Here is a 288,358-nt window from a genome sequence, read left to right as displayed (position 1 = left end):
GTTATGGCTGGATTGCACACAGTGGGGGACAGACTAAACAAAGAACCGGCAGCCTTTTTATTTAAATAGGCAGGCACTCATTGCATGCAGTGCTGACCAAGCAAGCAAAAATGTTACGTCCTAGGTAGTTATGATTGCCGTGGTGAAACACATAACCAAAAGCAGATTGGGTCATTTGCCTCACACTTCCACACTGTAATCTATCCTTGAAGAGTCAAGACAGGAACTCCAGCAGGGCTAGAACCTGGAGGCAGGAGCTGATGCAGAGGCCACGTATGGGTGCTACTTACCGATTTGCTCATCATCTCTTGTTTAGCCTGCTTACTTGTAGAACCAAGGACCACCAGCCCAAGAATGGCACCACCTACAGTAGGGTGACCCTGGCCCCACCCCACATCAATCACTAATTTTAAAAAATGTTTTATTATAGCCAGATCTCATGGAGGCATTGCCTCAATTGAAGTTCCCTCCTTTCCAATGATTCTAGCTTGTGTCAAGTTGACATAAAACTAGCCACCACATGCCAGAAACATACACCATGGAGAAGTCACCCTCTTCAGCAAATAGTGCTGGGGAAACTGAATGCCCTGTAGACCCCTACCCCCTCACCTGGCTCAAAAATAAAGTCAAAATGGATTGGTGACCAGCTCTGTTTCTTAAAGGGCCAACATCACACCAAGAACTACCTTCTTACTGTCTTAAATAATCCTCACGCACTCCCAAGGTCAATGAGACTTCTGACACTTTATAAAGAGGGAAGCCAAGGTTCTAAGGGATTAAACCCATTGCGGAATACACACAGTTAAGTCCCGGAGCACAGCTGAGAAAGCCTCCTGCCACCTGGATAGTCAGGCTCAGAGGCTGGGACCATCCTAGTCAGGTATTCAGAATGTTGAAAAGACGATCGCACTTTACAGAACACGGGAGGGAGGGAAACTGCTTTTTCTATCTTTGGGTCGTTCTTGTGTCTCCCCAGCCATCTGCAGGGGTAGAACTTGATTTCATTAAACATGATATTTTTGTCAGATCTCTTATGCTTTCTTTGTTTTGTTTTCTCTTGCTTTCAATTAAAGGATTTTTTTTCCTCCCTCCCAGAAATTCTTTGGGGATTTGAAACCCACTTCAAGGAAGGATTTTTTAAAAAGGAAATCTTATCGTATTAGTCACTATGAAGGGTGTGAAGACAATGGGCAGTGAGCTGAGGTCAGCTTCACCCCCAGGAGCAGAGTGGTCTCCAGCACACTCTCAGTTCTAAGCTCTGGCAGGGACGCTGCCAAGCTGCTTTTTCTTCAAATGCAATAATAGTAATTAAAAAAATAAAAAATAAACTCTTCAAATTGAATTCCAATGGTTACAACCAAATAAAGAAATGGGCTGAGACTTCAAGTAAAAACCAGGATGCTCAGTCAGAGGAAAACACTTAGCTATGAAGAAGTTAAAATGCAAGCTGGAAGTAATACCAAAATCAGAGGAGAGCAACTGTGGCGTGAACCAGCAGACAGAACCAGCGGGGAAGCCATGGTGACTGACGGTGACTGATGGGCTGGGGACCAAGGGCAGCCAGGGCAGGGTGTATGCGAGTGTCTCCCCATTTTGAAATCAAAGAAATGGTCATGTGTGTGGTGCCCGCCATTTGTAGAGGCTGTCCTCCTTGGAAGTCTTGATGACATGGTCTCCTGTCACAGCCTTGAGTCACAAAGTTCCTTTCCCTACAGTAAGACATCAGTGGCACAGCAGTCCAACTTTGCACACTTGGAACTGGTTTTTCTTCTCACACCTGCCCACACAGCAACAGCTCTGCTTTACCACCAATCCTGTCCGCTTTGCCCTGTGTGCATTAGACAGGAGCCATGGCAGAATAGGCCCAGAAACAGATTCGGCCCCTGTGATGGTTTATGTATGCTCGTCCCAAGGAGTGGCACTCTTAGAAGGTGTGGCCTTGTTGGAGGAAGTGTGGGGTTGGGCTTAGAGATCTTCCTCCTAGATACCCGAGGATACCCAGTCTGTTCCTGGCATCCTTTGGATAAAGATGTAGAACCCTGAGCTCCTCCTGCACCATGCCTGCCTGAATGCTGCCATGCTTCTGCCTTGATGGCAATGGACTGAACCTCTGAACCTGTAAGCCGGCCCCAAGTAAACGTTGTCTTTTATAAAACTTGCATTGGTCATGGTGTCTGTTCACAGCAGTAAAACCCTGACTAATACAGTGCCGAAGCCCATACCCACAGGCGGGTCTCGCTGAGCTCTGCGGCCGGCACAGCCGCCCTCTCCTGTGCTTTCATGATTCTTGCAAAAATGCTTGCCTGACTTGCTATCTGCAATTGTCTTTAGTGAGCGCCTTCTTAACCTTTCCTGTTCCTTCATTCATAAACAAGTCCTAGCTTGCTCAGGGTAAAAAAACTTCAAGGGGTTTTACTCTGCTGGGGTATTTACAGCTGAGAACCTCCAGGAATGTTAGCACAGACTGCAGAAAGCCAGCTGCCCTTTGCCAAGCCCAAGCTCTAGCCCAGGAACATAGCACATTCATATTCCTGGGGAGAAGACGCCCAGTCTTCACCCTGAGGCAGTATCCACCCTCGCTACACCCTGCACAAAGCTCATTTTCATTTATTTTTCCTAAGGCACAATAAGAATGGTAAAGGCATTATTATTTGTGAGTTCAGCTTCCTGCTCTGCCAGGACTCTTTGTTCTCCACGCCCCAGACCGAACCCCCCGGGCAGCTTTCCCTTTTCAGCCCAAGGCCCCATCTCTGCCCTTCTGTGCACACTGCTCTGAGCCTCATCGGCAGACACCTTGGGCACACCCTCAAAGGAGCTCTTCTCTCCGTGTTTTACATGTGGCCATCTTGTCAAGCTAAGGAGATTACAAATTCCTCCAAGCCTGGGACCTTGTCTCCTGTTATTCTAGAAACTTCTGAAGTGCTTAACACTTTACAAGGCATCAAGCAAATGTGTGTTGGAATGTCTGCAGGTGTCATTACTTACAAAATGCAAAAAGCATCAGCTACTCTCTAAGTCCCATGCCGGCTTTTCCGTCAGAGGACACCACCAGTCCCTTACCATGCAATTCAACCAAAAGGCTCTCCGGTCAAGCAGAATCCAAGTTAGAAGTCTGTAGTCCTATCCCCATGGCCCGCAGAGGCCAGCTCAGCTCAGCCCACACCTCTTTGTCCTGGGTGCTCCAAAGGCAAGCACACGAACCTGTCTTCCCTTCTACGGCAACAGAACCACATTCCAATTTTCTAGAAAGATCCTTTTCTAGCGCCCAGTGGTTGTAATGAGGAGCTCATCTCTCTGGCCACAGTAACTGTTCCATTGCCCACCAGGATGATCAGTGCATCCTTCTGGTCACACTGATGGGCTCAGGGATAAACTGGTTAAGGAGAGTCTCCTCTCATAAAGCTGTAAACATGAAAGTCAGAAACTGCCTGTTTCCCTCTGGAGAAAGAGCTCACCTGAGGTTAGAGCAAATGAACAGAAGGTGAAATTGATGCGAGCTGCCACCCCGGCCCTCACGGTGCGCATCCCTTCCGCTGTCCTGCCGGAAACTGGGCCCCAGGATTCCTGAGTACTCTCTTTTATTTAAATCAAGCTTTAATCACCCTTCCCCCAAATGTCTTCCAAATACACACACAGAAAAACACACCTCTCAGGAGAAGGATGTATGTAAGTTCGTGCCAGGGATGAGAACAGATACTATGGTGACAAGAACTGAGGCACAGATTGGGGTGGGACCTCTGGTGGCCATGGATGAGCACAGGAAAGGCAGAGCAAGGAATGCACAGCTGTTATGTCTGTGACATGGTTTGCACTCATGACAAGAGCTCTAAAAGAAACATGGCTTCCATCCACGCTGGCCACAGGTGTCGACGGCTGGACCTTGGAGACAGCAGCAGGTCTGGGGGCCAGGTGGAGTGCATCCTTAGTAGAATTTGCGTACCGTCTCAAAATGTCAGGCAAGAAAATGCAGTGCATTACCAGCGCAGCCAGAAAGCCCAGACCTAGGAGCTTTGTTGAACTGTCCCTGCTCCTCACCCGGGAACCTGGGTGGCCTTCTTCCCTCCAGGGGTAGAGGACAGTGACAGTGACATGGTCTCAGCATGCGTAGAGTGTGGAGCTTGCACACATGTGATCTCAAAGTCCTCAGCACTCTGCCAGGCCCACAGGCACAGACTGAGCCGGAAAATCCAAACTGTTGACCCAAATGCCCGGGCGCCTGCTTTGCAGAGCTCAGCTATGAACCCCGTCTGTGGCAGCAATGTGTGTGCTTTGGATACCGCAACGTCTGCTCTGGACACTGAACTAGAAGATTTAAGAATCAAAAACCTTTGGGACATTTCACAATTATTTTTTATCAGTCTAAAATGCAAATGCAGTGATGTGACCTGAGTCTTACATTACTAACCCTACCTAGAGATCAAATTTGTGAATGTATTTCAAAAACAGCCAGGTGCTCACTTATATGAGGAATTTAAAATTGTCAAAGGCATAAAGGCAGACAGCAGAATGATGGTAACCAGGGGCCAGGAGGAATGAGAAGGGGGGAGAGGGGGTATTGATCCAAAGGCTCACAGTTCAGACACCCGTGTGTGAAAAAGACGTCTGAGAGGTTCATTGCACATCACATAGGGTTAGCAGCACTGTGTTACACACTTAGAAATATAGCCTTCGGGCAGTGGTGGCGCACGCCTGTAATCCCAGCACTCTGGCAGGCAGAAGCAGGCGGATTTCTGAGTTCGAGGCCAGCCTGGTCTACAGAGTGAGTTCCAGGACAGCCAGGGCTATACAGAGAAACACTGTCTCGGAAAAACCAAATCCAAAAAAACAAAAAAACAAAACAAAACAAAAAAGTGCTCTCAGCACTTGGGAGGCAGAGACAAGCAGATCTCTGTGAGGCCAGCCTGGTCTACAGAGTGAGTTTCAGGACAGGCAGTGCTGCATAGTGAGGTCCTGTCTCCCTTGATGCCTCTGACAGGAGCTGGGGGAAGCAGATCCTCCATTTGTTCCTATCACCAGGACAGGGATGACTTGCAGAGGTGTGAAAGTGTATGGCATTGTACATGGTGACGCCTTCATACATGTATGGTTATATTCACACACAACGAGATGACATAAAAATTACATTAACAAACCTCATGTTGTGTCTTTACCACCATAAGCTCTCCCTGCCAGTAGCCAGGGAGTCTTCTTTAGAACTCCCAAGCCCTACCGCTTTCATGCCGGACCCATCTGGCTTTCCACTGTGCAAACCTGCTTAGATTAGATCCTGAAGAACATCAGCTGCTGCAAGTCTTCTCTTCGTAACTGAAGAGAATCTCTTGTCAGTATGAGCACACCATGCAACTGCTCCCTCTTACTGGATACCTCCTCCCTATGCACTGCGCTAGCCTCGGTCCGCGAGTTCACTCTCACAGGCATCTGCAATGGTCCAGGCCGCTGGAAATAACCGCAGGAGCTCCCACACTGCGGTCAGAGGCTCAAGGGGGACACTGTAGTCTTGTCAAGTTACCTATTTTACATATGAGAACACCAGGCTCCATCTTCCCCCAGCTCTCCTGCCCCTCCTACCTCTCCTGCCCCTCCCGCTTCTCTCTCCTGCCCCCTCCCACCTCTCTCCTGCCCCTCCCACCTCTCTCTCCTGCCCACTCCCACCTCTCTCTCCTGTCCCCTCCCACCTCTCTCATGCCCCTCCCACCTCTCTCCTGTCCCCTCCCATCTCTCCTGCCCCTCCCACCTCTCTCTCCTGCCCTCTCCCACCTCTCCTGCCCCTCCCACTTCTCTCTCCTGCCCACTCCCACCTCTCTCTCCTGTCCCCTCCCACCTCTCTCCTGTCCCCTCCCATATCTCCTGCCCCTCCCACCTCTCTCTCCTGCCCCCTCCCACCTCTCTTTCCTGCCCCCTCCCACTTCTCTCTCCTACCCCCTCCCACCTCTCTCTCCTGTCCCCTCCCATCTCTCCTGCCCCTCCCATCTCTCCTGCCCCTCCCACCTCTCTCTCCTGCCCACTCCCACCTCTCCTGCCCCCCCACTTCTCTCTCCTGCCCCCTCCCACCTCTCTTTCCTGTCCCCTCCCACTTCTCTCTCCTGCCCCCTCCCACCTCTCTTTCCTGCCCCCTCCCACTTCTCTCTCCTACCCCCTCCCACCTCTCTCTCCTGTCCCCTCCCATCTCTCCTGCCCCTCCCATCTCTCCTGCCCCTCCCACCTCTCTCTCCTGCCCACTCCCACCTCTCCTGCCCCTCCCATTTCTCTCTCCTGCCCCTCCCACCTCTCTCCTGCCCCTCCCACCTCTCTCTCCTGCCCCCTCCCACTTCTCTCTCCTGCCCCCTCCCACCTCTCTCTCCTGTCCCCTCCCATCTCTCCTGACCCTCCCACCTCTCTCTCCTGCCCACTCCTACCTCTCCTGCCCCTCCCACCTCTCTCTCCTGCCCCTCCCATTTCTCTCTCCTGCCCCTCCCACCTCTCTCCTGCCCCTCCCACCTCTCTCTCCTACCCCCTCCCACCTCCTATTTCATATCCCCTCTAATACATAGCTGTCCTGAGGCTGAACAAAACGTTCACTCCTTGGTCCCAGAGAATGAGCACACTGCATGACTGGGACAGCAATGTTAGTCCTCCTCTGTGGGCAGAGAGGGAAACTCAGAACTCTGGAGAAGGCCTGTGCCGTTCCACTACCTTACAGACACTTAGCTTACGCCCCTTGCCTCCCCCTAGAGCACTGGCTCCCCGATTCTCTCTCACCGTAGAAGTGAGCTTCTCAGATAACATGGAGAAGCCATAGAAGGGAAGGGTTCAAGGAGGCCTCTGCACTGCCGAAAGAGCAAGCTGGAGCACAGCAAGGACAAGTCAGCCATGCTGCCCTCGGTTTCCCAGGAGGCCTTTCTCAGCTCTGCCTCTGGCTGTCTGGAAACATCATGCCCATGCAATGCGAGGGACAGCAGCATAACGGCCTTCCTAAGAGCATCTCTGCTTTTCAGTTCCAGGAAGTCTCTGTCCTTGGCCCCGTATCTGCCCCTCACTCTCTCTGAGCTCTGGCTAAGATGGCTTGACTCAACTCCATTTAGTGAGCACCATAGAATTTTTAAGATGAGGGTAAACCTCGGGCTGACTTCTTCCACTGCTGTTTGAGTTTGATCAAGCTCTGGAGTCAAGAAGTTTAATGGTCCATGATGCCGCCTGACATCTTCGAAGCAAATAAATAAGATCTTAAGGGGTCTCCCCACACCTCTCCTGGCTTGCTTTTTCACTCAAGGGATGTGCCATCAGTTGACTCCTCCATGAACACGATATCCACCTTCAATCCCAAAGTCTCAGTGTTTCAGCAATGACGATCAATACAGCCCCTCCCCCCCTTAAAGCCTGCATCTCCAAAACTTTCACTCTATATCACTAATTTGTGATTTTTTTTAAAAAAAAAAATTGTTTTTTTGCTGACACTGACTAAATAACTCAGTGAATTAAAGTTTATAACCAAGCTTGACAGCCTGACTTCAAGCCCTAGGGCACATAGGGAGAAAGAGAGAATCAACTCCCCAGAGGTGTGTTTTGGCCTCCATACATGCACCAGGGTGTATGTGCACACACATGAAAAATAAATGCACATGTAATAAATAGATATAAACAAAAAGCCTTTTAATGAAAAGGCTCGTTTCTCCCCTGTAGTTTCGCTGCTGTCTGTGTCTGTTGGACTTTGCCATCACTGCTTAGGAAGACCTGGGACCGTCACTTGGCCTCCAGCTCTGAGATCTAGCCTAACTCTTAGCTATTAGTTATCCCTAATACTCAGCGCTGCCTTGTATCTCTCTGAAGTTCCTATATTCATATCATTCCTGAAATCACCCATTACTGTGGTAAATTCCTGAATGAAAGGGTCAGTGAAACTGTGTCCTTTACATCTGGGACATTCAATCAACCTTCATCACCATTTCCATGGCAAAACTCCACTTAAGACTCAACATAAAGATTAGGCAGTTTTCGAGACTCTTGTTTCAGACTTGAGCCCATGCCAAGCACGTCTGGGAGCTTTACAAACGGATGGCTACTCTAGCCTCACAGTGACTTCCATTTCCAAATCCTGCTCCCAAGAACATTTTCTCCCTGTCAGCTCAACGCCGGCTGCAAATCATCCTGTGGTCCCCGCAGAGAACAGACATGACACACAAATAAATTTTAGTGTCCTATGCTCCAGGTTACAACTGAAAAGACACTGGTAGTCAGAAAAAAAATTGATGTATCACACAAATATTTAGTTTGTATGTATATGCATAATACTACATATATGATACAGTCAAGAATCTTAGATATAATAAGGTAATTTTAAAAATAAAGCACAAACGTCTAAAGATCTTATACATGAAACAAGTGTTTCATGAAAGACGAAGATGTGGCATGCATGCCTGTAATCCCAGCACTTGGGACACAGAGTCTGAGTTCATGGGAAGAGCAAAACATAAAACAAGAACAACAAAACCACCATTCAAAATTCTACTGTATCCATTTGTATAGTCTACAGCCATGTCTGCTAACTCGTCTTGAGGCTTGTGCCTGCCAATCAGGTACCAAAATAGGCAGATCTGCCTCACCTCATTCTGTAGACGCAGAAACCAAAGCTTTTTGGTGGCCCGCCTAGTCCTGTTAACTAGACAAGAAGTACAGAGCCGGGCTTAGCCATCCAGCTGAAGTGGGCCATGGTGACAAGCCGTAGTAATCGTTCACAGTTGTACAGATGATGTGGCTAACAGGTCAGGAACTGAGTCTTCTACCACCAGAGAGCCATCAGGCTGTCTCACTAGGTCAGACTTGGCCCTTCGCCTTTTGTGGTGTATAAGACCAATTGCGTAGACAGAAATTGGTCCAGTCACCATAATATGAAAACCACAACGATTGTTCTGTCTTTAGAAGGACTTCAAGACGTTAGAATTGGGAAACACATTAATTTTTTCTATTTTTTTCTGGATTTTTCAGCTATTACTATATGTTGAGTTGTGCGTTTGGAGAGGACTAAAGAAAACAATAACCTTATTAACCCTTATTAAAAAGTTTGTTATCAGAAGGGAGTATAGCTAGAGTTTTTATGTCAAAGGTTAAAGTTCACAGATGTCAGCCTTGTTGGAGGAAGCTGAACACTCCTGACCCTTCACAATTCCTGAGAACTCTGTCTTTAGCACCCAAACCCCCTAGGAAAAGGCATTGGTGGGATTGGCTACCACAGCCAGACAGCACCCGCCCTCCGCATATCAATGGTGCCCTTCCCCCATCACCCTCCCAGTCAGGCAGATCCTCCAGCCTCAGCTTTGTCCCCTAGTCTCTCAGGCCAGGGCTGGCTCAGGAAGAGTAACCCCTCCCACTCCTCATCCTCACCCCACCCCCACCCTAGCACCATGCCCACCCCCAGTCCTTTTGGGCAGACATGACTGACAAGAGTACCTCTGGCGATGATGTCACAAAGAGAGGGGGCAGTGTGCCCTGTTAGACCATCTTTCACTCCAGTGGACTCGCCTTCACAGACAAATTGATTTGCAAAGGTCCAGGCTGCCAGCCCGGCCTGCTTTGCATACAGAACGCTCCCTGGTGACACAATAAAAAGGGGCCGGGCTCACAGAGGAGCACAGCAGGGTCTGGCCGGTTCAAAGTCCAAACTCCACACCCCCCTCACCTCAGTCTGGTTTGAAAGGTCACTGTGTGTCTGGGAAAATAGTCGCAGGATACAATCCTTTATTAAAGGTCACTATTTTTCAACGGCACTTAACACATACACACACACAAATTGAGACTGGAGAAGGGGAAAAAACTGGGGGCCCGAGTTGCATTGTATATTGTGCTTGCAAGATTTATGTCTTGTGGTCACCAGCAGTAAACACACATTGCTTCAGTATTAAGGTTCGCATTAATCCATGAGCCCTTCCCGACTTCAAATCTGCCTCTTGGCCAGGCCAATGGGGCAAATGGAGACTTTTGCTGCTCTCTTCTGTCCCTGCCTATTTCTCCTCCTCTAGTTACATGTTGCTTGGTGGCAGGGGTGGGGGGTGGCGCGGGGTGGGCACAGGCAGCTTTACCCCTGATTGCTTTCTGTCAAGACACCAGCATTTGGACCCCATAGCCTCTGTGTGTGCAGAGGCTGAGACCTGAAGAAGCAGAGTGGAGACCCTTCTTCACACTGCCTGTGTGAAGCATTCAGGGGACCTTGGCCACATACATAAAGCCATCAAGGAGGTGTCCGTCCCGCACACCCATTACGTGATGTATTTTACTTGAAGAAATACTTCCAGCATGAGCAAAAACAGTGATTGTATTTTCCCCCAGCAACAGACAGTTCACATTGGGTTAACACTAGCGAGCCCCATGTCCATTCAAAAGAGATTATCAAAGAAGTCTCCGGAGCTGTTAGATTGATTTAGGCAAGAACTACTAAAGAAAATATTTAGGAGACACTTCATGGTTCTCAAATAGCAGGAAATATATAATATCGAGGATTCTACTTTGCTCCTGAGCACATTTTTGTAAGACTTTTCCCAGTGATAGATTTCTGAGCTATCAAAAGCACATTAATTTTTTTCTGATTAAAACAACTGTGAAAATATACATGCGTAACTGTGAAAAAGCCAGGCTTATTGTAATACTTTAAGCAAAACAAGGATAAAGGTTTTAAATACAGACTTGCCCAGAGAGAAATATCTAACCTGAAGAGAGCTAATTCTGTGTGTGTTTCTAATATTTTGGCACAAATACTTTAATCCTCTTGTCCATCCTGTTGGCACCTCATCTACAGTTGACTTGTTAAAAGTGAGTTCCTTTGTGATGTCGTCAGCACCCCTCCATAGTTATTGACGGGCTCTCATTAAAATGACAAGATCACAAAACAACTGGGCGGAGGAGAGCCAGAGAGGGAGCTAGCTCCTTGCTACAAAGGTAGCAGAGAGGCACTGGCACCTAAAGGAGAAATGACAGGGAAACGGGTAGAACTGAAACCTTATGGAACCAGGTAGGGGTTGGGGGGCAGTGGGAGAGGGAGGAGGAGGGGGAGGAAGAGGAGAAGGAGGCGGAGGGGAGGAGGAGGGGGAGGAGGGGAGAAGGGTGAGGAAGGGGAGGAGGGAGAGGAGTGGGAGGAGGGAGAGGAGGAGAGAGAGGAGTGGGAGGAGGAAGGGGGAGGTAGCAGAGTGGGAGGAGGAAGGGGAGGAGGGAGAGGAGAGGGAAGATGGGGAGGAAGAGGTCAGGCCTCCTGGAGATGGCACTGGAGTTTGGACACAGTTTTCATACTTATGTCTGTTGCATATCACAAAATCCAAGCTCAAGTTTACAGTGACCCAACAAATGGATAAAGTTTCCTCCTAGACACTCGTCTTACCTCCGTGCTGCTTAAAAGCAAATCTTTGTTTTTGAAGGGAGATGATAGGCTTACTGGTTTGGGGCTTGGCGGGTCAAGATTTTATTGTGGACTGGAGCCACATTGTGCATACAAAGTCAGTGTGTGACTCGAGAATATGCTGAAGTGGAGATGCTCGTGAGACATTTGTGGAGAATTGGACAATGCTGTTCTCCCAGTAGTGAAGAAATGAAAGATGGAGACAGAGAGTGAAAGCAGGAAAGAAGGGGAGGAACAGCAAGGAAGGGAGAGCAGAGAGAAAACATGGCTTCCATCCTGCATCCTTCCATCCAAAGGACACTGGCAAAGGGCTCTGCCTTCCTCGCCTTTCTGTAGGCCCCCATCTCAGCGAGGGGAGGCTGCGGTTACCCATGTTCCCATATGTAGACTGATCCAACCTTTCCTCCTCCTCCTCCGAGGAAGCCACTCTCCTGGCCACATATGCCACCAACTCTGAACTGCCAGGACAAGGAGTCTGCAGGCCCTCTGGGATTCCAGCTGGAGCCCTAGAGCCCCTTTCAAAGGCAAGCCAATAACGCCAAAATGCCTAGGGCTTAGTGGAGGAGGCTTTGTGTCCTCCCACACCTAAGGGTCAGTGACAGATAAGCTCCTGGAGGGTTGGGGACCGCCGAGTTCTGGCTGCTTCCTCCTCTTCCTCCTCCCCCTCCCCCTCCTCCTCCTCCTTCCTTCCTTCCTTTCTTCTTTCCTTCCTTTTCCTCTTCTTCCTCCTCCTCCTCCTTCCTTTCTTGCTTGTCCTCCTTCTTCCCCCTCTCTCTCTCCTCTCCCTCTCTCTCCTCCCCCTCTCTCTCTTTCTCTCTCTCTTCTCCAGTCAGGTGACTCATGCTGTGCCCCTCGAGGATCTGTAAAGACACCACTTCCCTGAAGAGGATCCACAGATAAAGGCTAGGGAGGAGCAGTGGCATCTCTGCTTTCCAGCTGTGCTCAGAGGCTAAGCAAATCACCTCCTGCCAGCAGAAGGCATGCTGGTCCCTGAGCAGTCCAGGATTCTGTCTGCTTCGAGTGAGCTCCCTACAGCCTGGGCACAGCCTCAGGGTCTGAGGGTGCCTTCATCCCTGAGGGCTTCCTCATGCCTGAGCCACCCAGGGTGAGCTTTCAAGGGAGCTGCCGCCCCTCACTCGCTGTAAGAGACAACTGGGCGTCTCCCTGGACTGTAGTCTCCCTGTCATTTTCTTTGCAGACGGACAGGACTAGCTGACACAGAGACCTCCCGTGGCAAGGGAGCTCATCCTTGTTCCACTCATCCTCTTACTGTTGCACTACTCAAGCCTACAGTGGTCATTGTGTTCTGTGTGAGTGAACATCATGCTTCTGCAGACTACACCAGGGGTCTTCAGCCGTTGCCTGCCTGGCACAGAGGAAGGTGCCAGTGCCTTCTGGCTGTCTGGGTGGGCCTGTGTGTCCAAGAGCTGTCCTGGGGGCTGGATTCTTGTCCGTTCTTTTGCCTGTCCGCATGCAGCAAGCATGAACGGAAAGAGCTGAGGTCACAGTGTAAATGCGGGGGTTCACTTGTTCACTGAAAACTCAGCTGAGTAGAACAAGACGCTTTTTGTTCACTGAGTCTTTCTTCTATAATGCTTCAAGGGGAAGACAAGGTGTGCGTGTGCGTGTGCGTGTGTGTGTGTGTGTGTGTGTGTGTGTGCCTGTGTGTGCTCATGTGTGTGTGTGCCTGTGTGTGCTCATGTGTGTGTGCCTGTGTGTGCTTGTGTGTGTGTGTGTGTGTGCATGTGTGTGTGCATGTGTGTGTGCATGTGTGTGTGCTTGTGTGTACTTGTGTGTGTGTGTGTGTGTGCCTGTGTGTGCTCATGTGTGTGTGTGTGTGTGTGCCTGTGTGTGTATGTGCATGTGCGCCCCTGCGTGCACTCGCGCGGGTGCACACAAGGGCATAGGTATATGTACATGCACCCAAGTGGAGTTGAAGACTAGTATCTAGACCTCTGTTTTTCCCTTTGCTATGTCTCAGCCAATCCCTCCCCTCCTCTTCGCCCGGGTCACACACCTGAGCTCTGTTATAATAGGAATTACAATGGATTTGACAGCCTTCGGAGTACAGTTCAGAAAGCAGCTGTCACAGAAATTAGCAAGTTTTGTCAACAGCTCAGCTCCAAGGCAGTGGGAGCCCAGGCCAGGACTGGAGGAGTTAACTGAAATGGGGGTGGGGGAGTATGCAAAGCACCAAATCCCTAAACTCCTGCAAAGATCTTTGATGGCTGTGATCAATAGATTCTCAGACCACGCTGACATAACCTTGTCATGCCTCAGCAAGGGTACAGTGGCTAAAAAAGGCGCGAGGAGGTAGATAGGTGGGAGGGAGGGCATGAGAGGAATGGGGGATGAAGATATCATGCCCTCCCCAGCCTCCCCCAGCACCCCTCCTTCCACACCAGCCCCTCTTCAACAGGCATCACACAGCAAGTGACTGGTAATGGTTCTTTGGCCTCGGATAGCTTTTAAAATCCTTCAGCTGAAGCCTCGCAGCTCCAATCGCCAGCAAAGCTTGAGCACCCTTGAGACCCTGGTGCAGATAATCATCATCCACTCAGTGACAAGAAGCTGAACGCTGCTTCGGTACCAAGGAGACCGAATGTGGCAGGGCACCAAGGTGCCATCTTCCACGCATCCAGGCGGCAGCCGCAGCAGCTGCAACAGCACCACACGGGGCTGAGATGTGTTTGCAAGGAGTTGTGTGTGTTGGGGGGGAGTCTCCCCTCTTTATCTTCTTCTCCCTCCTTCCTCTCGCCCTCCTCAGAGAATCCTCTTTCTGGAGAGGGATGCTGTTATCTCGGCTGCTCTTAGCATACTTCCGTTACCCAGCACCTGCCGGACTAAATTGAACCCTGCAGTCAATACTGTCGGAAAGGAAAATGACTTTAATTTGTGTAAAAGTGTAATCAAAAGGTGGGCGGGTGATTTTTCTTGCTTTCAGAGAAATGCAGGTTTGATTTATGATTTTATAAGAGAGCTGGCCAGTCAGGAGCTGCTGGCTCCCTCACAGCGCCTCTCAAGCTCTCTTCCGGCCACAGGAGCCACCACCACCTCAGCGGCGTGGCATTGTGTAACCCTCATGCTATGGATGGCACAGCTGGTTTGGAGTGGGCCTGCCGACTAGGCTGCCCATGGGTGTTTAACAGCCACTGAAAGGCAGAAGAAACTGTCTAGAAGTCCCAGAGTCTCCCCTGAAACACATACCTCTCATACTCCAGCAGTCTGGAGAAGGAGTACATGTCCAGATAGTTTATGCTCCCTTTCCACCCCGGGTCTTTGCCCCACAGGGCCCCTGGAAAACTGAAAATGTTCTAAACAAGGAATACTACATCTCCTGCATGTGGTAAAAATAGCCCTGCAGACAAGCCAAAGAATTTTGTTTCTGTTGTCTTCTTTCCAGCTCATACCTTAAGAAGGGGTAGTCCTCAGAGAGGGACAGCTCTAGACAGCCGCCCTTCACAGGCACGCTCTGTCGAAGGCCCTGTCACCAGGCCTGACATCCCCATGCAGAAGCAGATTGATGTCCTGTTGAAGCAGTGGACCATGCAAGGGCGGCCTGGAGAGGGAGGCTTGCAGAGGGGCCATCCTGTTCCCTCTTCCCAGCACAATGGAGACAGAGGTGGACATGGTGGATGCCTTGTTATCCCCCAGGGTCGAATGACTGTGAGTGGCTGACCAGCATGTCTCATGAGGTCACCTAGTGAGGCGGAGGGCCTGGGAGAACAGGGAGAGAAATCATCTTTGTCCTGAAAGTATGTATGGCAGCTTTCCCAAGAGCTAAAACAGGGCATTCTGGGATCCCAGAGAGCCTGGTGAAAGAAAGGGACATCTTTAAAAGTTACTTAGGGGACTTGCCTGTCCTGGGCATAAGAAGATGATGACCTATGTGTGAGACTTGGGTGACAAGGTGGGGGGGGGGTGGGAACTTGATGCTGTAGCTTCAGCCACTTCCTACCACAGGGATGAAGTGTGTTTTATAACTCACCAATCTTTGAACTTAGTTCATTCAGAGAGAGAGAGAGAAAGAGAGAGAGAGAGACAGAGACAAAGATAGAGACAGAGACAGAGAGAAAGAGAGAGAGAGAGAGACAGAGAGAAAGATAGAGACAGAGAGAGAGAGACAGAGAGAAAGAGAAAGAGAAAGAGACAGAGACAGAGAAAGAGAAACAGAGAGAGAAGCAGAGACAGAGAGAGAGAGAAAGAGAGAGATAGAGAGAGAGAGATCACTAAGATATGAGTGACAAAGAGCCTTGTTCATTAGGGAACTATTCCTGGGGCAAAAGAAAGGAGCTCAGGACACCAGGCTGAAAGAACAATAGGAAGTAAAAAACTTGGGAGGGAGGGGGAGGAGGAGGAACAGGAGGAAGAGGAGGAAGAGGAGGAGGAGGAACAGGAGGAAGAGGAGGAGGAGGAAGAGGAGGAGGAGGAACAGGAGGAGGAGGAAGAGGAGGAAGAGGAGGAGGAGGAAGAGGAGGAGGAAGAGGAGGAGGAGGAGAGAGGGGAGGTGGAGTGGTTGGGGCTTAAGCAAGGGGAAGGGCGCTGAGGCACTTAGTAGGCACCTTTAGAAATCTCGGAGGCTTGAAGCTAATGGTGCGAACCCTGTGCCCCTGCGGGTGGAAGGCCAACACTCTGAGCTCTGTTAAACACAGGGACGATACCTGTCCTTGCTCAGTTGCTAATGAGCCTGGGTCCCAGGGGTCAGGTTGCTCTGAAACACTGCCAGAGACAGAAGACAACCGTAGGCAGCTGGTCTTTATCCTGTTGTCCCAAACACTTGGTAGCATGGCAGGCGCCCCGCATGTCAGTCCCTACTCCATCATAGAGAAAGCCTGAACCCCAGGTGACAAACATACAGCGAAGCTTGCCTTCACCCCAACCCCATGCAGCATTAAAGGGAGCCACAGAGTTCACTCCAGTGTGGTGAGAGTTCCCGCAGTGTTTGGAAGAATTCTTGAGCCACAAGCAAACCTGCCCTGTTCCCACATGATTGCGAAGCTACGGCCAGGTACCAGAGAGAAGAGTCCCTCGTCCTCCATGCCACCATGATGTTTGCGGTCCTCACATGTAGGTCCAATCCCTCCTCTGAGCCAATTCCTTTACCCAAACCAACGTTCATGAGTCCCCTCTCCATATCACATCTAAAGACCTTGGCCTTCCCTTACCACACAGCCAGTAGCCGCCTTCCCGACAGACAGTGGCTGCAAGCACTTCCACTTTTATTCTCACCAAAGAGGAAAGAATAGTCTTGTTTGTTTGTTTTCTTGTTTGTTTTTAAGCTTTCATATTACTTCCTATGGCCCCAAAAGCAAGCTCTCCTGCAGATTGGCCCTCAACATAACTACATGAAGAGGCCAGGACTCGGTCTGCATCCACAACAACCTGATCCGTGGTCTTCTGCCCAGAGTCAGTAAAATAGCATCACCCAGATAGCTGAGACAAGCAATGTTCCTCAGCAGGCAAGCACAGCACCTGAAGAAACAAGGCAGGAAAGACACCTGTCGCCGTGCCAGGACGTGACTGCTGCACATGGGGTTGGGATGCGGCTACCCTGGATGTTGGGTGCACACTGGTGCAAAGAGTGAAGGCTAGTTATGAAGACTCACTGACAAAGACACCATTACACAGAGGGAAACAGACACAGAGAGAATGGGGCAGAGGGAACGTGACAGACAGCAAGTGACCATTAGACACAGGCAAAGGCAGCGCCCTCCTTGCACTGAGCCCAGAGAATGAAAACCTAGACAAGTACATCAAAGGAGGTTTTACCCTTGCATCAAGAAAGTGTATGTCCTTTTCTTTACCCAATTTGTAAATAGCTTGAAAGGAGCTATAAGTAAATAAGTAAATAAATAAATAAATAAATAAATAAGTAAATAAGAAATTAATAAATCATTATTATTATTGTTGTTGTTGTTGTTGTTATTGTCACTATAAAAACTATGCAGACCAAGAAAACAGCCACAGCAACAGGAGGAACAGTGAGCAGACTGCAAATCCACAAGGAGAGTCCACGCAGCGAACTGGATCAATGTGGCCACTTGCACTTCTCCTTGCCAGTGTTTCTGTCTCCTTTTCTCCCCTAAGCTTCTTCCCCTAAATCCCCTTTTCTGAGCCTTAGACACTAACTGCAGCACACAGATGCAGCTCAGGCGGCCTCAGCCTGGAGCCGGAAGAGATTAGGAAAGGAAGGTCAAGGTTTGACTGTAAGAAGGCACTTGGCTCACTCTGCGTGGCCAGAGGATGCTTTCCCTCATGCTGTCTGTGAATCCATCTGACCCTCCCTCCAGTTCTTCTTATTCTCACTCAAGGAGTGGCTGTTCCCCCTGATGGGCTCTGGCCTGACTGTTTGCCTCCTGCCGCTTCTATCTTGTACTAGGGTCTTCCCTAGTGATGATGTCAACCGATAGTGCGGCCCAACTCCCTGCCACCCCCACCCTCCTCAAGGGATCCAGCAGCTCTCTAAACTGCCATGTTATGCTCGGCCAATGGGAAGGCATTTGCTAGTTGCAAATGTTCAAATTAACACTTACTCCTGTCTCAGAGTCTATAGGGAAACCAAGCCTGGCTACTAATTACAGTTTGGAGCTTGAAAATAAACAGGCATGTGGCAAGTTAAGGCCTTGGTGCTGAAGGAAAAAAAAGTCTTCATTTGGCAGAAGCACTTTGATATTTAGGGCTTAAGAGCTGGGGGAGAGACGCCTGGGCAGAAAGGAGCCTCAGCTATGCAGGTCCAAGCAAGGTGCCCTCGGGCCTGGCCACTAGGCCCTGGGTTTCCAAGTCCCTGGGCTGCCTCTACCAGCTTTCTGGGGGTTTTGTTCATGAGAGCTAGGAAGGAGGTTGGCTCAGGATCCATAGAGACGGGTAGAGAGTGTGTGGAACAGCACAGCTGCCCAACACAGCTGCTCTCTCTTTACTAAACACTAAATGATTACGTTTGCCCTCTATACCTGGAATCCCCCACTACATCCTCCTAATGCCAATGGCATTTCTGACCATTCCAGTTGTAGCGATGCCTCACTGTTACTCTCTCAACGCTCTTTTCCACTATTCCAGTACCCATGTGCACACTCAGCACAGGCGGAGAACCGGTATCTGCACTGCTCCCCCTTCATGAACATCATCTTCGACCTGGAATGTAACATTCATCTTGGGGAATTCTCAAAGACATATGATCAAATACTGCTTCTGCACCTCTCTTGGGGCCGCTGTTTTGCATGCGTTGGAGTTCTCTGATATGTCCTCGGGTCTCTTAACTTTCTCTTCATGGTTTTTCATCTCTTTAGAATTTCCTGCTATAGTTTGGACTATTTCTCACCTCAGCCTTCCGGTTTCCTAATTCATTTATTCCCTGGGCCACTGTGAAATTTTAAAATACACCTATAAAGTCTCTGATGATCCTTCCTTCAAGAGATGGAATCAAATTCCTCTTCTCTTAAGGCTAATTTTGTTGAGTCCCATTTAGAGAATAGACTATGACAGAAGTGACGGCGCACAAGCTTAAAGAGCTGATTAGCAGCATACTGAAGCCACCATGCTCCTGTCTCTAGAGTCACCTACTGTAGAGGAAGCCAACAGCTGCAATAGAGGAGCACACCAGACTGTGCTCTAGGGAGGCTCACCTGAGGGGAAATTGAGGGTTTTGTTTGTTTATTTGGTTGGTTGGTTGGTTGGTTGGTTGGTTGGTTAGTTGGTTTGGTTTTGGTTTTGGTTGTTGCCAGCTATGCAAATTAGAAGCAGTGTCTTCAGATTGAAAGATCTGGTTGATGTCTTAACTATAACCTCCTGGAGATTCTGAAATGAAATAAACCAGTTAATCAATGCCTAAACTCTCTACATGATGGTAAAATAAAATGTTTGTTATTTTTATGTTGTTTGTTTATTGCATGATTTGACAATTAAACACCCTAGCCTGCTTGTTTTTTCATTCTGTTAACTATTTCTTTTTTTTTTTAAGATTTATTTATTGTTATTTGAAAGTACCCTGTAGCTGTCTTTAGACACACCAGAAGAGGGCGTCAGATCTCATTACAGATGGTTGTGAGCCACCATGTGGGTGCTGGCTGTTAACTATTTCTTTTTTTGTTTGTTTGTTTGTTTGTTTTTTGTTTTTGTTTTTGGATTTGGATTTGGTTTTTTCGAGACAGGGTTTCTCTGTGTAGCCCTGGCTGTCCTGGAACTCACTCTGTAGACCAGGCGGCCTCAAACTCAGAAATCTGCCTGCCTCTGCCTCTCAGAGTGCTGGGATTACAGACGTGTGCCACCACCGCTCAGCTTGTTAACTATTTCTTAGTGGTTGAAGTTTCCAATCTTTTCTAACCAGCTGTTTCTGTCTCATTGTCTTCTGTTCTTGTTTCAACCTTTTTCAGTCCTTTCTTCTCGTTGGAAAGATTTAGACTAAATTTAAGCCCCTCTTCCAGGCTGTTGAGTTACTTTTTTTCTTTCACGTTGGTCTATCTAATTTTTGAGCTTCCTGTTAGCCTTTCATGATGTTGGATTTTTTTAGACAAATCATAGTGTTCAGCATTAGCTCAGGATTCACTCTCAAAGCTGGAACTCTAACCCTGGCTATGAAAGGAGGATGTTTCTGCTACCCTTTCCCATCTTTACCAAGGATTGTGCTTTTCCTCAGCAGGCGGACTATATGAAGAGATTCTAGCCTGCCCCTGAGTCCAGTTCCTCTTCCTCTCCACACAGGCCTCCCAGTTAAGCCCTTCACATCTCAGCAAGGGTCACATGTTGAGCTGTTTTATGGAAAATTCTCCATCTCCCAAATGGAAATTTCCTCTTTTGCTGAAAGCATGGCATTGTGCTCATGAAATGGTTTCTCTACTATTCTATGGATAGAAAAGGATGCTTCAGGCTCTGGACAACCTACTTGCATTGGTCCAGAATCTCTCTCTCTCTCTCTCTCTCTCTCTCTCTCTCTCTCTCTCGTGTGTGTGTGTGTATGTGTGTGTATGTGTGTGTGTATAAAATCTTCAGTTATATCTTTAAGTTTTAAAAGTCAGGGTCATAGTCTTCCCACCGCCATTTGCACCAGGGAGCCTTGCAACTCCACAGCCTTCTGTGCATAGCCCTCCAGGAGAGAGTGATCTCCCAGCAGTGCTTTCACTTCTGGGCACAGAGGAGTAAGGGCACAGGCTTACAGGCCCACAGGAGGAACAAACTCCAGCCAGAGACAACAATACCAACTAGCACCAGAGATAACCAGATGGCAAAAGGCAAGCACAAGAACCCTACCAACAGAAACCAAGGCCACATGGCAGCATCGGAGCCCAGGTATCCCACTACAGCAAGACCCAGATACCCCAACACACCAGAAAAGCAAGAGTCGAATTTAAAATCTTATCTCATGATGCTGATAGAGGGCTTCAAGACAGACTTAAATAACTCCCTTAAAGAAATACAGGAGAACATTGGTCAACAAGTAAAACCCTTAAAGAGGAAACACAAAAATCCCTTAAAGAAATACAGGAGATCATGGGTCAACAGTCAGAAGCCCTCAAAGAAGAATCACAAAAATCCTTTAAAGAATGACAGGAAAACACAAACAAGTGAAGGAAATGAAAAAAAATCATCCAGGATCTAAAAGTGGAAGTAGAAACAATAAAGAAATCATAAAGTGAGTCTCTCTGGAGATAGAAAAACTTGCAAAGAATTCAAGAGTCATAGATGCAAGCATCAACAACAGAATACAAGAGATAGAAGAAAGAACCTCAGGTGCTGAATATACCATAAAAAACATTGACTCAACCGTCAAAGAAAATGCAAAATGCATAAAGCTGGTAACCCAAAACATCCAGGAACTCCAGAACACAATGAGAAGACCAAACCTAAGGATTATAAATGAGAGTGAAGATTTACAACTTAAAGGCCCAGTAAATATCTTCAATGAAATTGTAGAAGAAAACTTCCCTAACCTAGAGAAAGAGATGCCCATGAATATACAAGAAGCCTTCATAACTCCAAACGGACAGGACCAGAACAGAAACTTCTCCTGGCACATAATAATCAAAACACCAAATTTACTAAGCATAGAAAGAATATTATTAAAAGCAGTAAGGGAAAAAGGGCAAATAACTTATAAAGGCAGACCTATCAGAATTACACTAATTTCTCATTAGAGACAATGAAAGCTAGTAAATCCTGGGCAGACCTCATACAGACCCTAAGAGAACACAAATGCCAGCCCAGGCTTCTATACCCAGCAAAACTCTCAATCATCATAGATGGAGAAACCAAGATATTCCATGATAAAAACAAATTTACACAGTATCTGTCCACAAATCCAGCCCTACAAAGGATAATTGATGGAAAATGCCAACACAAGGAGGTAAACTACACCCTAGAAAAAGCAAGAAAGTAATCTTCCAACAAACCCAAAAGAAGATACCCACACAAATATAAAAATAACATCAAAAATAACAGGAAGAAACAATCACTATGCCTTAATATCTCTTAACATCAATGGACTCAACCCCCCCAATGAGAAGACATAGACTAGCAGAAATATTTCTCATGTAAATCTTCAATTTTATCAGAAAATATTTGTAATTCCTGTTATAATTAATTTAGTAATGTTTTCTTATGTCTACCATTTTATCTGCATTATTTTTCATGATAATCTTCAATTTTAATATCTTTCTATTTATTTCCTCTATTTTATCAGAAATGTTTTCAATGTAAATCTTTGATTTTATCACAAATGTTTCTGATTCTACCTTTAGTTAATTTAGAGTTTTTATATCTACCATTTTATATGTAAAATTTTCCATGAGATAGTCAATTTTAACATGTTTATCTCTATATATCTTGAATTCTAGCAGAAATATTTTCCATGTAAATCTTCAATTTTATCTGAAAATGTCTATAATTCCACCTTCAATCAATTTAGAATTATCTTTATGCCTATTATTTTATCTGTATAATTTCCATGATAATCTTTAATTTTAACATGTTTTTCTATATATTTCTTCAATTTTATCAGAAATATTTTCCATGTGAATCTTCAAGTTTATCAGAAAATGTTTATAATTCCACTTTCAATCAACTTAGGAATACTTTTATGCCTACCATTATTATATCTATATAAAATTTTCCATGAAAATCTTCAATTCTAACATGTTTTCCTATATCTTTTTACAATTTTATCAGAAATATTTTCCATGTAAATCTTCAATTCTATCATAAAATGTTTCTATTTCATATTTCAATTAATTTAGCAACGTTTTTATGTGTGCCATTTTACTCTTTAATTTTCCCTGAAAATTGTCAATTTTAATGTGTTTTTCTATGTATCTCTTCTATTTTATCTGAAATATTTTCCATGTAAATCTTTAATTTCATCATAAAGTGTTTTTACTTCCCTTTTCAATAAAGGAAAAAAATATCAAAAAAAAAGTCAGGGTCGTGTTCTCTTCGGTTCACTCCTATTGAAGAGCACAATGCCTTCAAGTTCTCTGCACTCAGTTGGCCAAGCCCTGCAAGGGAGCAAAGCTCTCCCTTTTCTGTAAGGACTCACAACCTTGGGGTCTGGGGTCCTTTCTAAGCTTTTCTGGATCACAGAAAATTTGAAAATCTAATTAGACCCTCACTGAAATAAAAACCAATGTGCAACATAGGAAACTCTTCATCCTATTTCAGGGAGCTAAAGAGTTAAAATTGATCCTAAAATATAAAGAGGTCTTTGTGTTGGGACTCAGTACAATACTTTTTGTTGTTTGTTTGTTTGTTTACTACTAGAATTCCACTGTCCTTTCCTGACTGCTGTGAAGCTGAGAACCCAAGAGCCTTTGTGATGGCGTGACAGAGGTCTTGGAAGCATCTTCAGGATCCACTATTTCCACATCCAGACTGCCTCTCCTCTAGCTGTACACAAAGTATTCGTGTTATAACTGCCGTCTATAACTAGCAGTTGTCTACAAACGGAACGGGGACCCCACCTGTTTTATAAATACTCCTTTGTGTCTGAAGTCTTGCTGGGGATCAGGGACGTCAACAGCAGCATTTGTCTAAAGTGTCGGCCCCTTTAGCTGGTGAAGCTTGTGCCGTGCTCTCATTGTCAGCCAACGTTAATTCAACCAGCATTCACCGTGACTGTATACACTATGCACAGCTCTCAAAATGACCAAGACCCCAGAGCGTTCACTGGCTAATGGCACAATAGACACAAGACACATCAGTCTAACAAAACATTAGGTACTAAGCTTACGGGGCACACAAGAGGGAGGCCCAGAGCAGGACCATACTGGACCATAGATTAGCAGGAAGAGTGTGAGGGGTGACTGGCACTGGGAAAACTCTTACAAAGTTAGAAACACTCAGAGAAGCTAAATTCTGAAAGACTTGTTTTTACAATGTTAAAGTTGTGTCTGAAGCCAGTAAGGAAGACTACTCAGAGGAATATAATCTAAGAAAAGCAAGTATTATGATTTATTTGCCTGGGATTTTGTTTTGTTTTGTGTTTTTTATTGTTCTTTGTATGTGTGTGTGTGTGTGTGTGTGTTTTACTACCAGTGGTTTTGCTTTGCTTTGTTTTGTTCTGTTTGGGTTTTTTGGATTTGTTTCTGTGTGTGAGTATTTTGCCTGTGCATGCCTGGTGCCCCTAGAGACCAAAAGAGGACACTGGATTCAGTAGAACTGGACAGTTGTAAGCCACTGTGAGGGTGCTGGAAACCAAACCTGACCCATTTCTTCACACACCCCTTTAAATATCTCTGTGTGTGCTCATGCACACATGTGAATACAGGTGCCCTCGGAGAACTCAGATCCCTGTAGGTCTGGAGTAACAGAGAACTGTGAGCCGCATGGGTCCTGGGAATCAAAGTTGGATCCTGTGGAAGAGCACCGTGTGCTATTAACCAATAAGCCACCTCTCAGGCCCTAGAACAAGGAAAAGAGGCACAATTAGTTCTAAAAATTAAGAGCATTTAAATGTGTCTTTACCTTAGAAGGAATCTAGAAGCTATTTTATATGTATTTTAAAACAAATCTAGAAACTGTTAATAAAAATTATCATGCTCCCAACCTCAACTTTAGAGAAACTTGCATGTGAACTTATGAGATGACATTCTCCAGTCTTGAGTTAGAGGAACAAACTATAATTCCTGATTGTCTTGGCAATATTTGCTTAAGAAATAAACTAATATTTGAAATTATATACTTTTTTAAAAGTAAAAAAAATCACAAAAGTAAAACACAACAAATTTATAAAGAAAAGAATATAATTCATAAATACATTTAATACAAAAATGTTCAAAATTTGGAGTGAAAAGGGTACATAATCTATAGGCACAACATACATTTATTTATTCAGACAAATAAAAAAAAATTGGAAAATCATTTCCTATGAAAGTCTAGGTTGCCAAAATTACACCCAGAATCTGAACAAATGAATTTCACAGAAGAAATTGAAAATGACTGCCAAGGGATTGATTGGACCGAGACATTTCAATGGGAAGATTCTTTCAAACAAAAGAACAACAACAAAGCTATACTCCCGCCATATTAAACTTTCCAAATTATATAACTTTAGTAAGGACTCCCATGTTTGTTATGTGAGTCTGTATGATTTCAAAACAAAAGGCTGGGCAGGTCAGGAGAACTTACCCATCAGTTGGCACTTTGTCCAGTCTCATATTAGAACAGATAAAAAGGCCCAAACTTACCAGTCAGACAAAGAGTGCTTACGACTTCTACTGCACATAATTTTTTTCTAGACAGTTGCCCAGTTCAGAAAGAAGATAAGAAACAAGAACCCAAGGGAGACAAAGGTAACCAAGTTAACATCACTCATATGACCTGTAATGACACTCAGGGATGTTAAGATAGCCAACCGCTGAAATTAATAACCCAACTTCACAGCGGAGAGCTCAAACATCCTCCTTCTGCACAGAAGCAGTGATGAATGTCCTAGTGAGTGTCACACATAAACGGTTCCATTCCTGAGAGCTACATACAGGACATTCATGCAGAAAATATCCTGGTCGGTAGGGGCCGTTGAAGAAAGAGTGCAGACGGGCCAGCTCGTGTCTGAATGCTGAGGGTTGGTGTGGGGAAGCCACAGATTCCACCTGAGTTAATGGACTTTCACGCATAAAACCATTTTGCTTTTGAACAATAGAAAAACTTGAAATTTAAAAGATTTAAAATTTTTGAATTAAAAAATTCTTTTGAAAAAGCATCAAGAATAAAGTGAATTCGAACTTCAATTGCTAAAACAAATTGTAAAACTAGTAAATAAGTCAATGAGTAGAATTAAAAAGTACCTAAACAGGCCTGGCAATAGGACTGGAATTTAGGCTAGAAAAGCGGCATTTCAAATTTACAGGATAAAGTAAAACAGTTAAGAGGTAGTTCCTGACCAACTATGTAACTGCCTGGAATAAAACGTAACTACGGTCCTTAGTGACATGTCACTCTAAACGGAGTTAGAAAACCAAGTGTTTAACAACAACAACAACAACAACAATAATAATAGTAAGAAGCACGGGGCTGGAGCGGAGGCTCAGAGGCTGAGTGCATGCGTGCTCTCCCAGTGGACGTGAGTCAGCTCCTAACACACACATGAGGTGGCCCTCACTGCCTGCTGCTCCAGCTCCTTGAGGAGTCCGTTCCTCTGGCCTCTGGACGAGTGTTGATCTTATCATGGCATAGAAAAGTTTATGAAGACGTTTCCTATGAATAAAATGGAAAGGGAGGGAGGGGGGAGGAGGAGGGAGAGGAGGGATGCTGGGAAAGCCACACACTCCTAACTATGTCAAGGATGCCTCTAGAAATAAATACATCCACATAGTAAAGACAAATAATAACTGGATAAAAACCATTCACAACCTCAACAGATAATTATATCCTCACAACAAGCTCTTACAAATCTGTAAGAAAAAATTAAGTATTGTTTCACAGAACAAATGTTACAAGCCAGAAATCCGCAAAGGGTGCGCGCAGTGATTAGGGGAACGTTCAACTTTAGTAACCAATGACATTCACGGTCAGACAAGGTTGCACACTCATGCGATCCCCAAAACTGAGATACTCAAACAATAAACTACAGACTAATACAACTCTCCTGAGTAACTACGTGGAAGAGGCTTCAAAACCCACAAAATAGCCATATTCTTTTAAGAGCTTATTTTGTTATTATGATTTAGTGGGTTGGTGGGTGTGGCACGGAGGACACGTGGATGTCAAGGATGGCTTTAGGGACATAGCTCTCTCCTTTCACCTTTATGCGGGTTCGGGTATTGAACTCAGATTGGCGGGCTTGAGCCACAAGTGCCTTTACTCACTGAACCACCTTGCCAGCCCACGTTCACCCTTTTGACTCTGGTTTCCACCTTTTAAACTTTAACCTGAGAAACTGACCAGCATAGCTTCTGCAGACGGGCTCCACGACGATGCTTTACTGGGTTACCTTGATTACACAACCTACAATATTTTCAACACTCGTTAAAAATTTTATTATACATTATCTCATGGTGCAGAAAAATGTTCCAGGTAGCTATTAAAGAATATGTTGCAAAATAATAACTATTACATGTTTGAAAATGTTAATCATAAAATTTGTTGCTTAATGTCTGTCTTATTCACTGGCACACTCCCTGGATTTCTGCACCTTAGAAACTTTGGAAACACTTTGACAAAATATCTTTACCCCAACTTCATTTGAATCAGAACCTCTGTGGTCCTTTCGGGGGTTTTAGTCTAATTTCTGCTAGTAACTACAATGTGCAGTCAGCACTGGAACCCCCCTATGGTTCTGATCTGGGCTGTTCTGCCCCCAGGTACATTCGGCAATTTCTAGCAAGTTTCAGTGGTTGTCACACTTGAAGTGGGAGAGTCACTGGCAATGTGGTAGGAGGAGACTGAGTTCTGTGGGCCCATCTGTGTCCCTCAGAAGGTCTGTATCATTATCAGCAACCTCACATCCTCATAGCATAACTATCAGGATAATTGCTTTTTGATGATGAAGTTGAAATGAAGGCTTTAGGATGGAACCTTAACAGTGAGTAGTGTCCTGATAGACACCGGGGGAGTTTTCTTTGCAGAGGCCATGAAGGGACAACAAGAAGGCCTTCTACAAGCTTTGAGAGAGCTCTCAGGAGAAACCAGCTGTGGGCACTATGATCATGGCCTTCTGGCTGCTGGGCCGAAAGGAGAAAACAAGTGCTGGAGAGGATGTGGAGAAAGAGGAATACTCCTCCACTGCTGGTGGGATTGCAAGCTGGTACAACCACTCTGGAAATCAGTCTGGCGGTTCCTCAGAAAACTGGGCATGATACTACTAGAGGGCCCTGCTATACCACTCCTGGGCACATGCCTAGAGGATTCCCCAGCATGCAATAAGGACACATGCCCCACTATGTTCATAGCAGCCTTATTCATAATATCCAAAAGCTGGAAAGAACCCAGATTTCCCTCAATGGAGGAATGGATACAGAAAATGTGGTATATTTACACTATGGAATACTACTCAGCTATTAAAAACAATGCATTCATGAAATTCTTAAGCAAGTGGGTGGAACTGGAGAATGTCATCCTGAGTGAAGCGACCCAATCACAAAAGAACACACATGGTATGCACTCACTGATAAGCAGATATTAGCCCAGAAGCTCGGAATACCCAAGAAACAATTCACATATCAAATGATGCCCAATAAGAAGGAAGGAGAGGTCCCTGGTTCTGGAAAGGCTCAGTGCAGCAGTGTAGGGGAATGACAAGATAGGGAAATGGGAAGGGGTGATTGGGAAACAGGGGGAGGGCTTATGGGACTTTCAGGGAGGGGGGATCCAGAAAAGGGGATATCATTTGAAATATAAATAAAGAATATATTGAATTAAAAAAAGATTCTTTTCTGCAGCCTGTGACCTTGTATCCTGAAATCATGGTCCCTTGTCTGCTATCACACAAAGGACCTTCTCCATGATAAAGCCAGCTAACCAGTCCAACAGCATTGAAAAGCCAGCTCCTGGTGTCCCTGAATCTGCTGCCTACCTGAAGATCCCATTCCCCTAAGTCGGCCACCTTGTCTGGCCTCAGTGACTTGATTATCTGGGTGGAGATAGAGGTAGTGAGGGGAGTGATACCTAGAGGGGCTCCCCCTTCTCGAAGGAGGTGGGGGAATGGGAAAGGATCTGTGTGAGGGGTGCAGGGCGAAGGGAGCTGCTAGGTTTCAGGCTGAAGTGACAAAATGAACAAGTAAGGCAAAAATCAGCAGTGTGGACAGGACTCAGCAGTGTGGACAGGACTCAGCAGTGTGGACAGGACTCAGCAGTGTGGACAGGACTCAGCAATGTGGACCGGACTCAGCAATGTAGACCAGACTCAGCAGAATGGACAGGACACAGCAGAATGGAGAGGACTCAGCAGTGTGGAAAGATAGGACTCAGTAGTGTGGACAGGACTCAGCAGTGTGGACATATAGGACTCAGCAGTGTGGCCAGACAGAACTCAATAGAGTGGACAGGACTCAGCAACGTAGACAAGTCAGGGGAGAAGTAAGGTAGAGGTTGGTCATTCCACAGTCGTGTGCAACAGCTTCTAGAAACACGAATTGGACGCTGTGCCTGGGCCGTGTCAGGGAGGTGAGGGTGCCTGGAGTGGCAGCTTCTATCATGAACAAAGTACCAGTGATGGAGCTCGCAGACTGACTGAGAAAGGAGAGACCAGGAAGAGGAAGAACGGCCGACTGGACCAGAGTCACAGTGGCTAGGCAAACTGAACAACATGGCGGGCATGCTGCTGGGCTGTCCCGTTGGCGCTTCAGCCACCAAGGCTTATAGACATTGAAGGTGTGATTGATGTCCACACTCAGCTCATTTTAAGAAAAAAGAAACTATCCTCTGTATTGGGTGGGCTTCAGTCAGTGCAAAGGCCATAGAGGTTCAAAGACTCCACTGGAAAAGATAAAAATCTGCCCCCATCCCTACACACACAGAGAGACAGAGACGCAGGGGCAGAGGCAGGGGCAGGGGCAGGGGCAGGGGCAGGGGCAGAGGCAGAGGCAGGGGCAGAGGCAGAGGCAGAGGCAGAGGCAGAGGCAGAGGCAGAGGCTGCCAACCTGCCCCCGGGAGCTAGGACCGTTGGCTTCTTGCCCTGCTTCTCTGGAAAGCCCTGGCAGATGCAGAGGTTGAGAAGGGATTTAGCAAGGGTGAAATGGTGGCCCATTCTGTCACCTTAAGTGACTATAGCGTAGTGAAGAAACACACAAGTCATCCCACACCAGTGGCAAGAAGAAAAATAGAGCAAAAAAGAGGACGGCGGAGGCAGGGGGCAGGCAGTGAAACTGGGCGCTGTTGTGGGAACAGAAGGGTGAGGACGAGGGACAGGAAGCTGTCAGACTGAGAGGTAGGCATCCTGGCTGTCCGCCACACTCCTGCCTTTACCTGCTGAGCTTGCCACACCTTGAGTGCTGGGCCAGCCTTTGGTAATTCTCACTTCTGGGAGCAAGTGGAGGAGCGGTCTTCAGTGGCGGTTATCCAGTATGTGCAGGAGACGCAGCCCCGCATGCTGGTCTGCCAGGCATGCTGGGAGCCCTTGGGAGCCTGCAGAACACAGGAGCCCAGCACTAGCCTGCCCCGGCCAGCTGCAGGAGGTAGCAGGAGCCGTGTGTTAGGGTGGAATGGTCAGATATTTGTATGAGACCACTGAACTGCCGCTCAAGTCTACTATTCACTAGTTGGGTGGGCTCCAGCAAATGCCTCAGCCTCAGCAATTCCACACTGCCATCTCTAAAGCAAGGAAAGGCAACGTGGGGCTTTTCAGCCCATGTTTTCATACACAGGTAAGGCTCGAGGTAAGTGCTCACAGAAAGAATACACACACACACACACACACACACACACACGATGAGCACATTCTAGCACTCGCAAGTGCCACCTCCATGGTGCTGGTCCAGAGAGACAGCAACTGTAAATGTGACCAGGGTATTTATGACACTAACCCCTGGAAAGGACACAGACGCTTCACTTTCTGCAAACAGGATGCTGACTGAAGAATCCTGAGCTACTTGCGGAAACTCTCCTGCCTCTGTGCCACTGACACCTTTCCCCACACTTGGTGTGCATGAGTTCGGCTTGGGACTGCTGCACACTCAATTTCGGGCCTTGTGGGTATTTGGGTTTCTGAGCACAGACTCTGCTAGTCCCGCTCCACAGTGCTGCTCCACAGATCCGGTCATGAAGTATCTTCCCTCTCACAGCTCACAGCGCCTGTTTGTTTCCTGAAGGACACGTTGTAGACTTTGCTTTCCTTGTTTCTCCCTGTGATTCTGCACATCTGCTCTGGCTGTCATTTTCTCTCCCGACTTGACATATGGCTGAGCCAATATCCCTGCTCTGCTTCCTTCCCTGTGCTCAAAGGGAAGGGTCAAGCTTGAGTTTCAAGTCTGAGGTCTGGGATTACATCAAATCAGTAACGTTTATCTGCCCTCGCCATCGGCCAAAGACTTCCCGATTTAGGTCTCATTCACATCAAGAGAAGACCAAATTGTCTGAGCTACAGTGTGCCCTGCTTGGGCCTTCATTTTTCTTACTTAATTCCTAAGGTAAAGCTCCCAAACCCACTTAGGCCTGTGTAATGGTCACAGCTGCATGGCTACCGGCCGTCAGGCAGTATCTCCACCTGAGGCAGCTCTGGGGAGACAGGAGCTCCTGCCACGCTGAACACGAATCCTCTGTGGATTCGCTGGGGGAGGAAGGCGCACACAAAAGGCGTTTTGTCTCAATTAAAGAAGTTGTTTGGAGCCCGGTTTTCAGAGTGCCCTGAAGTCCACATGCCTTGGGCAGACAGTGCGTGTTAATATTGTTCGGCAGAGCTTCCCCATGCTACCCTGCGCAGTCCAGATTCAGCCCCAGAGGTCAGCCTTCTCGAATCTTCCGCTTTAGCAAGGGCCCTGCCTACAGAGATGGTGCCTCTGGTCTTCTCATCTCTGAAGTTAATTTTCCTGCTTCCCCATCTGGGATGAATATGGACAAACCCTTGTGCCCAGCACAGTGCCTGCGACCGGGACATGTCTCAAATATCTGGGTAAGAAATAAACGGTGAACAGACAAAAGGAACTGGTGGAGGCTCCAAGGGAAAAACAGAGTTTAGGGTTTTGTTTGGGTCGTTTGGGTTTTGTATATAAATGAAAGAGAACAGAGAACTGTAATTTGGGTTATATATTATTATAAGGTAACCTAACCCAAAAAAATGCAAGTTATTTGTTTGGCCATTTGGGGACACAGTGGCCAAGCCAGCAGGTACACACAGGAGACCACACAATGCATGACTGCAGAAATCCTCTCCAGGCCCAGAGGTCTGGGAGAGCTCGGCTCCTGAAACTCTGCTTCTGACTTCTGCCGTGTTTTTACTCTTCCTGCTCCGCAAACACGACCCAAGCCAGGCTATTTGGCCTGACAGCTTTCTCCAGGGAGCAATTAGAGCTGTGAGGATCTTACCTAGGCTTCTCCTCAAGTCTCCTCATTAAATAGGTACTTCAAATGTTCCTGGGGCCTAAAACATTAAGATTTAAAGGAAACGACTGACTGCTTTTCTCCATGCCAAATCAGACCGTTGTTTAACATGGGGAGAACTACCACTGAGGTTAGCGAGGTAGAAAAAGGGGGTTATATGTTGCTGGAGAACAGAAACTAAACAGGGTAAATTAAAGCAAGACAGGCTCCAGGACCAGCTCAGCCCGAATTTTAAAAAGTCAGACTCTGCAGACAGGGCAATCTAAAAGTCAGACTCCATGAGTGACTGTCCCGTAGGGTGGCGCTAACAGCAGGACGCATTGCATGAGAAAGAAATCTTCCTGGAGGGGAACAGCTTGCCTGCTTTGAGGGGTGGCAAGCCAGGCAGGGTCAACAGCAGGTACTGCTCTGGAAGGGCAGGCCAGAGAGTTGGCAGGGCAGGGCTTAATCAGGCACTGCTGATGTTTCCCTTTCTAACCAGGTCCGCCCTGCAAGAAGCCATGCCCTTTGTGGGAAAGTGACTTGGGAAACACCAGAGTCCTCTGTGGCTGTGCTACAGGCTTCGTGGCTGTGTCATCTTGGGGTTCTGACTCATGTATCATGGCCTAAGCTAGGGGTTCCAGTGTATTGTTTATTTATTCATAATTTCTCGATGGAGCCAAGTCAGGTTTAAAAAGAAAAGAAAAAGTCAACAGCCATTTTGTCCTTAGGAGTTGCAGTTCGTTAATTAACTTGGGCCGGGAGAGCCTTCCCAAGAACAAGGGAGCCAAATCCACATCTGTCTGGTGCCCAGCTGGGGTTGGTAGAAACCAGTCCTTAGTTCCTGTCAGTCCAACCTTCTCAGAAAGAATTCCGTACTCCTCTAAGCTGTGGCTTTGGACAAGCCTTGGGGTAATTTGGTAAGCAAGTCCTCATTAAACCAAACTCAGATGACGTCTTTTTCCTCTTGCTGCCCCTCATCATTTCCCAAGAATGCCTTGTGCTCTTGTAGGGTAGCGTGGCATCTGAAGGGCCGTGCTGACGTAAGGTAGTGCTTGGTTCTCCCAGTCCTCACACCCAGCACACCCCTGACGGGCCCCGCTGGTATGATCACTGGTGACAGACATTTCCGGACCTGCCACCATACTGCCTAACAGTCTCGACTGAGGCCTAGTAACCTAACTTCAGCCTTTTGCTCAGGAACGGATCCTCCTAAGGCCTTCTGTAGGCAAGTCTACATTTTCTACATGGAGGGAAGGGGTGGAGGGAGGAGGAGGGCGGAGCAGGTGAGAGGGGAGGCCACTAACATCCACGCAGGCTCAGTGCCGGTGCCCTCCGTCCCCCTCCCTGCCCTCCTCCATCACAGCCACCTCTGCCCTGCTGTGTGTCTGAGGTTCATTTAAACACGTGCCCATCTCCCTGCTCACGGTTGCTCCTCAGCTGGCTTCCAGTCTGTGATGAATGCCTTTGTTACAGGCGCCGCCCTCCGCCCGCCCGCCCGCCCGGCATCCCTACTCCCCTTATCCTGCTTATCACGTCCCCGCATCACCATCTGACAAATAGATCGCTTACTTAATAGTCTGCTGCCTCTACTCCCAAGTATCACCGCTGCAACATAAGATATTTAAAAAGAAAAGCAGAGATTTTGCCACTGCTTGTGGGTGTTTTAGGGTTTTTTTTCTCCCCAGCACCTAGAAAAGTCACTAGGATGGAGTGTTTAATAAAATACGTTAAATGAATTAAATTCTTAAAGAATGATCCATCATTCTAACTTCCAGAAAATTAGATAATTTGCAAAAGCAAAAACAAACAAACAAACAAAAACAAAGCAAAAACCCATCAAGTTACTCTAACTCTCTCAAGTAGGCCACAGTGAGCCCATGTCCAAACCTGAATCCATGTAACAGCAAAGACCAGGCTTGCCCACGCGTCACTCTGGACAGTTAATCACAGGTCTGCCTCTTCAGTTCCTTGGTGGCCTTCCATTCCGTCTTGGAAGGTAACACTTAAATTGCCTAAGATGACATTAATTGTTACAACTGATCAGTCTTCATATCTAAGTAGGTTAAGCCAATAAGAACACGATGGAGGTGTTTGGAGTAAGAATATATCCCTCTAAGTGGTTGCTCAGGGACCCAACCTCCTTTTAACTTGAAGACCAGCTGTTCTAGGCACCTGGGTCTCAAAGCTGTCCTGAGAATCACTGCCCCCTCAGTCCTCCTAAAGAGAAAGGGGCAGGAAGGCCAGGGAGTGCAAGCAGTGGCATTTCTGCTCACTGTGCACTGCCCAGCACTCAGTCACATGACTGTACCCACAGCAAGAGTCTAGGAGATAGGGTAAGAAAAGGAAAGAGGGTGTGGTTGTTGAATAGCAGACTTCAGGGGTCACCTCTGATGGTCCAGTACCCTAGCTGCTGAGTGGAAAGACATCTGACAAAGTGACTAGCTATCTAGACCTCAAAGTCTTAGGTTCAAATCCCAGGTACCACTTGCTAGCTGTTTGACTCTCAACTTCCTCAACTAAAAACTGAGGTCACTGATAATATCTGCCTCATGAGGTGGTAGTGGAGGATATAGCAGCTTAGATGCACAACTATTATTAAGGAGACAGTGTTTGAAAATGGGGTTATTGGCTTTCCCCAGTATTAGTACATCCCAGCCAGGCAGTGATCTGGAGAGTCTCTGTGGGTCTCAAAACTTAAATGAGGCAAGATATGCTCCCATTTGACCTGACACCTCTCCATTGCATCCTGTCGATACACTCTGGCAAATCCCACAATACCAGTTCATGTAAGTCTAAGATGTCCTTCGGGCTAACCGAGGAGATCTTCCATCAACTAGTGATGCTCCACTTCTCCTGCGTGTGCCACAGTTCCAGGGAGTACATGCCACCCCACCTGTGAGGTGGCCTCCAGCATAGAGAAAGATTTGTGAGGCATGGGACACTTGGATGCTGGGAAGGGTATGGGAGCTCTTCTCTGCCCTCTGTTCCTTTCTAAAAATCCAGCTTGGAAAGAGGCTAGGAAGAGTGCTCTCAGCCTCTGTAAAGGACTGGAGAAAGTTCTGTTTTAATAGAACTGTTGCTGTTTGGGAAGTTGGAGAGGAGAAAATGAAGGCAAATAGACCGTACGGTGAGCATCAAATGTAAGGTTTGGCTTGAAGTAGTGGGGTTGACTGTGGAGTGGGGGATTGTGGAGTGGGTGGTTGACTGTGGAGTAGGAAAGTTAACTGTGGAGTGGAGGGATTGACCGTAGAATGGAGGGGGTCTTAATAGGAGCAGCACCAGTCTTAGAAGCTAGAGAACCCACTGCTGAGCCTGAGCCTTGTACAGGTGCCTGCAGAGTCGCCCCACCCTATACTGAAGCATCCGTCTGCCATCTGGTCCTCCTTCTGGGGATTGGGCCAAGGGAGAGCTAGTATTTGAAGTGAGTCATCTGTGACTTCAATTTCTCTTCTTGTATGTTAACTAAAAACTTCTTCAAGGTATTATCATGAAGATTGAGTGTTGGAAAGGCTGGCTCAAGGCAGATACTAAGTGTCTTAATTAGGGTTTTACTGCTGTGAATAGACACCATGACCAAGGCAAGTCTTATAAATGACATTTAATTGGCCCTGGCTTACATGTTCAGTCCATTATCCTCAAGGCAGGAACATGGCAGTGTCCAGGCAGCTATGGTGCAGGAGAAGCTGAGAGTTCTGCATGTTCATCTGAAGGCTGCTAGCAGAATTCTTGTTTCCAGGCAGCTAGGGTAAGAGTCTTAAGTCCATACCCACAGTGACACACCTACTCCAACAAGGCCACACCTTCTAATAGTGCCACTCCCTGGACCAAGCATGTACAAACCATCACACCAAGTGAATGTTGGTAGCTACCTAACTGCCCCATACCAACACTCTCCCTACTTTCACCAGCAGTCTCTCCTATTTCTGGAGGCCTGATGTCACTAACTTTAAACAATTCTTAAAGTATGTCCAAGATACTGAGATGTATGTATGCTATGCCTGAGAGCAAGGGATCAATAAGCCCGATGTCTCTGGAAAACTGAAAAGGTAGATCTAACAGCACTCCAAGTGGTGGGTTTTGAAGAGTCATGTAAGAGACTCCTATTAAGAGAAGGGTTTAAAAGTTCTAAAGCTTACCCAATCAAAAGTCATTATCCCAAGAAGGGAAGGGGGATTTTGAATCAGAATCACTCAAATCTGTCTGTTGTCCAACTGCATCAACATTGGAGAGCACTAGAGAGAAAACTTAAATAAAAATGGCAAAAACTGAGTGAAGTAGAAACTCCTGGTTTCTTTGGAAAGTCAGTTATGTCAAATGATGCTTTACTGGGCACACAGGTGAAAAGATTTTTGCTAAAGCAGACACATGAAAGAATGTTTTGCTGTAGCCAACACAGGTGGAAGGATATTTTGCTATAGCAAACATGTGAAAAGACACATGATGTTTAGAAGGAATATAAATATGACATCACAGGCAGTGAGAGCCTGAGTATATGGCTCTCTTTGCTCCATCCCGCTCACTAGTCTTCCATGAGGACACACATGTATTGGTTTGCCTTACATTGCGTTGCTGAGCTGCACTTGTGGTGACTTCAGAGAGGGAAACTCGCCAAAGAACTTCTCGAGAAGTGAGGAGCCTGTGGCTTCTTGCTGCATCTGCTGACTTGGACCTTTTGGCAAGTCTTGAGGTTTCTTCTGGATTCAACTGCCCTTGCTGATTCATGTATGGTGTTTGCCAAGTGGACTGGCCTATAGCTGCTAATGTGTTTGATGTTTGCTAGTGGACTGGACTAAGAACTACAAAGATTGAAATCGCCCCAAGTCCACCTCCCCCCATGATGATTATGGACTAAGCCTCTGAAACTGTAAGCAAGTATCCAGGTAAATTCTTTCTTTTATAAGAGTTGCCTTAGTCATAGTGTCTTTTCACAGCAATAGAACAGTGACCAAGATGGAAGTTGGTACCAGGAATGGGGTATTGCTGTGATAGATCTGACCATTTTACTTGTTGGCAGAATTTGGACTTTAGGCCTTTGGGTTAGGAAAGCAGCTGAATGTTTTAAGCAGAGCTTATTGGGCCATAACAGTAGGAGCATGGTAGACAGTGGTGCTGAGAGCAATGGAGATTATAAAGACCCTGTTTAAGAGGTTTCAGAGGGAACAAGTATAGTAAGTAGCCTTGACTTCATTCTTGTCATATTTTGGCAAAGACTATGGCTGTTTTCTGTCTTTGTTCCAAGAAAAGAAAAATCTAAGGCTAAATTGAGGAGTTTCAGATTAATGGTGTTGGCAGAGGAGATTTCAAGAATTCTCAGTATTGACAGTGTCATGCAGTTATTAGTTTCTAGTCTTACATAGATCTGTAATGAAAAGGAGCAAACTAAGCAAGGAAAAATGGAAATTGTACAGTGTGAGAAGAAAATGGCCACCAGTAATTCTAAAGGAGCTAAATGCAGTGCTCAAGCAGATAAAATAGTTTAAAGAAAAGCCTGATGCAAAGTGGATAAAGGGAGCGGTGACCTCAGGGCAAGACCCGCCCAGCTAAGCTCTCAGCTTGTGAAAAGGAATTAAAGAAAAACTGAAGCAGTAAGAGAAGCCATCAACAACAGAAAGCAGGCACAGATGAAAGTGAAAGCAGGCACCAAGTTCCAACCCCATCAAGCAGCAGAATTTGGCAGCTTCAGCCATGTAGTTCTGGATTTAGAGCAAGGATACAAAAAGGTAGGGGGTTGTGAACCCTCCCACCGTGGCCAAGGAAAGCTGATGAGGCCATTCAAGTGTCGAGAGCACCCCTGCTTGGAGGCCCAGAAGAGGCCTTAGCTGTGAAGTTTGTGAAGCCTGGATTGCTGTGGAAACTCCAAGATGCTGGAAATGCCAGAGTCATGGGATACCTACCAAGGAATGTTACAGACTGGGTATGAAACCAGCCTAAAAGAAAGAAGTGGGTTGCAGTCAATAGAGATGAAAGGAGTTGGAGGCCTGAAGAGCCTGTTAACATCAGACATGGAGATGCAGAGGTTGGAGTTTGCGTTGAGATTGCAGAAACTTTTGAAATTAGACTGGTTGCATTTTTGTATTATGGGATGTCTATAAGCCTATGGGATCCAGGAAGTGGAACGTTGCAGTTTGGATAATAATGGACCTATAGGTTCATAGATTTGAATTATCAAGGTGTGGCACTATTTGAGAAGGAATGTGCCTTGTTGGAAGAAGTGTGTCTCTGGGGGTGGGCCTCAAGGTTTCATAAGCCCAAACCAGATCCAGTGTCTCTCTCTTCCTCTGCCTGTGGACCTGTGTGTGTGTGCGTTCGTGTGTGTGTGTGTGTGTGTGTGTGTGTGTGTGTGCATATGTGTGTATGTGTATGTGCATACATGTGTGTGTATGTGTGTGTGTATATGTATGTATGTGTGTGTGTGTGTGTGTGTGGTGTTAAGAACTTCAATTCAACTTCTTGTACAAGAATTAATTGAACAGAGTTAGATCATATGCTAAATATAAAAACCAGAATCAGTCATTGAATTTTAAGATGGACAAAGATCTTTAAGGCAGGATACAAAAACCATTAACCAATAAAGAATAAATTGGTGTGCTACAGTGCATCTAGAGAAATTTCTGTTTCCTAAAGGTGACTACTGCAATTCATATGCTCTTCCAAAAGTTTGCTATACCACTGCTTAGAAGTCTGAACCCATTCTCCGGAGCCAAGATGGATTTGCAATTTATCTGGCCCAGTAATGAAGTGTGTAACTGTGTGACTACTGTAGCCAAGTCAGAGAAGTGACAGAGGTGTCACCTGACTCTCTCTGTCTCTCTTTTGGAACATATTCGCCCTGCGAGCCCAGCCACATGAAGAGGCCATGGTGAATCTGTGAATCTGTTCTGCTACAGTCTAAACTGGCAATGGCTATTGCTGGACATGTGAGTGACAAGGTAGCAAGCGCTTTGATGACTTCAGTCACTAGCCATTGACTCTAAACACTAAAGAGGGCAGATATAAGCCATAAGCTCTTCCTACAGAGGACTGTCAAAGTTACAGACTCACAAGCCAAATAAATATTCTAAGCCACAAGAAGATAAAAGAAAGTTTGCTTTAGAAGCACATTAACTAGAACATTATCAAAATAAAAAAAAAATTAGTTCCAGGCATCCAAAGGTATTATTATGGATTAAACTGGCAATTCACAGTGTGTGGAAAAAGTATTTACATTGCACATCACTGAGGGTGGACATGCACCCTCACAGGTATCGAGTGCCTACAGATCAAAAGGTGAAAACCTACAAGCCTATTTTAAAAGTAGGAGAAAGACTTAAAAAGACACCTCCAGAATAATGCATAGCAATGACTAGTTAGATATGAAAATCAACTCAACAGCATCACAAATATGCAAAGAAAAGCCATGACTTCACACCCAGCAACAGGAAAACCTGAAAATGGTGACAAGTAGAAATGTTGAACACATTGGGAACATGGGAAGCTCACAGGACACGTGTGCAAGGACCAAATGTCACCTGTGTGCTCGTACTTGGCTACCCAGAAATTCACTAGTGGGCACTGACATACACACACACACACACACACACACACACACACACACACACAAATGAAAGCAGGACCCACCAAAAGATTTCTTTGGACACATTGATAACAACTATAGTGATAATAGTGATGATAGCCAAAACCCAGAAACGTCACAAATATAAATACAGCTATAAACATAAATGCCTATATAAATATAACTACATGAATAGCCAGATTGAAGAGAGTGGGAAAAGAAATCATGACACACCCATATAGTAGGAAAGCAATTGTATAAAATTAATGTCCATCAAAAGTAAAGCAATTATTGATAGATGCAACAGCCTGGACAACTCTTGAGTGAAAGCAGCTGGACACCTAGGAAATGTGGTGTGACTCCATGCAGCTGAGATCAAAGAAGTCTAAAGTGATAAAAAAAAAAAACTAGTAAACGGTTGTGGGGTAGGAAAGTAGGCATCTAAAGGGATGCAAAACGGGTTTCTGGGTGTTCTGTAAATGTTTTGACCACACAAGCAAATGCATACAGTTGTCAAAACCAATGAACAAAACACTAATGGCCTGTATACTCTATTAAATATAAATTATATTTAAAAAGTAGAGAAGTCACACCCAGGTACTATAACAGCCCTTAAAGGAGACTTGCTTTCTTTTCCTGTTTCTGTAATAAAATATCCCAAGAAAAGCAATTTAAGACAGAAGGGGTTTCTCGTGGCTCACAGACCAGGGCACAGGTCATCATGGCAAGGACACACAGTGGCAGGGCCTGTATGAACTGGTCACATGGTAGCTTCAGCCAAGAAGCCCAGAGCACTATAAGTAATCCTGGCTGTCCTCAAACTCACTGCTGTGTCTGCTGTGTCTGCCTCCTGGGTGTTGAAATTAAAGGCCTGAGCCACCACACCACACCCAGTGTGTTTTCCATTTTTATTCAGTCCAAGAGCAGTCCAGGGAATGGTCCTCCCATGGTTAGGATGGGTTTCCCAAGCAATTAACACAATCAAGATAATCTGCCATGGGGTTTCCCCAAAGGCCAGTCTTTCCAGGTGATGCTGGATTCTGTCAAACTGATAATTAACAATGACCACCACAAGGATCCACCCTAGAAAATGTGTCCAACAAAGAGGGGTTATCCCCCAGTCTCACCTGCAGGCTTTCCCACTGCTCACCGGCCTTCGGAGCAGCACCCACCGAGCAGAAGCAGAACAGCATGGAGAAGGACAACAGGAACAGCACTGTGGAGCCACCTGGGGTTGACAAGAGGCACCAGCTACTGTCTACACAAGGGGCCACAGGCCCATACCTGCGGTGTAAACAGAAAATGAAGGGGAGTTGGGCCAGAGTCCGGGTGGGGGCTGGGACTGGCAGCAGGAGAAGGCTGCCGGGTCACAGGTCAGGTGATAGTAGAAACCCAAAAACTGACCTGCTTGCTGTGAAGAACACGTGGACGAAGGATCTGGGTTCTGTTCTTCCTGTTCCCAGCACAAATGTATAGTGGCACACATATGTGTGGTCAAAACACTCATTCACACATATAAAAAAGTATTTATAAGTAGAATGTGTATTTATTTATTTATTTATTTATTTATTTATTTATTTCGTCAGGGGTGGTGGCTGTGTGCCAAGGCACACGTGTGAAGTCAGAAAACAAAGTAGGTTCTTGCCATGTGGTTGGATGGAGACTCTCTTGTTTCTGATAGCTGCCCATGACCTTCTGGGTGAGCCCCACATCTCCAGATAGAATTGCTGGGATTGCAGGCAACGGCCATTGCGTTTGACTTTTCACATGGCTTGGAGGTGTGACCTGGGGTCACCGGCTCGGAGGTGTGACTTGGGGTCACCGGCTCGGAGGTGTGAACTGGGGTCACCAGCTTTGTGTGACTGGCACTTTCACCCACTGAGCTCTGCACCTGGCCCCCAAATAAGTCTTTTCATAATTAATTTTAAAAGGACTCGTTATATTTAGACAAATGTGTACTATCTGACCTAGAGTCACATTCTGATGCTACAGATCCAATTTAAGTGACTTGAGGGAGAATTGCCGGGTCTCTCCGGCCACCAATTTCTCATCTGAATATATTTAGTTAACGGTAGCATCCCTCGTAGGCTAGTTGAGAGCCAAAGCTCATTTCCATGAATAACACAGTACAGGATATGTAGCATCTGCTCAATAAAAAGTAGAATTATTTGACAGAAACTGTGAGGTACATCAAGACAAAAAGGCCAAAGGACTAAGTTCTGCTTCCAAGTCTATTCTCACATCAGTGTGTCCTGAAAGTTTGTGGGCTGCTGTCTCTGTAGCTGTCGAGTAAGGCTGGGCTTAGTAATTTAGTTCCCCACCTCCCCAACTGGGCACCTTCCCTTTACCCTAGCAGGAACTGCCGCAGGAAGGGAGCATTTGCTCGCCAGCTATGCAGTCCCCATGACAGTAAAACAACAAAGGCCATCACAGCTGCCACCTCCCACCAGAGGCTCAGAGAAGAGATGGACCGCTAGGGAAACACCTGGCTGACCAAGCAGAGTCTGAGCCGAGGAGGTGGAGGAGGCCTCCTAACCCCGGGCACCTGCTCCAGGCAGCCTTAGCCCACCACGCTAAACAGAGCAGAGAGAACCGTCTTCTCAATGCACAGGGTCCGCAGAGAGAGCCGTCTTCTCAATGCACAGGGTCCGCACAGCCCCCATATTCAAAGTCCTTCCTGGTGCCAGCATCAGCCTCACTATCTTCCCTCCACAGGAGTGCCTCCAGGTTCTGCTGAGCCCAGGGGTCCGATTCATTTCTACAGCTTCCGGGAAGCCACTCTGAGGGGCTCCTGAGGGCATCGTACATCGTCAAGTGCACATCCACAAGGCTTCAGTATCCTCTATTTTCTATTGAACTATAAACGAAGTACCCTAGACTAATATCTCACGCAGACTTCTACATTACCACGCCGCCCTGATCTCCAGCCACGCCAGGCAATTCCTCACACAGGTCTGGGTCTTCATGGATGTCCTCTTGGTCTGTTAGCCTTGCCTCCTGGACTCAGGATATAACCCATCCTATTGGATGGTTGAAAATGCCGCCTTAGCTCTGCCACTCACCTAATGCCCGGACCCTGTTTTGCTCATAGACTCATAGACTTTCCTTGGTGTTATAAGACACACTCGGAAGCTGTTGAAGTCAGAGACAGTCCTGGCTGCACATTGCAACTCCTACATCAGCACGGTCAGTGCATGACTTGTAATCCAGGAGTTGCCAAGTGAGGGGCATTGGAAGATCATGGCCATCACTGAGGAGGGAGTCAAACAAAATGACTTACAGGCCCTTCCTGTTCCAGCCCTCTAGGAGCATGGAAGGCTAGAGATGTTTCTCTGAGCTCCACATTTTTTAAATTCCTTCAGTATTTAGTGGTCTAGCTTTCTTTCTTTTATTTTATTTTTTTATTGAATATATTCTTCATTTACATTTCAAATGGTAAAACCTTTCCTAGTTTTCCCCCTCCCCCAAAACCCCCAAACCCTCCTCCCACCTCAAATATCTGCCCCTCCACCCAACACACTCCCACCTCCCCCTTTGATTTCTGTTTGTTGGGGCATCTATTGAGCCTTCACCTGACCAAGGACCACTCTTCCCACTGATGCCCAACAAAGCCTTCCTCTGCCACATTTTTGGCTGGAACCATGTGTGCCCCTTGCTTGATGGTTTAGTCCCTGGGAGTCCTAGGGCATTTGGTTGGCCAAAATCATTGTTCTTCCCATGGGGCTGTAAGCCCCTTCAGCTCTTCCAGACCATCCTCGAACTCCTCCATTGGGGACCCCACACACAGACCAATGGCTGGCTGCTAGCATCTGCCTCTGTATTTGTAAGGCTCTGGCAGAGCCCCTCTGGAGACAACCATGGCATGCTCCTCTTGGTATGCACTTCTTGTCCTCCATAGTAGTGTTGGGGTTTGGTGACTGTTTATAGAATGAATCCCCAGGTAGGGCAGTCTCTGGGTGGCCTTTACTTCAGTCTCTGCTCCACACATTGCCTCCCTTGTTGCTCCTGTGAGTATTTTGTTCCCTTTCTCAGAGGAACCAAAGCACCCTCACTTAAGTCCTCTTTCTTCTTGAGCTTCCTGTGCTGGGTGAATTGTAACTTGTTTATTTTAAGCTTTTGGGCTAACACCCACTTATCAGTGAGTGCATACCATGTGCATTCTTTTGTGACTGGGTTACCTCGCTCAGGATAACACTTTCTAGTTCCATCCATTTGCCTAAGAATTTCATGAATTCATTGTTTTTAATAGCTGAATAGTACTCCATTGTGTATATATAACACAGTTTCTGTATCCATTCCTCTGTTGAGGGACATCTGGGTTCTTTCCAGCTTCTGGCTATTATAAAGAAGGCAGCTATGAACATAATGGAGCATGTGTCCTTATGACATGTAGGAGCACCTTCTGGGAGTGGTATAAGTGGGTCTACAGGTAGTAATATGTCTAATTTTCTAAGAAACTGCCAGACTGATTTCCAGAGCATTTTTACCAGCTTGCAAAAACACCAACAATGGAGAAGTGTTCCTCTTTCTTCACATACTCGCCAGCATCTGCTGTCCCCTGAGTTTTTCATCTTAGCCATTCTGACTGGTGTAAAGTGGAATTTCAGTGTTGTTTTGATTTGCATTTCCCTGATAACTAAGGATACTGAACATTTCTTTAGGTGCTTAGACCCATTTGAGTTTCCTCAGTTGAGAATTCCCTGTTTAACCCTTTTTTAAGAGGGTTATTTGACTCTCTGGAGACTAACTTCTTGAGTTCTTTGTATACATTGGATATTAGTCCTCTATCAGATGTAGGATTGGTAAAGATCTTTTCCCAATTTTTTGGGTTGCCATTTTGTCCTATTGACTGTGTCCTTTGCCTTACAGAAGCTTTGCAGTTTTATGAGGTCCCATTTGTCGAGTCTTGTTCTTAGAGCATAGGCCATTGGTGTTCTATTCAGGAACTTTTCCCCTGTGCCCATATGTTCAAGATTCTTCCCCACTTTCTCCTCTATAAGCTTCAGTGTGTCTGGTTTTATGTGTAGGCCCTTCATCCACTTGGACTTGAGCTTTGTACAAGGAGATAAGAATGGGTCGATTTGCATTTCTCTGCATGTTGACCTCCAGTTGATCCAGCACCATTTGTTAAAAATGCTGTCTTTTTTCCACTGGATGTTTTTAGCTCCTTTGTCAAATATCAAGTGACTGTACATGTGTGGGTTCTTTTCTGGGTCTTCAGTTCTATTCCACTGATCTTCCTGCTTGTCTCCATACCAGTACCAAACAATTTTTTATCACTATTGCTCTGTAGTAGAGCTTGAAGTCAGGGATGGTGATTCCCCCAGGAGATCTTTTGTTGTAGAGAATAGGTTTTACTACCCTGGGTTTTTTGTTATTCCAGATGAATTTGAGAATTGCTCTTTCTAGCTCAATAAAGAATTGAGTTGGGATTTTGATGGGGATTGTATTGAATCTGTAAACTGCTTTCAGCAAGATGGTCATTTTTACAATATTAATCCCGTCAATCCATGAGCATGGGCGATCTTTCCATCTTTGATTTATTTCTTCAGGGGCTTGAAGTTCTTGTCATACAAATCTTTCACTTGTTTGGTTAGAGTCACACTAAGGTATGTAATATTATTTGGAACTATTGTGAAGGGTGTCATTTCCCTAATTTCTTTCTCAGCTTGTTTATCCTTTGAGTAGAGGAAGGCTACTGATCTGTTTAAGTTAATTTTATATCCGGCCACTTTGCTGAAGTTATTTATCAGCTTTAGGAGTTCTCTGGTAGATGTTTTGGGGTCGCTTAAACATATGATCATATCATCTGCAAACAGTGATATTTTGACTTCTTCCTTTCCAATTTGTATACCTTTGAACTCCTTTTGTTGACTGATTGTTCTGCCTAGGATGAATAGGTAGGGAGAGAGTGGGCAGCCTTGTCTGGTCCCTTATTTTAGTGGGATTGCTTCAAATTTCTCTCCATTTAATTTGATGTTTGCTACTGGTTTGCAGTATATTGCTTTCACTATGTTTAGGTATGGGCCTTGAATTCCCGATCTCTCCAAGATTTTTATCATGAAGGGATGCTGGATTTTGTCAAAAGCCTTTTCAGTATCTAATGAAATGACCATGTGTTTTTTTCCTTGAGTTTGTTTATGTAGTGGATTACATAGATGGATTTTTGTATATTGAACCATCCCTGCATCCCTGGGATGAAGCTTACCTGATTGTGTTGAATTATAGTTTTGATGCATTCTTGGATTCAGTTGGCTAGAATTTTGTTGAGTATTTTGGCATCCATGTTCATGAGGGAGATTGATCTGAAGTTCTCCTTCCTTGTTTGCTCTTTGTTTGGTTTAGGTATAAGTATTATTGTGGCTTCATAGAATGAGTTGGGTATTATTCCTTGAGTTTCTATTTCATGGAATAGTTTGAAAAGTATCGGTATTAGGTGGTCTAGCTTCCTTAAAAGAAATGTATACTCAATGGGTACAAAGATGTACCCTACCCACTCCCATAGCTGTTAACACTGTGTTTCCAAAGTTCCCTTATGCAAGTATGAATTTTGCCCTGTGTTTTATTTCCTAAAAGTAGTTTATGGTGTACAGTTTTGCCTGCTGATGGTCAGTTACTGTGAAATGGCTATGTGAGAACAAACTTCAGAGCTCCCTCACAGCCTCATAGGACTGCTTTAAAAATGCTTAAATCCGTGTCTCTTGCTTGGCTGCCCCTCTACAACTTTCTCTGGCCTGCCTGGAGCAGAACTGCTCCAACGTGTAAGGAGAGGCCCATGCTCTCACTTCCTCAGACACACTTTTACAGAAGAACCTGAGTGTCCAGGGCATCCTGGAAGTTGCCACTTGTGGTATGCCACGTGCCTGCCTCTCAGCATCCTCGTCTGCAGAGAGAGAAGTCAAGAGACTTGGGGTGAGCTGCAGCTGTGGCCCTAACTGTCCGTGCAACAAGTCTTCTGTCACCTCTGAGCCTAGCCCTCTCCTCTATAAAATAAGGACATGGCCCACGTGATGTCTAAGGACCTGCAGCCAGTGCTCTCAGGCTCCCGCTCTGACTGGCAGATGCCCGGCTTTGTGGGCACGAACACGAGACAGTCCATGGATGTCCCAGGCACTATCCCAAGACTGTTCGCTAGCCTGCTAAGCCCTTGTGGCAGCCATAGGATGAGTATATCATAGATCAAGGTAAGATGTGGTTTTCCTGGGTTTCCCCACAGGCTGGCTACTCAGTGGTAACTCTCCCCAAAACAAGTCATAGAGACTTGGATAGACTCCATGACCCTCAAGGGACAGACCCAAGGAGGCCCGGGGATGCATTGGGGAGGCCAGGCTCTGCCTCCATTCCTGCTTCAGGACCAGCCACTGTTCCTGTACGCTTAGAGCAGGTGGCACCAATGTGAGGAACTGTGTGGCCTCTGGCAGCCTCTGCTGGGGAAGTTCTGTCAATTCTTCGCTGCCCCTCCGACATGCCTCTGCCTGTGGTGATGGACCACTTTTCCATGTGTTCTACCTCCTGCCCACAGAGTCCAGAAAGGAAAAGCCACTCATGCAGGCCACACAACTACCTGAAGGGCTCTGTGCTTCAAGGACAGCCAGGCTCAAAAAAAGACAGCCTGGGCTTGATCCCTCGTTCGGGAGGCCTCGTACCCATACCCACAGTGAGACAGATGTCCTGAGCCACTCCTGTCCGAGGTCACAGCTGACACACGGCTCACTTGCCCTCTTGTTCCAGCAGAATCTGTGGTTGGTGGGTCTGTTCTCTGTATAGGTACTGAAGGCTGTCTAGCTGGCTGCAAACCTCTCTATACCTTTGCAAGCTGAATAGGCAGTAGGGAGAGAGATGCTACAGCTTTGTTCTCAGTAGACCAACATTCACCTTAGAATGGAGAATTAGACCTGGATTCAGACCCAAACCTACTGGTACCACCACCTCTTCCCTTTGGGTAGAGACCATCGGGATGTGAATTACTGACTTTCTCTGTGAGTGATACCCCAGTTCTCTTTCCTGCTCTAAATTCTCTTTCTACTGAGGTCCCTATTCTCCAAACAGGTTGACGAAGTTCCTTCAGGGGACACCAAAGAACAAGCTGCTCTCTGGAGCGTCCTTGTGCTCATTGCATCTAACCAAAGGCTGGGCTCTCCAGGAGGACAGTGCTCTGCTTCCCTCCCTGTCCCCAGAGCCCCTCACATGATGCACACACAAAAGGCCCGCAACGGTAGCCAGCTGACCTACAGTCTCAGTTTCTCCTGATGAGGGCTTATCACGCAGTCAGACAGGTATGGGTCCTGTCCCAGCGCCCAGACCATTCAGGAAGGCAAGGAATCTAAGGTAGAGCTATTGACAGGGCTCGAGGATCTGGGGACAGGCCTGACCTACATTTTGTTAGCCTCTTTACTGCCTCATAGTTCTGCACACCAAGGCCAGTAAACCCCACCTTACACACACACACACACACACACACACACACACACACATTGTGCCTTGACTCCCAGGCAAGCCCCGCCCCTACATACACACACCCTGAAGACTGTCTCCTCTCAGCTCCTCCTCCATGGACATATTGGGACATTTAGAGACCTTATTGACTTGAGTCAAACTCCTACCCCATCAACCACGTATCACTTGCCAGCACTAATTCCCCTAAGGATCCTGTTAGAGCCCCTCCCCCACACCAGACTGCTTGGAGAGAGGGCAGAACAAGTCAATCCAGAAATATGGAAGCAGCAGCAACAGCAGCAAAAACCCACCATTGTATCCTCAGGTCTTACAAAGACCCTACCATTTCCAGTCTGTTCCGGTCAATAAGTATCTGGGGAAAACCTTAATGCTTGATTTCTTTTGCTCCATGATTTGTGGCCACGGGGGTGGGGGTGCGGGGACTCAGGATCCGTAAGTCCAAAGGGCTGTTTCTGCTCATTAGGCAACGCCAGGCCCGGGCTTTCCTCAGCCCACCCTGCCAAGCCCCAGCCTCAGGCTGAGGAAACCTCCAAGGCCAGAGCTAAGGGTCTCCTGGTGACAGTCACTCAGCCGCGTTCCCCACGTGCGCTATTGCTGAGTAGTAGTTAAGCTTGTAAATCCGTTATTTACGACGCAGGATTGCACGCTTGCACGCTGTGGTGCGGACACGTTAACAGCACTGTGAGAAACTTAACTCGGAACGCCATTGCTTTGGGAGGCACAAATCCTACCACCGCTGCATTACCAGGCATTTCTTACCGTTAGTTCCTTCGAAGTGGGTGCTTATATTTAAACTCAGAACTTCCCCTGCCTGATCACACCACACAAATTATAAATGGTTCAGTCATTTGCATCTGAGTCCTGGGCTTCTACCGTAGACAGCCCCTACTTCCCTCATGTGGCACTGAGCTCAAGACTCCAGCCTTGCTCATGAAGCAAGAAGCTACGGACCCATGGACACTGCAGAGCAGAAAACCCCTTGGTGGGGCAAAGAGAGGAGAACAGAAACAGAGAACAGTGGTGCACCCCAGGGTGGACACTGGCGCCTCAGAACTCTGCAGCAGGGCGCCCAAGGGCTTCCGCTAGGCTCAAGTGAGCACAACCACACCTGCCAGCATCAGCCTGGCCAGAGAGGATGGCATCTCAGAGTAACTACTGTCAAAACACCCCGTGCTGTGGGCCTTGTCCTCCGAGAGCCTAGATGGCTAATTCACCGTTGTGTATCATAGGACCATGGAGTTCCTGACCCAGCCATGCAGGTCCCTGTCACAAGTCCAGGCAGAGTACAGCACATTTCAAGTGACACCTTTTATTTAAAACGTTGATTAATTACATTCTTTCGATTTCCATTTATTTATTTATTTTATTTATTTATTTATTTATTTATTTATTTATTTATTTATTTATTTGGTTCTTTCATCCTTGTTTTGTAGAACCAAGGATTGAAGCGCAGGCCTCACACATGCAGTACTCTGCCACTGAGCTGCGGCTCAGCCCACAGTTTACTTCTCACACAGTCGACCAGGCTTGGCCCTGAACTCTGTAGATCAGGCAGCCTTGAACTTGCCATTCTCCTGCCTCAACCCACCGAAATAATTTAATATATGTCAGGGTGTATTTCTTTTCTTTCTCTTTCTCTGCGCTTCTGCTGGCCATGACTTGGCTAACTATTTCTTGGTGTATATTTGTCACAGCCATTCACTGTCTGTACCTACCTCACTCCCCACAGCCCCACCCATTCACTGTCTCTACCCTACCTCACTCCCCATAGCCCCACCCATTCACTGTCTCTACCCCACCTCACTCCCCATAGCCCCACCCATTCACTGTCTCTACCCCACCTCACTCCCCATAGCCCCACCCATTCACTGTCTCTACCCCACCTGACTCCCCAAAGCCCCACCCATTCACTGTCTACCCCACCTCACTCCCCATAGCCCCACCCATTCACTGTCTCTACCCTACCTCACTCCCCATAGCCCCACCCATTCACTGTCTCTACCCTACCTCACTCCCCATAGCCCCACCCATTCACTGTCTCTACCCTACCTCACTCCCCATAGCCCCACCCATTCACTGTCTCTACCCCACCTCACTCCCCAAAGCCCCACCCATTCACTGTCTCTACCCCACCTCACTCCCCATAGCCCCACCCATTCACTGTCTCTACCCCACCTGACTCCCCAAAGCCCCACCCATTCACTGTCTACCCCACATCACTCCCCATAGCCCCACCCATTCACTGTCTACCCCACCTCACTCCCCATAGCCCCACCCATTCACTGTCTCTACCCTACCTCACTCCCCATAGCCCCACCCATTCACTGTCTACCCCACCTCACTCCCCATAGCCCCACCCATTCACTGTCTACCCCACCTCACTCCCCATAGCTCTACCCATTCACTGTCTACCCCACCTCACTCCCCATAGCCCCACCCATTCACTGTCTCTACCCCACCTCACTCCCCATAGCCCCACCCATTCACTGTCTACCCCACCTCACTCCCCATAGCCCCACCCATTCACTATCTACCCCACCTCACTCCCCAAAGCCCCACCCATTCACTGTCTCTACCCTACCTCACTCCCCAAAGCCCCACTCATTCACTGTCTCTACCCCACCTCACTCCCCATAGCCCCACCCATTCACTGTCTCTACCCCACCTCACTCCCCAAAGCCCCACCCATTCACTGTCTCTACCCCACCTCACTCTCCAAAGCCCCACCCATTCACTATCTACCCCACCTCACTCCCCAAAGCCCCACCCATTCACTGTCTCTATCCCACCTCACTCCCCAAAGCCCCACCCATTCACTGTCTCTACCCTACCTCACTCCCCAAAGCCCCACCCATTCACTGTCTCTACCCCACCTCACTCCCCATAGCCCCACCCATTCACTGTCTCTACCCCACCTCACTCCCCAAAGCCCCACCCATTCACTGTCTACCCCACATCACTCCCCATAGCCCCACCCATTCACTGTCTACCCCACCTCACTCCCCATAGCCCCACCCATTCACTGTCTCTACCCCACCTCACTCCCCATAGCCCCACCCATTCACTGTCTCTACCCTACCTCACTCCCCATAGCCCCACCCATTCACTGTCTACCCCACCTCACTCCCCATAGCCCCACCCATTCACTGTCTCTACCCCACCTCACTCCCCAAAGCCCCACCCATTCACTGTCTACCCCACCTCACTCCCCATAGCCCCACCCATTCACTGTCTACCCCACCTCACTCCCCAAAGCCCCACCCATTCACTGTCTCTACCCCACCTCACTCCCCAAAGCCCCACTCATTCACTGTCTCTACCCCACCTCACTCCTCAAAGCCCCACCCATTCACTGTCTCTACCCCACCTCACTCCCCATAGCCCCACCCATTCACTGTCTACCCCACCTCACTCCCCATAGCCCCACCCATTCACTGTCTCTACCCCACCTCACTCCCCATAGCTCCACCCATTCACTGTCTCTACCCCACCTCACTCCCCAAAGCCCCACCCATTCACTGTCTACCCCACCTCACTCCCCATAGCCCCACCCATTCACTGTCTCTACCCCACCTCACTCCCCATAGCCCCACCCATTCACTGTCTACCCCATCTCACTCTGCAATGTTTGTCTTTCTTGATTCCTTTCCCCAACACACCCCTCTCAAGTCCTCCCATCCTTCCAAGCCTATTCATTGCACCCTCCCCAGTGAGACTCCCCTCTCCCTTCACCTCTGCTGGGCTCCTAGACTTCGCAATTCCCTAGCAACTGTGAACCATCTTGCTTGGCCAACCCTGAAGACCTCCTGGAGGCCATCTCTCCTAAGACAGGCAAGCATTTACAATTCCACAAATCCTCACCCCCTTTTGGAGAAAAAGACTTCTGTTACAATCCAATTTTTAAATGCACTTGGCCTCTACTTTATAACCCCACTGGCAACCATCTAGTGTGCAAAACTAGCACTTCACTTGCACAGTGTCGCATCTGCGTAACTGAGCCAGCTCATACATGAGAAGGTTTAGAAGGAGTCCCTACACATGGTAAGCACAGCTTTGAGATCATGGGAAACTGTCACTGCTGCTACTACTGCAGTTAGATTGTGCATTGAAGGATTGTTTATGGAAATCTGGAGACAGAACAAATGGCTAGAACTAGAAAAATGATTTCAATGGTGAGTATCAGTATGATTCCATGAAGACTCAAAAATAATAAAGTGTGTTTATGTTTGCCAGTCTGGATAAGTGGCAGCATGAATCTTGTTTTCAGAAGCAAATGGTGGCCAGTCACTCACACCCACAATTTCAGCACTTGGGGGCCCAAAGCAAGTGTGCAATGACTTTCACTATTTAATGACTAGATCTATAATCGTGTATGTATATACTGTAACAAACCACTTATGGCATGGAGGTAGAGTTATATGTAGCTGATTTTAGACTCAGGGAGCTTCCATAGGACCCTTCCCCTCAGGTTTCAGTATGATCTCAAGCAAGTCACTTCTCAATATCTCATTGTACTCAAGTGTCAAATGAAGCCCACACTCACACCCACCTGCTGGGTGGGAATACAGAGTAGAGGAGTTTATAGGGCATATGTTAAACACAAGGGTATCTATACCAACAGGAGTCCAAAGTTGCTTGTTTTCAATATTAGTATCTGCCAGGGACGCAAGACTAAAAGAACATAAGCCAAGCTATAGATGGTTTCTTCTGGGGAAAGGAATCAGGAGGAAGGAGAATCTGTTTACTCATGCCAGCTTATCTAACAGCAAAAATGCCACCTACAGCTAAAATGCCACCAGCTTTGACTCCCAAGAACATCTATTACCTGAGATGCAGGGCCACAGGCCAACCTTCCCTGTTTACATACCCCGGTCCAAATTCCATCCCAAACTAGAAAATAAAACCAAAGATGTTATCTCGAGTCACTGCCCCCAATGTGCTCAGTGGTGCTGATGTAAATTTGTTGAACAATGGTTTTGGGGGGGGGTTGGTTTTGGTTTTTTATCTCAGCTGCCAAGGTAGGATGTAATTCTTCTCTGGTAACCATCTTCTTGTGAGGATGACACTGTTCCGGCCCCTCCCTTCCTGTGCTCCCTCCACCTCATCCTCATTTTCCAGGATACGTTTCCAGCCAGCCCCAGCCTGTACAGTCTCTCAACCCCAAGGGCATCCTTGATCTCTTACCTCTGGACCGCTCCTACTCTGGTGACACTATGGGACTCAGCTCAGTCTACAGCAGTGGCCAAGCTGCAGACAGGTGAGAATGCAGGTGCTCACCTACTGTCTGCTTTACTCCATCCAGGACGCCAGCAAGACCACATTCAGGCGGAGTTTTCTCCTTTACTTACTCCTGCCTGAAAACACCCTCAAGGCTGTATTCATTCAGAAGCATACCTTACTAATCTTGAAGATTCTAAAGAGAATCAAGTTAACAGTAACTATTGACCCAACAGCCCATCTACCAACTACAACTCAACACCAGGCTCCCATCCAACTCACTAGCACTCTCTTGTTCTATTTCCCAGCTTTTAGTCTTACCACCATGTGTGTGTGTGTGTGTGTGTGTGTGTGTGTGTGTGTATGTGTGTGTGTGTCTGTGTGTGTCTATGTGTGTCTGTGTGTGTCTGTCTGTCTGTGTGTCTGTGTGCCTCTGTGTGTCTATGTGTCTGTGTGTCTGTGTGTGTCTATCATTGTGTGTGTCAGTATGTGTGACAGTATATGTGTATGTGAGTGAGTTTGTGTGTGTGTGTCAGTGTGTTTATGTGTATTAGTGTGTATGTCAGTGTGTGTGTATCTGTGTGTGTCTGTGTGTCTATGTGTGTCTGTGTGTCTGTGTGTGTATCTGTGTGTCTGTGTGTGTCTATGTGCCTCTGTGTGTCTGTGTGTGTGTCTGTGTGCCTCTGTGTGTCTGTGTCTGTGTATCTGTGTCTGTGTGTGTCTGTGTGTCTATCAGTGTGTCTGTCAGTGTGTGAGCCAGTATATGTGCATGTGAGTGAGTTTGTGTGTGTCAGTGTATGTGTTTGTGTGTGTGTCAGTGTGTGTGTGTGTGTGTGTGTGTGTAGATGCATCACACTTGCATAGTCCCTATCCTCCAAGTCCACATTTCTCTAACCTTCGGAGCTGCGGTACCAGAAGCTCCCAGTCCTGCCCTAGTCACCCACCGCTCCTTCTACCCTGCTTCTCACATTTACCCTCCGACTGTTCCTTCAGGTTGGCTTAGCTCCATGCCAGCTCCCTGGTCCCGGCATAATGACCTCTTCCCCTGCCCCCTGCTGTGCCAAATGCCAAGCCAATCTCCAAAGGGGCAGCACTGTGTCCTCAGCTGCCCTGTGAGTTCCTGGAAAGCAGGCCATGCCCGATTTCTCCTCCTTCACGGTTGGCACAGGAAGAGGGGGTAAAGCACAAGCTGGGCTAGAGGAGGAGGCAGGCACCTCGCCGAGCTCCATGAGGCAGGGACAGCTCCCTGACAGCTCGGACCCTCATCACAGCCTTTTCCTATTTGTCTTTTAGTTCTCGTTTTTCCTCACTAGGACAAAAAAGAAAAAAAAAAGATTGTTAAAAATTAAATCCAAAACTTTCATCTCTGATGAGTTTCTCAAAAGCCAATAAATCCACATGGCTCATCTAAAATTAGAGAGAAGTGACCAGGATTTTTAGTTGATTGGCTCAAGTAGTAGATGCAAGATAGTCAAAATCTATTTAAATGACTTTCCTAGGGAATTGGAGCAGCAGGCAATGCCTCAGACGCCAGAAGTCCATTTAAATATTACACAAAAAGAAGGGAATTAGTTTGGTCAAGCTGCTAACATGATCAGGCAGGGACAGAAATGCCCTGGAGAAGTGTTTGGTGTTTCATCTTGAATCCATTTGCAAAATAAACACATTTATTTACCGAGGTTACTACTTTGGCCACTTCCTGGACAAATCAACTCTGGGATGGCCAACTGAAATTAAAAACTGACCAAGACTACAAAATTAATTTGACAGTCTTCAATTGACTTGTTTAGCAACACAAAACAAAATCCAACGGAGTTGGAAATTGCTGCGGTGTTCCAGCCTGTGTCTGCAGACTGCAGAGGCCAGCAGTGGTCCTCAGCTCCTTCCATCGAGAGTGCCTGTCAGAGCAGGGCATGCGGAGGCTGCTCAAGACTCCCTTATTCCCCAGAGGAAAAAATTAACTTCCCACCAACACCTACTGTTGTCCTACAGGTGGGCCAAAGACAAAGGATCCAAACATTCTCCCAGAAACACATAGGCACACACGCATTCTGTTTAGGCCCCATGCTACCCAAACACTACCTAAATTGCTTTTCCAGTAGAACCTCAGGAAAAGGTTCTGTTTAACTGCCACCCATATGCATGGCTAGGATAGGAATGGTTTTGCAATTTATACCCTCCATGGCCCCGCAGGGGTCCTTGGGAGTAACTCTAGCCCCTGCCTAGTTAAAGACTTCTTATGTGCTGTGGAGTGAGTGTGTGCTATCCTGAGTTTCCTGTGACCAGCAGAGGCAGGGAGACCACACAGGGTCTGCTGTGTCAGACACCCCACGAGACAAGGTACAGCATGCAGACGTCCCGTGCAGGAACAGGGTGACTGGCAAAGATGTCATTTAACGGATGGTGATGCTCCAGTGGTTTCATTATGGGGCTTACCTCCTCCTTGTCCCCACAGTGAGATCAGAGCTCGCTGGCAGGGCCGGCTCTCCCACAGGTGGCAGAACCCCCTTCCCCTTCTGCCTGCTCCATTGTCAACAGATCACAGCTGAAGCCCCAGTGGAATACCCCATCCAATTTCCCATAAAATGAGACATGAAAATAAACACACATTGTATGTTGGTTTACATTTCCTGTACAACCCCAACAGGGGCGACAGGAAAGACATTAAGGAAACTATTTCTAAAGTAATGGGCTACATTTTCACAAGAATACTCTCACTGACCCTAAAAGGGAAGCCATTCGGATGGCTAAAATCCCATATAATTCTTTGAAAACCTTCTCGAGCTTTCCCATTTTAATTTCTAAAGTCACTGTGGCTTGGAGGTGCCCTGTGCTCAGTGACAACAATTCATGCTGATGGGGAGGGCCTGCGAGCATTCGTCTATGGAATGGAGCTTTTGGTTATTCCTGAGGACAAGGAATGCTCTCAAGTCCAGCCCCGACAGAGGTCTGTTTCGTTCCTAGAAGACTGCTTTCTCTAGACATCCCTGCCCTCATTAAAAAAGCACATCACAGCTGTCAGCTTTATGGTCTCAGCCATGCAGTTTCCAGGCCCCAAACAGAATGTCATCATTTATTTTTCTTCTGGGGAAAAGAAAGGCAGCCAGCTCCTATGCCTGCTCAGTGCCAAATGCCCCAGAGACAGGGGCTCACCTCTCTAATTCAGAGCTCCTGGCAGGTATGGGTTCCTGAGATGCCTGGACTAGGGGAGAGTAAAGGCTACTTTATTTCTTTCCAACAGATTCACTAACTAGATAATAATTACTTGCCATTAGCGCATTAAAATTGCATGTGAGTGGGGCTGCTAAAGTGCTAGCCAACAGTTTGTTCTCAGGTAGATAAGCGTCCCTCCTGCAGTCTTGTTCACACTGTTAATTTGCTGAGCAAACCCTTTTCTTGTGGATGGTGTAAACATCACTTCTAGGCTCCAGGACAGGGAAGCACACAGGCAATCATATGTTTCCCAAGACAGCAGGTCATCCCCACCACCAGTTCACTACCGAGAGCCTGAGAAAGAGCAGGAGAAAGAAAGATGACATGAGAGGGAGAGAAGGGAGGGAGGGAGGGAGAGACCAAGGGAAGAAAGGAGAGAAGGAAGAGGTGGAAGGGAAGACAAGGGAAGATGAGGAGAAGGGAGCAGGGGACAGAAGGTGAGGAGAGTGACTGCTTTCAGATAATTGCCTCTTGTTCTCTTAGAAGAAAACTATTAGTTCCATACTCCAAATCCCGGCTGAGCCCGAGCGCCCTGGTGGTAAGGATTCTCCTCTGGTCCTTCCCCTCCCATAATTATCTCCCTGATCCACCCAGGTCATCCCAGTGAAGAGTTGGGGCTGAGAAAGTGTGGGTGTTGGGAGTGGTGCTCTGGGGGACTTTACCTGCTCACTCCTCCCTCTGGGCACTGCTTGTGGGCCCAGGGGGTCCTGGTAGGCACCTCACCTGAGCAACTCTCTAGCCTCCTGTGCAGGCTCTACCCTGGGGCCCGGCTTTCTGTCACCTCAAAGGGGAAAATGCTGCAGACCAAGAGCAGAGAACAATGGATGGGTCAAGGGGTGCGCTGTGCAGGACTTCAGGAGCCTGTCACCCAGCCTGGGCACAGAAGATGCCCACAGGAGTGTAGGACACTGGGTCAAAGCTCTATAAAACTCAACAGGAAGCCTTAGTCTCCTCTGAGCCTGATTTGTGAGCTGGCATTTGAAACCCAGTAGCTTTCTAAATCCTCACAAATAACTCATGGAGTAGTGAAACGCCTGAAGGCAGATAGTTAGGAATTTGGAACACAAAAGGCTGAGATAGCCCACACACAGGAACATGAAAGGTTGAGATAGCCCACACACTGGAACATGAAAGGCTGAGATAGCTCCACACAAACAACAGGTCTTCAAATGACTGGGGCTTGACCATATAGGCATCTAACCATACTCACAAACAAGACAAATTGAGATTTATTCAAGCTTTTCCTTGTCAGTGTACTGCAGGAAACACTGATGGCATTTTGGGAGAGGCTGACTCTGGGATCACATGAGCAGTGATTCCTGCTTTAGAGATATGAAGATACCCAGCCAGCCAAGTCTCCTAGCTCTGACAAGAAATTCTACAGGGTTCTTGGCTCTTGCCGGATCTCAAAGTTTCATACCCACCCACCATTCAGGAAAAGGAACAATCTCACATCTGGAGGCTGAAGAGAACTCCAAGAAACTTGAAGCTTACTGATTATATGTGAGTTTATGATGTAATCATAATTTTTCCTTCAGTTACTTTTTGCTTGAAAATCCTTAATGAGAAAGGGGGAAGAGAGAGAGGGAGAGGGGGAGGGGGAGGGAGGAGATGGGGGAGAGAGAGGGAGAGGGAGACAGAGGTGGGGGTTGTGGTACATGCCTTTAATCCCATTGCTCATGGGGGGCAGAGGCAGGCAGATCTCTGTGAGTTAGAGGCCAGTCTGGTCTACAAAGTGAGTTTCAGGATAGCCAGGGATACATGCCAAGAAACCAAATAAAAAATGATCCTAGAAAATTGCTACAGCCCCTACAGCCCCAGAGCCCCCTAAGCACACCCCTTGACCCAGCAATAAGAGAAGAAAGACCAGAAGGAAATGAAATTCTGACCCTTGTAAAGGAAAGTGATACTTACCAAAGTAGGGGAAACAAAATTTTACTTTTTTTTGAAAGATTTTAAAATTTTGTTTTTAATTTTGTGTATTAGTGAGAAGTGTTGTACGCACGGCCTAAAGTGGTCAGAAGAAGGCGCCTGAGCTGCATCTAGACTTAGAGGTGGTTGTGAGTCACCCCTTGGGCACCGGGAACTGAACTGCAGCCCTGCCGGAGACTGCAGGACACACTCTTAGCCACCTGAACATGCCTCGGGCCATTTCCTCCCTGACAAAACCATGTAGAGACACCAGTCCCGGGACATTGCCCTAACCACTTAGCCACTACTAGGAAACAACCTGGGTGTCGCAAGGGGGTCTCAGGGGCTTTCACAACGTATTGTGTCCATGACCTGTGGAAAGTTAGGAACCATCAAAGCTTGGCTTAAGAGCAAGCTCTCAGAACACCTTGAGAATTTCATAGACATAAACCCAATTCCTTCATCCCTTAATACACCTAAATCCTGACAAAGACACAAAGGTGTCAGAGAGAGACACACAAAATCCTCAAGGGACAGTCATCAACTTAGCATTTCCAATTCACATGAGATGTTAATTCCACTTATCAAAGTAAAAAAGGCACGCTCAGGAAATGAAGACACACAAAATGAATATTATGAGTTGGTCCCAGCTGGATTTCCATCAATTTATCATCTTGAGGATACCACAGAGCCACACCTTCTGAAACCCGACACCACGGTTAGAGGAAAGGAGCATTGGTCTCTGCCATTTGTCCAAGCTGCACACATCCCACCAACTCAAAGAAGATTTTCAGTAAGTCAAGGGGACAGCTTCTGAGGGAGGGCTTGACAACTCTGAAGCAGACTATCCTCGTGTCATTTGATACACGATGACATGAGGCCAGAAGGAAACAAAGCCAGAAGTGTGGGAAGCCAAGGGGGAGGAGATAGCAGGACGTGCAGAGCCCTGAAGAAAAGGAGCAGGCAACAGCAGGAGACCAGGCCAGCACCCAACACTCAGAGGAAGTGTCTGCTCAGGGTTTGGAGGCTCTGTTCCTTTCTTACTGTTTCTGAACACCTGTGGCTTGGACAGACCAACTTCTCACTTGACAAGGGGAGATAGGAGCCTTACTTTCAACTCACGCAACTTACACGACGAGGCCATGAGTTTTAAGTGAGCTAGCACGAAACGGAAAAAAATTCCCTAAGCCCAAACTTCAGTGGATCACCTTCATCACAACGGTGCTTCATTGTGCCTTCTTGAAACAGAGCAGTAATTAGTACCCGTCCACACCACTCGTGTCTCTTCTGCATGGCTTGATTTGTGGAGAGTGGCTACAAAGGCCAGATTGAACACAAGGAAAATGGATCAAAAGAGTTGTCTGGTAGAGTAAGGAACATCTGTATTTCCCTCTAGAGTCAGGCATCAGAACAACCACCATCAACAAACACACACAAACACACACACACACACACACGAACACACTCACACTCACAAACTCATTCATACACATACTCATACATACTCACACTCATACACATACATACACATACACACATACATACACACTCACACACACATACCTACACCTACTCATGTTTACACACACACACACTCACACACATACCACAATCACCTTTTCTCATTCCACTGGGACGCCAAGCCCCGAAGTGTCTCACCCCTATGTCTCCATTACCATTTCCATTATAAACTTAAAGCCCGTGGACGGTGGATCAATTCAAGACTCACTTGCAGAACCAAACGCAGAGCCAACACATAGGCTTAATTTTAAAAGTTTCCAGGTTATCAGAATTTCAGAATTCAAACAAAAACTACCTTTGACTTAGGGAGTCTTCTCCTCACCCAACCCCTCCCCCGAGCTTCCTGGTGGAGGGAACAACACGAGATCATCAGACCATGGAGAACAGGTGTCAAGAACTGGAAACTCTCCCACCCCTGAATAATTAAAAGCAGCGAAGACATTCTTCTGTTTCATGAGCCCTCCGTCCAAGCAGAGAGGAGCTCTCTGAAGAGGCTTGGGCACTGCTTAGACACTTTTAAACTGCCAGAAGGAAAGAAAGTTCCTTGAAACCTAGAGTTCAGTGAGAGATGCACGTCTATGGGATTGGTACAAACACCCCAAATCTGGAACCCTGCCCCTACCTTCCTGTCACTCACCCAAGTCCACTGCACTCATGTGCTTGGTGCAGAAAATCAAAATGGCCCAGCAACCCCTTGAAAAAGTGTCCTTAATCTTCATGTTGCTTTAAAGCCATCATAAATCACACCGCCTGCCAATCTCGCTGTGTTTTATAACCTGCAGGGAGAAGTTGAGCACTTCTGGCCCAATGATCTCCCAGTAACAAATGCCAGTTCTAAAACCACTGCACCTCAGTACTGCTTGACCCCTTAAACAAGGATCTTCAAATATATGAACTGCCATATTCTTGATTTCTTTTTTTATAATGGAGAGTGATATTCTCTTATGACCAGCCCCATGCAGCCAAAGGCAGCATCAGTCTAGAAGCTGAAAAACACCCAGTTGTGTTAGATGAGGCTAGCCTGTCCTCCACTTCACTAGCATTCTCATGGGCTCCGCTTTCCCCACATCATGTCCTGAGGTCATATCCCTGCTAGCCTGCCAGGCTCCCACTAAGTCCCAAGCCCCTGCTGCAGCACATTGGTACTCAAGCAAGTACCATGACCAAGCCATAAAGGGAGCCTCTCAACATGGCCTTCAGGATCAATAGTAAGGGCTGAACAGGGCCTGGCTTGCCTTCAGGAAATTCCGGGCTGTCTACGCAGCTGTGCTTCGAGTAGTACAACAAATTCACTTACTGAATGACAACAGCTTTATTGGCAAGCCAATTCAATTAAAGCCCCTGCATCCAACAAAGTCTCCGGCAGCCCTCTCTGCATAAAGAACATGGAATCGTGCCTACATTTCCCTGAGTGCCCTCAGCCCTAGCTGTCCCTCTCCATGAGCGGAAGAGGGATGAATGAATTAGACGTGGCTGATGGGAATTAATGGCTGGCTGTCAGAGAGTCATTCTGGAGGCTCAGCCGTTGAAGACTCCGTATTAAAGACTGAATCCCAGCACAAACTGACCAGGACATACGGCAAGAACCAACTTTCTAAATGGCAGGAGCGTCAGGGCACCTGGGGCAAGAAGGGAGGGGCACTCAGAGCAGGAGTAAACAGGCTTGGAAAGGAAATAGACGAAACAACAGGCAGCTCGCATTGATCAATGCTTTTTATACTATTGATATATGAATAATATGTTCATTTTTCATTTTTACAGAGTATGTCCTTTGGGCTACCATTACAGCAAACTCGCTCCAGTGTTCTGACAGGAGCTTCTTAGGGAGAGAAAGAGGACGCTGGCTGTACAGCTAGAAACGAAACACATTTTCTTATAAAATATATGTAGCAGATCATTTTTGCCTTCAGTAACAGAGATGCAAACCGGACTTGTTCTCAATCCCTGGCCCAGTCTTGCCAACCAATCATTTGGCAGCTGAGGTACAGCGAGGAGGACTTCAGATCCTGTTAGCAAGCTTGATGAACTGTTCGTTTCCAGGGATTCAGTCCTCTCACTTTGCCAGTAGCAGGGCCAAGTGTAGCACTTAGCAAGGCATAATGGGCAGTATTGGGACTTAACTGTCCCTCATAGGAACAAGGAACCATGTAGGCAGTTTGAACGGTTAGCAGAAGCCAAGCGGACCCCTCTCCAACAGTTCACATGAGGTGGGAAGCAAGGATCCTCCACACTTGCTTGTCTTAGGGGCCCCGATGACTGTCCTGGCACTGCAGTAGAATAAGCCTCTTGTTTGAAGGAATTCCAGGTAGAAAATTCTTCCTAAGACTGATGAAGAGTCCTCAGAATGTCAGCTGTGAGCATGACTTCAAAAGTCAAGGTTCACAGCAATTGCCAGCATACCAGTCTTCCTCAGTGAGAGTAATTTGCTCCCTCCCTCTTAGCATCCAATAGAACTTTTTGTGGGCCTGGACCATGCACTTAACCCATTCCTTCTGTGCTGCAGTCAGCTACCCCTTGTCTGTTTCCCCGTAGACAGGAGCACCCTGGGAGGCAGGAGCCAGCTCTTGGATAGTTGGAACTCACTAAGTCTAAGAGGGACTGCATGGCCCTTGCAAGATGGAAATCCCTCGGCAAAGCCTCGGTCTGAGAGTTAGATAGGACCTCAGTGTCACCCTGAAGCCATCAGGATTTCACTGCCATTTTCTCCACTGTAGCCATCAAATTGGTTGCCCGCTTTAATTAGAACAGAGGCCAGATGTCTGGCCAGCTAGAGCCGGAAGAGCTAGCATGTGGTGGAGTTCCCCAGCTTGGGGCCCAAGAGGTTCACTTTGTGTGGTTTGGTCACCTTCCCGTGAGTACTTCCTTCCCCCTCGCTGGCTCCTCTCAGCCCCCAACCCGAGGGCAGCTGTCCTTTTTATCAGCAAAAGCCCTTCCCTGACAGCCCGTTTGTCCAGCACAGGGTTTCCCCCCGTCCAGTGAGTCAGTGACCAGAGGCATTTGCATCTTTGATCACTGGAAGCGCAGGTGACAATTGTATCTATAAGGAGACTGCACGAGCTAAAAATCCCCTTTCAGAAGCCTGTCATCCACCAAGCAATGAAATCTAATATCTAAGGGCCATGACACCCGTTCATACTAGATTTCATTAATCAGTGTTTTCATGGAAAGGATAAATCCTTTATGCATGCCTTTTTCCTGATTTTTCCCCCATTTAAAAAAAAAATGCAATGCCTATTTTCCTTCCCTGATACTCATCCACAGAGACCCACTACTGGGCACCCCAGCCACTGACCTCTGCAGACTCATTCTTTCAAATTCAGAGTGAATGGGGAACAACTGAAAAAATAAAAGAGAGAAAGAGAGGCTTGTTCCAGTTCGTCTTAAAGATGTCTCGAATGAGCCCTTAGAGCCTGAGACAGACAGACAGAGACTATTTCATAACAGCAAGCCTGCACTTGGCATGTGAGTGACTGAAACATTAATGCCTCCTGAATGTCACACAGAGCATCACAGCTTCTCTTTGACCCTCACCGTGTACCATGATACTAACATGGAACAAGTCACGTATGCCATCGCTTCCGCAGCTACCGAAGCCACACCTCACGTGAGCAGCTTCCACCGATGTCCTTGCTAGAGGTGCTGACCAGAGACCAAGCATACTGCTCTCTGGCCACACTCTGACACACAGCCCTTTCACATCAAGGGAGCCCCACACCACAGAGCCTATTTAGATGCTAAGCAGAAAGGTTCAAATAACACGTGAAGGGCTAGGAGCAGTGCGGAGGGAGTTGTAGGGCGTCTGAACACCGCTGAGTGTGCTGACCCTTTAATTCTCTATGTTTCTCTCAATCCATGGAACTATAAAGGTCTTCCATTAAAAGTAATAATCATTTAGGGCAAACTCTTTCTTAAATGCCCTGTTTTCTCATTATCTTCAAATGTAGCACACACTGTAGAGCAAATAGCTTAGTTTCTAAATGATGTTTTTAAAAATATTAAATAATTTTCACAAAGACACTCCAACAATATGACGTATTATGGCATGAAACTGGAAGCAGCCGCAATGGGGGCAACGGGTAAGCAGCTAAGTGAACTGTGGTGAGTGGCAAGCGGCCTCCATGTTCATTCGGAGGACACCACACAGGTGGTGAGGCAGAGAGACAGACACAGGCAGAGTGGGGAAAGAAATCGAAATTGTGAGGCACTGTGCCCCCAGCTAGATAAAAGGACTTGAAGGGAATAAACAATTGCGTGAGGGATGATAAATGATACTCCCGTCTTTATACCTCACAATATCAATATTGGGGTGTATGTGTGTGTGCACACGTGCGTGCGTGTGTGTGTGTGTGTGTGTGTGTGTGTGTGTGTTCTAGATTTAAAACAAATGGAAAACCCACCATCTTTTAAAACAGCTATCTCTGGTTAAAATAGCTGTAATTATGAAAGAAAGAACAGAAATATGAAAATATTCTAACTATAGTCAACCCAGACGAAGATGCTCCAGGCAGAGTTAGCTCACAGGGCAAGCACCTCCCTTACTGCAATGGCTCACGGCACAAGAGGACACACATCTCCTCCTCTGCAGATTTGCATCAACTCGAGGCTTCAGGCCTCCTTCCAGACTGTTCCATTTTGCCTAAATAGTTTACTTCACTGCCACTGCACGGGGGAGGGGAAGTAGCAATGGTGCTGAGGCGAGGCCTGAAGGTCAGACATCCTCTGTCTCACAGGGTCAGTTAATAATAGGCTAGCTGTTGACAGCTGCAGTGAACAGACACTGGGGCGGCCATATGTGTGACGGAAGAAGCTGGAGAAAGCTTACAACACAGTGTAAGCTTGAATCTCCTTGGGTCCATTGCAGGAGATTCCAGAACACTGAAACAATCTCAAGTTTTGTCCTGAAGCCTTCTCTGTGTGATCTTTGAGGAATTAAAAAAATGAGGGGCTCGTGTAATGACACGGAGGGTAAAGGCTCTCGCGGCCAAGACTGAGTGCCTGAATGTCATCCTACAACCCACACTAAGGGAGAGAACTGACTTCTGTAAATTGTACCCAACCTCCACATGCTACCACAGCATGTGCACACTCATACACATAATAAATAAATAGATAAATAAATAAATAAATATTTAAATCAATATCTAAATCAATATGTAAGTCAATGAATGTAAAACTAGAATGGGAAGAAGAGATCAGGACATTGGGGGTTACACAATAGCTAAGCTTCATACTCTGCCTAGATGTCCATCAACCATAAATGGAGATGGAAAATGTGCTGTCTTTATAAGGGCAATTATCTAGCCATAAAGAATAAGATCCCATCATTTGAGGCAAAATGGATGGAACTAAAGGGTATCACACTGAGTTAAATAAACTAGACACTGAAAGGCAAGTAGACATTCACAAAAGTAGATGTGAAAATAAAATCGTAATTTCTAGAGGTTGGAAAGGGGAAGGAAGGTAAAAAAAAATAATTTAGATTTGATCAGTGTACTCTGTGTACATGTGTGGTAATAGCTCACTGAACATCATCAAACATGTACAAGTCACAGATGTCAGTAAAAATGCAGACGCTGTTGAAAGACAATTTTGTTTCCTTTTGTGTCTCCCATTGTCTAGGCAGGGCACTTTCATTTCTTGACCAGAACCTACCTCTAAGCCACTGTCTTTGGATCCTGCATAGTAAGATTTGCCTAACCCTGGCTTTTATGGTGATGCCTCTTAGAGGCTCACTCACGGGAAAGCATCACAGACACGCACAGAGACTGGGGACCACCAACAGATGCTCCCACAGGAGTGCCTCTCCCTCGGCAGCACTTTCTATGCTTGGTAGGAAAAAAATTCAGGTCACAACATTCTGTATCACAAAACCACCCTCCCTGTGGCCTTGGATGACCAGAAATTATAGTCCTAGCTTGTTGCAAATGCTAATAATTTTGAAGACAGTAACTTCCTCTTAGGAACTGGTTTTTCACTATAGAACATTTACTGACCTTATCAACCGTGACATATTAAAATATCCACATTCCAGCTCATAGGCAAACGTCACCCAGCACTGGCTCACGTGGCTTCTCCTAACGAAAATACATTAAGCTATTTTGATAAGCAGCCTGAGTACAAGACACTATCACTATCGTGTTCAGTTTGGAAGGTAAACTTTACACAGTGCAAAGTCTCTTAACACAGCACAATTATTTGAAGCACAGCACAGGTTTTCAGACAAGACTTTTTCTGGCCTCTCTCCAGCCTCAGGGTTCTCACACATCATTCTTTGGTGGGCAGTGTAAACGTCCAGCCATATTCTTCTCAGGTAAATGGAAGAGAGAATGTCCCCTGAAGGAAAGATCTAGAAGATCTGGATCATGCTTACATCACAGAGAGCTAGACAGAGGAAAATAAACAAAAGGAGTTGTCTCCCTGGAATAGTGATGTGTTTTGTCGCTAACAAAGGTAAAAATAATTCTCATATGGTCCCTCGTCATGACATCATTTTGTTTGACAAGAACTGCGATCCACCAGCGAGGGACCCCACTCAGTGGTTGAGCACCTGCCTAGCAGAGTCCAGGCCCTGGATTGGATTCCCAGTGTCACACGAAGCAAGAGATGACATTCTGAGGAACTGGTGCACAGGATGGCTTTTCATTTGTTGGAGTTTTTTTGTTTGGTTGGTTTTGTTCTCTTTTTTTGTTTTTGAGACAAGCTCTCTGTAGCTCTTGCTGTCCTGGAACTTACTATGTAAACCAGGCTGGTCTCCAACCACAGAGATCCACCTGTCTCTTCCTCCAAGTGCTGGGATTGAAAGCATGCACCACCACGTCACCTTTATGTGAGTCTGCACCACCTACACTGGAATCTCTCTTGGACTCTCATGGTTTTACAAGGCTCAGTCTAAAAAATCTCATTTTAAATGTTATTTATTTATATATTATATATTATTTAGTCATGCTGTCTACCTGCTCTCCCATTCCAAGTGCCCCCAACTTCATCTCATTTTTTGAATAACTTGCTGACTCTATCTACTGCTCCCCATATGTACATAGGTTTGGAGCTGTGCATTCACCTGTCAGCAGCCCCTCTCCTAGGGCTAGAAGATCAGTGTCCCTCCCTCATCCTCACGGGAATGCTGACTGACTTCACCTTGCACAGATCTTGTGCAGGTAACCACAGCTGCTGTTAATTCATGAGTACAATGGACCTGTCAAGTCCCCAAACAATTTTTAAGTTGTCTAATTGAGAGCTAGCCCTCTCTCTATAGAAAGAGATGTTGAAAGGAGGTATGGACTCAGCGTCAAGGATGTTGAAAGGAGGTATGGAGTTGTTTGGACTCTGAGGTCCCTAACCTAGTGGTGGCCAACTTCAAGTATGTTTTTAGATTATCAATGGAAAATGCACACACACACACACACACATACACACACACACGCACACTACCATGTCACAAGTGGTCCTATCAGAGCACTTTGAGAAGAAGGCACTGATATAATCTAATAGCCACAGAGACCCTATAAAGTTGCCCAAAACATATAACCCATTAGCAATAGAGATGAGTTGTGTTCATGTCTATAGACTCTTGATACATCCTGCTGCCCCATGAAACTGTAAGAAAACCAGCCTGGATGGGATAGGATGCCCCAAGCTATGTAGGGAAATTTGAAACCTGCAACAGGCATTGGTGAGGTCAGAGACGAAACCTAACCCTGCACAACCACACCTATAGTGTTGCCCACAGAAGGCATAACAGCAAAATTCCTTGAAACAGCTGCATCTAGCCCACTATGCAGACAAGACTGTCAGCTGGATAAAAAAAAAATAAGTAAAAAAAAAAAAAAGTCCAGCCCTTCCCCCTGCATTGGAACTTTGCCATCTCTCGGGCTTCTCAAAAATCAGTCTAATATCTACCCTGCCTATCTTTCTGATTTTAGTTCAAAGGCAATTCTCCACAAGTCTTGGGCCCTATCAAACATTTGTGCATTCCTTGTACAATGTGCACAGAAACAGTATAAGCAGATCCTCTTCTAAATGAGAACTGGACAACATAGAACTTCTCAAAACCAACCAAATCACAGATTTCTAGGATGCATACAGAGGTCTGACATGGCCTACAGAAACAGAAACAAGCCTTTTAGAAGGAGACATGTTCAATTTGGTGACTAACAACCAGCGAACACAGGTTTCTCTAGGACCCTTAGCCCTGGTCAAACCTAACAGATCTCATAATTTCAGGGTCTTTCTGTGGCTCTGCTCCCAGCTATCCAAACACAGGATACTGACATCACTTCCTCTAACTGCTGACCAGCGTTCACAAAACGCCTTCTATACTGGATTCCAAATCATCAATTTTCTGCCTGAGTCTGAGTGTTTAGTGTTTCACTCCTTTGGTTTTTTGTTCCAGATGGAATTTGTAGAAAAACAAGCCCCCTTTGGAGGCCATTGAGGGGTAGTGGAAGGTGGGAGTGGGACTTCTAAGAAGATTGGAGGACCCCAACTCCTTCTTCAAGAGGATCAGTTGCCCTTCTGTCTGACTGGAATCCCACCACACACTTTGTTTTGCTGCTTTCAAAATGGAAATATAAGGCATGAAAATGAACCTTCTGGTTTCCTGACTTACAGGTAAGGAGAACTCAGTTTTCCTAGTCCAGCCTCAGCCACTTGCGCAGGAAAGACAAAGGAGCACCTGCTTCTGATTCAAGGGCTCCTCTTGGCTGCTTGGGGTCAGAAGAGTCTCTCCCTGTAACAGAATCCGGGAGCAGCTTCTCCTATCCTGCAACACTGAGAAGACCTCAGAAGTGCCACTTCCAGGTCTACCCTATCAGTAGCCATGCAGGGCCTCTCCCAGGCATTCCTAGTGACATCTGGACTGGCTGCCCAGGGTCCCCAACCTGCTCTGTCAGCTTGCTTAACCCTCTGGCATCTAAATACTATGACATTTATGAAATTTGCTCTAGTCCAAGTGTTCTTTCAAAGGACAGTTCTCAAAAGAAACCACTGAGGGACATTTCAGTGACTCCAAGGAAATAGGTACATATGACACCAAGGTTCTCAGGGCTAGCTTCTGAGTCTCCTTCACTTGGAACGTGTTCTTGGGTCTCTGAGGCTGTTGGCCATCTCGGGATTCTAAAGGGAAAACCTGCTCTTCCTTCTGAATGACATCTAAACTCATGGCTGACAGCCTGGTAAAGTTTCAAGATGTTCTTTATGGGACTCACCTTAAGCAAGAGACACTGCATCCAAACACATACTGTTAAGAAACGGCACCACAAGCCAGGCGGTGGTGGTGCACGCCTGTAATCCCAGCACTCCGGGAGGCAGAGGCAGGCGGAAGGAAGGGAGGAAGGAAGGAAGGAAGGAAGGAAGGAAGAGAGAGAGAGAGAGAGAGAGAGAGAGAGAGAGAGAGAGAGAGAGAGAGAGAGAGAGAGAGGGAGAAAGGAAAGAAAGAGAAAGAAAAGACACCATTAGTAGCCTAAACAACAATTTGTCTGGGGGGGGGTGGCATTTAGGAACAAAAATTTCTAAAAACTTCCTGTTGATCGAGGCTACTTGCTCCTTACCAAATGCCCCCAGGCATGGCCAGGGGTTGTACTGGCAGAGCTCTTTTCCTCGAAGCAACTGCACCTCTAAATATCTAGTAGAAAATCCCTGAGTGTCCCCAAGACTTTGAAGCCCAAACACAGTACTCTGACTCACTAAAGAGGGGAGGACAAGAACCCAGACCTAGTAGGATGGTGTTCCCCTGGAGGGTAGCACAGTGGCATGGGGGGGTCCCGAGAAGATGCCAGTAGCCCCAGAAAGAATGCAAAGAAATTTTGGAAGAATTTTAAACACAGTAGGTAGTGGATTTCAGATATAAAGCGTATGCTAATTTCTTGAAGCATGATCATATGCATGTTATGTTTATGTAAGAAAGTATCCTCGCTCCTAGAAAATACAACTGGAATTCACATGAGGGTTTGTGGTGTGTGTGTGTGTGTGTGTGTGTGTGTGTGTGTGTGTGTGTGTGTGACTGCGTGTGTTATGTGTTACGTGTGTCCTGTGGTGTCTGCTTCCTGTATGCCACCACATGACCAGCCCCTACTTCACTCACTACCATGGATGAAGCCACCGAGCACACCTTTATCATGATGACGGACAGAACTTAAGAAAGGACATGTCAAAACAAACCCTTCTTTGTGTCACTTCTGCCACATGCTTTGTCACAAGACAAAAAAACATATTACCTAATTTTTCTTCTTAGAAATTCACTTTCATAGCCTCCCTTGCTCAAATGAGCATGACTTTCTCCCCAAACTATCGATCATATAAATATACACATAAAAACACACACAAGTGCACACATGCAAACACACACACACACACATGTGAACGTGCATACATGCTTGGAGCTTTATTTTCAGAGTATCATATTTTACATGTAGCACTTTCCAGAACATTCTGGAAACAGTACCCCGAAGCGGTACAGCTTCTTCTGTACTCATCTGCCTATCATGAGATAGCTACATTACAACATTTGACTTCCAGGAAGTTGTTTATTTAAAGCAATATTTTTCATTTCTAGTTATTTTAAGTTAACATCTGTTCTACTCTACACAGCCACATCCATTAAGCTCCTAGTTGAACCCCAAAGAGCAGTAGACAGGGGCAGGGCACAAGAGTTTACCTTTGGTCTCATTAGTCAAATGTCTACCCTTGTCCCTGCAGCCTCTGTTTGGGACTGTCACGTCAGTGTCCCACAGGACTGAGGAAGCAGCGCTCTTTCAGAGAGCTCAGTGAGAAGATGGGCTTGCAGGGAGGACAGGTCAGGGAGGACAACCTGGTAAGTTTGTAACTAAGGCTTCAGCCAGTCCCACAGGGATCGCAAGGGAGGTGTCCCCCTAAACTGCCCCACGCCAAGGCCATAGCGCCTGCTTTCCCGTGTCCACATCAACAAACTGGATATAGCTTGCCCTCAGGCAGAGGGAGCAAGATTGAATAAGGTCACTTCCCCCTACCAGGGCTGGTTGTGGGGAAAGCACAGCTGGCGTGGTTGGCCGCAGCACTGCTGGCTAGGTGTGAGCATCTGGATCTTGAAGTGGGGGAGCTGAGTTCTGTTTATACTTCAGGGTCCTCAGACATTTTGAAATATTGTCTCAGAAAATACAATTTTTCTAGAAAGTTTGAGAAGCAAAGGGAGAGGGGAGAGGGGACTTGTCAAAAGCCACCTCAATATTTACACAGCTTCCGGGTCTGAAATGCCAAGTCTCAGACTGAATGTTCCCAGCTTCTAAGAATGTGCTGTGCTATACCTGGGCAACCTCATCCAACCCCACTGCAGCTGCCAGTCAGAGATCACTGGGATGGCATTTCCCTTCGCTCTGGTGTAGAGGGTGGAGCCCCGCTGGACCAACCTCAGCTGAGTGTTTGCAGAGAGGGAAAACCAAAACAAACTCTATTTTCTTTGTGAGGTACTATAAAAACAGTTCTGAGAGGGAGGAGGGTTCAGAGCAAAGCTTTCTTGGAAACTTCACTACTGTTAGGTCCATACCTTCGGGGGCACTGCCAGCAGCTGTGCAGACACAGAACTCTGAGGTATGGCTCCCGGGTCAGTCAGGATGCTCAGCCCCAGCACAGGCTGAGCCTCCGGGCATAGACGCTAAGCGCTTGAAATCCAGTGCCTTCGAATCTAACAGCAGTAAAGTGGGGAGGTGGAATGCTGTGTCTGAAGCGTCACGCTGATTGACTTGTCCAGCAAATGAATCATAATAAGCAACAACCGGACTTTCCAAAGCAGACCAACATGCTTTCCTGGGAAATCCTCCAGTCTTCCCAAGTAGGATCGCCAAAGCAAGAAGACTGCAAGATTGCTCCTCCCGCTCTCAACATAGTACAAACCGTTATTGGTATCTGTGATGATAATGATCAATAAACAAAAAAACAGGGCGGGGGAGTCACTCTAAGAGAAATCGTAAGCAACCCGCCTGTGGTGAGCTCTGAAGAACAGGAGGACAGAGAGGCAGGTTCCCTCCAGCACTGAGAAGGTGGAGTAGAGACAAAGGCGGAGCCACTTGACGCACCTCAATGCGCAGTGTGGCCTTGTGCCCTAGAACACAGCAGAGACCCGGATGCTGTCGGTACAAGAATGAATCACGTGCTCACTCATACCTCCCAGGCTCGGAGACTGGCGACCCCGACCTTAGGAAGAGGCAGCTGGAAGAGAACCGTTGTTTCAGAAACGATTCTTAAACACCTTCATCACGGCTTTTCTTAATAAAAATCACTGCACTGTGATCTTCACTTGGGATTTGATAATATTTTACAAATTCCTATTTTATACACTAACCAACCGACTGTAATATATATATATAAATATATATAACTGAGTCGAAACTAGAAAACCAAAACTACTGGATCACCTATCCTCACTCCACAGTCCTTGTCATCCATGATTATCCTTTGTAAATTTTATACTATATATCTGTTTACATATGGATGTACACATTGTAGTCACATATGAAAAAGAGAGAGAGACTGGGTACCATTATTTAATGTTGCATATTTTAAGTACATTTACTTTCCTCCAAATTTCAGGATTCCACTTTTTAAGAAAAGAACTGAATAATGTACCATTTTATATATGTACCCAGTGTCTATTTTTCATGTCCTGCTGATGGACATCTATGCCGGCTCTACTCATGGAGTTCTCTGGGATACGCCCACCTGTGGATATGGCTATTCTGTTATCTTTGGTGAGAACCCTCCAAACTGCCTTCTGTAATGGCTCTGTTCGTCTGTACTACTACCAGCAATGACTAAGGCTCTACCCCAAACCACATCCTTCCCAACATTTGTTGTCTATTGCTCTCTCTATTACTAACTCGCCTAATCCTTGAGAATCTATTGTCCCTCCACTTACAGATGAGGGAAATGGAGCAGAGTAATCAGCTTCCTTAAGTGATCTCACCTGAGGGCAGTGGTGATAGAGGGTTGGCTGGTGCTGTCAGCCCAGGAGCCAGCGGGTTTTGTCCCCTGCTGTCCTGCTTTGTTCTCAAGACTTTAGACGTCTTGAGTTTCAAATTTTCCTTTCAGACAAATTATAAAATACCCATTTCTCAAATACACGAGACATGCATGGCTTGAGTCACAAAACCAATCGTTATTTATTGAACGTGAAACTGCACCAAAGCCAGTTTACAGCCCAGAGTCTTAGAGCTCGACCAACCAGAGAAAACAAAAACCCACACACTAAGAACACGTGTCTGTTCCTGATCCAAAGACAATTGGACCTGCGAGGGTAGGGGTGCTTGAAAAGCTAGTTCACGAGTAGCCCAAAGGCACTCACACTTCCTCTAATTCACCTCAAGAAAGGTGTTGAACCGGTCACATCTTGTAGAGTCTGACTCCATGCATTTCCAAAACATTTCAAATCCGTCATAGCACTCAGTTCATCTGGAAGCACTATGGTGATTTATACATGTTCATTTCACAACTAGGCAGTGGTGGTGCAAGCCTTTAGCCCCAGCACTCAGAAGGCAGAGGCAGGCAGATCTCTGTGAGTTTGAGGCCAGCCTAGTCTACACGGCGAATTGCAGGGAAGCCAGGGCTACATAGAAAAACCCTGTCTTGAGAACAAACAAGAATGGAGAAACCGAGGCTCACCATAGTTATGAGAAATCTAAAGTCCCATAGCTTGGCTGATCCCAGCTTTCTCCACTATGTTCTTTCAAATGCATTCTGGTTCAAGATCCAGCCATTGAAGACCAGGTTCAAAGAGAATTCCCAGTGCCTCAAGCGCAAGAGAATGTTGGTTTCCATTACTTAGCCAAACAGGATCTGTGCCATGCACATTCCAACCATAAATCAGATTTGGTGAATCATGAAAAACGATTGTTTTCCAAGCCTTTATGTGTTCTGCCTGATTCTCAGACCACTAGTTTAAACTCCGAGGAATCCCAAGAGGCCAGCGGTCAGCTTGTGCAATCCAAGCACTATGGGATCAGGAGCCTGTATGCCCTAGCATGGAGTGTGTTTGTCTGGTGACTTTTGTATTTGGAAGCGATCACTCTTCACCAGACCCCCCCGCTGATGCCTGGGGACTTGAAGAACGTGAGTCATTGTCAGAACCATGATTTGGACTTGAAGTTATAATTTGCTTTCCTGCTTTGAGCTTCGTGCTCTGGAGTGCTCAAAGGTAAGTGGCAGGAGTTTAAGGTCTCACTGGAGGTTGGAAGGCAAGACGTTGGTTGTTCTGTGTGATATTTTTAAAGTCTCACTGTTTATTATGTTGTTTAGCACTGTAGCTCATCAATACCACTTCGTTCTTGGAGCTCAAGAAGGCTCCATAGCGAATAAATAGTTTTCTTTGAGTGCAACATCTACAACCCTTATTAATAAAGTTCTAGCAGAAAAGAGGAGACACAGAGGAGAGCTGGCTCAGGAGCACCCTGGAAAACCATGGGGGTACTGAGAGAGAGAGAGAGAGAGAGAGAGAGAGTATGTGTGAATGGAAGAGCAGGAACAGATTCCACCTGCACTCCTGCCCCAGCCCTTTCCAGTGTGGGACACATTCCACGAGTGAACGTTCTGCTGACCAAGCGGGGACCAGTGAGGATGTATCGATGAGTGAATGACACCAAGAGGTCAGGGCCTGCCTCTGCTCTGCTCCGGCCGGCAAGTCACTGTCCTTTTTATCTCTTCACTTCGCCCTCTCCCTAGACTATTGCTTATCCCAGTATAAAGGCATCACATAGCAGTAATGGCTCTCTTAACTGTAGATGGCGTGGCCCAATCTGTCTACCTTCCTCTTTGCCACAGCAGCCCCACAGAAACTCTGGAGACAGGGCACCCCAGTTATTCCTCTTCTAGCATTGTCTGACGTCTCTGCTCTTGCTGGTTTATTTTAGTAGACTATTATATTTACATCAGTCTGGACCACTAAAAGGCCTATTTGAAAGAGGCAAAGTATCAATATATATATAGATAGATATAGATATAGATATAGATATAGATATAGATATAGATATAGATATAGACATAGACATAGACATAGACATAGACACAGACATAGATTAGATAGAGATAGAGATAGAGATAGACATGGAGATGGAGATGGAGATGGAGATAGAGATAGAGAAAAGAGATAGAGATTAGATAGATAGAGATAGAGAGATAGAGAGAGATAGATATGAGTAAGTAAATAGAGAAAGACCTCTAACAACAAAGCCACAGATAATGAGGACAGCAACAGCTGTGGATGTAATGCACAGAGTGTGTGTGCACTCTGCCCTGTGTGTGCTCTCTGCCCTGTGTGTGCACTCTGCCCTGTGTGTGCTCTCTGCCCTGTGTGTGCGCTCTGCCCTGTGTGTGCTCTCTGTCCTGTGTGTGTTCTCTGCCCTGTACTTTGCACACATGGCACCAGGCTCTTTCTCGGCTTACATTTAAGGCTGGTACATCATACAAAAGTCCTAGGCTCTGAGACAGTAGTAAGTAGCATGAGCCAACCAATCAGAAAGTAGTGGTGCCTGACTCCATCATGAGATATGTCTTTCTCCAAAATGCACTCTCTTAAATCCTGCCCTGGGTTTTACTCTACCACCCAGAAGGCTTACACCAAAGGAGCTGTTTTTTCTTGTTTACCTAAGAATATTTGCTAAATCGGCATGTTACCGCTGTTATGAGTTCAGTTAACTTCAAAGTCTGTGGGAAGAGTCCCCACAAGATCACCCTGGCTTCACACACTAAATGCATACGTGGGGACACGCAAGACGATCACATCACAAGTGGCTACAAATTTCGGGGCTCCCCACAAATGTTTTAGTAATTCACAAGATGCACACAGAACTCAAGAAAGCACTGTAGTTAGGGTAAGTTTTATTATAGCAAAAGAATGTGAATTTAAATCATCCAAGGGAAGAGACAGGAAGCATGGCGAAGGCTAGCTGCCAGGTTCTCGGCTTCATTCTGCCCGTGTCATCACGTGTCAGCTCCTCCTGGTCACAATGTATGGCTACTAATCATGGACGCTCATGCCAGTCTTCAGGGACCGGCGATTTTGTTGGGCTAAGTCTGGAAGTACCCAAATGCGTGTCTTTCAGGCTCCAACTCACAGTGGAGTTCAGGCCAATACTCTTGGTCCCCAGTTCCTCCAACGTATAACTGATGTGTATTCCAAAGCACCTGCCATAAGACATATTGTTTGACTGCCTTGTGGCCCTGGCTCCCAGAAGAGAAAAAAACAAACTTCTAACGGTGTAAAAACAAACTTAAAAGGGCTGTATGGCTTAATCCCTATGTTCAGTTAGATAATAGTCTGCACTTGTTACACACAGGGTCCAGAAAATTTGTCAAAAGTTTCGTGGATGTGAGGACAGGCCAAGGAGAGAACCTGGGAGCCTATTTCCTGCTAAGAACACACTCAGTGCCCCATATACTGACCCCAAATCCTACTTGTCTTCCAGAAGCTTCCCACAGGCTTGTCACACAGTGGGCTGGGGTTAGACGACCTACATCTCGCAATAGGCAGCCAGTAGCTCAGTATATATACTCAGAAGTACTCAGTAGCTTCCTTCCTTTCTTCCACTCTTTAGTGATGGTAAGAAAGAAATTCTTCTCATCCAGACCCCCATCTGTGGAAGCCTATAGGTTTCTTCTGAGGTCTCTGGGGTTCCAAGTCCACATGTAAGTGTCAGGAAAAGAGCCACCTGCTCCAGGTTTGTAGATGCGTTCACAAGAATTGCCTCTGAAGAGACTCACAGCATTCCTGTTAGCAACACTGGCACAGCCAAGACAACACTATGGCCAAGAAGAAGGCTGTCTGTATTCTACCAAGCAGGCTCTCCAACAGTTGGATCTCCCTTTTACTCTTCACAAAATGAAAAGTTTGGTGCAGAATCTTTCTGCTTAGGGTGTGGCCCAATGACCGTGTTACAAGAACACCTTCTAGGAGTATTTTAGAAATGCGCTCTGGGTCCATGATAGTCACTACATTCAGTTCTGCATCAGGACAAGATCCCCAGATGTTCCCAGGAATGTTGTATTTCACAGAGCACTCTCTGCCCATCATCTCTAGAACCTTCCTGAGACCTGCATTCTGTGATTCTCAAAAGGTACAACTTCCAAACCTCAGGGCTGAGATACCTCTCACAACTGAGAAACCCCACACTCGAATCAGCAGTCATAAAGTTGAGTTCCAGAAGACGCCTGTGAAACCAAAAGCCCTTGGACAAGCAACACTGGGACCCAGGAGCAGGCTCAGTTTTCCATAGGCCGATGTACTGTGCAAGCCAGCTGAGGTCTTGATTGTAAACCCTCCTGAGCTCCGACCTAAACAAGGAGTAATTATGGGCTGGCTTACTCCCTTCAGATGCAGGGCTTTGGCTGGTGGGCCCTCCACAGCGTTCCACAGGAGGTCTTATTTCTGAGTGGGGGGTGGAGGAGCTCTGGTTAACCAGAGCAAACCCAGTTCTGAGGGGCAAAGTTGACATACCAGTATAATTACACGTAGGTTGACCATATTTACTGGAATACCCTCATTCTAGAATTTCAAACAAAGGCTGAACCCTAGAAAAACACACCACTAAAGAGAAGCAGGTTGTCCTGAGTGATTTATTGAAGAACAGAAGTGAAGGGAAGAAAGGAGAGTTATCAGAGGCTCGCATGTATTTCCCTTTCCCCCTGCCTGAACCGAGAACAGCCAGTGACCACAGGCTTTCCCACCCTCCTCAACGGAAGAGCCTCAAAAGGCTGCTGGTGTTTTCTTCTGAAGACATGTTATTCATGTAGCCACATCAGATCCCAGAAACCCATTCAGACTCAGAAGAAAGCCGGCCGGAGCACTGTCAGGGATGGGTCCCTTCTCTTCCCTCTGCCTCCCTCCCCAACCCTACCCCAACTCCTCCACCACCCACTCCCCGTAACAGCCATCTGCAGATGAATTCCAAATGAACAATAAGTAACCAATGTGTCTCCAGAAAAGCCAGAACAGGCTAGGTATATCTTACCTCAGGAGGCTCCTGGGAGCTTCTGGGGGATTGAATAAGCACTGGAAGTATGTGGCCTTCAGGTCTGTCCCATGTAAATGTGTAATTGTAACAGAAAATGGAGACATCTCCAATGTACAGCTGAGAGCATGCATTGACCCAGCAATCAAGGGGAAGTGTCAGTCGGAAATTGGAACCGTAAAAAAGCAGCGACTTCAAGAATTAAAACTTTTGTACATGCTGTTAAGGTGTTCCCTGCAGAGCCACAAAGCTCTCAGAGGCTTCATGTGTTCTTGTCACCCCATCCACACCCTGAACACACACACACACACACACACACACACACACACAGTCAACACCTCAGCAAAGAAAATTCTTAGCAACATCTACCACATGCCTGGCAAAGAAATACAAAGATAGTCTGGCTTGCTGTTCTCAGAGTTTATGACATTAGCAAGACAAGTTAAACCATGAGAAACAAATTGGAACAACACAAGAGGGGCTCTGGCAAAGGCTGAACTGCTTTTGGGGCAGAGGCGAGCAGCCGATAGACTACTGAGTAACGGGGTCAGCAGGTAGGAAGTGTGAGAATCATTGACCATAAACATACATGCTGGGCTCTGGAAGCTGTTCTTTTGGAGTTGCCGTAAAAAAAAAATATTTTTTTACTTAGGAAATTCCCGGGGCCTTCACCTTTCCTGTCAAGCAGAGGGTCGCCTGCCAGCTCCGGGGCAGCATTTTGAAATTTCTAATTGGAAGTCTTGGTATGTAATCGTTTGCCCTGTCTCATTGTCTGGAACTCTGAAGGGGTGACACACTCCGGGCCAGGTGTTGCCACACAAACAGAGAACTCGTAGGCAAGTGGGCCAATTAGCCCATTTATACGCACGCAAACTACAAAAGCTGTAGCTGCTCAAAAGTCTGAAAAGGGGCACAAAATCAGGGCAGGATGCAGATCCTACCAGAGGTTCATAGTAGGAGTCTGCCAAATGTGCCATTCCAGACATAACCAGTTAGGCACTCTCGGGGGCCTCAAGCCCCTCTCCCAGCAGGCATGGTACTAAGGACACCCCTTGGGATCTCGAATTTATACAAAACACAGAGACTGAGCACCCAGACACAGGACCTGCTGCAGAAACAGCTGGTGAGATGAGGCATCCCACCAAAGAGAGGTGTATGTTGGTTCTATCACTGTGGTGGTTTTGTTTTGTGGTGGTGGCTTTGTTTGGGGGGCTTGGAGGGTTGTTTGTTTTGTTGGTTGATTATTTGATCAGATTGTTTGGGGGGTTTTATATTATTTTATTTTGCTTCAAGACACGGTCTTGCTATGCAGCCCTGGCTGGCCCAGAGCTCACTGTAGAGCACGGTGACCTCATACTCACAGAGATCCACCTGTATCTGACCCCTGAGGATTGAGATTAAAGGCATGTGCCAAGAAATGTGTTTTAGCCCTTACTCTGGAGGTTTCCATACACAGTCGCCTACCCTATTTCTCTGAGTCTTCAGCAGCACAGCACTACACAGAATGGGGAGGACAGCAGACAGACTAGAGGGAAAGAAGAGTGGCCTAGGGATGCTCTCCTCTTGTGAGGACAGCAGCCTCCTTCTCTGCGGGCAGCCTGCTCTGCCGCTCTGATCCACACTTCCATCGCCATCCTAGTAACCCACCCAAGTAGGAACTGCTGGCCTAAGTTCGCCAACCTACTTGGTTAAAAGACCAGCATGGGGCTGAGGGGGAAGCCAGGAGACTTTTCCCTGAGGAATAACTACTGTCTGCTGAGTGTGAACCAGGAAATACCCACCCCAATCCCCTTGCTTCCTAAGCCCGTCCCAGTGGCTATTCTAGCACTGACAACTAGAGGATTTGCAACTAATATCTGAAACATAGGAATTCTAATCAGTTATCTCCTGCTTAGTTTCTGTCCCCTACCCTGTGGCCAGGTCCAAGAGGATACCCTAAGGGAGAGCAGGCTAGAAGCAGGGATCTGTGATGGCACTGACATTTTCCCTGGCCCTCTAAGGAACCTTTCCCAATGTGCCACCTATATGGCTGGTGTCCTGGCTTAGCGGTTTCTTCAAATAGAGCTGGTGAGAGCAGAGTCTCTCCTACAGTCCCTCCAACTAGAGCTGCTATGATGCTACAAGATGCCTGCTACACTTCAGCACCTACAGGAAGCACTGAAACCTGGGTCTGCTCTGTCTTTCCAATGCAGCAGCAGAAGAAGAGGAAGAAGAAGAAGAAGAAGAAGAAGAAGAAGAAGAAGAAGAAGAAGAAGAAGAAGAAGAAGAAGAAGAAGATCATCATCAACAACTACAACAACAACCATATTTGCATTCTATCTATATTTGAATTCCATACCCTACAGTCCTAGAAATGAACTTTCAGAAGAGACATTTAAAGCTTTCTTTATTCATCTATGCAGTGGAGATACTAACAGACTCTGGTTCGTTGGATTATTGCAGAGCTAAATCTGATGATGAATTAGAGGTACTTTGGCTGTCAGTAGGCATGGCTGGAACTGTTATCCTCACCACTGTGGCCTCCATGATTAAGAAATGCTCCAAAACCCTTGTTCTGTGAAGTAAGCCAGGATCTGACCTTGTAAAATCAGAAAGTGCACTCTCCTTGGGAAATAGCTAGCAGCAGCTAGTGGCAAATTCCAGGCGTGGGTCTATTTTTTGCCTTTATATACTTTCTCATTTATGTTTTGATTTATGAAAACGCATCCATCATTTTGTAAGGGAAGCCTCCCGACACATGAAGGAAAATGACAGAAATGCACAACAAAAACAAATAAAACCATTCAGCACAGCTAACAAGTCAGCCATTTGGTCCCAGTGGGGTAGATAAATCCAGGGGCAAGCTCAGCAGTGGGACTCAAAGGTCAATGGCCTAGGACTCTGCTGAAGGAATCAAGGAAAGGATTCTGGCACCTCGACTGATGGCTTACCTCACCCAGAGCCTCTGTGCAGCTTCCAGAAGCAGCTCCCAAAAGCATCTCCAAGAGGCCAGTCTAGAAAACTGTAGAAGCGCTTCGCATCTGCTCCTGTCGGGGATGTTTGCAAAAAGAAGGTGTTTGTGTCAAGGCTACCTGGAGAAGGTAACAAAGACATTCCCCTGTCTTTACCCCATTGCTCTATGGTGTTACCATAAGGAGACCCCAAGCAGTACCATCAGCACAGCATTTGCTTTGAGAGCAACATTTTCAGTCAACGCAAACAAAATCAAGGGGGAACAGGGAGAGATCCTTGCAGTGGGGGACAGAGAGAGGCCCCTTGCTATCAGGGCTCCCAAGACTCTCCCACTGGGGATACTTCCATCCAATGATTTCTGAGGGAGTTCTGAGCTGTCCTGACAAGCTGGCTGGACAGGAGCTTTATTCTGAAGCTGAGAGGGGGCTAAAGATGGCCTTGTGTGTGATGGAGCAAGTCACCCAGAAGAGTCGGCCAGAAAGCAGCTGCTGACGGGGGTGGGGGGGTGGGGGGTGTAGAGCCCAGGTCATCTCTAGTCATTGGTATAGCAGGGTTATTCCAATGTCCTAACTGAGCGTGGCCTCGGGCCTGACTGAGGCAGTCCCCGATTGTATGTGAGTCTGTTGATTCCTCACTAGCTCCAAACACAGACCCCACAGTTACTATCACATCACTAAGATAGTAGGGAGGGAAGCTGAGGCCACAGTGGGTGCTGTGGACCAGGATGTGAGCCTATAGTTTAACAGTAAACCCTTGAGTCATTAGATCAAATGCCTTCCAGTTAGGTCCCCTGTGGCCACAACCAATGTTCTAGCCCTCTTCAAAGGTCTGCTGTGAATGCTGGGATTTCCAGTGTGTCCTTCTAATAACTGACCCCCATCCCCTCCCCATCATCTAAGGTGACAGCATCATGACATCATTCCCACAAAGTCAAAGCACCTGACTACAGGGACACACAAGTTCCAATGGTTTGTGAAAACGCCGTGGACTCATAGAGCCTCCAAAAGAGGTTGCATGGGCTCCTCTTGTCCTGCTGAATCTTAAAGTGAAGTACCCAAGCTGCGACAGCTGAGGCAGAGCTAATGTATGCGGGGTGAGGGGGGTGGGGGGGTGGGGGTGGGGGGTCCGCGGGGGGGGGGGGTGTCTGCTCGCTGACCTTGACTTGAGCCCTGATCTTCTCAGCTGACTTACCAGCTCTGACCATCAGGAAGGGCTTCCCTGAAGCCAGAGGATCCTCGGTCCAAGCCAGCGGTCGGCGAGCTATGGCTCAGGGACTAAGCATGCCTACTGCCTGCTTTCTCTGTAAAGTGTGGCTGGACTGCAGCCACCGTCACTCATTATGAGTCCTCTCCAATGGGCTTCAAGCTAAGAGAGCAGAACTGAGTAATTGTGACAGAGCCCATATGGCCCCCTGAAGCCTGGAAGGGCTCCTTTCTAGGCCTGTACCAACCCCTGGTTTTAAATGATAGGAAGCTTAGCCCCACACGCACACACACTCCCTTCCCTGCATTTTGGGGCACTACACACTACAGTGGATCTGTGCCACAGAAACTGAAGCCAGTAACTCAAGCTTCAGGCTGTCCACCATGAACATGCACATAACCAAGTGAGAGTTTACATTGAGAGGCACCACTGGTCAGTCCTGGATTGCAATGCACAGCGGTGCAGGGAGCAACCAGAAATGCTGTTGGGAGGAGGATGCTCTGGGCAATCTCCTGCCCCATTCCCCCCACCCCCACAGTAGCTCCGACAAGCATCAGGCTCCATTTGAATGCATTCTGTTGCAGTAAGTGAGTGAATCCCAAGTCGCGAGGTTAGCCCTTCTGCACCTGGGTGAATGCTCAGATGGGCAGAGGGCAAAGGACGTGGAGCTGCAGTCTTTGCCCTTGGAGTTCAGTGCAGAGGAAGAACATGCAGAGAATGTGCCCCCAAAAATGGAGAAAAATCTAGAAAAGTAAGGTAGGCAGAACAGAATAGAAAAGCTTTTGAGATTCAGATCACGAAGAGTTCAACTTGCAATGAAGCCTTCAAGAATCTTCTGGGACCTCACTGCCATCTCTACTTCGCAGGTGAGGAGAGTCCTAAAGTTTGGTAAGACAACAGGACTTGTTAAAAGTCTCTCAGCCGAGTGGTCCCAGTCAAGGTGATGACTCAGAACTCAGGTTCTGTCGGAGCTCCGTGAACGTGACGGTGCCCAGGAAATCACTGGTCACTGGGAATCTGCCTTTTTCCATCCTCACCCTGCAACAATACTTTTCTTCCTATGGGGTTTCTGAGAGGATCCGCGGGGAGGGCACAGAGATCTAGAAAAGCATCAGGTCTCATTACTACCAAGGCAGCACGCTCAGACACGACAGGCCGTGGCTAACTATCCTGCGTGTGGCTCCTTTCTCACATGGTGTGCTGGGAGAACTTGACAAACCTCTGTCCCTGGGGGCCACACTGGGCAGCAGACCTACACTGAACCTTTCTTCTGACAGGCAGTCTCCCCATCCGGAACCTAGGCTAGGCAGACACTCTGGGGGCATATAGCCAGAGTTAATCCCATCCATTCACACACCCCCAGAGCCTCATTTCTTATATATAGACCGGGAACCCTAATTGTACAATTGTACCTATTACTGAGTTTGGAGAGCAAAGCAAAGGGTTTTCTCCCCCCTCCTCCCCCCCCCCCACCGCAAAAAAAAAAAAAAACATTTAATTGGGACTGGTACAGTTTCAGAGGTTCAGTCCTTTATCATCATGGCAGGAAGCACGGCAGCATGCAGACAGATATGGTGCTGGAGAAGGAGCTGAGAGTTCTTCTACATTTTGATCCACAGGCAGCGAAAGGGAGACACTATGCAGAGCTTAATCATACATATGACCTTAAATCCCATCTCTACAGTGACACATTTCCTCCAACAAGGCCTCACCTACTCCAACAAGGCCACACTTCCTAGAAGTGCCGCTTTCTATGGTCAAGCATTCAAACACATGGGTCAGTGCTTGTGGGGGTCACTGCTTTCAAGCTACGACACATCCTTAGAGCCAGGTTGTGACAGGTGCCAACATTCTCTAGGAATGTCTCACAAGTGGGACACCATGGTGACAGACTACCACAGAGGAAAGGCCTTAACATCACACCTGCCTCCTGGCTGGTGTCCACTCATGGGTAGCTCTCAGTCCCCTGGAGGCCTTCAACACCAGTGTTCAATACTGATGTGTTGATTTGAAAGGGCTAACTCCGGCAAGATGTGCAGACAAAGACTGTAGAACGTAGGATGCTCGCACCCCCAGGAACCAGGAGGTTAGCAGAGAGGGATGGAAGCAAACACTTCTAACAAAAGGCACGGCAGGAATGGGTGTTCTTCAGGGACACCAGGAGACCCGCTTAAACACAACAGCCGCAAAGCCCTGCAGGCTGTCAGGCAGCACTGTTGGGTCAACCGGCAGGAGTCAGGCAAGCTGAGTTAAGGGAGGTGAGGGCCCTCCCAGGAGTGTTAGCTCAGCCAGTTCTGAGTTCATTGACCTTGGGAGTGTATAGGGTGTGCCAGAGCTGAGGTAAAAGATGTGTCAGGGACAGATTCAGGACTGACGGCCACTTGCCTTAAGGTAGTTTGGAAACAGCATATGTCACAGTTTGGTGTAGGCCTGGGATGTCATTATAGGCCACAGTAGATCTTTCGAGGATCTGTTGAGGCCAAGGAGAGAGCTGGCCTCTCTCTAAGCAGCCCTTCTCACTCTGGTCCTGGTCACGGGAGAAGGCACAGGAATGGAAGGTGAATGAGTGTTGTGATCCTTCTAAGCAGCGCCTTCGAATCACCTGGCTTTTCGCACCCTGTGTCTTTAAATTCTCTCAATGTGTGTGGCACAGGCAGAGGTGGACAAACCACTCTTTACCCCATGACTACAGAGGCTAACATTTGCCTCTTGCCCTACTTTGCAGTGTAACCTCTGGCCATGACTCGTGATTTCTGGGTCCCCACAGGGCATTGTGCATGGTCATTGGAAATGGTAGTAACTGATAACAGTTAAAGTACCTAAAGCTCAAGTCACTGTCTGTGCTGCTTCACAGTGAGCAGGTGCTGCCTTACTCTGGGTGGGTCACAAATAATACAAAATGTGCCTTTAAAGTTCTCCTTCCAGGCAGAGTCTTGAACATGGTGTCCCTATACCCTTAAAGGATACATCGACGAGCCCTGGGAGAGAGAAAGATAGAACTTCCATGGACAGACTTGCTAAAACATGTGCTGTTTTTCTATCGCTGCTGTAACAAATTACCACAAACTAGCCACTTAAACAGCAGAAAACATTAACCCAGTTTCTGTAGGTCATGGTCACACCAGATTCAGTCCCCTGTGAGAAGTCCCACGCGGTCAGCTGGGAGTAACTACACCCCTCACGGAGGATGCTAAGGGAGACAGCTCCTTCCAGCTCAGTCAAGCTTTGCCTGAAATCAATTCCTCCCGCATGGAGGACTGAGGTCTCCTCTCCTCACCAATCAAGTTTTGGTCCAAAGTCACCTATATTCCGTCTCATGTTGAAGTCTCCAACAACAACAGATTGAGTTCCTATTGTATTGTAAAGTTCTTTGCTTTGAAAGTCTCATAGGGCCTGCATGGGACTGACCTGTGTTACATTTGTATAGCTTGGTCTTCCTGTGGAACTCTGAACAGTGTGAACAGGGTGTGTCTCTGACTCTTTTGGGACCCTTTTCCTCACAGTGGCTTGCCCCGTCTGGCCTTAACATGAGGAGAGGTGCCTAGTTTTACCTCAACTCCTCACATTTGGTTGATATCCATGGGAAGCCTGTGTCCTTTTCTAAGTAGAAACAGAGGAGAAGTGAATGGGGTGGGGGGTGGGGATGTAGGGGGACTAGGAGAAAAGGACGGAGGCAAAACTGTGCTTGGGATGTAAAAAAAATAATAAATAAAAATAAAAGGAAGTCCCCTAGGATTAGAGAAGATTCACTTAAGTGGCCCAGGACATTCTCTTTTGAGGTCCTTTACCTCAGTTGCAGCTATAAACTCCCTGAGGTCTTGAAGTTTCTGGAGACTGGGGTATGACTGCCTTTATGCCAAGCTAACAGGAAAAATCATAATTGTTAAACATTTATTTTATGTCTGCCGAATCTCAAATTTCTACTGTTTTTTAGAACACGAGTTGATACAAAATTATGTGTTAATACAAAAGTATAAATAAATATGTGTGCCAGCTGTGAACTTCCAAATATATTTTTAGCACTAAAGTTCCTAGAGTAAGATTTGAAAGAAGTTGGGTTATGGGATCAAGGACCTGTGATGGGCAAAGCGTGACCCTCCGAGATTATTTCAAAGCTTCCCCAAACTTCCAAGAATTGTCACTTTTTGAATTTGCTTCTCTGACTGTGGGTGAATTTTCAAGCAGTTTAGAGAATGTTTTCCATGTCTCCCCAGCCCTCACACCAGGCCTCTTGCTTAGCCTGAGAGTCCTAGGAGAGAAAATGAAGGTTCCTGCAGCTTCCATTTCTGAAGGTGTAAACAGAGTCGGGTCTGGGCCTCTAAGTTTCTTGCCTTTGGGGACAGCGGGAGTCAAGAGTTTCTGAATGGCCGTGGGGGAGGGGCTTCCTGTGCAGGACTTTACACATTTGCGGTCCCATCAATCCAGCACCTCAGGGACAGGAAGCCAGCAGGGTTTGTGGAGCCAGATAGCCAAATAAAAAGAATCACTCTTGCCTTCCTGGAGTTAATTAATGCTGAGCAGAGCAGCTCAGCACAAAAAACTGATCAGGCATCTCTGAGCAAAAAATCCGCATCTTACCCATAAAGCCGGCTAAGCCTGACCCTGGGACCCCACTAAGGCAGGTCAGACCTAGCTGGGAGGTACAGAGGAACTCACACTTTCCCTGCCGGTTCCTCATGGTGTTTCCCTTCTGGGTCTTGTTTTTATTCATTTTTCCAGTTTATAAAACATGCTCACTGATGGGCCCTTGGGGCACATGTGGAAAAGCTTAGAAGACACAAGTACAAAACCAGACTGATCAAGAGTCGGGAACCCAAAGCAGGAATTTTTCTCCGTTAGCCCACCTCTACTCCTGCCCCAGAGGCCTAGCCTTCCCCTCCCAAACTCCATGAAAAGGCCATAGAGTTGGGCTTTGGGGAGGAGAAGTAGGTGGGTATGGGAACCATTCTGCCTGCTACCTTGGCCAACAGCAGTTTGGCAGAAAGGATGCTTGAGCAAGGACTACGGACCTCAGCGTTGGGCACCAACTGGCTCGTCAGCTGTTTCCAGACCTTGGATGTCCTCCTGGACATGCAGGTCACACCCAAGTTATCCAAGCCCAAACCCTTCAGTATTTATCAGAAGCGCAGGTTTCCCACCCCAGGAAGGGAAGTTCAGTTCTAAGAACCTGGTAAAAAAGAGGCTTTAAAAGGCTTCCCCACCCTTTTTAGAAGCGTGGCACTGGGGTTATTTTGATCTACTCTTTTATCCTGCCAACTGATAACGTGAGGGGCAGGGAAGAAGAGACAAGGAGGCCAGGCATTCTTCCAAGTAGAGGCCACCATCTTCCTCAGCATCTTTTCCTGAGGTCTACTGTCTGTCTGGAGCTAAACATGAGATGAGTTTGCATTCTGGAGGAAACTGACTTAGTCTTAGTGCGGAGGAACACACACTGGAGCAGGACCCTAAAGGAGAGATGCCAGCTACCGAGGTCAGTGGGGCATAAGAGCAAACCTCTGTGGATGAGATAGGGCACTCATGTGACCAAAGGAAGCAAGTGACCTTAGCCTGACAGTGAACAGAGCAGTGTGATCAGTTCACATCTTTAGAAAGCTTCCCCAGCAGGCAAGCTAACCCCAGCAGGTAAGCTACCCCTGCCCCCAACAGGTGATCCATCTATCCACAACACCTGAAGATTGACTTTGTCCTAGAGCTTGAAAGTCCTCAACTTAAAAGAGGTGTGGTCTCAGTCCCCATTTCCATCGAGGCTTGTGCAGTAACAAGCAGAAGTATGTCCCCATTTGTTGAGGTTGACGGTGGGAAAGACTTGGGAGAGTGTAGGGAAAACAGGCATGGTCTTGGGGCATATAGATGTCCTCTAGCTGGACAAAAACTTACTGAGCAGCATCAGACCCTGGACTGGGGAGAGAGTTTGAATTTGGATGCCTAGCAACCAGATAGAAGACAGGTACAAGAGCTCATATCTTTAACCCTAGCTGGAGTGCAGGGGAAAGGGCAGGTGATTGTGGGTCCTGTAGTTTCCAGCCAGGCAGCCTAGTCAATCCATGATTATGGGGTTTATTGAGAGACCCTACTCCAAACATAAGATAGAAAGTAATAGAAGGCAGCACCCAACGTCAACCTCAGTCCCCACACCCCGTGTGGTATCCCAGTGACGTGGCTTTCCTCATTCCCCTTAGGCTCAGGAAGAAGGTGTTCACAGATCAACACATGTGACAGCTGTGCACATACAACACACAAACACACATACAAAACCAAAAAACCACAGAGATAGCACAAGTGTGGACTTCCAGGTGGGACCTACACTTTCTTGGGGGTTCAGCAGACATCTGAAGACCACAACCTACTCTATGCTTTCTTTGTTTGGCCAAGGATGACTCTCTCTAGCCTGTTCTGGCCCCTCCAGGACAAATATGAGGAGATGAGTGGGATTGTCCAGCCATCTCCTCATTGAGTGGCGGTACAGCTGTCACGCATGTTGACTGCTCTGTGGACACCTTCCTGAGGCTAAGGGAGCAAGCAAAGCCATGTCACTGTACCACAACGGTCAAGATGTCACCAGATCCTGGACTCTTTTCCCCACATAAAGGAACCTTCCAGAAGGACACTGTTCCCGTGGCTGTTGGGCTATAGTATTTCTCATAGGAAAGGGAAGGGGGGTCTCTGTTAAAAGCAGCTATGCACCCCAAATTGCCTCAAAGTTAAGTTAATGCAGACATCCTGCTCTCGATTTCTGAGAGAAGGCTCTCTGTGTTTTATCAATCTTGCTTTCCCCTTCCTCTTCCTTCGATACATGAATAAATGAAAAAGATGCATTTGGCTGAGAAGAAATAAAAGACTAGGAGACGCGCCCTGGCCAAACACGGGAGTGAGGAAACAGGCAATTTCCCCAAAAAGCCATCGCATAGGTTAAAATCACCCCAGGGAAATGTTTAACTTGCTCCTTGGTCATTTATTTGAGCTTTAGGCCACTCTTGGGCTGTGGTGCTTAATGGAAAGAGTATTTACCTTAGCAACCGCAGCAAACTGGGATCCAGCAGGCATGCTGGGAGGACACAAAATCCCTTCACAAAGGAGGCCATCAGCTAAGAAAATGTCACACTTCACATTTGGGGATGCCATCAAGGGATCTTTTAAAAATATTTTTCTGTTAATGATGGCTAAGAGTGGAGAAAGGGAAAGGAAAAGAAAGGCTTGTTTGAGGTCCCCTTTGGTTTTCACACATACCCACACACACTCACACATACATGCCTGCACATACTTGCACACAGGCACACACACACACACACACACATGCCTGCACACACACACACACACATGCCTGCACACACTTGCACACAGGTGCACACGCACACGTGTACACACACACACACACACAGGCACACACACACACACACACACAGGCACATGCATATGCACTGCATGCATGCAAGCACATGAAGGAATCTGCTGCTTACACGCAGCCGGCTGGACCAGATGGCACAGCTGGCCTACTTGAGGATCTAGGCTATCCCAAAGGAAGCAATGCACACATGGACCTTGCAAGGAACTCCAGCAGATTCCGAGCCTGACAATTCCCTCCGTTTCTCATGAGAGGCAGGCTTCTAATGGTGGGAGAGGGGGGCACAATGGGAGTGTCAAAGTGCCTCAAGCAGGAAAGGATCAGTGTGAAGTCCTTGATTCCAGTGTCAGCAAGAAACCAAAGTCCAAAAGCCCTGTTGCCCTCAGGGTAGACTTCAGCCAAAAGCACCACTGCCCGTGGGGTGGGCTTCAGCTGCACCCTGCTCTGTCTCCTCAAGTTCTTTGTCAACTGACTTCTGTTCCAATCCTCACTCACAGTCAGGCTCCCGCAGAAGCCCACCAAGCAAGCTTACCAGTGCCTTCATACCTGTGCTCTTCTTCCTCTACCCCGCCTCAGACTTCCACACACCCTCAAGCGTAGCCCCGGTGTCCTCCAATCCGGAACCCTCTGAGCATCCACTAAAGCTCTTAACAACACTTTTCTTTGGATCAGATCTATTTCCATTTAAACTGAAAGTTTTTAGCCAGAGCCCACTTGCCAAGGTCTGAAGATATTTATGATAATCTTGGCTAGGGGTGGTATTGCTGATATCTAAGAGTAGAGGTCAGAATATTGCTAAGTACCCTACCATGCATAGAACACTCCCCGACCCCCGGCATGACTGTCTTAATTATGGTTTTACTGCTGTGAACAGACACCATGACCAAAGCAAGTCTTACAAAGGACACCATTTCATTGGGGCTGGCTTTCAGGTTCAGAGGTTCAGTCCATTGTCATCAAGGTGGGAGCATGGCAGTGTCCAGGCAGGCATGGTGCAGGAGGAGCTGAGAGTTCTACATCTTCATCTGAAGGCTGCTAGTGGAAGACTGGCTTCCAGGTAGGATGATGGTCTTAAACCCATGCCCACTGTGACACACTTACTCCAACAAGGCCACACCTCCTAATAGTGCCACTCCCTGGGTTGAACATATACAAACCATAACATCGAACCATGACATCGACTTACCCCAAACATCAATACTACCCAACTGAGAAAACCTGAATGCCCAGGACAAGGATATCCTGGATCTTTGAAATCACCTTAGTAAGTCACTTTACCACACCAAATACACAGTACACTCTGAAAAATATTACATGAAGAGTAGTAGATAAGCAGATGAACATGGTTAAGACCATCACCCAAAGAACAGTGTAGCTGCATTTAACTCCCAAAATGTATTTGTCATAAAAAAAAAAACAAAGGAATTACTATATTTTAAGCTTTGGTGGCCAGAGCTACACTGCAGAAGCTACCAGAAAGATCCCTAGAGGATCAGCCCCTCACAAAAATCACCTCACTAAATATATTAGACAGTATTTCAATATACGATTCAATATGTATGTAACTCTTTTTTCTCAACTTGTATTATGCTAATTGGTTTGTATAAATTATGATTATCAACATAAATAATTAACATCCTTTGCAAACCTGTTGGTTTTGTTCTCTATGTCTTCACACCCTTTAGTCCTTAAGAACTCTGAAGGACAAAGTGTTAGAAAAACTGGTTTAAGATGCATTTTCAAGCACTTGGGAGATAGAAGCAAGCAGATCTCTGTGAGTTCAAGACCAGCTTGGTCTACAGAGTGGGTTCCCAGACAGCCAGGGCTATGACGCAAGACCTTGTCCAAAAAAAGTGCATTTTCCGGATTCCGGCAAAACTTTGCATTCAGAAAGCAGTGGGACTCTCTGTGCATACCTACAGCACAGAGATGCACTGTCACCCCATTCCCTTGCCCCCTGAATTCCATCGTCAAATGCACAGAACCCTCGGGTGAACACAGCTCCCTGCTCCCAGCCGGGCTGTTACTCTGAGCCCACAACTACAGAAAACAAGCCTGAAGATCTGCAAAGACCTCTTCCAAGACCCGCGGTGCCATCATGTCCATCAGGATACCTGAGCCTTTCCCCAAAGGGCTGAGCCTCGGTCCATTCAAATCAAGTCCAAGAACCTTTATAAAGCAAACGCTTTGTGCTGTGTTCTGTGCAAGAAGCAAAAAGGACAGGGCTACAGCCGCAAGGCTGTGTGTGCTGAGCCCAGTGGGGATGCAGGGCCTGGAAGATGGTGGCATGCTAGAACAGGAGGCAGACTCTGACCTACAGCTTCAGCTAGAGCGGCAGGGTGAAGCGCCCAAGACATCTAGAGCAGGATGGGGGAGGGGCAGAGTGCTGGGAGGGCTCCAGGCTTGCAGAGTTTCCTCCTTGCAAAGTCCACAGGATTCCATTTCTCAAGGCGGGGTCAATGGTAAGTCAGACCTATCAGGAGCCCGCTGGGGCCTGAGGGTCTCTCTCAGACTAAACATCTAAACCCTGAACTCCCACAGATGTCAGTCTGGCTGGGCTGCACAGTCGGACACCTCGGAAAGGCCATCCACTCCCTGTCTGAGAAGAAACAGGACCATGAACTGTTGGATTTTTTTTTTCTTGGCGTGTATGGAAGGGTCACGGTTTTCTTCTTTAAGGAAAGAAAATGTCATTTCCTGAACTCAGAGGTCAACCACAAAGCCCCCTCAGTCTGAGACTTTCCATGGCTGTCCCCTCACTGCGCTTGCTCGGCTCTGCAGACCCCTGTGCCTGCCCGGTTCTGCCGACCCCTCTGGCCCCTCCCTTCCATCGCACCTCTGTCAGGAGCACACCATCGCAGCAGCTGCCTTCTCTATGACCCAGATTTGAGCAGAATTACCATCCTGATAGAGCCGGCAGCAGGCTGAGGGGGAGCCTGCAGGTGTCCGGGCAGGGAAGCTAACCCACAGAGATGAGAACAGAAACTGCGTTCAGATGACCACACCGATGTGGATCAAACTTTGGTGAATCTAATATCAGACAACTCACTGTCGGTATACTTAAAATACAGTACAATTTGGGAAAAGTTTCCAGGAACAGTCATTCCCATCCCAGGTTTCCAGGAAACAATCATTCCAATTCCAGGTACACAATAAAGCTAAAGGTGTGACTACTTAGAAAGTCCTTACAAAATACCTGTGACCTGAGGGTGTATCCGATAGCTAAAGCGGAGTATATAACTAAAATTTTATAACTAAAATCCAGTATGGTCTCTGAGATAACATAGGCGTCAGCAGGTATAAAGCACATGTGGCATCCCCCCTAAGGATGGGTTCTATTGACTGGGAGCTAGTGAGAGAGAGTCTGGGATAAACGTTCTAAGGAATTTGGGGGAGGTCTGACTATAAAGCACAGGGTGGGTAAGGTTTGCCACTGCAGATAGCAAAAAGGTCACCAGGTCGTTAACAATATCCATGCTTAGCATTCTGAGCGGGATAACTGATATTTTATCTCTTCTGCATGCTTAGCATTCCTTATTTCTCTGGTGATCTACCTGTGGGCAAATGTGTACTCCCCTACAACAGGCCACTACTGACTGAGCTAGGCCATAGCCTAACTGTGGCAGCTCTGGACGGCATACCCCTATTACCATGGTAGCTCGGAGTTTCTACCTGGAGCTGGTCCTCAGTCCTACTGGGCTGGGGAGCCAAAGATGGCTTTCATGCGAATGTTTTGAGCTCCCAGTACAAAGGAAATTACTGATTCTGTAATATTAGCAATCCTTATTGGTGAAATTTCTCTCTGATAAAAGGAGAGAGACCTGGTATGCACAGTCTGGAAGGAGGCACCAGTTGCATGGTCATACCACACAAATGTCTGTCTGTCTGTCTGTTTGTCTGTCTCAGAGCCTCGCACCTGTTCAGCAGAGTAGCCTCCACTATGAGCTCTGCTCTAGACTCATCTACTCCTCATCTCAGCCAGGCGACACCGGCCCGTGGCCACTTGGAAAGTCTGAAGCGAGCTCCCTGGGGCCTGCGTTTCCACCTGGGCTCATCAGGACAGCCTCAGTCCAAGGTCTTCATGATGACAAAGTCCACTTTCAGGCTGCCTGGAATTCAGAGGGGTAGCAGTGTGCACATCTTTGATTTAATTGGTATTTATTATTTATCAGCCCTGGATAAGCCAAGAACTGTCAAGCCTTTAAATGACCAGCTGTGTCCTGGCCAGGCCTGCAGACCAGAGCAGAGCCATGGGTCCTTCCATTTTGCTTTTATTTATTTCCAATATGACCACCATTCCCACTGAAATGTGCTTACCCTGAGCTAGCCTCACCTAACCAAAGGCAGCCTTTTAGCCCTCAGCCCATCCAGCAGAAAACAGATACATTTTAAACTAAAACCTGAGGGCCCTGTACTTACCTCGGCCTGTTGTCCTTACCACTGAGCAGCCAATCTCCTCCATGTCTGCCCCCAGTTCACTATCTCAACACATGCACGCATGTGAGCCCTCTTACGTCCAGGCTGGCTCCACAATCCAACCCTTTCCCACTGCTTTCAAAGAGTAGGAAAAAAGCTTGACAGCAAGCCAGCAAGCTCAGAACCGTCTTGGTCCACTAAGTCATTTCTCCCATCCAAAATACCACTCTCCGCACTTGGGGCAGTATCTTAAACCCCCGTCCCTAAGTCAAAAGCCTCTGACTTCACATTCAACATGAAGTCTATCAAATGCTCCCAAGAAGCGACTTTAGCTCATATTTCCAAGACTGTAAGAGCTCTATATCTGGTCCTTGACGTAGTTTAGGAGAAGGTGCCGAAAGGCATAGAAGCAGCAACGGTTGGTGGGGAGAACCTGAACTTTTAGTTAGAGAGATTGGAGTAAAACACTGACTTCACACTGCACCACAGCTGTATAATCCTGACCGAGTTACTTGACCTCCGAAAGTCAGATTCTCTGTAGAAAGCACTTAATCCACTGGGCTGTCATAAAACACAAAGGCAATAGCGTAAGTGGATGGTCAATCTTCTTTCTCTTGCAGAAAGGAAATTCCCAAAGAAGCAAACAATATGATATTTATTTCTCCACTGAGCCCAGAACCAGTATTATCTTCCCCCTGAGACATAAATAAAAATTTATAAGTAAAATATGTTTTTAAAGAATGGAGAAGTTACTCATTCTTAGGAGACCTGTACAATAGCACATTTAGATGCTGTACCAGAGTGTGGCAAGCCTTTCATTTCAAGGGCAGAAGAATGAGTACGTTGGGCTTTGAGGTCCTGTCTCTGTGACAACTACTAGACAGCACCATTGAAAGCAGCTACAAACTTTAGGCAGCTTAGCTAAAAAAGTTCTCAGAGAGGCCTGAGGGATAGCTCAGCAGGTAAGGTAAGGTGAGCTGACAGGCCTGCCGACCTGAGGTCGATCACTGGACCCATAGGATATAAGAAGAAAATTCCTCCTCCTCTAAAAATCAAAGTAAGACAACCTTGGGGGGGGGGGGGAAGAGACTTTTATTAGACTAAAAGAGATAATATCTTGTGTATTGTATAGATGTATCATCTGTCAATTAAAAAAAAAAACTATGGCCTATAAGAAAGGATAGAATAGAAGGTGGGACGGCTGGTAGGCAGGAAGAATTCTGGGACAAAGCCAGGCACTGGGGAAGATGGCGCCTGAGCAGGGATAAGCGGCCTCGTGGCAGAAGGTAGATTAGTATAAACGGGTTATTTTAAATTATTAGCTCGTCAGGGAAGAAGCTAGAAATATGGCCTAGGTGTCTGTAAATATATATTTGAGTCTGAATAGTTACTTTGGGAGCTTGGGGCAGAGAGGAAAACAGCCCATTGTGCAACAGCCTCCCACAAACTGTCCCCTGACCCCGACATAGTCACCAGGACACATGCTCCCCAGCACACAAATGCATGCAGAATGAATAAATATTTTTTTAAGGAAAAGAAGCTGAGGAAGGGAAAACCATGTCTGTTGCAACAAAGTGTGCTTAGAAAAGGAGATGAAGTTCCTGGGTATAGGTGGTGGTGACGTTTCTGGGTATAGGTGGTGACATTTGTGGGTATATACCAGGACTCCCAAGTCAGCATCTCACAGAGACATTTGCATACCAGGGTTTCCTGCAGCGCTGTGCACAGCAGCTAAGTTATGGACCCAACCTAGGAGTCCAGCAACAGAGGAATAGATAAAGACCGGTGCTATGTACGTATGATGGAATTCTTTTCAGCCATTAAGAATGAAGTTACATTGATTGCAGAAGAAGAAGAAGAAGAAGAAGAAGAAGAAGAAGAAGAAGAAGAAGAAGAAGAAGAAGAAGAAGAAGAAGAAGAAGAAGAAGAAGAAGAAGAAGAAGAAGAAAAAGAAAAAGAAAAAGAAAAAGAAAAAGAAAAAGAAAAAGAAAAAGAAAAAGAAAAAGAAAAAGAAGAAACAACTAGAGGTAATCATAGTAAGTGGATTAAGCCAGTTGCAGACAGGCAAGCATGCTTTGTCTCTCATTTGTAGTCCCTATATTTTATATAGTTACATAAAATCATATATACTATCTAATGGAACAAAGGGACCCATGGATGGAGAGTAAGCAAAGGGTGGAATGGGCCATGGTCAACACACAAGAACTGGAGTGTGAAGGTGCGGGTGTGGCCCTGGGCTGCAGATGGCAGGTGCCAGCTCCACCTGAGCTTTGTGACTTTTCCTGATCACCTCATGGTCATCACGTGGTCATCACATGACCATCACATCACCTTGAAGACCTTACCACATCCCATCCTGGAGTTTCAAGAGATTCTGCAGTCTTGCAAAGTGTGGAGTCCCCAGAATACCCTGAACTGGGCAGCCTTTGTTTAAGCTTCTGATGGAACCTGGGGAATACTCTGAGTTCAGATCCCAGGCTAACCAACCATGTAAAATTCTACCTTCTAGAATCACTCAGAGGTTAAGGCAATGGGCAATGTGGAGAACGCACTGCTTCTGTCTCATGCAGTTTTTGGCACAAGTCAGAGTAATTGTTGAGATATACGAATGTCCCGGCCCTGCTTTACAGACTTCAGAGCTGGGCACCGCCCGCGGTGAGCAAGGAGACCTGATGAGACCTTGTCCCTCTGCGGTGACACTCTTCTCTCTATTCAGTTTCCCTGCTCTTTCCCAGGCTCCCATCCTCTTCGAATCAGCGGTGAGCCCACGGTTGCCACAGATAGGAACACAATTGTTTCAGGGGCAAAGGTGACTTGATGTGTGGAGTCCTGGTTTTTTCCACATGTTGCAAAGGTTGCACTTATTTTAAAGAGCAGCTTGCGCACCTGGAAGCTGGCTTGGGGGCAGTTTACTAGGGCTGGGCTGCCAGTCCACGTCCTCAGCCCCAGGCTGGGGTGTTTCTTGGCGGCACCTCTGCCCGGTCTCCCAGCTCATTCCTAAACCCTCATTTTATTTTCCAAGCAGGTCATTAAGCAGGTGTAATTGACCTGGGTCTATTTAAAGACATCGTTCAAAGCAACAGCTGGTCTAAATGCGATGGTGGGCAATCATGCCTACCTAGGGATTCTGCAAGCTTGATGGAAGGGAAGTCTCACCACAGTGGACCGGAGAATCCTCCAGATCCCTAAAAATCAGAGGGCATTTGATTTTATCAGAAGTGCCAGTGGATGGAAGAACTCAAACTTACTTCTAAGATGTGCTCCTTCTCTCTGCAGAATGTGCTTTCTCAGATCCTGCTTGTTCCTCCAGCACACCTCCCCGAGATCTACATGCAAACTATCTCTCACTCTTGCCAGCAAGGGCTAGATGTCTATCCCACCAAATGGATGGTGATGCCAAGTTCCTGAAAGTCCCTTCCAAGCGAGGGCATGTTGGTGACTATACAAGCCAAGTCAGTGCTGCCCCATTTTCAAGACCAAAATAATGTTCAGACAAAGCCTAAAGGGAGTCAAGAGAAGGCCCAACATCCAGCAGACCCTGGATCTGCACTGAGCTCCATGCTTTTGATAGTTTGATGCATTCATGGAAGTGTTCCTCCTTGGCAAATCTCAAATAATATCTGGATCTCTAAGCAAAGCCTCAGGCGGGGCTGCTCCCTGGGAGGGCCTTACCTCCCTGCCTGCCGGTCCTCACACTGGACAGGCGAGGGAAGCAGCCTCAGGCTGCATCTGGCCAGCCTTGATGATGTGCCCCTGCCCTATGCTGTGCCGCCTATCTGATTAAGGTCTCCTCCAGACCAGTGGGGCTTATATAGGACTGTGGTGAACAGGACAGAACAGGACCAGGGCTTAAGTGAAGATAGATTACCAGGCTCCGGACACTGAAGCAGAGATGCAGTGTGGCCCACAAATGCTGTCTGTCTGTCTGTCCTCTCCTGCCCCTCACAGTAGACATACAGACAGCCTGAAACCCAGCCATCCTGACACTGCTCCCAAAGCTGTTCTAAATGCATCTGACCTTGGAGTTTTGCTCCGCTCCTTTGAGATTTCTAATGACTGGACTCTGTACTGCAGACCCAGATCTCACCTTCAAGGACACAGCTGAAATCTAACACCACCCCCCACTCAGCCAGCCCTTCTGTCAATCCTAAAGCCCCAGACAGCCACTGTACCCAGGGAGAGGGGATGCAGACTGGCCAGCCCTGGGGGAGGAGAGGGGGCCCACGACCCTCTGGGGCGTCTCATGCCACCACATTAGAAAACTATGATGGAGCAGGTCAAATTTCTTTCATTTCTTATGGTTTATAAAAAGCCCGTCTGTGAGGTTGGGCGGAAGGCCACTGCAAAGCAAGGTCCCTTAGGCATAGAAACCCAGACAGCCTGCTTGTCTGGGGGAGGGGTGACACACTGTTTGACAAAGGTGTCATGTGATATTAAACACGGTCTCAGACCTGTGAACACTGACCTTTGCCCTTTCCAGCCCCACCCCCATCTGTCCTTTGCCCCCCCAACCCCCATTCCAAATCTGAAATGTAGATTTGGCTTGAATACAAATACCTTCCTCTGGCCAGAACTGAGTGTTCACACACTCCAACTGCATTGAAGTGATACAATGCCGGGGTCAGAGTAACACAAAATACTAGGACCGCTAGACATAACACAGACTCGATTTCTAAACACCATTATAGGGCTTGGCGGTCCCAGCCCCCACCCAGCCCAAGCAGCAAGCTCAAGACACTTCCCTCTTTATCTCCCCTGCTTGCCCCACGTTTTCTTCATTGGGTGTCATGGTACTTTGGTTTTGTTTTGTTTTCATGTTTAAAATAAGGGGTCTTATCTAGAGCTAGCCTTTTTAAAGCAAGACCAGGAGCTAGAGAAAGGATGAGGAAATCTATTTGTAACCTTCTAAGAGCACAACCCTAAACTGACAGGAAGAGTAGCCTTCTTTCTGCCTGCCCCATGCTGTTGAAAACTCCAACACAGCACCACAGCCTTCTCACTCAAAAGACAAGACAGCTCCTCCTGCAGAGAGGTGTGTCCTGTAGAAGCCCAGAGGGAAAGCTAACCCAGAAAAGGGCTTTCCCTGAAATGGTTATCCTTCAGTGCTGAGCATCTACTGTATGTATCTGTGTGTGCATGTGTTTGAGTGAGTCCCCGTGGTGCGTATATCTGTAAGTCAAGCACATGTATGTGATGAAGTGGATGCATGTGAGAAAATGTGTAGATCTGTGTAGGGATGTGTTTGCATGTGGCATACATTTGAATGAACATATGAATGCTGGTCGAACAGGTAAGTTAGAGATAGCAGTGTGTGTAATGCACACATTGGGGGAGGGGGCTGTGGCACAGGGTGGACCACGATAAAGGGTCCCGTGCCAGGCCTCCTCCTGGGAGCTGATGCAGAGCAGGGGCTCTGCTGTGAGCCCACCCTTTCTCCTGCCTCTGTTTTGGACTTCCAAAGAGTCTGCCTGTCTGTTTGTCTGTCTGTCTGTCTGTCTCTCTCTCTCTCTCTCTCTCTCACACACACACACACACACCTGGCTTTCCCTGAGATTATCGATAAACCTATCCATGCTCCGTGTCCTCAGCAACCCTTAGAAGTGACCCCTTAGAAGCTGCAGCTGTGTCTCTGATCCTTGTGTCCTCCATATCTCCAGGTCACTTTAGCCTCAAGTTTGCTTGGCTTTAAGGAGCTCCCTAGTCCGAGCCCCCAGCCAAGGCTATCACTGCCTGCCACAGTAAGAGCTGCATGCTAGCAGATGCACCAAGAACCACACATCCAAACCGTGAACCTTCCTCTAGCCTCTCTTCCCTGCTAGTCCCCAGCAGTGTACCTAGCAAGGGACAAAAGACTCCAGAATTAAAATTTCCCTTTTCTCCATAAATTTATGCTCTCCAACTACCCCCTTATAGTTCTAATCTCTTAAACTCATTTAATTATGTCCAGAGTAATTAAACTTGCTATCAGGGGGCATCTGGAAGGCAAGTTAATACATTTTAATTTTACTTATACAATGAATCTTTGATGGCACCCACGGTGGGGCAGGCCCTTACATACGCATGCGTTCTTGCATCATACTCTCATGATCATCAGTTGTAGGAGGTTAGGGTGGAGCTGGCAGCCTCACCCAAGTCAGAACACCGCGTGACCAGGCCTACGGACAGAAGGTATTAGTAAGCAGCATTGAAACACAGCAGGGTAGGACTCCAGACTCTCCAAAATCCTCCTGACCAAACATGGGTCCCAGCTAGACGAAATTCTCCACAGAAAACCCGAGGGCCTGTATTTCCTTTCAAAAGTCAGAGGGAGAGGGCACAAATAAATAATAAATAAGGTGTGGCTAGTCTTGAGTCTCCTCTGGTCAGACTCTTGATGGGGCCTACATTATTCTCAGTCAGCAGGCAGAGAAGAACTGAGAGGGAGCATTGCTGATATACCTGCCCCCATAGGTACACCCCAACATGGCTCTGTTCCATGCCACGTCCCATCACTTGTAAATGAAGAATGGATTGAGAGAGTATGCGAGATACATAGACCGCATGACACTGGTAAGGCCTTCCTGTCTGAAGCCACCCTCCGCTTTGCCAAAACCCCTAGTCAGAGCCTGGCCTTGTGGCTTCAGGGCTCCTGGGGAAAGAAGGCTAAGGGTGAGCTACGTGCAGAAAACCTTGCACATGCAGTAAAGGCCTGAGGAAGAGTCCAGATCTACAATCCACGTGGGGACGTGTAGCATAACTGAAGTCTCAACCAGTAAATGTCTAAACTCATCCGGTGAAATGGGAGCCTGTGCTGCCTGACTCCGCAGCTCCCGCTCTCCCAGTGCCAGGTCTCCCTCTGAGAGCTGAGTGGACTCAGATGCATCCTCCTGCACTGGGAGGCCCTGTTTGCTAACAAGCAACCAAGACAAGATGAATCCCCTCAGAGAGGGTGAAGGATCCCCTGTGGGAAGCATTCACCTCGCTGGAAACAGATGTCCTGGCCCCAAGGCACCAATTGTGGTATCACATCCCCAAAACACAAGCCCTCCCATAAATCACTCGGGGAGCCTGTTTCGTTTTCCTGTTCTGATGAAAGTGACCCCTGGGGGTGTGTGCACAGGCCAAGAGCTCTGTCACACTTGAGGGCTCCACACTTCCCTCCAGCTTACTGTAAAGGTGCTGGTCAAAACCACCACGGAACGCCCCATGCTGCAGCCTCGGACCACAGCAGCCCTGTGGGCAGCCCAGATGGCATCTCTGTAGTCTGCTTTCTCCACGCATTCTTGATCACCCTACATGGATTTCGGGGGTTCTGGGGTTCGGATCTTAATTGTTCGGGCATCCTGACTACATAGGTAGTATTGTCCATTCTGTAAGAATGTATGTTCTCTCCGCGTCTTTAAACAGTGTTACTGAAGTGACATTTATGCAAAGGAACCTCGCTGATTTGGGGTGCTGTTTGATGGGTAAGGTTCACTGCAGGCAGTCACAATAGTGGGTGGGAAGAGAAGTGTGCCAGGTCCTCTGGCCACACCCCCGGACCCTCGGTAGTCACTATAGTATTATTTTGCCTCTTTTAGAACTTACATTTACGTGGCGGGGGAACTGACTGGGTAGAGTCTTGTCCCTCACCTATTCCCTTGTAACACTGTCTTTGGGATTCATTCATATTCCTGTATGAGTGTGTGTGAGTTGTGAGTGTGTGAGTGTGTGTATGTGTGTGTGTGTGTGTGTGTGTGTGTATCTCAGTGCTTTTTACTACTACGATTGACTTAAGTACTCCTTTGATTGCTGAGTGCTGCTCCAGCTTGTGGCTATGCCACAGGTTACCCATTCACCAATGGATAAACAGTTCAGTTGACATGTTTCACCCACTGTCACACAGGTTTCTCTAATACAGAGTACCATTTCTTTTGAACAAGAATTCCAGTTGTTCTCATTTAATAAAAAGATACCCTTACCCATCCTCTTTGTCAGAATCCAGCCTATGATTGGCACATGTCTGCCTCTGACTACTTTGCTCCACCCATCTGTCCACTGTAGACAACCGCTACAGCCTTTACAACAAAACTTTAAATCTTGAACTCAGGTCCTCCAACCTTTATTTTATTTATTTCCCCAACTGATTTGACTCTGCTAGGTATTCACATCTCCAGGTAAATGTGAGAGCCAGTTCACCTGTGTCACCAAAAGCCTAGGAGACTTGAGCCAGATGAACATGCACTCAACCGATCAGGTCTTCCGCCTGTTATGTTTTATGTTTCTGGAGTACTGAGTTGCATCTTCCATGACTCCTGAGTACAGCCAGACCCACATTCATCTACATAAAAGTAGCGGTCATCTATACAAGGAGGTCGAACAAGAGGGGGAAGAGCTGGCCAAAGGCAAGGAGCCATGGGGAGTCACATGTCAAAGCCAAAGGTGATGAGTGGAAACCTCAAATCCTCAGAATGATGAGACCAGTCTCCCTCGTTGCCTTGGCCACTGTGTTCCACAAGCAGAGATCATACTAAGTGAGGTAACCCAGACTCAAAAGGTGAATCATGGTATGCACTCACTAATAAGTGGTTATTAACCTAGAAAACTGGAATACCCAAAACATAATCCACACATCAAATGAGATACAAGAAGAAAGCAGGAGTGGTCCCTGGTTCTGGAAAGACTCAGTGAAACAGCATTTGGCAAAACCAGAACGGGGAACTGGGAAGGGGTGGGAGGGAGGACAGGGGAAGAGAAGGGGGCTTACGGGACTTTCGGGGGGGGGGCTAGAAAAGGGGAAATCACTTGAAATGTAAATAAATTATATCGAATAAAAAAAAAGAATTAAAAAAAAAAAAAAAAGAACTTGAACATTCTAAAAGCCTGGAGTACCTGGCAGAGGGAATCTGTTGATCTACCACTAAAGAAGGGAGAGACAGTTGACTTCATGTCTTTCTGATGATAGCTACTGGAAGGATCTGGAATGGTCAACAAAACACAGACCAGGAGGCAGAGGTCAAAGAGGTTAATAGTGAGTTATCACTCTGCAGGCTAGGGAAGCCTGTCGTCTCCCTGTGGTCTCTGTTGGATCCCAGCCTGTTCCAGGCCCTGTGAGTCCTCCCCATTCAGTGGCAAAGCCTGTTTGCTTCATGGAACTGAGCTTAATAAGGCCTCTTATTAAGTTGCTTCCTTCTTTTCTTGGGCCGTTCAACTCCCTCCCTATTGGGAAAGACCAACCTTCTCCAAGTGAACGCGTCAGGTGTCTTCTGCATACACCGGAGTGAACTTCACAACTGAGTAGACTTCAACCAGCTGTCGGTCTTTTCAGCTCATCCTCCATGCAGAAAAGGAACCTCAAGGAGACTTAGACTCAGCTTTGTGCTCTTGGAAACCCTCCCACTCCCAGGTCACTGGACTGCTGGAAACTCTCCCCTTCCACTTCTGTCCCATCAGCATCCTGACCCCCAGTCTTAGAAGCATCCCCAAACCCTCTAATCTTCCTCTTCATTGGCTGCCTAGAAACCTGGTAGCAGAATCTTCCTCAAGCTTGGAATTCCTAAAATGAGGCTTAGGAGATTTAAGTCCACCTAAGTTTTCCCTTGACATCAGCACAGACCCTAGACTCACTTCAGGGTGGATCAAGTCCCCATAGACCTCCTTTGACCAGGCTTTCTCAACACAAAGAAGACCCTCTATCTCAAAGAGACAGGCAGGGCTGAAGGCCCCCAACTCAGGTGCCTGGGAATGATCTAGGAACAGCTTACCTCTCCTGTAGGAGCAGCTGAATAACTAAATTAAGGTATTCCCACTGCTTTTCTAAGCACAGTGACATAGTAATACCTGTCACTAATGGTCCTGGACCTCCCTCCAGCCAGCCTCCCCTCCCCTCCCCCCAGTAGAACTTACAGTCCAGTCCACAGGGACAGTCTCACATTTCTATGCAAATCAAGTGTCCATAGTGAATGGGGAGGAGGCGGAGCCGCACTTTCTTCATGGCTGGGTGGCTGGAATATATGCATAGTAAAATGCCATTAACAGCTTGGAATTAATCACTGCTCTTACCCTGAATGGCCTAAGATCTATTTTTCTGGGGCCTCCTCTGTGAAAACTGTAGATGGCATTTGAAGGTAATGGAGCCTCTGAATATTTTTCTAATTAACACCACATTTTTTCTATCTATTTCTAGAATGTTCCTCTATCCTAGAATATCATAAACTGTTATAGATATTCAAGGATTTTTTTAATTGTACAATAATCCTCAAATGTTCAGTAATTTCCCAAGTGACTCCCTTTTAGCTAGCTGATAGTGTTGGATAGGTCTGTCTGTGTGATAGGGTAACGGTGTCCTGCCCTGATATGCTGCTCCTCCTGTGGGGAGCTGAGGACAGACATACCCCTGCGAGACCTGCATCTCCTTCCAGCATGGCCTCACTCTTGCCTCCAGCCTTTACAGAATCTACCTTCCACCCTTTGCAGTGAGACCATTCTAGAACTTTGCTTGTGAGGACGATTGGATAGATGCCAGTCTCAGGATCCTGTTACAGTAGAAGGTGCCCTCTGCCAACTTACTCTGGTCAAGTTAGGAGGATCATGTGACCAGCTGGTCCAAAGAAACCAATGAACAGACTACCACTGGGGAGCTGGGGAGCTGCATCCTTCACTCCACAATAAGGAGCTGGATTCTACCAGGAGCCACTTGGTCAGCCTGGAAGTGGACCTGCTAGCTAGGCTTCCAGAAGACCGCGGCTCTGACCAGCCCCCCAACTGCAGTCTGTGAACGGCCCTTATCTGGCCGAACTGCACCTGCGTTCTTTCCCCATGAAGACCATGAGATGATAAATGTCCTGGCCCAACGGCCATGTTTAGGGTGCTTTGACCTGCAGCCATAAATAACTAAGCCTGCTTAGTATTCAACTGATAAAACCTCATAGACAACTCCGCTGGGGATAAACATTGCCTAAGCCTTGGGGTTGTAAATTGCAAGGCACCTAGAGACCTAGAACATGCCTTGTTTGGGGCCCAGCCAACAAGTCACATTCCTAAATGCTCTACCGGCCTCCTCCAGATAGCAAGTTTGTATCCTGCCATCCGTCTGACTGCAGTTGAGTTGCACTGTTCTGAGGTTTTAGGTAGGGCATCCTCACCAAAGCCTGTGCCTGGGCAGTACTGAGAAGGGAGCCCATAGTCACAAGAAAGCTCGCCGCACCATGAAGTTAATCTTACCCGGCTTCTGCTATTCATATTACTGAGCAATCAGTACATGCCATCAGCTTTGTGGCCATTCTCTCATATACTGACCACAGCCCTAAGAATAACTTGGCAAATTTAAATTATTTGCCCAGTGATAAACTGCTAGACTCTGTCAAGGCTAGGCTTAAAAACACTTTTTTGCTTGTGTTTATTTATTTTTGTCTTTTGTGTGTGCTCCCACATAAGCTATTTTAATAAAAATTAAAATATATTTACTTGTGTCCTTTTTATTCACTCAACCCTTTAGCGTGATCATCTCCCTATGCTGTTGTGCTTTCTGAAAATACTTATTTTAATGGCTGCATAATATTCCATTGCTGAGAAGACCACCCCTGTCTTCACTGTTCAGTACCCGGCCTTCCTGGGCTCACTCTCATAAGTCTGTGATAAGCACTCTTGTACTGAAATCTGTGATCACATCTCTAGTCTCTTAAGATTCTCTGCTGAAAGTGGGACTGCCAGGTCGTGTAAGAAAATGTTTCTTTAAGGCTCCTAATGCATGTTGCCAAATTGCTTCCCCGAAAGGTTTTGCCAGTCCCTATTCCCAAAGAGATAAGCACTCAGCTTGGAAAGCAAGGGCAGTTTAAAAGTGCGAGACAGGCTGACCTCTTGTTTAAAGAAACAGCTCCTCGAGTTCCCCCAAAAGGGCCATCTGAGGCGCCCCATGACCCCTGCCGGAGGAAGACTTGTTCAGCCTCCCTGACTGGCTGCTGCAATTCCCTGCATCCCCAATGTCATTTTATCATGGATGTAGGAGGGGACTGGCTGAGGGGAGAGGAGAAATGGGAACATTTGCATGACAATAAGCCTGAAAGTTAATAACCATGCTCTCACAAAATCTGGACGCTACTTTCTAGCCAGCTTCTCCAGAACTGGAAAACCTTCTCTAAGGGTCTGGGGTGCTCTCACTGCTGAACTGGGGTGCCAGTCAGGGTACTGAAGTTATCGTCTAAACATACACACAGCACAAAGAGAAAGAGTAAGTCAGATCTAAGTACCATCACAGGAAAGAGAAAAGGCACTCCTGTGACAGGGATTCTCTTGGTGGCAGCAGAGTCGTAGGTAGACACAGAACTACCCGTTCTACTTGTGAGGTGCCACCTCATTTCATTACATGTTGAGATGACCCAGGAGAATGGTGTGCTCATTTAACCTTTGAACGATGCCATTTTGCTTTCATAAACTAAAGATGAAATATTTGTGTTAAAATGAATATTCAAAATGACAACGGAGGAACAGTTGCAAGAATGAGGGGAAGGAGAAGGGCTGCCCCGTCCTCGGCACGGACTTGCATCTTCAAGAAAGAAATCGGAGTGCGCTTCACACACAGCCTCTGTTGACACAGCACCTCCTGCCACGGCTTAGCCAGGCCAAAGCTTCTATGTTCTGCTGATGGAATGTTCTCCCTCAGCCTGGGCATCAGCAGCTTCAACACTAAATGGTTCTAGTTCTAGTTCTGTGGCTCCCACGCAGGTGAAGGGCCCAAAGGAGGTCTACTCCTCACCGTTACTCAGGGATGCAGGGAGATGTAAACCAAAGCAGGAGTCACACTCGTGGATCAGATGAACAAAAGTTAAATAAAAATACACACATGAACCATTTTAGGAATTAGAAAGTGGCTCCTCTCAATCTTGTGGGACTTGGGGTATGGTGTGTCTCATTTTGTTGACATTTATTTAGTGTGTATATATGTGTGCGTTGCACACACATGTTGAGGTCACACACAGTTTGCTCCTTCCACTATGTGGTCTGCAGAGTTGAAACTCAGATTGTCAGGCTTGGCAGCAAGCTCCTTGACACACTGAGCCCTCTCGTCAGCCCTCCTCTGTGTTCCTAGCTCGGAGAATACAGGGATGCTCCCAGCAGCAGAACTAAGGACAAAAGAATCAGTCACAGGGGCTTGAAGACCATTCAAAGAGCCCACCAGCTCAGAAGAGGCTTAGCAGAAATCACAGTAAGAATCAGTAAATGCATTTCCCTGACAAGCAGCATTGGCAATGGCCTTTTCCAAGTGCTACAGCCCCCCGGAACCTTCTAGATAGGTCATTTAAACCAGGCTGTCTTAGAATCCTGGGCTCAAAACCACCTTGCTTTCTCCTGATGCCTCTACCCTACTGTTATCTAGGAATTTGGTCAGAGCAGAGGCTTGGGAAAGGTTCCTGGTTTTAGCCAGAGGAATGCTGGGAAAGGCCATGAGCCCTGGCAAAGCCTGCCTGCCTGACCCCATCTGCAGCACGTAGGGCAGGAGAGTGATGGAGCAGCAGGCCTGGGAAGATGGTGGTTCCAGCCATGGGGTGTAGAGCGAGACCGCTTCCCAGCAGCCTCTGGGACAGGAAGTATCTTAGTCACACAAGCCCAGCGCCAAGGAAGAAAAGCGTTTCACCATTCCGACTTCAATAATTCACTAGCAGAGTGCTCAGCAGACTTCTAGTGAAACAGGATAATGGGCGAAAATAAATCTCAACTTCCTGGTTCTTTCAGTTTCTCAGCAATACCTTGTCTGCTCTGCCTGAGCAGCAACTTCCCGTTACCTCAGGGCACACCATCCGTGGGACGCCCAGCATACCCCACTCTGCCCAGGAAACCCTTCCATCTGGTGCACGCAGACCAGCTTAGCCAGTTGACAGAGGCTGGCAGCCGTCTCACGGACAGCACTAAACTGGGATTATTTTATACAAAACAACAGGGATCTGGTCATCAGACAAGGGAACCATGGAACCCTCACAGAGGGTTAAGGAGAGGACAGGTCAGTTGTCCAAGTCTGTGGAACACAGCACCTCCCCTTCCCCGTGAGGACAGAATTCACAGGTTCGGCTTCTGGTAACCCAAGGGGAAAGACTTGGAGATCATCTAGTGCGATGGGGCCAGACAGTAAATAAGGAAGAAGAGAAGGAGAAGCCTGAAGACACGCCGAGCTGCACAGCCTCCATCAGGCCTGGGGCTCCTTTCTCTGCCAGGCCCACCCCACCTCACAGGTCAGTCGGTCACTGGCGGCCCAAACAACCAAATTAATAGGCCCCTGACAGATAAGCCTGCACAGCCATGCGGGTCTCTAGAGGACCATCCCCAGCAGTCACCTCTGGTGACAAGACAGGGTGGTGGTGGCGCAGTCCTCCTGGGGAGCTCCAGGGTGGTGCCTGTGCGGCTACCATGTGGCACGCTGCCATGAGCTACCATGTTCTTCTGGGTCTTCACAGGTCCAATTCCTGACCAACATCAGAGCCCCGGTCACACACACACACACACACACACAGAGAGAGAGAGAGAGAGAGAGAGAGAGAGAGAGAGAGAGAGAGAGAGAGAGAGGGAGGGAGAGAGAGAGAGAGAGAGACATGTGCACACGTGCGCTAAGACCAGAGCAGACTGAAGAAAGTGTGTTGACACCAGCCTCCTCAGAGACTGTCTTCATGCTCATTGTAACTTTTTACCAGTGTGTTATTTTTTTTTAAAAAAGGACAAAAAAAGCCTTGGTTCCCAGAAAGGTTCCTTTAAGATGGTGACAGCCTTGGGGAACACTGGGCTTTTCAATGTGGCATCTTCGAGGACGGAAGTGTGGGAAGTTCATTGGGGAGGGACGATTGTTTTGGGAGGCATCTGAACAGCAGTGAGTGCCTCTGCTCTCCTTCTGGACTCAGAGGTGGCCACTGGCAAGGCACAAGGCGTGGGAGACAGACCACTAACTAACGTTACTCCGCTGTGATCACTGTTTGTGAGTGGCCAGGGAGTTATGTTTCAGCTCTAAGGCATGCGACTTTGCAAAGCTGTAGTCCACCACCTCTCCCTGTCTCCACTCACTGCGCACTCACTGTGCTCTGAGACCAGCTGGAAAACAAAAACCTTCTTCAAGCATATCATGGCCTCCACGCTTACGTGGTTCTTCCTCGTCTACTTCACAACGCTCTCAATTCCTCACTAAAAACAATGTTACATTTTGCTCTGTAGCGTCTGTGTGATTTAACACACACAGTATGCCCAACCTGGAGGCAGCAGGCTCAATGCCGTGTTCCTCATGTGTGGGATGCATGAAGAAGTGGATGGGTTGAAACATGGGTCCGCCGACTGTAAAGACACTGTAAAGACCTTACACACTAGATAACTAGGATGAGCCTCAATGTCTTTATCTAAAGAAATGACAGTGATGCCACACGGCCTAGAGGAGCAAATGAAACATACATGTCAGATACTTCCAAGCCACACGTGTGCTTCGCCTTTGTCAAGCATCCAGTCGTCTTTGTTTTGAATTGTTTGAGAATTTTTGAAGTGTGCGTATTTGATCCTGTCCACTATTCCCAATTCTCCCTCCAACCCTTCCTTGATTTCCCCACATATCCACCTCCCAACATCATCTCTCCTCCCCACTCCTTCTTCTCATCCTCCTCTTCTTTTCCCTCTAGTAATCCACTGCGCCCATTTAAGACTTCCTGTAGTGCATGGGTGTGAAGCCACCCCCTGGGGACTAGGCCACATACCGTTGGCCAAACCCCCAAAGAAGGTTCTCGCTCCCCTAGCAACTGTACACCTAGCAATAGCATTTCAGTTGATAGGATCTAGGTCAGCAATCCTCATCCTTCCTAAGGCTGCAACTTTGAATACATTTCCTCATGTTACGGTGACCCCAACCATAATATTATTTGCAACTTCATAACTCTAACTTTTGCGACTGATATGAATTGGAGTATAAATAGTTTTGGAGATAGAGGTTTGCCATGAGGGTCGGAGACCCACAGGTTGAGAAGAGAGTTGAAGTTCTGGCTGGCTTGATTGTATGTGATTCTTAGACAGGTAAGCACAGGTGGTGTGAGCTCATGCGTGCAGCAGGCATGTCGTCTTGAAGACAGCATTCCTCCCCATGCTCCGGCTCTCACTTTCTCCCTGCCTTCTCTGCTAAGATATCTCCTAAGCTCCGGCACGGGCTGACGAGAGGCTGAACACTCTGCCCGTGAGCATTCTGATCCGCTGTGAGTCTTTGGGCTGACTGTAGCTTTATGGCTTATCTGGCCCATGGCCTTGGTTTTTTTTTTTTAACTTTGCATTCTGGGACATGCCTACAATAGTCGATTAGGATAAAGTTGGACTTATTGACTATGAAAAAGGTTAAAAAAAAAAAGGCGAAATGCCCCCAAAATAAAGACACCTTGAGCCCCAGATGCAAATGTGCGTTTCTGTGCCTTCTCATGCCCTGTCACAATTCAGCAATGTTGTCTGAGTTGCCTGGATCCCAGGATCTGTCGTTACTGCTTCGCTTCTGAGCACAGCTGAGTCTTGTAGATCCCTGGACACAGCAGGCACCCCGTGTGTCTGTGTAAACTCACTCATGCCGTGAGTCCCAAGTGTTGGAAAATTCACAGGCTGAAGAGGGAGGAAAATGCTTTCAGGAGCATTTAGCTTTTGTGTTCTAAACCATATTTCAACAAATGAAACTCCAAAGCTCCTGAGGACCACGCGAAGCTGCAGCCAGAGCAGCCGTGGGCCAGCACTGTCGAATGGCGTCCTTTAAACCTTCCCTCATAAATACTCTCTGCCTAATGAACCCGTGCCCCCAAACGGCCCCTGGACTGCTCTGCTAACCCCAATACATGTGAAATTTATGATTTCTAAACAAGATGAAAGACCCAATTGGATTTATTTCCCTTAAAAAAAAAAAGAAGAAGAAGAAGGCATTCCAGTCCTGGCTGTGTGGAGATCTTGCTTACATACAGTCTGCTTGTCAGTCCTTAGACAAATCTACTATATGAATTCCCTGGTGTTTTTAGCAGTCACCTTTCTTTCCCAACCAGCCTAGACCTATTTCTCTGACCACGTTACACATGGTCAGTGTCCCCGCATTGATTCACTGTCCCCTATGGCTATGTCTGGTGTCTTCCTGCCTGTCTGTCATAGAGCAATGGTCTCCAAATTGCCCTTTCTGGGTTCGTCCTTCCATGGAAAAGCATAGAGAGTCTTAGCCAGAAGCAGGTTTGAGATTCCCCTGCTCAATATGCAGTTAAGAAAACTGAGGCCCAGAGAAAATAAAGAATTCACAACGCTAAGACCAGAGCCCAGGAATCCCTGTTCAGAAGCTGGCCTACTCGCCTGGCCTCGCCAGCTCCTCGTCTGGCACAGCACACACTGCTATTGGATCACTTGTGATGTCCCATCGCCTGCCTTCCAGCTTCTAGCTCGGCCTTTGACGTCTAGCTGGGAGGGCCACTTGGCTACCACAGCCACCAACCCCAGCTCTCACAGCTCCAAACTGAGACAAACAAACTGAGGCATCCAAGGAGAAGAAAGCTAAAGACACTTTCCAGTCAATCTGAGGATAATAAACCAAGAGTCTTCTAAGGGTTCAACTCTGTCATCCCAACCAGAAAAATCATTTGGGGGTGGGGCATTTGAATGTGGAGAATTCCTTGGGAGCTGGCCTCAGAAGGGGATATGGTCAGAGGACGCCTTCAGACTCATCTGCTTTTACCTCTGAACAGAAATTCTGTGAACTTGACACTGGAATCCCTCCTTTGCAGAAAGGGCTGTCCTTGGTTCCTCTTCCTATGACAGGTTGGGCCAGCTCTGAACTGAGCACTTTTAGAGCACTTTAGACTTTTCCAGAGCCGGCTCCACCCCACACTTACCCCTGAACACCCATCAAAGCTCCACCAGCACCATCGCTGGGCCAACCCCAAAGGCAGGCATGCTAGAAACTACCAGGGATCTCGGCAGCCTGTCACAGAACCTGGGACATCGTTGCTGACTGCTTCTGCCCAGCTCTGTGGCCCTGACAAACCATCGGGTGTTGAGGGCCTCAGCTGACTCACCTGAAAGGATTGGGCACTGGCAAGAGCTCTGAGGCATGGGAAAATAAAGTCTTGATAAAGGTCAAAGCCTTTGCAAAACCATGTTTCTAAGACCTTCCAGAGAAGGGCCCAGAGAGATCACCCCAGATTAACTAAATAGCTTAGAAGAGTTGGCTCCTTCTCCCACTTAACCCTCGCCCTGAGTCTCCCTCCACCGACTGAAGGGTTTTCAAGATTGCTAAGGAAGAACTTGTCCAGGTCATTTCTCAGTAATGAGAAAACAAAACAATCTGGTGAAAACCATATTCTAATCACCTGCCCCGTTCATGGGCAGATCGTGCTTCATTACACCCGGGCAGAGCTCACTGCTCAGGGCCTGCCTCCTCTGTTCTGGCTCCAGGATGCAATCTGGAGCGTCTGATGTTTCTTAGCTTTGGGAGTTAAGTCTTGGCTCTGTAGTGACCTAGGCTGCTATTCCCCTGCCCACACCTTACACTCCAGCCCCTGTCTAAAATGTTGACCTTCAAGACTGGACAGATGTGCAGGTGAGGACCACAGCTGCACTGCCTTCCCCTTTAAGCTGCATGAGGAGAGGATGGCCCCCACCTGACATGCAAACAGGGCAGACATGGGTAGTATGGAACTCGTAGGAAGACAGGAATACTTTTCCCCATGCTCGGGTATTCCCATAACGCTGAGAAGCCCAACTCTTGTTCTTTGAAAGAGCTCAGAAATGATCCAGAAGCGAGAATGTAATCAGAAGGAAGCTTCCCCCAACCTCCTCTTCCACTAGAGCAAATGGCTCTGAGGACGCAGTGCGCTGTGAGGGCACTTATATCAAACCCTGGCCTTAAAGTGGACATAAATCTCAGGTCAGTTCCACAGTCGCTTATCCCACTCTGGGGATAACACACATCAGTAGGCTGGAAATGGACACTCTCCTGCCCTAGGGATGCGATCCTGCCACAGACTCCAAGTTTGATGCCGCGTAGCAAAAGCAGCAGGCCTCATCTGCCTGGTTGGGGGCAGTGGCAGAGGACAGACCCAAGGGCCAGACTCTATACTTTCTGCACCCTCTTCAGAGCCATCCACTTCCTTCTCTCCTCCCTTCTCTTGGTTGCTGCCACTGTCCCTTCCACATTGTCCATCCTTCACCGTGGGTCTAGCAGTGCCCATCTCCACTCTTTCTGCTGTTCTGGTGACACTTTTTTTTTCTGTTTCCTAGTTGGGTCTGTTGACTTGCCAGTTAAACAATTTTTTAATCGCAGTAAAACATGAAGGTAATATTTGTTATTTGAACCCTTTCCAGACTGTTTCTATTGTCCCCATGTGAATTCTATACCCTTCTCCCTACCCTGTTAGCTAATGCCAATCTCTATTCTAGGCCTGTGAATTTTCCAAGCCTGAGAATCAGATATCGCTTGGTTCTGCCTGAGCGTCTAACTCCAGCTTACTCCCCTCAGCAGTATGTTCTCAAGGTCTACCGTCGCCGTCGTGGCGCGTGTCAACATTCCCTTTCTTTCAATGGCTGAACATCACAAGGCACGTATGGTCCCAAGGTTTGTTTAGCCTGCATCTGTTGCTGAACACTTGTGTGACTTACTTTTCCAAGTTGTGAGAGCACTTCTGTGGGCACGGTGTTGCAGACCTCTGGCCCAGCCTGTGCTTTCAGCTCTTTGGGGTACATGCCCAGGAGTGAAGGCTCTGAGTCACAAGGTGTGTTCTGTGTTCACCATGACATTCCCATTAGCAACACATGACAATTCCATCCCCAAGCGTCCTCACCTATGTTCCTCTCTGTCTTTATGCAATTGTTTGGTTCTGTGTTTGTGTTTAATAGCCATCTTAGTCAGTATGATGACTGATTGCATTTTGGTGGGAGGTTGGGAATAGGGCAGGATTTTTCCTGAGCTAGTATCAACCCAAGATGAAGAAAGCCCCAGAGGCCACAGGCCAGCCCTGAGGAGGAGCTGCTGGCAAGGGCAGTCTCTGAGACAACGCTCAGAAAAAGCAGGGCTGGACTCTTCCAAGAAGAGCAGTGGCCCACAGACCTCACTCTATGCTGTTTTCATGCCACGCTGAAACATCTGCCTTGGGGTCTGACTCGACCTCCAGCCAGTTGTAACCTCAGGAGAGCCACCAAACCACCTCAGTTTCCCAGTCAGTAAGCCAGGGCCAGAGCAGCTGCCCCGCTTCTGGGTGGTTCCTCCATGCTATGATGAACCCCGAGGAGAAGTTGGAGCGAATGCTTCACAGGCTGGAGCAGTACATGTGAAGCAACTTAGAGCGAGACCCGAAAGACAGCCGTGGCCCTCAGTGGTCTCGCTTGTTCCTTCTCCAAAACTGCTTCAGCCGCCGCGGAGGACCACCACTTGGGAGTCTCACAAAAGTGGCGTCAGAAAATGACCCATATTGTTCTTTGAGTCTCACACAGCAGAGTTGAGGCCAAATAGATGAAATGGAGGCACTACAAGGCTTCATTCCCCAGGAAGCTTCTGGGGAGATGACTTCTCCAAGGCCAGGAGGGAACGTGAAGTCAGTCCCAATCTGAACTATGAGAAAAACACATTTAAGTCTGCATACTGAAAAGCGTTAATTAACAATCCCACACCGCCCATCCTCAGGCCCTGGCCCATCTGTGAACATGTAGATCAATCCAAAGGGGTAATGTGAACTTTAAGAGCCTCAAGAAAAAATGTCCACTCTGCCTTTTTTAAATGGAAGGGGTGGGAGGGGGTAAGCTTCTCCAGAGTCCTAGATACACATGGCTGTTCCGGTGTACACAGGAGGAAGATCCACTCTGAAGAGGGAAAACTATCTATCCCTTGGGAGTTTGTATCAGTCCTTCCAATGGCTGCTTCCACCCGGGAGGCTGTACGGAGCTGACTCATCACTCAAGAATTCCGTTCAGGGCGCTGGGCTCCCTGAAGGAGGAGCCACAGAGTGTGAGCTTGTGCCAGGTTAGTGATAGGGACTCGGCCTGTGTCAGTGCTCATTTGGCCCAGACACCGCAAAGTCGAGGGGCCTCCTTCACAGCCATGACGGAGGCTAAACTCCATGCTTGGATTCTTCCTCTCCTCGACCCAACTTCAAGTAAACTGGGCTTCACTTAAAGCCAATTGTCAAAGTCTACAGACTTTGCGCTCTGCACCTAACCCTCTCAGCAACTCCCCTGTGTTTCCTATCTCAGACGGAGGATGCTTTGGCAGCACACCCACAGAACCCAGATGGGGGCCTTGCCTTTGCAGTCCTTCAGATGTGATTGACTGATTGATTGATTGATTGATTGGCAGGTTATCCTTTAACTCATTCACACCTGAGGGATACCACACTCCCACCGTTTGTCGTATAAGCACTTTCCCAATCAATGGTGTTACAGGGAGACTCTCATCTTTATTTCTTTTTCTTTTTTTTTTTTAATTCACTTTACAGTGAATTAAATCCACTCACTGCCTCTCCTCCCTGTCACCAGGGGGACTCTCATCTTATTAGAGGACTTTCAGGTGACACCAGGCTAGGGGAGGCAGAGATAGTCCAAGTTGCGAGCTTAGCCTGCCACAGGTCAGCTATCCTTCACCATCTAAGGAGGCCTGGGGAGCCCTGCCCTGCTCCTCTCCCTTCTCTCATATCCAGCTTCAAGGATGTGATTGGTCTGTTTTGGAATGAGTTAAAGGGGACACACCATACCTTCTTCTACCAAGCCAACATCACTGTCAGAACAAATGACTGCCTTCAGTGGACCTTTGAGATCTTGGGTTACCCATACTTCAAACCTTCAGGAGTTTCATCAAAACTCAGTGGCCCAGAGGAGAGGCTACTGCCGCACATTTCTAGTGGCTTTCCAAGGACGCTCGGGGGCTGTGGGTCTATGGTTTCCCTGGGCTTTCAGGCCGTACACGCTCCCAGCTGAGGAAGGCTTCTGAGAGAACGTGAGAACTGAGGGTGTTTCTTGTCGAGCTTCACAGGGTCAACCATCTGGAGGGGCACAGGGTGCAATCCCTCGGTGTTGAACTGAGAGGAAAGCATAGCTCACCTGCTAGGGTGGACAGGAAGTCCAAGTGCCCCACAGGCTGTTTGTGCCACTCGGGAAAGAGGAACTGACCTTTTTCTCATGGGGAAGTGCATCTTCTCCTCTAGAAACCACAGGCCCAGCAGCAAGAGAGCTGGAGTGAAGTTCCTGCGATTGGCCATTGGGTGTGGGCCTACCACTTGCAGCCCCACCCAGAGGGGCTTCCTCCCTGAGAGCAGGCCAGACCACGGCTCTCCCTCAGGAGACCAGGCTCCCTAAAGCAGAGCTTACTTAGCCGCGCTTGCCTTCCCTTACCAATGCTTCGCCTCTAAGCCCAAGCCAGGAAAGCAAGCTGTGTACACTGACACTTAAATTAGATCCTTGCAATTATCTCTCAATCCCGACTCGCCCCGTGCTTCTTTGTCACTTCTTTTTATAGCTGAAGTTGCTCGCCCTCGTTTTAAGTACATTGTGCATAAGGCATAGGCCAACTTCTGGTATATTCCCACGAGCAAAATTAAATACCAGTAACATGTGTTTTAGTGAATTGGGTCCCTCAATTTGCATCTTATAATAAGGATGTTATCATACTGGTTTATGGCTCAGCTCTTTAGTTTTATCTCTCAGGGGCTGGATTCCCCCTCATGAGTTCAATATATGCCTAGGAACTAATGCAATTCCTACAACACTTTTCTTCTGTGTTCGCATTAGCACTTTTGTGAGTGCAAGGGTTTTATCCTGAAGTGCACACAGAATGATTGCCTCTGCCGAGGATGTGGAGGGCTCCCGGGCCCCCACACCTGACTGGGAGGAAAGGAGTGGAGGTGTAATCTGGGCTGCCACGCAGCGCGGCCTCTCCCACATCTTCACACTAAGACATAATCTCTAGTGTGTTCATTCCCGTACATTTAGATTAATTATAAAACATTGTCACCAGAATATTAAAGTAATGTTTAATACACAGAAGGGAATAAGGTATTCTGGAAAATGCATAATTTGCCTAGGATGATTTTGCCAGTTGCATGCAATATGATCTTTTGATTGCCAGCTATAGAAATATTGTGACTTAGCTTTCACTAGCTTTTTATTTTTGCAACCACCCTGTCATAGCGCTTTGAAAACTGTAAGCTTGGCCCACAGGAGAGAAAAAATGGTGCCCATGCTAGAGTTCCCTCTGCTTGGTTCAAAATAAGGGTGACAGAGAGAGCATTTTGAGGGGGCATACCTTGCACATGGCCAGACCTGTGTCACTGTGTAACACTGGAAGGGCAGGCCTGACGCAAACATGTGCATTGAGTCCTTTGGACAGGAGGAGGCGTCTATGCCCCCTAAAAGGAAATCTTGAGTCAGTTCCCTTGCTTCAGATGTTCCAAACCCTACCACAGTCGTGTGCCCAAGAGAGACAGAAGTCAACACAGTGCTGCCAGAGGAGGGTTCCAGCAAGCGGTGACAGAAATGTTCCCTGGGGAACAGCTACTGGGGACTGGTTCCCTCGGCCACCTTCCTCTTGGCTGTGTTGGTTAACAACCAAGTGTCATCATCCCATCCGCAGAGGGCTCCTGCCCTTGGATGCCTCAGCGCAGGTCTCTACAGGTGAGACTCCCATGCCAGCACTGGCTTTACAAGTAGTAAGAACTGTAGAAGATGGGCCCTGTCCCTTCCCACCGGCACTCACTAAGTGGGAATGGTGACCCTGTTCTGTCACCACACCAAGAATGGTGGTAGGACTCTGAGCTTTTGAAATCTCAAGTTATTTTGAAATGTTTTCTGTCGCTCCTTGGCACCTAGTAGCAGTACAGCCAACACCTGTCGTCTTGTTTCCATTTTCTCCAAGGTTTCCACGGCCTCTCCGACCTCTACCCTCTGCTCTTTAAAATATACACTGGGTATGAAAAACTAAGCCCTCTCCCCTCACAGAGCTTAGTCTAGTGATTTAATTGCTTCTCCATTTGCAGCTGGGAGGCCCCTTGGGTCAGAATTCAGTGTGGTTTCCAGTAGGAGACGGGATAGATTTACTCTGCTTACACCCAGCCCACAGCTGGTCTATAGACACAAAGACTCCTTGGGCTGGAAGAGGGTAAGCTGACCTTCTGTCTGGCTTGCTTGTGGCAACCATTACCTCTTAGAGAAGAAGGGTGGGAGCCTAGGAGTGTACTTTCTGAGAGGAATACTTTAGAATCAAGAGGGTAACAATGACCAAAGACCAAGGCCCCAAGTTACTGAGGTCGTCTCAACATACGTCTAACATAAGGTGTGTTCTCCTGTTCTGAAGTGGGACACAGCACGGATATGCATGTGTGGTAAAGAAGACACCCACAGGAATGCTTTTGTGTGACTATAGATATATACATGCTCGCCATACATAAACTGTCACTCTCACTCAGTGGAAAGAAGGGAAAGGCAACTGAACTCAAACAGGCCCCTGATATCCACACATGTGCTTGCTAACTCGAGTTCACGGGTCTTTGAGTGACTATAATGTTGCCGAGATGTGGCTTAAGGCCTGCACTAACCTAGAAGAGGAGAGTTTATAGAGAAGGGAGTTTTATTTTCTCACAAGACTTCATCTCCAAGGCCCACTTCTCCTATTCTCTATTACCTGTCAAGGTCCAGAGGGAGACTAACCTTTTTAGCTGATCTTTACTGTACTTCAGTGAGAGGAGACACTGGGGCCATCTTTGTAATATTGGCATGCATTTAGATCTCTGGGGCTATTTCCACTCTACTGACTGACCAGCAGTGTATACTTAGATGCTTGCTTGTAAGCCATCATCTGAAGGATGAAGCCACCATTGAGCCACAGGAGTAATCAGTCTTGTACTCTGGGAGAAAATCTAAGGTTTAAGAGTTTGGCTCCCCAGTGCCAAAAGCAAGTTTTGTATGCCTTAAATATCATAATTCATGACATTGGACAGTTGCAGGCCAGGCCTATGCCTAAGACAGACAGTAGTGGGGGGAGGAGAAGTGAGGTATGGAAGGATACCAAGTGATACAACTGACAACCACAACTCAAAAATATGAAGTCACTAATTTTGAGACATCACCTCCCAGAGAGCAAAGCCCCAGCCGGTTCTGGCTTTAAGCAGAGACTACTTCTCTGATGGGCTATAAGTTTGTTTACTCGAAATCCTTGTGAAACTCATTTAACGACACATCAAATAATAATAAGATACTATCATGGAACACAGCTTGTATGGACAAGTAGGGCTAAGAGGAAGCAACTTAATGAGCTTTCACTGATGGGAGAATCTTTAGATTCTTGAACTTTCCTGACTCATTTTTACATCTTTCCCTTCACAATTCTTGGAGTTTGATAACCTACAAAAATCTTTTGGCTTTTGTTCTTTCTCTGCTTGGGTTTATTGTTCTTCTTTCAGGCATGATGCTAAAGGATTAAATTCTGGATGGGAAATGATGCCTTCTGTGTGTAAGTCCCTCTAGGAACTGGCGGGCCTGTCTTGGCCCCTGCGTCTTTAAGCTCTTCTTCATACAAGCCAATGGTCAGTCAGTAAGGTAGAGCTTTGGATGGTTTTAAACACAGTGTTGATGGATCTAAGAGGCACAGATAGGAAATTTACATGGGCCATAGAAGGTGCTCTCTGTCAAAGATAACAAAATAATTTGATCCAAGTGCTATAGCCAGAGCAAATGACTAATGTCTTCAAGATCTGCTCTCCTGTTGGTCACATTCTTTCCTCTGAGTCCCCTTCAGGACACTTGACATCTTGCTATCCAATCCCTTAAACTTGCCCAGGGACAAAGTTCTGAAAACCATTTTCTTCCCTTTTTTTTTTTAATGTATTGACTATAAGATAAAAATACAAGCCGTTCAGCCCACTATTAAAAGACCTCTAAAATAAGGTTCCAAGTCAGTTACCAATATGTTCTATATCTATTGGAAGGTTCTAGCTTTTTGTTTTTCAGATAAGCCTCTACCAGCGCCCTGGGAAAGTCATCACTACCACAGCGCCACAGTGTCTCCTTGAAGTGATTGTCATTTCTACTTACCAACAAAGCCCTAGACCATTTTCAACGGCCATTGAAGCTTAACCATCTTTGCATACCCCAGGAAATGACTTCTGCATCCTTCCAGTTTTCATGTCTTGTTTATGAATTAATAATATCAGAGCCCTCTGTCATCATGTGTTTATATTCTTACAATCTTATCCACGCTCCAAGGAGGAACATTGGTCTTGAACCTCCTGATTGTTCTTATAGTGGCTGGGACACCACCTGGCATACTGCAGAGTGTTGGAGGAGCTTTATGTATGTGGGTATTCTGAGAGACATTTTAATGCTGGACATGGGAGAAATACAGACTTCTTTGTTGAGTTCCATTAGAATGAATTAGGAGCAGGTAAGCGGTTACCGTTCAGCCTTGGGGGTTAAAACACCCAGACTTCACTCCTGTATAGGTCACTTATTGCAGGACAAAGACTATGTCCCCATTACTACCCTCTTTCTAAATCCTGTGGTGCTGGGTCAGCTCCATGAAGAGACATCAAGATCTACCCATCTCTGCCCTTTGAAAAGCTGTTTGTAAGAATGCATGCCAATGATGCTACATAAAGAATAGCATTCTCATTCACCCCACAGAGTTGCCCACCCCCCGAACTGCTGTCTACATTGGCAAAGTGAATTATATATTAGCATTTTAAAAGGCCCACTGTTCTCACCACATCAGCTTAACTGAGACCAGTTATTTAGTGGGCTTCTAATTAATTTAATTCTCCACTGGTGGCGATTTCTGATGGGCAACAACTGTGCCTTTTACCTCTTTGTATCCCTTTACTCGGTTGGCTGCCTATAGCAGGGATGCAATAAATATTTGTTGATTGAACAAATGAATGAGCCTTGCTGCAGATGGAGAAGGTTCATGAGGAAATTCTTAGATAAGCCACACAAAACCAAAGTGGCCCTTCCTCTCAGTGAGGATGCGAAGAAATGCACACATCACAGGAAGTAAGCCTTACTCAACAGTCAATGGAACTGAACCTTCACAGCAAGGCCATTTTAATTCTGACTAGCACTGCTGTTGACTTTTTAAATATGTCTCCGAAGTCTACAAATGTGGACAAAACTCTTGGATGAGATCAATACTGGAAGCCAGCATGCAGAGGGAAATAAGAAATTTAAGGACGAGGGTTCTTGGGGCTGAAGAGATAGGGCACCCACGTAAAGGAGTGTACATCATCATAGACTTACAACATCAGCATCATTTACAGTGCCAGCATCAGGAAACCAGAGCCAGGAGAGTCCATGGCTCACTGGCCAATCAGTCAGCCAGCCAGAGCCATCAAGGCCAGCTTCAATGGGAGAGTCTGTCTCAGAACAATAGGGACGTCAACTTCTGGCCTCCATGTGCAATTGCACGCCTGTCCATGCACACCCACACATGTGAACACACCAGAGAGGAAAAGGTAGGGTTTTGAGGTCATACTGTGGAAGCAGAATAGGTGGTCTGGTCTCTCTCAGCTCCCGTAGAACAGAAGAATAGTACCCAGCCCATAAGAAAGTGATGAAGAAGTCGGAAGAACGAAACTCAAACACAAGTCACAGGGGTCTCTCCTTGACACTAGGATGTAGGAAACCCTCAATAAATATAAGCTAGCATTATTTGCATTTCAACACATATTGTCCTCTAATCTGCACTCCAGGCAGGCAGCTCGCCAGCTTAGGATGAGAAGAGTTATGTTTTCAGTCAGAGGTGGTCTTTGGGACATGTCCAGTATCTCCATCTACAGACATCAGGAGTGTGGGGATTTACCTTCTCTATTCCTGTAGAGCATAGGCCAGAGAGAGACCTCTATCCTCAGGGCACAGATAAAATGATCCAATGCACTAGGCCTCACAATAACAGCAGAAGTTTCCAAGCCAAAATCACTATTGCTTTCTTTCCTGAAACATAAACTCATAAAGAATATGGGTTTACCTGGGAAAAAACAAAGCACCTACCCCTAGGCCAGCCATGAATACTAAACTCCAGTACTCTAAATCCATTACAGGATCAAAGTAAGAGGAATATTCTCTACTGTTCTGACTGTCACATGCTGCTTGGGAGCAGGGGGCTAAGAGGGTGAACAGGCTCTGTTTGACATCAAGGAGGAGGGGCAGCACCCTGAACTGCAGGCTCACAGACCAAAGAAACTCACCTATCTGGGTAGAAAAGTACAAGAGGATATCCTAGCACCTCGACTTCGGTCAGAGGGGAAAAACACTCTTGGAGAAGCAGAAAGGCAAGAAGAGGTAGGGTGACTACACACCAGTGCACAGAGAGGGACCCCTGAGAGGCGAGGGGACCCCTGTCCCTGAGTTCTGGGCTTTGGGTGGGTTTCTGATGAGGAGTATTTGCACTGTATGGTGAAGCAATCAAAGGGAAGAACTAGTCTCTTTGAAACAGGGATGTAGCCTCTGCAACTCCTAGAGAGCAAAGGAAGGCCAATGATCTCCACACACCTCTCGGCTGGATCTCTGAGGAGAGGAGACAGAAGGCCAGAGAGGGCAGAGGGAGCTGCCTGCTTACATTACCACAAGGGAAATTCATGAAGCCACCTGCCTCAGGGTGGGAGAGAAGCAAAGAAACCTTTCTCCTCAACAGAAATAATCCACTTGCTGCTGTCCAGGGATCCTACCTTCCAACCCCAGCCGCTTTCTGCTTCAGAGTGAGTGTTGCTCTTGCAAATGCTGAAGACAACTGCAATCCCATCAGCCCTAAGCCATTCAGAGTTAACCCATGTCCTCGCCAAGACAAGAAGAGAGATGACAGAAGAGCGGAACATCAGGTTGACGTAATGGCGAGAGCCATGTACATCTCCAGACAGAGCCAGGGGCCTGATCCAAAGAGAAGATGAAGGCTTTGTCCTGAAGAGAGAAAGAACAGACAGCACAAATAAAGAGACGAGAGGAAGCTGCCTCACCGGCAGTGCTGTGGCCATCTCATCAGCCTACCTGCCAGCCATGCCACTTCTCCACCTCTACATCCAAACTCAATATCCTCCAGTAACAAGATTCAGGCGTACTATTAGCTCTCTGGATTCCTAGCAGGATGTGATACAGCCTTGAAATTCAAATCAAGTGGGTGTTTCTCTTAAATCCTGTCTAGAGAATGGAACAGATTGTGAAATCTATTTAAGTCATTTGTGATGAGTTTGGTTTGATGAGTGTCTCCCTTTTATGCCCTTTTAACTTTCAAAGCCATCGCTCAGCAATTCTTGGTCCATACATTTATTTCTGCCATTGGAGGTAGAGATTCAAGAACCCTTCCCGGAAGTGGTCTGAGCATTCTATCCAATTACAGACACCACTTCGGAACCCTGAGCAAACATAATGTAACAGAAGCATGAGGCAGGTATATGTGCTCCCTGCTAGGGCTGCCCACCAAACAAGCCTTTGTGTGTTTGTCTTTCTTTCTTTCTTTCCTTCTGAGGTGCACTTTTTTTTCTGCCACCCAGGTTTCTGTTTTTAGCAGGACAAAGGACAGGATCTGTCATCTTAATCCATTTGCAGAAGAGCTGGACTACTCGAATTCCGGTTCCGCCTCTGCTGCTAAGACACGGTGCTGCCCAGTTTGGCAATGACTGTCCTGTTCACCACGTGATCATAGATCCTTCCTTCATCTTCAGGCCACTTGTCCAGTTTGTAACATGAGTAATTGCTATGGTCTCTTTCTGCTTTTGTTTCTTTTTATACAGAATTTATATAGCCAGGAGGAAAATTGATTGTCGCGTACATGAAAGGGTTCTGTAGAATAGACAAACATGTAACAAGGGAAAAGACTATGTGGTTAAAAGTGAGGAGTTTTACTTTGTGCTTAGGCAATGGGGATGTAAGCTCTGCTCTGGACCTTGCTGGAGATGACTTCTCTGGGTCGATGTGAACCCTGAAGAGGGCAGTCTGAGCAGTGGTGTCACTGCGGCAGACCCGGACGGAAGAAGCGAGACACTGCTTCTCTGGGACAGAATGGAGTCTTAAAGAGGGCAGGTGTGCTTTGCAGCATGTGCTGAACCGAGTTTGCACTAGGCAAAGAGTCCCTCAACTCTGTTGCCTTCACTCCAGACCCAAGAAAGAGCCAACCCCACCCCGGGTACTGTAAGAAAAACAATGACAGCCAGTACAGCCCTTGAAATCTAATCAGAACCCTGTCACTACAGTTGGGACAAAGATTTGGCAGGGAAAATTTGTAATAGAAATGAATATTAATACTGAGGCTTAAAGCTCATAGTAATATTAAGTCGGCTTCTTCAGATCATTCCATTCTAATGATAAACAAACAAACAAACAAAAAATTATAGTCCAGAGGCTCTCAAAAATACCAAGGATGAGTAAACAAGATTTGTTCTGCCAAGGTTTGGGCACTCAGTGTGGTCTTGGCGGAAGCCAAATTTGTAATCCCCCAGCAAGATCTTTATCAAACTGTCACAGGGGATTGGTACTAATTTCTCAGACATTTCTAATATTTAACAGGCTGGTACTGAAAGCACTTCAAGTAGCTTTCTACATCACAGACCCCAAAGTCTTACTGATTTTGTATGTGTGACAAATGGACAAACTAGCCTGTGTAGCCCAGGCTCCTTACCAGATGGTAAGGAGGGTGACGAGTTTGCTGCTCCCCACCATGCCAGTGGCCAGCACTATATCCTCTAACATGTGAGAAGTGCATTCTGGGCAGGCAATTAATCTCTCTGCAATTTGAAGTTCCTCCCTCCAAAGAGGGCACAGAGAGGACCCTGGTCAGATTTGTCAGTCTCTTTCCTGGCTTCCACAGTCTTCAAACCTGACCTTGACCTATCACACAGCAAGATGACTTCCCAACCCACCAATCCCTTATGAGGCTTCAGAACTTCTATCTCTCCATAATACCCTTTTGCAATGAGCCCCACATGTGACTTTTCATTTTCTTGCAATGAAAGATGTGAGTGGGGAGGCATGGCAATGCTGGTTTACTTTTGGTGGAGGGTCTTTCTCCTTCAAAGGAGGAAGGCGAAAAAGCTATCTTTACCCACTTTGGTGCACTACCTTCCAACAAGTCTTAGAAGGAACAAGAGGAGTGTGGACAGAAACAGAGCAGACCTGAAGGTGTGGAGACCGCTCCTTGAGGAGCACAGTCCTCCAGGCTGCAGATATCTCCCCCACGGCTGCCAGGGGAAGAGGAACCTCTCATCCCAGGCATCAGCAAAGAGCTAGCACCTCTAGGAGGTGCTGGTCACTTAGTCCCTTACGCGCTCAGAGATAACAAGTCAGAAACAGTGTGGCACAGGGTGACGGTTTCTCTTGGAAATGACTTCTTGTCTGGCAGTTCTATTCTGACCTAGGAAGACTCAAAAAAACTCATCAAGGAAATGTGTGCGAACAGGGTTATTTGTCATGAAGAGTCACAGAGGATGAGGAAGAGTCAGAGGGGATGAGGAAGAGTCACAGAGAGGAAGAGGAAGAGTCAGAGGGGATGAGGAGAAGAGTCCTCAGATCCCTCAATAGCCATCCTGTTTTCTGTGTATGGAAACACACATGTGTGTGCTTTTGAGCCCGTGTAACCTGTATGCTAACAGCAGAAGCACTTAGGGAGAGGCATGGCCTTTGATTACAACTGAACAAACTTTGGTAGCTTCAGCTCTGGTTTAGAAGCCTCTTACCAACATGGGCTTAGCAAGCTTTAGCTGTGCTGAGCCCTGGTCTCCTCCACAGTGGAAGCTATGTGATCTATCCCATCGACAAGCAGATGAAACAACGCACATCAAAGTGCCGCACAGAGTATAAACTGAGCACTATTATTTATGATGGATAAGCAGGAAGGGATCCAGCTGCCAATTCTTTTGCTATCGTTTTACTAGGTTAGGTAATCTAGCCAGAGGGTGAATGGGTAAGATTTTCCCCCACTTAGGTTCACAGCCAATATGTAAATCTGCAATGCACAGGTGTCTGAAATCTATTATTTATGAGCCTATTTTAATATGCCATAGTTTTTAATTCTCTTCTGGATCTGTAGACAGTGGAAAATATCAAACTGAGAAAAGTTCTTGCTGAATTTAGCCCCTATCTTTAGAGCAACTCGGGTGACTCTGAGGCCCTCGTGGCGGCAATGGTCTGCCCTGATGGCACCTCTCCTCCAGCACTGCCTTCTCTTCTCCAGGTCTTCCCCACATCTCCTGATGTATTAGAGTTTCATGTTTGTCTGTATTAAGACCTATTTGCTAGAAATTTGGAATCCTAACGTCAGAATATTTCATAAGCAACTCCTGACATTTACCATTTATCCAGCAGTGTTATCTTTCTTGAACTACATTATAGACAAATTCAAACCCTTCATGGTAGTCACCAAAAGCATGTGTTAGAGAGAGAAGATTCAGCGTGCCATATTTATGCATTATTTAATGGTATGCAAATTATAAGTCAGAGAGGAAAACCACACGTCAGCATTAATAAACAGCAATACTACTTTAATTATGATATTACTATGATTTATTCCCTAGTTTTGCATCTTGATTCTCTTTGAAAATGTATGCTCTCTGAAAAGCCTACTTCCTTTTCCATGTCTCCTGCCCGACGCTTGAGTCTGGTCCTTCTGCCCACCCTGTGAGCTTCTGGAGGAAACAGGTTCACAGACATAAAGTCTGAAGCAACCACATTGTCTTATGAGCATTAAAAATTAAAAAACAAGCACACACAGCCTGAAGCTCCAACATTTATTATGTCAATGTTAAGCACACTTTTTAAAAGACAACATAGAATGTATAGAAACGAGGGGTTAGGGGCTCATGCTCATTTCCACAATACGGGTAATTAGGTTGGCTGGTTTCAAAAGGGTTGGACGTCGCTCCAACTGCGGCAGTCCGAGGGCCCTCTGGATGGGACGGATTCACTGTTCCAATGTGGGTCTGTTTTTTTTGTTTTTACGTTTTATTAAAAAATATAAATAAAATGGCACTGCAGGCCCAGGCTGGGAGGACTCGGCAGGACTCTTGTCTTCTTGGAGGCTACTGTCAGAAAACATCACAATCTAGCAGGATGACGAAGCACGCTGAAGTCGGCTGGGCGGCGCATGTCCGCCCCGCCCCTGGGGGCTTCAAAGTTTCTCAGAACTTAAGCGCTCTTGAGCTTCCATCCGAAAACTGCCACACATCTTGAGCTCGCGGGGTACTACGCCGAACGGGGGCGTGTGAAGGACCTGGGAAAAGGTTGGAGACAGAGGAAGGAAAAGGTACAGTGTGACTTGGCCTGGTGACTTTCTGGTCTCTTGCTAGCTTTTTAAAATTATGACTTAAATCAACCACAGGTTGAGCCACTGCCGTGATCTCAAATACACTCTCCCCTCCCTGAATATTCCCACCGCCAAGGTGCTTTCCCACACATCCCGCCTTGTGACCCCAAGGACCCAGACTCCCTATCCCAACACGTGGAAGTCCTACCAAACTTGGGACACACCTGGAAGGAAACTCTTCCTTACAACTGAGGAAACATAGGAACAAACAGTCCTTTGGTCAAGGATAGTGGGAGAGGGGGGAGGGGAAGGAGATATTTTCTTAAAATGATAATAAAATTATAAAGAAACAAAAATCAAAATCGATGTAAAAGCAGCTCAACGAAAACATGAAATGTCACCAACGTCAAGGCAGCCAACGATTTACAAGAGGTGAACGGTCTCTCAAGAGGAAACCAGAACCCAAGAGTTGCCCTCAAATTGCACCCAAATTGCCTGTAGTTTCTTTCAAACATGCAGGGGTTTTATCGTCTTTTGTGTGTCATGGAGAATGGTAATGGTGACGGGACAGAGGTGGCACTGTTCCTCCACCAAAGAGATCGCCCTTTGCTGTGGGCATTGACTTAACGTAGCAACCTCATAGCCCAGATGTGCTGGGGAAGACAGCTACTACTGGGCTGCCAGTACAGGACTCGTTGCCATGGCAACCTGAAATTTCAGGGGCGGGGGGGGGGGGCCTCTTCTCCCCTGACTCCACAGGCAGGAGGCCTGGGGTCTGAAGCTCAGCTGTCTTCCCATATAGCCCCCCTGAGCACTGGAGACCTGGACTGAGTGGCCTGCTGTGACCGGGTGGACTCTGGGGAATCCCATTCCCGGCCCAGTGCTGACGCTTGCCCCTGAGGCCTTTTTAGATTAGATGCCCCTCCAAACCCCTTTGTCTGACCCACTATTTATATTTAAAGACCTAACAGACAAAGTCCAGCATAAGCGTGTACCACATTCCTCGTTATTCAAAAACACACCCAGCCCTCTATCCAGGGGCTTCTGCATTAGACGAAATGTTGGGGAAGGTGTTCAATTTGCCTTTATTGTCTCTGTAAAAGGTGCAATCGTTTCATGTGTCCTCATGTTTTTGGGTTTTTTTGTTTGTTTGTTTTTGTTTTTTGTTTTTTTTTGCCATGCGACAGAAAGGAAAAAGTATTCTGATCAATCATAGAGTTGTGTTCAGTCAAGTCTGGTTACTTAAGTACAATGACCCTTGTGAACTGTATTGGCTCCTTTTCCCATCTGAGAGGGATGGAGGAATCTGCTCTTCCCATGACACAGAGAATTAGAATCAGGCCGGACTCCTTCCCCAAAGACTGATTCCCAGTGCTGTAGCGAGTGATGGCAGGCTAACAAGTGGGCTAACGAGTTTCAGGAAAACCACTGAGAGTGTCCAGGCACCCTGTCTACAGCGCCAGTGCGCTGGGGCGGCAGCCCTGGGGTACAGCCTATGCACTCTAGTGGCTGTTTCTTAAAAACAAAACAAAACAAAACAACAACAAAGAGTTCTGGGCAAGCCTTGGAAGAGGCTCAGGAAGACACTAAATAGAGACCATAGCTTTCAATGGTAGCATTCTCTCAAAATATAATTCCCCAAGTAGGTTGAAAGAACACTGCCAATCGCAGCAAAATCCCCACAACTTTAAAAAATACTCCAGAACATGCTAGGCCAGGGTACAAGGAAGTAGCCATTCCACAGGGATGGCCACAGGGGTCAGAAACCATGCTTGTGTGGGGAGGAAAGGGAGTATCCCTACAGAAAACACTGGATTTCCTTCCTAACTCTGAGGGTGAGGTGCTAAGATGTCAAGACTGGCCCAGGGGCTTCTCAATTTCTTCTCAGGATGGTCCCAGGATGTGGTACCTTTCAGCCCAGCTCCTAGTGTCTGTGGCTAAGCAGCCTTGTCTCCTTAGTTTTGCAGACAAAATAGTATCTAGTCTCCCTTCCCGCCACCACTTTCTAAATTCTCACTTCAACCATTATGAATATATACAATATGGACTTATTGCATATACAAAATGGTATTTAAATAAACAGTTTTATCCACAGAACACCCTAAGGGAAAGAAATCAACTACTTCACACTTCCTGCTCCGGCTGGTACACACGAAGTACCTCGTTCACCCCATGTCTTAGCAACCTTTAAAACGTGTTGGATTCAGACTTCCTGAAGATCCTACCAGGAGGGGAGAATATGGTCTCAGGAAGGGTCCACTCACACTGGAGCATTTAGGAATTAAAATGTGCAATAATAGCAGTTGCTGTATTCCTGCTTGTTAAGTTTTTCTCAAATAGAGGGCTTTTAAAAACATTCCCTTTGGCGCATGCTAGACGCCAGGGGCTCACATACATTCTAGTGTGCCAAGACGTACACAACCTTAACTGAGAATTCTCAGTGACAGTAATGCACACCACAGTGGGAAACTTGTGTCTTTAGATTGCTTCCTAGTACAACTGAAAGAAAGGGTTTGGGTTCAGGATAGGAAATATCACATGGAAGCCCTATTTTTGGTGTCTAAAGTTCCATGCCCCCCATTGCTCGCTGAGCTTCGGAAATAATATTTTATCAGAAGGTTGCAATAAGTCAGAAGGCGATAGAGCCTGGAGAAGCTGTCTCCCAACAAATTTATTTAACTTTGGGACCATGTAAATCAAGCATAATCTGTGATTTATCACCAGATATTTGTGCTCCTCCCTGTTCCCAATTTGATTTAAGATATCTCAACCTATAAGGATATCGTATCCACCATTAATCCTGTCTGTCAGGACGCAAAATCTAATTACACTAAGAGCATTGTATACTGAGGAATTAAAGTAAGTACTGTATATAAAATCTGCACAGCTGCACTTCGAGCTCCCCTCGAAAGCCCAATAGGGACATGCAGAAGCTATATGGACATTTAATATGGTGAGACATCCGTTGACATCATCTTGTCATCTAGAGATGACAAGGCACAGGGAAATATTTCTATTTGTTTTGGAATTAGTTTGGTACCCAACTGAAAACAGTTCTTCCTCAGTTCACTGACAAATACCAACTTCTCCAAAGGTGCTTGGTTCTCATCCATTCCACCCCATCTTGCCACCTGTACAATAAATCCAACTCCCCTCCGTGTGGTTCCCTTTCTCATTCAAGCTGACTTACAAAATAAAAATAAGAGCCAAACACCTTACTTCATCAATACTTAAAAAGATAAAAGTATCCTGACTTGGGATAAAAGACATTACATGGAAAGACCACTTCACAGTCACCACTGGGAAAGAACCACACAACAAAAAAACACTACCACGGGAGGACAACGGAACAGCTTTTGTTGGGGGGGGGGGTTTACAAAAACAAATGCTGTGGGATCCATTCACCTACACTGGGACCAGGAGACAGCACCACAGAGACACCGGCTCTATAATAAAGCAAACGGAGGCTGCAACATGCAGCAGTTGCAAAACCAACAGCACAGATTTCTAAGGAGAGGGCTTTTAAAACAGACCTAGCCTGCCTTTCAAGTAATTGCAAAATATGAAAAGATAATTAACTGAAGGGTTATCTATCTACCCTCATTGGCCACCACCAGCAAGATACAAGCACGTGTGTGTGTGTATACATATATATGTATATGTATGTATATACATATATATACATACATATATATGTACATACATATATATACATACATATACATATATATGCCTAAAACAATCTACAGTGTGTACAGACCGCAGAATTTCAGAGCCATGAGGCAGACCACGGCGCAGCTTAGGTGCTCAGCAGTGGTCTCCCAAGACCTAGCTCGCCCTGCCTCAGCCTAGGCCACTGGTTTCTGCTTTATTCTTCCTATAATTGTCCTCCCCTCGCCTTTTTTTAATCATTATTATTTAATGGATTTAATATATTTGCTGCCTTTCTTTCTGGATGTTTAGGGTTGAGGGGAAAGGTCATTTTTAGTATGAGGAAAGGTCATTATGCAGAATAGGGAGCTATTTGTTTAAGGGCTCCCTTTTTTGGCATCACATTCTAAAACAGGGAAATAATGGAAGAACAGAAAGGACTTTTAGACACGACAGGCACAGCAGGAAATCCAAAGGAGACAACTGAGGGGCGGCTCCGGGCTCACAGGTAGCTAGTGGATCCCACTAAGGACGGAGCAGAAGTTTTGAACAGTGTACAAGAATTACCTTCCAAATGATCTGAAATTATAAATGCCTAAAACTCCTTCCATGACTTGAGGTATATCTATTTTAATAATAGTAAGTATATTATGCTCCTTTAGGGTATAATACACACATCAAAATGCCCATAGAAATGACCCTGAAAAAGACTGACTGGCCTTCTCTGAAAACCTGTTATTTGTTGACAGTAATTTACAGCGTGTGTCAAATGAGGACACAAGAAGCTTACGTTGTACTTTAATTTTTTTATTTTTTTTCAATAAAGGGACAAAATGGGTGTATGAACAGGTTAATGCAGACAACTGCCAAAAAAACACAGACAGTGGTTTTTCCAATAGAACTTAACAAAGACCAGAAACAAATACAGTAAAAAGCCAGGTTGCAATGACCTTTGGTCATCCAAATAAAAAAAATAATAAAAACAGAGAAAAATAAAAGATCAAATTAAGAGCCTCTGTTTTGAACAGGGCATATAAGCAATAATAAATAGTGACTCCCATAGTAAAAGGTAAAATTTCAAGTTACGACAAACAGCTTTCATTACAGGAATAGAAAAGGCCAATAACAAAATATTCTGCATTGCCATTTACAAAAAAGTACTGACTAGAGCGGGCTTTCTCTTTAATATGCTTTGCATATGAAATTCTTTCCAATCTAAATATAAAGCACCATTTAGTTTTTGGCAATGAAAAAAACTGCAAAACATTGTTTTTTTTCCTTTTTTTTCTTTCTTTCTTTTACTGCATATGAAGGTAAGATGCTGGAATGTCGGGTGATGGGGGAGGGGCAAAAGCACACTACATAACAAACCAACGCTATTAGCTTGCAGTACTGCATACAGCATGGCAGCAAGAAAGGGGAAAAGGATATGTACAACCCCTATGACAGCCATCCATGTGACATTCTAGCAGGCTCCCCAAACTGCCATTATATGGCTTCTCTGTACAATGTCACACCTCTCTCTCTCTCTCTCTCTCTCTCTCTCAGCATACAAATAATTTGCACTATATTATCCTGCCAAATTAAAAAAATATACTGTGGCAGCCTGTCTTTTTTTTTCTACTAACAAAAAGGTACATTGATACCTTTTGAGTGAACAAGCAACAGTTAAAAATACAAGCTTCAATATAAATACTATAGTGCCTAACACTAGATGAACATTTAATTCAAATACCATTCTAGAAATACAGAAAAAAAGACCATAAATGTGTTTTAGCATAGGAATCAACATGAGTGTGCATTTTCCTATATTTAAGTACTATATAATCTTAAACCTTTCCCCATGTATGTTTTTTTTTTTGTTGGTTTTTTTTGTTTGTTTTTTGTTTTTTTTTTTTTACAACCTGAAGAGCGGTGTGTGATCCAAGGCGTAGAATTTCCACGACCATTTTTAAATGGATAACAGGTCTTGTAACACCACCAAGACAATGGAACCCTAAAATGCTCTTCCCCCTAAACGTAATGAAGTGTCTATTTAAAAATTCTTTTCTTAACATTTATACTTAAAAAAGTTTTGTACAAAAATCCTTGCACTGCAGAAGCGAAAGTCATTCGTTTCTGTGTTAAGTATGTTGTTTCCGTCCACAGCGCTTGCGGGGTTGCGTCCACGTGAGCAAGCTCATTAGTCACGCGAATGGCTGGCAACGTTTGTCTTAGTTTTTTTTAGGTTTGTTTGTTTGTTTTTTTATTTTTTTTAATCCTCATCATGGAGATTGTGTTCAATTTTTTTTCAGCATTCTTACCACGTTTCCCTTAATAAAGACCTGTAAACTGGGAGAACGGTACAGTGCACTTAATTGTCCTATCTGAGCAGGCTCATTTTATACTCAGCCTCTGTATCTCTGATTAGAGAAAAGATACAGGCATCACAGGCAGAGTCAAGTGCTATTTGAACACCAACTGGGGCAGATGCTGGCTTAAAACAAAGAAGGAAGAAAAAAAGAAAGAGAAAGAATAAAATAAAATAAACAACAACGAATCCTCTTCCATGTTAAACACAGATAGCACACAGTGTATGGGAAAGAAATGAAGTGCCCCTTCTAGGGAGCACAGACACAGATACTGCTGCTCAAGGTCTTCCTCTTTTTTTTTTTTTTTGAAGAATGTCACATTAAATGTAAGTCTTAGAGATTCATAGTTAATCATCATTGTATCACTAGCGCTTATATACCTGTTCTAGTTTCAAATGGCAAACAGTACCACATTGTGCTAATCAACTACTGTTTTCTGTCTCTGTCTCTGTCTCTCTCTCTCTCCCTGTCTCTCTCTCTCTCTCACCATATCAGCCTGTTCTTTCAAATGTCCTCTAAAGGGCTTACATTTATCATTCGATTGTCCATTCGACAACCAACTGGAGCTGGATCTACTACTTTTGGCGCCAGAATTGCATTTAAATGTATCGTTTTAAACAAGTATCGTCATAAGATGAACTTCTTGCTAATATTGCTAATGTATTTCATCACATTCCAGGGCCTTTGCACATTTCACATTCAATTTGATAACCATTTAAAAAAATAATAAAATAAAACTTTAGGCAAAACAGCCCACTTCTTGTATGCTCTCACCAGGAGCAGAGTAGCTTTCATACTGGTATAATCAGTTTTTGTTCACAAAGTTAAAGGCAAAAATTGATGATTGGCTAGGACATAGTGGGTCATATTTTTAGGTAGCCATCGTTGTGAGAAATACAACACAGAATTACATGCTAGGTGCTAAAGTTTATTACCTCACCCAATGCTGGATTAAGCTATAAGTTCATAACAAGCAGGAAAAACCATCAGCATGGTTTGAATAGATCCAAGGCACTCGTTTTAAAAGCCAAATGATAGAATAAACTTGTTCTGTTAATTTGTCAATTCAAGGCCTTTTTCCCCTCTCCAATTAATACATGTAACCCTTTAGAGACAGACATTTAGCACGTTTTTTTTTTCAGTGCTATCTGTTCTGTCTGTAGAGGGTTAGTTAACCCAAACACTGTTTCCCTCCTCGTGTTATAAAATAAAGCTGTACATGATATGTATTACAGAATTATGCAGCGTGGTTTGTGTTTTACCCTCCCTCTCTCACACTCTCAGAACGGAACTGGAAACAGCAACATGTTTGCTCATAATGAATTAGGGACAATTTAAGATAGCCATAACATACCATACATGCTGTCTAAGTTAGGGGGGGGAAACCAACATACACAACATGTAAATTATTGCACAAGAGAAAGGCTCAAAGTTTGCGTAAAATGCAACAGTATTGCCCCAAACATGCATTCAAACGGTGAGAACATAAAAAATTTAAAATTAAAAGAAAAGAAAGGAAAAAAAAAGGAAAAACAAAAAACAAAAAACCAGGTGTGCTGGTGACAAGCACTCATTCATATTCTTAGCTTCCATTACTTTTGTTGTTTGTTTGTTTGTTTGTTTGATCACATGGGACTAGAAAAAATCCTACAGGGAGTAGGGCTAGAAGGACAATGGGGAAGGGGTCAAAGGGGGGGCATCAAGTGGGAGTGAGGGAGGGGTATTAATATACCTCTATTCAGTTTTTATATCATTATTCAACACTCGATCACTGTGCCATTTTTTCATGTGTTTCTCCAGGGTACTGTACACGCTAAAAGGCATCTTACAAATTTCACATTTGTAAACGTCCTTCCCCACCTGGCCATGCGTTTTCATGTGCCTGGTGAGCTTGCTACTCTGGGCACAGGCATAGTTGCACAGCTCGCATTTATAAGGCCTTTCGCCCGTGTGGCTTCTCCTGTGGACAGTGAGATTGCTACAGTTCTTGAAGACTTTCCCACAGTACTCACAAGTGTCGCTGCGTCTGCCCTCTTTTGAGCTGGGCCTGCCCGGGCCCGGACCACTAATATGGGGCGTGCTCCCTCCACTTCCCGTGCCGCTGCGCCCCGAGATCCCTCCGTCCAGCTCCCCGGGCGGCGTGGAGAAGCGCAAGCTCCCGTTCTCCGAGGAGTGCTCTGATGAGGAGGCAAAAGGCGATTGTCTGGAGTCTCCGAAGGTAAGGAAGGGATCTTTGAGCTGCCTGGAGGCCGCATAGCCAGCGAGCCACTGCGAATACACGTTCTCCGTGTTAGGCATCGCGGCCGGGGGCAGATCAAACTCCTTCTCCAGCTTGATGCGCTTGGAGAAGGGGCTCAGTGAGCTGGGGCTACCCAGCAGCAGCTTTTTGGACAGACCCCCCGAAGCCGATTCGCCGGGGGAGCAGCCACGACCATTAACAGTGCCATCGTCTATGCGGTCTGACTCGCCGGCCACCGAGTCTTCGTCGCAAGTGTCCCTATGGCCCTCGGCCTCGGCCAGGTGGCTACGCTTATGCTTCTCGCCCAGGACCTGGTGGAAGGCCTCGCTGAAGTGCTGCATGGAGCTGAGCACCATGCCCTGCATAACATCGGGCAGGGCGCGGCCCTCGTCGCCCACGCCCACCACTGCGCCCCGAGAGCTGTTCTCATGGTGGCGCGCAGCCTCCAGACTCAGCCCGAAGCCGTAGTCCACCCTCTCGCTCTCCGTCAGCTCCTCCTCCTCCTCTTCCTCCTCTTCCTCTTCTTCCTCGTCGTCCTCCTCTTCCTCCTCATCCCCATTCTCTGGGATCAAGTTGGGGTCGTTCTCACTCTTGAACTTGGCCACCACTGACTTGAGCGCACTGCTGGCGCTGCCCACCAGGTCGCTGGTGCCAGGTTCCGGGGAGCTAGCTGTGGAGAGGCCGTCGTCGGACTTGACCGTCATGGGGGACGATTTGTGCATGTGTGTCTTCATGTGGCGCTTCAGCTTGCTGGCCTGTGTGCACGCGTGGTCGCACAGGTTGCACTTGTAGGGCTTCTCACCAGTATGGCTGCGCCGGTGCACCACCAAGTTGCTCTGAAATTTGAACGTCTTGCCGCAGAACTCGCATGACTTGGACTTGACCGGGGGCTGGGAGGGAGGAGGGGCGGATTGCAGAGGAGGGAGGGGGGGCGTCGCCAGAAAGGGTGGCTTGCTACCTGGCTGGAATGGTTGCAGTAACCTTTGCATAGGGCTGGGCCGGCCTGGGGACAGCGGTGGACTAGACGTGTTCCCTGCCAGCTCTCTAAGTCTCCTAGAGAAATCCATGGCGGGAGGTTCCATAGCCATTGGATTCAACCGCAGCACCCTGTCAAAGGCACTCGGGTGATGGGTGGCCAGGGCCATCTCTTCCGCCCCCAGGCGCTCTATGCGGTGGGGGTCCAAGTGATGTCTCGGTGGTGGACTAAACAGGGGGGGAGTGGGTGGAAAGCGCCCTTCTGCCAGGCCGGAAGCCTCTCTCGATACTGATCCTGGTATTCTTAGCAGGTTAAAGGGGTTATTGTCTGCAATATGAATCCCATGGAGAGGTGGCTGGGAAGGACATTCTGCACCTAGTCCTGAAGGGATACCAACCCGCGGGGTCAGGGGACTTCCATGTTCGCTTTCTAAGTAGATTCTTAATCCATGAGTGTTCTGTGCGTGTTGCAAGAGAAACCATGCACTGGTGAATGGCTGTTTGCAAGTTGTACATGTGTAGCTGCTGGGCTCATCTTTACCTGCAAAATAATACAACACCAACATCAATGTTTAATCACGGAGGCAGGCATCAGCAATTGCTCATCCCTGTTCCAACAACCAGCCTCTCCTGACCCCACCCCTCAAGCCTCCGCCTTCGCCCACCTAGCCCAGTGCCTACACGTCGTGTTCAGGTCTGGAGCCCAATAAATATTTGTCAGGTTGGTCTTCGAGACATTTAACTAAGTTCCAAGAGTTCCATCCTCAAGCCCCCCAGCACAGAGCCCTAAGCGGTTCAGGCCCTGTGTAAAGGCTCTCAGCAACTGTCTTCCATCTGCTGTGCTGTGGGCGAGTCATTTCGGCTGTGCTGCTCTCTCACTGGTTAAGTGGGGTACTGAGGCAAGACAAGGCCAAGGCCAGAGTCAGCCTGCTGTCACCCAGGGAAACGTCTGCACCCTGACTCCTCCGGTCCTAGTTCGCTTTTCTGTGGGTAGTAGAGAGCTTAACTTTCTAACTAGGCAACATCACTGCATAGAGATATCAAAAAGATATGACTCCCTGGCGCTGCCCGGCTCCATGGGAGGCACACTGATTCTGGTTTGCAGAAGAAGAGTGGCAACGCTCGTTCTCTTACCCCAGTCTGTGCTGAGTTCCTTAGCATCCTACAAGCCCATGTTTAATCTCAAGGGGTTGCTGTGATTAAAATCTCAAGAGAAAAATGTAATTCTCATTTAAGCGAAAAGCTGTGTTGAATCCTTAGGCATCGCCCCAGTTCAACAAGAGAGAGCAGAGAAGTTCAGAGTGGCTGGTGCCAACTTGAGCAGCCCCAGCATGCTGGTTGTGGGAGCAGGGGCGGCAGCCAGCACCCTGACAGGCGGCGGACTGAGCAATGCTACCCTAGCCGCCGCCTCATTATTTTGAGAGGCTAACAACGTGAACCAAATTATACAACATCCTGCGCCCTCGGCTGAGACTCAGCTCCAGTTGAGAAAGAAACAGAAAGATAGAGTTCAGCTAGTCAACTCTTTGGCCAGTAGCCAAGCTGTCTGGAGAGGGGCCCTGCTCAAGTCACATTGTTTCTCTCTTACTGAAAAGAACACGAGAGTGGTAAATGCCACTTTGGCAAAGAGGTGGCCAGTTTGACTTCACAAAAAAAAAAAAAAAATCATTCATTTTTTTTCCTGATAGCTAAATTTAAATATATATTCCCATTATATGTTTATATATATGTACACATATATGGGGTTTATGGAGTAGCCAACCAACAGTTTAGCAGCCAAGGGCAGCATGAGGCAGAATGCAGAAGAGACAGTAGCCTAGGGACAAGGGTGAGACTAGCTAATGGCCCAGGGACTTAAAAATAAAGGCCAGGGCTTAAAATATAATCGGGAGATACACTCTCTCCCGATGTGAGGCTAGAACAGTCCCTTAAGCCCATGGCTAGCATTCCTAAGTAACTTTTTCAATGGAACAAAATTCACCAGGGAGCTAAGGAGTGGGCAGGAGGAATTCATCAATTATATGATTCCTCCATTTAGCAAGTCAGAAAGAAAAGCTGCCAAGGTCTTCTTGGGAGCCCCACACACTCATATTCCAAAACAAGGCAGTTTCGCTCAAGCGCTTGTCTAAATAATGGACTCCTGCCCTGACCTTGTAATTTACTTTACAATGCATTTATAATCTCGCTCAATATAGCCCACTCCTGGGGAAATCTCCTTAACAAGATTAGATGGTAAGATACCAAAATTAGGTCTCAAACATGTCTAATGTGGAGGGAGGAAGAAAGGCAGAAATTTTGAAAGAAAATGCTGACATTAGAATCACATTATCTGCCTCCCTTCTTCAGAGAAATGAAAAGCTTCAAGGAGAGTATTTTCATAAATTTTTGTTGTTGTTGAACAATGACTTGGGCTCTAAATGGTCAGGGGGAAGAAATTCCAACCAGTGTGAACCCTGCACAGCATTCCTCTTGGCCTCCCTAGGACTCTGGATCATTATCATATATTTAGCCTAACAATCAGAAGCCTGTCTCTAAGGAGCATCACATCACTCAGCTGAAGCAAACCCTTAATACTTTCGTCACTCCAAATGCCTTAAAATCATACCTGACCCTTATAATCTCTTAAAGCCTGGGTATGGGGCCATAATTAGCAATGGCGGTTCCAAATGTGCCAAAATGAAGGCCTGAGAGGAGCCACCTCTTAGCCGTGTGGATGCTAAGACATGGAGAGTCTCATCTGTTAGCTTCCCATGAGCCTTAAGGGAAGACCATTTTATTTTGCTTTCTAATAATTACTTTTCCAGAGCCAGTTGTGTGGTCGTGCTATAGAAGGTTAACACTACGGTGCTGTCTTTCCCCTCACGCATGAGGCCAGAGGAAATAGCTTTTGAACTTATAATGAGCACACACACACACACACAGCCTTCACTATCGCCTTCCCATGCTCCCATCAGCTAGATATCCTAGATCACAAGGGCACTACTGTAATCTCTATGTCAATGACTGAAGATTGCATGGAAAGAGCTGCTCGGAAGCTGGTGATTATTACCAGTCCACTAATAGCAAACGATGCATTGCCGGTTCACCACGTAATCTGCATTTCACTCCGCTCGTCCTGGTGCACCACATTATATTACAGTGCTCACAGATTCTAAATTCCTAAACTGCAGTCATCAATAAATGTGTTACTCGCTGTAATTTGTGAAATTACTTTGTTCATAACATCTTTGATGGTTTAGAAAGACCAGAATTGATTTCCTGCATGGCAAAATTAGGGCTACATTGATTTATTGATGTGTAAAATATAATAATATTCTTCATTTACTCTGATGAAAATCAACTTCTCACTTTGAGAGCTTCATTGGGCATTTACCAGGATTGTTTTGATTTAAAGCAATAAACTGAGCCCTGCCCCTCCCCGGTACAAGAACTCAAGGCACCGAAAGGGTTAAACCCAGCTGTTAGCCCACCTACTTATTGACTTTTATTTTACTTCATTTTATAAGAAGGAATGCTCTCCATTTCTAAATGTGTCACCAATGTGAGAAAGTCATGCGGCTGAGGCCTCACAATTTGAAAGAAGAAGGGGGTCTGTGACGGGCCCTGAGTGTCATTTACCAGCTTGTGACTTGGTGCCCAACTGAAATGTTGGCACCTGGGCCTTGGGATTCCTACATGTGAAACAACATTAAAAACCAGACCTTTAAAGAAGTGTGTGTGTGTGTGTGTGTGTGTGTGTGCGTGTGCGCGTGCGCGTGCGTGTGCGCGTGCGCGTGCGCGTGCGCGTGTGTCTGTGCCTAACCAGATTACACTCCCAGCACAGTTTGGGAAGGAGGGTCCAAGGCAGACTCAAGGCAGGCTTTGGCAACAAGCAAGTTGGGGGATCAAGTCACTTTCACAGGCAAGGAGGTCCCGAGGCCAAGGGCTCTGAAAGCGGAGGTCCACGAAGCTAGTGAGGATGGGCACTGGCGTTGTCCTCGGACTGTGTGGAGCCCGCAGCGCAGTGCTCCATGCCTCCTCCTGAGCGCTCCTGGTGAGCATCCTGGAAAGCAGGCCTCAGAGCACTAGGCTGTTCTTAGCCAGCAGCCCTTGGCCTCTCAGCTCCGCCCTTCACTGACCCCTCAGTCTCCCTTCTCAGCCAAGCACAGATCCCAGACACCCCTAGCAAAGGAAAGCTGCTCCCCACCTAGCTGCCGTGCTGGGACTCAAAACCAACACCTAAACTTTCTGTGTTCTGGGATCTAAGCCAGGCGCAGGCCCAGCTGGGGGTGGGGAAGAAAATGAGGCGCTATGGCGCCCACCCCTACAACCCAGCCCTCAGGACCCTGGGGCTTGTGAACTCCTATAAAATGTCGCTGTTACCTGGGATTAACCAGGAGGCTTTGAACCTGCTCTCAAGGTGTGTGGCCTGCCTTGCAGACACCATTCACAAGATGGCGGAGGCCCCTGAGAGGAAGCCTCCTTTGTAGCCTCAGTGTTTGCACCGCACACCTTGTTATGATCTATTCTGTTTTCTTAAAAATAAACATTAGCTGCCATATTATGTGTCCCTTTTCTCGTGTGTGTGTGTGTGTGTGTGTGTGTGTGTGTGTGTGTGTTGGAATTAACTCCTCCTTCAAATACTTTGGCTGTGTGTGATTCATATCACTCACTTTTACACAGAGAAGGAAGCCAACTTGGTTTCTAAGACATCTTTCAGAAAACATGTTTATAAATAAATAAATCTGAATTTCATAAAGAGATCCCTGCTATAAAAGTTAGTGGTGGTGGAGGCACGTGTGCAAGAAGGCGGCAGTGGGCTCTTCACATTCTACCTACATGTCTGTGCATCTTCTAAGATAAGGAGAAAGACAGAAATTCTATGTGTTGTGCACCTGTATGTACGTATATATGAACACATATACCATGTGTATCTGTAAATATGCCACGTTCAAGTACACATGTGAATGCTTAAGTCACAGGCATTATAATACCTCTGAGGTAACTGTAAATTGCCTGTGATTCTGGCCTCTCCCAAGGATGCATGCCAAACAATCAAGTCAGAGCATCTCCGAGGCCATAGGCCTGAGTGTCCAGCAGTAAGACTGGTTGTGAGCAAAGACACAGACATGGTCCCGCCACCAGCCATGGTGCCTGGTAAGACCGTGTGTTGGGGGAGGGAGTGGGGGGGAGTGGGGGGACCGAAGGGGAGGGAAAGCCACTCTCTTACTCTCGGCTCGCTCTCGGGGCTACAGGTGGGAGGAGGGCAAGGTGAGTAGCGGATTAATACATGTGCAGGTGCCCGTCTGTGTTAGAAGAAGCTCCCTTCAGTGCTTAAAAAGCAAGACTAATTTCCAGAAACTCTCATCTCTATATACACGGACATTTGTAGAAGAGATAATGTTCAACTTACAAATACCCTGCGGGGCATATTCTGCACTCATCCCGGGCGTGGGGATTAGAGCTCCGTGTGCAGACCGAGGAGAGGACAGGCCCCTCCAGTGCAGAAGTTTATCTGTGAAAGAAACCCAGAATCAAGCACCACCGCCATGAACAATGAGCATCGTAAACCACAGGATATCACATTTCCCTTCCATTAAAATAGATTAACATCATTACAGCAGCCTTGCAGATAGTACCAGGCCCAGGGTCCCAAACAAACATCAGTGGAGAGCTGTTTCCCACCGGTTTTGTTTTGTCTTTAATTTTGGTCTTTTTGGACAACAAGGAAAGGGGGGGGGGTTGGTTTGAAGTATGAAGCAGGGGCTGGTTGGTTCTCAAGTCCCTTTGCTTATTTGTTGTTAGTTGATTGTTACAAGATATATATAAATAGCAAGGAGAAAATTGGTAATAACATGGGTAGGCCAGGGAAGAAAGACAGAATTTATCTGCAAGGCTGGTTTACATGCATCCACTGAATTAGACAAACCCCAGGCAAACAATCGCTAATAGGAAGTGGGCAGGCTGGTGACCCACTCTGTCAGGGAACAGCACTCTTTAGCTTCTTCAAACCGCAGGTATCTCAGGGCTCGGTGGACCGCACTCTAGAGTCCTGTCAGTGCGTACCCCATGGAGGTAGCCTCTCAACACAAAGCAATGAGGTTGAAGGTTAGACTTTTAGTATTTAAATGACTTTGGACAAGACCCTTACATCCCTTCAGGGTAACGGATGATGTGACAGTCACAAGGAAAAAAAAAGCAGTATCCAGCAGCAGCATCAAACCTAACTGCACCCCCTGAGGCAAGGCGAGTTCTCACCAAGTGTGCATCACAGAGCCATGTAAGAGCCTTTACCCCTGGGAATCCTGTGCTCAGTGTCCATATTCCCAAATACACCCCAGCTGACTGCCCCTGGGGAGGATGACCTCATGAGGGAGGGAGACAGGTGAAGAAGGACGTGGGTTGGAGTCCAGAAAAGCTGATTTTGACGGTGAGTAGGCGGGGCATTTAATAGTAACAGCACTGGAAAGCATTGTCAGTGAGCAGGGCAGGACAGCGTCCTGCACTGTGGGTCACAACCCCACATGGGCTCAAATAACTAGCACTGGGAACCCACTTCTCATAAACACATAGTTCAGAGTGGCAGAAAGGGTGTCTAAGGCCGCCTCAGAAGCTGTTGGAAGTTGTCCAGTGTTGCGTGTTGCTGCAGCCTTGGTTCCAAAACACAGCATGTACATGTCACGCTGTGCATGCTGTTCGGGCCACACCGCACCAGAGCACAGCCTGCCGCGCCCGGACCCCGGAGCACTGGATGCTTTCAGCTGCATCTTTGCCACATACACAGTTGTCTGCTCTTGTGGAAACTGAATGGGTTAGTCACAGAAAACAAAAACCTCACACTTTCCTACTGCTGTTCTTAAGTATGGCAAATTTGTCTTTGGATTATATGGTGGCACATAGAATATTTTATTTTAAAACATTACTTGAATCATTAACTTTTGAGTTTTAGGAGAAAAAAAACCAGACTAATTATGTCTTTGAATTAGTACAGAATTTCTAACAACTTCTGAAACAGCCATAAACAACACTCCTGCCACTTTGGGCTACATATTTATGAGAAGTGGGTTCTCAATATTAGTGATTATAAAATCCAAATATCAATGAACTCTGAAAAACACTGAGATACTCTCCATCCTGTAGTACTAAATACTCAGCCAAGATTTCATTATTTAAAAATAAATACACATATATCTTATTAGTATGCAAATTTGCCTTAGTCTTTAATAAATGTTAAGATTATACGCATACCAAATAATTGCTTAAAAATAAATTTTCTTATCATGTATCTATCTTAAGTAAATATTTCACTTATATATTTGTTTTATGAAGTGCATACTGGGAGTCATCTGACAACTTAGGTGAAAAGCATTCACAAGTAGAAAAAGTTTAAGAAATTCATTGTGGTTACTTTATACACGTTACCAAGTGCAAGTCAGGACCGTGGGACCAGATTCTCTTCTCTGGGGAACCTGATGGATAACAGCGGCCTGCAGAAGAAACCTGCTGATGCTGTGCTGTGCTGGAGGCACAGTGAGCCTAGTGCAGGCCGAGGCCCCTGGGGTGGAGGCCGAGGCCCCTGGGGTGGAGGCCGAGGCCCCTGGGGTGCAGGCCGAGGCCCCTGGGGTGCAGGCCGAAGTACCTTTCATAGGGGTCGACTATCAGATATCCTACATTATCAGATACTTACGCTGCGATTCATATTAGGAGCAAAATCACAGTTATGATGTAACAGTGAAAATAGTTTATGGTTGGAGTCACCCCAAGGTGAGGAACCGTAATAAAGGGTCCCAGCATTCGGAAGGTTGAGTACCTCTGCCTTAGACCATCTATGAAGACACTATCTCCTCTCGGACCAAAGCCCAAATAAAACCACAAAAAGGAACCTGTAACTGTGGGAGACTTGGTTCAAGAAACAAATATGTCTCCGTTTTGTTGTTTGTGCTAAACTGGGAGTGGGGTTTAAAAAAAATCAGCTGTCGGCTACGTTCTTGAAGTTCTCAAGGAGAAACCTGAGAACCCACTCTGACACCCGTTCTTGTCTCAGCGAGCTTTTCTGTGGCAGAGCATGAAATCCTTTTCTCAGAAAACCGCACACCTCAGGTAATTCCATGACCCTAGCACAAAAGCAACAGGTCCTTGAACCCCTGTGTGGGGAGAGTCCGAATTCAAACTCCCTGCCACTGGAGAGACCCTACTCCAGTTCCTCCATCAAGGGATGAAAGAGCTGCTTGCCAAACTCCAGCTTGATGGCGCATGTGCGCTGCTAGATGCCTGCTAACCTGTTAGCAAGAAACAAGGTCATCTCAGAGCAGCAGGGGCCAGGGAGGTCCCCGTGCTCAAAGCATGTGACTATCCATCTTCGTAGTTTGTTGGGAGTTTGGTTCTTGGCATTGGATGAAACCTCAGGGCTCACCCATCTGTGTCTTCATTTTACAGATAGGAGGCTGGGGGCTTGACAGTAAAGGTCTTGCCCATGGCCGAGTCATAACCGACAAAGACCTGACTTAGTTCTCAGATTCCAGTGTGTGTTCCCCCTTCTCTGTGCTCCCTGCTGTGGTCTTCGCTGGCCAGGGCGTGCCAATAAAGAAGGTTCTCCTGGGCTAGAGAGAGCGCGCGAGAGCGCGCCCAGTGAGTGTAAATGTGCTTCTTGCCAAGCCTGAGAACCTGACTTCAATCCCAGAACTGACTCCCACAAGTTGTCCTCAGATCTCCATATGTCTACAGAAGACTGACTTTCAAAAAGAAAACCAAGTCCTCATTCTTCCAACTCACTGGGCAGAGTTACCAACCCCTCTTGGTGCAGGTCAACCTAGCCATGTGGCAAGGCTTTCAGAAGGCCTAAGGACACTGACCCCCAGTGTCCTGAACTGGAACACAGTGCCCGCTCTGCAGCAAGAGTCTAGGACCGCGCTGCTGTCATATCCTCTACCTCTGCTTCCTCTGCAGACAAACCAGTTCAGGAGGAGCAAAGTATTGCCCCTAGCCAGTAATTTATTTTAGGAACTAGCACAGGGTCTAGCACGGTCATCTTAGAAGACGAGGGGGTGGGTCAGCCTGAATGTCCTCTCCAGGAAGAGGATCAAGCACCTCAGCCGCTTCTTCCACTAAAACCACCCTTTAACGTTCTCGCTAGAGAGGAGATCGACATTGCACAAGAACTGAAAATGCTAAATTGTTAATAGCCTCCCTAGGGTTTAACTTCTTGCTATGATGCCTTCTGTTGTTTCATCACAGCTTAGGCAAAGTAAAGTATCACAATTAATGCTTCTCAGCATCAGCTCGAAGAGCGGGTCTGCCTTCCCCTCCCCCCTGCAGAGGCAAGAGGGAGGGGCAGGCTGGGGGCTCCTCCCTCCCAGCCTCCTCTTCCGGGCTGGCTGGGAAGCCATGGTCTATTATGTCTTGCTTTGTTTCTTTGTGGGCGCTCTTAGTTCCTAAGTGCAGTCCCAGATCCAGTTCCAGCTTCACTGTGGAGCTGGTTGGAAATGCAGATTCTTTACACTGACCTCAGAGTCACCGGATGAGAAGCTGCACAGGGTAAAGGAATGTCTACATTAAGCAGCCCTCCAGGTGTCAGACAGAGTCAAGCCTAATACAACCGAACTCAAAGCAGAGTAGGTAGGGAACCAGAAGCTTTGACAGTTGTAAGCAGAGACCATGGACCATGAGATTGTCCCTTCCATGACCTTTTAGGATTAAGAGGCAAAAAAAAAAAAAAAAAAAAAAAAAAAAAAACCAGGGGAATTCCAAAAGGTCCTTCCTTATGGAGTTCACAGTTCTAGCCTACCCTCCGTCCATCCGTCACTCACCTGGTTGGCCCAGGCTCCTCATGAAGCAGGAAGGAAGCCTGCATGAGACAACACTTGAGATACCACTGTCAGGCAGACAGGAGTTCTCAACTGCTTCCTACAACTGCAGTGGGAGCCTTCCGGCCTCCTTGTGGACACAGTAAGTCTGCGTTCCTCTTTCCAGACTCTAGTGTGGTGTGTCACCTGTTTCTGAAAATTTCTAAGTGCCTCCTGCTCCTTGGGTAGAAGTCTTCTCAAACTGTCTCTTCAAAAAGGTCCCTTGGCGGGCAGTGGTGACGCACGCCTTTAATCTCAGCACTCGGAAGGCAGAGGCAGGTTTCTGAGTTCGAGGCCAGCCTGGTCTACAGAGTGAGTTCCAGGACAGCAAGGGCTACACAGAGAAACCCTGTCTGGATAGCAACAACAAAAACCATCATAAAGGTTCCTTTAGACCTGCTCCTTGTGGGGTCTCAGTCTTACATGTTGGTAGGTTGTAAAGTTTCCTTAAGACCGAATAAAAATGATTTATTTTCCAGGTCTTACTAAAAAGCAACAATTTGGGAGTGACTCTGACTTACTGTTGTATATTGGTCACTTTGTATTTCTGTATTCACTAGAGACTAACTTTTCCCGAAGTAACCCTCAGTGAGATCCTCTCAAATTGAAGATTATTAAATCAAGTTTTGGGTTTCCTCAAGAACATCTCGAAAGATTTCTTGTCTGCTACCACTGCAGCTAACCAGTAGGTGTAGTACAGCCAGCCACGCAGCTGTCTGCTGTCACCGAGCAACAGCACGTGGGAACAGCTATGCCCTGAGCATCTCTTCCAACACACCTCATCGGGGCTTCAGGAACCCAGCCTCTCAGGATCAGAACACAGGCCTGGAAGCCCAAGGATGGGACTCAGTGGCAGAGCACTTGTCTGGCCTGTCTGTGTGACCCCCTGCCCAGCAAGCCCCTCAAGTAATATTAAGATAAAAATCCCAGTCCTCTTTACAGAATACAAAGAAGTCTGCTGTTCTCTAAACTGTGTGTGGGTATCTTCCTCTTAACCGTGCACGTGTAGCTGACTATGCCTCCAGGAGAGAAGCTTAGAGAGCCCTGCTCTCTCTCCTTAAATCCTCCATAAGAGACTGCATGACTAGCCGCTGTGAGAGGTAACAGGACAGAACGCAGAACAGTCCCTTCAGCTCACAATCCTCAGGTCTTCCCTTGTCCTAGAAAGTGGTCTCGACTAGAGCCTCCTTTAACTAAAGAGCAAACCCAGCCCCTGACTATGCCTGTGGTCAGCTCCTCCTGGCTCCGGACCTGCATTTCCGTGCTGGTTCCCAGCTCCTCCTAGAGCCTCTGATTTGCCAGTACATTCTAGAACAGATCAGGCCATGTCCTGAGCTGTGCGCATCTGCACGGACATGACAGCTCTGTCACTGCACAAAGAGCTCCTAGTTAACCTCCTGATATCGATTGCCAGGGTCTGCTGCTTTGGGTTCTGGGATGGGCATTTTACCCCTTGTTTCTTTTCCCCCACTGGCTGAAGTTTTACTAGGTCAACATGATCTTTTTTTTTTGTTCTTTCTTAATTTTGTTTTTGAGGCAGGGTCTCACTATGTAGCCCTAGCTGGCCTGAAACTTGCTACGTAGGCCAGACGGCTCTCAGCCTCATAGAAATTGGCCTGCCTCTGCCTCCCGAATGCTAGGATTGAATTGTTGCACCACCACACCCGGCGAGTCTCTTAAAATCCATTCTGCAAATACAGAAGAGAGTACACACCCTGTGCGTCACCCTCTGGAATGTCCTTTTTTGAAGCTTGGTTGGTCTTTGCAGTATTTGATGCTACACAGTGCCTTGATTACACCACTCCTTTAAGTCTCTACACTTTTTATTTCTACACCCAATTCTCCTCCTTCAGACCTGTGATTATCCAAACAGGTTGCTAATGTCCCCTTTGCAGAGGTCTAGAGCTAGGCCTCCTCTCAACAAGGAAGAAGAATGAGATGCTATCTTCCGTGCCCCCTTATCTATAAAAATGCAAGCTACCAATCTGTCAGGCCTAAACAAAATTTTCTGCAATCTGTGTCTTTAACATAAGCAAAGCATATAATTCAAAAAAAAATAAAAACGAATTTGCTTTTCTGAAGAATAACTAACCAGAGAAACATTGTGTTCCATCTCTGTGTTGAAATGCAGATTTCCCACTAAAAGGCAAATCTTTCATTTCAAAAGGTTGAATAGGATGGTTCTTAAAAAAAGAATTCCAGCTGGTTAAATTTAGGGTGTTGAAAAAAGTTCACTCCAATAATATTCTTTGGCTCTGGGCCCAAAGTATTTTCACTTGATCGTGAATTAGATAAATTTTATTGCACTTTCAGCTTTTGCCTTAGAATAGTGGGGCTTTTTGAGGAGACTGTAAGGGCAGCTGAATAAAGAGACAAATTGTCTTACAACAGTTTTTTTGATTGTTTAACCATGTGCCTCCCTGTGCAGAACTGTATGCTCCAGGACATGCCCCTTACATGTTTACCAAATGCCCACAAGGCCCAAAGCTATGGTCTGGGTTCTGTGGGCGCTACAAAAAACCTCAGCATGTCCAGCAGAGCCTGCATCCAAAGCTCAAGCAGCAGCTGACCCACTCTCAGCAGAGAAACCATGTCACAAGAGAGGCACAGAACTGTGAGACCCAAGAGAAGAAAAGTTCTTGTGGGGTATAAGCACCCACAGGCAGCGGGGTCCCAAATTTGCAGCTGCTCAAACCCTCCTCCTACAGTAACATAATGTTTGCATATAGTATGAACATTCTTCCATATTCTTAAATCATCTAAAACATTGCAGATGATGAAGAGCTGTACTGCTCGGGGAATGGTGGCAAGAAACATCAGAACACGTTCAGGACAGATGCAATCTTTAAGAGCACTTTTAATCTGATGTTGGAAGAGTCTTTGGATGCAGAAGCCACCGGACTAAGATTCCCTGGGTGGCCTTTGCTTTGGAAGAGAGAAGAGGGGCGGCAGGCAAGAGGGTGACTTACGAGATAGTCTTGGGCAGTCCAGAGAAAAAGATGGTGGTGCTCTGCAGAAGGCAGCCAGCTTCATGGCACCTGGCGCAAAGGACTCAGCAGACAGCGGCACCCAAACTAAAGCCCTGCACAGCCGTTCGTTCGTCCAGGCGACAACAGTGAGTGTGTTCATCCAAATGTGACATCTTTAGCTCCATGCTTTGAAATACCACGGTTTCTTAAAATAAGGGACAGGCCCATGTGAAGTACTTTCAAACTCCCAGAAGGCTCACCTGTCCTGTTTTGCCTCACCCCCACCCCAACCTGAAGTTCTTTTCTACTAACAGCAGTGGGTGGTCTGCCAAAGTGACTGCTTTATTCCTGAGGCAGACAAGCCAAGTGTTGATAGCCATGTTCTTCTTTGAAGTCATTGCCTCCCGGCTTAATCTATTTCAGATGTCTCATTGAAATAAGATGGCCTTGGACTTGTTGAAGCATTATCAACAAACAACTGTGGAGAAATGAGATTTCCGTACATTTCTGGTGTCTTCCATCATCAATATCGTCTCGCCTTCAAACTTACCCTTTCTTCTCGTGGGACCCATGGGAAGGGGGTCGAGGCTGGGGCCTTTGATGACCTTTACAAGTCTGTATTTGAAGGTTGTAGGTGTGTGACTCTATTGAACACATTTCCCTGGTTGCTTGTTTCGGGGACTAGGGAAGACTTGGGGAACTATGTTTAAAGATGCTTAAGATGCCACCGTGAGGTGTGTCCGGACCGTGACTCCTGTAATCCTAGCCCTCAGAAGGCTGAGGCAGGAGGATAAGGAATTTGAGGCTAGCCTAGTCTACAAAATGAGTTACAGGCCAGTCTGAGCCATAAGATTCAGCCTTAAAAAAAAATTTTTTTTCTCTAGTCAGTGCACGGAGTCTTACCACAGCCTGTCCGTGGATTCGTCTCCTGCTGGAGCTAAGCCAGGAACCTTAGTGCTTCGGGCCTAGCTCTGCAGCTCCCCAGCTATTTCTCACTTTGAATAAATCCCAGCCATTTCTCACTTCGAATAAATCCCATCCTCCTTCTGGCACTAAGTCTTCTCAACTTTAAAAAGAAGACTAGATCACTGAGTGACTGCTCCCTGCTTCCCACGCCTCCCAAGACTCCTTGCAACCATGCTGGCAGCTGGCTGCAAGGACCTACAGGACACTGTGGGCTTCATTACCAAGCTATTTTTTTTTTTTTTTTGGACACAGAAAGTGACTCTGGTTTTCAGCCTCCGCTGATACAGATTTGCAAAGTTCACCCTCTGCAGGACAAAGAGGGAAACCAGAGAGGTGAGTCCCAAGCCAGTGAGAGGTAAGGTCAGAAAACCAGGAAGAAACTTCCCACACACCCAGGCTAAATGTCAAGGGAAAGGTGGCAGAGCAAGGGCCACAGGCGGAGCCTGCACCATGCCTCAGGGAGGCGAGCACTGTCTCTCCCCAGCCACCTTCAACAGGGTGGCAAGGCCCAGGCGCCCAGGACTTCCTGCCCTCAGTCGCCGAGGAGTGTTCCTGGAAAACTGCAGTGTAAAACCAGTTTGTATAAACTGAGTCGCATCGGCTCACGGATACAACTTCAGAGAAGTTTTCTCGCTCTTCTGGGATCACCAAAACTTGACAGGGCTTCTAACACTCTACCTTTTCCGAGTGCACCTCCCACTACAAACATCCCCTCTGTCAGGGAGTTACTGATCTGTAAACAAACACTTTCAGTTCAGCGGGGAGCATGCTAGGGAAGAAAACCTGCTGGGAAACCTTTGGAAAAGTTAACTGTCTTTTCCATAACAAGAAAAATTACCCTTCATCAGTTGCCATTGATGGAATCTTGGTTGAGTGGTAGACCTTCTGAAAACTGGGCAAAATTGCCATCAGTGCCCCTGCGAGCAGACCTGAGAACCAGCCCTGAGCATGGTTTTTGGAGTCAGTTGCTCTAGCCTCACAGAAATATGCTCACAGATATCCTACCCCCCAAAATGAATAGGCGGGTAGGAACGTGTTGGTCACCTGCGAGCCCTTGGAGCCCCAGGTAAGTATTAGATGTCAGAGGAGGTGGGATAGGGATTTTCAGCTGAGCTGAGGAGTCTGGGCTGTGAGACTCGGGAAAATAGCCATTTGTTTAGCAACCGTGTAATTCTGATAACACCTCCCAAGGCAGAGGAGAGTTCGGCTATCAAAGCCAGCAGGACACACAACTTTTCAACTACTCTGAAGAGGTCCACCCTAGCCTTTTTATCTGTGTCAACTCAAACAAATGTTTTTATTCCTCTGTGTCACCACTTAATGAGCCTTGGGAAAATGCCAGAATAAGCGAAAAGAACAAACTTGGAAGAAGACCCTTGCTTTTCCAAGGGTGACAAGAGAGAGAGAAACATGGGTCATACGTGGGCCCAGGCAACACAACGACACAGCTGGCTGGGGAGTCTTCCAGACTACACTCCAGGACTGAGCTGAACAGCCCCCTTAAAGGGACTTGAATGTGGGGTTTGAAGAATAGAACCCCCCCCAGAAGATTCAGGCAGGCATCCGGCACAGCACATGCTGAGAAGCGCCTGCTGTTTGAGAAGTGTGGTCAAGGCTGGACCTCAGAGCCCTGTCCACCTTCTGAGCACATGGCTCCTCACCATTCACCTCAAGACCCCAAGGCAGGCCACAGCAAACTGCACTGCACTTCACACTGTAGACAACTGCTCGGCTCTCGGGGACTATTTTGTGGTTACGTGCATCTCAGGGAGAATGGGAGAAGGCCCACACTGAATTGAATATTCTGTGATATTTTTGTCAAGAGGTTCCAAGAACCAGAACTGGCCATTCTCCAGAATTAAAACCTCTTATGCCCCGTGGTTAACAGAGAGCCACTCAGAAATTACCAGAGCTAATTTAAGGCGTCAAAGCTCCAAAAAGCAAAGAAAAAACGGTCTAGCAGGTCAGGTTCTGACATTTCCTCGGGATCAGAACTAGGCCGCCCTTTCGCCTGAGGTGAGGCTCAGTTGAGGAGATTCTACTGTGAGGCAGGCCTCCTCCCATGACAGCTCATCCTTTCCGAACAGGCCCTGGATAGACAGCAGTCACTGTGCTGCCTCAGTCCCTCAGTACTTTGTCACAGTCAAGGCACAAGGGCAGCCCTTCTGAACCATAGACCTGTTTTCTTAGTTTTGTGGTTATTTCCCTGGCTTTTTAATCCAACTTCAAATCCCTCTTCTACAACTGACCAATCCTAAAAGCAGTCCCTGAGCAAAAAGAAGTGGACTGGAGCAAGCCAGTCACCTCAGAGGTGGGGTGCTCCTGGCTATTCTGAGTCTTACCGATTCTGCTGATGCAGAGGGAGGGTTATCAAACCCCTCCCTCTTTCAAACCCCTCACCCTAAGAGAAGACATTCACCAACTCCCATTTCCATTCCCTAGAAACATCTACTTGGGAACTGGAGTGTGGAATAGGTTTTGGCCAGAGCACTGAGGTGGACTTGTGGGATTCCTCAGGGAAATATTCATTTTAAAACTCTGAGACTGCTTAGGGAGAGGTTCTCCAGAAACCCCCTGGTTCTACGCCCTCCCAACCTCGAGGCCCCCAGTGTCAAGACCCCTCAACTCTGCTCTGAATGTCAAACACTGCTCTCCCTTAACAAGCCCCTCAGGCTGAAATCCTTTTTCCTCAGTTCCTCAACCTTCAACTGCCAAGTAGAAAGCCCCTGTCACAGAGCCACAGATCTCTGCCGCCATGGCGCTCAAGCCCTGTCAGGTGATACACCGGGTGGACAGCAGGCTGATGCTGTTTCAAAGAGGCCGCCCAGGCAAGAGACGCCCTGTACTCCTTCCCCAGCTCTAACGCAATAAAATGTCTTTTATCAATGTAATTCAAGCCAAAGAGTCAAGGGTCTGTCACCATTTTAAAAAGGCTTATTACATGGCCACAAAAATTTGCCTCAGGCTGAAACCTGGCATGCAAGGTACCAGCGTGGGACAGGCTCTTTTGATTTGATTTTATTTTCTTACAAAATCCGAAAATGAAATGCTTCTATCCCTCCCTTCCACCAACCGTTTTTTGATTTATGGAGAGGAGGAAAGAAATCTGAAGTTGACAGGTTGGGACAACTGCACTCAGCTTTTCCCACTCAAAAGCTGCTTTTGTTAAATCGCGTCTCGCGTTTATGGCCTGCGGCTCTTGGCTGGCTTCAGTGGTTCTTCCAGTGTGGAGCAAGCTGTGGACTTCCCCAGGAAGAGGCCCCACTGAGGTGATGGCCCTCTCTGTACCCAGAGGAGGAGTGTCACAAAGGCCAGGGGGCTGAGGGTAAAGGCCTCACAGGTTAGACAATGCCGGGGTCACAGAGTTCTCAGTGGCATGTAGGCCTTTGTCATCAGCATGTGCCTGCCATTGGTTCACCAACTGATGGTCCATCCTAGTGAAATCCAACACCATGCTGTCCAGCTCTGAAGGCCACACCATGTTGCCCAGGCCAAGAAGAGCACTTACATTCTCAGGAGTCTGCACAGAGAGAATGTGTCTACCTATTGGAGAGCTACTGTCACTGAGCTGCTAGGGATCTGACAGAGCCTGACAGTGACCACAGAGGGAGCTTTCTCTTCCCCAAGGCACCCATGTCTCCCTAGTAAATTATTCACTACCAAGGGGCCTCTGAGTCAGCCTGGAACCAGAAGGTGACTGCAGTCCTTCAAAAGTGCCCATCGGTTTACTGCACTATTTTGGTGATCTGCAATTGTAGATTTACTCAATGGTTGTTATGGACAATCAGGTTAATAATCCACTTTGTAAATGCTGTGTAATTACACAGTAAGAAGAACTGCAATGGCTGTCAAATTTCCTTAGTCTTTGATAAATTCACTCCAATTACTAGTCTGGGATGCCTTCCTCTCCCCCCTTTCAAATTTTAAAGGCATTTCTCCAACTTGCCTCTAGATTCTCACCTTCACCTGCACCCCAGTCTTTCTGTCCCCCTCAAAGGTAGAACCATGATAAATACTGCTACTGGAAACACAGTGGGTTTTTTTTTTCTCCACAAAAAGGGCTTGAAATCAGCCTAGCAAGCTGGCCGTGGAAGGCTCGCTCAGCAGGGTTGTGGCCCCGGGGCACAGGTACAGAACCTGGAGCAGCCCACATCTTGCTACCCAGATTCCCCAGATCACAGTCCAGGGAAGAGGGCAAGAGAGGCCCCAGAGTGGCCAGGACTTCCCAGGCAAATGGCCATCAAGGACCACAAGATGGGATACCAAGTCTGTAGAGCAGGCTAAGGGAGAACAACCTCCCGCAGGGAGAACACTCTTCGCCATGTCACACCTCTGCTTGGGAGAGGCTGGAAAATGAGAATAAAAAGCATGTTTCACAAAATTAAAAACTGGGCATAGGTCCTCAGGAAACATGAAAACCTGTAGAGGGCATCGCTTGCATCTCCTGGGAGCTAGCAGGACCCTCTTCTCCAGCTCCACGGCAGCCTCCACACAACACAACACAGCACAACACGGCCAGTTGGTGCATGAGAACATGCTTTCAAGGCCAAGGAAGTGTCTGCCCTGGAACGGCAGGAATATCAGGACCCTGGTCACCCTGAGCTACACCTGAGGCCGTGCAGGCCCCAAGCTGGTTCAGGAGATGCTTTGAGCATAGCTGGTAACAGAGGAGAGAGCGCAAGGGGCAGAGAGCCAGCTCCACAGCCTGCCTCTGCTACAAGGAAGAGAGGGGCCATTTGCACTCCGATGCCTTAGGACTTTTTTGAGTCTCTCTGGTGTTCAACCCAACCACAAATTTTCTTACCCGTACCCTCCAGCACATGTAACCCATTGGTTCAAGTGTTTCCAAAGGCTTCTTTATGTCCCCAAATAAAATGAATTTTCTAAAAGACATTTTCGTCACGTGGCAAGCGAGTTGATAGACCAACATGGTGTCTTAGAATGAGCAGGGCGCTGTCTGCCATTTGGAAAGGAGCAATGGAAAGCCTCATGGGTCAGACAGTGATTGTCCGACTGCCAACCGATGGCATTCGGGCAGCATTGTGCCTGCTGCCCGTGACGAGTCCTAACCTCAGTGCCTGAGGACAAGGGTGGGTCACTGATCTCCGGGAACACGGCCTCACCTTCAGGGCTGACATGCAGGTGTGGGGTGCTTGGCATGCTCTGGGAGCACAAGCCAGCAGAAGCGATGATGTCGCGCACACACCGTGCATTTTTAAGGTCACTCTTTCTGGGGAGTTCGACTGGAGTTTGCTGGGTTGTTTATTCAGGTTGTGATTTCTCTTCCTCCATTAAAAAAAAAATTGGATCTGTTTTTCAGTTTCCTGTTCATGGAGCGGACAGAAGGAGGGTGCACAGTGAGTGGAGGAGGTGTGTGGGGAGGAGGCTGAGGAGCGGTGGGAGGAGGTGTGGGGAGGAGGCTGAGCGGTGGAGCAGGGCCGAGAATATCCGGAACTGGGGAAAAGTGAGAAACAGAGCTTTTTCTTGGCTTCCACACAGTTGTAATTTCCACACCACTGCTTAGTTCCTGGGCACCAGGCACAGAGAGTGGGGAAGGGGCATGTGACAAGTTTGCCACAAATCAGGATTTGGCATTTAAATCCACAGGAAGCAGGAAGAATAGAGGGACTGCTTATTTATAGATTTGCAGATGAATTGAACAAGATAACCAAACCGTACTTCTCGTTTCTCGGAGGGAGCAATTCCATTTTGGGATCTGGAAAGTTCCCCATAATTGAGTACCGACCGACCCCAGTGTGCTGCATCCGCGCTCGGGCTCAGGTCCCTGAGAGCAGGGCAGAAGGCGGCTGCTTCTGTGGCATCTCAGGAACTCGGCTCTGAAGGACAGGTTGGTCCCGCACTACATTTAACTGGAATCAGTTCATCTGATTATACAGTGCCTTGTTTTCTGGAATATGTAATCATCTCTTTCTGATGACATTTTAAATATCCATCTAGACAAATAATTCCAGCATTAATTGATGGCAGAGTCAAGCTGGAGGCTCACTGATTGGCAGAGCTCCCCACCCCAAAACAAATCATCTTCTTTCAAACCTTGCAGGAACGATGCTGGAACCTAACTTTTGCTGATAAATGCTAAAAGTCTGATTTGTTGATAAAGAAACTGCAAGAGAACCTGAACACCAGCCCGTGATTGTTTGTGAGATGTTTGAGAAGGATCGGGCAGCATGATTTAGATTATTTCCCATGAATCATTGCATGGATAGCGTGGGAGAATGAGGCAAAGTCATGTGAGCAGACTGGCATGCCTGCCCCTCAAGCCAGCTCTCCCTCAGCACCACCAGTGGCGCTCGGAGTCATCCCTTGGCCCTCTATCACCTATCACAGGGTGGAGACATGGTCTCCACAGGAGAAGAACCAGACAAAGATACCCAAATAATCATGTGGACCAAAACTCAAATTCTCCCTCTCTGAGGAGAAAGCTGAACAGAAAGCCCAGCCGAGGCCTGAAGCTCTGTCTGAGGTGCAGCAAGACTCCACTAACCTCAGCAAGCTCCCACGGCAGCAACAGGTGGCCCAGCTTCAATCCATTCCACCATCTAAGGCAGAACCCAAAGCAATCATTGTCTCCATTAGTCATTCGGATTGTAGTGCTCAAGGAGGCACACCGAGCTTCACAGCTCAGACCCCACTGACTACCACCACGGTCAGAAATAACTCAGCGGATACTCATCTCCAGGAAGCATCAAAATGGATGAGCTGGTGAGTTAGCAGATTATAGATTACAGTGTCTAAATGAAGGATAAGGTTAGTGAGTCCTCCGTGTGTGTGTGTGTGTGTGTGTGCGTGTGTGTGTGTGTGTGTGTGTGTGTGTGTGTGTGTGCGTGTGTGTGTGTGTGTGTGACTGACTGACTGACTGAGAAACACACAGAGAGAGAGAGAGAGAGAGAGAGAGGACCATTCACCTCAAGAGCATAATGCAGTTTTGCTCATCCCTTTTGCTTCTGCCTGCTTTCTTTGCGTCATATTCCTTCTTCCCTCCCTTCCTTCCCTTGACTGCTTTCCCCTCATAACAGCCTCGTGGTAGGCAAGTGAGTGAGCCCCATCCCTTCTGCTGAAACCAGACACTTGTTAGATGTAATGATTATCTGCGCCATGACACTTCCCGAGTGTGAGGGGGTTTGTGGAGCGCGTTACTCTCATTTAGAACTCCTCTGTTAATTAGGAAGCCCTCAGATTTCCTTGACTGCAGGTCACTAGCGACAGCTCATGCTTCTGATGCTTTGCCTGTGACAGTTGTTGGGCTGCCCTTCCAGGAACTGGCAGGGTTGTCCAGACTCTGACAGTGTCAGAGAACTCGGTCTCCACAGCCGATTCACAGGAAGTTACAGGAAGGTCGCACAGTCTGTTTCCCCATAGCCTCGAAGCCTCAAGGAATCTAGAGCTGAAATCTAAAATCTAAATCTGGAGCTGAAAAGAACTCCAGTTTCAGATCTCTCTGTTTTCTCCAGCCCTCTTCCTTGAACCCCTCTTTCCCCTCCCCTGCCTCTCTCACCTCTGCCCCTCCCCCTACTGTCAACCTCTACCATAGAAAATGGACACACTTTTGAGAAAGGGAACTCAGAGTTAGAGACAGTCCCTCTGCTTTTCACTGAACCAGCAGCGATTGTGGAACAGAAACTGGCCCCCACCCCAGCTCCCCCTCCCTCCCTCTCTCTCTCTCACACACACAGTGGTCAGCAGGGGTACCTGTGAGGTTGAAGTCAAGTCTGTACTTCTAGCACGCCTCACGCGGTTTCCTCTTAAGGGGAGGGGGACTTTGGAGGGGCGGAGAATATGGAAAGGAAGGGAAGAAAGCTTAGCAGTTCAATCAACACCACATACGGGGCAGAGGTTAGAGGACCCTGCCCTTGGAAGAGCTCAGGGTAGGGTGCAGACATGCAGGGAGACGGAGCACTGCCTCTGGCCGTGTGCATGTGAATTTGTATACTCTAAATCCAATTGAGGTCTTCATGTCTCCAGCTTAGGACACGGTCACAGTGAACTGGTGTTTTGGCTTGAAGAGGTAAAACTGCATACACTGGTCCCAAACAAGGCAGGCACTGTGGGAGGCACAAGCAAGGCAGGAGCCACAGCTGCCGGTTCTCTCAGTTCCCTCAAGAGCCTCCTGGCCTGAGGTTGCTGCACACGCACAGACCTCAGCCTTGCAGCCGCTACCTCAGGACATGCAGTGGCTTGAGAAGCTGCAGGGCGCTGCAGGCAACATCCAAACTGGATTTGCATGACTCGGGATCTGCACTGGGCACAGCACGGCGGCCGTGCCAGGGCCGCTCAGGATGCCACCAGCTACAGTCCAGGGCCAGGTCTCTGTGGTCTTCTTACTGCTCTGCTGGCCATCTGCATGTAGATGCTAGCCCCAGGAGAAGCCTCTGTGCGAGCCAGAGCAGACCCCTCATTGTTTAGATCCTACCTATGCAAGAAAAGCAAAACTAGACTCGGAAAATAATATGCAAATAGCAAAACCTGATCGATTCCTTTAAGGAAAAACCTCACTCCAATGTCACCAGGATGCCAGATATTAGGTTCTTAGGAGCTGTCCCAGCAGTCCAGACATGAGAAAGGGCACTTGTTTTTCTAGAGTGAAAACGAAAGTTCCCTTTCTTTGGGGACTGCCCCCAGAGTGTCTATAAATAGTAGCAATGCCTTCTGGACCATAAGATTGACTCGACCCAGAGAATGTTAGTTCTCTCAAAAAGCTGGATTGAGGTGAGCATGGACACGTGCAGGAGATAATTTATAAAGACTTACCAGACCAAGATATTGACAGAAAATGGGTGCACCTGACCCACAAGAACCTCGACCTTTCCCCTTTTTCTGAGCACCATGAGCCCAGTGGTGGACATGTGTGGGGTCCTGAGGATTTTCTAACTCTAGCCGCAGACAGGGAGCCATGACAGGTGCCTCAGCACTGTGAGGTAGATTTGGCCGACTGGCTGCTGGGCCCAGGTGGTCTGTGGTGGACACTACGGGACTTCTCGGGACCCTTCCCGAGCAGTGGAGCAAAGCTTCCTTCCAGAGAGTGACCTGCTGATCTGTTCTCCCGCATACACCAGATCCCAGTGCCAGTCAGAGCTCTGTCGGCCCACTTTGCCTGGCCTCCAACCAGCAAGTGTTGAGCTGCCTTCACAAAGGGGGAGAACAGTGGCTCAGAGCCGGAATCCAGTTCATGCACATATGTACAGTTACGGGCTAACGTGAGGAGCTCAAAAAGCTGGATTGAGGTGAGCATGGACACGTGCAGGAGATAATTTATAAAGACTTACCAGACCAAGATATTGACAGAAAATGGGTGCACCTGACCCACAAGAACCTCGACCTTTCCCCTTTTTCTGAGCACCATGAGCCCAGTGGTGGACATGCATGGGGTCCTGAGGATTTAAAACTCAGCCCAGAGCACATGGAAATGCCAGCTCAGAAACAGGACTGGTCCAGGAGCTGTTTTCACAAAGCTCAGATAACAACTGACAACTGACTCAGGGGCAAAAGATGGCGGCAGAGAACCAGACCACAGACTTAGGAGGACACTGTTGGAGTTTGTGTCTGAAAGTCCCCCACAGGCTCCCATGTTTTATCACAAATCCCCAGCAGGTGGCTCTCTTTTGGAAGGTTGTAAAGACTCAGGGCAGCAGTTCTCAACCTATGGGTCGGGACCCTTCAGAGGGGTCAAATTCCCCTTTCACAGGGTTTGCCTCAGACCATCAGAGAACACAGAGATTCACATCATGATTCAAAACTACCAGCATCTCAGTTATGAAGCAGCAACCAAAAATGGTTGGGGGCCACACACTACAGGAGCCGTACTATCACAGCAGCAGGAAGGTTGGAAAATCGCCGATGTAGAGTCTATGGTGGACATGGGCTACTAGGAAGGGACCCTGAGCCTGGCTTTCCTCAGGTTTCCAGATCTGTGTTTACAAAAGGAGTCAGCCCAGCCCCCATGCCTCCCACACTGTGATGGACTGTGTTCTCTGGAGCTGTGAGCCAAAATACGCTTCCTCCGCTTAACTTGCTTCTGTCAGGAGCAGTGAACACCAGGAAGGGGAACTAACATGGTAGTCACAGGCTGCCAGAAACGCTTACTGTATGCCCCAAACCTGGCCACTGCTTTACCCTTTTCTTGCTAAAAGAAATGGATTCAGGGGAAGTTAATACATAATTTTAAAATAACCTGTCTAAATGAAAAAAGACCTGGGAAATGCAAAGTTGAAGCAAACAACCCTCCCTTAAAACTCACTTGGCTCAGTGGTTAAGAGCACTGACTGCTCTTCTGAAGGTCCCGAGTTCAAATCCCAGCAACCACATGGTGGCACACAACCATTTGTAATGAGATCTGGCGCCCTTTCCTGGTGTGTCTGAATACAGGTACAGTGTACTTACTTATAATAATAAATAAATTGTTTAAAATAGACAAACCTCACTTGGCTGCAGAGCCCCGCGGAGCTGTGGGAATGGTGAATCTGCCTGTCTCCCGTCTGCCGCCTGCCGCAGGCAACCCCTCAGTGCACGCAGCTCAACCTCTTACCCATCTAACGATCTACTTAATATAAGATTGTGTCTTTAATAATCAGGAAAGTGTAAGATGATTTGATATTCTGTAAAACTCCCTAACCTATATTTTGCAAGTCAATTAGTCGAGTTCCTTACACCAGTGTCAGCATGGCCACGCTGCACCTCAGCCGGCCTTTCAAGTATCTGCACCGCACGCCATTGCACACACATGGGACAAAGCAAACTCAACAGGGAAGCAGTATAGGCAGGTACACTCTGCCATCCATATGGAAATCTCAAATGGAGACCATCTCCCCTCAGGATCTTGGGGAAGGCTATAAAATAATAGAATATGCTAATCAATAGTATCTGTTTAAAAGTTAATACAGAATTGGGTAAAGAGAAAACTGAGCAAGGTTCTTGATAAATCCAAGTTAACGTTCCCAAGGCCATGAAAAGGGCACCTCAGCTGGTGCCCTTAAATTGGCCTCACTCTCTGACAACTGAACCAGCCTTTAACAAGGTTGTCCGTGGTCATTTCTTACTCTCTTCTTGTGGGCAGTGGAATGCAAGAAGCAAGAGACTGATTTTAGCCAGTGATGTCATTGGCCAGTCTAACTAAGGAAGTGTAGAAAGGTTAAGACTAGAGACTCATGAACCCTTCACGGAAGAGATGAGCAGGAAGTTGTTTGACATATGTGTAGATCAACATGGTCAGGTGACACCAACAGGAAAAAAACAAAGCTACTCTCAAATTGCTGCCTCTGATGATCTTCTGACTCAGCTTCCCAATGTCCAGAATGAGGTCTTCCTAACTATGCCTGGAGTATCACTATGTAGACCTGACTGACTATGTAACTAGGTATGCATAGATCAACACAAGAATACCTAGCATTTAATTCCATTATGGAGAAGCATTAAACTATTCTAAAATAATTTATCTCCATTGCTGCTCTCTTTTTTTCCTAAGAAGAAGTGAATCTGACTAATTGATCAAAATCTGTGAAAAATGGGATTTCTGGTTTTAACTCAATTTCTCCAAGAACTCATCATATCAGCGGGGACAAATACTCTCTTTATCTCTGTTGAGCATTGGGAAACGCCACTGCGTTCTCCCTAAATCCTCTCCTCTGTCCTTGGCAATCAGTTACGATATGACAGCATTTAAAGTTGACAGTATTTGAGGTAAGAGGACAATGCCATAACAGGATTACAGCAAATGTGAAAGAGAGGACACACGTAGCTACTGTCATTTAGGTAATGTCATCTATGATCAGTTTGTGTTTTACTTTCTGCTGACACAGGAGTCAGTATCACTTATACAATGCACTGTAAACCCTGTTGTGGCTGTAACAGTTGCCTTTTGGATGAAGGAAGGTCTCACCACACTTCAGGGAGATCTGATGTGGTGTGACTTTCCAGCTTTGGTTGGTGTAAAAATAGTCACAGTGAAATCTTGCATTAAAAACCTAAGATTACAAACTAGCCCAAAGTCACTATCCCAAATGAAGTTATCTTCAGACAAAGGATGCATTGGTATGGGCCACACAGGATAGGAGGCTTAAGCTCCAGACACCCAGCTAGACTCACACTGAGAGCGCTGGCCCACACAAGCCCCACGGCCAGACTCCTTGATACCACAGCACTCCAAACTCTGTGGAGCAGCAGCAGCCTTGGAATGCAGTCCCGCCCTGCTTCCGGCTTACCGCCATCGCTGGAGGCCCTCCTGTACCTACCCTGTCTCTAGAAGCCGTGTCTCTCTAGAAGCCGTTGTTCCCTGGCTTACAGCACATGGTGGCCCTGCCTGACACTGAAACTGCTTCCTCATTGTCCAGGACAGCCCAGATGTTCAAGTGACCATACCCAAACAAAAGCTCATTTGACCAACACCTGTCTGATCGAACCTGACCAGAAGGGGAAGTAACATGACATTTTAAATCCAAAAGGCACTTAGCCTTTTCTAGAATACTCTAGGCCACTGGGCTCTCCGCTTTGTCTGCTAGCTAAATCTCTAGAGATCCCAGGCCCGTTTTCAATTTCTTATCTATTATCTTCTTTATTAGCCCCACTTTTATTGCATTCCAACGACTCATTGACACTCAGGCTGACCTGTCCACCCCCAAATAGAAGGGTGCTATTAAAGAGGCCACAGGGGCACATGATGGTATGGATGTTTGGTACCTGCCTTGCTTCATCCACACCTGAAAGATTAATCCCATGTGATACCCTGGAGGACAAGGGTGAGCCCGACAAGAGGCTGCTGGGTCCTTATTGTCATACACAGCCTCAGACCTGGCCCTCTGCATCCACAGAGCGATGCACACATTCCCCACACGTGGAAACATCTACATTAGGAATAGTCAGTTCCCGGCCTCCCACAGCAGTTAGCTCCCACTTCACTTAAGAAAGGAAATCCAGATAACTTCATCTTCCAGAACGGACAAGTTAGCCAAAGAGAGCCCACTCCATGCCCTATAGCACCTCCAGAATGCCACCCTTGACCCTGCTCAGAGCATCTTAACAGCATGCCATGGTCTGCAGACTCCTGCAGCTCCTCAGCGCCATAATTCATGTCCAAACAGCTATTCCGCTCCTGACTTCCCGTATCCACCAATGGCAATAGTCTGTTCAAGTGAGCACTGTCTTCTAGCCTCATTTTCTGTCTGACCTTTCTTCTTCCTCTCCAACTTTCTAGAATGTTGTACATGCTTCAAATTCACGCTGAAGGTCAGTCAAGTCACTTGAGCAAGAAGATGGGCTCCATCCAGCCTTGCAGAGCAATCAGGCCCTCCCCCTTCCTCACAGCCTAGCCCTCCTTCGCAGTACCTTCTCTGTCTCTAAGGACATGTCTTCCAGCATGTTTCCTACGTGCAAGGGCTCTGTCTTCTACTTGGTTTTTCTTTATTTCACAGTAAAAGCATCTGATATATGACACCCAAGGAGTGCAAGCAACTACAGTGAAAGACTGCTTTATGTTAGTAAAGGGAAGTCACTCTTCCAAATACCATCTCTGCTCAGAATCATAATTTTAACCTTCTTAGTTCCCACAAACAGTCCCAGTCCGATATCTGAACTCCCAGATAAAAAAAACAGCAAGTGGCAGTTACAAGCTATGCTACACAAAGATTAGCATTAATACCACCCTCTTTCAACAGCCACTCCACACCCCGGGGAAAAGCCAGCGTGAAGTTCATAGGTCACCTAGACCACATATGTGTAATGAAGTCTGACTTGCAGGAGTTGGCCCCCACCCCCAATGGCACCTTCTTTATGAGAAGCCCAACTTCAGTCAGGGTGGTACATCTCTGTAGCTGTGATTCAACCATGCACATCTGCATCAACGAAGAAGACAGCTTCTACATGAGCATGCCCTGGGTACAACACCGGAAAGAATGGTTTTCTCTTGTTTGTTTTGTAGAGACAGGGTCTTGCTGTGTAGCCCTAGCTAGTCTGCAATCACTATGTAGATCAACTTGCCCTTGAATTCAAGACAATCTCTCTGCCTTAGTGTTGGGGATTATAAGGCCTGGACCACCAAGCAAGCCCCCCAAAATGCATTTTTAACATCTTTTGAATCTGAAAACACTTTCTAAAAAAGACTCAACTTTAAAGCCAGTATGAGGCAAACACACTCTTGTGTCTAGTGGCTACAGGATCTGGTAAGAGGAACTCCTAGCATGCCCGAAGGCAGCAGATCATTTAACTGTTACAAAAGGTGTTGTGTAGCAGATTCTCAGGCGAGTGTCCGTAGCAAAGCACCCTGGATGTCCTTACCCAGCCTTGAAAGCCAAGACCTGGAGTCGGGAGTGCCACCAAGCAGCACTCAATCACAGAGTCTTTTCATAGGACAGTCCCAAATCCACAGATCCCTTAACACCCAGCCAGGTTCAGAAGGGTGTCCCTTTTACCAAATATGTGAATGACTTTCACATGCCACGTGTTTGCCATTGCATCGGAACGGCCTGACAGGCAGTTTAGAGAAGAAGGTGAAGAAAACAAAGCCTCCCACGTGCAGGAAAACAGGGAGCTACACAGTTAGTGCTTTCTCCCACAGAAAGGGGGGATCGATCGATGAATATGGCTGAATCGACACTCGTTTCTGTGACAACCACCGGGATCCGAAGAAAAAACTTCCCTCTCTGTCTCCTTTGCTTGCACACTCTGCAAGTGCACAGACATCTCTTAGGAGTGCGCTCGCTCTGCTCATGGCAGACAGCCCAGCCCAGCTTGCTCACAGCGACCAGCAATGCCTCCTCAGAGCCCAGAATGCATGGCCTGGGTCGTGCTTTGGACCCCTTCAGAGCTGGTGTGAGTCTTCAGAAAGCCCAAATGGTTGATGGACAGACAAGCAGGGCTCTGGTAGTTCCGTCTGACAGCTTGGCAGAGCATAATTTACATACAACAAGTCACTTGCGTTAGTGTGTGGTCTGATGCGTTTGCCTGTATCATCTTGTAACCACCACCAAACTCCAGAAAGAAAATTTCCATTGCTCTGAAAAGCTTCCTCGTGACCTTTTGCTGTGTATCGCCCACAAGCCCTATCCCTTTGTAATTAGTGATCTGCTTCCTACGAATAGTTTTGACTCTTCTAGAATTTCATATAAATGAAATCGCACAGGCTGTCACCTCATATGTAACTTCTTTTCCACAGAGCAAGATGATTTTAAGACTCATCATGCTGTTAAATTTATTACTATTTCATTCTTTTATTGTTAGGGAGTAGTTATCATACAATTGCCCACCTACTGATTGACATTTGAGTTGTTAACACTTTGGACTGTAATGATCATGCTACAATAAACATTTTGCCTAGGTATTAAATTTACAAGTATGCATATCTTTGTCCCCCTTAAGTAAACACACCTAAGGCATTTTAAGACCACAGAGAAGGTGCTGGTCTTAAGGGTCCAGGGAGCCCCACTGTGCCATCATCCTCTGTCTGCTCCACTTCCACCCTGTTCCCTGAGGAGCTCAATCCTAGGTCTGTGCTCCAGCCATCTGTTAATCTCCACAACCAAATGTCATCTTCCGTCAAGCAGAAACCTCCCAATACCCGGAGGAGCGATGGGTACAGAGCCCGAGGCATCCACACGCAGACATCCTTTAGGACACATGCAACCACATTAAAATGAGGCCCGAACAGCCCTGGTCGGGCCAAAGCATAGGTGGTTGGGCTTCTCCCATTAGCAGGAAAACTAAACTAAAGACCCTTTGGTGTGGGGGGGGGGGGAGAAGGAGTTCTTCATCAAGCCTTCGAGCCACACCCAAGGGAGCAGCCACTGCCCAGACTGATGAACTGGTAAAGAATCACTACGGGAGCCTAAGACACCCTACTTCCCCTCCCTCATCAGCCACTCAGGGCAGAGCCCTGGGAGGGCTAGGACCTCAGGACGGCAGCTGCAATGGCCCTGCTGCAGTGGGGAGCCATGGAGAGCAGATGGGGTGCGGACAACAGAACGAGCTCAAGCAGAAGCAGAAACTAAAAGGAGACTGCTACAGAAACAAGCAGAGAAAGGTGGGAGGGGGTCACGCCCCAGGACTGAGGTGTGCCTGGAGTGACTATGACCCCGCGGCAGGAACTAGGCCTGTACGTGCCTCCATGCTGGCCAATGATCAAGACCACATCTCCTGACACTACTGGATCTCCGGCCCCCACCATAAACAAGCAAGTTGGAACAAACCGTGTCTAATAGCCTGATGGAGTGTAAAGTCACATGCCATTTGTAGAGACGAGAAAATAGGGAAAGAGGAGTTGAAGTGGTCCAGAGCTAGTGAAGATGAGGCATGGGAAACAAGGCACTGAGAAGAAGTGTCCATTACACCTGCCTAGTCTCCAGCCTGGGCAATATGGCCCCGGTTCTGTTATGACAAATAATTCCAGGCTCGCTCCTGAGAATGCACACAAACTTGGCTCTTCAATGAGAGCAAGAAACCAAAACAACAACAACAACAACAAAAACAAAAATGGCTCATCGGTAGAATAGAAAATAACAGGAACAGCTTCACAGGGCTATCAGGAAAACAAATCAAGAGTGCATTTATAAAGTATGTACCACAGAGTAAGAGAGCTCTGAGCTTGTGAGCTAAAATGCTAAGTTCCTGCTATTTTTACTTACAGCTCAGCAGAGATGAGGTGAGCAGCCCTTTTCCTAACCAACAGCAAGTTTGAGTCCATAGAAAAGGGAGAGGAAAAGAGCGATCATGAGGGCCATGGGGTCAGATTCCAGCACAGAGGCCAGAACCTGACAGACAGACAGACAGACAGACAGGCAGACATGTGAAAACTGGATGGACATTGGAAAGGTGTCAGGGTACAGACAACGGATCCATCACCTTCCTTGCAGTTTGAAGAAGGATGAGATACTCAACCAATAGGGCATATAAATCATTTTATTCTGCTTGAGAAATAAAATCCAGTTCTCCACTGGCAGAGCCTTCAGAAAGAGGCAGTTGAGCAAACGGCCACAGACCCAGATCCCAACCATTAATCTCCCATCCTGAACATGGGGTGGGGGCAAACCCTTCTGTGGGGCTTGTGATAAAGCAACTGTTGTCAAGCAGTGGTGGCACACACCTCTAAGCCCAGTACTTGGGAAGCAGAGGCAGGCAGATCTGTTTCAAGGCCAACCTGGTCTACGGAATGAGTTCCAGGACAGCGAAGGTTACGCAGAGAAACCAGTCTCAACAAAACAAAAAACAAAACACGCCTGTTAGCCTGCAGTAGGCCAGCTCCAAAGGCTTCTCAAGCCTGCTCCACTGTGTCAACACAAGCACTCCTCTCTGCCTCCGAGCCGAGGCAGCTAACTCCATACCTGTGAGAGTTTTGAATCAGCAGAGAGCTCTTACACCCCTGGGGCAGAGATCGGTTGAGCCAGTACCTCTCTTCAGCCATATCACTACACTGCCACACAACCTTACTCATCACAGAGACAGCATGTGGGCTCCATTACCTCAGAGCCCAAGACCTCTGAAGCAAGATCAGGTTCAGCTCAGCCAGTGGGCACTGTTAGGCTGCTTTCTGGGTGGGGTGTAGACATCGTGTGTATGTTGTGGTCCCTGTGGTTGAGTTTGGGGTTTCCCCTGGAGGGTAAATGTTTGAAAAGGACCCCAAATTTGCATGCACAGATATAAGGTGCCAGGCAAATTCCCTCCTGCTCAGAGAAAAGGTAACTCAACACCCCCTCCCAACACAGAGTCCTTGCCACATGGACGCTTGAGACAGAGTGCCCGCGGTCAGCAACAAAGCTAAAGCTTCCAACACAACACGTCGCTGTGTCCATCATTTTAGGATATTTTTTAAAAACCACCTACAAAACATACCGTAGATCTGGAAGCATTGCCACAAAGGAGGGAATAAGGCCAAGGTCAGACGTCGGAGGGCACCCCATGAGAAAGCTGAACTCAGACTTCAGGGATAGCAAGCAGGCACAAGGCTCAAAGCCACGAACCGAAGCTCCATGGAGATTACGTGAAGGCAACTGGGACTTGTCTATGGGATCCCAGAACTCCGGGACTGAGAGCTTCTAGGGGCTGAAAAGAAGCAGGAACTTCGCAATGGGGTTCTAACAAGCATTTATAGAATGCCTGGCTAGGGAGAACACGCAAAGCAAAACAGACAAGGGGACAGGGAAGTCCTGACTAGCCAAAGGGGCCAGCAAAGTGGTTAGTCCTACGAAGCAAGCATACAGAACAGAAGCAGAGTGATAGAAGTTTCGATGGATGCCCCAGTGTAGGGCATTGCCAATGCCCTCTAGTCAGCTCTGGGCACACTGAAGACAGCTCCGTAAAAGCTGCCTTCGGGAACGTGGGAGAGAACACGTACCTGCCCTAAGACCGGAGCCGAGCAGGCCGCCTCTGAGAGACACCGGCCGGTCAGCAGCCTTTCACGTTCTAGACGTCAAGGCGAGCTCTCTCTGTGCTCCTTCTCAGATCTCCTTCCCTGTCTGTAATGTTGGTTTCTGCACAACAGGACGCACTACAGACAACCACAAGACATGAGTGACTAGTGCTGGCCGCCCAATACCTGTCTCCAAGATTACTCTAGAGTCAGAAGGTTCATGATCTCTCCTCCTCCCTCCAGCACAGAGGACACCAGAGTACTGGCACCTGTCGGCCAGCCAATCCAAGCCCTGTTTGAGCAGCATCCTCTATTAATAAAGCAGAGAGACAGTTTCCTTGCAACCTTCCCTTTCTCTACCAGCATCCTTGTGTAGGGTAGTTAATGATCTATAAATTCTTTTATTTTATTTTAATTTATTTACATTTCAAGTGTAATCCCCTTACCCGGTTTCCCCTTCCCCCCGGAAGTACCCTATCCCATCCCCCTCCCCCTGCTTCTGTGAGGGTGTTCATCCACCCACCCATCCACTCCTACCTCCCCACCCTAAATTCCCCTACACTGGGGCATCTATCGAATCTTCATAGGAACAAGGACCTCTCCTCCCATAGATGCCTGACAAGGCTGTCCCTCTGCTACATATGCAGCCGGAGCCATGTGTACTCCTTGGTTGGTGGCTTAGTCCCTGGGAGCTATGGGAGGTCTGGTTGGTTGATATTGTTGTTCTTCCTACGGGGTTGCAAACGCCTTCAGCTCCTTCACTCCTTTCTCTAGCTCTTCCACTGGGGACCCCACATTCAGTGCAATGGTTGGTTGTGGGCATCCAACTCTGTATTTGTAAGGCTCTGGCAGGATCTCTCAGGAGACAGCTATATCAGGCACCTTTCAGCAAGCATTTCTTAGCATCCACAATAGTGTCAGAGTTTGGTGACTTTATCTGGGATGAATCCCCAGGTAGGACAGTCTCTGGATGGTCTTCCCTTCAGTCTCTGCTCTGCATTTTGTTGCCATTTTTGCTCCAATGAGTATTTTGTTCCCCTTTCTATGAAGGGCTGAAGCACCCACAAGTCATCAGGGAAATGCAAATCAAAACAACCCTGATATCCCACCTCACACCAGTCAGAATGGCTGAGATCAAAAACTCAGGTGACAGCAGATGCTGGTGAGGATGTGGAGAAAGAGAAACACTCCTCCATTGTTGGTGAGATTGCAAGCTGGTACAACCACTCTGGAAATCAGTCTGGCAGTTCCTCAGAAAATTGGCCATAGTATTACCTGAGGACCCAGCTATACCACTTCTGAGTACCCAAAAGATTCTCCAACATATAACAAGGACACATGCTCCACTATGTTCATAGCAGCCTTATTTATAATAGCCAGAAGCCGGAAAGAACCCAGATATCCTTCAACAGAGGAATGGATACAGAAAATGTGGTACATTTACACAATGGAGTACTATTCAGCTATTAAAAACAATGAATTCATGAAATTCTTAGGCAAATGGATGGAACTAGAAAATATCATTCTTAGTAAGGCAACCCAGTCACAAAAGAACACACACGGTATGCACTCACTGATAAGTGAATATTAGCCCAAAAGTTCGGAACACTCAAGATACAACTCACAGGCCACATGAAGCTCAAGAAGAAAGACCTATAAATTCTTAATGAGCTAGAGAAACAGTCCGTGAAAAGGCATACCAGTATGGGAATGGAGGGCGGGAAATTTTATAAAATGAAATCAGTTAAATGTTCTGCTTTATAAATTTAGATTTGTTTTAGACTGTAAATATCTAAGAAGTGTTTTGGGTTAATCCCTAAAACTTGCTACTGGCTTAGCAGGCCAGGGATGCATCAAAGAGCTTCAACATGAAGACTCAGACACCAGCCCAGAAATTAAATCACAAAGTCACAGGCAGAGTTGCAGCTATAGCATCATGAATGGGCTGAAAACTTGATCAGCCCAGCAGTCAGCACCTCCCCCACTGCCGCATCCTATGATGGTAATGATAATGGCCATTATGATGATGATCACAAAAATGACAATAGCTTCCACTGGGTGGCACTTTGCAGTTTGTGGAGCAATTTAACAACCTTTATTTGGCTTGAAGCCCTTCCAGCCCAATCTACTTTTTTTCCTTTCTCAGAGTGACCACCTCAGTAGCAACATGCATTTCCTCCTAAGGAGTCTCATGTGACAGAGACTGCTCTACAGGGAACTGGGAAAGACCACAAAGATAAGGGTCTTGGAGAGCCACGAGGCAACCCCTAAAGAGTTGGCGCTCATCCTTCTGGAGACAACAGTCCAAGCAAGTCTGGTACACACCCAAAGTCCTAGTAGGTGGGCAGAGGGAACAGGGCTGGACTCTGAGAAAGATGGGCCTCTGGGGAGATGGGTGTGAAGCTCCCTGAGGTGACACCACAGCCCTGGGCAGGGAGGTGGTAAGTGTAGATAATGCCCACAGCGATAACCAGAGGCCCGGGAAGAAGAGGCCCTGGACATTACAGGACGGGCACAAGGACAGCTCATAGGAGGATCTGTGTGCTCCAAAGCCTCCTCCCTAGCTTCGACCCCTATCAACACCAAACAAATCTATAAGACACACGCCCACACACCCAGACTGGGTTGGACAAGAGTGGGGTCCCCATAAGGTTGCGGGGTGTGCCCTGAGAAGGTAGTGAGGTCCCAATCTCCAAGTATTGCATTATCCTAGTACCAGGAAGGCATCAGACTTCCTTTCCTAGAAGTGGCCGGGCACACTCGTACCCTGGTCACATCTGGCACCTGGTTCTCTCAGATTTCAACAGCAAATAGGTTTAGGACACTGGGCCAAGCTGAGCAGAAAGGACTCCCTACCTACTCATCAATGCACAGCTGAAGAAAGGGAGAGGCAAAAGGCAGTGAGGCCATCTTACAAGTCCAAGTGTGTTCGGACTCACCCCATTGCTGGCCAAGGATAGCTATCGCTTCAGAAGCCTGGAGACCGTGCTGGACAGCACATGTCCTAACATTGGTGTGTCTCACAGGCATTTGGACTGCAGACCTGTCCAGCTCACCCACCAAGCAAGACGGGCCGCGTCTCTTCCTATTTCCCTTCCTCTGACTGTCCAGGCCACACACATGGGCACAAAGGAAAGAATGCTCCAGTTCCAGCTCCCCTACTTTTTTATGGGGGGGAGGGCGGTTCTCCAACGTGTCCCTTGATACTCGGTTGATAAGGCTTCTTCTATCTTTTCCATCTTTGGGGTCCAATCCAATGAACTGGGGAACCGTGTCAGGCCAGGCAAAGCCCAGGTCAGTCAAATGCATAATAAGGCTCCTTCTTCAGTGGGCTGCCGGGCACAGGCATATTTGTAACTGCTCTAACTTCTGTCCTATGTCCAAGACTGAAGTTTAAAAAAAAACAACAAAAACAAAAACAAACAAACAAAACAAACCCCACCTTGCTGGGGAGGCTCCACGATCTACCTCAGAGGGCAGGCCTAGGGATACGTGGTCCCTAGAAGTCAGAGGGATGCTAACTCTGTTTTACACACAGGAGCCCAAGATCCAATCCAAAGCTGCCCAGAAAGCCCCTGAAAAAAATTACATGCACCATTTTGGAGCCCAAGCTCCTTAGAGTTCCTCCTCCCCTCCCCCATGGAGGGGGGGCTGGCTAAGCAGTAGCTTGATGTGTAGACCAGGCTGGCCTCAAACCCGCAGAAGTCCACTTGCCTCTGCCTCCCTAGTGCTGGGTCTAAAAACGCGTGCTACCACACCAGGTGAGTCTTGTCTTAAGGCAGCGTTTGAGAAAGCCCTGCACTTCTTCACCAGCCCCTTAGTAAGCCCCACATACTAAGGGGCCACAGGGTATGGGAGATGGTATTCTCTAAAGTTGCTGAGAACTTTGCCATGCTCTCTCTCTCTCTCTCTCTCTCTCTCTCTCTCTCTCTCTCTCTCTCTCTCTCTCTCTCTCTCTCTCTCTTCCTCTCTCTCTCTCTTCCTCTCTCTCTCTCTTCCTCTCTCTTCCTCTCTCTCTTTCTCTCTCTCTCTCTTCCTCTCTCTCTCTCTTCCTCTCTCTTCCTCTCTCTCTTTCTCTCTCTCTCTCTTCCTCTCTCTCTCTCTCTCTCTCTCCCTCTCCCTCTCTCTCTCTCTCTCTCCTTCGAGCCGATAAGCCCCAGGTGCAGCTACAGCAGCTGGCAGGCGTCAAACAGGACTAAGAAGGGTAGAGAGCAGGCGCCAATCTGCCTGTTCCCAGGGCAGGCCAGCCTGGGCGAGCCCCTTCAGCCAGGGCACCCACCCCAGCGCAGCCTGTTTACTCCAGCTGGCTTTTGTCTCTGGTCTGCCCGCCCGGCTGCAGCTCCCTTTTCTCCTTTCCATCTTCTCTTGCTTTCGGTCCTCTGCCCAGGCTTGCCTGCCGGAGGCTCCTTGCCAACGTGGTTGCGTGTCAGGGCTATGCCCCAGGCACTGAGGGCTACAGCTCCCAGTGTCCTGCTATCCAGGATGCCTGCTATGGTCTGAGGGTAGAACAGGGCTGTTGGTTGAAAAATTGCCCCCAGGGAGAGAAATCCCAAAGACCAGCCTGGGTGAAGAGAGGACATGGGGCAGGTAAGGTTCTCTGAGACCAGATTCCAAGGCCTCTGACTCCTCCACCTCATGAACCACACCTCTGTGGGCTGACAGACATGCCTTCCCAGCGAGGCAGGGAGTGTGGCTGGCTGCCTGGCCAGTACAATCACTCAGGCAGTGTGGGCCTCAAAGCAGGGGTCCTATACAAAAGTGGGGAAGAGGCAACAAGGGCCCTTCCTAATCCCGCTGAATTTGACTCAATGCGATGTCCTAGACATGCGTCTGGGGCAGTGTGATGTTTGCTACTCGCAGACAGCCTCTTTGAGGTACTGAGCTGATGGCCCACTCCATTCCAAGCCCTGGCTCTCCAGCAGGGTGAGCACTCCCAAAACTAGCAGGAATCCTGTTATAGTGCATCCTGGCTGTGGACTCAGGACAGCTCTTTGATTTCTCCAAGCCTCAGTTTCTTCATCAATAAAATGTGTGAGCTGGAGTTATTCCAAGCTGCCCGGGGTTCTTGGGGACTGTAAAGCGGAAGCCCAGAGCAGGAGGCCCCTAGTCCCTGGAGCTCAGGATCAAGTCTGGGTGGGATGCAAGTCCTGAGGCCCTTACACTCATCCGCACCAGGGGGAAGCCTGAACTGCCTGGCCCATCCTGTGCTTAACTAAGTCAAAACTGGAGACGGAATCCCTCCCAAGCAAGATGCCCCTGCGGCGGCGCCCCATACCAGACCCACTTCTAGAGAGCTGTCAGTGAAAACTGCTGAGTGCCTTCTCCAACTATTCATTAGGAAATGCCACCTTCATCCTGCTTGTACTCAATGGCAGCCGGTTCTGTATGCGCGAATTAGGGGGTCCCAGGGAGGCTGGGACGTTTGGGAAACGAAAGAGCCTTCTGTCATATGATTAATGACAAATTAATTCCCAATGTTTGTCCTGTCTTGGGTGTTCTCCTCAGGTGCTGCCTTGAGTGGCAGGCGATGCAGGCCCTTCCTGAGCGCCACCACGCCTCCTCACAGTCCAGCGCTCCCTTCACAGAAAGCATTGGGGAGAAGAGCCTCTGCCCTCCAGGTGATGTATTAGTGAAGGATGGAAGTGGTGAGGCTCGTGTCTACTACCTGTGTGCTTCCGGGTGAAATCTCCTGTGAGAGAAGCTCCAGGGACAGGAGACCAGGGTCGGCTCCACACAGGAGACCAGGGTCGGCTCCACACAAGAGGCTGGCCCGAGGCACTGCAAGCCTGGCAGCTCTGCTTGTCCTAACAACACAACTCAGCCCCGTGAGAATCATAACTGTTTGCGCAGACGCTCATCCAAGCAACAAGCAGAAGATGAGTCCCCTCACATGGCTGATGGGCTTACGTCTTATCGTCTTGACTTTTTCAGAGTAACCAGAAAGATGCACAGTAGCACGGTAGGACGTGTTGCGCTCCAAAGCTTACACAATAGGCCAGCCCTGACTCGATAGGCTGAGAACAAACGGAGAAGTAAATCCTTGGGAAAAGCCTCAGATAGTTAAAATTACAGAGTGACTCCCACGGAGCCCTGCAGCAGCAGCAGCACCAGCAGCAGCAGCAGCAGCAGCAGCAACACAAGAGATCGGTGCCAGCAAGCCTGGTCACTGCACTCCATACAGAGCATGCCCTAGGTTCCCTCCCTATGTCATCCTCGTGAGACAAAATATATCCACCACAATTCGGTGGAATTGTACTTTCTTATTCTAAGATAGGAATTAAATAGACATTTAAAAGTTTTCTAGCCACGTGTCAAGTAACACACCTGTAATCTCAGTACTAGGGAAGCAGAGACAGGAGGAGCCCAAGTTCAAAACTTCTTAGTAAGATCTTGTCTCAGAAAAGTCTTCAAAACCTGACATTCCTTGGTGTGTGACACAACGGAATTCTTGACACATTAGTGAAACTTTGTTTTTAAATTGTCACCATCAGAAAAAAAAAATTACCTAACATGGTAACCCAAAGGGCAGGGCACGCCCCTCAGGTAATGGTAGAACAGAAAATTCTAGTCCTGTCACTAAGAAGCTACAGAATTAGGAGGAGGTACTTAACCTCTAAGGGGGTTAAGTTTCATGAGGGTAGAACATGGAGGGGACACATACACAACAACAACAACAACAACACAAACTTCCCAACACCTACCTCTGACCTGTCCTCCAGGACCCAAGTCTATGTAGGATGGAGAGCTACTAGCTTGGAACAAAGCCGTGGTGTCTCATCTTAATACATGGTGTGTGGCTTTCGTTTGTTTGTTTTTAAAGCAAGGCCAGTGGTGAAGGTGTCTGTGTAGAAAGGACCCACTCACTCCCAACCCGAGCGCCCCTGCTCCTCAGAAGACACTTCATGGATTGTTCCAGCCCCATCCTGCTGCTCAGCAGTGCCTCGAAACAGCTGGGAGACACACGCACTCCAGCTGAGAGGACTAGGCTGAGTCCTGAGGGGCAGCTGCAAAGGAGCCTCTTCCCCAGGGAATCTGAAGCATTAAAACTCCCTCCAGAACCCATCCCCACACACAGCACCACCACTGCAGCCCAGACAGGCATTCCAAGGAACAAGCTTCTGCCTGGGGACAGCTGGCTCTTACTTCTTGAGAACTAACAGTTCCCTTATACGCCCTCCTCCACCCACTCCCAGGCTGGGCACCCACTCCCACCCACAGGCTTGCCTGCCTCTGTTCTGCCCTAGTCTGGCACGAGCAGCCACACCCAAATGTTAACCACGCTCCTGATGCTACTGGCCGTTCCCGGGTTTACAAAGCCTTAGTGTGTTCTTCGAAGTTGCTAGCCCAGGACTGAGAAACCTGGACCAAGCACCCAGATGACCCTTGTCCAGGGAAACCTGCTTTGTGAGGATTAACTGAACCTTCGTAGAAGGTCTGAAAGACAATATGCAAACTGAGCACCTGTCGATAGAATATTCCGAATCTTTTGTCAGAGTATAATATTTTTGTATTTTTTTCAATTAGACAGTAATTCATCTAAGCCTCCTGAAGCTTATGGTAATAATTTATTGATTCCAGAAGGGAAAAAGAGGGAGAGGGAGAGGGAGGAGAGGAGGGAGAGTAAAACACCAGGTACTAATGCCCAACTGAACCCCACATTTCCCAGTACCTGCTGGGAGTCTGAGAACTTGAAAAGTGTCATGTAGGGGCTGGAGAGATGACTCAGAGGTTAAGAGCACTGACTGCTCTTCCAGAGGTCCTGAGTTCAATTCCCAGCAACCACATGGTGGTTCACAACCATCTGTAATGGGATCTGATGCCCTCTTCTGGTGTGTCTGAAGACAGCTACAGTGTACTCATATACATAAAATAAATAATTTTTTTTCTTAAAAAAAAAAAAAAGAAAGAAAGAAAGAAAAGTGTCATGTAGACTGGACTGCTCCTGCCAAGGGACCCTGGTCTCCTTGTCACCTCACAGTTGCCTGGCAGGCAGAACTCCCCACAGGAAGCAGAGGTACTTCGCATAGAACAAAACGGAACCCTGAGCTTACACACACAGGAGCAAGCCCAGTACCCCCTGAACCGCTGCCCCTGGCCGAGCTGAGAAGAGAGCAAACAAGACACAGTCTTCCAGGCCTGACTGAGTCTAGCTTCCTCTAAGTCACTGTGTGGCCTCACGCAGCCGAACCACCCACTGTAAAGGCCAAGGAAGCCACCCAAGTCTGAAAGCCAAAAATCTTATACACACTTGAACCTGCCAACCAGCTCTCCTAAAGAGGAAGCTATAATAAAGAAACGTCAACTTCAGGTTTTCTGTGTTTCTAGACTTACACTACACTCTCCTTGAAATAGGGGCTCATCCTGGAAGCCAGGGAGGTCAAGTTCACAGCAGAAGTAAAGGGAAGAACAGGTAGCTGCCTCCGTGAAGCCCCGCCCCTGCCTCCGTGAAGCCCCTCCCCTGCCTCCGTGAAGCCCCGCCCCTGCCTCCGTGAAGCCCCGCCCCTGCCTCCGTGAAGCCCTGCCCCTTCATGGCTTTCCCTCAGTGTCTCAGCATGAAATGGCGGAAGCCACAAAGCAGATGCTGGGACACTCGCTGTGCTTCTCCAAGTCTGCTGCGTCTTTGGGGGCTGTCGTGATAACAATTTTGATGTTTTAGTGTCCCCTCAAGCCCTAGAAAGATCCAATGGGGTGCCTCTCTTAGCAGTGAGCACTTTCTACCTTCACCTTCACTGCTCCAAACCATTAAAACAAGTCATTCACCAAAACCCAGCTTTCGGCTTCAAGTCCAAGTCTGCCGCTCTGAGAAAGCTGGCATGCTGCTGGCCATCTCTGGGTTGAGATGCCTCTTTCTCCTGCTTCCTCACACTGAGATGAAGGGGCTGGTCAAAGCACACACACCCCTCTCCATTATTAACAGCATGGGGGTTGTTAAGTGGGATGGTGCTGGCTTTTCATAAACCTAAACTGTTAAGATTTGAAGCAGACACAGAGAAACCGCTTCAAGGCTGTCCTTTAAGAGTTCCATTCTTGCAGATTTTTCCAATTGCCTGCTGCAGTAATAACAGCCCCAAAGGAACACAGGCCTTTGTCGGGACTTGTAGGTGAGATGTGTTGGAGCAGCTGTCAGCTTGGGGAAAAATCACTCATCGGGTAGTCAGCGAGTGGGGCTGCCTTCAGCTGGACAAACATGGCATCTGCACCGTGGGCACCGTGGGCCTCAGAGGCCAGCCCAGCCCTCCCTCTCCTTAACGCACTCACGCCTCCAACCCCTCCGTCAGCTTCCTAAGCTCAGTCACTAAGGCAGGAAGGGTGTAAAATAATGTCCCCTCCCATCTCCCAAGAACAGGAGTCAAGATGGCCACCCCGTGATGAGAGTGGGAAAATCACACACACACACACACACACACACACACACACACACACACACACCTGTAATTTAGATTAAGTTTTTCAGGGTTAGCCCTTGCATAGGGAAGACTAAGTCTACCTCAGTAAGGGAGCAAGCCCCCTCAAACAATGATGACCAGAACACTGCCGCCGGCACCCACCCGGGATCAGCAGGTGAGGCTGCACCCACCCGGGATCAGCCTCACCTCATTTCTCTGCCAGCCTCTGAGGGGGTGGAGTGGTGACATTTGGCAAATAACCCGAATGGGACACTGCACTAGACTCCAAAGTGCAAATGACACCGGATGGTTGGAGAAGACGATGAACTACCCATAGTCAACCCACCGTTGTCAGCACACCTAAAGATCCTGCGTTTCAGCCACCAGTTAACACCCACCAGGCTCAGGCACAGAGAGAAGAACACACAGCCCAAAATAGCCTGCGGGGACTCTAAACAGTTAGCTCTCCCCTGCTGAGGGAGGGCGCTGCCGGTGATGACCAGTAGCTGAGACTCGGCCTCTGTGGAGCATCTTCCTCCTAAAGGGAAAGTTGCTTTGAGACAGTTGCAGCTTTATTTGTCTAACTTACCACGGAGATCTGCTAGCGGCTCTGGGACTGGCCTGTCATGTCAACACTCCTGAATTGTGTGTCGGCTTTCAGGACGCATGGCCTTCCTGGCCAGTGTCTTATGTTTTCAATCTCAGCTGGTCCTCTACACCCCAGGAAACTGCAGAAACATAGCACCCAACGTGCTTCTGTGCACAAACTCTCCTGGGACGACTGGCAGAGGCAGCTCACGCAGCAGTGGCTGTGCCCAGCACCCTCCTACATTGTGAAGGAAGCATTTCCCAGCAATGAGTGAGCCCCCTCGAGTTTCCTCCTTGATGCCTGATGGACATCCATTTCTCTGTCAATGACCTCAAATAATGTCTGTAATGCTGAGATTTACACATGTGTACTTATAAATGTTATTTCATTATAAGCCTTCACAAAACTACTTTCTGCCTAAACATTCAATTAATGTAATTAAATTGCTACCTGATGGCATTGTCTAATTTAACTTGGGATCCAAACTATTGACTAGTATGAGTCTTTTAACACCCTGACTGGGAAGGCGTGTGATGGGCAGTGCTATAAACATGTTGGCCTAACTGAGCTGTTTAAAAATAAATTAGCAAACTATAAAAATAAACAGTAGCATACATATGTACTCAATTATGAACTAACTCTAATTTTTGTTCTGAAATACCGTCTTTGACCTTGGTCATAAACAAGCACTATTAAAAAAACATAATATCCCCACAGACGGGAGGCCATCGATTAAATGGTCTTTCAGCTCAGGAGAATGCAAAACCAAGATGCCAAAAAAAGACAGCGAGAAAGCATAGAGGGAATCAAAGGAAAGAAAGTGTTTGTCTTTCCCGAAGAGACCGGAATGCACAAGGCACGGCTAAGCTGCGCATGCGTGCGCTGACACGCAGCGGCCTCCTGCCCAAGCTGGGCGGTTAGAAACATGGCTGAGCGCTTTTGCATTTTCAAATGTTTTGCAATCTCTCAAAAAAAAAAAAAAAAAAAAAAAAAAAAAAAAAAACAGGGGAAGAACTGCTTCCAAATGCAGCTGTTGCAAAAGCTCACAGTCTGAACCCTGCACTAGATCACGTGCCTGGTCTCCTCCCCACCTGAGGAAGCTCACCACCCGAACTCTTCAGCCTCTGACATATGACAGAACTGTGGAAACCATCGTCCAAACAGCGCCAGACAGAAAAATGGGGAGGAGACAAAAATCCAGCTGTTGAGGCTGCACCCCGGACATGTTTCAGTGCTAATTCAATGCTCTGGTAGCAAAGGACAGCACTGCAGGGGACACTGATCTATGGGCTATCATTAAAATTGCTAAAGCAAACAGAAGACAGCACAGGCTCTGCTTTCTAAACCTTCAGAAACCATTCCGTCTTCAGGGTTGGCTGTACCCTAAATTGGCAAGACGGTGCAACCCCACCTACGACATACAGAATCACTACAAGATTATAGTTCTCTCTTGTTGTGTTCATTATTGTCCATGATTTCACAAACACAAGCAGTTGATCAAACACTACTAAGTTCCTCATCTCAAAGATTACCTGAGGGTTTGCCTGCCCTCTCCCTCCAACAAGAACAAGGTATACAAACGAAGACAGGAGGACACTCAGACTTGTGAACACTTGGTTCCCAATGCAGATGCTGGTGGGAAGAAGCTCTGGGAAAGGATTTCTGGGAGCACATGCATCTCCCAGAGCCAGGATGCCTTCAGGAGCAAAAGCAGGCCCAGAAGTCCAATCAGGATGGGCCATCACACAGACTTGGAGGCTGTCGGCCGCTGCTGTGGGGTAGGCGTCCTCAGCAAACACTGTTGAAGGACGGGGACTAGAAGGCTTGGGGCTGGCACGCTGAGGCACTGGGGCTGGGATTTTATGTCTCTGGACAGTGCTTCACTTTCCTCCAGCAGGCCGAGCTGCCGAACAGTCTCAGCCTCAGCCACCACAGAAAACTGGTCTCAGAGCATAGTTATGGGGACAAACACGTCAGGAGGCCATGTGAGCAGGCACCAAAGACTTAAGACCCTAGCCGAAGTAGAACCCCGGGGACAGCTGAGGTCCTTAGCTCTCCCTGCCTGGCTCCTGCCAACAGGGCTGGACCTGTGAACTGCAGCCTGAACTCTTCAATGGGTTCTCCTTTGAGTCCCCTCTGATTCAGTTTGCTCTGTGGTTGACAATGTAGCACCAGGGCCAGGACAGACTGAAGACCAGAGCTGAAATAGAGGCAGACGCTGCACCACTGTGCTGCACTGCTGGGCTGCGGGTCTTTTTCAGACAGAGAAGGAAAGTACTGCCCTGGAAGGAACTTGTTGGTGTTTTACCTGTCAGCCCTCAAACATGAAAACCTTGTCAAGAGGAAGGGAGGGGCCTGGGCAGAAACAAGAGCTCCTCCATTTCTCACTGGGTTTGCCAGATCACGGTCTAGTCTGGAGAGCTGAGCGGAGGTCAGAACAAAGGAGCCATTTGTTTGACTCTGGTCCTGGCGAATTACCCCCACGTAAATTTCCTTGATCTCGGCTGCGGCTGGCTTGGGTGCTGTGAGGATTCCAAGAATTATTTGACTTTTCCGTGAGAGGGCTCCCATGCTCCTGCAAGGGAAATCGGCCTGTCTGCCAGCTGTGTCTTTTTAGGAATCAGGAAGGAAATAGGGTTTGTGGAAAGGAGTGAGGAGGTTGCCTCAGAAAATTTCAGCCCCACTCTGACCATCAGACCTGAGCACAATGTGGAGAAACCACCAGGAAGGCTCTGGAGGTGTGAGGTGCAGGGGTGACTGCCTCTCCCCAAGAAGTCCAGGGTGAATGTGGTTCCAGGAATCTGTGGTGGACGAGGCCTCCCCACAACTCTATCTGAAGCTGGCTTGCTTTCTCCCATAGGCCTCTGCAAAGAGAGGCTGTGCAGTCCTGCACTGAGGGGGATGGGTAGACGCACCCATGCGCCCTCAGGCCTCCTATGGTCTTCCTTGCCCACCCCACCCCCACCCCCAAGGTCTAACTCTAGCCCCCCGCCCCATCACGCCAAACATCTCTGTTCCATTTTGTTCTTCCTCTTATGCCCTTTACCCGAGCTGTTAAAGTCTGTCAGGTTTATGCCCGGAGACTGTGGAGACGCCAACCCCTTCTCACACCCTCCTTCTGTTGGCTCCGGCAACCATAGCCTTGCCTGGGTCATGCTTGTCTCCTTCTAGGCGGCCTTCTAGACTCCCAAGTCACGGGATATCACTTTTCCCACCAGCGATTTCCACCTCCCTTCAACCAAAGCCAAAGTCGCAGGACAGCCTGCAAGGAGCTGCTCCCACGTCCCTGACCTCAGTTTCCACTCACCTCCGGTTCCCCCTCAACTTTCTCCAGAGCTCTGCCACCCGGGTTGATCCTTCACGGAGAGCGTGCTGGCCATTGCTCCATCTGCAAGCTTGTTCCTCAGACCCACGGGGCTGGTTTCCTCACACGGGCCCTCCCTAACTATCCTTGCAGCAGTGTGGCCACCGTACATCTTCTTTGTTGCTCCTCCTTGCTTTATTATTCTCTGAGGCGCTGACATACCAAACAACACACATGTTGATTTACACAGTGTGTGTTTTCTCAGCTAGAATAAGAGCGCACCCCCACAGAGAAAGAATTTTTTTTAGGCTTTGACCACTGCTATATGCCTAACTCTAAGAATAGTTCCCTCTGTGTGGCAGGTGTTCAAAATATTTGTTGAAAAATGAATGAGGGAACCTTCACCGTCTCAAACTGCCAGGAGGCTGCTCAACGCTGCATCTATAAAACTGCCAGGCAGCCCAACCTGGGGCACTTGGATTTAAAGTTTGGTTTAAAGCCAAATTCCATTTTCCCCACAGGCCCCGAGGCCTAGAGGGAAGAGCATTTTGCATTATAATATAAATGAAGGGGTTCATCTGGTTTGAGGAAAGGAAAAATGTGAGGTGGGGGTGGCAGAAAGATCAAATGAGAATCTGTTTCTTAAGGTTTATGAGGAGCCATTAGAGGGAGAAAAGTTGGTTAGAAGCTTAGGCAAGGCTGATTTCGATGCACTACTCGGTGCTCGACCTGGGCTCCACGACCCCCTTGCAGCCACTGCCTCTGGGCACAGAGAGCCCATGCTCACACCACGTCACGGGCCAGGGCAAACCCTGAGATGTCAGCTGCCACTGGTGCCATCAGACCTCAGGAGGGCCAAGGATCCAGCCAGAAGGACTGAGTGCCCTCCGCCACCTTGGCATACACTGTGACATGTAAATCAACGTTCCTCGCTTGGTAGGCAATAACACGGAGAAGCTGAATTGAAAGAACTTGCCAGTTTGGAAGAGAATAGCATATGTTATTTGACTCCTTACCAGTGAAACACCTGAAGATGCTATTCCCGTGGACGTAAAGTGCTAATGGCCAATTGTTCACATGCTTCATGGGGCTGATATTTCCCTCTCATTTCTGACCCCTCCCAACCTCTGCCTCCCCACCACTGAGATGCTTTAGGTTAACAGAGCTAATATGATCAAAGCAAGAGACTTAAAGAACACAACTCTACACAGCTCTTATCAGTGACGCTCATGCTTCTCCTGTCGCAGTTTTATGAAAGCAAGCTCCATTCAGTCAACATACTTTTCCTAAGTCACAGAGAATGCACTTTATGCGCAAAGTCGGAAATGCAGCAGGTAAGGCTTGTGATAGAAAGTAGGAGGAGAGGGACACGCCCCTTCTCCAGCCTCTGCCCTCGTCTGTGGCAGCAAGAGTGAATGGGAAAGCAGGGGGAGTACAGATGTCTCCCCAACAAATAACAGATCAATGGCATCATGGGGTGTGTGGGGTGAAGCCAAATGTGTGGGCACAGTCACCAAGTGGCCTCAGTGACCAAGCAGCTCCAACTACTGGGATGGGGACTCTTCAAAGGAAAGGAAAAAGGAACCTCTCGGACTGACTGGGCCGAACACGCGAAAGTTCTTCCAAATGTCGTAGGAATTCCAAAATTGGGTGTGCATGCGACCACCCAGTCCCACCCGTTCAAAGTGTGGGGAGACACCAAAGCTGAAGAACCAGAGATGTGCCCGCCACCCCAGACGGCAGTCAAAAGCGGAAGTCTGCTTGCTTAGTTCTGAGGGGACAGCTTGGATCATTCATACCTCCACCTACAACTCTGGAACTTGCTCAAAGCGGCAACCTGAGGCCCTAGAGAACGCATGGCCTGCAGACTTGGTGTGTTTGAATTTGTGGCCTAGTTCTGCGAAGTAAGAGGTGGCTGGAACAAGCCATCTGTCTCCCCTAGGCCTTTCTGGCTCCACGTCTTGGTCTCAGGCAGAAAGGATTTGCCTTCTTCACTCCCACACTACTTCCACACACCGGCCTCGGACCGCCGCCTCCCTTGCAGCACCGACCATCACGCTTGGCTCAACAAACAAATGGAAGAGAGCTCGCCGACAAGGCTGCATGGGTGGCATCTCCTCTAGCTCAGCACTAGATCTGAAGAGAACTTAGTCCGCAGTAACTGCGTGCTGCCTGTCAGAGTTAAGTTGGCTTCAAGGACATAATTGTTTACTTGAAGTCAGTTCAAATTCTGGTGATACTCAGAGCCCGGTACAGATGCTTTTCTCTCTTAGGACTTCTCATGAGTCACCTCTGACAGGGGCAGGAGAACAAGCAGGTTTTATTACAATACGCACCTAAAGTGCGTTAACTGACTCAACCACATGGCCCACCTACACGGCATCCTCCTGGATAATGCACAGACAACGGAGCAGACTGAGCTCGCCCAAAACTAAACCCCCGAGCAGCTGCTAACAAGCCTCACTGGCCCATACCTCTTTGTCCAGTCGTTAGTGTCCCGGAAGAGTGCAGTAGCTGCCTGGGCTCAAGTGAAGGCATGCAGGAGGCGGCAGGCCATACAGAACCCTTCCCCCAACTGACTACCTCAGGCGGAAAGCAGTAGCCACCGCCATGCCCATAGGAGAGGAAGCTTCACACTGGGCTGCCTCTAGTATGCAGGTAAGGTCAGACATGACAGATGCAACCCGAGAATGTGGGCCCCTGTCCATGCCTGGGCTCCTAAGTTTGAAACCCCTGTCCCACCTAGTCAACACATTATTCTTGTTGTTGACATTACTGTGGTTGTTGATATTATTATTATTTTTATTACTATTACTATTGTTTAGATAGTACTAAGTCTTAGAGAACAAGCTGTCTAATACTGGAGCTAAATTTAATTTGATTTGCTTTCATTAAGAAAGGTATCAGACATATTAAATAAATCTATTTGGTCTGGCTGATTCTATATTACATGACAGAGAATAAGTGAATCCCATTGATAAAAGGGTTTCCCTACTTAAACATAGAAATCAGAGGCAGGGAAGGGGAGAGAGAGAGACTGAGAGACAGAGACAGAGAGACAGAGAGGAGAGAGACAGAGAGACAGAAACAGAGACAGAGACAAAGTTTTGAAACAGCTACCAGAACAGCCGGAGCTCCCTGGGGGAGGCAGCATTCAGCCCCTTGGGAGTCAAGGCCATGTGTGCTCTCATTAGAGGCATCTTCAGGACTGTGGTCAGGTGAGCTCTGGTTCCTACACCCTCCAACCTCCACCGAGGCACTTCCTCCGCTCCCCAGAAAAGCCCTGCCCTAGACTCTAGGTGATCAGAGGCAAAATGTACAAGCTCCTTAGCCATGGACTGAAGCCTCCAAGACACCCATCCCCACTCCCAGTCCTTCCATCTGAAGAGGCATGGGACAAAAGACAAGGATGATTGCCCTAACCCTAACCCCTAACACCTAATCCCTAACCCTAACCCTAACACCTAACCCTAACCCCTAATCCCTAACCCTAACACCTAACCCTAACCCCTAACCCTAACCCCTAACTCTAACCCTAACCCCTAACCCCTAATCCCTAACCCTAACCCTAACACCTAACCCTAACCCCTAATCCCTAACCCTAACCCTAACACCTAACCCTAACCCCTAACCCCTAATCCCTAACCCTAACACTTAACCCTAACCCCTAACCCTAACCCCTAACCCTAACCCTAACCATAACCCCTAACCCTAATCCCTAACCCTAACCCCTAACCCTAACCCTAACCATAACCCCTAACCATAACCCCTAACCATAACCCTAACCCTAACCCTAACCCCTAACCCCTAACCCTAATCCTAACCCCTAACCCTAACCCTAACCCTAACCCCTAACCCTTACCCTAACCCTAACCCCTAACCCTAACCTTAACCCCTAACCCTAACCCCTAACCCTAATCCTAACCCCTAACCCTAACCCTAACCCTAACCCTAACCCTAACCCCTAACCCTAATCCTAACCCCTAACCCTAACCCTCACAACTTGCAGTGACAGGGAGTCGGGATATTCTCATCAAAGTTTAGTCTCCAACCCATCCACCTGAGTAAATTATAAACTGAACTCCAAACAGGAGCCTGAATTATGGGGGGAGAAATACAAAAGCATAACAATAATCAAAATAAAAACAAGATCTGTCCTCCACAGAGGGTATGCATAATGTACAAGACAGTATTGGCACTGTGGGGCCTTGTGAGCAGCATGGGCCACCTTTTACTAATCCCTCTTCAAAGGAAGAGTTGGTGACAGAGCTAAGATTTGGCCAAACCCCAGCCTAAGACTCTTCCTGCCTAAATAGCCAGGAAAACACAACAGCACTGAACCTGTGGGACCTGGCCGTCTCTCGGGCTAGGGAAAGGTTATCTGTGCACAGAAAGGCAGATGGAAGACTCAGAGCTTCTTGGTTAATTCCTGATTACCCCACATCTCTGCTCCCAGACTTGATACTTGAGGAAGAAGTTCCCAGGTCACGCCGCCCTCTCTCTGTGAGGTCCTCCTGTGGGGATCAGAGTCTTCGCTGGGCAGGGCACACGGTGGGAAGTACAGAAATCAACCAGGGAAGGATCCCATCGGGAATGCTCTCCACTCCATCAGGACAGGAGTCCCGGGGTCCTTGGAGTCAGAGGCAGGTGGCTGCCCACCACTTCGGTTAATCTGTCTTCGCTGAACTGAGTGCCAACATGGGAGGTGGGAACTGAAAAGCCAGCCTCGTGGCTATAAGCCTTCGATTACTCACGCCACGTCTGTGTACTCTGAAATGCTTTCCCATGTCTGTAATGTTTTTCCTATCGTCCTACACACTCACCGTCACCTCGCCTCACCCCAGCACACAAAAAAGATGTACTTATCCCATGCATTTGTGCTTTGTTGTACCATTAAACACAATGACCAACTCCTGTTGTTTTAACATGGGTTTTGTTGGAAATGAAAAGACTTGGCCTTGCTGCCTTCTGGGGAGTCTGGGTTCTGTCTCTCCAAAACCTTTGTTCTCCACATGTCAGCAGAAAGTTATGAGCAAGTCTCCCAGAGCTAGGTTACAGCACAGACAAGGCCACTCTATTTCTCCATCTCCCTAAGTTGTCACCAGCAGAGTAGCCGAGGAAGAGGCACTTTGGGGACAAGATAATAATTCTCCACCGTCCCTGAGAAGCCGATAGGTAGGGCAGGAAAAGCAGGTTCACATGGACTAGGCCCCAGAGGGGCTCCAGCACAGCAGGGAATGACCCATGAAGGGCCAGGACTCCTGGGGTCACGAAGCTGAGCAAAGGTTCCCAGTGAACACTGGGGTGTCCGGAGAGAAGTGGGAAGTGAGAACAGAGGCAGGGGCATGGGAAGGTCCCGGTGGCGCATCACTGCCTTCTACCATCCTCCGACTAGTGTGTGAGGAAAAGCTGTGAGGAAACAGCAAGCTCTACAGAGGGAGAAAAAGAGAAACACGAACAAATCTAGAGGTTGAGCTCAGGGAAGAGAGATTATTCAAGAAGATAACAGTGGCATAGAATGGAGAAAAGATCTCTGAAATACAAGGGGGTCTTAGCTCCATGATGATGAAGAGATAGTCTGTCTTCTCTGGAAAGCAAAGGAAATGGGTCTACACTGAAGCGTAAGAGATTGAAGGTGGACAAAAGCAAGGATTTCCTGCTATTGAGAGACAGCTTTAAAAATAGAACTGTGTGCTTAGGAAGAGGTCAGGATGGCTGAGTCTAAGACTTGTCTGCTTGAGAGAAGGTCACCACCCAAACTCCATCTTTCCCAGATGTCCAACAGTCTAAGTAAGAGAGACAGCCTGTCCAGCAGATACACTGTGCAAACACCAGAACTGCCAACACCCAGAACATCCAAAAGTGTCAGGTGGGAAACTGACTGAAACAGGCCAGGGCGCACAGGGAGGAGATGGGACCGATGGGGGTACCCAGAGCAAACTCTCGTTCTGAGTTAGGCATGAACACTCCAAACTGCAGTGACAGAGCAAAGTTCAGGGTCAGGAAAGGGCTCCAGCCATCACACACTGAAAGCCACACAAGGCAAAGCAGCGTCCCTGGCTCCTGTGGGATATGAGGGTGCAGCTGGGGCAGCAGACACAGGCTCCAGCACCTAGCGAGCAATATCACTGCCACCGCTCCCTCCAACTGCCCTTCGTCTCTTAGGTCAATGTGTGTGTGTGTGTGTGTGTGTGTGTGTGTGTGTGTGTGTGTATGCACGCACATGAGTGCGTGTATGTACATGTCTATACCTGTGCATCATCTCTATGTCTGTGTGTATGTGTGTGTGCGTGCGTGTCTATGTGTGTGCGTGTGTGTGTGTGTGTGTGTGTGTGTGTGTGTGTGTGTGTGTTGCTACAACTGAAAGCCAGGGCTTCCCATAAGGTAAAGTGCTCTATCACTGACTTACACTTCAGCCCTAATGTTCAACAAAATTTTTCTTCTGTGATGGAAAATACCTGTTCTCAAAAATCTATTCTTTCTTCTATGATTCCCCCAGATGTTCCTGTCAACTACAGGAACAAAGGAGCCTTGCCCTAAAAGTCAATTTCATGGAAAACGAAACTTTTAAACAACAGTTTAAAATAATTACTGAGCTTTAGCCATCTTAATCTAGGAATGAGACCCACGTTTTCTCTCTCCAGATTCCATCCGACAAGCTGGGACCTGGGCTCATCTTATTTTGTCCCACTCCAGACTCCTGGGCTCCCACTCTGCATAAATACCACAGGCAAAGAAAGCATCAACTCAGATACAGTCCCACATAGGTTATCTGAGACAGACCCTGGGAACATTACTGCTGGGTACCAAGCTTTTAAAAGTGCTTTGCAAAAATCTGTATGCAGAGCAGACTTAAGATTATGCCTGTGAAATGGCTGCAACTGACCTGGACCACAGTGGTCAAGTGGAAAGACGGAGTCAGAAGTGGGGACTCGGTGCAGACAGGTGGGAGAGCACCATCCCCACGGGGATGCCAGATGCCAGGTCCTTGCACAACACGGGGGCGAGGCAAATCTAGATCACTACACTTCATCACACACCAGAGTGCGTGCAGATGACACACTTGCCTTCCAAATGACTGTGAAGGCAGTTAGAGTTCTGGCTGTCTGCTCTGCACAATGGAATTACCCCTAAAAGGTCATTCCAGCCAGTACTCCAGACCTGAGGCAGGAGGATTTCCACAACTCCCAAGCTGGCAGGAGCTACAAAAGACAGTCTCAAAAGCCAAAACAAACAAACCTTTTATATATATATATATATATATATATATATATATATATATATATATATATATATATGTATATGTATATGTATATGTATATGTATATGTGTATGTATATGTATGTATATGTATGTATATGTATGTATATGTATATATGTATATATATGTGTGTATGTATATGTATATATACACACATATGCATTTATGTAATACATACACATACATATACATATACATATACATACAATAAAGGACTGTCATTATGTAACCTTGGCTGGCCTGAAACTTAATATCTAGAACAGGCTGACCTCAGGAGCAAAGTGATCTGCCTGCCTCTACCTCCTAAGGTTAAAAAAAAAAAAGTCTATCTGGATTCAAATTATGAGGCAGGGTGCCACAAGGCATGCTGGGAGGGGCATTTCCAGGACCCAGTAGTTACTATTCAAGATGATCTGGGAAGACTCCATGAAATGTTCCTGCTCAGAGTGTAATGGACATGATGCCGTCGGCTAGATTGGGACCTGACACCAGAGTGTAAGCCACGCTCTGAGAAGTGGGGTTTTCACCCAACTCTTGCAGAGTACGGGGAGTCTCTCGTAGGTGGCATTAAGGCAGAAAACTCCTTTGTAGCCAAACGCACCGAAGGAGCTTGGCGGGGGAGTGCAGCCTGAGAAATGTATGTTCCTGTCTCCATCTATACGCATTAACATCTTTAAGGCATCTCATGGGTTTTTTTTTTTTCTTTAACCTCTATATGGAAAAACATAAAACACAGAACATTACACCTGCCAGGTGCAGGGCCCTGAACTATCTCTAGCAGATGAAAGTCGGAACATCAGACTTAACGACGTGAAAGTTAAAGATTAAAAACATGTTGGGACGTTTACTCTGTGCAATGCCAAAAATGTGTCTCTAACGTGTAAGGAGAGATGAGTTTCGGGCAGAGCGGGAGAGAGGCAGTGTGTTCCTGCTGAAGGAGTAACTAAGGGCCTCACTGGCTTTCCTCCTCTTTCTTCCTTGTGAGAGAAATTGCTACTGAAATCTGACATGCTTCGCAATAGCAAATTAATCACTCAACAGAGTGAGGCTGGGACCACTGTAATGCTGGGCAGCCTCCCAGGCTGTGCACACTGACACGTGGGGTTGGAAGGAGCTGCCATGGCCACCTCCCTGGCGTGCGGACACACCTATTCTTCGGGCCTCCTCTCCCTCCTCCCCTCCCCCCCTCCCCCCCCCACACCCCCCCCCCACCCCCCGCTCCTGGGGCCATAAAGTCCCACAGAAAGCAGGGGCATTTCTGCTTGGCACCACCACCTGCCAGCCCATGACTTAGGCACTAATACCATGCTTGGCAAATGCCCCCTTGACATCTATTTATTCGCCCCTCCTTTAAGCAAGGCATGCCAGTGGGGCATGATTGTACTTAATAATTCTCCTTGAGATTCTCATGCACAGCTATAGCAATCTGTGGGTGAATGTGTATGTGATATAGTGTTAGGGTATCTTCTTTCAAAATCGAACAATTCAAAAGCCAACAATAATGTAATATACTCTGGATGGTACATCCTATGGGCAGGAACCCCCCAAAAGTTTCAAAGTTATTTATGCAAGACTATTAAAGTTTCCCTCAAAAGTTCCTAGGCAAATGGGCACGTGTTTCATTTTCACCCTTACAATAAACTCTCCTGCAGGTTTTGTTTATTTTGAGGAAACATTTCACTTTTTTTTTTCAAGACATGAGGTGTGAATGATGCAAAACAGTCTTTGGATAGGGAAGCTGGGTGATTTGCATAATGCATTGCTAATCGGTGAGTATTCTGGAACCAGATGAACTGAAATCAAGTGCCACAGAATTCTTAAAATCTAGATCAGGAAAATAAAGACCCTGCCCTTTGATGGAGCAATGCACACATTTGCATTCTTTGTCTAAGAAGGAAAAATTATCCCCACAGAGTTTTGTGAAGGATTTTAAATAAGCAGCTTTGATGTACACCACTATACTCCAACCCTACATTCTGAAGCACAAAGGTCCAAATTCTCAGTCACAGTCACAGAACACCAAGGAGAGTAAAAATATTTGCACCACAAGAAAGCAGGTGTTCCCCCACCCCACCCACGCTGGCCCTCCTGCCACCCCAAGGATTCCACACACTCCACCTTGCTGCTCTGTCTCAAGCCAGAAAGCACCTTCCCATCCCCCACTGGTTTCCACTGGCATTAGCAGGAGAGATTAGACCCCTCTTTGAGGAAAAAACAAAAACAAAAACAAAATGAATCACTCCAGCTTCATAAATTCCCTGGCCATCAAACAAGATGATGATGAAACTGAGCTTGAGAAATGATGTGTCTGAACCTTTGGGGGAGGAATGGAACAGGGCCCGAGGAAAAGGAGGGGTAGTCTAGTGATCAGTGCCATCCCTATTACCCTTAGCAGTGTGTGTGTGTGTGTGTGTGTGTGTGTGTGTGTGTGATAGGGAGGCCAGTGATGAAAAAAGTTAATCAGGTCCCTAATCTTCCAAGAGTCACTTACATGCTCAAAACTCCCAGATGAACAGATGAGAGCATAGACAGGAAACACATATGCATGCACGAACACACACACACAGACACACACACACAGAGACACACACACACAGCCACACATACACACAGACTCACACACGTGCGCACACATATGCGTGCACACTCGCGAACACACATGCACACACAGACATACACACACACACATGCGCACACACAGACACACGCACACACACAGGCGCACACACATGCACATTATGCACACATGCTCACACATTCACACATGTACACGCACACATACAAACACACACAGACACACATGCACACACACAGGCACACACACACATGCACACACACTGCACACATGCGCACACGCATGTGCATGCACACACACACACACACACACACACACACACTGGTCCTTGAGGGTGCTATGTTACATTTCCTCAGCAGCTGCTCCCTATTCTCTCCCTCCAGTGAGGCCAAGCCAGCCTAAAATTTAATTTAATCTGCTGTAAGCCCAAGTGTCAGGCACTTAGACGGCAGCTAAAAGCGCCACTCTCAGATAACTGAATGACACTTGCTAATAATAGCCTCTGCATGAAGCAAGCAGGAGCAGACATTTTGTGAAGCTGCAGGCCTGTGAAGGACCTGGGGAACTTGGCCTCAGCTCCCACGACGCAGATGCTGGTAAGACTGGGTCCACCTCGGCCCCGGTGGCCAAAGCCATCCCCACCGTTGACCTTGTTTTGAAGCCAACAGCAGAGTCCTGGCTTTTACTAGACAGGGAATGCCTATTCATGCTCTCCGTGCTCCCTATGCCTGCTCCGGGCTGTACCCCACCCCACCTGCCACTAGGTGACCCAGAGCTCTTGACTGGGCTCTCTCACCTCCCGCCAATGAGCATGGAGGATGGTCATTGTCATAGTGCCACAGCTCCAAAGCCTGGTCTTCATCAGTATGGCCAACTCTGCTTCCTAGGACTTTAAGGAAAGAGGCATAGCCCAACACAGTCCCACTTACACCAGCTTTTCCACAGAAACACCACAGACACAAGGACTCGGAGTGCCATCATAGCAAAGAGCCCAGAAGCCATCTTGTTCCGTCCCTTTCCCTTAGCACTGGCCTTTCTGGATGGTGGACTGAGCTCACGGGCCTTGCTTCCACGCAGGATCCCTTGTCCTTCTTGACCCTGATTCCTGTGGGCCTGAAGCAAGTCAGATTTTCAAAAAAGTCTCAAATATGTACAAATGGAGTGCATGACATAAGTGGGGCCCATGCGCCCGCCATTCATGCCACCTGTGCTTGTCTTATCTAACACCCCACCACTCCGCTCCCTGCTGGATTATTTAAGTTGATCCCTTACATCAGATCTTTTCATCAGTAAATACGTCAATATGTATTTTTTTTTTAGATAAGGGTTCTTTATTTCCCTTTTAAGCACAACCGCAAAACTATGACTACACGGAGAAACAATACAAAAGTGACAGCAATTCTTACCCAACAGGACAGAACAACTCTAGCTCAAAACCACCTTTTCCCATCTGAGTAGGCGCTGGAGGACCCCCTCCACCAACACTCGACAGAAGCTTCCAAGGAAAGCGTTCAGAGAATCTGCGTCTGAAAGCGTGAGTAACCTTGTTCGAAGCTACCTTACACACCAGCCCCTGCTTCTGCCCACTTAGGGCAGAGTGCCTCCTCCAGGGCATGCACTTCCATAACTCCCAACACTGCCCAAGGAATGTATCAGACAAGCAGGCACACTCCCGGTGTTCAGAACTGGTATTTCTTTTTCTTCCAAGACCACGTTCTCTTGGACAGCTCTGAACAGAATTCATTCACAGAGCTCATCTCAGTCCTACAGCTGACTAGATATGTCAGTTATGTTCCAAATGGGTTTTCACAGGTCAAGGTTCTGCAGGCAGGAGCAAATACTATTTTTAGACAGGATAAAGTCACAATGCTTTTAGAGACAGTGGGGTCTACAATAAAACCTATTGATCAGCCGTTGGAGCTAGTGCTCCAGAGAGACACCAACAGAAACAAAAATTGCCTGGCCGTTTTCTCTGTAGACACGGTTGGTAAAATCACATTGGAGTTAATATCTTTCTGGATATATGGTAAGTAAGAAGAACCTGTGCACAGAGTACTGACATCCATGTCACCGAGTGCAGAGAGGGTCCCAGAGAGACTTCCCAGTGACTTGGTGGGCCAAGCGGACTTCTGCCTGCAGCTGTATCTTTACCTGGGACTCTCGGCCAGGCCATGCGAATGGCAGGCTGTCAGACAAAAGGCTGGTCTGAGCTGAGGTTGAAGAAAGTGGTGTCTCATGGCTAACGTTCTAAAAACCTCAATACTGACTTAACAGGTCATGACAAATTCTAAAGCCCTTCCTACACAGACAGATTGAGACCGATTGATAATATGTACTATGGCCATACTACCATGAGCCCATCCCATCTCACCTGATGACAGACAGACAGGTATGTATGTGCAAGTGTGTGTGTGTGTGTGTCTCTGTGTGTGTGTGTGTCTGTGTGTGTGTGTTCGTGCGTGCATATGTGTTTCCTGTCTATGCTCTCATCTGTTCATCTGGGAGTTTTGAGCATGTAAGTGACTCTTGGAAGATTAGGGACCTGATCAACTTTTTGCATCACTGGCCTCCCTATCACACACACACACACACACACACACACACACACTGCTAAGGGTAATAGGGATGGCGCTGAACATTAGACTACCCCTCCTTTTCCTCGGGTCCTGTTCCATTCCTCCCCCAAAGGTTCAGACACATCATTTCTCAAGCTCAGTTTCATCATCATCTTGCTTGACGGCCACACACACACACACACACACACACACACAGACACACACACACACACAGATCTTGAATGGTACTTGATTCGTTTGAGGATTTTTCTTTCTAGAACACACATTTAGTTTTTCATAGGTGTACCACACTAGATTTCAATAAGAAAAACATCATTCATTGCCAGATGAAACTTAGAGTTAAATTTAGAAATACACTAGCAGAAGCCCAAGAAAATGAGTCATAAACAGAGAGAGAGACAGAGAGAGAGAGAGAGAGAACACCACACACAAACAGAACACCACATACGCACACTCACACAGAAAGAGAACAACCAACCACAGAGAGAGAACAACCAACCATACACACACACACACACACAGTGAGAAAGAGAACCAGCCTCACACACTCACACACACAAGAACACACCACACACACACACACACAGCCCACACACACAGAGACCACACACACACACACACATCACACACACACACACAGTGAGAAAGAGAACCAGCCTCACACACTCACACACACACAAGGAGAACACACCACATACACACACACACAATGAGAAAGAGAACCAGCCTCACACACACTTACACACACACACAGTGAGAAAGAGAACCAGCCTCACACACTCACACACACAAGGAGAACACACCACAGAGAGAGAACACACCACACACACACACACACACACAGAACAACCACACACACACACACACACACACACACAGCCCACACACACAGAGACCACACACACACATACACACATACACACACACACACATCACACACACATCTCTGTCTCACACACACACACACATACACACACACACACAGAGAGAGAGAGAGAGAGAGAGAGAGAGAGAGAGTCATTCAGCCAAACCAAGAAGTTCATGAGTTTAAGTCTAAAAAACAACCCTAAATGATTTACGTAAGTCAAACAGGAGCCTTAAGCAAAGCCATTGCTGAAGCAGACTATCACAGCTCAGACTTCAGAGATCAGCTGCAAGGTGGACCAGTGCCCTCATCACTGCTCTGTTGATCAGCGGAAGGGCTTTGTTATTTTGGAGACTCAGGACCACAGGAACCTGTGTGAAAACTGAAGGCCTCCTCATTTATCATTCGCACCCATCTCACAGCTTAGCTCAAAAACAAACTGGCGTAGTGAACACAATCCATGTATCACACTACGACAGAGCCGACCCCACCCACGAGCTGGCCCTGCCCTGGCAGCAGCTCCCCACCTACGCCAGCAACCCTTGGCTGAGGCATCTGCACAGTGCAGACAGGAAGAAGGAGGAAGGGCTCGGGGCTTCCCTGGGCTTCCTGTGCCATTGCTATCTTTTTCCCATGATGCTACCATACTTATATCTGGCCTGTTATCTTCCTTTCTGGATTAAGTCTAAATTTCTTTTTTCTCCTTCATTCAGAGGGCTTTAATTTTAATTTTTTATTTTTGTCAGAGGTAGAAGAACATTTAAAAATCTCCAACAACTTATCATCAGTTCCCTTATGAACTCCAGAGAGACACCAACAGAAACAAAAATTGCCTGGCCGTTTTCTCTGTAGACACGGTTGGTAAAATCGCATTGGAGTTAATATCTTTCTGGATATATGGTAAGTAAGAAGAACCTGTGCACAGAGTACTGACATCCATGTCACCGAGAGGGTCACAGAGAGAGCACATATAAGGAAAAAAATAAGCAAAACATTATAAATTAGAAAGGCATTAAATTTAAGTATTTAAATAAATTACTTTTTATTTAAGTTATAGATCTCAAGTGTGTCTCATCCTACACGGAACACACATTTCACAATGGGCTCATTCCCCCTTATTCTGAGCACAGAGGATCATAAGATAAAGTTTGAGACAATCGTTACCCAAAGGATAATTGCGAATGTTCCTTTTTGGCACACTTCTGAGAGCATTGTCTTACATCTGACTCGATGGCACTTTCTGGCCTGAATAGAAGTTAGATTAGTCCGTGCTGAAAGTCAGTTGTAAACACAGTATTTAGAAAGATGGCCTGCAAAGATCACGTGTCCTAGAACAGGCCATATGCTTTTACCTACAAGATGAATTAAAAAAAGAACAGCTCCCTCAACTTATGCTGCCTTCCAACAGTGACAGAGGGAGAGCAGAGCTGCACGGCGCCTCGGATGCCTTTAACAAGCGAGACTGGGAAACTCCAAGAACTCAGCATATGCAGGCTGCGGTCATACAGAGAAGCCAGCTTTTAGGGGAAGGAAGGAGCAAAATATCACTGAATTCAGCCAGTTAATTGAATTTAAAATACCTGCTTGTTTGAATGCAAGTGACTTTTTTTTAAAGTGTATTTCTATTTTGATACAGCTAGAGTTGCCAAGGGGAAAAAAAGCAAGATTGAAGAAAATACACATTATATTCTTTGGAGTTTATCAAAAACAGCTTGCAACAATTAAAAGATAGAGTTGTATAAGGTGGAAAGTTCTGTAGATTTTCACCACTCTGTTATGCTGTGTTTCAGTTTTCCTTTCAGCAACTTAAAAGACATCAGTAAGCACCCTACTTAGCCCACCAGAGCCCCTACCTTTGAGGGAAATCAAAAACTGCTCAGCACTCTTTGTAGGTGAGACACACTGAGCACGTAGATTCCACAGAGAGAAGGGAGAAAACTGGCGGGCTGCTCAGCCTGGCGAGCCTTAGAGAGCCACCCAGTTCCAAACACCCGACCCACAGAGGAGAAAGAGCAGGGTGCCAGGGTGTGACAGAGGTGTGAGAAAGATTGCCAACAGCTTAGAGCTCACCTCCCTGCACCATGGGCTCTTCCCAGCAGCCTTTAGCTCCAGCTCCAGGGAAATGGGGGCCTCTGACCTCAGAGGACACCCCAGTCACGTGCACACACGGGCCTACAGGCTCCTGGAGGAGTATGATCAGGGTCAGAGGTCAGAGGTCAAGTACCCTGGCTATCAGCCCAGTGGCTCTCTTGCCTTAATCTTTTTTAGATTTATTTAACGTCTATGAATGATTTGCCTACAAGCATATACATACACCATATGCATACTTGTTGGATTCCCCAGGAACTAGTGTTATGAAGGGTTGTGAATATGAGTACTGGGGATTGAACCTGGGTCCTCTGAAAGAGCACATGTGTTCCTAATCACTGAGCCATCTCTCCAACCCTGAGTGTCATTTTAATCTTAGAGGTTAATACTTCTTATCAAGAAAAACCTACAATGCCAAAAGATCTCAAATCCTTATAACCTCTCTTAGCAAGTCTTGATAATTTTGCCATTATTTTTATGGGAAAGCAAATATTGATCTGTAAAACCTTTGCTGGTTTTGTATAGTTATCATCTTACTTTATTTCTTGTTGATCACAACGTTTATCATAACTGATATCTCTTCACACAGTGGGCAGACCTACTTTCTAACACAAGGGTCACAACAGAAAGAAGGTATATGGCTTGCCACCCCCCAAATTGCCTTTTTTTCTATAATAATTATTTCATATTCTAGGCACAGCATAGGCCTGGTGGCTCTTACCAGTGACTTCTACAAATGCTAGATAGGATCAAATTCCAAAGTGGGGTGATTGGATCAGATACAGAATTGCATATTTATAAGTGAAGTGTTCCAGCAGACAGCTCCTAGTTGACTGTATTTTGCTCCTTCTTCCTCAAAATATTTTTAAACAGTGTCCACTTTTTTAAAAGGTTTTCAACTTTCTGTTGGCCCCCCATGCCAAATCCTCTGTACATCTAATGAAAGAATTGATCAAACAACCTATTATATGTTTACCCTTTACCATTTGGGACATGTACATTAATTACTGTAGATTTGTCTCCTATACCTTCCCCACTCTCCCTCCTCCTAAGACGGCAGTCCTCAAACGTGTCCGCAAAGCAAAAATGTATGGGGTAATTAAATGGATATTTGTAATTAGAACTTAATAATTTGCATCGGGGACAAATGAGCTCTGATTTTAATCTGCAGCACATCTCGATTAGCCCAAAGATAGTGTAATTTGGTGGTTTATAGCTCTCCTCTCAGATTATGAAACAATGCCAAGCCTTCAGCCTGGGCCTGTGTCAGGAGTGTGTTAAGAAAAAGACACAATGAAAATGTTTGACAACGTGAAAGCAGCCATAAATTACATGACAACTGTGTAAAAGTCATGATGAAACAAATAAAAGACTGACCTATAATGCGCCTGACTCGTCCTGACACACAGGACTCCCTGCACTAATGTCTGTGCAGCCAACGAGTTCTTAAGCGGAGAACTACTTAGCACCAGAACCACTGTAAATTATCGGTAGTCGACAGCATTGATTTTTAGTCGACATTTCAATCCAGTTGAAGTAGAAATACTGCCCAGTTCATCAGCAGCCTCCTGGCCCGTCCTGGCCCCTCTGAGGTCTCCTCTGTCGCGGCTTTGTTAAATTTCTATTGTGCTCACCATTCAATATTTACTGTAGCTTTGCCACATCCAGGCACTTGGCTTGAAGGGTCACCAGCCTGCCTCTTGGGACATGAAATTCATGCTTACTTTTAAGGAAGACAGAACTAAAAAAGAAAGAAAGAAAGAAAAGAAAGGAAAGCAAAGGAAAGCAAAGGAAAGCAAAGGAAAGCAAAGGAAAGCAAAGGAAAGCAAAGGAAAGCAAAGGAAAAAAAAAACAAATGGCCACCATCAGTGATCTGGCCTGATTCTTAAGGGAATAAACAGAAGTAGCAGGGAGAACCAGCGTTCTAAAAGAACGGGATTCTTTGTATCACTTTGCTTTCCAGTCTACAAGTCCCTACAAATGAAATGGAGGGCTTTTCCTGTGGCGCAATCCTGCAGCCCCACTGAGCTCCTGACCTGGGATACACAGTACAGACCAGCAGGGATACACGGTAGCAAAAGTGAAGAGAATGGGAGGCAGCCCTTGAACAGAAGCCACTGGCCATGTGCATGCTGTCAGCCAACAGAACCGAAGCCAACATGTGCAGCTCTTCGTCTGCCTGCTCGCCAGTGCACTCAACAGTCGCTGCCATCCCCACCACCAACCCACAGGAACCCCTGGCGACACACCAAAGACAACATTGGTGGTATATCTGAACAGCCTCCTTAGGGAGGAGCAGAGCTGTCCAGACTGTACTCCCCTCTGCTACCCTGGTGCGCCTTTACACACAGTAGGTGCTCTCAACAGGTGCAGTTGTGGGAAAGAATGGGAACTGGGAAGAAAGCACCATTTGGTCCTGGGATATGTTACCTAATCCCTTTACAAGAAGCCTCAGGTCTTGCTTCTGCAAATGTTCATAGTGTGAACTTTGTGGGGAACCACTGGGAGAGAGCTTGGTGGAGCTAAAACTTTGCCTCAGGTAAAGCCAAAGGAGATTGGATGGACTTGTTGACTCAAATTTCCAATCAAAACTTCCTTCAAATAATGCCTGCCTTCCCAACTTGCCCAACCAACAGGTCTTCAGCCAGAAACAAAATAACCTTGAAGCAGGTTATGCTTCCCGCTCCCAGTCTCCCCACTAACCACCCCAACCCACCACACACACACACACACACACACACATGTACACATTTACACACACATGTAATTATTATTATTACACATGTACACAAGTGTACACACACACACACACACATGCATGCACACACTGTAACTCTAGCTCTACCCACCAGGTAGAGGTGGAGGAAAAGAAACAATCTCCAGTCTCCACGGCCCTCAAAAGCCTGTTGGGTTTCCCACTACCTTCCCCCAACCAAGTCACACAACACCAGGTAAAAAATTCTCCTCCTCCTACTGCACTGGAATGCAGTCTAATGTCTGACTTCTTCTAGACAGATGTGAAAGAGGGACTTAAAAGCAGTGCTCCCACGCCCTAGACGGTCCTCCAGTGTGCCTAGGACACCCTGCCAGAGAAGACAGGAAAAGTCTTCCCTCTTTCTGAAAACTGGAAAACAAAGCAAAACAAAACAAAAAGCTGACCCCAGAAGCTGTAGGAGATGCAGCTGCCCAGCTGCAGGGGTCCCTGCCCAGCGGCTATCAGCCCCACTGCGGAAGGCTGCAGTGTTACTAAGACAGCCCAGGCAACACTGAAGGACTTCATCAAAAGACTGTATCTTAGGTAGCTGAGGACCATCAAGGAAGCTGCCCAACCCTTGATGGGTCTTGGTTTTCTCCCAGAACTAACGGAAACAACAGGTACACTTCTTTTAGGGGCTGTCACAGCAGAGCAGATGCGGAGGGACACAGCAGCATGTGTCATTTGCATGCTGGAAAAGGCACACTTCCACATCTATAGCATGGGACTTGCCTCAACTCTCTCTTACCTGGTCCATGGACCCTGGAAGATAGCAAGTTTAGGCTGCCTTCTTCTCACACAGAGGGTAAATGGCTTGCCAAATTCTCCAGCCAGTTGGTGGTGAGGCAGAGCGTGAACCAAACATAACTACGTCCGTACGTCCGTCCGTACGTCCGTCCGTACGTCCGGCACACACACAGGCGCCTATCCTTCCTCACAAAGCAACAAGTGTCTGTGAGAAAAGGAGCAAATGGCCAGGCACTTCAGGAGCACCACCACCTCATCAGATCCAAAATGGCTACTGGCCTGTCCCTACCTGAGGCTCCCTCCCCACCCCCGCCCCTGGTTATTCCCCGGTCTCATCCTCTGCCTCTTTACCTCACACCTATAGCACTACGCTGAGACCCAGTTCTAACCCTGAGTTATGGTTATAACGGTAACTGGCCTTTATCACATGTCCTGCTCTAAGCCCAAGGATTCCATCCATCCTCACTGGGATGCTGGGATCACAGGGGGCAGATACTGCAGCTTCCCACTACTTTACAGTGAGGGAAACTGAGGTCTGAAGAGACAAAACCTGTTCAAGGTCACATCACTAGAAATGACAGTGTCTCTCTACCCTCCATCTACTGTGTTTCATGTGCTCAAATGCTGGGGAAGAAAGGAGAGAAGATGAAACACATTTTTAAGGGCTGTTTCCCCCTTTTGGTCCTGCTTCTCTTTCTTACCAATTCAGTTACAAAGACGTCCTGGTGGAAGAGGTTCAGACTGCATCTAAGACTGAATTTTGTAGGTGGCTATTGGATGAGCCCACAGCTCCCAAATTTTCCCAATTTCTATTTGCTACTAAATAAGGAGATTTCTTTTTAATCCACTTCCCTATGAGGCTGGGGATGGAAATGTAGATTCACCTCATTTTATAGAGATATTTGAAATGATGTCTTTTCAAGGATAGTATGAGGACATTAAAAATAATAATTAAAAAAAAGGTGTGAACAGCATTTCAGACAGGTCCCTAAACCACTTGGAAAGTCCAGTGTTTCCTAGCTGGAATTCTACAAGCCCAGCTTCAGCCTAGCGTCAGCCCCAGCAGCGCCTCTGGTGGGAACTGGAACATGCCTCCTGCCAGCACATAACAGGGAAATTCAATTACCTCCCTGACTGGTGGCAGGGGGGCCAAGACGGCACATTAAAAGAGCTAAAAATGTCAGGAAGTTATTGGGCTGATGGGTCATGCTTGCCAACACTCATATGTGGAATGCATAATGTCACAATAAGCTCAAAACACAGAAACAGACTGAAAAAGATAAGATAGAACAAACTCAGCCCTAACACATAGGTTTGCCGTCAGCCCTGTGTGGGGAATACTGGGCTGCCAGCAAGGGCACTTTTCCCACCACTAGACTCTCTGGGCCTTTCTTTAAGATTATCTTTCTCAGCCACCAAAAGATTAATTTACAAGTGCTTTCCAACAAGTTCAACTTCAGCCATTAAAAAAAAAAAATATGTTTCCATCAATTTCCTACTTGCGTCTGCAGGCCCAACAGGCACACCCTAGCCAGCAGCACCCAGGGGCTTACACACACCGGCCTCCTCAGCACACACAGCCTTTGGATCCCAGGCCCTCTGGGTGCATCAGTGCCAGTCTTTATCCCCACAGTGGCAAGCCAGGAAAGACGATAGAACCTGTGTGTGCAACCAAAAGACTAGCCTCAACTGGTTCAGAGGGGGACGGAATTGAACAGTATGTGTACTTTCTGTGTGTGTGTGTGTGTGTGTGTGGGTGTGTGTGTGTGGTGTGTTCTCTCTCTCTCTCTCTGTGTGTATGTGTGTGTGTGTGTGTGTGTGTGTGTATGTGTCTTTTGCCTTTGGCCAAAAGACCTAAGAGCATTTGATGTACAGTCAGCAGGTATTTAAAAAAAAAAGAAAGAAAGAAAGCAAAGGGGGGCGGGGCTGGGGGGGAGGAAAACACTGAAAAGACTTGACTGTGCTGGGGCCCTGACACGCTCTCTCATCTAACGCCTGGCCCACGGCCAAGTTCATCTGTTAATGGACAGCCACAATCCAGCCCTGCCCCTCCCCCACCTCCCTGCCCCTCCCCAAAGTCCTCTCTGTTCTCCTACCTCTTTGGAGCTCCTAAAAACTAGACATCGATTATGTCTGCGCTTTCCCCTTTCTATTCAAGATAAACAAAGTGCTTCAAGTTCAAGGCGCACCCTGGGACCCTTGACAAAACAATCTATCATTCTGTCTGCTAAACCAGTCTGGCTACACCATGGCCAGGGAAGCAAGGCTCCCGATGACAACGACGACAACGAGACGACAATTTCCCTTTGTGCTCCCTCCCTCTTGCCACTAACCTTTTCTTTACTATGTTCTCCAGAGCAGATGGACTTGACCACTCTTGCTTAAGCCCCTCCTGGCGACCCCAGAAACTGAGGAGAAGAAAGAAGCTTCTGGGTGCCCCTCCCCCTCTGCCATCCTACACACACCCCGATTCTGTCTCCTTAGACCCACACACCCTCCAGTCACCGGGATAATAAATGAAATGCAGAGATTGTCCCTTCCTTTCATTCCCTGCAAGAATACTTTCAGTGAGTTTTGTTTTAAATCATATCCATTAATTTACCCTGACTTGCAATTAAATGCAAGCACACTTTTTACAACCAGTACGGAATGTATTAATTATAACTACAAATGGTCAAATGAGAGCACAATCCCTCCTAAAAATATTAATAAAATGCATAATAAATAATATTAATGAAACAAAAATAGATTCATAAGCCTTGGCCCGCACTTTTATTATTTCACGAAAGGGGAAGTGCGGCCAACGAAACTTGCTCCACACACTTTGGCAGAACTCTGACCAACCACCACCATTAAACTCTAAAGAGTGTGTTTTGGCTAAAACTCTGGGTGGGGGGGGGGGTGAGGGAAGGGGGGGGATGCAGAGGCCGCCATGAGAAGAAGCTAGTGGCCCTTACAGCCAAGATGGGGTTGGAAACACATTACCCACACAGTCGAGAAAAGCTATCCCAAACTTGTTCACCCTCCTAAGTCAGGTCCAGTCAGGAGCCTGAGTGACCTGCGCCCCAAAATGGACAAAGAAAAGCCCCAGGCCACAATAAAGGGTCTTAGCTAACTCAAGAGCCTCAGAATCCGGCATCAGTACTAGGCTCAAGGCAGCATACCCTGTGCCAGTGCTAGAAGCCACTTTTGTCCCTGCCACTGGTCAAGGAAACCAGCCTCACCACCAGCCTCACCACCAGCCTCACCACCAGCATCACCACCAGCCTCTGCCTCAGTCCAGCACGCCCTGCCCTGCCCCTCCCCCCAAATCCAACACACCCACAGAACAATTGAATCTAATTAAGATGAGGAGGAAATTTGCATTTTTCCTTTCACTGTACCCCTAGTAATCACACAAGTTCTTCAAATTTTGAGAATTTTGTTCCTCTGCTAATTATTTCCGTCGTTTTGCATTCCAAGGCACAAAGACAGTCTAGCTCACTGGTGGTCTATTAATAGACAGAAGTTTTGCACTCAGAAGGTAGGGGTACCCCCCCACACCTTTTAAATTATTCTGTCATTTCCAGTTTTGTAAAAAAGAATGGTTTGGGGGGGTAATTATAGGTTTTGCATTGGGTTTGTTTGCTTCTAATTGTTTTGGGGTTTGTTTTTTTTGTATTCTATTTTTTTGGTGACTATGGTATTAATATTTCCTTAAAACAGCAGCTTCTGCATAGTTCTGTACATTAGATTTAATCTTACAGTAGTTACTGTCTGCCTGGCTTATTGATTTATAGAAATGGTATGTAATAAAAGAAAGGAAAAAGGAGACAGACAGACAGAGAATTCCTTGACACGTGTGTGTATTTGCTGATGAAATTTGAGGTCATGTGTAACTCATTATGGCTTCACGTGAAGTCTGTTTGCCACAGTGAGATGGACAGACTTCACGTGCCTTCCCCTCGACTCCCTTTGAGGACTCTGAGAAACAGCAGTGTTTGTAAGGTTCAGTCAAAACATGAGCAGGGCTGGATTAGAATGATGTTTCAACATCTGTAAATTCTCTCATAAACTGTTCCGGAGCAGCTTATGCAAAGCTTCACGTGATTTTTAAGGAGTTAATGAGATTGTCCTACCAACAAAATTTAATGGTGATTTAAGAAATTCTAATACTTTTCACTTACTTCCTACAGAATCATTTTCGGACTTGACGTGTATGCGGTTTCTCCGTTACATACCAATCTTCCCTGAGTGCACTAGATCATGCCAATCTATTAGAAGGAAATGTGTACGCCACACAAGCAGAGGCTCCCAGTCGGTTCTGACTCACATTATGTCTCAATGTAACGTGTTGCTATAGCTGGGTGAAAAGCATGGCCACCCCTCGAGCACGCCTTTAACTCTAATGCTGTCATCTTTCTTGCTGCTTCTAGGGCTGCGTCAGCATTTACATTCCTGGAAGTTAAATAAGCTGGCATAGTAGAACTCCTGGATGGGCTGAATAAGAAGGCTGTGGGAACTAAACCGTTTACCTTCTGCCTTGTTAGGATCCTGTCCTTGTAAAGTTTGGGGGAGGGGCAGAAAGAAGGAATGAAGGGGGTTGGAGAGAGGGAAGGGGAGAAAGAGAGGGAGAGAGATTTACACACTGGCCTCCATATGTCACAAAGACCTTGCTGTTCACAGCCCACGATGCTAAAGCACTATCTAAGATATTCTTACCCATTTTGTGTTTTCTCCAATCCTAGATCACCTGAACGCTCCCTTCTCCAGTCCCCTCTCACCCCTGACATAAGAATATGAAGGCTGTTATTTCTTTTTTGCCCATTTTCAAATAGCAAATTCTCCATTAGATTTCATCATATCTTAGTAAAGCAATTACATCAAGAAAATGATAGTGCGTGTGGAATCAATTATGCATGCAGTTGGCCGGAGACCAAAGGCTGTGAAGTCGGAGAGGGCAGAATCGGTCGACACACACAAATAAAAAGCCCCTGCATCTCACAGATGGACCCCATCAGTTCATCTTACTGCCGAAAAAGTTCATGCACTTAATAATTTATTTGTGTTCTGGATACTGTTTCCCAGCTGAATATTAACAACTTTGAACTGAAGCATGCTTTTAGCATGGTATGGACGGAAGTCACAGTAGGGCAAGGCTGGAGCCCTCAGAGGTTAAAATTATACTTGTGTTTCTCACACTCTCTTCATTTTCCATCACAATTTATGTTCTTTCATTAAACATTCCTTTTAATCAGAATATCTGCCTCAGTGTTCTGATTCTGCTTGCTAACCAGTGGTAACCTCGCAAGCCAAGGGCAAGCATCAGAAACACAGCGCAGACCACTCCACGGAGAGAGCAAGCGGCGCCAAGCTCCCAGGCTCTCAAAAATCGGAAACCGTTAGTTAACACCTTGTTTTCACAAGCAAGGCCTCGTTCACCTGGAGGGAGGCACAGGGGCATCTATCTCCAGGCCCCGTTTACTTTGGCAACTAGGAGAAATCACAATAGAGCCCAGAGCAGCAGACTCACAGGACCTACAAGATCAAAGAGCCACGTTAGCCCAGTTTCTAGCCACAGCTGAGCTGTAGTCATTTATTTAAAAGCAACCAAAGCACCTTCCAAAGGTTTGTCCCTTCTCCCTTCTGAAAGGGGAGCCCGATGCCACAGTGCTAATGCTAAGACACCAGGCCTCGCTGCCACCAAACTACTAACAATGGAAGCTACCCAGCAGCATCTGGGGAGAAGAAACAGTCAAACCCATTTTTTTCTGAGTGTCTCTGGACAGGTCTCAATCACACACTTAAATTTTACAGTCTCTTCCCCCAAATGAGAACAATTTCCAGCCAACACGTCCACAAACTGTACTTAACGTTAAAAGAAAACGGATAAAACAGATGTAATTACTCAAGGTTAGACTTCTAATTCCTCAATTCACTAAAGGAAACTTGGCAAGAAGATGCATCATTTTGCCCCTTTTTACTGGGGCATCTGAGGAGGAGAGCCACTGAGGCAGCTAATACACAAAACATGATCAAAAGTGATTAACAACAGCTTCATATGCAAATTGCATTAATGAAGGAGTGCGAAGTCATCATGTAAATTAAATATGTCAAATCTCTTGGTGAACTTTCAATCTTGAGAAGAAAAAACACTGCTTTAATTTTTTTTACATCATCAATTTTGCAAGATTGAAAATCTAAGAATCTTGGTGTTATAAACAATTTTCACCTTTTTTTTCTCCTTCAGCAGGCTGACAGGCCAGCCTGATGTTCACCGAATGTACATGTTAATAGGCCAATCAAAAATGCAAAACAATTCGCAATTACTGGAAGGACCTAATGGTCATTAGAATTTACAACTAGGTAATGAACTGAAGTCTGCCCACACCATGCATATTCATAAAGCAATTTAGCCTTTGAAGATTAAAGAAGTGCTTAAAATTCAAATGAGCTTTAGCAAATTATCAGTAAGATTCATCCAAAAAGCAAAGGGTTTTTCTTCCTATGATTTCCTCATTTTTTTAATGCAAAATTGTTATATCTTCCAGACTGAGCTTAAACTAAACATAGAGCCTCTAGTCAAGCCAAAGGGGCTAAGAGACAGACAGAGGCTGCAAACATCGTTACGGACTTTGTTCATAAAACTAAGCCCTTAAGAGCCAAACCTATCTCTAAACATGGTAATTTATCAAAAACAGCCCAGAGTTGCTCATAGGCAACACCACACAGTCCTCCAACAGCACAGATTACCACGCGTTCCCCGCCCTCCCAGAAAGCCTTTTCCCCCTCAAGTTGCCTCTTCTGTGTAAACATCCACTGTGGTAGAAAAACAGCTTTTTCATCAGCTTGGAGTGGCATGTCTCTTAGAAGTTTCTGCTTCCAAGGGGAAGAGAGCAAGAAGGCACAGAAATGGAATACGAGGCAGAGAACGCTGTCTGGTTTACTTCTGGGAGCAAGCATCCTGTCCTTTGGTATATGTTGCCCTGACTGCACTGGTGGCACTTAATTCAAGAGGAAAGGGTCATGCAGACATCAGCTGACATCCAGAAAGCTGTGTGTCCACCCACCAGCAGTGCCCATCCCAGTCAGTAGGAAGCATCGTGGGAATTTGGATTTTCGTGCTTCCCAGTCACCAGTCTAGAGAAGCCTCTCCTTGAATGCTGATACTTCACTAACCTTGCGACGTTTAAAAAAGATGCCTAGTGGCAGAATTCCCAATGTATCACTCTCCCTGAACCTCCAAATATCCCCCCAGATGTGTGTGATCAAGTCATCCCCCAGCTGGCGGACAAGCCACACTGCCAACAACTTTCCAAGTGTCACGTGGCCATGCTGGGTGTCACGTGGCCATGCTGGGTGCCCCACTGCTGGACCCAAGAGGCTCTGTGCTGCAGAGATCTGTTTGAACTGCTCTGCCACTCTTGCCCCCCCACCCTCCCTCATCACTAGCTCAGACTTTTCAAACAGTTAATCTTACCAAAACTTGTGGATGCATTATAAAGGAAAAGGGATGGGGACCTCAGGTTCAAGTCCTGGTTCCTTGACTCACATTAGCACACCTAGCTTTAATGCTTATCAGAAATAATGGGACACAGGGCTGGATGAAACCTTCATTCACAACCACCTGTATAAGCCACAGGTCCGTAGTCCTGACCAACTCTGTTTGACACTAATGTTACTCTACAAGAGTAGAGTTCCGTGAGTGCCGTGATGGGAATTGACAGGGTAAATCAGAATTAAATTAAAAACAAAAGTTTAGAGGCTGATACTACTCTGCAGAGCAAATGGGACTTGAAGGCCAAATTTCCCCTAACTGCCTGAGAGTCATTCCCCCTATTAGAGCTGCTGCCTACCATCCCCCTAGCAGCCACAGTCACACAGGAGAGTGAGAGGCATGCAGGACTTGGGATAGCCCTCTTTAAATACAATACCTATATACTTAATATATAGCAATTAACTTGTGGTCAGGAGTCTGCAGGCAGCAGGCTGCCCCAAGGAGATAGCAGGGGAGGAGGGCCCAGAGCTGGGACCAGAACAAAAGACAGGTCCACAGACAATGCCTGCTGTCAGCAGCTGAATTATTTTTATACAGGAATTTTTATCTCTATTGTACAAACAAGTACGTGTCTGTGCTGACTTGTTAAGCAATCCACTTGTATGTAGAATAAGGTTTTTTTTTTCCTGCTTGCTACCAGTCACACAGCTCTAAGATCAGAAGAAATACATAGTCTTTGAAGCTGCTCAAATGTTTTAGTTAAAAGGACAGCAGTTGTTTTCAAAGATCCAAGAGTATCTTTATCAGAATTAAATTTTTCCTTATTGATTTTCCCCCTTAACATAACAAAAACATAACATGAGAAGGTTACGATTTATTATTTAAAAAAAAATTTCAGCCTTGAAATGATTTTTTCAGTAGTCAGTGCTCACTTTTAAATGTAAAAGAAAAATCTTTTTTAATCTTAAGGTGGGATGAAGCAGGGGAGGCTCCTGAGACTTTCATTTTAGCGTTGGTTAATGCATTGTGTTAAATGTAAACTTGAAGGATTGTTGGCTGGGGGGCGGGGTGTTAAAACAGTTCCTTGTGACCAGCCCCTTAAATGTATGCATGTCATGAAATCATGACATGCATACGTGGAGTCGAGATGGAGGAGGCTCTATCTTTTGTCCAATGAGATAGCTGTTCTGCCTTCGAAACATAAAAGACTAGATTCAGCAAGTCAAGCATTGTGTCCAACTAGTTAAGGATCTTCCCTTAAAATTAACAGGTGTGACTGCTTTCTTTAACATTCTTGAATGTATTATTACTTAGCAAGAAAACAAACGACTAATGAATATGAATTTGGCGGCCTGTGCTTAGTAGATGTGGCTTCCCTGTGTGTTTTAGAAAGTTCGAAAACAAAAAATGAAGGAAGAGTCGGGGAGGAGCAGCAACACCTGTGTTTGTTTTCAAAGCACCTCTTCGGGTTTCGCAGACAGTCCGTTATTGATTTTACTGGGAGTTTTTAATAGGTGAATTTGTCTTTATCTAAAGTCAAGATCAAATTGTAGGTGTAATTGTTCCTCACCAATGTTAACGACAGTGAGGCTATAAACAAAAACTCATTGTGAGTGGCCAAAGGTCCCCAGGTATCCTCCTTCGTCAACATACCTGCTCCAGGGCCCCATTGGGAATCGCCTGGCAGAGACTGATTTGGTTCTGAACAACACTCTGTGGCTGCTGAGCCTGTCTGGAGAGGGCTCGTGCAAAGTGCCTTTCTCACCTCCTACAGAAGTCTCTACCTGAACATCTCACCTCTAAGTGAGTATAATTTGTATTTAGCACCCTTGAGACCTTAGTATTTACCTAGGTAGATCAAAAGGAGGGAAAGAGAGGCGGGAACTGGGGGAGCTGTGGAAGGCCCAGCCTACCTCCGGTGCACATGTCAGCTGCACACAGCACACTGCCCTAGAGGAGCGACCTGCCCAGGTAAACTTTCCAGCAGGGTTGCATCAGACCTGCTCAGTCCCTGGGGCACGCAGGGGAGCAGAAACCTCCGTTCCCTGTCGACAAACTTCTAATTCTCCACTTCTGGCAGCTTAGTTTTCCAAGTGTTTTGTTTCAGGAAAACCTGTGTATTTTTCTTTGTATGTTTTGTGGATTTACCACAACTGGTTCTGACAGCTGTTGATTCTGTTAAATGAACACATTATAAAAATTCTCTATAAAACCTCAAGCAATAACAGACTCAAAAATATAATGGAAAAATATTTTAATGGAGATCCAATGGAGAGTAGGTTTTTAAAAAGAAGTATAAATAAAGATATAGGAGTCCTTAAATCAGCAGTGTGTGTGTCACACACGTGCATGTGTGGATGTGTGTGTGTGTGTTTAATGGGAGAAGAAGGGTGTTGCAAATCGCCACAAATATTTACACTGTAATCCCTTTGTTCGAATCACATACTTTTTAACAGAAAAAGCTGGAACTGTGGCTATTTTAAATTTTAAATATTCAAACGCCTGTAATTAACCATATGAAACAAATTATGTTGAGTTTCCCCATACCAGCACATGGAGGTGGGGAGGGGAGGGAGAGAAGAAAAAGAAAAAGGAAAGAAAGAAAAGCCTAGCGCGGTGGACTGGGAGGTGGCTGAGTTGGGGGACAGCTCTGCAAGAAGGAATGGATGATGTTTTCATTTTGCTATAGATCAAAGCAGAACAAGCTGGGAACTGTAGCTTCACGAGAGCGCATTCTTCCATCGCCGGCTCTCACACTGGGCTCTCTAAGTTTATACAATTCCCTAGCCTAGCTGCATATTAAGCTGGCTGTGTACGGCTTTATTATGGTGCAGTGGTGGAGGAAGCATTAATATTCTGACTCCACATCTGACAGGGCATTTACATGCGCCCATCTGAGCCGCACCTGAGAGCCCCTCCAAGGGGCAGTAACGGTGCGCCTATTGTAAAGGCAAATGAAGCTCACCTGTTCCCTGCTGGGATCAGAAGTGACCTCGCCACCCCCCATGCCTCAAATCCTTCCCTTGCCAACCTAACTCAATGCCATCACAGAATGACGAATGAGCTCAGAAATAGACCTCAAGTTACTAACCCTGCTAAGAACAGCAAAATCCTTTGCTGAAATGTTTTAAAAATGGAGAGGGGGGTGCAGCTGGCCAGTAAAATGCAGGGAGACAGAATCCAGGAACTCCAATGTGGAATATGTTACATTCTAAAACTGATTAGAAATACAGTTTGATGTTTACAGCTTCAAATTGAGTTTGGCATCAAGCATACTGGCCTTAATAATGCTGACATTTTAGTAGTAGTATTATTATTATTTTAAATTTGCCTTTGGTCTCAGAGAACACATGTGGAGAGCTAAAGAATTCTTATTCGTCAGGTTACATTTCCTGGAAATTAAGTTTGTGACAGAAAATGAGTCCAGTAGCAATAATATGGTTCGTGCTCAAATTAATTAGGTCATTGTTGTAAAAACTACATGGCAAATTACAAAGGTAAATTTACAGATATTGGCCGGGCCTCCATACTCTTGGCATTGAAAAGGAATGCAGCTTAAGGGCGCTGATTTACCTGGGCCACTAAAGGAACAGAGGAGGGGTACAGTGGTCAATTCTCTATTTGTGTTACAAATAAAAAATACCGATCATTCTCCATTAAATTATATGGTCTGCACATATTTTATGAACTTTATTAACGTCCTCCAAATTGACACATAAAATAAAAACCTGTTTGAAATATTAAAAATGGGCCCTACACTAAAAAAAAAAATTATATTTTTTTTCTTTGAAATAGCTACAGTGCTGACATAGCCATGACCCAAATGAAATCTGAACCAGCAGAAAGGTACCAAAGATCCTTGGTGATTAAATCTCACGCTAAACTGTGGCAAGGTGCCAAACTGGGTCCAGCTTGATGCTAAGTGCTTTTACTGAAAGAGGCTAGTACTACTGTATGTAATATGGACTGGATCTTGAAGTCCATTTTGTCAAATAATTTCCTTGTGTGAGAAAGAATGCAGCCGAGGTAGATTAGATAAATGCCCAGTGACATCTTCCATGTGCTCTTCCCCCTTCAATCTTACATCTCCCCCCCCCCCACAGGAAAGCCAAACTTTCTTACTCAGTGACAGCAATGCAAAACCATTTGCCCATGTCCTTTATTCAACACTGCCAGGAAGACAGCCTGAAAATCTCAAATCTGCATTCCATGTTTGTTTTGTGCCATAATTTAGCTCCCCCATGTTGGCCAAAGATGGAAGCTACACTGTGAAACTAATGATTTTCCAGGACTCTAAAATGTACCATTAATGTCCCCAACTCGCCTCTCTCTGAGCTGAAGGTGCCTGTCCTGACCCAGCCTGACAGTTGTACATCCAGTTCCGTTTTCTAGCCCATGGATAGCCCCACAGTTAAATGCCACACTCCGTGGGAGAAAGGTGTGTGAAGCAATGCTTCAGCTCCTTGAAAAAAAGTGTACAACCTGCCCCACAACAAGGATGGGTTGATTTGAGAAATTATAGCACGTGGGGGTTTTTTGTTTGTTTGTTTTAGTTTTCACAGAATAAACAGAGATCGGGAGGGAGACTTTGTCCCCCTCTGCTTCTATTCTTGAAGTGAATACATATTTGTGTTTCCAATAAAAGGCCATTTTTACATTAACTGTCTGTAACAGCAGGAGACAGAAGAGTGAGTACAGTCTCCACATCACACACAGGATGCTCTCCATATCACGTGGACCTATTCTCAAAACTATTATTTCTGAAAGATGCCAGGAAGATGTGCAATGCATCTTTTCTGTGCCACCCAGAGGGTGGCATCTGAGGAACTTTGAGATCCTCAGGATCTTCTATATGTTAGATTTTATTTTTCTTTTTTGTCTTTCCAAAGTAAATTTAGCAGCCATGCGAGCCCCTGTGTTTAATTAAGCTTTCCAAAGTCCTCTAACAATGCCAACAATTGTAGGACACTTCTGCAGCTCAACCATGCAGTCACTGTGACAGTTCTATTTACAGTGTGACTTAGAGTTTCTCTGACATTGTACTTTGACAAAACCTCTGAGCTGCCCATCCACAGTCTCTCTCTGTCCTATTTACAAACACAGCTTGGATGCAGAACTCAGTCCCAGGAACATCCGTCTGTGGGTAATGCCTCACAAGCACGGCCTCCCTATGAAAATGCTAAGTATTTGTTACAAAACAACATTCTTTGCTCGCTGGGCTCTGGAGGGAACAGTTGCCAGCCTTTGCTTTGCTTTCTGAACGGTGGGGCTTGCTGGGTTTGCTGCCACACTGAAAATTAGCTTCATAGATCAGTATTTCCTTTTATTCAGAATCATACAGATAAAGAGAAACGAAAAATCAGTAACTATAATAAGACACTGCCATTTATAGTCTCATTTACAATTAATATACAAATGCATCCTCCAGTTCTGTCTGAATGGGAGTGGGCACAGAGAAGGAAAGGGAAGTCGGCTTTGTAGACTGAAAAGCACGAGTGTAGTGCCTGCTTCACCTGTAGGCAACATGCTAATATCATTACTTTTAAGAATTCCCTCTCCATAGAAACCCTGTCTCACATATCCAGATATCAGCTGCTCTGTGTAGGCAGGTGATTTCAAACACCCCGTGGAAATGCCTGTATTCTGGATGTTGGGGGAAAAAAACAATTCCCCATCAGTAGCAGCAGGCTTCCCTGCACTTCAGCAGGCTTCTGTTCTCCCATTCTGTTTAAAAGCTAACTTTATGATAGGCTAATCCTAATTTAAAGATCCCTGTGTGCTACGAGCCAAGACTTCAAGACTGACACTGTGAGATGATGTTTGGGGTCTTTTCTGTGAAATAAAACAATTGTATACCCACTCATCTTCAATGGGTATTTCACTCATCACAAAATAAAAGACTCAAAAAATATATAGAAAGCTCCATCAGTCAAAGGTTGCTTCTATCTGATGTTGGGTATTTGACATGCATATTGATGGACTGGACCACACTATATAAGCTGTTAACAGCCATTTAAATCAATACTGCTAAAATGGTCTCTGTGCCTCATAAACACACACACACACACACACACACACATATATTATATATGGCTCTGAATATCTAAACAAAATGGAGAAGCCAGCTTTGTTTAATGCTTCTGGATATAGGTAACACACATATGCATGGCATATGAGAACACAAACATATCCATCTAGTTATCATGTAAAAAGCATCCTATCAAAAAAAAAAAAAAAGAGTGGTCAGCTTTGGGAGGCGTGAGCACCAACAACATGCGTGCTACTTTACTGCTTCTCTTACTCTACTGTGTCAAAGTCCCCAATTCTAGGCTTCCCTTAGGAAGATTTCGTTCCTGCTTCCTGCCTGTAAAATGGCACAGAGCACACAGTGAACTCAAATCTAACTTCTACCATTTCATAAAGCCTTGCCTGCCCAGCATGCTTAAATGACTGTCTTTCATGTAGTTGCCAAGCATATTCTTGCAATCATCCATCAATATATATCTTCCCCAATACAGACCACTACTTCTCTCCTTATGACACACAGTTCAGATGTCTACTGCATGGTTGCTGTTGGGAATCGTGGGAGCGCCGGCATAGGGAAACCAGTTGAGAGTACACTGTCATCTTTCCAGAACTTTGTTTCAGGAGCACCAGAGCATCATAATTTATGTGCAATAGTAGAATGTTAATTTCACTATAGGAATGCCTTAATTTATTACTGTGAATTATGAGAAGTCACGGTTCTAGTTCCTGACATCTCACTTTGAGATGTGGCCATGCTGGTTATGTTCAGCCAATGCCAGGGTCAGAGCAGGAGATTAAACGCCACGGAAGAGCTGAGCTGTTGCAATGAATGACTTGTGCACGAGAGGTTTCCCTCACCTGGATTGCACGTGTATACTTGTGAATACATGAGACATCTTAGGTGGCTTCCCATTTCAGAGAAACAATGCACCGTTAGCCCTGCAAAACAGATTTCAAATGTGCACCCTTTCTCCTTTCTCTCTTTTTCTTAGGGAGAAGGGGATCTTTAGACTCTGCTGCCAGACCGTAATAGTCTTGAAATATCATGGAATTCTTATGACAACCAGTTAAGGGCTATTTCTTTCCCTGCACATCCATGTAGAGTCCCAACTACACAAGTAAAAAGCCCTAACTGTCTGAAGGCTTCCCTCAGCCTTCTAAATACAGAAGCCCTGATTTTCAAACTGACTAACCTGAGACTGAGAAGCTATTGAGGCCTTCAAGAGTAAGTGTGGTTTTAATTCTTGCCTGACAGACACTGTGTTTTGTCTTTTAAACGAGCAGCTCGATATGTAAATATGATGTTACATCACACAAGCCTTACTCCATATTTGGTGATTTAGCAAGGCTTTGGATCTCCAAAGATGACAAATCCCCTTCCGCCTGCTCTTGCTTCATTAATCATGCCTTACACCTCTGTTCCTTCTCCTTCCAGGCACAAGGCAGCACATGGAAATGGTCATTGCCATATCCTACAGGAAGGTGGGGGAGATAAAAATCTTAACCTACACGTCTCAAAAGCTAAATGTGGTGGCTTCTAGAAAAGCACTTGACTCGTGTAGCGCTCCAGGCAGGCAGACTCCTCACTTCACTAAAGGAAAATAGCTGAGTATTGTTGCAGAAAGCACAAAAGAAAAAAAGATAGAAAATGCTACACTCGATCTTAACGATCAAATTCCAGATTTGGGGGAGGGGCAGTGTGACATTTACCCCCCCCATCACTGACCTATTATAGTTCAACTCCATGGTCCAACTGTATCAGAGACAAGATCCAGTAAGTCTTGTGACTGACTATCTATCTACCTTTCCAAAAATGAACACACCTGCTTTTGGAGGGTGGGGCAATGAAGAGAAGGAACTGTCTCCCAGATGTGGAAATCCTGTCACCACAGAAGCTGCTTTTGCTTTGTCTAACGTGCTAAAGCAAACAGTGTTTTAAGAGCTACTACCTAGTGTTGCTGTTTATCACTAGGACAGGGAATTAAAGTCCCTCTGTTAGCTTCTAATTCCCTTTCCCTGGAGCTGCTAAGAAACCCACACACCTAGCTACCTCCTTGGTAAAATTAACAGAGAGAGAGAGAGAGAGAGAGAGAGAGAGAGAGAGAGAGAGAGCTGTTAAATATGTGCATGCATTTTTTTTTCCAAGAAAATTTTTGCATTAGGCTAGGGAAGAAACTGGAGAGTCTGGACTGGACATTTGTAAGGGTGACATGTGGCTGTGTAAACCACAAACAAAATCAAGATACATCTGTCAAAACCACATCAGAGACAAGAGAGAGCGCAGAGGAGCATTTATCACTGAGCTGAGGAGGCAGGCTGCAGGGAGCAGCCGTTCCTGTCAAACCAACCTTTTGAAATTTCCAACATGCCCTTAAACTTTTCGAGTAAGCATGCCTGTGCGCTTCAGCAACTGCCCTCTCTACTCCGGCCTGGCCAGTCGGAAATGGCATCTTAAAGTCAAGGTCACTGTGTCATCCCCACCACAGGGCCGTGTTTAATTACAGGCCCGTACAGGCTGACAGCTAGTATGGATCCAAGGCTAGCCCTGGCGCTCAGTTAACCCCTTCCAGCCCTTCAGACTAGTCATTGGCTCAGCTACAGATGCCTGTGTGGTTACCTTGCCTCTGAGACATCCCAAGGCCGTAAGTGGACACTGGAAACTGAGCTAGGTTCAACACTTTAAAATGGGAAGGCAAGCAAGAGGAGGGGAGTGCTGGTGTCGGCAGAGGCAGGTGAGGGCGTCAAAAGTGGACCCTTCCCACCTGCAGCTGGCTCAGTAAGGTGGGAAACCATTTATTTTCAGAGTTCTGGACGGAAGCAGCAGGAATGACTATTTAACATTACAAGGCTGCCACAGACAGTCACACAGAGAAATACAGACAGACTTTACCTCCTTCCTGCTCGACTACAGTGCCTCTGCAAACGAAAATAAAACATGCAAACAGCTTTTCTCCTGGGCTTCTCCTTTACCTGCTATGTGTTCCTGTTTGGGGCAAATCCCTCTAGATGACGTTGATAGGCAATCGTCATCCTCTGGCGTGACCTGGATGCCGACCTCCACAGGGTTGGACGCCTTTCTCATCTCGACGACGGGAGAAGGGGAAGGCGGTTTATCCACACCTTTTTCTAAGCAGAGGCTGCCATTGCATTGTTTCCGTTTGTGCTCGATAAAAATAAGAATGTCCCCCAATGGGAAATTCATCTGGCACTGCCCACAGGTGAGAAGGTCGTGGTCCCCTTCTGGAGCTCCCAAGGGGCCGTGGTCGGGTTCATCATCTGTAAGAATGGCTTCAAGAGGTTCGGCTGTGGTTGAAGAAACAAAAGCACAATTATTAGGGAGCCAGTGGGGAGAAAAGGGGGGACATACATTCTCAATCCCACCCCTGCCTCACTAGACCAGAACAAGTGTTTGTAGCAGTCTCTACATAATACCCAGAAAATGTGTACATAGGCAGCACGTGATCTGGAGGGTATCAATAATTAAATCTATCAGTGAGGCTGGCCACCAAGTACTAAGGGAAGTCCCTCCGACTTGGATAACTCCGGAGAATGCACACGCTGTAAATTCTTTCTTTAGAAAGAATATGATTTAATAGTTAACACAAGAAAATATAAAGACTGCTTAAATAATAACTACGTGAGAAACATGAACTGAAGCCAATTTTGCCCCCCCCGCCCCCCCCCACAGTAGGTTATCTATTGTGCCAAGATCGGAACAGGAGGAGGCGAAGGGGCAAGGCGGCCTTTGTGTGCGACTCTGTCCTGGCTCTACACACATGGCCTCCTCACAGAAGGCTGCTGCAGCCACACAGGACTGCCACATTTGCACTGCTGTCTAAGGCAGGGCTACGTTCACCTAGCTACCCATCACGATGAGGTGAGCCTCACACTGCTAACGTCTCTCTGCCCTCCTCAGCAACGCCACAAAATCCGAGGACCATCACAATCACTGGCACATCTTCCCAAACATGTTCCCTAAATGGGATCCTTCTGAGTACTTAAGAAAATAAGCCAATTAGTTTTTTTTTTCATCCTGAGGAAAAGAATGTCTAAAATATTCTAAATGTGTTTGTGCTTGGTGGCATCAAAATTTTTAATGGTGACATTAAAAATCAGAGTGGACACTCAAGCTCCGCACTCCAGAAGGCTGAGCATCCTTTCTTGAGTTGAGAGGCTTTACCTAATGTAGTCAAAGTTGACTAATTTTCTGAATGAGCTCCAAAATGCTTCATTATGGGACTATTTCTGCCCACATCACCACCAGCAAATGTTATAACAAGATAGCATGTCTCTCTTTCCTGTTTGCCTGGATTTCCTTTAGCTTTGCACCCCAGCATCTATCTGAGTAGCTTTTATCATTTTTTTTTAACCTTGCAAGTCGAGAAAGGAGAGCTGGAAAATCTCGTTTATACTATCTTTAAAAAAGAAAAAGAAAAGAAAAACTAAAAAAAAAAAAAAAAAAAAAACCTAAAAAAAAAAAAGAACCACAAAATACGCAACATGTCCAGGATGCTGCCAGCTAGTGAACGTGAAGCAGGAAATGTACAAGTCTTAAACAGTTAATCAGTCTGACCTTCTTTAGCAAGCTGCCAATTTCACATTTAATGAACTTAAAGCCACAGAGAATCAAAAAATAGATTTTAATTTGAGTGTAGAATATTGGAACAGATTTTGATAAAGTGCAAAAATCCAGTGAACTCAGGTTAAATTTGTTTCAACCCTACCCGGGCTGGGTATTGGGGGGAAGATCTGGAGTAACTCCCAGATGTGCTGGGTGAAATAATATTGAGAGAGCCCTGCCTAAGCTGCACCTGGGCCCAAGTAGGACATGGCGCCGTTTCTAGCCTTTGGTACGCCTCCGAATTTAACATAGGTCACTGGAAGAATGTGAAGGTTAGGCTATCTCCCTACTAACGGAGGCAGCACTTGTGTCCCTGTGCCCAGCATCCTGATCAAAAGGCGAATGCAGGAGCACACTCTTCAGAGAGGAGGCAGGCGGAGGGCCTGCTTCTGCTCTGTCTCTCTCTGTCGGTTCTCTCTGCATTTGCTTTCATTTTGAGCAAGTGAGGAGTGGGGAGTCATGATATCTGCCACTTGAATTCCGGATTTTAAGTGAACATTGGCAAATGTGGCCTTTTCTGCTGCTGGTGTTTGGCTACAAGTTCTGAGGTTGAGAGACTGAAAGGCTCAGGGCTTTTTGTTTTGTTTAAAAAAAAAAAAAGAAAGAAAGAACTGTTCTATTAAAGGTAAAACATTTTTGCAAATCCTATCATCAGGATTCATGTTGGGTTTTGTTGTATTTATTGTTGTTTCCAGGGCCTGACAGATTTCAGAATGAAGAAACAGTATTTAGGAGCAAAAAGGATATTTTCTTAGATATCAAATAGTTAAAGGTAATTCGGTACAAAACAGACTTGGTTAAAGTCTTCTAAACGCAGTGACTGAACTGATTTATAATCAAAACCAGGAAATGAAGTGGTAATTCACAGGTTGCTGATTACACCTCCACATTTCACCTAATTAATTTTATAGGAGGCAAAGTTCTTGAAAATAACAAAATGATCAAATGTACAGATATAAAACCTGTAACCTCAACATTTTCTATGCTCTTAACGTAAATTATTGCTAATTACCAAGAATTCTATCCTAATGTATGAAATGCATTTAACATCTATCTCCCTGAAAAACATTTGCCTAGTAATGTGCAGAGAAATATCAAAACATGTGTTTATTGTTTCTGCTGCATTATTTTTTAAAAAAATCACACCAAATGGAGCACAAAGAAAATATGAAAATACAATTCTCTTACAGCAAGCAGCCTAGTGATTTGCATTGACATCTCTCAATGGCGATCAGCATTTCCTTTCTGGCCATCAGATAATTTCTCTGTATTTTAATGCAAATTCCTCATCCCCTAAAAACATTCCTAACCTCAGTCATTTTACCCCTCCCTTCAATTCAACTCCATCCTAATTCTCCCCTACAATACCACCCTTTCTAAGCTTGGGCCTAACTCGGTACAAAGCGGGGAGTCCTCGATTGAAGTGGAAGGGAGTGGACAAATCATCACAATAATTAGCCGCGAATTCTCTCTACAAGGAGAGGAAGACGAAATAAAATGCTTCTGCTTTCAGCCAGAGAGACTGGACGGCCTCAGTGTCCCAGCGACAGCAGACCGATATATTTATATATTCATGTTTATTTCTCTCTTCTCCCTCTCCAACACCCCCCTCCTCACCCTTCCTCGTTACAAACATAAAAAGAGGAGGCAAAATCCTTATAAGAAATGTTGAGAAGAGGCAAAGAAACCAGGGTTGCTGGGGGAGGGGAGAAGGGAGCTGTGTCTCTCCCAAGTTTGCTTTCCAAGTGCATTTTTCTACACCCGTTAGAGCAAACGGAGGCTGAAAATCGGAGAGGCAAAGCAAAGAAACAAAAGCAAAGCCAAGGGCTGCAGGCCCGGGGCCGGGGCCCTGCGCGAGGAGGCCGCACTGAAAGTGAAGTTGGGCGCCCGGGCTCCGAGGCACAAAGCAAGCAGCCTCCCTCCGGGCTGCAGGCTCCGGCCGCGCGCGCTGCGAACACGTGCAGCAGCGGCCTCCGGGCCCGCACTCCTGGATTGGAGGCGGCGGGTGGCCCGGGGACTGGGCTGCTGCCTCCACGCCCCTGCAGCCGGGCAGCTGCCGGTTCCTTGAACCGGCCGGTTGTTGGGGAAAGGAAGTAAGGTTTGGAAAACTGAGCTGGATAACCTGATCAAGACTTGGCTTCCTCGCGCACACCCCGAGCGCGGGTCCTGAAATTCATCCTGTGTGCACAGGCTAACACTTTTACTTTGGAAGATCTGTGCAAATGTGTTTCGCCCGCAATTCCGGGCACCGTGTGCGCGCCAGGCGGCGACCGCGGTTATTCATTATTAATGACGCTGCTAGCCCGCATCATTATGATGATAACTATTACTATTGTTGTGATTTCGGGCTTCCAGGCGAGAGCTGCAGGAGGCGGGGAGGGGGAGCGTTGGGTTGCCAAGCCGTCCGGTATGCCTGCTGGCCGCAGAGACCTGTGCTCTGAGCGGGGATGGGGTGGAAAAAGTGAACCTAGAAGCCAAGGGCAAACTTGCTCGGCTATGCCCCTAAGCTCGAAAGAGCACTCTCCATCCCTCGCCACCAAAAATGCCTTCCCTGAAAGGACCCTAGAGTGCACCCGGCTCCCCGCCGGGAGCTCCCGGGTCCTCACGCACGTGGGGGTGTCGGCTGCGCGCCCCAGCGCTTCTCCACGGCCCTAGCCAAAAGCATTTTGTTTAAGTCAAAATGAAGAACAAAGACCTAAGGGGTAATGGGGGGTGGAGAAAGGGAATTCAGCCTAACCGCTCGTTGCCCCCCACCCCCACTCTCCCAACGCTCGTCCCTCCCCCGCCGAGAATCGCCGGGCAGGGGGTGGGGGAGGCTCTGGTACAGGTTCAAGTTCGTGGAGCTTTTCTTGATCTTGTTCTGCCTCCTAGCGACCAAATGGCTCATTCAGTCCACGTAACTGAGGACGGGGCTGGGGGGTGGGAGGTGAGGCGCCCTCCGGACTGGGCAGGCTCCTGCCCTCTAAGCACCCAGAAAATTAAAGAAGTGATCCCTGCACGTACCCCTCCATCTGGCCTCCTAGTCCAGTGTCCTCCCCGGGACAGCAGCGAGACTAACCCTCCCAGCCTGGAGGGTCCCAGAAGAGCCCCAAGTGGGAGAAGAGAACTGAGCAGCTCGGACTGCGCCTCCCAGACTGTCGCTCGCGCCCCCCTTTGCATCCTTCCGAAAGTCCCAATGTCCCGGCTTTCCCGAGTCCTGCGAACACTGCCCTTCCTTCCCGCCGGTACCTGGCCGGGCTGTAACTTCACACCGTCGCGCGCCGCGTCTGCTCTGTATCCGGCGCGGCCGGTGGGAGTGGGGGCGGGGGAGAGCGGCGAGGGAGAGATGCGCGGGGGTGGGGAGAGGGAGGGCCCCGCAACGTGCCAGGGCGGGGGAGCTTCCGAAGTGTGTGACAAGTTCCAGGGCCCAGAGGGGGGAAAAATTCAATTCCCCATGAGCACCCCTCCCTCGACAAATGCAGAAGAGACATAGGGGGTCCTTCAAGCTATCGTCGAAAATTAAGAGTCATAAGCGAGAAAGAAGGATTTGAAGGGGGACTGGGGGGAGGCTCCATGCCTTTCCTTACTGGACTCAAACTTTCCTAAGTGCCCACCACCCGCCTCTCCCAGCACACCTCAGGTGGAGATCATCTTCCCCGCCACTAACACTTTATAGGAACTCACACAGAAACCCCTGGCCAAGGCAGGCCCAGGGTTAGAGGGCAAGAACCCAAAGGTGGGGCTCTCTGAGTCTGGGGACCCTGCACCCCCAAAATGCATACTCAACACACGTCTCCTGCCCCGCCCCCTCCTCAACCTAGCCAAGAAACTGCTTTGGTCCAAGAGGCTACTGGCCAGATTGGGGGGTGGGGGGAGGGAAAGCACGTGGTAACCTCTCAGCCGCCCAGAGTTAAGGACAAGAGGAATCTAAGAGAGTATCCCGGGTGTCGTGGTGGAGACCAGCAGAACTCGCCTTTACTGCTGCTTTACAAAATAAAAATATTTTGCAAAACCGAGTTTCATTCAGTGGCTTTCGCTGTCTGAGAGGTCGGAGGGAGGGTTCGGTATTGTGCTAGGGGCGGACCAGAACGCAGGCCGGGCTGGCGGAGTCGCAGCGTGGCCTGCCGCGGTGCCTGGCGGGTGGGCGGCGAGCACCGGGTGGGCGATCCCGACTCCAGACTGGGGCCCGGCGAGGTCGGGCGAGGCCCAGCCGCTGCGGCCGCCTGCTCCGGGGCTGCCGCGGCGCGCTCGGTCCTCTGTCTGTTTGTTGGCAGGAGGCTCCCGCACACGCGGTGCTTGTAAACATTCAGACACGAGATTTTTCCCAATCAAAATCCACTTCCACTTTTTTTGAAAATCTTCCAAAAAATAGTAAGAGGAGGGAGTTCCTCGCTCCCTCTCCATGCCGCCGGCGCTCTAAGTTTGCAACTTGATGGGGTTTTGGGGAAGGGGTGTCAGGGATTTTTTTCTTTTCTTTTTTCCTCTCTTTTCTCTATTAAAGACTGTGGAATTTCTGCAGGGGTGGGGGTGCGAACGAATCCGAGGAAAGAGGTGAAAAATAAGACTGGCAGAACGTTTGGCTTCTTTGGGGGAGCAAGAAATTGTACATTCTCTTGCGTTACTTAAATTTATTTTTTTTTATTATTTATTTTGCTCATCTTCGCCTGGTCTTCTTCAGGGCTCACCCAGGAGGGGTGGGCAGCAGCAACCCGCCGGCGAGACTCCTGCGCCCTCCCTCCCTCCCTCCGCCGCGTGCCCCTGGCCGCCTCCTCTCTCGGCTCTTGCTCCTGCCCTTCGGCAGCAGTGGCGGCGCAGGAGGGCAAACGCGAGGAGCCCGCACAAAAGGCGGCGGGACAAACACCCACCTCCGGCCGGAACAAAAGACGGCAGCGCCGGGCGCGACTCCGCTCCTTCCCGGTCACCCGGCCTTCCCAGCCGCCGCAGCCCCTCTCTCCGGACTCAGCTGACTGGGAAGCGCCGGGGGCCTCTTCTACAGTCCCACTTTCGTACTATTGTGGGGGTGATTACTTTCCTCCCACTGCACACTTGACCGTACACACGTTGGCGTCCTGAGGTTGGTCTCACCTCTTTTCTCCCCAGGAATTGTTTTTAGACTTGACTCCCTCCCTCCCCTCCCTCCATTTTCCTATAGTGAAGTGGAAACAAGCCCCTTTCCCTCAAAGCTCCCACCCCCAGGTCTGCATGTGAGTGTCCGCATCCTTAGCATTGTTCATTATTTTTGCAAAACTGGGGTAGAAATCATTGCGTTCCTTTTTGAAAGAAGAAATAAAGCGGCGGAGAGAAGGAAAGAGGAGGAGTCAATTTTTTATAAAAATTAAAAGGTGCGTGCCGTCTCAAAAGTGCACACGGTTCTCGTTCGAGAGGGGATGAGGAGCTTTTTCCCCTTTTAATCCCTTTTTACTTCGACTACCGAAGGTTTTTCACCTGAAAAAATTTTAATGCATGCACACACCCCTCTCTTAACCTCACTCTTGCTTAGCGTCCCGCGCGCCCTCGTGATTATTAATAATTATTATTACTATTATTGGGTTACTTACGCGAGAATTCCCGTTTGCTTAAGTGCTGGGGTTTGCCTTGCTTGCGGCGAGACATGGTGGGCTGCGGGGCGGGCGGCGGCGGCGGCAGCGGCGTGCGGACGACGGCTCGGTTCACATCGGGAGAGCCGGGTTAGAAAGAAGGAGACTCCAGAGAAAATATCTTCATCAGTGCCTTTTGACATCCAAAATAAATTAGAAATAATACAAAGATGGCGCAGGGAAGATGAATTGTGGGAGAGCCGTCATGGCTTTTTTTTTTTAAGAAAAAAGAGAGAGAGAGAGAGAGGAAGAGAGAAGAGGGATAGAGGGAGAGAGAGAGAGAGATGAAAAAAATGGCAAAAGCCCCCCTGAGCTGCAAGTTCAAGTGCGGACGTGACGTCCCTGCGAACTTGAACGTCAGGAGTCTGGATGGACAGAGACACACAAAACATGGGCAGGGCGAGCAGGAGAGAAGGGGAGGAGGGAAGGGGAAGCTCACACCAATGGACACACATCAGGGGCTGGACATGAAAAAGAGACCAGGACAAGCCAATGGCCAGTGCGGGGCGGGGGAGGTGCGGGGCGGGGGGCTCCGCAGACGCCAGACGCGGCCCCTGGGGGAGGGGCGGGCAGAGGGGAGGGGGCTCTGGGGCGGCTGGCTCACCAGTGGCCGCAGCGAGCGCCGCGGCGGTGGCGTGGCCCGGAGAGAAGAAAGGGGCGGCAGGGTGGGAGGGAGGAGTGAGGGGGAGCAAGACTTGCGCCCCGCTCCGCTCCCCCCGACACACATACACACACTCACCGACCCTAAAATGAAAAATTATTGAAGTGGGGGGTGGGGGCAGAGTGCTCCAGGACGCTGCAGCCCAGAGTCAAGAGAGGCGCGGGCGGAGGGAAACCAGGTAGAGTAGGTCCCGGACACCCTCCTCCGTGCGCACACCCACTTCCCCTCCCCGCCAGGGGACGCCGAGGGCCGGAGAGCTAGCCCCGAGCTTGTGGCAGTGCTCGGGAAACTTTGCCCAGTGAAAGCTAGGGAAGAAAAAATCACCCGAAGTTGAGAGCTGAGCCTCCAAGTTAAGAGCTCCGCGGCGGGCTAAGGGAGGCGTGCGGGAGCGCGCTGGCGAGAGCGATCCAGCCCAAGTTTGGAGGGTCGCGTGTCCGGAAGGCCAGTGCCAGGGCCCGGGAAAGCCGACCCCGCCTGGAGAGAGGCGGTTGGGGCGAGGCTGGCGGCGCAGGCCTGGGCTCAAGGGCCGGGAGCGCGCCCCCAGGGCCAAGTCAGGGCCCGGAGATCTGAGCGACCCTGCACACAGTCGGGGGCTGAATGCCACAGAAGCCTAGAATCCCCAGCTCCCAAGCCTTGCAGAAACAGAAAGGTCGAGAAGCGTAGACCGAGAAGCCAGATTCCGGGTGTGTGTGTCAGTCCCCAGAGGGGAGCACTCGGGGCCGGGTCTCGAGGCGCCCAAGCGTCCACCTCTGAGCAGTCGGCGGCCCGAGGACAAAGCACGGGTAGCCCCGAGAGCCCGGGTCTCTGGGAACCTGCTCGCCGCGCTGCGGGAGGTCCCGGAGCCTGATTCCGGGGAGGGACACACCCCCTCCCACTCCCGGGCAACTGCGAAAGCACTGAGCGAAGGACAGAAAGATGTTGCTTATGGACAGAACACAATTGTTCTATGCTGTTACTCGGGGAAAGAGAAAATGGGGAAAGGAAAGAAAACTGGCTGGCAGGAGCTGCGGGGAGACCACGGTGGTGAGGCCCTCGGGTCACGGCCACGCTACCCAGGCGCCAGCAGCCACCGCGTACACCCGAGACCCCGGAGCCCCCCTCGGTCTCTTCTGCAGACCTTCCCTGGAAATTAGGGAAAGACCTGTTGGAAATAAACCCCTGTCTCTTTAATGCACACGCGCGCGCGCGCTGCCGCTGTCAAAAAGCGGGCTTCGCTCTGGCGTGGGATACTTTCAGTTTTACGTAAAATATACAGCAACAGCACCCCCTGCGATTGGAAAGTTTATTCAGAAACGTGCTGCAAAGTCCCCCGTCGTCTCCCGCCTCCCAGCCTCCCAGCCTGCCTGCACCACCCTGCAGCCGCCGCCGCCGCCGCAGCAGCAGCAGCAGCAGCAACAGCAGCAACAGCAGCAACAGCAGCCACCGCCGCCGCCGCCGCAGCAGCAGCAGCCAGAGAGACCGCGCTCCGGGTCCAAATCTAGCAGCGCCCGGGCGGGAGCGGGGGTGGGGGTGGGGGGTGGACAGAGTCCCTGGGAGGCACCGAAGGCGCAGGGTGGAGACCCGAGCTGCAGGTGGACGTCTGTGAGTCCTGAAGAGCCTGGAGCCTTCCTCCCCTCCCCTCCAGAGCTGGCACCCAGCGTGCCCGCACCCCTCCTCTGAGAGGTGTCATTTCCGTAAATTCACCCACCCGCCGGGGGATTGTATTGTTTTAAGGCAGGGCCCCGGGCTTGCACATGCTCGCCCACCTCCCAGCCTTCCAGGCTTTTATTCCTGCGTCTTAGGAAAGTTTCAAACCTATTAGAAAATGGCTTGCCTGACTCGGCAAAGCTTCGGGCCCCTCTGAGGAAGAAACACAGGTTTTGATGCCAAGCGTTAGGAGAGCTGTGGGCTAGACTGGTTTGGGGGGTGCTGTTTCCCTCTAGTTGGTTTTCCTTGGGAGGGGGGTCTTGAATTCGGTTTGAGGAGCAGGAAGACTCTATTGCAGTAACTGCACGGCACCGTTTCCCCTTTTCACTGAGTTCTTCAGAGCAGGTCAGCTTTTTTTTTTTTTTTTTTTTTTTTTTTTTTTTTTTTTTTTTGCTTGTTAAACCAACCTTAGAATCACCAAATGACTGTCGCCGCGGGAGGGGAGAGGGGAGGGGCCACAGGGGTGGACCTCTGCAGGGTGAGTAGAAGAAAGGTGCAACCTGGAGGCCTCCGGAAAATAAATAAATAAATAAATAAATACCTCTTCAGGTAACAATAGTGAGTCAGACTCCTTCAGGACGAAGCTGGGCAGATTTGAATCTTGCTCTCATCCATAAAAGTCTGTACAGAAAGGAGACTGATACATGGACAAATTGTGCTGTAGAAATATATACTGTATATGTGTGATTTATATATAATGGTGTGTATAAAGCTTTTCAGGGTTGACTGTAGTGTAAGAAGTAATGACTTTATTACCTCTGAAAGGTTCTGTGGCTCCCATCTAACAGTCTTCTGAATGACAATTCATTACACAATTGCGTGCTCTCTGAAACCGGCACCCTATCAGGGCCGCTATCTGTGCTTATTTCCAATAAATAACTGGCAACATTTTATTGATTTTCTTTTTTAAAAAAATCATATGAAATTAAGCACTTAGTAACAAGTAGGTCTGCCGTGCTACTACACTTGTTTCAGATTCCAGGGGGTTCCTTTGGAAGCCACGTCTTAAAACATACATTTAAAAAAATAAAACAGTTACAGCTGCTTGCCCTGGGTGCCAGTGCGAAGGTGAGCGGCAACGTGTCCACGATTAACATATATTTAATTTTTCCATCATAAAATACCCAGGGTGAAATGGAACTTACCCTCTGTCCAGCCCCTCCCCCAACCAGATTTCACCCAGCCCAGGAAAACAGGGCTGTGCGTCGGCATTTGGTCCGTCCTAGCCGGCCCCCCTGCGGGTTCCTAGTGCTCGCCGGTACCGGTGACGCCCCTCTCTTCTCACTGATGGATATTCACCCGAGCGCCCGAAGGTGGGGGAGGGGAAGTTTATAGGAGTGTTTAAAGAAGTAAAAACGTGGTGTTCTAAGATATTTGAAAAATATTGCATAAGTATTGATTAATGATGCAGGTGGTGTGGAGCGGGGTGAAAGGTCAATTTTAATGTACACACTTGGGCACGCAATAAGCATATTTGTTTACCTCTCCAGACATGGCTTTTAAAAAGTAGTAAATTATGACAACGTCAGAATTATTTTCTAGCCGTTCAGTTAACTTCGTTTGGGGTTGTAATACCCTTGCTTGCTTTCACTGAGAGAGCTCGGTGGGCTTTTTCCCAAACCTTTAGTGACGACAGTGCGTAAACCCCAGGCCAGCAGACGACCCCTCCCCTCCCCTCCTCCCTGCTTTTATCTTGCCGGCGGAGGAGCCTTCCCATACTTCCTGCAGTATATATTCTGCCTCTGATCTCCGTACTTAATAGCCAAGTCCTGGTTTATGCTTTATAATGTGTTGACAAGTTTTCTAACAGACTTTCTGAAATAATGCACATATATTCACATCGGTTAGAAACCCACCGTATTTTTAGAGTCTAGTAGATCTATACCCTAATGCGGAGAGAGGGTGTAAATCATAGAGGATTTCATAGTCCTTTCAGTAGTTTTCGGTATGAAGTATGAGCCGCGAGGCCTCCAGACGTAACCTTTTAGAAAAAAAGACAGGACTTTTATTTTATGGTGTAAAGTGCTTTTAGCTTCGGGGTTCTGAACGTGAATGTGGTCAACAAACAGCTTCAAGAGGGAGGCTTAATACAGCCCCAGCTGTAGTGTGAGCATCCCGGACAACGGGGACTCTCTGCGAGCTGGAGAGTGAGGGGTTAAAAGATCTGTCTCTCGGTGGAAACTACAAAATTAAAATAAAATATTCACTGTATTTAGAGTGAAACGCTTCCATAGATAAAAAAAATACATAAATAAATGAACGAACGATTAAAAATGTAATCAGTCCCATCTCGCTTTTTATTTCATTCTCCTTGTCTCTTTTTATCATTTTCTGTTCCCTAATTGGCAGACCAGAAAATAGAGAATGGGCAATCATCTTTAGGTTTGGGCCCTATACTCAACACAGAATTCACATCTGATGCTATTGAGGCATGCTGCTAGCTGGAGTGCTCTTAGACAATGCATTCGGAAGGGCAGAGGCTGTGTTTGAGGAGAGAAGTGAGCTTCTGTGCCCCTGCTGCCTGTGTGACCCTGAAGTGGGACCTAAGGAGGCCCAAGAGTAGACAGTATCTGCCCTACAGGTTTGTGAAAGGTTCAACTCTTCCCTGGGGGCTGGGGGTGGAAGCCACAAGTTTCCCCCATCCTGACAGAGCCATCCATCTGGTCTTTCTGCAGGGGCTGCCTGGGTTTCTGGGGGCTGGCAGGTTGCTTCCTATACCTGGACGCAACTAAAAGAAAAGGAAGGGCGGGGTCTGCCCCTAGACAAGGCTGCTATGTGTTGAGTCAATCAACACATGCTTCAAAAGAGGGGGGCCACAATCTCAAGAGACAAGAAGCTCTGCTTAGAACACTGCTGAGTGAAATTGTTAATTTAACATCCTAATGTTTGCATAAAAGACACATAGGCACCACGCCGACTGCCCAATGGACGTGGTGTAGTAATGATTCCTGGTACACAGTAAATGCTCAGGAAACAGTCTGAGTGGATGAATTAGGACAAATACTCTTGCCACACCCATGGAACCAATTCATAACCATCCAAACTGTCGTCATTTACCCAGAAACCAACAAGGCTTTGGTGAGGCAGCCTAAGGCGAGAGTCTATTTAAGTCTTAAGGTTATTCCTACCAAGGACAGCTCAAAGGAACATCATCTCAAATACCTCACAGCTTCTCAGTTAGCAGTAGAAGGCAGGTGTGTGACACCCCCTCCATCCACCTGCTGGACCAACCTTCCAGGAGCAAGAACCCAAGGTCAAATATGCATCTCCACCTTAACAGTGAGTTTTGGATAGATACCAGTCTAATTTATGGAAAAAATGCAATCAAAAATATTTTGGACTTTATCCCCTACCCTCTATCCTCACCACATGAATTTTGCACGAATACAAGAAAACTATTTTTTTTTCAGTATGTGGTTTTCACACCCAAACTTTAAAACTACTTTCAACAATATGCTTCCTTTTGTCTTCTGCTTTTCCTTTTTTCTTTTTGTAAGAAAAAGCAACACATGAGTGTATGGACACACACACACACACACACACACACACACACACACATCTGGCTTGACATTTTGTACAGCAAGTTTCAGCCCAGTGTGATTTAAAACAATGTGAGTTAAAAACCTCTTAAAATTTGGGTTTATAATGGAAACGCTGACAGACTCTTAATTATAGCAGCCTCGCCAGACACTGCTCTAATGAAATAGTTGTGCTTTCATTACTACGAGGCACTATAGTTAAGGGTCTGTCAGTGTTTCTATTATAAACCCCAAGTTTAAGAGGTTTATAACTTGGGCTGTTTAAATGGTACTGGGTGGAATTCAAGTTATCAGTCCAGATGTGAAGTTGTTTTATAAAAGGCAAAATAACTCAGCTGTGGAAGATTTTGGATCTCTCTCTCTCTCTCTCTCTCTCTCTCTCTCTCTCTCTCTCTCTCTCTCTCTCTGTCTCTCTTGCAGAAATGATTTTTAGTAGTTTCAGATGGTTTTACTGCCAACTTCTAGTTATGACTTCACTGTCTGAAAGGGAATTTTATAGACAATACTTTATTTGGATAAGAACTCTTTGCTATTCTTGTAAGTTTTTATTATTTTACTGTCTTAGAGTATGCATATATGTATGCTTGTATGTGTGTATGTATGTATGTGTATATGTATGTATGTGTATATGTATGTGTGTATATGTGTATATGTATACATGCGTGTATGAATGTATGTATATATATGTGGTTTGTGTGCCTCTATCTCTATATATGTCCCTATCTATCCACACAAAAAAAAAAAATCAAGTCTATATACCAGGAATGGTGCTGTATCATATATGGACACACAGAGGGATTGTGCTACAATTTTCAGAAAAAAATATGCATTTACCAAAGCACCTCATGGCCTCACCTATCAACTGTACAGTAAAAATTAAAGAGTTGGTATTTCAAAATACATTTATGTCTAATTGACCCATAATAATTGCACATGTTTATGGGATGCAATATGGTGTCTCAATACATATATACTGTGTATTGGGGTATTTGACATTATCTGTAACTTCTGACATGTTGCTTTGTGTGGGAAGAACTCAAAATTCTCTCTTCAGTGAATTACTGTCAACCATTTTCACCCACTGCCATTGTAACATTAGAAGTTACTCCCTCCTATCCAGCTGCACCCTCATCTGTTAGCCCCATTCTCCACCCTCTTCCTCTCCCTCGCATGCTCCCTTGACCACTAGTCTACTCTCTACGCTGACCAGCATTTTCGTTTCCACATGTAAGTGAGGCCATGCAGGATTTGCCTTCCTATGCCTGGCTTATTTTGCTTAACAAAATGTCCCCTAGTTCTATGTTGCACAAAAGACAGCATTTTATTATTTTATGGCTAAATTATATTCCACTGTGTCTGTTCATTACACAATCTACATTAAACATACAAGTACAAATGTAAAGAAGTATTATTAAATTTATTTCAGAAACGTTGGAGACTTCGTGGTATCAATTGATCTTTCAGAAAGCAATAGCCAGAGGCAGACATAGTGGCACACGCCTATAATCCCAGTTAGACTAAAGCAGAAAGACCAGAAAATAGAAGCCAGCTTGGGAACTTAATAAGACTTCGTCTCAAAATAGAATTTTTAAGTGGCTGGAAATGTACCTCAGTGGTAGACTTGCTTACTGTGTGTGAGGCTTGTGTGGGGCTTCATCTTTAATACCACTGGGAAGAGGGGGTGCCATTATGTGCAATCAGCAAAGAACTCTATGCTTGGCTTTGTCAATAAAGTCATGAAGGATTTACCTTGGATGAACTAGTGAGCCAGGGTGAAGTATGTGTTATTAACGCAGCATATCACTACTAGAATATGTAGCTGATATTTACTAATGGGGCTATGGCTACTGACAGTCCTATACTAGAAGACAACAAATATGAAGGTGGTCATGATACCAAGGATGGTTATGGTAGTGTTGGTGGCAAGGATAGACGTGATGGCTATGTAGACAGTGGAGATAGGGTAGTGGTGGAGATGTGGTGGTGGTGGAGGTGGAGGTGGAGGTGGTGAAGATCACCAGACCTAAGTTCCTTCTTTGTCAGTTTCTTTTTGTTTGTTTGTTTGTTTGGGTTTTGTTGTTGTATGCTTGCTTGTTTTTTGTTGTTGTTGTTGTTTATTTTGATTTTTAAAGACAGGAACTCACTACTTGCTTTAGCTGGTAGAGGTGATGGTGGTAAAGATGGTGGTGGAGATGGTGGTGGGGATGCTGCTAATGGCAGAGATGGCGGTGATGTTGATCCCAACATGGTCATGGTAGTGGTGACAGAGATATAGAAGGTACTTGTGGAGAGTGGTAAGTATGGTGTTTCTATGCTTAATATATCAATGAGTGGGAAGAGAATAGGATGAAGGCTGGAGTCAAAGCTCAATTTGCATTTCCAAACTTTGGTTGCTTGAGTCAAGACGTTCTATAAAAGGCAGGCCGAAGACCAGTTTAAGGTAAATGTGGTCTGAGCTGGCTCCGAGGGGCAGCCCTGGCTGGGTTCTTCTGCCGATCCAATAGATCACTCACTAACTTCTCACAGAAAGGCCCTGAAACTAGGCAGCAGTGACCACACCTGCCTGTGGAAGCATCTCACTTCCCAAAGAGCAGTTCCTTTTCTCCACTTTCTCTACAGTCTGCAAACAGATTGCAAACCAGGCCAGCAAGTGCCACGAGGCTCCCATAACTCTCAATCACTCTGGCTTCACAAAGGCTTCCGTTGGTCTCCTTGGGAGTTAGCTGGGTGACACAAGAGAAGCTGCTGTCCAAGTATATCACCAGACCTAAGTTCCTTCTTTGTCAGTTTCTTTTTGTTTGTTTGTTTGTTTGGGTTTTGTTGTTGTATGCTTGCTTGTTTTTTGTTGTTGTTGTTGTTTATTTTGATTTTTAAAGACAGGAACTCACTACTTGCTTTAGCTGTCTTGGAACTCACTCTGTAGACCATGCTGGCCTTGAAATCACAGAGATCTGCCTGCCTCTGCCTTCTGAGGACTGGGATTAAAGACGTGTGCCACCACATCCAGCTTCTGACGGTGTTTTATAAAATCTCATGCCTTGTCCACAGCCATGACAGATACAAGACAGGCTCTCCCACGGGCCGTTAGCTAACTGGAAGGCATTCTCCTCCCCCATCAGCCTTCAGACTTTTTATTTTCTGTCTTCCTGCTAAATTCAGCAAAGGGAATTTTTCTGGTAGAAAATGTCTATCCCTTCTTGCTGTTCTGTGACAGCTTGGTAAAGAATAAACAAAACTCCCTGTTCTCCCATTCCTGGTTGTATAACAACCTGCCTGCCTTCTCTCCCTCTCACAACATCTCTGCAGAAGGTCAGTTATCTAAACCCCTAGTTTTCCATAAAATTAAGAACCTGCTCCTAAGAATTGTACTGGTGTTTTAGCTGGAGTATTGCACAGAGCAAACAGGAGAAATGGTCTCTCTCTAGGGTGGCTTTTATTTTTAAAATAATAAGACGCACAAACATGCCACGTAATAAAGGCCCACTGTCACGCATACCAAATTGTACAAAGGAACACTGTAAGCCTTGCTTTGGTGACCAGAGCGTCATGCCACAGACTTAGACAGTGCTAAACCACTATCGGGAACCTATGTGAAGCAGCTCTGGCTACTTGTGATACCAGATGTTTTTGATCTGCAGAGACAGTTCAGTTTTGGGGGGGTTGCTTTATTTTTAAGATTTATCTATTTGTTTGTTTGTTTTTGTGTATGTAAGTACACTGTAGCTGTGTTCAGATAAACCAGAAGAGGGCACCAGACCCCATTACGAATGGTTGTGATCCACCATGTGCTTGCTGTGAATTAAACTCAGGACCTCTGGAAGAGCAGTCAGTGCTCGTAACCACTGAGCCATCTCTCCAGCCCCTGACAGTTCAGTATTTTTTTTAGAAATGGGAGTATAATGAGGATATTGCCCTTTGTGCACAGAAAGCTATGGCAATGTACTGTTTCCACAACTTATATGGTGTCAACAAACACCTAGTTAATTTCAGGGGTTGCTTGGTTGGTTTTGTTTTTGAGACAGCGTGTCCTGTGGTCCAGGCCAGCTTGAAACTTGCTCTACTAGCTGAGGATCCCCCTGCCTTCACCTCTCAAATGATAAGTGTATCGGCATATGCCACGGCCCAGCCAGCTGCTGTTAAGAAATGAGCTTTCTGTACTCTGGTTTGTCTTAAAGTCGGTGGTGCTGACTGTCCCTGGCACACTTTCTTGAAGACATCGTTGTTAAAACACAGTATTTCCATCCCATAATGTGGATTACGCATCCAGTACATTTTAAAACAAGGAATGAATTCTGAAAGCCAATGGCTAGTTGCTGCTATGAGCAAGAAGATACAAATAGGGGGCAGAAGGTAGTTTACGAGCACGGGCCTTTGGGAGCACGGGCCTTTGGGAGCACGGGCCTTTGGGAGCACGGGCCTTTGGGAGCACGGGCCTTTGGGAGCACGGGCCTTTGGGAGCATGGGCCTTTGGGAGCACGGGCCTTTGGGAGCACGGGCCTTTGGGTAGCTTTCCAGGCCACAGGCCACAGGCCATGTACCTACTGGAAGCAGCTGCTTGTCTCTGCATATCCCAAGAACTGCATCTGTTATAAAAGAGACAGACAGAATTACCCAAGTTCTGGGTTCTCCATATTGATGAATGCCTGTGACATCTCTGCCCCTTATAGATCCCAGCACAGAGTAGGACATGAGGAAAATGTCTGGCATACAAATAAAACTTGAAAAATGGTTTATTTATTCCCAGAAGCCGGGTGGTGGTGGCACACGCCTTTGATCCCAGCACTTGGGAGGCAGAGGCAGGTGGATTTCTGAGTTCGAGGCCAGCCTGGTCTACAGAGTGAGTTGCCAGGGCTACACAGAGAAACCCTGTCTCGAAAACAAACAAACAAAGAAACAAAAAACAAACAAAAAAAGTTAGATTCCCAGAAAGTTTAAAACGCCCTACCACAGATAAAATATCATTTTCATTGTTCTCTAGGTTTTTGGAGTTAAATAAGCAATCGGAGCAGCCAGGTGCTGAGAGGACACAGTCTGTAGCCCCATGCTTCAGGAGAACCTTCTCTGATGATGAGAGCCTGCCCAGCGGTTCTCAGCCAAGCACTATACTGGCTCCCTGAGGTTTGTCTCACCCGTCCCAAAATGGGATGGGGGGAGGTGTTAGGGAGTAAGACCAGCTTAGAGAGCATGGAAAATATCAGTATGTGTTATTCAAAAGTGATTAATAAATAATTATACTCCTCTAAAGATCTTGTCTTGAACCCACAGCTTGATTATAAGTCTGATAAGAATGGACAAAGCAGACTTTCAGAATTAAGCCAAGTTCTGATTGCAATGTGTTAGAGGGCATGATGTATATTGATTATTTCAATAGTAAATATATAAGGGAGTTTTGCTCCAGATATAGATCTTTTGCATGTATATATTGATTTAGGGATTTTAAAATATTTAAAAGACACTCATTTGAAAACATGCATTTCATAAGTCAGCACTCCCAAAGAAAAAATACAAAACATACATCAAGCTAAGCAGCAACCTCAGAACAACTTGCAAAAAACAAAATTATTACAGTTTTGGCTTCGTCACGGTCCTCAGGATGCCTGGGGACATTGTTTCTTGTTATGGCCACTAACCCGCATACCCAATAGTGTCACTCTCTTCATCAATGGGATTAGAGAGATTTTAGTGCTCAGTCCAGACTCCTGTACTCAACTGTTTATCCTTAGCAGGACTGAGATGCTATCTGATTTGTAGAAACAACCAGAAATTAATACATTTGTGAAAATGCTTTAAAAGTTGTGATTTACTGGTTCTAATCTTAAATATTCTGGAAGGGGTAAAATGCTCACTAGGAGAGCTGAAAGGAGAAAAAGAACGCCAACTTCATTTAAAGCCCTTTGTAAAGGTTTTTAAAGATGACAGACTGACCAACAGTTTAAGAACTGTATATCAATTCTGATATTTTTTCAGAGTGATATCAAACAGCTGAACACGTAGGCAAAGTTGCATTGTAAGCATAAGCCGGCGGCAGTGGTTGTTTTAATGAGAATTTTCCCACCAGAGGAACAGACAAATACATCAGCTAGTGTTACACTGAACGGCAGTGTCCATGCATGCAGGCTAGGGTGACTAGTGTGTGCTGAGAGGACCTTCTGCTGGGGCAGACATTTATGTCAACACATATTATTGATAGCACATATTATTTTTACTACATGGTACCTTTATTACATAAACTCTAATTGCAGGGGAAAAAATCCTCTTGCCCTCTTGATTTTGATAGGCATTCCCACAAAAAAAAAAAAAATGAGAAACAGAGCAAGCTTTGGATTATGGGATAGCAGCTGAGGATGTTTGCTGATAATGCCGGCCCTAGGAGCCGTAGTCTCAGACCTTAAGGAAGGAAGGAAATTAAGCACAGTAGACTTGGAATAACGTAAGGATGAAGATTTGGTGAAGATTAGATGAAGCAAGATACCTCTGAATTGAGGGTTCAGCCCCATTCTCCCGGAATATCATGCACTCAGTCAGGTATTTCCCACCAAAAACTATATGAACCAAAATCCCAGATGAAACAGCACATCGCCCGATGACTGCTCCTGAGTTGGAGGGAAAAAATAGGTTTTTCTGAGTGTGATTTTAATTATAATGCCACTTTCCTGGGATCCCCCTTATGACAGCAAACAATAACAGAACCCTGGCATTCAGAACTCTAACAGACCTGAGAGTCCAGAACACGATGCAGTTTCCACAAAGAAGGTCAGAAGGACCAGAAGAAAAGGTGTATCAAAGATATCCTTGGAGCTCGGAGCCAATAAAAATGAAACTATTCTCTTCTAAGACCTAATTAACTTTTATATCCAAAGGTACACTGCACATTTGTTCATTGCTTATGAGGACAGCTAAAGAATGCGTGTGCTGTGGCTTTTAAATGATCTATTGAGTAGCTTTTTCCTCCTAGAATTCCTCTGTTCTTTAGAGGTATTCAATGCATAAGACTATGCTAATTTTTTTTCTGAAACTTTAAGTATTTTCTTATATACATACAGGGAATCAGAGGCTGGTCTCTATAACTTCTATAAAATTCCCTTTAAAATCCTAAAACAAAACCAAACAAAAATGTTCAGGGAACAATTTTTCACCACAGGCTTTGTGAGGATTAGTCTCCCATTAGAATCGCTGTTCCTATATGATCCTTTTTCTTGTTTTAAAGGGGGATATATATTTTTCTGTTACCTTTCCTGGCTGTAAAGCAATCACAGGGGCCTGCAGGAGGCATCATAAATATGCAAATTTCTACAAGATGACTGTTTGCAGGGGCTGTGCTTTCACATAGTGAAGGAAGCAGAAGAGTTGAGACGCCTGTGCCCGAGTAATTCGCATGTTGGTAGTGCCCCCTGCTGCAATCGCAGGTTGTCCGAGACAGGGAAAATAAAATGCCAAAGCATTTAGATCTGGTTAAGATGTGAAATAAAGACCCACTGCCCCCTGCTCCCGGAGCAGCCGTGCCCAAGTCCGGGGCCTCCCCTGCTGGTGGCAATCCCAGCTTAATCATCTTGCCAATCCAAATTTGGAAATTTCATTTTTATCTCAAAATCTTTTAAGGTACAGGTTACACCGAGATGGATTTTCTCAAAAGAAAAAAGAAAAAAAAAAAGTCAAGATCCAATACAGCATTTCCAAAGAATGAAATGTGTTAAGGATTCTCTCCCAGTTCTGGAATGATAATAAATTGTGACTTAGGAGAACCTGAGATTGACTAGGACAGAAGGGAAAAGTTAGTGCTGATACCACGCAAAGCCATTACACACTTTCAAATGGTTTTATTTATTAAGGGAAAATTTTGTGGTCCATTAGCTCAGAGTGGACATTTTAAGATTCAAAATAAAATGAAATGGAATAAATATAGGGAACGGCCAGGTTATCAGCCCAGGGACCAGTGGCTGTGTAGTCACTCTTTACAGACTTGCGTATTAAGATGGGGGGAGCGGTGGAGCAGAATAACGCAGCACACTTCAGACCTGTGACGGTCTATTGAATACATAATATGCATTTTAAAATTGCCTGAATATATATTCACATGACAGAATCTAATGGGTTTAGGAGGAGTCCTTGCTCTTGATCAAATCATAAAAACTGTTATAAACTTGTCTATCATATTAAATCACATACATTTCTATCAAAATTGTTTTTTGTCTTCCTGTTTAAATACTAGAGTTGGAACAGATAAAAGGAAATTAAGCCCGCACATGCACTCACACACCCACACACACAAAATCGCAATTTAGTACGCATTAGGGTCTGTAGATTACAGCCATCAAAGCAAGCCTTGACGTCAGACACCTAACTTTCTGGTGGACTCTCCTCAGCCTTCCTTACTCCCAGTCCTCACAACTTGATCATTTTTGACTCTGTCTCAGAACCATAAGCATTCTCCTGGCATAAGCACTTCTGGGGGTGGTGTGCAGGGGTTTGAATTCCAGCTTTGCCCTGAACCTCCTTTCCATTCCCAGATCTTCACAGTCAGAGCAAGGCAGAAGACTGAGGAAATTACCCCATCATTTCAGCAATGAGCCTGCTTTTATCACCCAGGAATTTTGTAGCCTGTCTTCTGAGCTCTGGACCTCAGAGCCATGGAAAAAGAAAGAGAAATAAATTGCTGGCCCCTCACTACCAGGCAGTTAATTAGAAATAGATCTTGGTATTAAAGGATCTCATCGATTCCCTACTCAAAATATAACAAGCACCCACGACTCTATGTGGTGAAGGGATTTGTAACCTGTGCCTTCTGGGTCTTACTACTACAAAGGTGACCTGTCAGGTAGGCAGTATACAGACAGCAGCTGGGAATGGAAGCCCCTCTTACAGAACCCCAACAGTGTGTCTGCCAAGCACCTTCTAGGCCCTCACTGCAACCATTCCATCTATTGAATCAAGAGACTGATCTTATCTGTATTTGTGAGCTGACTGTCAACCTGCTTGAGCTGCATATTAAATCACCTGTAGTAGCTGTATCAAGCTGAGATGATCTATTAATTCTAAATTTATTAACCCTTAGAGTGTAGTCATCATGTTTAATCTAGTGTAGCCCACATTTATTTTACAAGACTAAATCCTTCTTTAAGGTATGGAGGTGCTGTGGGTTAAAAACAGCTAATACGGGTTTCATTATGATAATTGGAGGAAAGAAAATGTCTGGAAATGCCAGCGTGGCTGCTGGGACAGGTTGGTCCCAGTCTCTCTCCTAGAATGAGATTTGTCTGTCAGAGAAAATGTGTCTTCAGAAACAGTTCTGTATCTAAAAAAGAATGCAAGAGGAAAGAGAGGACAGGGAGGAGAAATGCTTCTGACAGAGATAGCCAGTGGTCCAAAGCCAGGAAAAAAAGGCTTCGTGCCTTGTCAGGATCAACTACAACCTGATGGATACACACTAAATCTCCAATACACTCCTGGCCAAGACCACCTACAAAATTCCTGGCAGGAGTCAAACTGGAAGCCCAGTAAGGGTCACCTATTCTGGAATAAAAGATTTTTTTACCCCTTTCCCCCAAGGGAATTCTGAGCAATTCAAACTACAAGCAGCTCTGCAAAAGAAAAAAAAAGTGTTCATTTAATATGTTAATCTGATGTTCAGGGATATATATATATATATATATATATACATATATATATATATATATATAATCTTCAACCTGCCCATTATCGATGTTATCAACATATTCATAGCTTTTCTTTCAGACACAAACCACTAGGCATGCTCTCTTTTTTGGTAACCACGTGCCTGATATCTCTCTAATGTAGCCTAATAACAATTTTAGCATTCAGATGAAGCGATTTCATTCTGTGACTGCCTTTTCTATTAGATTTGATTTTGAGAAGCCCCAGTGGGTGCCTTCGAGGCAGAGATCTATCTGTGAGGCTGCTACCGACTCAATAGCAGCCTGGGCTAACCTTGACCTTTCCGGAGACCCTGCTCCATCTGGTGCCAGCCCGCTTTCCACCCCTCCCCTCCCTTTCTTGCTTCATAGTCAACATTGATCAAGGCAGAACTGAGAGCTTGGTCTTCTGGAAGAGCTGGGCAGACTCGGAGGACAGTGCATTTCAGTATATGGAAATGATCAGCCGCTTATGTAATCATAAATCTACATAGGAGTCTTGTGATTTGATATTTCATTCACCTCCAAAGGTTTTCTTCTCCCTCCCAACAGGGATTTATATGCTCAGTGAGAGCTCCGGACGACGGCTTTCCCCAACACCTGGAAATTATCAAGCTTGCTGCTTGCTGAATGACGCTAACAGCTCCAGTGCTGCAAATTCATTTTTAACAACTCACTGGCTTTTATCTAGGATTTGTGTGTGTGTGTGTGTGTGTGTGTGTGTAGGTTGTGTATGCACACACACATACACGTGCCTTTCTTTAAGAAACTACCAAAGCAATGCATAATATCAAAGACACCCAAATCAAATCTGACTTAAATATCTCCACCTCCATCCCCATCCCCATTTTGTGTTTGGAGATAGATCAGGTTTTCTGTCTGCATTCTGTCCCCATTCTAAATCATTAAGAAGGGAAAGATAAAGCTAAGAGGAGCATCAGGGAGAAAAGGAAAGGAGAGAGAGAGAGAGAGAGAGAGAGAGAGAGAGAGAGAGAGAGAGAGAGAGAGAGAAAGGTAAGAATGTTAGCCTTGGAGTGACGCTTGGATCCCACCTGCCGGGGCCACATCTCCCCCACTTCCCCACAGACACACACAATGTGTCTTTCTCCATCCACACCGCCCACTAGGACACACAGCCGCCTCCTGTGCCTCACTCTTTCTTTCCTCCTCTTCTCTGCACCGGGGGCTGGGTGGTAAGAGGTTGACTGAGGGGGAGTCACGTGGGCAGCCCGTGGGCAGCAGCAGCAGCAGCTCCAGAGAAATTGACTGACTGGCCGCTTGGGCGCATTTCAATATATGGAAATGACCAGAGGCTTCTGCGATAAATCAAGGCTCAACACTTTGTCATTTGTCTAGTTCTGCTTCATTTTCCTGTTTCCCTCTTCTCCTCGCAGAGGCTTGTTTTCTTGCTTTTTGCCCTGCTGCATTTCTTCCCACCTTCAACCTACACCTCCTCCAAATCTTGCCCTTCTCTGCAACTGCCCCCACCGCGGGCACCCCCTTCTGTTCTCTGTCGCCACTGTAATTGGAAACATCCGGTCGGCGATTTCCTACCTCTTCCTTTCCTTTCAAAAAAAAAAAAAACCTATATGTGTGTGTGTGTGTGTGTGTGTGTGTGCGTGCGTGTATGTATGTATGTATATTTTCCCCCAACAAAAACCTGCCAACATTTGCTGTTGTGCCTCAAGATTTTTTTTTTTTCAAAAAATGCCCAGGATGCTCTTACATAATCCCCGAGATCTGGACCTCAACCCCTCTTGTAATAAATTAAGAAAGGGGGAGGGGAGGGAAGGAAGGAGAGAGGGAGAGAGGGAGGGGGAAAAAAACAAACTACTGTTCGCATGTCTTTCTCTACCCCAGCCCCTGCTCCCCTCTTCTTGGAGTTCCCTCAGCAAACTTAAAAGACTATCCCGGCAACTCGTGACATGAAATGCCAGGCATAGCACTTAGTGGACACCCAGGAAAAAAATGGGAGAGCGCAGTGGGGGTGGGGGGACAGCAGGTTTGCAGGCTCCTGCTGGGCTTTTGCAGCTCTTCCTGGTGCCCTCCACCTCACCCCGCCCTGCGCCTCAGGTCTAACGGGAAAAAAAAAAAAAAAAAAAAACACCTAACGCTCAATCTGCAATTACTCTCATGTTTCTCAAGAGCTCAGCACAGCCTGAATTCCATGGTGCGTGTTAAAAAGCGAAATTAACAAAAGCCCACCACCGCGCTCGCTCGTGCTTTCCTTTGCGGGAGGGGGGTGGTCACCGAGGCTGAAGACTACTTGTGTTTTAAGTTGTGTTCAGAAGCATCCACTAGCATCCACCACACACACACACACACACACACACACACACACACACACACACACACACGAGCTTCCACTTGGCATTTCTAATCTTTCAACTTTTATCCCTCCCTTGTCTGTTGGGCTGCCTATCCTTCTTTCTTTCCCTTGGATCTAGGAACAATAGGTATGTGAAGGGTCAGTGGGCATCACCCTATAAAGCTCAGAACCTAATTAATTTTATTAAAGGAGGATCTGTTTATGCAATATGACAGCCCAGGGGTATTAACCATTTGAAGATCGAGCTGCAGGCTTGTCAGACACCAGAGTCCTTGCTCACAGCAAGCCTGCCTCACTTCCTGCCCCTCAGGGATCTGGTCTAGGTTTTGTTGGCCCTTCTGGAGAGTTAGTCCTAATCCGGGGCTGAAAACTGGGGACCTTGGACAACCCATACATTGCCATCCCCACATGATGGCTGAAGTGTTATGTCATGACAGTTGCTTGCAGTGACTATTCAAAATGTGTCACTGCAGGGAGGGGCTGAGCCTTTGGTGTTCTGGAATATTCTACTCTGACAGAAATTAAGCTGAGTGAAATCCAATAGGCTTCCTCATGAGCAGAGGAAAACATAACTGCTTTTAAGTTATTGTTTTTTTTCTGCCACTCTGGTAATTTGAAATATATTTTTAATAACCTCCTGAAAACAATTTAATAGTTCAGACATATTATTCTTTGACTTAATATCCCCGTGCATTCTTTAATTGCCAAAACAAAGTTTATTTTATTTTCTAAGGCTAACTTTATGCCTCCTAGAAATTCTAATGTCATAGTCTTGTGTATGATGTGTGTGTGTGTGTGTGTGTGTGTGTATCATCACCTTGGATTTTGTTCAACAGGGATGTAGAAATGTATAGCATATGTATAGAAATAGATATGATAAAATATTCAAGAGCTTTCTGAAGCCTTGAAAATAACCCCGTCTTTTATGGAATTTGTTTTGATTTAGATCTATAGATAGTAGAAAGAATGAAAGAAACTGTGAATTACACCGAATATAAGATGTTTATCACTTTAATATTACACTTCCTAGCTTCCATATTACAGAGCTTTAGAATGCTCCCCAAACTTTCCGGGGAAAGCTCTGTCTGGTGCAGTCTGAGGTTTATCTGGAGAGACCTGCCAGCACATGCCAGCTAAAAATGAGTGTCAATTAATAATAATAAAAATGCTCCCTTATTTCTACACTTGTGTAATTTAACAGGTTTGGAGAGGAACACGAGAGCACAGCAGTTGTGAGGACGTTGCAATATATTCGGGTGTAACAGCTTTCCTTCGAAGAAGCCAAGCCTTCCTAAAATAGATTGGCTTAACATTTCTTTTTTATATTAAAAGTCCAATCTACACTTCACATAAAATGTTTTTTTGCCACAAAAATATTTGTCTCTAACAAAATGCACTTTTTGTTCCTCCAAAAAAGCAAACATCTTGAAACAAAGTTCTCCCAGCTTCTTGCAGCCCCCATCGCAATTTTCTTCTTAGCCGCCCCTCCCCTACCGGGGATGCTCTGAACACTGGAAAAAAATAATCACTATTGAAAGACTGAATATTCCAGAATACCCTGTTTCCCAATATTGCTAACAAAATTCAATTCTCAAACTGCTCTCTGATGGAACTAGGCAAACTGGGGGACTTACACTGATATTTCTAAGTGCAGTTTGTTGCTTTAAAAACATATTGTACTGATTAATAAAAATGTGAAATAATTTGAGTTACAAATTTTGAACTACAGATCGCCATCTGCTCAAATGGGGGAAAACCAAAAATTACCGAATATATTTTCTCACCTCTCCTTTTTTTCATGATAACATAAACAACATTCCTGAATAATTAAAAAAAGAAACTGACTACACTGGCTGCATTTTTATAGTTCAACAAGTGCTTGGTGAGTCCACCTTCTCCAGTGTACAATTACGTTTTTCTTAATTACTTGCATATGTTCTCTCAGAAGAGTGGCATCCTGGAGGTTTCCTGTGTGCTGTGGAAATGGGTTTGCTGCTTGGGAACTGCAGCCTCTGGGTTGAGATGGTAATGCAGACCACCATCGGGCAATCTTCATCCTAGGTGATAATGTCAGAGCCCTGTGGCAACACTTGATGTCCTGTGGGGTGTGAGAGAAGAAGAGAGTCCACAAAACCAGGTGTTCATGGAAAGAGTCAGCCCACCAAATAGACACATAGTTACAGCCCACCAAATAGACACATAGTTACAGTCCACCAAGTAGACACATAGTTACAGCCCACCAAATAGACACATAGTTACAGTCCACCAAGTAGACACATAGTTACAGCCCACCAAATAGACACATAGTTACAGCCCACCAAATAGACACATAGTTACAGCCCACCAAATAAACACATAGTTACAGCCCACCAAATAGACACATAGTTACAGCCCACCAAATAGACACATAGTTACAGCCCACCAAATAGACACATAGTTACAGCCCACCAAATAGACACATAGTTACAGCCCACCAAGTAGACACAGTTATAGAGGTTGGACAGACTAGGAGAAAAGAGAGTAGGTAACTAAGTTGCAGTCCATGGTAGCTGTATCCAGTACCTAGTGGAATTCATTACTCCACTAATAGAACTGGTGAAATATCTAAGATGTACCATGTTCCTGGCTTTCAAACAATGAAGATGGTAAGTCAGGAGCCATCAGTGCCAGGCATCCTGCAGCTTCATAAATACTGTCTTGGGCTGTGCATGACATGAAACAACTGCTCCTCCCCCGCAAGTGGTGTTGCTGGGGATCAAACCCAGAGTCTAAACGCGTGCTAGTCAAGTGTCCTACCACTGAGCTACATCTCTAGCCCCACAAGCAGGCACACCATAGTCCTAAGAATAAAGAAATCCATTTACATTAAGCAAAGGGCAGTCTCTTTGTTTCTTTCTTTCTGACTGGCTGAGCTAGGGGTAGGGCAGGGAAATGCCTTTGTTTGTTTGTTTGTTTGATTGATTGATTGATTGATTGATTGACTGATAATTGTATGGAGACACACACTGGCACTGTAAACCAAAAAACAACACTTGATGGTTGCAGCTACATCAGTCACAGTGTGCCCCCCTGGAAGAGTGTCCTGAAGAGATGTCATGCCTACCATATTTCATGACCAGCTTCAGTTAAGGTAAAATTTAGGGTGTGAACCCCCAGACCCAGGGAAGAATCCATGTGTATCTGTTTACAAAATGAGTCAGGCTTGTTTTAGAAAACACCCAAATCCGGGGGCACTGCTGGGAGATTGGGATTGACTGGATTGGACAATGTGAGACAGGCTCTCAAGGTAGGGAGAGGTGCCCGGAAGTGCGAAGCAGCAGAGATATATTTGGAAAGAGGGGTGATGGCGTGCAGCTTTGGGAGGGGCCCCCAGATATCAGCTTTCACTGTCTGGCAGAGCTACAGGCAACAGGAAACACTGAGAAGTTTGGAGGACAGTTGGGAGGTGACAAGCTCTTCAGAAAAATGAAACCTGAAAGCACTTTGGAGAATGGCTCAGGGCTGAGTTGCTCTCTGCCAGTCAACCTGTTTGTATCAGCCAGCCTTGGAGAAATGGTCCACAAGCAAATGCAGGGCCTTAGACCTGACGGGGGTGGGGGGGTCCCTTCTTCCTACTGAAGGGAACGAATGCAGTAGCTTCTGCTTACACGCACAGGACGGTCGATTTTTGGAGTCTTCAGATACAAAGCCCGATGCTTCTACCTGTGTTTGAAATCTTTCTGTCCAGGATCCAAACTCACTTTTTTTTGCGGTCAGTACAAAAGATTTTACCAACACTTGTGCCCCTCTTGACTCAGTTTGATGAAAGCTGACCTAGACTCATACAAGAAGCCCTCTCCTGCCTCTAAGGATACACAGGAAGGTATGGAGGCCTCCTGGCCACACACCTGTGTTTACTCAGAACCCAAGGTGTGCAGTCTTTCTCTGAACTCTTTTAAAAACTAAACCCAACACAGATATTTTTAAAAACAGACAATAAAGATGAATAACTTATACAATTGTTAAACTGTGCACCTCTTTTTTTTTTTTTTCTGAGACAGTGTGGCCCTGGCTGTCCTGGAACTCATTCTGTAGACCAGGCTGTCCTTGAACTCAGAGATCAGCCTGCCTCTGCCTCCTGAGTGCTAGGATTAAAGGAGAGCGTCACCATACCAGGCTACAATTGTGCATTTAAAAACTATTCTAAACTTAAGTGATGATTGAGATTGCCCGTTTAGAGAGTTTTCTGGAAACAGGAAGCTAAGTTTTGTAAATTAAAAACCTTTTAGAATGAAAGTCTGTCTTTACAGGGACAAACAAAATAACTTACAGAGGGTTTTGTTTGTTTGTTTGTTTGTTTTTTGGGGTTTTTTTGGTTATCATTTTTATATGTGTTTGCGTGTTTGTCTGAATGCATGTCTGTGTCCTATGTGCATACCCAATGCCGGAGGAGGCAGAAGGCAGTTTGGGATCTCCTACAACTGGAGTTACAGATGTTGTGAGCTGCAGTATGGGAGCTGGGAATCTACCCTGCTCTGGAAGAAGAGCAGTCCGTGCTCTTAACTGAAGAGGCATCCCTCCCAGCCCTGTGGAACGTAACAATCTAAAAAAAGAGGGTAGCATGCTACCTTTCAAATAGCCTCTGCTAATTAGAAAACTATCCTGTCCTACTAATATGGGTCTGCTGATACTCCATTCTGAAGGCCCAAAGTCAAAAATCTTGTATCTTGGCTGCTAAAATCACAGCAGGCTGAGTCTGGTCAAACAGGAGGGGACTCCAGCCCTGCACAGGGACACTGGTGCCCTCGGGGTGGGGGAGGGTTGAGGCTGCCGCCTGGCTGGGAGTGTGTTAGAGGTGGGCAGCTGAGAAAGGTGAGGCTCTCACACATCCCTCTGTGCACACCTTAGCTGTGACCCCAGGCTAGAACCTCGTTCTCTTGAGAGTGAAGATTGCCTTGACATTTTTAGTGAAGAAAGTCTCCAGTCACTCATGAATTTTTCATACAGGATTTAGCAAAAGAAGGTATTTATGTGAGATTTCTGCAAAATAGTTTCTATTACCATGTTTACCACTGTTATCTGTTTATCTGTTAAATTTTTTGTTTTAGTTATATAAAATCCCCTTAGGCAGGGCGTGGTGATGACACCTTTAATCCCAGCAGAGGAAAGTCAAAGGTAAAAAGGATCTCTGTGAGTTCCAGGACAGCCTGGTCTACACAGCAAGTTCTGGGCCAGCCAGGGCTATATAGTGAGATCATGTAAAAAAAAAAAATCCCAATTATGTAAACACACACAAGCACTAGTAATTTAATGAAATACATATAAATATGCATTATATCCATTTTCATAGCATGGATCATCTGACGTCAGACTTGACAAAAAATATTTTTGAAAAATGAAATGAAATTTCTACTTCTCTCAATTCTCTTGTAATTGGTATTGCTGTTCTATGGGTCTCTACTTCAAACATCAGAAAGAAAACATTTAATTCAGCTTACATATCATATCTGCCACACTGTCACAGACACTATCACAGAAAATGCAGAATTGCAGAGCGAGAAACCTCCGGCCTGAGCCCTGGGTTGCTTATCACCCTTTGTCTGGTTGAAGCCCAGTTCTAACCTAGCTGGGCTGGGGAGGTGTCGCTCACTGGAGTCCCATTCTCATGTAAGTCTTGTTAGGAAAGCCTGCCTAGGTCTCCCCACCCCCACCCCTGCTAGCTGTGCTCCAAAGTTTTATCTTATAGATAAGGTCTAGTTAAACGTGAAAACTGACTATTCCCTTGGGTTCTTCTTGTTTAAATTACAGACCCATAACTGTTGCTTTTCATCCTTGGCAAGAATTAAAAAGAATCAACTTTAAACCGTGGAAGCTCTCTATCTAAGGAACAAGTTTAATAGTTCACACCATGTGCGGTTGAGTGCGATGACTACTTTGGAGATCTGTAAGCATTCATTAGCTCAGTTTCCTCCCGTTAGCTTGCAATAAAAATAATAATATTTGCCATTTACTAGTGGCTCTGCACCCTCAGGGTGTGTTACAGGCATCAAGTGGCTTACTTATTAATAATCTATGTGTCTGCTTAATAAAACTGGATTTCTATTTACAATCAAAGAGGAAGTTAGAGAATGTTCCCTGAAAAGGTAAAGAGGCTTGCCCACAGCTATCACACTGCCTGTTTAGTTTGCCCTGACCATTATTTTTAAATAACTTTGTGCTGGCCAATTAAAAAAAAAAAAAAAAAAAAACTCTTAAAGTCCTGGGCAGTGATGAAGAAGAAGTCTATTTCACGTCTGCTTTTCTGACTTGGAAGGAAATGAACTATTTTGAATTTTACCCCCCAATTTACTCATGCAAAAGGAAACTTGGTTTCAGATGCTAAAGATTAGACACCAAAGAGATCTCTTGTCTTGTGTTTATTAAAATGCAGTAGAGGACTTCAGGGGTAGGGGTGGGGTGGGAGGTACGGAGTGGGGGAGGGGTCTAGAACCCCTTGTCTATCAGTTCAGAGGTTCTGTCCTATCCCTAGCTGCAAGCAGAGAGTGGGCCCCAGGCAAAGCCGTCAGGATGCTTCATTTGGTTTCTTTGGCCCTGTTTTTAGGATGCTGGTGGCTATGGTTCTAACCCTTGCCTTGGAAGTTCACCTAAGGGTGGTGGTGGGTGGGGTCGGAGCTTAAGGGGCCCCCACAGACTCATAGGCACCCTTAACACATCTTCACCCTGTTTTGCAAACTGATCTGCTCATCTCAAGACAGGCTGTTCCCAGAAAACTCACGCTTAATGACATCTACTTAGGACTCTGCCTGTCTCCTGGAGGGTGGGGTCAGGGAGTTTTTGCAGGTGTCTGGAAATCTGAGGTAGAACAGAACAAAAGGCGTGCAGAAACTCGTTCACACGGGAGACTTTCAAAGCCACACTGTTCGTCCTGCCCCTTGGAAACATGGATGCCTGGAGCTCAGCCCCGTGGAGATCAGCGCTGTGCTGGCTGCTGCCCCCGACTCCTGTGAGAGCCTCGACAACATGGCGACACTCCAGTCACCTTCTCTTACACCCCTGTTTGGATGGAGAATACTTCTCCTCACTTCTACAGTGATTTTGACTTGTCTCTTTTATGTTTATGATATGATTCTTTAACTGATGACAGTGGGGTCCTGTAAACACACCCCCTTGCTATAATTAAGCATATTTTTGTCCAAAGGTCTCTTTGCTCATGAAAGTGCATGAAAATTTGGTCGTGAAATTTTGCTCAAAGCTAACCTAAGGAATAGTGGGGTCTGATTCTGCAAGTAAATTGTTTCAAATCCCACAATACAGTGCTATGGGGTCATTTCAAAGCAACCGTGAGTGAAGGGCAAACCCTCTTAGAAGGCTGTCGGTTGACAGGATGACCTGTGCGCCTCTGACTCTGATGAGTGTAAAGAATAGATATGCTTAAAGTTATATGTAAAGTTAATTTGGGTCTTTCTACTGGTTGGACAAAAGTACTGGAGGCAGAAACTGGCTTCGTGATTCACCTTTGGTCTAAAAGGTGCTCTCTGGGGGCCTTCAGAGCGGCGCAGTGTGCCGTGCCGTGCGGTGCCGTGCCTCCGTCTTTCGCATGGCCCACAACCTCACCGTGAGTGAGGAAGAGCACAGAGAAGCCAGCCTCCTCCTCAGCACATGTGCCCCTCGACACAATCCGTGGCAGGTCACTGAGAAACAGTTTGCACACTGTGCAGGCAAGCCAGAGTGAGGTGACTGCCACATGACCGTTCTTCTGTCCAACCCCCGCGATGCCCGTGTCCCATCGCCCGTGTGAGCCTTCCCTGGAAGGCCCTGGTCAGATGGAAACGGAGGGCTCGGGCGCTGAAAGACCCACCCATGCTCTGCACAAGCCATCTGCTGTCTGCGTCCTCATCTGAAAGCAGATAACCAGTGCTGCAGAGTCCACCAGGAGTGGGAACAAAATTGCAATTCAATTGCTTTTTTGTACATGTTGTGAAATAATGGTAATAAATTAAATAATCAAAATATTTAACTGTATAAACTGGCTTCTGCCACCAGTGCAGCTTGCGTCTTTTCAGAAGGAAGGGTGCTTTACATACCAATAGGTATTTTTAAAATTACCTCAATGTCTAGTTAAACATGCCACACCAGGAAGGTCTTCTAGGTTTTTTTTTCAGTTAAAATTAATATTTGCTAATAAAAGAACCATCAAGACTTTGAAGTAAACACTCATTTATGTGCCCCAAAAAAAAAACAGTGCTTCCTGTTTTCATTGCTTTCCGCTACCCATCCCCCCACGAGCTCAGGACATGGAGCCAGACATGATAAAGAACCTCATTGACTCAAGGAACACAGACTATTCCTCTCACAAACACTGTATGTGCCGGATTTTGCATTTACTCATAAAGGTTAAGGTGTCGGCTGCGAGACTGACTGTCAAAGGTGATTGTAGCATAATGCAGGAGAACTGGGGGGGGGGGGGGGCTCCAGAGGAAAAACTCAATCTCACACCTACTACATTTTCATATCTATTTCAGGCATAAATGGATTTTGTGTCTTAAAAAAAAAAAAGTCATGTGAATGTAGTAAGGAAGGCAGCACTGAGATCTCCAGTGTGGTGATCTGGAATTCTAGATCACACGGTGGGGCTGATCTGGGCAGGTCGATTATTACAGTCCAAAACATCACCAAGAGGGGAATCAGGCAGGAAGCACCCCTGGGCTTCTCTCCAAAACACCATTCGGCATTTCAGTTCCAACTGTAAGCTTTCTTCAGGCCTTTCTGCTAGAGAGAGAGACAGACAGACAGACAGACAGACACAGAGAGACAGAGAGACAGAGAGACAGAGAGAGACAGAGACACAAAGACATAGAGACACAGAGACAGAGACACAGAGACAGAGACAAAGAGAGACAGAGAGAGAGAGAGAGAGAGAGAGAGAGAGAGAGAGAGAGAGAGAGAGAGAGAGAAACAGAGAGAGAAGGACCTGAGATTTGTGTGATATTTTTCAAGGATTACCAAGTCAATTACTGAAACAGAAAAATAAAAACGGAATAGTGGACCATCACATGCTTGGGCACATTGAATTCAAACAGCTCCCAGGGAGTACAGATTCTCTCTCCACAGTGAACAGAGTGTGCTCACATGTCACCGGCAAGCCCACAGCAGTTTAAGGTAAGACGTTTGGTCAGCAGGTGTAGACCCAAATGAACAGTGGTTTAAGACCCGGAAAGCAGGAGACGGCCATGCTCTGAACTGGGAAAGGCTTCTCAGGCTATTATTTAACATTCCACATATAAGATACAGGATGAAGGAATGAGAATTATCTTAAAATCCCTGCCAAAGCAGGGCCTGCTTTCTCGAGGCAATCCTAAGCTTTAGTAGTTCAGACAGATTCTCTCGCTGACAATTAATATTAATGGGTAGATTTCACAATGTGGCATTATCACACGGGAGATGGGTGGGCACACCATCTGGGTTTTGGCAGGTATTAGATGTAATCAAAGGGATTACTCGGCTCAGGGAGAAATAGAAACCTTGGGTTTGTTTAGTCTCTTGCCTCTTTTGTTTGGACGCAGCTCTAGGTGTGCCTAACATTTTCTCCCTTGTTCCTTGTTTGTGGTTGGGAACATCTGGGAAAAGGGATGCACAAAAACAACCACACACACACACACACACACACACACAAACCACGATGGGCAATCCTGAGAGATGGCTTGTGTATGACATTGTGGTCCACTTGCCCATCTCACCTGGAACCCAATAAAGACTTGTTGCGTGCCTGCTACGGGCAAATCAGTGGACAAGGATTTGTTTCTGGATGCTTTAGTCCGGGGGAAGGGCACACTAACTCTGCAGGCCTTCTTCACCATCCTCCACCTTCCTACCACTGATGGCCACCATGTTGTAAAGGCGATCAGAATGAAGAATCTACCTTGAATTTCAGAAAATAATCTCTTAATTTATTGCTAATTGCAAGCATTCAAAGCACTAGGCAGGGGGACCTACCAAAAACATATACGTTCATTTTCATTAAAAATACGCAGAACTGTTGGTTGACTTACATTTCTGGAGACAGCTGAGCAGGCAGTCAGCCCTGCAGGTACTGGAGCCCAGGGGGTGGATCCTGCAGGTACTGGAGCCCAGGGGGTGCATCCTGCAGGTACTGGAGCCCAGGGGGTGCATCCTGCAGGTACTGGAGCCCAGGGGGTGCATCCAGCAGGTACTGGAGCCCAGGGGGTGCATCCTGCAGGACCTTGAATGTTACTTTGCTCTGACATCCATGCAAAGCAGGATTGTCACCACAGGGATCCCCGACTGACTTCCTCACCCAGAATCCACCCCCTCCACCCCAGCTCAGGACACTTTGCAGAGCCAGGAGGAAGAGCTGCAACCCCCAGGAGCTGGGCCCTCCTCTCTCTTGACCCCTCACAACCACACAGGGCTGCAAGATACTCAGTGTGTGGGACAGGGGACTATCCTTACCAACTTGATAGACAATGGTCTATCATCATCTTTAGAAAAGACTTTTCTAAAGATAGATCAATCTTGAGGTTGTTTGCAAGAACAGCAAGATTTGATAAGGACAGACTATTTTCCCACTTGACTGAAGCCTAAATCCCACACAGGTCAGCCCTTCCTCCTGTCCCCAGCACAATCATTCAGCTAGCTTAGAACACTATGCTTGGTGGTAGAGTTTCTTTCTCCTCCCAGTAGCTTCTAGGCATATCTTCAGGAGTAACACACATGTGGTGCATGTTTTATGTGAATCTTTAAATTTTTTTACTATTAACAACAAAACTACAAAATTCAAATGCTCAGATCAGCTTGAGCCCGGGAAGTAGTGTGGCCCCCTGTAATGGTCACCTGCCTTTGTGGTGACTTCAGTTCTGCTGTAACTCAGGGGGCACATGTGGCCAGTACACGGTGATCCCATCCCATCCCATCGCTACAGAGTCCTGGTGTACTGATTGGCCGGCAGGTGTGAGAGCCAGAGAGAAGAGTTTTCCTGGACCCTGCCGACCCTGCTGGGGGGATCCAGACCCAGGTGCCTACTAGCTTCCGGTCTCTTTTTTGTGTGCAGGACACCTGGGTCCTCTAACCTTACAATGAGGGATGGGGAAAAGCCTCCAAGTGCAGACTTGTGATTACTGTTGCTGTTACTGTTACTGTTACTATTGCTATTACTAAGGGATGACAGTGGAAGCTTCCTGAGCAGGCGTTTGAGAGCCAACCCTCTGCCCTAAAAAGAAACTTGTATGAAAGGGACAAGTGTTTGCCCGGCTAAGCACCACCTGCGTCCTGCGTTCTCTTGCCTTGTCCTTTGCAGCAGGACGAACTGCAGGACAAAGGCTCTGGAGGCAGATACTCAGCTTAGCGCGGAGGGGAGACCACGGCCACCCCGGGCGCCTCCACACCCCCCCCCATCCCCACCCCGGGCGCTGGAGGCCGGGCACCCGCCTTTGTCTGCCCCGCCGCCGTGCTCCGGGTCTGCATGAAGCGGGCGCCATCGTGTGGCCAGAGTTCGATACTGCAGTACCGGTGGCACGGCGGGACCACAAGAATGTTGCTATCATCACCGTATCCACTACATTGGTTGTAAAGATGCCTTCTATTATATGTGTCATGTATAGAGGTACTTCTAATAAAGGGATCTGAGCCAACGCCAGAATAAAAAGGAAGAAATGTACATATTTGTCTATGTATAGTGAAGAAAAGATATCTACATTCATGATTGAGAATACTTGCTAACACTGTTGTTTGACTCTCCTCATGGGAGATCTCTGGGACCTCACAAAGGAATAGAATTCCAGCACTGCCGGGTGACCTACAGAAACTGTTTAGAACGCAAGAGAGGGAGAGTGGTTTCTAATTCACTCATGCCAAGGCTGTATGTACACTTTCCCAAACTAAAGTATTTCATATTAAAATAAAATATATATCTGGGATGTATGTAATGTGAAAATATTGGGTCCCTACTCTCTGGAGACAGGGACAGTATGACAAGCTACATAAATGAGATTAAACTGCATTTTAGGTGACAATTCAGATTAGAGGTTTCTCTAGCTGGAATGACCCTGTGCAGCAGGCTTCTGGAGCCTTTGTAAGGGTGCAAAATACGTTTGCGCCCCAACATCCCGCACCCTCCAGCATGATTTTTGCTTAAAAAGATACTCCCCTGGGGAAGACCAACAGAAAGGGGTGTTTCCCTCTGGCTTGCTCAGAAGGCAGGGAAAGACCTGGTCTGCTCGGATATGACCCTGTTGCTTCTTGAAAGCCTTCTTTACCTAAAGGCAACCCTGCCTTCCAGCATTGATTCCAAGTCCATTTAGTAAGAATTGGTTACAGTACCCGAGGAAACAGCTAGGATCCCGAGAGCAGAAGAGCCAAAGGCTGGGGTAGCCTCGCTCAGGCTGGAGAGCCTTGGGTTGAGAAGGAGGAGCGCACAGATGCCAATGAACGCGCATGCTCTTCACAGTGAGCACTCGGAAGACTCCGCCTCCTGATCCGCGCATAGGATCTGATGTGGGAAGCACATGAGTTAGGGCTGTTCTACTATGGCTCTGTCCCCAGGTGCGATTCTGGTCCTAGATCTGATGAGTCCATCTCTGGAGGGGGGAAGGCTGGCCAGAGCAGCCTCCTCTCTTCTTTGAGAAGGAAAGCCAGGTAGGCATAACAAGGAACCACGTGAGGCAGGGGATGCATTAACTGTGTTGTCTATTTCCTCTTTAGAGCTTACGGCAGCTGTAATCCTCCCATGATCTCTGCTCTTCCTCTAAGATCTCACTGAGACTCAGTGTGTCTGTCGGTGGTTGGGCTTCCAATGGAACACAAAAGAGGATAATCACCGTACGTAGCTCACTCCCTGGGAGAGTCTGTCCCTGGGGCTGGGGCGACAGCTCAGTCGTGAGGCACTGTTGCGGCTCATCCGAGGGACTCGAGTTCAGTTCCTATCGCCTACATCGGGCGGTTCACAATCGCAAGTAACTTCAGTTCCAGGGGATCAGACGCCCTCTTCTGGCCTGTGTGAGCACCTGCATATGCGTGCACAAACCCATACAATTGTCTGACTGCTCAGAAGGACACAATGGACACTTTCTATTAAAAACAAAGCTTTAGGGAGGCTGCCGTGTGTGTCCGCTTGACTTGACAGTGTCAGGCACCCTCCTATAGGAGGGAAGAATTCTGCCTTGTCAGGGGAAAAGACAAAATTGTCCCTCCAAACCACAAGGAATTGATTCAAAGAACTCCTGAACACCAATATGCTTGAGTCTTATAGAAAATGGTGTGTGTTCACATGTGTCCTATGATGTGTTTGCATGTGTCCTATGGTGTGTGTTCACATGTGTCCTATGATGTTTGCTTGCATGTGTCCTATGGTGTGTGTTCACATGTATCCTATGGTATGTGTTTGCATGTGTCCTATGGTTTGTGTTCACATGTGTCCTATGGTGTGTATTTGCATGTGTCCCATGGTGTGTGTTCGCATGTGTCCTATGATGTATTTGCATGTATCCTATGGTGTGTTTGCATGTGTCCTATGGTGTGTTTGCATGTGTCCTATGGTATGTTTGCATGTGTCCTATGGTGTATTTGCATGTGTCCTATGGTGTGTTTGCATGTGTCCTATGGTATGTTTGCATGTGTCCTATGGTATGTTTGCACGTGTCCTATGGTGTGTGTTTGCTTGTGTCCTATGGTGTATTTGCATGTGTCCTATGGTATTTTTGCATGTGTCCTATGGTGTGTTTGCACGTGTCCTATGGTATGTTTGCATGTGTCCTATGGTGTATTTGCATGTGTCCTATGGTGTGTTTGCATGTGTCCTATGGTGTGTGTTTGCATGTGTCCTATGGTATGTTTGCACGTGTCCTATGGTGTGTGTTTGCTTGTGTCCTATGGTGTATTTGCATGTGTCCTATGGTGTGTGTTTGCATGTGTCCTATGGTGTGTTTGCATGTGTCCTATGGTGTGTTTGCATGTGTCCTATGGTATGTTTGTATGTGTCCTATGGTGTGTTTGCATGTGTCCTATGGTGTGTTTGCATGTGTCCTATGGTGTGTTTGCATGTGTCCTATGGTGTGTTTGCATGTGTCCTGTGGTATGTTTGCATGTGTCCTATGGTGTGTGTTTGCATGTGTCCTATGGTGTGTTTGCATGTGTCCTATGGTGTGTTTGCATGTGTCCTATGGTATGTTTGCATGTGTCCTATGGTGTGTTTGCATGTGTCCTATGGTGTGTTTGCATGTGTCCTATGGTATGTTTGCATGTGTCCTATGGTGTGTTTGCATGTGTCCTATGGTGTGTTTGCATGTGTCCTATGATGTGTTTGCATGTGTCCTGTGGTATGTTTGCATGTGTCCTGTGGTATGTTTGCATGTGTCCTGTGGTATGTTTGCATGTGTTCTATGGTGTGTGTTTGCATGTGTCCTATGGTGTGTTTGCATGTGTCCTGTGGTGTGTTTGCATGTGTTCTATGTATCCTCTCTCCAGTACTATAAATCATGCCTATATTACCTTTAATACCCCAGACAATGCAAAGGCTTTGTAAGTAATTATTATGTGGTAGCATTTCGGAGAGGAGGACAAGGGGGAAAGTCTGGCACAAACACAATTTTAAAACTGTTTCTAACCCTCAACTGGTTGACTCCACGGATACAGAGCTCCCTGACACAGCGCGGGGCTGCACTTGTTTGAGAGAGGCAGCCAGGCCAACGTGCAGCAGATCCTCACCCTGGGTCCGTTTTTCAAGTGGGGCAGAGAATCACTGTCATTTGTTTTGCTGGGACCTGTGTAAGCTTACGAGGGCCAGTCTTTCTCCATCATCATACAACATGTCCACCCCACTGTGTTTGGACAGCAACTGCTTGTTGGTCACCTCACCAGTCTTCCTTTCCTGAGGCTTGTCCAACATGCCAGGAGCCAGAGAGGTTGTCCAGTTCCTCACCCCTCCCCCAAACGCCCCCCTCTCTTGTAACACCAGCAAGGCCAAGATGGAGAAGATTTTGTTGTGGGCTCCTAGAGGACATCTTTGGCCTTCCTTCTTCCTCTTCACAGCGGGAACACCCTCTGCACTCTCTGTGGGGCAGTCATGATGCTTCCCAGCCTTGTCTTGGGTTCCCCTTGGGCTGCTGGCTCGTGGGAGGCAGAGGTTGGTGAGAATTAATTGTGAAGTGTATTGAGAGACACAAATGGAATCCAGTCCCGCGGCGGAGAGATTATTACTGTTGGCAATTTGGGTTTTCTGAAATAGCTCTCAGGATCTGACTGTGGCAGCCCAAACCCCAGAGGTGAGCTCAAGGCTGATGGATTTTCAGAATGGCCCGGTTTCCCTCAGCCTCAGGCTTCCCCTCTCTCCAGGGCCTGAGGCCAGAACGGCAGAGGGGGTCCTCGCGCAGGGGAGCACCATCTCCTCCACAGGCTGCAGAAGGAGGGCACCGAAGGCTGACCCCCCACGTTCTTGAGAGAGGGTCCCCAGACTTCTCGGAATGATTCCCTTCTCACTTCACTGTCCCTGTCCCTGTCTGAAATGGCAGGTGACCTAAGAGGGAGCGGTGTGCGAATTGATTTGGAGGCGATCAATGGCTCAGGGCGCGGCCTGGCTCGCTGAAGTGCCACTGATCTCCGAATCGATTCACACACCATTCTTCCTCTGCACACCTGCCATGTCAGATGGAGAGGGACGCATGAAGTGAGAACAACATTCTGTGTTCGTTAGGCCGCCGCCGCTGCTGCCGCCGCCACCGCCCCACCGCCACAGCCGCAGTCCCCAGCCTCTTCCCAGCTCCCCAACAAATGCTAGCCCACCACCTTCTGAGTTGGAAGAGCCCTCATCCATGTGCGAGGAGTACGGGTCTTGGAGGCAAGGGACCTGGCCAAGCCTTTGACCTGAGCCAAAGCTAACAACTCTTTCTCCATAGCACATAGCTTCGCAGGCATGCGCCAGTTCTGTATTCGTTTTCTTTCCTCAAAGATCTTTGGGGATCAGTTTATCATGGACCAACTTAGATGGTGGACCCATAGGCCTTGCTTGAACCTTCTGAATCATGATCAGGACAATCCCCGTTTTGCAGTCATGGGCGTGTCCACTAACCCAACACATGGAAGGGACCATAGAAGCCATGAGATGCCCCGGTAGCTTCAAAAGATAGACTCGCTCCAGTCCTGACCACCCACTAACAACTTATTGCTGGGAACTCAGAGGTTTATACCAAATACAGTCACCGAGCAAGTCACCCCACAGTGAGACTGTCTCACTGCAGTGAAAGACTTCGACTTCGGGACCTGCACTCGGGCAGATTCATCACAGTAGACAGTGTTCAGGACCCACACAACTTTTAGGGATTGTGATCGGCTGAACAATGTCCAAGAAGGAAGACATCTCATTCCAATTTGCAGCTTCTGGACAGTGAGCAAAATGGACCTAGTAGACATCATTAAGGACTTGGGAATGGGGCAGTTATCCTGGCTTGTCTGCAAACAGTCACAAGAGTCCTTCCAAGGGAGAGGCAAGCAGAGTTCCTGTAGGCAAAATCATAAGTGCTAATGGGCCCTAAGTTCAGAGTGAGAGACTTCTGACAGGATGGGGTGGCTGCCCACGGGGCCTGGGCAGCCTCCAGAAGACTTCAGACCTGCAGCATCGTGGCCAGTCCTCTGGCCTCTAAAACTGAGGGATTTTATGACTGTCTAAGGCCACTAAAATGGTAGTAATTTGTTTCAGTAGCATTGGTAGTTTATAAACATAAGGTCTATAAAACGTTTTCGTGTCTTTCCAGAAGGAAAAAAAAAATTGAGTTCCAATCAAAGAAAATGCTTAATAGATCTTAAGAGTTGTGGAATAAAAGTTTTAATTTTTTGAGGGAGGAAGACGTACAGGAGGGCAGATGTGATAGGATTCAGAGAAGTCATGACAGAAGCCTGCACTGAGCATCTGCGATCTACAGGTCCCCCTCTAGCGACTCTGGATGGCACAGGACACATCTGAGCTGGAACTGGGCTATTATGTGTTGATCACCAATCTTGAAGCAGACATTCCGTAAATCCAAAACCACAACACAAAACAATAACAATCTTTGAATGACTTGGAAGTGTGCGCGTTACATTTACTTTCCAAAAGGCATGCAAACAACTTAACACTCAGGGAGGCTGGGACTGTGGCCTCCTGTCTCCAGAAATTTATAAATTTCGGGCATCTCTTTCTCCATCAGTGAGGATTGCTTTCATCTGAGAACCTCGCTGGGCGCTGTCTGGATGACTCTGAAGCTAAATAAACTGCAAGGTTTTTCTGTAAGTTCTTTTCATCCAGGTTTTGCCTGCCCCCAAGCCACCGGAATCCAGACTCTCCCCCAGGCAGAGCACCAGCGTGATTCCTCTCAGCAAACTCTTTGACTTACAGTCCAGGTTCCGACACGTCCCCCTGCCAACGGCAAATAAGTGCGAACACTTCCAGTGAGCAGGGCTCTTCTCGTGTGTAGAGGCAGTGTCAGCCTGAAAATAGTGGCCAACTGTTTGAACGTTATGAGCAAGAATTTCAGGCCAACGGCAGCCAAGTGGGCTATTCTTAGATGTGTATAGGAGGCTGAGAGGTCCCTGTGTGGGTTGTTGGGAAATGGCTAGGGATTTAGGACTTTAAAGTGCTTCTTGAAAGTGTTTAGAGATGAAGGAGCCCTGCAGGACTCGCTCGTCACAGCACTCCAAGCCCACCCGACCTCCGTGATCCCACCTGCCTCAGTAGCTAGCCCAGGGTAGACATGAATAGATCCTCTCTGCTCCTGAGCTGTGGCTTCCGTCTTTCACCTGTCTTTCCCCTTAGGGGAAAACCTAGGTGGTTCCTGTGTGTTACCTGGGGCACTCTCTGTATCCTTCTGGGGGCCTCAGAGGTCTAAAGGGTGCTGGGCCTCTCCCTCCTGCCCCCTTTCTGTTTTCATGTGTAGGGATGTTTTGTCCACATGTATGACTGCATGCAGTCCCCACAGAGGCCAGAAGAGGGATTCAGATCCCCCAGGAACTGGAGTTAAAGATTGGGTTGTGAGCTGCCTTGTGGGTGCTGGGCTTCAAGAGAGCTCTTAAGTGCTGAGGTATCTCTCCAGCCGCAGCCTCCCTCTTTGGAGACTTCTGATCCTCTCGCCTGGTTTTATTCACACCCTACCGGCCTCTTTCTCTATCCTTTACTCATCTGTCCCGCTCAGACAAACACCTAAATGTCAAAGGCTGCAGTTCTGCTCCTCAGGTGCTTCCCTCACATTTTCCTCTGCAGCTCAGTGGTGTCGAAGCCTTGACTGTACGATTCCTACCACATGCTCCTTCGGCCCTGACCCCCTTCCTGAGTTCTGACCCATCTCCAAGCCACCCACTTAGCAGCTCCCCAGCACCCATGCTGCTTCCGATCCTTAATGTGCTACTAGACTGAATTTCCCAGAATCCCCTTTCTTGTGCCTTTGCTGCTAAGAGGAGATCTTGGGGAAAATTCTTTATTTTCTATATTCTTTGTTTACATTCCGAATGCTTTCCCCTTTCCTGGTTCCCCCCTCCCCATCGGTCTCATAAGCCCTCTTCCCTCCGCCTATTTCCCAATCACCCCCCTCCCATTTCCCTGTCCTGGTACTCCCCTACAATGCTGGATCAACTCTTTTCAAAACCAGGGCCCTCTCTTTCCCTCTTCTTGGGTATCATTTGATATGCTGTGTCTTGAGAATTCAGAGCTTCTGGGCTAATTAATATCCACTTATCAGAGATTGCATTCCATGTGTATTCTTTTGCGATTGAGTTACCTCACTTAGGATGATATTTTCCAGATGAAACGATTTGCCTAAAAATTTTGTGAATTCATTGTTTCTAATTGCTGAGTAGTATTCCATTGTGTAAATATACCACATTTTCTGTATCCATTCCTTCATTGAGGGACATCTGGGTTCTTTCCAGCTTCTGGCTATTATAAATAAGGCTGCTATGAACATAGTGGAGCATGTGTCCTTATTGCATGCTGGGGAATCCTCTGGGTATATGCCCAGGAGTGGTATAGCCGGGTCCTCTGGAAGTGTCATGTCCAGTTTTCTGAGGAACCTCCAGACTGATTTCCAAAGTGGTTGTACCATCTTACAACCCACCAGCAGTGGAGGAGTGTTCCTCTTTCTCCACATCCTAGCCAATACCTTCTATCTCCTGAGTTTTTAACCTTAGCCATTCTGACTGGTGTGAGGTGAAATCTCAGGGTTGTTTTGATTTGTATTTCCCTAATGATTAATGATGTTGAACATTTCATAAGGTGCTTCTCAGCCATCCGAAGTTCTTCAGGTGAAAATTCTTTGTTTAGCTCTGTACCCCATTTTTTAATAGGGTTATTTGGTTCCCTGGGGTCTAACTTCTTGAATTCTTTATATATGTTGGATATTAGCCCTCTGTCAGATTTAGGGTTGGTGAAGATCCTTTTCTAATCTGTTGGTTGCCATTTTGTCCTTTTGACAATGTCCTTTGCCTTACAGAAACTAGTCTGAAAGGACAGTGGTGACCACGTTGTACTCCACAGGCTCTGTTCCTGAGCTGCTGCCCTTCATGGACGTGATAGGACTAAACAATCTGTTTGGTTACCGGTCTTGAAGCAGTCACCTCTCCCCCTCCATCCTCCTTCAGTGCCTTAGAATCCCGACTCAGGAACACAAGTTCAGTTCCTCAGCAGAGTGCAGGGCAGAGTCCCAGGCAGTCTGCTCATCCCTTCAAACTCTGAGGGAAGTATTCTGAAGGGCATCTTAAGCGTCACATGGTCCAAACAGAATTGTCCCATGACTCCTCCCTCCAAAGCTGGCCATCTCAGCAAATGGCAGCAGAGAAATTGCACATGAATTCATCAGTTGAACCTGTTAGTGCTGTCTCCAGCCTGCCTTGAGACCTCACGCTCCTTATCAGCTACTTCTGTCCTGCTCAGTAGCTCCTTCAGCTGCTGCTGAAGTCCTGGTCCCAGCCTCCACCGACTCTCATCTACGTGACTGCTCTGTCCACAGCAGTTCATCTTGCACACAACACCTGGGAAAATCTTCCTAGGGCTTGAGTCAAAACCATTCCTCCTCTGAAGAAGTATGGAGAGGGTCCTGATCCTGGAAAGGATTGATCTAGCATTGGAAGGGAATATAAGGACAGAGAAAAAGGAGGGAGGTGATTGGAGAAGGGATGGAGAGAAGAAGGTTTATGGGACATATGGGGAGGGGGGATCCGGGAAAGGGGAAATCATTTGGAATGGAAACAAAGAATATAGGAAATAAAAATATTAAAAAAAAAAAACCATTCCTCCTCAGCCTTTAAACCTTCACTAGCTCCCATTATAACCAGCGTGTCACTCCCAAAGCTTCAAGGCTCTGAACTCCCACATCTTGGCTCTGAACCTCCTTCCCTCACAGCCTCTTACTTGTCCCTGTTTAGGGACGTAGCATTCTTTAGCAAACCTGTGCACTGCTAAAGCCATGGCACCGCTTGTCCTTGTCTTGGAAGATGTTCTCTCAGATGCTCCGTGCTGCAAAGCTCTCTCCAGACGTTCACTCCACACAGCTCCTCCCAGGGCCTCTTAATTGTTACCCTATGGTCCAGTCTACCTTTCTCCTAGAATCCCACAGTACCTGAACTTACCTGACCCATGTAGTCCTTTTTATTTACTTCCAGGATGTTACTTTTGCTCTTGAAGAAACATTCTTTAGTTCATTGCTGAGTCCTCGGATGCAGTCGGTACATGTGTTGCTGGTCAGTTTCCCACGGTGCTAGCAAGAGCCTGTGATAAATAATTTACACACAGAAGGGTTCTACATCACCTCACCTTCAGGCCAAGGTCCACTGACCCCTTCTGGCCTTGTGTGGAGACAGACCATCATCATGGTGGGTAACAGGGCAACATAAGGATGCTGGTTTATAGTAGAAACTGGGGTGGGAGCAAAGCCCCACTATCCCTTCAAAAGCAAATGCCCACTAACCTAATTCACTTCCATTGGGCACCACCTTATAGACTTTCCTCTACCTCCCTCATGCCTCAACGCTTGGCCCTTCCAGGGTATTCAAGACCCCGATCTATAACTGTGCACAATAAATACTGTTAACAATTTCTTGTTCTGTTCTGTTCTTTCTGTTCTTTCTTTCTTTCTTTCTTTCTTTCTTTCTTTCTTTCTTTCTTTCTTTGTTCCTTCCTTCCTTCCTTTCTTTTTCTCTTTTTTCTGTTTTCTTTTTTAAAGATTTATTTATTTATTATATGTAAATACACTGTAGCTGTCTTCAGACACTCCAAAAGAAGGAGTCAGATCTTGTTACAGATGATTGTGACCTACCATGTGGTTGCTGGCATTTGAACTCAGGACCTTTGGAAGAGCAGTCAGTGCTCTTAACAGCTGAGCCATCTCTCCAGCCCCTTTCTTTCTGTTTTCAATGGTGGTTTATATGCTTTAGCAATCAAGCCACCTAAAGAGTCCTTCCCAGTGCCTCATACAAGGCTGGGACATGATGGCAGGCCTGCAGTTCATCAAAGGCAAGGTGGCCACAGAAATCACAGCTGGTGATGTTCACCTACATGGTTCTTGGCTTTTTTTATTAGATATATTCTTTTTTTACATTTCAAATGTTGTTCCCTTTCCTGGTTCCTCCCGAAAGTCTCATAACCCATCTCCCCTACCCCTCTTCCCCAAACAACCCTCTCCCTCTTGCCTGTCCTGGTATCCCCCTACACTGAGGCATCGGGCCTTCCCAGGACCAGGGGCCTCTCCTCCCTTTGATATCCAACAAGGCCATCCTTTGCTGCATGTGCGGCTGGAGCCATGGGTCCCTCCATGTGTACTCTTTGGTTGGTAGTTCATTCCTGGGAGTTCTGGGGTACTGGTTGGTTCATATTGTTGTTCCTCTTATGGGCTGCAAACCCCTTCAGCTCCTTGGGTCCTTTCTCTAGCTCCTCCACTGGGGACCCCGAACTCAGTCCATTGGTTGGCTGTGAGCATCCACGTCTGTATTTGTCAGGCACTGGCGGAGCCTCTCAGGAGACAGGTTCCTGTCAGCAAGCACTTGTGGGCATCCACGACAGTGTATGGGTTTTGTAACTGTATATGGGATGGATCCCTAGGTGGGGCAGTCTCTGGATGGCCTTTCCCTCAGACTGCTCCACACTTTGTCTCTGTATCTCCTCCTGTGGGTATTTTGTTTCCCCTTCTAAGAAGAGCCACAGTATCCATACTTTGTTCTTCCTTCTTCTTGGGCATCATTTGATCTGTGAATTGTGTCTTGTTTATTCCAAGCTTCTGGGCTAATATCCACTTAGTGAGTGCATACCATGTATGTTCTTTTGTGATTGGGTTACCTCACTCAGGATATTTTCCAGTTCCACCCATTTGCCTAAGAATTTCATAAAGTCATTGTTTATAATAGCTGAGTAGTATTCCATTGTGTAATTGTACCACATTTTCTGTATCCATTCCTCCGTTGAAGGACACCTGGGTTCTTTACAGCTTCTGGCTATTATAAATAAGGCTGCTATGAACATAGTGGAGCATGTGTCCTTATTACATGCTGGGGAATCCTCTGGGTATATGCCCAGGAGTGGTATAGCAGGGTCCTCTGCCAGACTGATTTCCAGAGTGGTTGTACCAGCTTGCAATCCCACCAGCAGTGGAGGAGTGTTCCTCTTTCTCCACATCTTCACCAGCACCAGTTGTCCCCTGAGATTTTGGCCTTGGCCATTCTGACTGGTGTGAGGTGGGATCTCAGGGTGGTTTGATTTGCATTTCCCTGATGATTAAGGATGCTGGTCCTTGGCTTTCTCATTTTCCTTTCCTCCTTTGTCTCTCAAGCGTCCCCAAGAACACTGTGCCAAGACTCATAGGTTTGGGCTGAGCTGTAGAACTTTGAACCAGGACCTGTTTTTTACCTAGGTTTCTGAAATGCTAAAATGGAAAGGGGTTTTTCAGGTTACAGACACATCACTCCAGTCAGGAGTGGTGAAAACCAGAGGATTCCAGGGACTGCCAATGTGCCCCGTTTCTTCTCTGCGACTTTACTGCATCCTCAAAAGTGGAGAACAATCAAAGAAGATGCTGGGCAGCAACTCCAGGTCTCCATGCTTATGTTATATACGCACAAGAACCGTAGTTCACATAAAACAGGTGTGCATACACACACTCAGCACACATAAACACACAAAAGAAATTGAAAACAAAAGGAACACACACACACACACACACACACACCTAAAAAGAAGACAAAGAAGAATTTTGTCTTTTAGCCTCAAGACAAGAGTATGAAGTCACTGTCTGTCATAGCTGGAGCCCTTTGGAAGACTTACTATTTGCAAATAAAGGCAGCAGAGCTGCCAGGGGTGGTGAGTTGCCAGTCCTTTTATAGACTCTGATGTCTGACCTGTGACCCTTGAGCAGGGGCTGCTGGAGAGCCACACTGAAGACCCCTTCAGAAAGCCTTGGTGGTTTGAGGATGTGAAGTGTCCTTTCACAGTAGACACTTGTGTCTGTCCAAGGCTCATGATGCCTTCAGAGACATCGAGCCTTCCCAAAGTGTTCATAGGAACATCCTGGAACCATCTGTGACAAACCATGCAGAATAGCAGACGTAAGTGGACAACATAATGCACAGCCAAGTGTTCCTGCCCCAGTCATGTTACTGACGGTCGAAGTCTAGACACGGCATCTCTTTGGCGTGGCAGGGCAGTGGCCATATCCCTTTTGCAACAGAGGAGTTGTGGAGTACTTCCCTTAGCAGATGGCAGATGACTCACATCAATCCTTCTCCTCTGTGTCTACAGGGCCATGGGATAGGCAATAAGCCTTGCGGAACTGAACCTCTGCACTCATCGAGGGGGCCAGCTGCTTAGAAAATCTCCATCTTCTCGTTAACTGCTCACACATGTACTAGACAGGTGAACAGGTTGTCTGGAAAGAAGAGCCAGAAGTGGTTGATGGGAGAAAAACAGAATCTGAATGTATACCGGGGACCACAAAAGCCAACAGTCTCTACATTTCTTTTATCAGGATTGAAGGACATGAGAGCTCACAATAGACATTAGAGTTGAAGTTGTGGGTTGAATAGTGACCTGTGATCAATTTCAAGTTCTAATCTCTAATCCATCAGAGTATGATCTTATTTTTACATAGGATTGTTGCTGATGTAATTAGACAATTTCTTTTTTAAAGGAAGATGATTTACTTGCTTTGTGTGTAGGAGTGTTTGCCTGCGTGTATGTATGTGCACCGGATGGATGCCTGGTGCTTTTGAAGGCCAGAGGGAGGGCGTTGGCTATCCTAGAATTGGAATCACAGAATATTGCGAGTCACCACGTGGGTGTTAAAGACTGAACGTGGGTCCTTTTCAAGAGCAGCCAGTGCTCTTACTGCCTGGGCCAGCTCCCAAACTCTTATTCTTACTTCTCCTAGTTGAGACGGCCTATCCCTTCATACAACTGCCTTCTGCCTGTGCTGTAAGATTGTTGAGGCCAGACAGCCTCTCCTGTGAGGTTAGTCACCCTGACACTCAGCATGGTATGTAGGGTCAGTGGTGAGCGAGCATCTGTCTAATGAGAATCCAGATGCTAAATGTTCCCAGAACTTCTATCAGATCTTTTGTTTGATTAAGTGTTATTGTTAATCTAGTTGTCCTCCCAAAAGGAACCTTGTAACGAATGAGATTCTGGTAAAGAGCGAACAGGAGAGGCAGAAAGATGAAGAGTTACATTCTTCCGCTCTATCATTCTAGAGTCGTTAAAAGTAGGTAAGTGCAGCTTCATGGATTGTTGAAAACGTGAGACGTATACAACCATCTGATTATTCCAGGGGAGGCTTGAAATTAGAAAGCACACAACAACATCTTCTACTACAGAAATTCCACAGAGTTGAGGCTTCATTTATTTAGCTGACGGCCGCCGTGCCATTTCCTGAGGGACCTCAGACAGATTCCTTTTCACATCTGGATCTAGTGACTTGTAAATGGAGAAGTCAAGTGTTTGCTCTGTGTGTTTTCCGGGTTCTGCTTTGTGCCTCCAATGTCCTGAGCACAGAGTCAAACTGAGATATCATGCTGATTCGAACCCACAGCAGATCTGGGTTCGAGTCTCAGTGCTGCTTCTCAGTCGGCAAGTTACTCTGGTCTGTAACCTCCAGGCTGCCAAATGTAGAGGGGGGATCTCGGTAGAAACCAAGACTGAAAGCCAACGTGTTTCTGCCCTCCACAATAAAAACAGACCTAACGCCAGTCATGACCAATATGCCAACTATACCATGGGAGATAGGAAAAGAAAGCCAAGACATTGGATCAGCTTCCCAGCAATCTCCATTCTGGTTGGGGATAACTATCATAATCTCGATTAAATACAAACACGGAATAGTTCACTAGTGTAGCATTTTCCCTAATGTTTTGGGACTCAGCTCTCATTTTATGCCTTGGCCTAGCACAGGCTCTGCAGGCCACGATATCTGGGGAAAGTTGACTTTTTAAGCTTACTTTGTCTGCCCTGAAATTTGATTCTTCTGTTCCTTCCTGGATCTCCTCTTTTCTTCTCAAACAAGGTGCCTCCTTTGGCTTTGACCAAGCCCAAGCCCTTCATCTTTCCTGAATTTCTCATCGAAATCATTTCTAACACTTCCTCTTTTCCAACATAAATAGTTCTCGCTCACTCACTGTCCCACCCTGCCTCACCTCTGGCTCCAATTAGAGTAATATTTATTTCTCGCTTTTATAAGAGTCTCTGTAGCTTTTACTCTTCAGAAACGAGGCAACCCAGACGGTGCTACAAGCCCTTTATTATGGTCACAGAAAATCTGCTCTGACAAGATCCAGCTCGACGAGCTTGTGTCCTGGAGATCCTCCGTTTGTTTGAGCTGGAACCTCAGCTTAGCTTACCTCACTGCCTGGCTCCTACAGTGTTGTCTGTTGATATGTACCTGAAAGAGGTGAAGGGGTGGGGCGAGTGCCCGTGGCACAGGAACATAGTGTGCTCTCTTGAAATCTCAGTGAAGGATGCTCTGCATTCGCTGGAGAAGAAGAGAAATGAATACAACTGTTTCCCCAGAGAACTGTTGATTTCCACCCTTTCTTGTTGTTTTGTTTTTCGCATGACAGCCAAGGGCAGGCCAAGGACAATCACGGAAACAGATTTACTAATAGTAGAGGACAGATCAAACCTTCAGAAAAACGGATGTGAATAGTCGCTGGGATCTTCCAGAGCACAGGCGGTGTTGAAGGGTTTGGGGCCATGAGAATGTAAGGATGACCCTGTTCGTAGAAAGGAGCCAGTCATAGCCTGGTCAGTGCTCCTCAGGACGGCCCTCACATACTTCCCTTAGTCTAGATGGCCATCAGCTTGGAATGGCATCTATTTGCCAAATGATTCTTCTTGTCATCTTGTCATGAAAGTGTGTGACAAGTGCTACCACAAACATTTCACAGCCACACCAAAACCCAAGTGCCCTTTCTTTCTTTTTAATATTTTTGAGATTAAAATATAAGTGCATCATTTCTACCCTCCCTTTCCTTCCTCCAGCTCTTTGCACAAGCTCATTTTTCTGTTTCTCTCTCTCTCTATCTCAAGTTCATAGCCTCTATTTCTTTCATTGTTATTGCATAGATATATGTGTGTGATTACAAATATATAAATATAGCCTTCTAAGTCTGTACAATGCATCTTGTATGTATGTTTTCAAGGATGACTGTTTAGTACTGGATAACTATCTGGAGTGCTCCTCCCTGGGGAAGACCCTTTACCCTGCTCTCAGCATTCCTCAGTTGCCTGCAGTTCTTTGTCTAAGGTTGGGGTCTCATGAGATTTCTCCCTTCCACATTAGCATGTCTGTTGATATAGTTCTTGTTCAGGTCTTATTTAGGAAGCCATGTTGATGAGAATTCTGGAATTTCTAGGAGATGGAATGTCCCGGCACACTTCCTGCTCCTCGGGTTCTTACCGTCCTTCTGCCTCCTCTCCAGCTGTGATCCTGAGTCCCCGACCCCTGAGACATTTCTTTGATGAGTGGGTTTGAGTTCTGTTCTTTACATGTGCATCTACAACAAGGAATCTGAGACTGAGTGAACCTAAATAGCTCTCCCAGAGCCAGTGCCAAGAAAGTGAAGAGCAGAGCTGGGCTATGAACTCAGGCAGCCTGCTTCAGAGGCCAAGCTCTAAGATAATAAGTTTATGGAAGGACCACAGTGGTTGCTCAAGAATACATGTAAGCAACAGGGCTCTGGGCCTGGCACACTGCAGTTACCAAATGAATAGTCTCCCTTATTAGGACAATGGCTGGATATTTGTGTTTAAATTAATGACATTGTTTGGGGCAATGCATTACAAATCCCTTTATTTAACACAAACTCTAAAGTGTTACATCTAATGAAATTATTTCTTTCCTGCACAGGCCATCAGCCTTTTACAAGTGCCAGCTTCTGGGTCCTTGCAGTGAACAGGATTCCAAGAAAATGAAGCCCACTGGGTCTTGTGAAGGAGGCCTCAGTTGCAGAGAACTTGAGCGAGGGGACATCAGCATGCACAGTGGCATGGACTAGCAGCAGGACAGACTCATGCTATGGGAGAAACCCACAAGATGCATTGTTCTTCACCATACACAACACAGGGAAAGAAACAAGAGAGATTGAGTTCCCTCTGGCAGAAGCAGAAGGACAATTGGCCAAGAAGATAAGAGAGCTCAGGGCCTATCTTTTTAGTTGAGCAGTCTGAGGAAGGAAGAAGGAAGAAGTGTCTTAATGCCTGGAATTCGTTCATTCATTCATTCCTTCACTGACTATGGCATCAAAGTAGCATGCTGCTTATAGGTAACTCTGTCAAACAAAGAGCTAGTTTGACATTTTCATGCCCCTTTTATGTGCCCCCAGACTATGGATCTATGCCTGTGGGTCTCCTGAGAAGTAGGGGAACTTCTAGGAGGTTCTAGTGGGAGAATGGACTAGGCCATTGGGAGATGTCCTCAAAAGAGTCTTCTTGGTCTCTTGTTTCCCAGAGGCTATAAGGTCTTTGTCACGGGTCTTTACCATGATACATTGTTTTATTACAGACTCAAAAACAATGGGAAACTGACCATAGGTTGAAATTTCCAAAACCATGAAACAACAACAACAACAAAAAAACCCCTTCTCCCTTTTCAAGTTGATTGTCTCAGTTATTTCGCTACAGCACTAAGAAGGCTGACTGATAGATACTGATAAGTTCAGTTTTTTGTCAGAGTGTGTGTCCCATCAGCTGTGGGTCAGGGCCAGATTCTCAAGTGGACTGAGTCTGACAACCCTCATGGAACATCTGAGCTCCAGTAGTTAAACAGTGTAGCCCAGGTAGATACCAGTTCTTTTTCCTTTCTTGTATTTCCTTCCTTCTGGCCTTCCTTCCTTCCATTTTTCCTTCCATCCTTCTGTCTTTTCACCATTCTTTCTCTCTTTCTTTTCTTCCTTTGTTTATCTGTTTAAATGATGTCCCTTGCTGGACCACTCCTGGGGCATTAGGAAACTTTCCAGAGGCCTGAAGTAGAATCCACTAGAAGAATGAGAAGAGGGTGAGAAGAGGGTGAAAAGACTCTGGGGCAGAGGGTTGGGCTTAGTCTCCAGGAAGACAGATGAGATGTGGTATAGGGTGGAGAGGAGGCTCATTAGATCAGTTCATAAGAAGGTGTGTTAGAAGCTTTACAATTTTATGAGGTCCCATTTGTCAATGCTTCATCTTAGAGCATAAGCAATGGTGTTCTGCTCAGGAAATTTTCTCCTGTGCCCATATGCTCAAGACTCTTCCCCATTTTCTTTTCTCTTAGTTTCAATGTGTCTGGTTTTATGTGGAGGTCTTTGATCCACTTGGGCTTGAGCTTTGTACAAGGAGATAAGAATGGATCGATTTGCATCCTTCTAAGTGCTGACCTCCCATTGAACCAGCACCATTTGTTGAAATGCTTTCTTTTTTTCCACTGGATGCTGATAGGACAAAATGGCAAACAAAAGATTGAGAAAAGGTCTTTAGCAATTCTACATCCAATAGAGGGCTAATATCCGATATATACAAAGAACTCAAGAAGTTAGGCTCCAGAGAACCAAATAACCCTACTAAAAATGAGATATAGAGCTAAAAAAGAATTCTCAACTGAGGACTACCAAACGGCTGAGAAACACCTAAAGAAATGTTTAACATCCTTAATCATCAAGGAAATGCAAATCAAAACAACCCTGAGATTCTACCTCACACCAGTCAGAATGGCTAAGATAAAAAACTCAGGTGACAGCAGAACAATGAGTTTATGAAATTCTTAGGCAAATGGGTGGAACTGGAAAATATCATCCTGAGTGAGGTAACCAAATCTCAAAAGAGCACACATAGTATGCACTCACTGATAAGTGGATTTTAGCCCAGAAGCTCTGAATATCCAAGATACAATTCACAGACCACATGAGGCTCAAGAAGAAGGAAGACCAAAGTGTGGATACTTTGATCCTTCTTAAAAGGGGGATCAAAATACCTATGGGAGGAGATACAGAGACAAAATGTGGAGCAAAGACTGAAGGAAAGGCCATCCAGAGACTGCCCCACCTGGGGATCCATCCCATATACAGTGACCAAACCCAGACACTATTGTGGATGCCAACAAGTGCTTGCTGACAGGAGCCTGACATAGCTGTCCCCTGAGAGGCTCTGTCAATGCCTGACAAATAGACAGGTGGGTGCTCACAGCCAACCAATGGACTGAGCAATAGAGGAGCTAGATAAAGGACCCAAGGAACTGAAGGGTTTGCAGCCCCATAGGAGGGACAACAATATGAACCAACCAGTACACCCAGAGCTCCCAGGGACAAAACCACCAACCAAAGAGTACACATGGAGGGACCCATGGCTCCAACCGCATATGTAGCCAAGGATGGCCTTGTTGGACACCAGTAAGAGGAGAGGCCCTTGTTCCTGTGAAGGCTCAATACCCAGGACAGGGAAGAGGGAGTGGGTGGGTTGGTGAGCAGAGGGAGGGGGTGGGATAGGGGATTTTCAGCAGGGAAATGAGGAAAGGGGATGACATTTGAAATATAAATAAAGAAAATATCTAATAAAAAAGAAGGTGTGTTAGCCTCACTGTGCTACCCTAGCAAACCACCAGAGTCTTTGTGGCATAGAAAACCAAGCTTATCCCTTCATAATTCTGTATGCCAGAAGCTGGAATTCAAGACACCCCAAGAGTTCCTCCTTCCTTCTTTCCTTCCTACAGAAGAAGATTCTCCCCACTGCATCTGTTCTAGCTTCTGGACACCACTGGCAATCCTGGCCTACCTTGACTCGTAGCACCAGAGCACCTGTCTCTGCATTCATTACTCTATTCCCTATGATTATTTGTCTCCTAAACTTCCTCTGTGTTTTGTGAACCTGCACCCAAATTTCCTCATTATTACAAGAACACAAATCCTGTTGGATGCAGGTCCCACCCAACCTACTGTGCTCTGCTTCCAGTCACAGTCACTCTCAGAGCTTCCAGGTGGGCATGACATGATTTGGGGGTAGGAGAGAGGCATTGGACACTGTGTACCCAGTGTAGCGGGTGACACTTCAAGCACGTACTCAGTCATGTTTGGTTATAGAAGCAGCTCTCAGGCCCTGCTCACTTTGATAATATTTTCATGCCATAGAAATCCAGATGAAAACAACCCGGTGAGCCTGTGCCATCTTTAGAAGGTTTGTTTTATTTTATTTTATTTTATTTTATTTTATTTTATTTTATTTTATTTTATACTTCTGGGTTTCTGCTGCATGTACACGTCATGCAGTGTGCACTGTCCTTGATGGCCATTGGATTCCCCGAGAACTGGAATTACGTTTGTGTGTGTGTGTGTGTGTGTGTGTGTGTGTGTGTCCTGGGAACCAAACTGGGGACGTCTGCAAGTGCAGTAAGTGCCCTGTCTCTGAGACATCTGTCCAGCACCCACGGATTTTGTTTTAAAGCTTGATTGAGCCCAACAAATAACTAGTGCACACTATTCTTTTTCTGTTCCTTCTTTATAAAAAATTCAATTCATAGCCACAAACATTAAAAGCTTTCTAATGCTATTTTGTTTTTAGAAGTGGACAAGCACATTCAAGACACAGTCTCAGTTGTGCAAAGTGTAGACATGGAGATGCCCACAGGAATAAGGTGATGATAACAGTAATACGCAAAGGTTGAACTTGACCGTCGGGAGCACACTGTTCCCAGGGCTTCCTCACTACAGCCCTGTAATGGTCTTGTTTTCCCCAACACGGCTACTTCCAGCAGAGTTGGCTGGTCTACTACATCTTTATTTAGTGTGGCAATAGTGTCTTCATAAATCAGGAAAAAAGAGTTTCATGTGAATTTTTACTCTATCAGTATACTTATAAATAATAATGTTTAATATAACAGAGTAGAAATAGAAACACATACATTTTAAGTAAATCCTGTGGTTTTGGTGTTATTGTATTTTGGGTTCTGACCAGATCCAGATCTTGACTGAATATAAACTATTTTCTTTGAGAAGGTACTCAAAGGGGCTGGAGAGAAGGCTCAGCAGTTAAGATCACTGGATATTCTTCCAGAGGATACGGGTTCGATGCCCAGCAACCATACAGTGACTCATAATCATCTCCCAAACTCCGCTCCAGATGATCCAACACCTTCTTCTAACCTCCAAGGTACTGGGTACAAATGTGTTATACAGCCATGCATGCAGGTGACACACACACACACACACACATAAAATAATTTCCTGTTTGAAGAGAAAGAGGAAGAAGAGGAAGAGGAAGAGGAAGAGGAAGGCAGCTCTCTGGTCTTGAGGAAGCCATATTTCTGTCCTTTGATTCTTTCAGGTTTCCTCCATTTTGTACTCAGGTTGTTGTGGAAAGGGTTTGTGGAATAGGGAGCTGCAGCATGCAGGCCATGTCTCACCTTCTCAAGTACAGCTTTTAATTTTCACTATTTCAGATTATGATCCATATTGCTTAAGAGCTGAAGCAAGCCCTGGAGACAAGACTAAATCTATACATTGTGAAGTCAATCTGGGTTTTTGTGTACGGGGGCGTGAGAGATCGCTCCACGTGAGGCATTTTTTTCTTCTTGATCTTTTGGCTAAGAAGTCCAAGGAACAAAAAGAGCATACTCCCATCACTTCACTGTTATCAGGGTTAGTTTTACGTTTCTGTCTTTGCAGCATTTTCTTCTCATATAGCTGATTTTCTCACCACTCTGCTACAGAACACGAGACAGGCACCGGGCAGAAGAGATAAAAGCTTTCCGCAAGAGCCTGCTGCTCTCTGGTGTGGAAAGTCGGGCTTTGCGCTCCTTTGAGTTCTGTTTTCTCACGTCCGTCCGTGTTTCTTTGTTTCTTTTACTTTTACTTTAGCAGCCAAGAATTCAAGAGTTAAGGCTGATAAACCTGTGCTAAGATTTTCTCACCAACCCAAGTACTGGAGAAAACATGAGTCCAGAATAAATTGCTTTTCTCAAACTGGATGTTTCTGGCTTGAATTGGCCAGTGAACAAAGCTAAAAGGTAAGTGGGCTTCCCATCTGATGTGACATCTTGATGCCCTGGGAACGCAGATGCTGGGAAGCCCCAAGCTCCCGTACGGATGAAGTGAGGACTTCCCTGAAAAGCAGAAGGCCCGAGTCTGGCACCAGCCTGGGAGGCTCCAGATGAGTGTAACTACAGGATGCAAAACCTTGTACCTCAACCCGGAGCGTGAGCAGCCAATCGGCACCCATGGAACTAAAATCTAATGCACATGTCTTGAATGTTTTTAAAAGTGTCATAATTTCCTCAGGTAAATTTAGTTTGGTTGTAAAAATGTAAGTCCCGACAAGTGTGCTACGTGTGGAAACAATACATGGTATATGAGTACTGCTGTTTGCAGTGCTGTCTGTGGGTGAACCGGTGCATGGAGAAGGCACAATCCAACACAGGGTGCTAAGCTGGTGTTAGGGAGATGCACACACACACACATACACACACACACACACACACACACACACACTGTGTCTCCTTGGACGCTTCTGAGCCAACCTAACATCCTACATTCCCTGGGTCAGTCAGAAAGCCTGCCCAGTTCCTTTTAATCTCTGAGCTCTTCGACATCCCCACCCCCAATCTTCACAAATCAGGCCTAATAACCAGAAGCCAGTTCTGAAATATTGTTTGTTTAAAATTTTAAATTGCAATTTAACTGCACACACCATGGGATCATGGACCAAAAGCCCAAACGGAGAATAATAATTTTTTTAACACAGCGCTGGGTAAGAGTGACCTTGTGAAAATGTATTTTGCACATGTTCCATTGCTAGATTTCTGCTGCTGCTGCGCTCTCTCTTTTTTATGGAAGCCATCATTTTAGGAGGTAATATAGTAACCCCAGCTAATTCGTATGCCACTGCTCAATTGGAGACTGAAAGCTCAAGGCCACAGGGTTGTGTTATAATGGAAAAAAGCTTTTTAACGAAAAAGCCAGAAGACCTCGCTTCTGTTATGAACTATACCAGTGCCGTTGTGAGACAGGGAGCAAGTCATTTAACCTGCTTGGGCCTCAGTCCCCTCATCTCTAAAATGGACATAGTAGTGTCATCCAAACATGCAGTATTCTTCCAGAGATAAAGGGCAGGCATGCAAAATAGCAACCCATGGTGGGACCGGACCCTAGGATATTTTCTGTTGTCCACATTTATCCATACCTTCTTCAGATGCTGGGCAGCCAGGCTAGGTTCAGAGGGGCCCAGTGCAAGACTTGGGTTATGTCCTGACTCTGCTATTTGTACATCAAGTGACCTCAGGCAAATTGCACATCTGCAGTGTGGTTCTATTGTACAGGTCTCTTTGTGGTATAATCCATCAATTAGTCAAGGGATCTAAACATGCTTTACAACTTTGTCAGTGTTTCTTGGGACCAGAAGTTTAATAAGGTACATGGCCACTGTCTTAGTTCATTTGTGTGACCATTGTAGACTGACCAATTTATCATCACCTGAAGTGTATTGCCATATGGTTTTGAAGGCTAGGAAGTCCAAGGTTAAGGGTTAGCATCTGGGGTTCCAGAGACACTGCACTATCCCATGGGGAAATGGCAAAATATCAGACACAGAAGGCCAAAGAGGGACTCACAATCCCTGCCTCTGATCATGAGTGTGTGACCCACAAAGTTCCACACCTCATAGCATGGCTGCTGTGGGGAGGGAGGGAAGCCCTGAATGAAGGCATATTTTGACATGGGCTTGGCCTGTGGAGGACTCTAAGGCCAACTGACTCATGGGCAATTGGCAAAGCAATTACCAATATGGCCAAGAAGAAGCAAGAAGAATGGTGATGCTTTCCTTGGGAGTTGGAGTAAGAGTGCTTGAGTTTGCAACATGTGTGAAGACTAGCAACTGCAGCTTTCTCCTTTTGGGTGTTGATGTTGACATTTCTGGTTTCTTTGGAGGCTTGGTTGTGTTACATGATGTTTTTCTGAAAACTGTCTCATGAGAGGATGTTTTGCTGAGAAAAGACACGTGGTGTTTTTCTGGAAGTTGCCTTGTGAAAGGACATGTGGAGACAAGAGGGAGCATGTTATTCGGAAAGAGTGTGAGTATAACCCAACAGACAATGGGTGATGCTCTTGCATTGGTTCACCTTGCTACACTTTGCTGATCTTTATTGGTCTTTGCTGCTGCTGGTCTTTGCTGACCATGCTCTTGCACTGGTTCTCCTTGTCTTCTACACTGACCATCACTTGTTGTGACTTCGTAGAGAAAATACACCAGAAAATGCACCAGATGGTATTCTGGCTGCTTCTCACCACGTCCACGGACTCGTGCAGATCAGTGAATCCTCTCAGTTTCTTCTGGATTCAGCCACTGCCACTGATTTGTGTTTGGTGTTTTGCTAGTGGATTAGAATGCTGACAATGAAGACTGGAAGTTCCCCAAACAATTATTTCTAAATGGGTCCACAACCCCTGTTTCCTATTAACCTTTCTTTCCCCTCTCTCTGGTAGGTGGTGGGCTAAAAGGGAAGTTAAAGCATTAAAGAGCTTTAATTAGAGCAGGTTTTGAAAAAAAAATCCAAGCCTACATGGTGTCTACAGCCTGAGACTACGCACTTACAGAGTCCTCTCAGGGAGGGGGGGATCCCTTACCTCTATGTTGTGCCCAATAAACACATTAAGGTTCCAGGTTGTGGGCATAGCACTAGCAGAACGCTGTCTGTTTCCAGCTTCACTGTACATGTATGTGTCTGTGCGCCTATCCGTCCATCAGTCCCTCACTATTCCTGTTCTTGAGCCCAAGCTAGGTAGGATGTGGCAGGCTGCACTATGGACTGGGTATTTGAATACAAACATTATGGGGGGACACCTTCTAGCTATAGATGTTACTGTGATGTCCTGTGCTTACCCTTCTAGTCCTCGGAGGTAGTCAAGTAAATTCTCTATCAATAAGATTAAAGTTAGAAACCAAAGTCTCAACTCTTCCTGACTACAAATCAAGGGATTCACAAAGTGTCCCTCATCCCCCAAAAGCTGAGACTCCCTGATGGATAGGTAAAGGTATCAGCAGACTGGGATGATGTCTTTAAGTTCCAGGACTGACCAGGTTTGTGCAGTTTAAGTGAAGAAACAGGATCATTTGGAGATGTCAAAGAGTCATTAATGATTCCAAGCTTAAAACACAAACCAGAAAATTTCAATACAAAGAGACATGAAAAGAATTTTTGCAATTGGCCTTAAAATTTGACCAAGGCTATTCAGTATTTCAACTGTTTGCTATAATTTTCTATTTATGATTCAACCCAGTCTTCTCAACCAAGTTTGAGAACAATAGTTCCAATGTATGTGAGAATACAGGTATCACAAATCTACTCAGCAAATATGCTTGAGAACCTACTAGGTACTGGGCATATACACAGGGAGCTTGCATATGGTGGGCAGTGTAGAAAACTCAATGGGTGCGAGCAAAGCCACAGGGAGCTCAGAACAGCTTCATGGGCAACACAGAAAGTGGACAAGGCTCTGGAGGAGGCAGGGTCTAAGGTAACATGGCTGGTGCTAATGTACCAGCTACATGGATGGGGCTAAATCAAATCAAAAGAAGAGCCTGCATAATGACCCACAGCAAGAGAAAGCACACTGAACGGTTAGGGAACTAAGGCTAGAGTTACACACCATATGTGATCCATACTGTATTCAGAAACCACACTCATGTAACGTAGAAAGGCAAGAGGCCCATGGCATGACTCAGTCAAGAGATGACTGGGAACAGTGGCTGAGGCTGGGAGAGTCACAGGAATGGAGAACGCTCATGGGTTCAGGTTTTTTTTTTCATGGTATTGAATAGAGTTTATTCAGGGGAGAGGATGGGAGTTAGAGAGAGAGAGAGAGAGAGAGAGAGAGAGAGAGAGAGAGAGAGTAGATAAGTGGAGGCTGGCTATGACCACGTGGAGAGAGGGGGGAGGGGAACCCAAGGAGCAGAGAGGTGGGAGTGGGATGATAGAGCGGGTTCAGGGTTTTGAAAGCCATCGGGAGGTGGAAGCAAGGATTGAATGCAATTTGCAGCACCCAGGACTCAAAATAGAGAGATTCATTATAGAATCCATGGAAATAAGTGAGATCTCCCAGGGAGAATGCAGGGAAGAGAGAAGAGGGTCAAGAATAGATTCCTCAGAGTCCCAAAGTTGAACTGGTAGCAGAAGAGCCAAGGTGGAACTGGGGACACAAGAAGAAACCAGGAGAGAGTAAGTCACTGTAAGGCAAGATGAAGGAGTGCTTCAGGAAAGCACATGGGGTTATGGAGACAGGTCAGCAGCTAAAACTCCTGCCATGCACATGTGAGATCCTGAGCCCACATGAACTGTGGGCTCCCTGCAATCCCAGTGCTCCGAAGCCGGAACCAGTCCCTGGAGAAGCTGGCTAGCCACAGTACCTATGTCTGAGGCTCTCAGCTCAACTGGAGGATCTCATCTCAGTGAATCAGAGTCCCAGCTCTCTACGGATGGACAATGGCAGTGACTGTTATAAAGTGAAGGGACTGAATGGAACGGAACATCTAAAATGGGAAGTTGGCTCATTTTCCGCTTTACATACTTTACTACAGTAAGAGTGCACAGGCACTAACTAGGAAAAGTTGGTTGGGATGATGATGTCCCAACTCTGGATATGCTGAAATGTGACTGTGCTGGCTGGTTTAAATGTGTCAGCCACACATTGTATGAATCATACCTTCATATATCTGTTCTTCAAAAGAGCCCCGAGTCATCCAATTAGAACAGACCCTGTCCTTGTTCACTGTAAGAGATACAAGAAAGTTGCTAGTGACATCAGAGGTTCCAGTAGAGGGACAAAGAAAGGCCAGAAGCTAAGGTGATAAGTAAGTTGGGAAGCAAAGAAATGTGGTGACATCAATTCACAGTGAGCGAGATGGGAGGCGGTATCTGGAAAGGATGTGTAGACATGAAGAGCAATTACAGTGCTCAAAGAAAGGACCCAGTCAATCAGATGCAATGGCTGGTGTTTTATGACATGAGGGAGATTGACTTTCCAAGCTCTGAAGGCAAGCTGCTGTGACAAAACACCAGTGGCCAGGTGGCAGCAGGCCTTATTTCTCCAAGTTCCGGAATCTGGAAATCCAAGATGAAGGCCTATAGCCTGGGTGTTCTATGAGGCCCAGTGCCCAGGTTCTTGTGATTTGCCTTCTTTTTGTGAGGTGAGAAGGGACTACTCAAGGTGTTCAGCCCCAAATTGGGCTTCCTCTTGCTTCCCCACGGCTGGGCTTACAAGAGCGGATCACTTAGCCATCTAAACCCATGTGAGTTACTGTCACCTCAGTCCTTGCTTCCTGCCTGTTCCCACACATGTGGCTTCCTCCCTCAACATTCCGCAGACTCTACCACAGGCACTATGTTACCCTCGTAGCTATCACAACGAACAAGGGTCAGCTCTCTTCTTACTAGACTACCCCTGGGTTTAAAAAGCATGTATTGAGTTATAACTCACATGCCACACAAGATACCAGTTAAATTACACAATTAGTACATTCACAGTTTAGCATATTCAGGGCGCAGACACTTTGCCTGGAACAGCCTTCCCTGTCCTCCTCTGTCCAGTGAATCCTTAACTGCCAAGCAAGACTAAGAGCTCCTCAAAACCTACACAGCTCTCTTTTGTATGATTCTTTGCAGATACAGCTCTTACATCCTCTCTCCCCAGACATTTAGCAAGCCAACTAAAACAGACACAGTGCCCGTGATCAGTATGAGTTACAACAAACTAATGATATAGAATTTAAGGAAATAAGACTTTGAGGACTGGGCTCTCTGCATGGCAATAACAGATGAGCCTCTGAATCCTATGTCCTCTGAAATAATATCTTCTTTTTAGTGGCTATAGCAAAGTATTTATTATGCTAGAATGTGCACAATATTCACAATATTCACTTTTGAACCATACATTTCCAGGCCTGTGTGCTCCTCAGCTCTGCCTATATTCAAATCTTTTCCATCATCCCCAGCTGGCTTAAAACCTAAACAATACCTCCTTTCTTCCCAGCCCCACTCTGGACCTTGGTAACCTTAGCTCTACTTTCTGTGTCTATGACTCTTCCTTTTCTAGCCAACTCATGTGGACTCACTCGGTATTTGTCCATTTGTGTCTGTCTCGTTTTACCAGGTATATTTTCAAGGTCTGTATCATTTATCACAATTATGTTTGTTTTATGCCTTAATAGTTCTACGGTATGCATATGCCACACATTGTATGCTTTGGCAGACAGTTGGGACCCTTTAGCTGTGTTTCAGTTACTGTAAATAATGTATCATTATCAGTGATATGCAAATATCCATCTGAGAATCTACTTTCAACCATTTTGTCTTATTTGTGTCTAGGAATGGAATTTGTGTCTAGTAATGGGTATACTAAGGTTCCAGCTTTTCAATCCAACATCTATCATCTCCCTTTTAGTAGTTGGAGTTTTGATTAGCAGTTCTTCATTGGCCAGTGATAGTGAAGATCTTTTTGTGGGCTTTTGTATCTCTTTTTCAAAAATTAACCTGCCAACTCTTTGCCCATTTTGGAATTGGCTTGCTCCTTTTCTAATTTTTAAGTGTAGTGTAGCTTTCTTTTTAAAAAAGGGTCCAGGAAACACAAATACAGTATAACAAACACCTCATGTTGGTAAGAACCAGAGATTCAGTCTGAAAGCTTCTGTTCACTTTTATATCGTTTTCTCTATGCCATTTTTATTTATGTAGGTATTGGAATTTTCTAAGATTACAAAAAATTCCTTCATTAACATAGCTGAATTTTAGGGGTGTCTCAGGAACCCCCCCAGAACAATACCTTCTGTGTTTCTTGGTTATCCACCAGAACTCTACAGTAAGACCCTCTTGCTGAAGACACCACACATTTTGGTCAATGAACATGAAAAAAGTCTAGCTGACTTTAACCAGGAAGCTTCCTCCCTGCTAACTGGATCTCACAGTTTCAAAAGGTTCTGTGCAGACTTCTGGGGAGGAAGCGCCATCATGAGTGAGCCACGCGATGACTGGCATCGCACGGTAAGCCGGTATGAGAGTGCCGTGACAGTTACAAGGATAACCAACCACTTTCTTGCCACATTTCAGGTTGTTCCACAGGAGGAAATGAATGCCTGGTACTGTAAGGCTTGCACTCCCCAGAGTGCATAGGCTAAAGAGGTCAGCCTAATAGCATTTTACTAATGGACATAGTATCAAAGTGCTCTCTAAACTCGTATCTCTATACCTATAGATTAGGGCAGCTCTCAGACCTCATCAAAGAAATTTCTTTGTATAGTGGATTGTAGTTACTATAGAAGCTCCCAACTGGTCAAGTGCAGAGAATACAAGTCTATGAGACATCTATAGTATAACCTTTCCTAACAAGGCTCAGGGACTATCAGAGAAGAACAACATGAAAGATTATAAGAGTCAGATGTTGGGAGGACAGAGATGAAAATGTCTTCTGGATGTAACAGATCCACTACGCTTAGAAGATTACAGCTGTGTATGCACAAGATCTGCACAAGATAAAACCGGTCAATATCCCAGCATGGATGGGGGTGCATGAGGCCCCACTCCTAGTTGAAAAGCTACGCTCTATGTGAAGTATGAGAAAAATCCAAGAACAATTAAGAAATAGATTGTCAGTTCACTTAGGAGTCACTAAAATTTGCAACAATAGAAATTAGTCCTTCCTGTGGGTTGAATTTTGTGCCTCTCCATTCTTACCTTACATTGACAGCTGCTGGGGGAAAGCCAAGGGTGTGGTCTCTGGTTGCTTAACCATACTTCAGTGGATGTCCCACATCTATGAATATATGGGCAACACAAATTAGACTTGATGGATTAGTGAAAAAATTCAGGAGTACTTGAAGTTTGGAGGGAGTAGGATAGTGGATCTTGATGGATTTGGGGGGATATGGGAGGTAGGTACATTTTATGTATGTATGTATATATGTATGTATGTGTGTGTGCATGTATGTATGTAATATAGGTATGAAATTTTCAAAGAATTAATGTGAATATTATATTTTTAAAAATTAGTTGGACCTAAGGCCTGCAAAATGACTCAGTAGGTAAAGGTGCTGGTGCCCAAACCTGAGGACCTGAACTTTGAACATGAGAGGAGAAAGCCAGCTTCTGCAAGTTGTCCTCTGGTCTCCACACATCGGCTGGGGCACACATGCACACACATGCACACACATGCACACAAACATAAACATTCAATGGACAAATGCAAAAAATGAATAGTTGGAGCATACTTCCAAGCAACAGCATGGGATACTAAACTGTGTGTGGTATTAGGACATCCTAGACTAATGAAGAAGTAGATGAATTCAAGTTCACTCAGAATTCAATGTAACTTGAAACAATAGACATTGCTCTCTAAGCGGGACTGACTTTTGTTCCCATCTCTTATCCCTACCCCATGCATTTGTGTGTAGTCCTAATTCCCAGGATCTCATGTGGCAACAGGATAGTCTCCTTTTTAAAGGCAATCTTAACTTAGAAACAAATTCCTTGAGTTCCAGGACAGAAACAAACCCAAACCAAACCCAACCCAAACCCAAACCAAACCAAAGAAGCAAAACAAGGTTTTGGAAGGAAATGTCTATGGGAAGATGACGGCTAAGTGCATCACCATGTTATGCATGACATAATCCTGGAAATCTAACTGGGATGATGAAAAAGGCCAGCTGTATAGACAGACACACGGACAGAAAAGCCAATGTCAGGTGTACCGTGTTCCATCTGATGAAGGAGGCCAACTATGCAGTCTGGAAGCATAGCACATCTCTTGTAAACACCCAAATTAGGGAGAAGTATTTATTGTATGGAGCTGAACAAGAAGGCAGGTTCTTCTGGTAACGAGGTCCCTGTAAAGAGACCTTCTTGAGTTGCAGTCAGTTCCTGGGAGGAGGAAGCTGTGGGTCCCTGGTTTGTTTGTTTGTTTGGTTGGTTGGTTGTTTTGTTTTGTTTTTTGTTTTTTGTTTTTTGTTTTTTTTTTACACATTGGTCAATCATTCATAAACACTTTTTCTTGGACCAGAGGAAAGCTTTGCTGTTCCCAGAATCTGAGGCATTGGGGTCTTTGACATGGCTGTGCCCAAGCTGACAATAGACATTCACTCAGGACTCCATCTTCTCCTTATACATGTGCCTGAGGTGTCTTCTGCTTCCCCTCAATGTGGAGAACTGCTGCTGCCTTCATACTGCGCACACCCACAGAAATGCCCACCTTAACATCAACCAGCTGAAAGGGATGGTGTATGACATTCTACAACTACAGAGAGCACGGCACAGGCTCCCATCAGGTCAAAATGCTGCACTGTGTCTCAGTTGTAAGCACTGCAATGCTTCTTCAGAAAGGGCTCCAGATCTGAAAACCACTGAGAGAAAATTGAAAAGAAGAGGGGGTGAGAAAGATTGAAAATATCCTTCAGCCTTCCTTCCTTCCTTCTTTCCTGCCTTTCTTTCTTTCTTTCTTTCTTTCTTTCTTTCTTTCTTTCTTTCTTTCTTTCTTTCTTTCTTTCTTCCTTTCTTCTTTGTGTTTATTCATTGATTCAGGATCTATCTATATAGCTCTGACTGTTTGGAACTCACTTTGTAGACCAAGCTAGTCTTGAACTCACAAATATCTACCTGTTTCTCTCTCCTGATTGATGCAATTAAAGGTGTGGGCTACCACACCTGGCTATATTTCTTTCAAGAACTGATACTGCTTAAGAAGAAAAGTGGCCTGTGATGATCATTTTTATTACTAGAACAATCAGTGTTTTCCATATTCTGTTAAATTCAAGATAATTTTTTATAACATCAGTTTAAAGACAAATCAAGTTATTGGAATCATACCCTTTATACTCAGATCTATAATTGCTCAGAGATGCCAATAGCAAGATACCTTTAATAAAACAAACCAGATGTGGTCACAAAGACATATAGGGGTCAAGCTGTGGAGACAATCCAGTTCCTCTCAGGCCTGTCATCTCAATACTGTCTCTTAGCTCCCCCTTTAGCTTGTTTTCTAGCTTCTACCCCTCTATTTTCCTATTCTCAGTGTCAGGGCGAAATGCTTACAAAGGGTCAATTCTGCCCAGCATGGTTCCCACGGCCATACGAATCACCATCTGCAGCAACTACGAGAAGTAGATAAAATTATAGGATGCTTCCTTCCTAGGGAGTTACAGAGAGAGAATATGTCACAAGCGTCCTGAAGACTCGGGCTTGATCAACATTTGATGAGAGCGAAGCCATGAGTCCTGGGGCTGCGTTTTTGGTCAAAGGTAACCATTATCCTGGGACGATTAGCTCCAGTGTCTTCACTGAGAGCAGGTTCTTCTCTGTGTGTCAGATGGAAACAAAAAATGAAACCTTCTGATTTCTGAACAGGCAATTTCCCAGTACTCTTACCCTCGCAGGGTGATTCACCAGCCTTGCAGGGTGGGGTTTGACTGGGAGAAATGTCTCCTGGGCACACACGTGGCTTATACACACAGGTGGGGCTCTGCCCTCAAAAGCTTGTAATGAGAGCAACTTCACTGTGAACTTTCTCTGTAGGTGGATTTCTTTTGTCCTTGTGCTCAATAAATTTGTCATGAATGGCCTTTACCAAAGCATAATGCTGGCTGTGCCTGTACTGTGTGTGTGTGTGTGTGTGTGTGTGTGTGAGAGAGAGAGAGAGAGAGAGAGAGAAAGACTGTGAATTTGTGTGTGTATGTGCGTGTGAATGTGTGTGAGTGAGACTGTGTGTGTGAATGTGTAAGTGTGTGAGTGTGTGTGTGAATGTATATGTGTGTGTGTAAGAGAGAGGGGGAGAGAGACTGTGTGTGAGTGTGCATGTGAATGTGTGTGTGAATGTGTATGTGTGTGTGTGTGAGAGAGAGAGAGACTGTGTGTGAGTGTGCATGTGAATGTGTGTGAGTGTGTGTGTGTGTGAATGTATGTGTGTGTGAATGTGTGTATGAGTGTGTATGTGTGTGTGTGTAAGAGAGAGAGGGAGAGAGACTGTGTGTGAATGTGTGTGTGAGTATTCATGTGAATGTGTGTGTGAGTGTGAGAGTGAGACTGTGTGTGAATGTGTATGTGTGTGAATATGTGTATGTGTGTGAATATGTGTGTGTGTGTGTGTGTGTGTGTGTGTGTGTGTAGGATGTGGGGTACATTTGTGCCACAGAGCAATTGTGGAGGTCAAAAGACAACTTCATGGAGTCCGGCCTCTCCTTCGGGTTGCCACGCTTGCATAGCAAGTGCCTTTGCCCAGTGAGCCATCTCACCAGCCTATGCTTGTAGTTTTCACAAAGCTCTATGTCCTTTCCACCCCCTCTCCGAGAAAATTCCAGCAGTCGTTAAAAGGCAACGTTCTATAAAGGCACAATGCTGGTACAGATGAGCCTTGGGCAAGCGAATGCCGCGTCCTCACCCTCATCTTCTCTGGCCCTATCCGGACGGCATATGCTGAATGCACGATGCAGTCAATGCAGTCATGTTAGCTACAGGGCTATCTCTCCTGCTGTAGACGTCAATGCTCCTTTGGCTTGGCAAAGTTGTCAGTGGGCTCCCCACATTAGCCTGACTTCTTGTCCTCTCCTTGCCAGAGTTGTCATAGGCAAACCACCAAACATCTCAGTGTCTTTATTCAACAGTGTTTATCGTGCATCTGCCTTGTACCAGACAACATGATAGGAAACCAAAAGAAGCTTCCTATCTTAAAGAAGCCTCAACTTTAGTGGGAGAGAAAGAAAGGAGAGAGAGGGGGGAGGGAGGGAGGGAACGAAGGGAAGGAAGAAAGAAAGAAAGAATGAATGAATGAATGAGGAGAAAATGGCAAGAAAGGTGTCTTGAGTGGGTTAACTTTTGAAAGGAAACAGAAGTATTTACTATGTCAAGTTTTCATATCACCATCAAAAGGAGGCCACAAGTGAACTCCCTCATCAAAGGCCAACCTTGCTTTCCATTTCTCAGGATCTTTCTTCTCATTGTCCCGAGAAGCATTTGAACCTTGGAAGCAGCTATTACTGGTTAGAGAGGCAGAGGGATCTGCTGATATACAAGGGATGTTGGGAGGCAGGCTAAGGAGACACAGGTATCAAATCCAGACAGGTTTATTTCTTTTTTTTTTTATTGATATATTTTTATTTACATTGCAAATGATTTCCCCTTTTCTGGGTCCCCACTCCCCGCAAGTCCCATAAGCCCTTTTCCGTCCCCCTGTTCTTCCATCCAACCCTTCCCATTTCCCTGTTCTGGAATTCCCCTATACTCTTGCACTGAGTCTTTCCCGAACCAGGGGCCACTCCTCCATTCTTTTTGGACATCATTTAATTTGTGGATTATGTCCTGGGTATTCAAAGTTTCTAGGCTAATATCCACTTATCAGTGATTGCATACCATGACTGACCTTTTGAGACTGGGTTAGTATGATGTTCTCCAGCTCCATCCATTTGTCTAAGAATTTCATGAATTCATTGTTTCTAATGGCTGAATAGTACTCCATTGTGTAAATATACCACATTTTCTGTATCCATTCCTCCGTTGAAGGACACCTAGGTTCTTTCCAGCTTCTGGCTACTACAAATAGGGCTGCTATGAACATAGTGGAGCATGTGTCCTTATTGCATGCTGAAGAATCCTCTGGATATATGCCCAGGAGTGGTATAACAGGGTCCTCAGGAAGTGACATGCCCAGTTTTCTGAGGAACCGCCAAACTGATTTCCAAAGTGGTTGCACCATCTTGCAATCCCACCAGCAGTGGAGGAGTGTTCCTCTTTCTCCACATCCTCACCAACACCTGCTGTCTCCTGAGTTTTTGACCTTAGCCATTCTGACTGGTGTGAGGTGAAATCTCAGGGTTGTTTTAATTTGCATTTCCCTAATGATTAATGATGTTGAACATTTCTTAAGGTGTTTCTCAGCTCTCCGAAGTTCTTCATGTGAAAATTCTTTGTTTAGCTCCGTACCCCACTTTTTAATGGGGTTATTTGTTTCTCTGGGTTCTTTGTATATATTAGATATTAGCCCTCTGTCGGATTTAGGGTTGGTGAAGATTCTTTCCCAGACTGTTGGTTGACGTTTTGTCCTTTTGATGGTGTCCTTTGCCTTACAGAAACTTTGTAGTTTTATGAGGTCCCATTTGTCAATTCTTGATCTTAGAGCATAAGCTATTGGTGTTCTATTCAGGAACATTTCCCCTGTGCCAATGTCCTCCAGGGTCTTCCCCGGTTTCTTTTCGATTAGTTTCAGTGTGTCAGGTTTTATGTGGAGGTCCTTGATCCATTTGGAGTTGAGCTTGGTACAAGGAGATAAGAATGGATTGATGCGCATTCTTCTGCATGCTGACCTCCAATTGAACCAGCACCATTTGTTGAAAAGACTATCTTTTTTCCACTGGATGCTTTCAGCTCCTTTATCAAAGACCAAGTGACCATAGGTGTGTTGGTTCATTTCTGGGTCTTCAATCCTATTCCATTGATCGGCTTGCCTGATATTGTACCAATACCATGCAGTTTTTATCACTATTGCTCTGTAGTAGAGTTTAAAGTCTGGGATACTGAATCCCCCTGAGGTTCTTTTACTGTTGAGAATAGTTTTAGCTATCCTGGGTTTTTTGTTATTCCAGATGAATTTGAGAATTGCTCTTTCTAGCTCTATGAAGAACTGGGTTGGGATTTTTATGGGGATAGCACTGAATCTGTAGATTGCCTTTGGAAAGATGGCCATTTTAACTATATTAATCCTGCCAATCCACGAGCATGGAAGATTTTTCCATTTTCTGAGATCTTCTTCGATTTCCTTCTTCAGAGATCTGAAGTTCTTGTCATATAGGTCTTTCACTTGTTTGGTTAGAGTCACCCCAAGATACTTTATGCTGTTTGTAGCTATTGTGAAGGGGGTCATTTCCCTAATTTCTTTCTCAGTCTGCTTATCCTTTGAATATATAAAGGCTACTGATTTGCTTGCATTGATTTTGTAGCCAGCCACTTTGCTAAAGTTGTTTATCAGCTGTAGGAGTTCTCTAGTAGAGTTTTTGGGGTCACTTAAGATGATACGATCATATCATCTGCAAATAGTGATACTTTGACTTCTTCCTTTCCAATTTGTATCCCTTTGACTTCCTTATGTTGTCTAATTGCTCTAGCTAGGACTTCAAGTACTATATTGAAA

At 46.7% G+C, this 288,358-nt stretch overlaps 1 protein-coding gene and 2 long non-coding RNA genes across 15 annotated transcripts; 1 reads left to right on the top strand and 2 right to left on the bottom strand.

The window, feature by feature from the left end:
- Nucleotides 1–23,777: 23,777 nt before the first annotated feature.
- Nucleotides 23,778–59,965, bottom strand: LOC127696237 (uncharacterized). 2 transcript variants are annotated; one of them, XR_007980205.1, is made up of 4 exons: nt 59,825–59,965; nt 59,357–59,462; nt 40,478–40,634; nt 23,778–24,244 (listed from the first exon to the last, which is right to left on the bottom strand). It is a non-coding gene; the product is annotated as an uncharacterized LOC127696237 (long non-coding RNA). The 2 variants fall into 2 exon arrangements; XR_007980206.1 differs by having other exon boundaries at nt 59,878–59,965.
- A 47,310-nt stretch (nt 59,966–107,275) lies between these two features.
- On the top strand, nt 107,276–119,677 carry LOC127696372 (uncharacterized). 2 transcript variants are annotated; one of them, XR_007980220.1, is made up of 2 exons: nt 107,276–107,734; nt 119,463–119,677. It is a non-coding gene; the product is annotated as an uncharacterized LOC127696372 (long non-coding RNA). The 2 variants fall into 2 exon arrangements; XR_007980219.1 differs by lacking the exon at nt 107,276–107,734 and adding an exon at nt 116,823–117,131.
- A 6,526-nt stretch (nt 119,678–126,203) lies between these two features.
- Nucleotides 126,204–224,445, bottom strand: Bcl11a (BCL11 transcription factor A). 11 transcript variants are annotated; one of them, XM_052198982.1, is made up of 5 exons: nt 223,859–224,436; nt 216,671–217,003; nt 141,341–141,442; nt 134,595–136,489; nt 126,204–126,699 (listed from the first exon to the last, which is right to left on the bottom strand). In XM_052198982.1, the coding sequence occupies exons 1-5, from the start codon at nt 223,911–223,913 to the stop codon at nt 126,598–126,600; spliced, it is 2,487 nt and encodes an 828-aa protein (XP_052054942.1). In that variant the 5' UTR covers nt 223,914–224,436; the 3' UTR covers nt 126,204–126,597. The 11 variants fall into 11 exon arrangements, with proteins under 11 accessions (XP_052054942.1, XP_052054946.1, XP_052054950.1 ...); XM_052198986.1 differs by having other exon boundaries at nt 134,747–136,489; nt 223,859–224,433; XM_052198990.1 differs by having other exon boundaries at nt 136,347–136,489; nt 223,859–224,398.
- Between the last annotated feature and the right edge of the window lie 63,913 nt (nt 224,446–288,358).

The sequence above is a fragment of the Apodemus sylvaticus genome, chromosome 11 (assembly GCF_947179515.1).
Source record: "Apodemus sylvaticus chromosome 11, mApoSyl1.1, whole genome shotgun sequence".
Lineage (NCBI taxonomy): Eukaryota > Metazoa > Chordata > Mammalia > Rodentia > Muridae > Apodemus > Apodemus sylvaticus.
The sequence above is the reverse complement of the archived record's forward strand: the minus strand, read 5'-3'. Positions and strand labels throughout refer to the sequence as shown.

Bases quoted from the DNA above. Each gene is read 5' to 3' on its own strand.
- Bcl11a (XM_052198981.1), bottom strand. From the start codon at position 223,913: ATGTCTCGCCGCAAGCAAGGCAAACCCCAGCACTTAAGCAAACGGGAA. The intron at 141,443-216,670 runs GTAAAGGAGAAG...TTTCTTTCACAG, and splicing joins CAAACAGGAACACATAGCAG to ATAAACTTCTGCACTGGAGG. The intron at 136,490-141,340 runs GTAAGTTGAACA...ATTATTTTGCAG, and splicing joins ATATGCCCCGCAGGGTATTT to GTAAAGATGAGCCCAGCAGC.